Below are 271,030 nucleotides of genomic sequence, written 5' to 3'. Positions count from 1 at the left end.
ATGTAGAAGAACAGGTGCTTTATCCATCATTTGTTTCGCGTCCATTCAAAGTGTCACGCCAGGTGGTTGCCGGATTGGCAGAGACTCAGCGGCTCTGCAGCCGCCTTCTGAGAGGGCCACGTGTAACACACTACCAGAGGTTTGATGAGCTGATGAGAGCACTGCTGCATGTTTATGTGAGAAGAAAAAACCGAATAAATACTTCAAAGCTGTGGGTTTGTGGTCTGTATCAACAGCCCTCGTCTACTTGTTTTAGAGGACGAGGAAAGAACACCTTAGTGAAGCTGCACTCATAAGCCCCGTTAGACAGCTCCCAGCGACGCACCAACTTCCATTGTCATAAATTTAACTATACGAACTGAAGCTTCGGGTTTGTGCAAAGACACGAGGGCCCAAACGAGACAGGTTTCAAACGAGGCTAGCTACTTAGCAAGCTAAGAACACGCATCAGGGAAGCGGAAAGCCTCCCGCATGCAGGGCGTGGTACAAGGAAGGGGGCTACCGAGAATAGAAACACAGTTGGAGACCCACCAATGGATCGATTTTGCAGAAGTATTAGCTCGCAATAATATAAGAGTTACTAGTGTTTATTGGATCTGGATCTGTTACACGAGCAGACGGCACGGGCGTGCAATCTGCCTCTTCCCTGTTTAGCGCAGTCTCTAGGATTGAAGTTTGATGAGGGGCGGCGAAATGCAGGGACTGGCAAGGCTATGGCAAGTGAAGGCAATTAGAATCGGAATTGGGCCCTACCTACATGATCTGTGACAAAAGCTGAAGCACCAAGGCATAGCCTCTTCTCAACGCACCCACAATGATGCTTTAGAGTTGTATGGGCTTGCATCTGATCACCAAAGTTTCATCCCTGCATTTGCTCGGTTTGCTCCTTATCTGACTGCTCTTATTCAAAAACCGTAGTCTACCACCTGTACAGAGGAAGCTGATGCCGCAGCAAGAAGCCTCATTGGCAGCCTTGCATATTCTTCAGTGCTTGCGCTACCCAAATACGACTGTTGTTTTTTCGACAGCCGGCGCTAATGACGCAGCTGTGCATGTTATTCTATCACACCAGACTTCGGATTTTAACACACCCAATCATTGCTTGTCATTCACATCGCCTCATCAAAACCAAGCAGCTGTATCTAGTGTAAGAAAACGATTTCTATGCACTTGCGTATTCTTCGCTTGCTAAGTAGCTAGCCTCCTTTGGACCCATTCTCGTTTTAGGCTCGCGTGTTGTTTCACAAACCCGAAGTTCCAAATTATCTAATCAAGTTTACGACAATAGAAGCTGGTGCGTCGCTGGGAGCTGCCTGATGGGGCTTATGAGTGCGGATTCACTGAGGCGTTCTTTCCTTGTTCACTATTACCTGTAAGCGAGGGCTGGTTGACACATGCCCCAAACCCATAGCTTTGAACTATTTATTCGGCTCTTCCTTCTCCCATAAACTTTCAGCAATGTGCTCATCTGAAAGTAAAACCTCAGGTTGTCCGTTATATGTAGACCTCTCAGAGGGCGGCTGCTTACCCGGCAAGCCTGCAACCATATAATGTAACACTATGAATAGACTCAAGACAAATTATGGGTAAAGCACCTGTTCTTCTACTTCGTGGCTTTCATCAACTAAAGCTTCATATTTCCTGATATACCGAATTGTTGATAGATTCCCCTTTCGAGGCTTTCTTACTTCTCTCAAAGCTTTCTGTTGAGCTGATCTCGGCATTAATTGATAAATCCGGGAGTGAATGAATGCCTCAAGCTCTGGAAGTCTCCACACCCGGGTGGCTTCCTGCGCATGGTTGAAGTGCGTCTACAACTAGATAGCATGCCGCAAAAGGCAGTCGTTTCCCTTCAGCAGGGGAGTATAGAGCGAGGTACATCTCCAACCTGCTTATCAAATCTTTGATTAGTTTGTCCTCTTTACCGCGAACACACCTTTCTGGTGGGCACAGCCTCATTGACGCATTCATAGGCATTGCACTGGCAAGCAAATCATGCCTTTCCCCAAGCTGTAGAGTCGCTGCACTTACATAGGCTTGTTGGGCGGCCTCTGCGGTCCCGAGAGGCGTTGTGCCATTGCCAACGTCTACCATTAAAGGCTGTTTTTCATTCAACTTGTTGCCTGAGAAAATCATATCGATGGATTTGTAATAGCTTGATCAAAGCCAGAAAGTCGTGGTGGGCTACCTGACATCCCACTGCAGTGAGAGCCAGTGGATGAGCGGGGAATACCTGCATTGAGCCATGAGGTGCTAACAACTGTGGCACCATCTCCGAGGTCTCAATAGGAAGACGCTTAACGCCAAAACAGTACAAGCGTTATACGCAGTTGTTTCGTGCGAGAGCTCCTGGCCTCTTATTCCCGCGTTACTCAGAGTTCCTGACATGAGGAAAAGTAACCGCTAGAGGGAGCACAGTTGCACCAATTCAGGCACTCCAAGTAATCATAACTAGTTGCACATAGCATCTAGTGCAGACAAACAGAACATTTAAGAGTAGTCTGCAGTGAAGAGATGCAAAGAGACAAACCAAGTAATATGCTTGTAATTTCTTCTTAGTTAAATTTAACTGGTGCGGTAGAAGGCGTTTAACTTTACTGTAGCTGTCTACATTGTGCTGGTTTTTGGTTCGCTGCTGGGTCTCACGAAGAATCAGGGGAATGCTGATACATAAACATGTTCAGAAAAGAGCGTAAAAGGTATGTACAGCAGAATGGTATTCATTCTCATTAGGTGTTCATGCTGTCAGGGACTCTACGACTCTGCACACCAGCCTGCTGAATGTGCGCAAATGAGTGTCAGCTAGCAGGCACGGAAAGATTCCCACGAACCCTCCAAGAAAAGAACTATTCATTACAGATATTATTACTCCATAAGAAATACGAGTCATTATCTTCGATTTTTGCATTATCAGAAGGCAAACAAAGTTTCAGCATCGTTAGTGACCCTTGCAGTCGCGAGTAGATCCGGCGGGGGTGGGTGGGAATTGTGGTACATTGACGCATTTTGCTTGTTTTCCTTAAGCCATGAAGCTGGCAGTCATATGCAAAAGTATACTGTAAGTGCCTATTCGTTCTGCTTCAGCAGGTTCAAAATACCAGGGTAGTGGACTAATCGCTTTCGCTACACTACGGGGCTGCGGAGTATGTGAATTTTGCTTGCCCCGCCACCCTGTCGGGCCCCAAAGCGCCTTGTCTGTTCATTTAGATGCTCATTATAAGCAATAACATTACTTGCTCCCCATTAAATTCTACGGAATATGCCGGTTTGGAGCAGGATCACTGTCGCCCGCGCACCAGCTCTGCGACGCCTCCAGTAGCGGAGAGAGCTAGTCACCACAAATCCGGCAAACGAGAGCTCTAGCCCGTATTTAACTCTAAACTTTATTTGTTAGTACATTCGCGTTAAGCCGCTGCGGACTTTTCACCACTTCCAGACCAGGGAGATCCAGGCAACGCCGCCTCTGCCGGTCGTGTCCGTGGACAAAACCCCGAAACACTTCACTCCTGTACTTCAACCCCAAGAAGGTTCAATGTTCTAACGGCCATGGATTGGAATCCTATAACCGCGTGGCATTATCCAAGCCACTCCACCCCGTCGTTCGTATCGGTGGCAAAGCAGCTACCAGGTGCTCGCTGTTAGCCACCCGTTTCTCCAAGAGACGGTTTAGCAGTCCCACCACGCCGGGCTGTGTGGAAAGTATTTCCTCAGCAGAGTCTGCTGTTGGTCATTCTGGGGACAAGGAAGCTCGGATCGGCTCCGCAGCTCTAGAGTTGCTTGTGCAAAAATTCCTCTGTAATTTGCTATCTAGGCTCACAGATTCCCGCCATCTCTGCCTCTCCGAGATGGACTTGCAGTGGAAGTGCTGCTCTGTCGAGAGCGCTGTGCATATCGGGGCAGGGAATCGAAGCTAGGGGGACCGGCTGCACCCTTTCAAACGTCCCTCCTTCTGTCTTCTTGTTGCAGCAGCAGCTGACCAACTTTCTATTGGTGTTTATGTATCTATACAGTCTAACAGCAATTCTCTCATCGGAATACAGGGAGAGGTTTTTCATTGTGTCTCATCGGAATCTGACCTGTTTCATTCCCTCACCTGCGCTTCTCCCCAAGGGGGATTTGCATTTCACCGAGTGGCGAAAAGGTCGTCGCCGTGCTGCCATTATTGTTCATTGAAGGCCCCAGGGCCGTTTCTTTCAAAGTACCCAGGGGATTTCGACATCGTATGGGACGGAGCCGTCTCAATTTCAGGCTCGGCGCTGGACTCGAAGACTGCAACACTGTCGTATGCCCAGGGCACAGCAGCAACGAGAACCGCCAACACACCAGCATGCAGGGTGACAGGGAGGCCAAGGTGCTTAGCGGCGCGACAGCCGTGACGGCTGCCCCTACGCCAGCTGCTTTCAGGATTCAGCTCCGAAAGGAGCACCGCACAAGCGTGAAGCCTCTAATGAGCGCGCCTGAGGCTTGTGTAGGTCTTCCTAGATAAAAGAGCGCACGTGATTGTTTAGGATTCGGGGTCTCTAGATAGAAGTGGAAGAGCTCCTCCCGTGTAGAGTGGAGGAGTATCAGATTTCACATCGGGTGGCTAGGGATTTGGGGTAGCGAGACCAGCATAAGGTCGTGCAGCGTTAACGTGGCTTGAGCCCGTAGGGCCCGTGGCGATTCTTGTAGGAATTCTACCAGACGTGCTCCTCTGTAGATTGTGGGTTTCTTAAAGAGGGAGATTCTAGGAGCATGGAGGGGCGCCAAAGCCTTCATAGTGGCGTCCTCGCATGTGCGTGTGTGTGTTGCCTGTGTGTGTATGGGTCTGTATGGCTTGGGATAGGCTGTTATCGAGAAGGCCTGGCTGAGGTTCCTCGAAAGAGAGAGGACACTGCTGGCAGAGCTGGTACGAAAAGTTGCCTTTAATTTAGCTACAAGGCTCCTTCCGTGGCCTTTCCCACATGCTGACTGATCCCGGTGCTCTTTCTGGGTCTCTTAGCATGCAGCGTGTGAGGGGCACTAAAAGCTGCTTCTGCTGCAGGCGCTACACATGCAGATACTACGTACTGGCGTGTATGGAAGTGTGTAATTTGTCGTAACTAACCCCCGAACACCAGCAGAGTAAACCCAACCAACTGGGAAGAGCTAGCTAGAACGATCTGCGCCTCTGCGCAAGGAATCTTTAGGCCAGCGAACGCCTGAATCTGGGCTCTGGAGCTTGTGTGGTGTGTGTGGGGGGCCCAGAAAGAAGTAGCTCAGGTGCTAAGGAATGAGGCAGCGTGCGTGGTGCAGAGCTATTTCAGAGGTGATTCCAAAGCCTTACCCCAACCGGGTGTGCTTAGGTCCTTAGGCAACCATGTTACGTTGTTTGGTCTATTCACCTGCTCTAGTTGGAAGCCTTGAAAGCTGCTTGGTGGGAGAACGCCGGAGTCCACTGGGTTCTAATGGCTTTTTGTCCTCCACACGGGCCTCTACGGGAAGGCGTGTGAGTGGATGGAGCCTGCTTTAGTAGGGGCCGTGTCGGAGATCCAGTTTCCAATACTCTTCTCTGTCCTTCACTGTTTGGGCGGTGCAGGGTATTTGTTGAGAAGAGTTCTTCGGGAGGAGCTTGAGACCACCGTCATTCGGTGGACCGACGCTCCCCTCGGGAAAAAGCATGAGGTAGGAAGCAGGTACTGCAGTAACACCACCAAAGCGTAGCAGTGTGCTCCATTGTTGGCAGCCTGTAGTAATCAGGAGCCTTCACTTTGGCCCCTAGACTCTGCCAGTCAGACTTCTGAGCCAAATTGCGTGCAGCCCTAAACCATTGCGCGCTTCACGATTTCATGAGAGACACTGCCTTTGACAGCAGTGAGTAAAAGTCCTCTGCTGCGTGCAGGCTGAAGTGAGTGTCTGCGAGCCGCCTCATTGGAGGAAGAAGCTTTCCATGCACTTTTGTCCTCTAAGGAAGTAAGCCTAGAACCCCAACTCCTACGTTGACATCATAAGGTTTGTTCTAGCAGTGCGATCAATACTTCAGTGACTATCTTGCAGCTGCAGTCGCAGAGTATCCTTGACGGACCCCAAAAGTCGGAGGTTCGCCACTACCGCTATGGCTCAGGACTGTGTGCTGCGGATTTTCAGAGCATATACATGCCCCGTGCAGATTGTGAAGGGGCGGCTGCGGGTGCAGCTCTTGGTTGATGGGCGCCCCTTTCCCCCGCACCGAAGCCTCAAAAAGACGGTAAGCAGAACGCCACGACTCACAACGCATGTGGGGGCGCACGGTTGCCCCCTGCTCCAGATCCGCATGCCTTCGCACTATTGAAGCTGCTTATATTTGCGTTTGCGTTTTTCGTGGCTATCCCTAACCGGACAGCAAGTAGTAGATGATAGAGGTGGTCCTCACGAGGCTTGGTGGTGAGAGCCCGGCTGGAAAGGGACGGAGTGCAGGAAGCACTGTTGCTCATGCATGCCCTTCGTACGCCACAGGCATCAGAGGACGATACTCATGGGGTATTGCTGCTTCCAGGGGTTTCTTTAGGGCAGCGAATCGCCCCCCGCTTTCCATGGAGAGCTGCGAGGCACTGGTTACAGCAGCAGCGCCCGCCGCAGCAGCTGAAGCAGTTAGAAGGGCACCAGCGGAAAAACCATGAGCACCAGCAAAGGAAGCAGCAGCTTGCCCAGGTGCGACAAGTCCATCCAGCAACGGAACGAGACACACAGGCATGGGTAGAAAGCGGCTCTCTAGGAGGCCCCCTCAGGAACCCCCGGCTGCCTGCAGGGGGCCTTTTGGGGACCTCTGAGGTGAAGGGAATCTTCGGGAGAACGGCTGATTGCTCTCCCGGGAGTCATCGCTGGAGCTGTGACACTGATACGCAGGAGGAACCCCCTTCGTCGGATACGTCTTCCAGTCACGTGTGGCTTTGGAGCAACAGCAGCAACGGAGACGAGGAACTCTCTCCCTTGCAGAGGGGGCCCTCGTGGGCCTCCGGGTCTCATCGCAGTATGGGGCAGCAACGCCGCGTTCCAGTCAAGTGGATGCAGCAGCAGCACCAGGAGCAAAAAGAGCAACAGGGGGGCGAGCAGGCACAGGGAGAGCAGGAGCGCCATCAGCAACCAAATAGTAATCTGAGAGGACTGAGAACCCGTAAGAGCATCAGCACTTTGGACTCTGATGGGCACGAATCTCCTTCCAGTGCCAACGAGAGCACGGGCGAGTCGGCAGCAGCCTTGGGAGCACCAGCAGCAGCTGCTGTTGCTCCCAAAGCTGCTTCCCCGAGTGAGTCCAAGAGCGCTTGGAGTCCCTTCAGACCGGCGCTGCCTTCATTCCCTCATCCCTGGGCCCTTCTTCCACTGCCAGGCGATTCTTCAAATGTTTGCACCCCGAGGGAGGCTCCACCTGGGGCCCCCAATGGCAATCGCAAGGAAGACCCTTCACGGTGGAAGCCGTCAGCAGAGCGTGAGCCGTTCGATGCCCCCACGTTCCACACCACTTGCATCCAAACAGCCTTAGGGCGAGACCGAGAAGGGGCGGAGTGGTGGGGGCCCAGAGAAGAAGATTACCCTTGGAGCTCCTGGCCTTGGAGCCTTTCCGTGTCTCCCCAGACAAAGGCCTCAGAGGCACCACCCGTGGTATCAGGATTCCAAAGGGACTGTCGACACTTCTCGGGCTGGAGCAGTCTGGCTCCGTTCACTCCTGCTAGAGGAGCTCGCAATTGTTCGAACGGCGGCAGTGGCGCCATGCCCCCAAGTCACGCATGGGCGTTGCAGGGGTCTCTAGGGCCCCCACGAAAGTGCAGAGAGGCCCTCATGGAGAGCGCAGACCTGACGGGAGCATTGCTCTGGGCCCGCAAGAGGAGTCACAGTTACTGGGAACTGCGGAGGCCGCTTTCACCTAATCATTTGGTGCTGCGCTTCACGAGGAGTTTGTCCCTGCAGTGGTAACAGATGCAGCAAACATGCGTGCAGCAGCAACAATGTCGCCAACAAAAACCAGAGTCTCCAACGGCAGCTAAAGCCGCGAGAACTTGGACCCTCTGGATAAAATGGCATGCCATACTATTAGTGCTGCGGCTCTATTTATCAAGGCGCTGCAGAGGGTGCAAAGGGCACCGGGTGCAAATAGCGCTGCTGAATGGCAATGCAGCAACATTGGTGGGTGCCGTAGCACCCTCTCCGAGTGCTGCAGGAGCTGCTGCAAGTGCTGCATCAGGAGTAGTACAGACTGAGGCAGTAGCATCTGCAGTATCCGCAGCGTCGGAAGCGTTGTGACGTGTGCAGTAGCATGATCTGCGGCGGGTGCCCGTGTAGTCTTTAGCGGACCGTAAGGCACCCTTCACCCTATTTTGGGGTCCCCGTAAGGGCCCCCAGAGAAGGGGAGTTAGAGTTCGACGACGAATTGGGTACACCTGGATCCATGCGTTTCCGCCTTTCTCTGGTTTTGCTGTAGTGCTGCAACTCATGTAAGGGTGCTGATGCACCCCTGGTGTATATGCAGCACACCATCATCTCTCCCTGAGCATTCACCCACGCACTTTTGAAAATAGAACCCTCCGGTGCTGCTGTAAGGCACTGAAAACCAGCACCGCTGTAGTAGACTAACTAGAAGGCTTCACACGGTAAGGCTCGCCAACGTCTTTCAGCAGGGTATCATTCACTATTGATGTTTAAAGGCACAAATCCTACATGCTGCTAGCCATGAGCCAACTGCGCCACGCCGATGAGAGAACGTTAACGGCCTGTTTCTTGTACCAGCAACAATTTCCACACGGCGGTCCGGCATAAATTAAGGGGAGTACGGGGAATAAATCAAAGATTTACAAGCTGGTCGAGATTATGCCTGGAATAGTGGAAGGCCTCTATAGGAAGGCCCTTTGATAACAGAATGCTTCTGAGCGCTTATTGTGTTGGGTTTCCACAAGCAAGGCTCGATTTAATGATCCTGCAGAAGATAAGTGAGGGAAACGGCGGCGAGGCACACGTTACACGCCCCTTCGATTCAGTATTGCGTGGTCTATATTCGAGGCATAGTAGATTACAGCTTCTTGTTGATCTCGATCTGTTTGCATATGCTACACCAAGATTCTAGTGCTGTAACATGTAACGCTTTCTCTGTTTCCGTAGAAAAAAACTTAGTTCCAGAAACTATTTGAAAAATATTATTAAGTGTTTTACGGTAAAACTCATGCCCTTCCCTGCCTGTGCAACTCGAAACTTCATGAGGGCAGAGGGACGGCTAAACTTGGCATAGCTACACTTTCTAAGCAGTCCGGGCATTTACAGCTAGTTGCCCGTGTTTTTAGTGCACACACACACGGATTGGTTTCTTGTATGAAGCATACAGTACTTTGCAATAAGCGCGGAGTAATAAGAGAAAAATGGTTAATCAATTGTTTTGATTCTTAGTTTAGTACAACTAGTGAAAAGGAGAGCGCCTAATTGTAGATTAGTCCGCCGCATACTCCCTCCTACTACCCCGGCTTCACTTCAAACACACGCTCGCGTGTCCCATAGCTGTATCTCCAAACCAACTGCGGGCAAAACAACTGGATATCTGTGCCCTATTGCCAGTCCCCAGAAAGAAAGAAACAAGAGCATCAACGCAAATGAGAAGTGCAAAGCGCGCTTTGACTGGTAAAGCCAAATCGAGAGCGAAAAATGACACACAGCTAGCTAACAGTAAATGAGGTACCAAGCCAACACGACCGCTGCGGTGCAATGTCTCGTTGTCGCCGGGGCGATACAATGTTTAAGCCTCGTACTGCTGCCAAATAAAAGACAGCCAAAATGTGTGAAGGAGATCAAAATACACACTAGTTTAGCAGAGCATCTACGTCTCATGGAGCAGTGTCTGCATGCAAATACAGCCGGCACACGCAGCGTAGGCGATTTGAACAAAGAAAGCGTGAAGACGACCTTAGGGGCGACATGCCTGGGAGTGTCTGCGCATACATCGGAGTGTAGAGAACACCTTAGCAATAGTACTCTGGAGCTGTTTTAAGCAATACCCACAGATGAACGTAAGTGTTTCGGGCAGCGCATGCCTTAGGAAAGGACAATTGCCGGGAACGTGGAGAAGAGCTTCCATGGTGACGATTAATCTTAGCCAAAATCGTTGCCAATTCTCCCACAGGCACCGAGGCCCGCAGCTCCGACTCCTTCAGATTACTAAAGCTGTTTTTCCTGGAATCTGTGCACTAAAAACTCGCGTCGATTGTGCTCTAGGCCGTCAAGAGTCCTGACCCCTAGCACTTCTACGGCTTTCTGTGGATCCTCTGCCTCCATAAGGGTAACTTGCTTGCGCGACAAACTCCACGAACCATTCGGGGAGTTTAGAGACTTCTTGAAGAAGTCAATATTCGTAGTTTTGTGGCACCTCCAACATTAGGGAAAACGATAGAGTAAGAAGGACTTTTGGAAAATGGCCCCAGCCATGTGGCCGCAAGTGTCTTGGTTTGCCACCTTCTGGAGGACCCCGGAATGCCTTTCGATGCACCAGGACCACTTCCTTATGCTCAAAATACACAGTAGATTGCCACATATCATAAATTCGTGCTTGTGTCCCTCGAGCTGTGCGCATGCACTTTGCGCGCATTGGCTAGCTGGTCGCTAAATCACTTCTCTGCTTGAGGTGGCTGCTGATCCCAGACCACCAGGTCCCTATCACGGCAGGATAAGGGCTGCTCAGTGTAGACGACCGATGCGAGGGAGCAACGGGAAGACAAGTGCACTGTTGCATCATAGGCCCATTCAGCACAAGGAAGACATTGCAGACCAAGAATCTGGATGTGTAGAAGCGTGGAGCTGCAAATGCTGCAGAAGTAATCGGGTGACGCGCTTGCTCTGTCCATTTGTCTCAGGGTCGTTTGCAGTGGTCACATCATGCTCAACGCATATTTGGGCCACAATGACATACCACAATGCACCAACGAACTTGGGATCCCTATCTGTAATGATACTTCTGACGAGTCCGTAGAGCTTTCAAAGATAAAAGGGAAAATAATTGAGCGCCTTCCTTACCCGTGACATGACTGAGGTAAGGGATGAATGGGCATGTTTGCTGAGTCTGTTGACAACGGCATGGATGCTATCCTGACCCTATACCTCCGCTAGTCCAACAATTAAATCCATTGCCGCATCAGTTCAAATAACCTCAGGAACCCTTTGCAAAAATACGGGTCTAGAAGCATGGTGCGGTTTCAGCTGCTGAAAATCTGGGCATGATATTGCACCACAGTTTTCTGTCGCGAGTCGTATCGCAAGCAGCCAGAAGGACCGAGTGAGCTTCTTCACCGCAGTGTAAAGCCTACTATGATTTGAAAGACCATGATCTTGTGCTTTGCGCAAAAAGGCAATGCGGAATGAAGTCGCAACGTACACGCGGCCTAGTTCCCGCTTTTTTTGAGCCATAGCAGGCCATTCCCAACGGAATAGTGCTTCAGCCCTCTGCCCTCTTGAACTCTGACAATAGTAGCGGACGCAGGGGTCTTAGTGGCAAAGCTTTTGGGGAACTTTATGGAAACTGCAAATCTTCACAAGGCATCACTGGTATTACGGTACAATAGTGAATGATATAGGCGTCACTAGAGTAGATCGGCAACCACTTGTGATGTTTCCATGATATTCTTCTGTAGGTGCGTACTTGAGGAGGTGTCCATGCCAGCGAAGAACTTTGGAACAATTGGTGTACTAAAGGTTTTGGCAAGGCACATTAGGTTATGGTAGTCGATCTAGATAGTTAAATGGCGCCCACATAGTTTGCGTTTTGGCGCCCCACCAGACCGCATAGGAATCGTTTTCTTACACTGGATACCGCTGCTCGGTTTCGATGAGGCGATGAGAATGACGAGCAGATTGAATGTTTTGAAGAATTCATAGTCTAGTGTGATACAATAACATGCACAGCTGTGTCATCAGCGTCCGGCAGTTGGGAAAACGACAGTTGTAATCGGGTAGCGCAAGTAATGAAGAAATGGCAAGGTGGCCAACAAGCGTTCTTGCTGCGGCATCAGCTTCCTCTGTACAGGTAGTAGACTACGGTTTTTGAATAAGAGCAGTCAGATAAGCAGCAATCCGAGCACATGCAGGAATGAATTTCGGTGATCAGATGCAAGCCCACAGAACTTCGCAGTATCAATGTGGGTGCGTTGAGGAGTGGCTATGCCTTGATGCTTCAGTTTTCGCCGAATCTGGCTTGATCCCTGCAGCTGAAGCACGAATCCCAAAACATGCACTTGTTGTCATGCAAAATGGACATTTTTGTGCCCTTACATGTCACTGCTTATCTTGCAGCAGCAACAGCGGACGCCGTAGGAGCTGTTGGTGCTGTTGAACGCTTCGGTTGAAAACTAAGACATTGGCCTTTGAGACAGCCATCCAACTTTCCTCCGTAGGTTCAGAAAGATCCAGAGCAACTTGCCCTTGCAATTGAGGTGGGGCATCCAAAAGTCTAAAAAGCGTACATCTGTCCGTAAGTTTGCTAGTGCAAGACTGAAAAGCCATTTGGTCCCTGTCACCACTCTGAATGGCCACATGTAGAAAGCGTCTATTGAGTGAAATGCCCAGTAGACTGTTGTTACATGTAACTTGTCATAAGATTGTCAGATGTGAGTCATCGAAAGCATTTTCAGGGCAATTCTCTACGTTAACGCACATTGGTCTCATTCCGTTTTTTTTGGCACAAATAACTACTAGCAGGTGGTCAGCTTGCTGATAGCACGTCATTATTTGGCACATCCGCGAGCTTCTTGATATTTTCTCATTCCCGCTGCTACCAGACTCAGCAGTCAATTAAATTTGCTTGTAGATATCATCTGCAAGACGCACACGGGATGCTTGTTTAGAACCGGCTTCTCCTGCGCTGCTGAGCCGCCCTCAAGAAGACTCATTTACTCCAACTCGTTGAGATACCCCCTTCACCCCCCTAGTCATTGAAACAATGACCTTTGTTGAGGTGACCAAACGTTGCCTCTTCCTAGTTTTTCCCTGTACACTAACGTTCACAGCGCGAAGCTATGGCTGCTTGAGCCTCGTTCATTGAATCAGCCATGCCATATCTAGGAGTACCTCATGGTGCATCGGTCCAACACAGAAGGCACAGATCATGCAAGAAAGACCCAATTTAGATTTTACAGGGCATAGAAGTGGCTTTGCCATTCCCTGCATTCTGCCGCCCCTCATCAAGCTTAATCCTAGATACTGCGCTAAAGAGTGAAGAGGCAGACAAAAGACTTCTGTGCCGTCTCCTCAGATGACAGATCCAGTTCAAAACCAGTAACCAGTGACAAACTTTGACCATTATTGTGTGCTTGTACACTTCCGTTTTCCCTGACGCGTATTCTTATCTCGCCAAGTAGCCGGCCCCGCTTGAAGCCAGTTTCATTCTTTGAGTACTTGGATTTTTACATGCGCCCGCAAGTGCGCATCATTCAACCCATTTTTCGATTCTAGAAGCTGGCGTTTGCGTGGAAACTGTTTGAGGGGGCTTGTGAATGCGGATTTACTGAGGCGTTCTTTCCTTGTTCACTATAGCCTGTAAGCGAGGGCTGGTTGACACAGACTCCAAACCCATAGCTTTGAACTATTTATTCGGCTCTTTCTTCTCACATGAACACTCAGCAATGTGCTCATCTGAAAGTAAAACCTCAGGTTGTCCGTTATATGTAGACCTCTCAGAGGGCGGCTGCTTACCCGGCAAGCCTGCAACCATGTAACGTAACACTATGAATAGACTCAAGACGAATCATGGGTAAAGCACCTGTTCTTCTACTTCGTGGCTTTCATCAACTAAAGCTTCATATTTCCTGATATACCGAATTGTTGATAGATTCCCCTTTCGAGGCTTTCTTACTCCTCTCAAAGCTTTCTGTTGAGCTGATCTCGACATTAATTGATAAATCCGGGAGTGAATGAATGCCTCAAGCTCTGGAAGTCCCCACACCCGGGTGGCTTCCTGCGCATGGTTGAAGTGCGTCTACAACTAGATAGCATGCCGCAAAAGGCAGTCGTTTCCCTTCAGCAGGGGAGTATAGAGCGAGGTACATCTCCAACCTGCTTATCAAATCTTTGATTAGTTTGTCCTCTTTACCGCGAACACACCTTTCTGGTGGGCACAGCCTCATTGACGCATTCATAGGCATTGCACTGGCAAGCAAATCATGCCTTTCCCCAAGCTGTAGAGTCGCTGCACTTACATAGGCTTGTTGGGCGGCCTCTGCGGTCCCGAGAGGCGTTTTGCTACTGTCAACGTCCAACGCCACAGAGCTTTTTCACCCAGCCTGGTGCTGAAGAAAGCAGACTACTGAGATATCAAATGTCATGATCGAAATCAGAAAACTACCATGGGATACCTGACATGCCTTTGCACCCGCAGCAAGTCGATGAGCGGGGAACAGCTGCACCATGGGGTGTTATCAATTGTAGTGTTCCCTCAGAGGTCTCAGTAGTGTGTTATCTAACTCCAATCTCCACTCAAACCGAGTGGAAATGTATTTGTTTTTCGTCGGCCCCCCGCCTTCCCCTGCAGGGGCTATTTAGAGTTCATACAGGAGGGAAGAGCTACAGCTAGGGCGGGCGCACTTGCGCCCTCTCCGAGCACTACGACCATTCACAGCTAAATGCAATCAGCATATGACGCACAAGCGCACGGCATTGCGTCATTGTACATAGCTAGCACTACTCTGCAATAAAGACATATACCTGATACGGGCCAGTTAGTATATTCTTTGCTCAACCCTTGTAAAAATATAGCTGGTGTAGTAGTGTTGAAGTGTAGCTTTGCCCTCCATGTCAGCTGCGCATGAATCAAGTATCTTTTTGCTTTTGAATATAGAGGGATGCATACAGTGTTGCACAACACATGTCTCTGGAAGTATCATAAAAATTGCGTGCGAGGTCTCTTCACTGGCATCCCCGTTGAGACCAACCCCATTGAATCATGCCAGAAGCCTTTGTGCCCCTCTAGCTCCACACACTTGACCTTCAGACACCAAGAAGCGAGCCGTGGTGATTCGCATGGGAACGTCTGCATCAACGATCTAACCCACATACGAAGCCGCTGTGTTAGACCTCTGGTAGTTTCATTATGTTTCTAGAACTGCGTTGTTCTCTGATCCGTCTCCTTGAGGGAATGCCGGCGGGGGCAAGTAACAGGCAGGTATAATGACTCTCTTGGAGTCACAAACGCCTACTGAGTTTCTACGGAGGTATTTCGAAGAGCTGCTTTTGTAGTTAGTTGTAATATAAAACAAGTTTTGGGGAAGCAGAGATGATGCGCTGCACCTCGGTGCGATCTTCCCCCCGCCCCTCCCCGGTGGAATACAGAAGTAGGCCTTAATTGCAGAATAGCTATTGTAGGGAGCTTTTTGAATCTCTTACATTAATAAAGACACTATACTTCCGTGTAGTGGTTGCAGCAGCGTATCATTTGGGCGCAAACTAGGCAGTGGATGTAAAGGTTTCGGAGGGCACAGCAGCGCGGCTCCTTTCCCGCGCAGGGCACAGCGCCCGCTCTCTCGCTCTCGATAATCGGTTTGGTCTTCCTTGAGAATTTCGTGCTCCCGCTAAGGTGTTTCCTGTTTATTTTAGTGACGGGGGCCCGATTTACTAGTGCCAGAGGACACAATTTTTCGCCTTTCCTCCTCGTACCACGCTTTTAAGACCCATGGGTTCCGCAGTGCCTACGGGTTGTCATGGGATTCCTCCACTGGGAATAATATGCGCGATTCTGGTGTTGTCAGCCTTTTCTTTTTCCAATTTTGTTCGAGTTTGAAGTAGAATCGCAGTAAATAGGCCACTTATACCAAGGTGTTTTGTTCTTCTCCCTTCCGGGTGTCGGGTGTCTGCAGCTTCCTAGTCTTCCTTTCTGCTGGGCAGTGCGCAAGGCACTTTCCTCCTTCCTGGATTTTGTTTTCCTTGGTTTTCTTCGGCCTTGTTTGTAATTCCGTTAAGGCTCAGTCCTTTTGCTGTTCTCTTTTTGTTTTGCCTCCGGTCGAGTACTCGCAGCGCCCTGGCCTCTATTTTGTGGAGTTCGGTGTCCGTTTTGGTTCTTTCGGAGCGGAATAGAGGAAGTGAACGTCTACCTAGGCTTTACTTGTCATTCGATTTGGATTATTTGCTAATTCATACATTTGTATGTCTATTTTTTCCCTTGAGATGATGGATTCTCAACACTGGCAGCAGCTGCCACAGCAGCAGGTACAGGCTCCACCACGCCCGGCTCCAGCTGTTGTTGCGTCTGCACTTGCAATGGGAGGAGTCCCCATGAAGGGCGTGATTCTCGCGAACAGAAAGACAATATTCCACAAGACACGCGTGTGCCCCCGCCTCGGCCTGGGAGCGTGTCACTTGGGCAGCAAGTGCAACTTTGCACATTCCCTGGAGGAGCTGCGTCCTGCTCCCAATCTCGATAAAACCAAGCTATGCCCGTCTGTCCTCCACCCGGGCATTGTCTGCCCTGCCAAAGCTAGAGGGGAAGTCTGCCGATTTGCCCACAACAACTCGGAAATACGACACACTTCGAATATGTTCAAAACAAACATGTGTCTTAAATGGATCCGTGGGAAGTGCAAGGTGGGTTTTTCCTTCCCTCCCAAGTTATTGTAGATCTTTGTTCGGCTTTTTGGATATATTATGCGTTTGTTGGCTTGTTATTTGTGCTACAACTTTTGCGCAGTGTCTGGAATCGCTCTCCCAGTGCATGCGTGTGTTGTGCTGTGTAATCAGAAGGACGCGCAGTGCAGTCATGCTCATGGACACCAGGAATTAAAGTATTATAGGTCCCTTGCAATGGCGAGCGGATCTCGCGACTTTGCGCGTGAGAGCGAAGCCACGTTTTCCAGGAGGAGGAAGCAGAACGGTTCGGTCGGTCCATCAGCTGCTCCTCCCCTTGCTGGTCTGACAGACATCCTCTACTCACCTCAGCAGCAGCAGAAGCAATTAACCGATAGCTACAGGCAAGCGGATAGCTCCAGTAGCAGTATCCGCCACGAGACGCTGTACTCCCTCTTGACTCGTAATGCTAGTACATCCGAACAGCTTTCGAAAAGCAGCTGCCCTTCGGTCGACGTCGCGCTCGCAGCTCTTTACGAGGAGTTGCTGAGATGCAAGGCCAAAGGAGAGGGTTTTGGGGGCTCTAGGGGAGGCATGGGAGCCTCCCTCAATGACGATAGCACAACTGCAGCTGACGAATGCTCAGATTTTTCTTCCTTCTCATCACGGTGCCTGACGGACGCTCTGCGTTCAACTTCGTCCACAGTCGGCACCTGCGGGGGGCGCATGAATTCCCCCGAGGTTGAGGCGGTGCTCGCTTCTCCCGCTTCTGCACCTACATGCCCAGGGGCATCAGTAAACAATAGTAACGACCTTTCTTTAGGTATGGATCAGTTGGTGCTGCTGAAGGCTCTTGCAGAACGAGGAGCACTTGTGAGGGGGGCGGCCGAACGACAGGCGGAAACGCAGCAGGGGCCTGACATGTCCAGAGCTGCTGTTTCTATGAGGATGGGAAACTCGTCAGGTGTTGCTCAATCCAAGAGTTCTGGGCTAGAGGAGGCCCTTGGCAGCAGTCTTGCGAGGCTTTGCCTGGGAGACTTGGACGTTAGGCAGCACTGCTATGCAGATCCTCCTCCAGGGTTTGAGCGGGAGCTCCGCCAACAGCAGCAGCAGGCGGTTGTGGATTTGGATCGTCTTGCTTCAGCCAGTGGTTTTGATTGAATGGCATGTTGGAATTTCGTATATCTTCCTGTCTAGTTTAAATTCACCTCAGAACATCTTCGATTCCGAGACTTTATTTGAAGATCGAAATGCTGTGTAGGAGGAGTTTTGTTGAGGGGCCCAGGAAGGATTTCCTGTGCAATACAAGCCTTCCGGCAACCTTGTTTTGGCTCCTCCGTCTTTTCTGTATTGTCGCAGACATCAGCTGCCCCGGGTCGCTGACTCTGCATCCAGTACTTGCTGGAGTCGTATAGTAGCTTCGTGCGTCGTGTATGGAGATGACAGGGTCGTTGTCACGGCTGGAACTGTTCTACTGTAACTGGCCGTATCATGTGAATTACTTCCAGTGTCTGTCTCGACATGTCGCACAGCCATGCATGTCTCGCCTGTGCCTGCGACGGGGTTTGCAATGTCTGCCCCTTATGGTCAGCAATTAGCCGGGGCAGCTGACATTTCCCGTATTGTTTCTCTATTGGCAGGAAGGCGAGGCTGAGTTTGCTCCCCTGGTCATTTTGGGGCGCCTGCGACACGTTTGGAAATTTGGAAAAAAATGTTAAATGTATTTTCTCATTGAACAGGAGGAGGATCTTGAACCTGGTCAACCTTGCAAAGCGTAGCATGTTCTCATCAGTGGTTGAATTTTGGTGGATTTTGAAATGCACGCTCAAGCATGGTATCTCAAGGCCCAGTTTGTGCTGGCGGCAGACACAAGGGGGAAATGCGGCAGAGAAATACGAGGCCTGGACGAGGATACAGCTTAGTGTAAATGGATGAAGAGGCTTCGCTGTGATGCCGTGGAAATGGTTTCTGCCCAGTTGTACAGTTTTACAGACAGCCGAACGTCGCTAGCTGGAAACGCCGGTATGTCTGATTCGGGAACACGTTATTGGGAGTAGCAAAAGGAGGTCTACCATAACGGTCCCAAAACTGCTGTGGTAGATTTATGTTGTTGTTGGGCGCATTCCCCCGCATTGATTCGTGCCGGGGCTGATTTAGTGATTGCTTCTTAAGTGTGCCATGACGTTTTTGACTGCTTGCATGGTAGCGACAGTTTGAAGCGCGGAAGCCCATTGTTGCTGGAGCAGTGCTTGTTTTATTCTTTCAAGTTATAGTCTCAAGAAGTGGTTCTTTGTTGCTTGCCCACAGTTTCTATTGCGGTTGGGGGGTGACGAGACCAAGGTGTTTGGTGCCATAACTGCAACAAACGCGTACATACGTACACACCCATGCGGCGCGCTGTTGGCGGCTGAACACTGATTTTATGGTGGCTGCACGGCGCGAACAGCGTGAAAACCGCAGCCTTGGGGCATCATTTCAAGTGGCTTGTATCGTATTCAGGCGAGGGCCCGTGGTGTTCCGAGGGTAATAACGTCGCTTGCTTTTGCATGCAATGAAGAGCTCGCAGACTTTCGTTGTTGAATAGCCCTTTTTATACACCAGGAAACGGTCTTATGCGAAGGAATGGGATTCACCTTGAAGTGCACTAACGGCAAGTGAAAAATGAAAGTAGTTGATTCGCCTTGGGCGGTGTTGGCAGTGGTCGTCCTTTTGCAAGTATACTTTCTAGATGCTAGCTTATTCGTGGATGCTTAGTCTGATAAGGGATCTTTTTCCCTGCATGCGTCTATCTCGTTGAGGACATTTGCAAGGCTGTAATTTATTTGTAATAGTCTAGCATTTAGATTTTAGGCTGCTAGCCAGGTGCAGCCAATGCTTGACGACCCTTGCTCTTCCTTGACTGTTTGCCAGTCTTTTTGAGTACTAGACCCCCCTAGGTCAGTCTGAATAGTTTTATTGTTTGGTCAGAGCTGCCATGATAATAATCAACGTAGCGCTTTCTGCAGGGAGAGGTAAAGCTTGGCCTATTTATAGTTTTGGACCGAATGCAATGTTCGGCTCAAAAACACTTTTCTCTTCGCCTTCTGGAATGCCACTTGGCAGAAAATGTCCAGGCTAGGGTCTGGGCAATACTTGGACACCAGTCATACTTGCGAAATAGTCAAGAATAGATAACCTGCCCTAGGCGCTCGTATATATTATCTATTAACACATTGGCTTGAGCTCGATATAGTTATACTCCATGGTATATACTTATGGGCTATCTGCTATGTGCAATCAGCTGCGAACACCCATGCTCAGAGGACGCAAGTATGCGCACCCTGGCGTGCCCCTCTTTCGTCGCCGAAACTTGGAGAGGCGCGGGTACCGAAGGGCAGCAGTTACTACAAAAAAGACTCACTAGCGTTGTTGTATCGCCAGTTGGAGAAGTACCTCGCAATTTCATTTCCAGACGAAAAGAATTGACCGATTTTTGCGGCATGTTCACAGAATGGTAATGAATTTCAAGAATGGCGCAAGTAATGCAGAGGAGCCCTTGAACTCCAGGGACCACTTCAGTTCACGCTTGCATACAAGCCCTCACTGATCTGTTTAAGTATAGATCGGTCCAAGAGCAAATTTTGCAAGGATCCAGAACGCCTTAGCAGGAGAATCAATCAATAGATCGTCACATCGAGAAATGTGAAAACTTCCTGCAAAAGCCACAACGTAGACAAAAAAACTGCTTGATTATTGATTTAGCTGGTGTCTACCCAAAGCCTCACGTCCGATGGCCACAAAATGGGCAGCGGCTTAGCAAATAAACAGCCTACCGATGAGGCTTTCGCAAACGGTACACCATTTAGGGTTCAACAGGCAAATAAGCGCATCTGGCGTGTTTTGTGCGGAGAAGGTGGAGCCTACTCGAGACTCAAAACTTATTCACTTATGTGGATTCTTGAAGAAAGCCTGAGGTTATCTGGTCCCTTAAACAGCCACAAACTGCGCACAGCTACCTAACTGCTTTTGTGGACAATTGGTTTTATAATCCAGGACTGCACTCACATAGAAAGAGCCCAAGAATACGAAGAGCGAGACTGAGCTCGGCGAAAGGAGGGTCCTTGGCAAACGAAGAAGGCAAATCAGGGAAACGGAAAGGCCCCCACACTCTCCATGCCAGCTACTGCGCAGTAAAGGGGCCACAGAAAATAGAGTCGCAGTTAAAGGCTCATCAGCCATCAAATTTGGGTTGGTACAGGCTCACAGCAGGGCTAAGAATCGCTAGCGCTACTTTACACTAGATGCCAAGTGAATCTGCTAGTCGAGGTGGCGGAGCAGAAGTGCAGCCAGCCTGTTCACTCGTTAGCCCAATCCCTCACGCAGGTTTGATGAAGAGCAGCAGAATGCAGGGTCTAGCAAGGGCACGGCAAGTATATGCTTATTCAGCTCGGCACAGAGTCTCAGCAGTATGGTCCGTGACCTTTATTTTGGGATCGTGCAACCTATTCTCCTAGGCTTGCCAGGGGTTGCCCCAACGAAGGTGCTCATGTGGCCACAGCTGCGCGCTGTGAAGGTTAGTATACCTGGAGGTATCAGGATGAAGCAGCGCTTGATCTCCTTACTAGCTATTCTTCATTTACGGTTAGGAGAAGTCAATAGCTCAAACGGGTTGAGCAGAGCTTCTTTGCTGACGGTAGGAAAGCCGGTTCTCAGCATGCATCCTGTTTTCCTGGTATCGGAACTGGATACCTATAAGCATATTCAAACTGGCTATTTATTCTCGTGATACTAGGAATGTGCAGATATCGAGAACTTCGTGTATGTGACATATGATGACGAAGTGCTTATCAGCTGGTCGCCTGCTAGTCGTATAGCCGCGCCCGTTGAGCTGATTTCCTGGTTAGCCCCCAGCTATGCCCCGCGGGCATCGAAAGGGTTTACAGCACTAAGAGAAGATTAGCCGAGCAGGCGGATGATTTGTGAGAACGAAAAGTACAGGAATAATTCAGCGCTATTGGGCATAACCTAGTGTTGGTGCCGGAAAAGGATGAAATCTGGCGCACTTGCGTTGGCTTCGAGCCTCTACAAAATCATTGTAAAGCAAAAGTTTACAATGCCTCATACTAGAAAATTACCCAACAAGATCCATGGATCAATATTGAAGCGGGCACTTGATTTTACAGACACTTTAGTACAGGGCCCTATCCAGCTTAACGGCAAGCACACGGCGTTCCACTGCCACAAACTCAAGCATGCCTATATGCTGTTTCAATCTGCCAAGTTCTCTGCTGAAGCCAGACAGAAATTTATCTGGATGTTCTATGAGCCTACTAAAGGGACTGTTTTGCTCTCTGCATGAATGACATCTGAGTATTTAACGGAGACGTTTAGTAGCACCAACACGAGCTACGACGTGCGCCTCACCTGGCAGAAGACAGACTTCGCAAGTTAACAAGCTCAAGCGTTAGATTTTCATAACATCTGTGCTTCTATGATTCCGTGTCTCGGCTTTCAAAGTGAGCTTGATGCTGCACGTGGAATTTGCCTTTACTCGTCTGTGACGCAGTCGACTACATAAAGGATATCACCAACGCGGTTGCCGACGCGCTTTCACATTGCCCCGGCAATGCGCTGTTGTGCAGCACTGCCGCTCTTGTCTGGGCTAACTTGTGGTTTCTATCGGAAATGGGTGGGTCCCTTGCTTTTTATATCCATGCACTCATCACTATTGCCAAAATCCATAGTGGCAAGGGCTGAAGCACTACCACGGTGGGGAAGGCCTGCAGTGTTACAGAACTAGGCAGAGTCGCAGTCGCGTGCACATTTCCACTTTCTTCCACAGTGGTGGTTTGCACAAATCACATGGTCGTGTTCTTCCGAGCTATGGTGAGATTCACATTGCAATGAAGGAGCTCTCACGTCCTTCTGGTATCTTGCCGTGCATCGTGCGGCAGAAGAGTATGAACTGTCATGCCCAAACTCTCAGCAGATGAAGCTTTGCACTCTCCTGAACTCGACATTTGCAAGTCCCTCTGGTTCCTGAAGTTTGGCTCTGATATGTAACCATGGATGCATTGTTGGACTGCCGGAAATCAATTGTCAGGATGGGCTCTACGTCGTTGCTGACAGACCCAGCAAATATGCCCATTGATCTCTTGCTCCAGCTCTGTCACAACTCAGGAACGCGCTTAATCATTTTTACCTCATGTCTTGGAGCTAAACCAATTTTTTAATGAGTAATAATGCGGATAAGGATTCTAGCTTTGTTAGCGCGTTTTGGTGTGCCTTTATGACGCAACTGCGCGAGGAGCAGAATATGGTCCCTGAAAATGATCATACGGTGAATGGGCTGACAGAGCGTACCAACAGCACCCTTTCGCAGTACTTGTGACTCGGTGCTCACACAAATCCAATATTCTTGGCCTGATTATTTGCTTTGTGCAAATTAGGGTGATAGTATGAGAGTGTACTCGTATATCCGTTGCCTCCCCGCATACCTGTTGAACATGGAGGTGCCCCTTTGCAATCCGGGCCGAGACCTGGTATTTCCCGGAGTAGCCACAGTTACCATCGTAACATTTAGTAAACAGTTGGATAGCTCACGTGTATGCATGCGGAAAGCTCAAGGAAGACAAGCAAGGATCCATGATAGGGGTTGGTTGCCTGTGTGTTTCATGCCTAGGGTTTTGGTTTTAGCGGAGTGGCAGGCTTTATGAGGTGCACCAGAAAGTGGCCAGACAAAGGCGTTTGCCTCAAGATAACAAAGACTAGCTGCGATTGCCTTGCCAGTACGTTCTCTTTCATGCTCTATACATTGGCCATAAAGCTGACCGTGCTACTAAGACATTAATATTGGTTTTCTAAGAGGATTTGAAGACTCACCAGGTTGCTCACGGACTTGCCCCACAGGTAGCTGACCCAAGTGGAGGCGCAGGATTCACGCACAGCCATGTAAGTGCAGGATTTCAGGGCTTTTGAGCACCGAGGACACAATAGACGGACCATCGTTAATTGGGTGGAGAACACAACCTAAGTGGCTGACGGAAGCGCAGTAGCCGGCTTGGTGCCTGTGGGAGAATTTTTGGTGTTTGGCTGGCTAGAACACCAGTAGCTATGGAAATTATTCCTCCCATGCCCTCGTGCTTGTCCTTTTCCCACCGCAGGCTCTGCCTCGAATGGCTACCTCCATTGATGGGAATTGCTCGAAAAGCTTCCGGTCATTGTTGTTTCTGCATTCTCTGCACTCGGATCTATGCGCAGGGACTCTCAGATATGTTGCCTGTAGACCGTCCCTCATGCCTCTTTTGAGCTTTAAAATCGGCAATGCTGCGTCTGCCGCATTTATTTGGATGCAGGCTTTGCTCCGAGGCGCGGAGCCACTACTGGACCGGTCTGGACGCTGCTTCGCTTTACACATTTTACGTGTCCTGTGTCTTGCCGGCATAGCGGCTTGTTGACAGAGGCAGACGCTGCAAAAGCAGCAGCAACGACGCGGGCAACGATGAGCAGAAAGAATATTACGTTGTAGCATCAGGAAATTCTGGGGGATGCAGCGTTTTATAACGTCGGCCTTGGATTACCCAATCAGCAAGGGGCATGCAGATGTGATTCTTTGCAGCGGCAGTAGCAGCTTATCAGGTATACCTTGAGAGATTTTCCCAGAATCTCGTGTAGTTCTCAGCACAACCTCGACGGCAGCACTGAGGAGTCCATAACAGCAGCTACCTTCCAACTGTCGCCTGCCTGCCCATCTACCAGTAACAGCAACGAAGAGTGGCCTTCACTCCGAAGGCTAAGTAAGTGTGAGATTAGGACTGCGTCTGCCCAAAGCAGATATCGGAACGATAGATTCAGTGTTTCGCCACTACGCGTGACATAAAGGATAAACGTTTTTTTCGCGGGAAAGAGATTTACGACGCTTCCCCTTAAAAACTCGGAGACTGCTGCTAATACTGCTAAGTGACGATACAACTGTTGGCACTACTGCTTTTGCTGCTTCGTATAAAGCCCACAAATGGGGAAACGGACACGAGGCAGCATAAGATTGGCACACACGGAAACCGATACAGACACACACGCATATAGATTGAAGCCCGCAACTAGATCCGGGAGAGTCACACATAGAAGGCCAGGAAGAGTGACATGCAAACAGCAATGACAACAGTGGGCAACAGCGCAGACAGGAGAGGGACGGTTACCGAAGCTCATGGGGATCTCGCTACAGTTTCGCAAAAGACTACACTTAAATCCAAGCAGAATGGATGAGGGACCCCTCAAGGCAGGAAAAGCCATCAGTCCCTCATGAAAGGGAAGACCGTTAGGAAATTATGAGGCAACAAAGAATGGCCACTGCGGGCCTTTTGGTTTGACAGGGCCCTCACGGGAGCCCTTCGATGGGAAGCGACTTTTAGTTGCCTCTGTAGCTACCATAGCACCGGTGAACGCCACTAATCACCGCAGCGTTTTTGCTGCTGCAGCATCAACTCCCTATGGCCCACCAAAATAAGTGAAGGAGGGACTGCTGCCCGTGATAGGCCCCGTTAGACCCTCGTTATGGGGCCCTTCTAGGAGCTTTCCTCCCTTTTCGAGCGAAAGAATACCGGCTGCTGCTACATCAGCCATTCGAGGTCCCTGCTATACACGAAATTGGCGCAAAGGGGCCCCTTAGTAAAACAAAAGGAGTCAAACGAATGTTACCATGAACCCCTGAATGGGCTGAAAAGGAAAGTCAGGGATAAGACTGGCAGAGTAGGGGTCAGTGAGAAGGAGGCTCCACCCGCTTGCTTTGCAACCGACGCCTAAGGTCTCCTACACGCGAATGCAGAGGTAGAGAAGATGGAGAACCCCTATTGGGGGACGATGGAGATCCACCTTCGCTGCCCAACGGAGATGGCCTATCACCCTCCTCGCCATCCGCAGCCTTTCTGGTAGCAGCAGCCGCTGCTGTTGCAGGAGGAGACCCTGCAGAGCTTCCGCGTTCAACAGGCCCTTCTTCGCTAAGAGACCTGCAGCAGTAATAATGATGTGAACAAACGAAAGGCACCCCAAGCGCTGAGAAGGAAGCATTCTTGTGTGGCCTTAATAAAGCACTTCTGCTCTCTCAAAGACCCTCCCACGCTTCCCTTTCTTCGTGTCAAAAGGCTCTACCTGCTTTGGCTTTTGTAGCGATCCACGGTCGGGGTAGGCAGTCCTCGGTTCGGCTGCTGTCTGCGTACGGGTCCCTCATCTCTTATGGGAGGGCCCCTCCGGATGTGTCTCGCGTCTCTTCCATAGGGGCGGGGGCCCCCCATGGGGATATACCCCCTTCCTCCCCAGTCTGCGTCCCTCTCTCTGTATGCCAGACTTGGCACTGGGGGCCCTCGGGGGTCGTAGTAGGCCCCCATTGGGCCAGGAGAAACCCTGCGCCTGTAGCCACGTTAAGCAAATGAACACACGAAAAACCTGCTTTCATCTGTGCACCCGTGTGTTGGAATGGATGCTGCAACAGGCGCGGCGGCGTTTCCCGCCGTTACTGAGGCTATCTCTCTGATGCCGCCAGCAATCCTTAACCTTCAAATGGGCTACAGTCCAGGCGAGGGTTACAGCGACTGCCTGCGCCAACATCGACTTACGGATAGCGTCTCGGGGGAGACCGTGGAGGCGATCCCGGAGAGCGTCTCCACGATCTGAGCTCCCCCCCCCGTGGGGAAGGAGACCGTCTCCTTAGATGGAAAGAAGGGCTTCTGCCTCTCTTGGAGGGAGGCCCCCCGGCCATTTGGGGGCCCCTCCCCCTCCCAGGAGACGAAGAACGCTCCCTGCTACCTGAATACTGGCGCTGCTGCAGGGGGCCCCTGCGAGGCGAAGGGCCCCGGCGGTGAGAAGGGGCCCCTCTGGGCCCCCGACTCGAAGGTGAAGCCTCAGAGACTCCCCACTCGGGAGACTTGCGCGGGAGTGCACGGCCTCCACAAGACGATCTGGATCGCCTCCTGCGCGGTGAGTGCGAGGGTGAGTAGTTGCTGCGCCTGAAGGTAGGGGAGGGGGATCGGCTGGTACTGTCTTTGGGTGGAGGGGCCTCCTCTGCAGCGATGTGGGATCTTCCGGGGGGGCCAGGAGATCGCGAGCCTCTCCGCGGAGGAAGAGAGCGTCTCTTGGGCGAGGGCGACCTTTTGCCTTGCCTCCGGGGAGAGCTGAGCTGTCCCCTCCGATGAGCGTGGGGAGAGCGTCCAGCATTTGTCTGCCTCTGAGCAGACGAGGGGCTAAGTCCTCTCCTGCTATCCCCTGGTAGTGCTGCAGAAGATTCCCCTTCGCGAGCAGCGTCGCTGCGGAATGACGCCGAACGGGAGCGGGGGGGGGTCCCTCTGGATTTTCCAGCCGGTTGTACGGCAGCTGCTACAGCAGGGGAGGGAGACCGACCCTCCCGTGCCGATGATAAGCTCGAGCGTACCCGTTTGTTCCTTGGGAACTGCGGCGACCGTCTTCGACCCGGAGAAACAGAGGGTCTGTGCTGCATTGGAGGCCGTTGCTTTGGAGTCGGAGAGCGCCTCCTTGGAGAGGGGGAATGGCGACCTCTTGGAGTGGGAGAGCGTCTCCTTGATAAAGGCGAGTTTCCTCTTGGCGAGAGCGAATGCCTTTTGGGGGACAAAGAACCTCTCCTTGGTGTGATAGAGCGTCGTCTCTTTGGAGAGACTGAGCGTCTCTTTGGGGAGATTGAGCGTCTCTTTGGGGAGATTGAGCGTCTCCTTGGAGAGGGTGAACGTCTCTTCCTCAGCAGCCGTGGAGGGGACCTTCTGTGCTCCGGAGACAAAGAGCGTCTCCTCCTAGAGGGGGAATGCTCCTGCGATCCGGGAGAACGCCTTGATGGGGAGGGAGACCGACGCCTGCCAGAAAGCGATCGCCTTATCGGGGAGGGAGACCGCTTTCTGGATGCGGGTGATCGCGCAACAGGCGAGTTGGAATGCATGCGAGCCACCATATCTCGCTCTTCCCCCTCAGCATACGCCGCGTGCTTCAGCTTCTCCTTCAGAACTGCTGCTGCACCCTGTGAGCCTAAAGGCCGTAGCAACGGCCGACGCTCTGCCTTCTCCTGACTCCCCACCGAGTCTCTTCGTGGCACAGACCTAGAACGATCCCTCAAGGGGCCCCTGAAGGGGTCTCTTGAGGGCCCCCCTGCGGGGGATAAGGAGCGGCTGGGAGCACTGGGGGAGCGCGAGACGTGCCTGCGTTACAAATACAAAGACAGCGTACAGGCATTCTTTCTGCTGCTGCCAAGGCTTTTCTCTGACTGTCGCTATCCGTGCCAAGCGGCCCTATCACCGGCACTGGAGCTCGGTTTTCTCTGTCTCTTTCTGTCTCTCTCTGTCTCTGTCTCTGTCTCTCTCGAGAAGAAGGAGGTTCTCTCAAGGCTCACTGCTTGCGCTCGCTGGGCCTTCTGTCCCTACTCCTGAATCTGCTGCCGCTGCGAGATTGCCTCCTCTTGTCACTCGGCTGCTGAGCAACCGCTCGAGCGGAGACCTTCCCTACTTCCCTTTCGTCTTGCGCATGCCGCAGTCGCCGCTCGATGGCATCCTTTGCTGCGGCTGAAAAAAAGGGCTCACAGCACCGCGTGAAGTCGCGATTTCAAAGGCGAATCCAAGGCGCAAACGCACCGCAAAAGGAGACAAAGACGAACCCCGGCACCAGGATAGAAAGGAACGGATGCAAAGACAATACAGCTACGCGCCAGGCACCGTGCAGCAAGCAAAGACATGCAGACATGTGCGGCGGGAAGCCGCACCGCGAGAATAGGGAGCTCCCGATTCTCACCAATTCTCTTGTCTCTGAGCTCCACTTGTTCCTTCTGTTGCTCAGGAGACTGAAGGAGCTGCTGCTGCTGCTTGATCTGCGAGAGAATGGGGGGAGCGGGAACCTCGAACAAAACACCATCTGGGTCCCTGAACTCTACCAAGGAGCCGGATTTTTTCACGCTGCACGAGAACAGCGCAGCATTCAAATGCAGAGCCTAGAGGTGGCCTCTTTCGAGAGGCGAAATAGCGTCTGTCTGAACGCGCGAGCCACAAGCAGGGTGCACAGCGGTGAAGACTCAGCAGACACACATGCATGTGTGTGTCAGCCTAGAGTAAGTCGCAGTGAGAGAAAGCGGCAAAGAGACGGGTGCAGTTGACCACTCATACATGCACACAAACACACACCACTATCAAAAAGAAACTCACGTTCGAAGAATATGTTAGACGCAAGCAGGAGGAAAAACACATCAAGACGGACTGCAATATGCAGAATGAGGGCAAGCTTGTGCTAGAGCCTACGTGAGGACTGAGGAACCAATGTTCTTGCCATCCAAGGCTAGCACACCAGCGGCTTCTTGGGCGTTCTCGAATTCCACGATGGCATATCTGCGGGGAGATTCACAAAGCACTACCGATAGACAACATGATTGGGAAGGATAACTAACACCTGCCACGAATTTGTGCCATAAATGCGTGAAGCCACATCTCCACGGCACGCCAGCGAACGAAGGGGCAGGGATTGAAGGTTGATTTATGTATGTCGACAACTTCGGGCATACTTTGGCTTGCTAGTGTTCGTGGAGAGTCTAATGGCAACGACTTTGGCGAGGTCGTTGAGGAGGAGGCTGACCTCCTTCTCATCATACTGCGGCACACAGATAGAGCCACCGAAGCTTCGAGCTTGCAATGCACACATAACGCCTACAGCACGAGGCCCTTCTCTCAGCAGCCTAATCTCGTAAATTAGTCTCTCCCACGACGAAGAACGGAGGCACCCTGAACAGCAAGTGGCGAGGGAAGAAACAGGCACACACCCAGGAAGGCAGCAAAACAAAACCGACACCTATTTGTAGCAAAAGTTCGGCCATAGATAAGCGCGGGAGAATCTCTGCGCAGCTCCTTCCATGTCTGCCTTCCTTACCTCCTCAGGAAATCCCTGAACGAAACATGTCCTCTCCAACTGGTCAGCCTCAGGCTCCGCCACGAGAACTCCAGAGACAAGCGACTGAGCAGGAGGCAACCGGCCGTCTACTGCTGTAACCGCGACTCCCAAGCCCAACTCGCTTTTCTTACGAGCTGCCAGCTGCTTAGCCTGTGCAGCAGCGGCTTGCACTGCCTGAGACACAAGCCACAAACCCATGACTCTACTATGCAAGTCATAAACCGCGAGACATCCCTAAAGGCAGCGACCAGCCCGTAACTGAAAGGGCCTCAAGCAAAGCAGACAGAAAGAAAGCAAGGTGTGCATGAACAGCCGCAACCAGGCGCGCTATCACGCCCACACACACTCAGCAGAAGCAGACCTGAAGGTTCGCCAGATGATTCTGCATGGCAATCTCCACCGCAGTGACGGGGGTCGCTGCTGGGGTGACGGCAGGCAAAAAGGCAGCAGCGCCACCAGAGACTGCAGCGGGAGTAGCCGCCGCTGCTGCTGAGTTCGCTGCGGCTATGCCAATGGCTCCAGGCGTCCCCGCTAGAGAGGAACCCCCTACTACTCCAGCGGCTGCTGCTGCTGCTGCTGCCGCTGCAGCCGCCATGCCTCCAATGGGCTGTACTGGGGGAGGGATGACGACGGGAGGCGCGGGGGCGGCGGGGGGAAGAGGCGTTGGGAGGGGTGTAACCGACTTCATCAGGTTTGCTGAAGAGGGTCCTGGCGCCCCAGGATTTAGCACAGACACTTGCATAGCTAAGCCGAGCAGCTCGGTTCCGTTCAACTGAGACGCCGCAGTTATGCCTGCGCTGTCTACGAACTCTAATTCGCAATAGCGGCCTCCGCCAGGCGCCCCAGAGGGCCCCCCTGGCAGAGGCTTGAACTCCACCCGGAGAACCTCGGCGCAATGCGAAAAAATCGCCTTCAAATGCTCTTCTGTGACTAAAGGAGACAGATTGCGCACATACAGAACATTCCGGGGTCCGTAAAGCCGGCCAAGGGGGCCTCCAGTGGACCCCAAAGGGGCAGAAGCTGAGGCAGGTCCCCCTGGTGCTGACAGCATTGTGGAAAGCGAGGAGGGGCACGGATGAGAGCGAGGCACTCTGCTAGGTCGATGAGAGTTAATTTGGTTCTTGTATACAGGAAGAACGAGAGGCAATATCAGGAGTCTTCCTGTCAGCAGTCTTCTTAGATATGTGTCCTACAGGCCTGTGGAGGCCCCTCAAGCAAGTGAAGACGGCAGTGGTATGGGGATGAAGACACCCTATTTTGCATTTAACGAAGTAAGCCTCGTGACATGGGAGAGGTAGAAAGAAGGAGGCAGTCTGAAGCAGGGAGGGGTTGGAGTTGCCTGTACACCCCGTGGCCCCAGAGGGGGAGTGAGGTGCAGCGTCTAGTAAGGCACTTTTTCCCGTTAAATCTCCCAATTACAATTTGCTTAGTGGTAACTTAACGCCAGAAAGGAAACAACCAACGCTGGCACCCAACCTAGTAGCTACTTTTGTGCATGTGAACTGGCCCTGCGCCAGCCCCGTGCCCAGCCCCCATTTCTGCGGGGATGTTGTCGCATATAAGCGAGGAATCATGCACGAAAGTCGCAAAGTACTGTGGTTCTGATAAGAAATCCATATTATAGAACCATAGACGACGCGAAATTATCCTGTCTTGTGGCATATGGCGTGGTGTTGCCTTACCGAGAGTCCCCACCTCATTAATGGAGAAATTATAGCAGCAGATTAATTCTGTTGCTCATGTGCAGATGTCTAGCTACGTGCAGGTAGTACAATTGAAATGCAGAGCGTGGAGCTCTTTTAGTACTAAAGAGACACTAAACTAGCCACCTCGAGGGCGATACTTGCTTGCTTTTACAATCAGCACAGGCACACTGCAGCGGGATACGTTGTAGTTAAACGCTTTTTGTTACACTAGCTGTATTTGATTTAGAATACTCAGCAATTGATCAGTCTGCATGCGTGTTCGTATACACTCATTTTTGCATAGCCCTGTTAGTTCCAGACAGGAAGACGCAATGCTGTGTGCGTGTACGCCAAATGGTAAGTGCGAATAGCAGTGAATGGTCGGGGTGCACAAAGACCGCAGCTAAAAGCACCCTAGCTGACTCTCTTTTATCACATCTGGAGCTCTGAGTATTGCGTGGAGGGGAAGGCGGAAGTTCTTTTGAGGAACAGTTGGTAGCACTGCATGGTGCGATGCACATGTTCTCCGCTCGTCGACTGGCTGTGCATTCAGTGGGATATCAGCTATACCGCTCCATATAAGGTCTCCGCAGGGAGGCACTTTATCCAAACTTGATGAAAAATCAAGAGGATTACTGAGCGTTTCTACACAGGAACGCCCCTCTCCCCTCCCGCTTTAACTGCCCACGCTACTCAGAGTTCCTACACGAGGATAGAGATATAGCTGGAGTTGTGTTGTGCTGCGTTCTCTATACACTCCTAGCATTCACAGGTAGTTGGACATATAACCTAGCTCGGACGTACACATTAAGTCTTCCTGTGTGGAGTTAATACCCTGCGAGGAATAGGATGTACGAACAAGAAAACAAATTACTCAATTTCTCACTAAGGCTAGTTCAGTTGAGTAGCGCGGTAAAAGCCGATGAACTATCCGTTGGTCCGCTGCATCTTCCTGCCCCCCGCTCTCCCTCGCTTCAAAGCACGAGTTATCGTAGTCTGTGCATGTACGTCGAGACCAGCTGCATGCACGACAGCAGAGGAGATACCGCCCTTTCGGCACTCCCCAGCCGGAGAAAAACGCAGAACACAGTACACATGAGAAATTTGTGCACCAGTTGCCGGAGCTAAATCGAAAGTAAGAAAGATACGCACACTAATAAAGTAGCGACCAAGCCAACACGACCCTACCCATCGACCGCTGTAGCCAAAAGGTGATATTTGTCATACATCTCATAAGCTCATAACGCGCCAATTAAAAAGCGGGGATACTTTCCACAGCGCTAATACAAATTTCGTCCAAAAAGGCCCACGTCCATCTGAAGGCTCAGATGAGTGGTGTGTGAACAGCCAAGCAGCTGCAACCAACTAAACCGTCGCATATATATGGCCCTTAATCGGAACACATACAGGAATCAATGAAGTGAGAGTATGTATACTTACCTTGTCCTGAGGACCAAGGAGCCACTCCGGGGCGAATACTAGGAGGAGGGATTGGGTGTAAGCTGTTGCAAGTGTATCTGGGTCACAGTTAGGTCCTTGTGTGAGGGTCGAACGTCAATGCATTTTTCCTTTTCACTTAAGATCTTCTGCTGCAGTATTGTGGTACTGGTGAAAAGTGTTTCCACAAGCCATTCAGATGCATACGCTGTTACCTATGTCTCGGAAGCATCGGCACCTCGTTCTGCCATTCTCATATCCCAGTGGAACGCGGCCGGGCCATTTAGTAGAGCTGTTGCAGCAGAATCGCTTCCTCAATTCGGATAAAGCGATGTGTCAACCCACAATAAAAGTTCATGAAGCTGTCTTAGGGAGCAAGCCAAACGCGCCCATTGTTACAAGGCCAAGGAACAACAGAGGCAATGAGTGCAGCCGGACGAACGGACGAAGAGCAAACTAGGGCCTCCTAGAAAAAGTACTACAAAATATATATGGGCTATGTGCTCGGACACGATTATTCTCCCCTTGCATATCTGGACTTCGCCACAAGCATGCATTGACCAGAGGGAGAACAAAGGGCAGAAGTTTGGTTGTACGGGTATCCTGAGGTAGACTTTCGTGCACTGGGAAAATGCCAGTGGTACTGTGTTGCAGTTTGCGCGAAAATGCGTAGACATGGACGCGAAATCGGGGGTACGCATTTCTTACATATTTCACCCTTCTTAATTGGGCCGTGCAAAGAGGAAGGCTGAGTGTTGAGTGGAGAAGGTTGAAAATGCCTTCACCCGGACTCTAAAGGTGTAAAGCGGTTCCCTGCCAAGCGTATTGAGCTAAGATGGTGCCTGTTTCTGCTGTAATGCCGGAATTCCGTACTTAATGCATGATGCCAAAATATAGGATGGATAGGCACTTTTCATGTAGGCATCTGAGAGAAGAAGCGACCTCCAGGATGCGCAGTGAAAGTGGATGCTACTTCATCGGTGAATTTTCTGTATTTGATGGGGCGCCTCTATCAAAAAATTCAAGTTTCCTTCGACGCCACAATTCTCTACTAAAATACACATAGCAAATAAATAAGCTCGGCAGACTACCATGTTTTGTCCAGGGTGAACTTTAGATAACCAACATTCGTTGGCACCTACTAGAACATGAAGTACAGCATACGTGGTGGTTAATCTGAAGACCTGAAGGGCACCAGCCAACTGTAAATGCTGATTGAGAGAAACTCGACGAGTACTATATCTAAAAACGATCATCCGAAAGGGGGAAACGAAAACGACTGGGCACATTTACTGGGTAGCCTAGCGACTAGGGTTTGACTGCAATAGAGCCGTAACAAGGCTATCAACTGAATCTTATCTTTAAGGTATCCCTCTTTAGATCCATTATACAGACGGAAAGATTGTAAATAGCCAGGCTTTGGGAAGGTCACTACACCGACTTTGTGTCAGTTTTACTCCAGCTGACTATTTAGTACGGTATCCTCCTGGCACCTGCATTCAACTTTGTGTCCAACGAAATGAATGAATGGGAGCTATCTGGATAGATGAAACCTTTCACTTGCTTATTAGAACAGACCACTGCAGGTGTCGAGCCTTAAAGTTAAAGGGTTTGACTGCCTTGTTCTTGTTTCTTTTTGTAACAATTCTGCCTTGCTAGCAGCTGTGCCGCCTAAAGGGACATTTTCCGTGTGTATCTGGCTTGTACTAGCCACATGGTGTTGTCCACCACAAAAATATTCGGGTTTTATGCAAAGCCCTGCCCCATAAGAATGGTTTGCTGGTTAAACACAAAAACATGGTTGGATATTGTCTAAGATTCCTAATCAGATATTTTACGTGTGGTAAAATCAAGGCTCGGTCTCCTGAGTGGCAAGCCTTGTAGGTCCTGAAGTACAGCACAAGTAATCTGCATACTGGCTTTTCCAACTGTGCCCACATATTTCAACATGTCCAGTACCGTTGTGTAGCACATTACTCGCCATGATACTGTTGTTCGAATTCCTCCTGCCGTAAGTTTTGAAGCAATTTGCGAAAGGGAAAGAACAACTTGACAGACGAAGATGCATTTACCTGGCACTACCAGACATTCTTCCTGTTTCAACAAACCGTAAAGCAGGTACGGGGTTTCACAATGGGAGGAATTTGCCACGCAGTGCAGCAAGTCGTAGCAATGCTTGATATGACGCAACTCAACTAATTTGATAGCTTACTTAGACTCTGTTCGAGCTCTAAAGTGACTGCATTTAGGTCAACTAGCATCGAAATCCAGCTATAAGCTAGCTCCTGCTTTGAGAGCGTCGCAAGGTACTTGCATTATGTCATTTTGGCCTACTTCAGCCAATACGGTATCAGTTACCAAAGCACCAGTTCGCATTTTCACATATTTCACTTAGTGCCTTGCGTTTTTCGCATGCATGCCACGTATTACTGGAAGTGGGACTAGCAGGCTCCATACCAGTGTTACTGAAATAGAAATGGTATGGCCCCTAAAAGGATATCATGGTCTCACTTTTGGATCCGGTGGAACACAGATACGAACACACTGAAACATATACGTACACTTACGAGTAATTGTTCCCTTAGAAATACAGAAAGATCGACGTTTAGGCCCACAATGGCCACTGATGCACTGTACGTAAGTTCTTCTGCATGAAGAGCCTTCTGGTAAATTATCAGGTACACTAGCCATTTTACAGACAGAGAAAATGGGAATAGGTGACTACACTGCTCGTGGGCTTCACGCGCGCTGGCTTTCACAAGCTGCTCCGTGGACGATGTGACTTTATGCTGCTTCCCTTTAATTGCTTTGGACGGCAGGTGCAACAGAAAAGCCGGGGAGATTGCAGTTCCTTATTTGGATACAGTTCTGAACTCCGCTCAACTGAGTACACCTACATCACCATGTTTTGGGAAAGCCCGGCGATACGGACGAAGCCATGTAAAGTATTTTTTATTCGCAGAAACCATAAGGATGCAGTGATATGTCTTTTGGTGAGAATTGCCGCCAAGGCTTGCAGATGCTTTCCAACAAGCTGACACATTTTCAATAAAGTCAGCATCTTAGATAATTCAGAGAGCTTGTACATGTTAAAATCACTAAGAAGATCCAGCTGAAATTCATATAATCATGATTTAGACAAATTTGTACGGACTCTAAAATTCGATTTCAGCTATTGTGGACTAACGGTGACCGAAGCCCATTATTCTGTTCAAGGTGGTTTACAATGGTCTGAGGTATTGCTTATTAATTCAATGAAGGAGCTACTGGGAAGCAGTGATTTGAATGTATGGTAATGCGCGTTGGCAAAGTTGCTACGTCTCGCAGACTATAGTGGAACATCACTGCCCATGCATAATAGCAAAGAAAATGCTCTGTATAGACTACCCTACGCCTTCTGTTTGAAGTAGGCTCTATTCCTGATAAGGCTGTAAACGCTGTAGACCTTTAACATAACGGAATGCCTCAAGTAGCCCATGCCGAAGAACGCACCGGAAAAACAGCATATTACAAATCCACATGGCTAGATATGTACGCAAGATACAGAAGGAAGCCACCGGATAGTAAGTTTAGTGCGCACACATAGCTACATGTACAAGTAAATTACAGACTGCCTGATATTCTCCAAATAATCATGCATGAGCACTCAGCCAGAGTTTCACTAACCTCAAAGGCCCAATCAATGACTTGCCAAGGTCCCTCTAGCTCACACTATGCAGCTGCATATGATCACCGTAGTTGATCCGCTGTTCATCCTCCAGAGGCGCCATACACAGTGTGCTGTAACCGCTCTACAGGAACTGCGGTAGAACACGCCACCTGTTCGGGTGTACACCGAAAGACGAATGTGCTCGAGTTTGCTTGTAGCCCTTTATGTGCTAGTTACTTTAAGTGCGCAACAATGCAGTATGCATGCGTCGCAGGTCACGGCGTTAGAAGTTTAGACTTCCTTCATTATTCAGTAAATTACCATGCCTGAATTTCTTTTAGAAAGTCCAGCTGCATACGGCAGCCGTGTGCAGAAAACGCAGAACCCGATTCCTGCTAAGTAAATGAACAAACACATATAGACACACTTGTGTAACCTCATACTCACAAGTGGAAAGACTGCGTGAGCATGAGCTGAGGACAGCTTGCTTGGTACAAAACTCAAATAAAAATACCTGCCCAGACTGTGAATTGTATGCTCACTAATTTCCCTTTACCGTACGTGGCTTCAGAGTGTGCCCAGAAGACAAAATTAGGTCTTCAGTGAGGCTCCTTCGATATGAGAGCCGGCACCTCACGCTGCGGAAAGCAGTGCCAAATACAGATATTTGCTGATGCTTTAACACGCGTAGTCTATGATTTTGGCTGGAACGCCTAAAATTGGGTTCGATACAGCATCCCCCTCTGGATGTGCTAGACCACAACTTGCTTAGGAAGCTGTTTGCGGCCACAGGAGTTTGCTGACGAGGGCAGCAAAGCGTTTTCTGCAACCTCTAAAAACCTCTTGGTGTGTTATAGTTCTTTAAAAGGCCTGGGGGAGTTGATGGAATGAATGTACAGACAACGAGGGAAAAGTAGGACAGTGAGTCTCCTACGACCTTGCCAAAAATGCCTTGACAACTAAAAAACTTCCAAATGATACGATATTTAATCCTTTTTCTTTTGCGCGCTTTGGGGTCTGTCCACCTGCAGGCCTTTTGAAGATGCTGGCGTGTATTTGGTGGCTCATAAGCGGTGAAGGAATATGGGGGCTGCTACAAGAAGATATTGACAGCTTGTCATGAGCGGCGAGGGGCCTGAATGCGGATAAGCCCACAGAAGCGCAGAAGACAACACAGGAGCAAGATTCTGTGTACTTCGGGACTCATAAGAATCAATGGAAACGAGCAGAAGGAAAATGAGCACACTGAAATACACGAGCAAGCATCTGTATTAGTCAGCCTATGATGCGTATCAATTAAGGACGCTTGCCTTTAAGCAGTTAATCTTTACATTGGCTGCAGATACTGCACTGGAGAATGAAAACGCTTAGGAAAACACCACAATACAAGCAAAGTACCGGCTAAAGACTACTGTTTTAGGAGAGAGCTATGTTCTACGTTTTTCTAATTGCATGGGATGCACTTTGAACTGCTACAGCACTGCCTTTTAAAGCATTTGTACGTACAGGCTGCTTAGGTGTGTTAGCTGAACCAGCGCCGTGATAGAAGGCATGCCGTCTTCTTGGTCCTGAAATAGGTGAGCTACGCGCCCCACTGAGATATCCGAAATGGCGTCTTTCAAAGATGGCGCTGCTGCATAACCATAGGCCTTTACATGATGGTTAAGGATTCTATGATGCTCTGCATTAAAGCTAAATCTGGGTCTACTGAACTAATTGCTGATCGTGGGGAAATAGGATACTCTTGCTTGTTTAGTTAATTTCGACGCTGACAGAGACGCTTCAAAATTTTAGCATGGAAAAGGCGCAAAATATATTGATTCTCTTAGAAAGTGTACACACACTAAGCTTGTACTTGAATTTGTACAACCCAATCAGTCTGCCCGTTAAAGCGTCTGGGGAATAAATGTAATAAACGTGCTCACCAGGAAATTAAACATTTATTCAAGCAAAGATAACCGTGGATCCCGATCACAAGCGACCAGTAATGCGGACCAGGAATTGAGAGTGCAGCAGAAGCCGCTAGCAACAGTATGGAAGATATCCATTTTGACTGCTTGAGCCTGGTGGAGAAAAATAGCTAAGAGTCGGTGACCTCTTAATTAAACGGACTGCACCCCCTATAGACAATATATGAGGGTGATTGGAGAAACAGTGCTGCGCGCAGTCTTAGGGTACTTGTAACCTGTACCGGCAAGGACAAGCTTGTCCTGCGGCTTTGTTGGCACTGGCTCAGGAATTTCGGAGCTGACTCCCATTCTTGGAATGTTAGAGGAAGGCAGGCTTGATCAGATAGGCGGCTGGTCCTGGAAAAAATTGCGTCGACGGGATGACGGTCTGGGGATAGTTGGCGCTTGTTATACTTTGCGTTACCGTGGACATGACGACGACGACGAACAGATAGCTCTTGAACGTACGTGGTGCACGGAGCATGCCAACGCCCTCAGCTACCATTCGAGCATCACATTACGTCTCCTAGGCGTTGCTTCAACACTGAACCATTCCGACGGTTATCCCATGGGTTAAAAATATGGATGACCAGCATTTTAATCAAGCTGGCTGATAACTCACAAGATCCATGCCTCAACCACTATTCACCAGGCTGAGAAAGCATTCAATACTTCCCTATCCCTTCCATACATGCGCTTTTCGCTCCATCAACTAAAAGCACGAAATCAACTTGGGATGTGTGAAGTGCAAAAGCTACTGACCCGTACACGCACACACTAAGCAAATACTATCCAATTTTTTCAGCACTGTATCCTGGAATGCCTACTTGACCTGCACATTTTGCTAGATGAATGGTGCCTCGAGCTTTGGCAACACATATGCCCACCACTATCTCTCCTCTATTTGAATGAACAGCTGCTGGACCGGTATCCTCGTCAGGGGCGTTTAGTAGACTGTTGATGCCTCCAGTGATGCCAACATCCGCACCTATCACATCCTCTTCTCCATCTTCAAGAGCAGCAGTTTCTCCTTCTTTGCCAGTCGACTTTAGTGGATGGCGGGTGCCTCAAGCGTTGCCAGCACCCGCGCCTCTCACATCCTCTCCTTCTGCTGGACCAGCTGCTATAGCCTTTCTTTTATACTATCGTCTAGCGAGCTGCGGGTGGCTCGAGCTTTGGTAGCAGGCCTGCCTGCCACAGCCTCTCATCTATATGCACAAACACTTGCTGGACCTGTTTTGCGATGAACGTCTGGTGAATTGCTGCTGCGAACACCGGAACTAAGATCCTCGCCTGTTGCATCTTCTCCTAAAGCTGTACAAATGGTAGCTGCACTTCCATTGTGAACCACGTTTCTGTCGCCTCCTCTCCTGTATGTACAACCAAAGCTGCTCTTTCCTACGTTAGGGGAAAATCAACAAGGCGCATAGCAATAATTGGGCCAGTTGTGCCAGTTGACCTCGCCTGGCAACTATAACAAACGCGCTTCACTTGCTGCAGGACAGCCCATATGCAGTATCTATACATTGCATTGTGCTTACTAGTTTTCCTGCCGCACACGCACACGTTCCTTTAGGTTCATCAAGACCTCCTGGACCTTCTTGAAGAAGAATTTGTAGTAGATTTCTACTGCTGAGAACTGAAAATGTTTTCAGCTGTCACAACCTCTTGCCTCTCGGCGCAGCACCTCCGGCTGGACCTCCGTTTCGAGCCACGTCTGAGTGGCTATTGCTGCCGACACAACTGCCATGGTGCTCGCCCGCTGCATGCTTTCCTACGGCTGCACGAAAAGTAGCTAGACATCCATTGCAAGAGACGTGTAATGGGCTATCGTTGTCGACACCGTTGCCAATCCTTTAGCCTATGACACGCTCTTTTGTAGGTGCGAAAATAGCTGCCATACCTCCGTTGCGAGCCTCGTCTAGAAGCCTGCCGCGGTCTCCATCGGCATCATACTGGCCAAAATCACCCTCTCCTACAGTAGCAAAAATAGCTGCTGGACGTCTGCTGCGAACCACATCTAATGTCGACGCCTTGCTGACACCGGCAGCACGATTTCTGCTCGTTGTATTCTCTTCTGTAAGTGCAGTAAAAGCCATTGAACCTTCATTCCGAGTCGCGTGTAGTGCCCTGCTATTCCTGACACCGATGCCAGCATTCCCTCCTATCCGATCCCTTCCTACAGATGCAGGTTTGATTGGCGAGCTTTTTTTCGGAGCCACATTTTCTGAGATGCTGTTGCTCTCTCCATTTGAAGTATTCCTGCCATTTACACCGTTTCCTCCAGGCGCAAGACTGGTTGGCGGCCTTCTGTTGGGAGCCACGTTTTTTGAGATGTCGTTGATACTTCCATTTACAACCTTCCGACCACTCTCATTCCTTCTGCTAGGTTGAGCAGTGCTTGGCGAGCTTTTTCTGGAGGCCCCATCAAGACGCCTGTCGTTGCTGACACCATTGCCAACATTTCTATCATTCTCATCCCTTCTGCCAAGTGGAGTAGTTGATGGGCGTTTCCTGGGGACCGCATCATGAAGTCTGCCATTACTGACACCATTGCCAACATTCCTCCCTACTTGATCTCTTTCGCTTAATGCAGCGGTAGCTGCCAGCCTTCCGTTACTAGCTACGTCTAGTCGTCTGCCGCTGCTGACACCATTACCAACATTCAGGCGTGTGCCATCCTCTCTTCCAGATGGACGACTGGTTGGCGTGCTGCTTTCGCTAGCCTCGTCTAGTTGCCTGCCGTTGGTGACTCCATTTCCAGCATTCCCTCCTGTCCTGTTCCTTCCTCCAGATGTAGGACTGGTTGGTGGGCTTCCTTTGCGAGCTCCATCAAGACGTCTGCCGTTTCTGACTCTATTGACACCATTTCGACCATTCCCACTCTTTTCTCCAGGTGCAAGACTGGTTGGTGAGCCTTTTTTGCTAGCCATGTCTTCTGGCCTGGCGTTACTGACACTATTGCCAACATTCCTCCCTTCTTCATCTCTTTCTCTTGATGCAGCGGTAGCTGCCAGCCCTCCATTGCTAGCCACGTCTAGTCGTCTGCCGCTACTGCCAGTATTGCCCACATTGCTGTTTGCTGCATCCTTCTCAACAGGTTCAGTAGTAGCATTTGAAGACACAGCTGATGGGCTGTTGCTCGTGAGATCATTGCCAACATTTGTGCCCGGTGCAACCCCTCCTATGGATGCAACATTAGGGGCTTGTATTGGATTATGTGGCACTAATAGTGGCCTGGAAGTACTGGCCACGACTGATGGGCTGCTCCTGGCGCTAGTATTTTCCACATCCGTGTTCGCTGCATTCCCCTTCTCAGTTGCACCAGAATTCGGTTCTTTATTGGGAAGCGCGTCTAGAGAGCTTCTGCTGCTGACGTCATTGCCCACATTCCCGGTTGTTGGAGCCACCCCTACACTTGTAGCCGTAGAAGTTAGTTCTTCATTGGGAGGGAAAACTGGTGGGCTGTTGCTGCTGACAGTATGGCTTACATTTAGGTCTGTTGCATCCTCTCCTATAGTTGCAGCAGTAGCAGGCAATTTTGCATGGGGTACCACAGCTACTTGATCGTCAAGGCCTTCAGACCCTTCAGGATCCTGGGGGAATACCCTCAAGTCTTCCTCTACAATAATAGACGGTCGTTTTTTCGATCCGAAGACTTCACTGTTGGTAGAATGTAAGCCTGCCCCGTAGCGTTCAATATTTGCGTAAGCATCTGCTTGAGACTGTCCGTCAATCAGCGAAGTTGGGTGCTGGGCTTTCTGGTCGTTGTCACCACTCTGGCCTGGCATGTTCTCTTGTCCATCCACAGATGAAACTGGTGGCTTTTCTGCTTGTTCAAGCAATTCCAGTGAAGGTATGTTACCATAATTGCTGCCAATATTCTCCCATCTCACAGGGGATCCTATAGGTGCAGGACCACCTTTTCGGAGCTCTCCGTCAGTCGGCAAAGTTTGGGGATTAGCCTTCTGATCGTTGTCACCACTCTGGCCTGGCACGTTCTCTTGTCCATTCACAGATGAAACTGGTGGCTTTTCTGCTTGTTCAAGCAATTCCAGTGAAGGTATGTTACCATAATTGCTGCCAATATTCTCCCATCTCACAGGGGATCCTATAGGTACAGGACCACCTTTTCGGAGCTCTCCGTCAGTCGGCAAAGTTTGGGGATTAGCCTTCTGATCGTTGTCACCACTCTGGCCTGGCACGTTCTCTTGTCCATTCACAGACACAACTGGTGGCCCTTTTGCTTCTAGAGACGAGTCCACCGAAGGGAACTTACCATCCTTGCTGCCCTTATTCTCCCATATAAAAGGGGATTTTTCTGCTACACGATCACTTCTTCGAACCTTTCCGATAGGCAGCGAATTTGGGCGCTCAGGTTTCCCAGCGCTGTCACCACTCCGGCCTGGCACACCCCCGTGTCCATTCTCAAGCGCATCTGCTGAATCCTTGCTCAAATCACGCTCGTCCGTTGAAGCGAAGGTGACTTTTTTTCTATTATTATCCATGTGACGCTGTCTTGCACCTGGTGAACGCACTTCTTGACGTTCTATGAGTAGCTTGCCCCCTAGAGGTTTGATGCCTTCCGTGTTTTCAGCGTCCGTTCCTAGCCCTTTCTCCTCACCTGCATCAAAAGCTTGTGGACCGTCTCCTTTGCCATTCGCAGGTGAAGCGTTGTTGCTGTGTGGCTCGTCCTGAGTTTGTGTTGATGTTCGATTGTCAGCCAGGGCAATGTGTGTCACCTGAACCGTTGAGCCCTGTTGACCTTGACTTGCATTCGTTCTTGGTAAGGCCGTTGCGTTGGGTGCCGATGCAGAGGTGAGTAGCGTCTTGGCATGGGCGTTGTCTCGCCGATCATCCAAACCTTTCGATCCATCTTCTGTAGTGAAATTTTGGTTCTGATCATTTATCTCTCCATTATATGCATTCCCCAGCCCTTTGTCCGACCCTGGAATCCCTAGTACTATGCTGTCCTCTCCCGCCTCCGTTAGCAAGGCAGCCTTGCTGCCTTGCTTTCCAAACCCATGATATACGGCAAATCCCAGCAGAATTGGCACAAGCACAGCTCCGAGTGCTCTTTTGCTCAGCCAAATTTTTCTCTCTGCCGGGTACGAAGAAACTCCGCTATACGGGATAGCGCCTCCAGTAGATGGGATCTCCTCACCAACGGCATCGTCCTGCAAGCTAGCAGAATTTTCGAGACTTAAAATGTCAGAATGCTCCCCCATTTTGTTTGTTTCAAACGGAGAATGGATTTAATTGCAACTTCAGTTCACTGGTGGTAGCTTTCGATTCCTGGCCAGGTGTGTGACCCAAGGCGTGTGCGGCGACGTATTATCAGCGGTAAAAAGTCTGTGTAATGACTCTGAAACAACGAAATAAGGCATAAAGATAGTATCATAGCAAAAACGTGCTCACGCAAAAATCGAATAACTCTAACATACTATTCATGCTCCCTGAGTGTGTGGGGCAATGGAGGCAATCTCCAATCTCCAGCACACACTGACGCATCTTAGTGTCTAGGAGCTCAATGCAATTATAGGCAACTGAACTTGAATAGAAACAAGCATTTTAAATACAGGAAAATAAATTTACTGAAATTGTTGCTTGTTCGCGCTGGAGTAAAAATTAGCTTATTCAATTAGGCATCCGTCACTTTGCCTGGTCTGGTCCCCTACAGCTAATTTATCAGTTTTCCTGTTGCTGCACCCACAAAGTCAGCCAGAAAACCTAGTCAAATGCTTATAATTATCTCAAGGAAAAAATTTCAACGCACACAGCCAGTGTATCGCCGCTGCAGAAAATAACACTTTGGAATTCCATGACCCTTCCCGCTCACTAATTGGCTCGTTGCCTGTAGGACATGATGCAGCTACCTTGGCAACAGATCGTTGCTGTTTTTACAGGTAGATGTGCACCGATTCATTGTGAGTGCATGTACTGGGTTACGCTGCAGTTCGGAACTTGTTGGTGTAATCGATGGAATGCTGGTTCGTGCATCTTATTTGCTGCAGGATTCTAATAGCTTCCTATGAGATAGAGCGCTGTGTACCTCTGCGATAGATGCTTGGTGCAATGAGCAATAATGGGATGTTCGGAGTGCTTCGAGAGTGCAGCCACGCGCAACCTTCCAGTATCCTGTTCCCTGTTGCCGGGCACTCTGAGAGCCTCGGGCAAGAGAAGAAGGAAGATTTGTTGCAAAAAATTCAAGAACGTCCTATTAGGCTTGTGTCGAGTTTGGAGATAAGGGTCTCCCTTCTAAGTCCTCAACAGTTGCGATATAGTTGACAGGGCTGCATGGGTCGATGCAACTATCCCCGCTCATCCTCTACTTTCGGACGCAGCGGGGTGTCAGGTAACCCGCAGTGGCTGTCTAGTCCTGATAAAGCTATTTGTTTGCTTAATAACTTGAGTTTTTAGGCAACAGGCTGAGGGGGTGATCCCTGTGGCATTGGAAGCAGACTGTGCTATAACGCCTGTCGAGGAGGCCCAGGGCGCTTGCAAGCTGATGTCGGTGCATTAGCTTTGCAATTAGTAGAAAAGCATGATTCTTCACTGCAAAATATGTTGTGGATACGTCAATGAGGCTATGCAGACCAGAAAAGTCTTTTGGCCAGAAGGATGGGTAAACATTCAAGGATTCATCAACTGGTTAAGAAAAACCGATGGGAAGAAAGCCGCACAATACCCAACTGCGACTGACAGACCGAAGCCGCAGCCTTGTAACTTGCTATCGTCGGAGCACTGAAATATGGGAGCCTCGTACTACGACAAAGAGGATAAGGAAAATATGTACAGGAAACAAACATGCGCACTAATCCAGCATTGTATCCCCACTTTATAAATCAACTTTTGTAAGCAAATAGAATCGGTCGATGCAGCTTGGTCCATTTCCAGGGCCCGAAACATGTATGCGGAAGAGCGTATTGATGGCATACCTAAGAGGGCCACATCTATCCATGTATACAAAACATATAACCACTAATAACTGCAAGCTGTGCAAAGAGTATAAATGAATAAAGGTAGCGATTTTAGGCACAGCATGCATTGAGGAAATACAAACAACGGCGGGCTTGGTTGAACACGGGGCACGGCGACTAACGCTGTCAACACAACAGAGCCGCAGAAATTACCGCCGCCAATAAGGCCGACAGCCGTTCCTCCGTCAAACTCTAAGGTTGGCGATTTCGACCCCAATTTATTCAAACCTGTCGTTTAATGTTTCTTCACTTCTTAGTACGCCTACAGCTCCTTGTCGATCTTTCGCGTCCTCACGCGTCACTTCCCTATGCGGCAATGTCCACGCATACTTCGTGAAGCTTCAAAGCTAATAAAGAAAGTCAATAATAATAGTTCTGTGCCATCTCCAAACTGTGAAAAAAAATCCAATCGCTTACAAAGCAAAAAGAACAAACCTATTTGAGAATCGTATGTGGTCCTAGCCACTTGGCCGCAAACCACTTCGTTTGATCACATTCCGATGCACCTCGTAGAGCCTGCCGATGCGCCACAAACAGGTTTCCAGGCTCTAAACATACAGCCAACATCCACGCTTCATGGTTCCGTGTTTGTCCCTTCTTATGTTTGCGCATAAATTTTTATCCACTGGCCAACTGCTGTTTAAAGTATTCCGCCGCTACGGGTGGCTGCTGACTGCGGACCATTAGTCCCAGCTCCCGATTCAATGGGGGCTCCTCACTGTAGACCAGGTATGATGAAAAGAACCAAGGAGACAAGTGTACTTCAGTAATTTACGCTAGGTCAGCACAAGGGAAGAAGCTCAAGCCCAGCACTGAAATTTCTGAGCATAGTGAGAAGTAGCGTCGCAAATACTGCAGAGGAGTGTGATTGGTGCGCACTGTGTATCCACCTGCCTCAGGGTTATTTGTAGCTGTCACACTATGTCGAAAGTGTCGGCACGTCTCAAATACACACCAAAACAAAGCAACAAGCTTAGCGTCCTTATCCACAAAGCTACTCCAGGGAAATAGGTGAAGCTTTCACACATCAGCTCAGAATATTTGATATGCTTTCTGAGCTGCGACAGAGCTGGAGCAAGTGATGACATGGGCATATTTGTTGAGTCTGCGGAGACGCACGTGAATGCCATTCTGACTCTTGAGATCCGATAGCTCAGCAATGACGTCCATAGTCACATCAGCTTACACCTTTTAAGGAACCGGATGGCTTTGCAAACGACTCAAGTTAGGAGAGCCGCACAGGGTCAGCTGCTGGCAATCTGGGCATCAGCTGCATACTCATCTGTAGCATCAATCCAAGCATGGACCAAAAGAAGACTAGCAGCTTTGCACAAACCGGCACTGCAGAAACGAATTGGGATGTGCAAAGGGCGTAATTCCCGCATTGTTTTGAGCCACAGAGATCCACCATTGACATGATAGTGCTTTACCCTTTTGCCTTTCTGAATTTTGGCAGTAATAGCGGATGAATATGTACAAAATGCATGAGCCTCATTGAGTTTTTGATAGAAACTGTGTATGACCACTGGCAAGAGTGGGAGCGTTGCGCAGTAGCCAACCGCCGAAGCATCCCGAATGCGCGTTGACGACCACTTTGGTATTTCTTTTGATCTATTTGACTGTACAGCCATACTCCACGTGACGCTCAATCCAACTATCAGCTCTAGGATTACTTGAGCCCCGGGAAATCTTTGCAAGATACATTAAAGACTAATGTATCTCTGGATAGTAGAATGACCTCCATGTGAGCCATGCGCGCGCGGCCTTTCACGTCCTCTCTCACCGCAGATTTTCTTCTCCCGTATCAAATATCGCTGGTTGATTTCGGTACAGCGATGTAATTCTCAGCTCTGCTTTGGTGTTGAGAGAAGCCATAGCCTGTTTAATAATACTAGCACCCGCCGCTATGTCACGTCACGTATATTGGGTGACAGAAAGAAATGACGCTCAGAGCGGGCAGCTTGAAGACCAACAAGCTTCCAAGCAGGGACCGATAATTAGTTTCGTTGCTTTCGCGTCTGCCTCCATTCTCCAGGCCAGAGGCTGCGTTTTCTGTAGTGCTTCGATCCCAGCACACTCAAGAAAATATACGATACTAATATGCACAACCGAAGAATTTCGCAACGTCCTTGTTTGTGCGTACAGATATAGGCCACTCCTGGACTGCTTCAACTTTTGCCGGGTCTAGGTCATTTCCTGCAGCCAAAACACGGAAACCCAAAACACAATTGTTCTAATGAAAAAAAAACACTTTCCTGTTGTCACACACCAGTGCGTGTCCTGCAGCCGCTGAAGCGCATGCGACAGGCGTCTTTGATGCTGTTTAATGTGTTGGCTGTGGATCAAGGCGTCGTCGAAGCAGACAGCAATCCACCCAGCCTTGCTCGAGAGACTCATGAACTTCGTGCCTTCTTCCACTGTTCAAGCTCAGCAGATGCCTTTAAAAGTTCGAATGACACACAGGTATACTCAAGCTTCCGAATGTGATGGTGAAAGCCGTCGTGTGCCTATCATCGAGATAATGGGGATTGCACGCAAGTGGCTGTTAAGTGAAGTGTGGACTATAGTGTTGATTACTGTAGTGCTAGTTAGTTCGCTAACGTGAGGCATTGGGAGCTTTTGTTCTGCAGGCAATTTGTTCAAGGGCTTAAAAGTAGCCATCATGCGCCACCTGCCCTCCTGTTTCGGCACCAACACCGGATTATGCTTAGAAGAGCTGGTCAACCCCTGCAGGTCGCCATTCTTCAACAAATCATTTGCCTGCCACTCGATCTCCGTTTCATGCCACGAAGGCTTCCGATACCACAAAACATGACTTGGGACTGACTTGTAGTAGAGCTCGATACTGTGTGCTGCACGAAAAGCAGGTGGCCCTGGCCAGCCTGCTGGCAGCTAATGAGTATTTACCTAATCCGCCCAACACTTGATATTTGCCCATTCATGCTGTTCTGCGGCTTAAAGTTTAACCGAAGTTCCTAATTACAAACCGGTTGCAGAGCCAATTAGACGAGATGCGTGCTCAGAACCATCTTGCCTTACTGCAATACTTATCCGCTTGCGCAAAGTTTCTGCCCTGCCCAATTATTGAGGCACTGACTGTACCCCGATCTCCATAGATAAAGGAAACGTTGTCGATGGTACTAGGAGCTGCTTTGTGCTAGCGAATCCTGACACAGACCTCCACAGAATGCAGGTGCGGCCGTATGGCGTCTTTCCGCTGGAAAACCCATGGCATACCAGGATCCCGTCATGGTGCACGGGTTCGGCACAGAAGTAATAAACTGTGCTGATTGGAAACCCTTTCATTCTGACGTAGCATATTCTTGCGGTTCTGTCACCAAAGGTTGCGTTCTGCTACCATTCAGTGAGCCGAAGCTCTTGGGACTGCTCTAACGAGTGACTGAGAGACTGCAGTGCAACATCTTGAGTACTAGATCCAATACAGCTACAGGGGCTAGTAACGCCTGCGGTTTTCGTGTGAACTTGTGTCTCTGATCCCTGGTGAAAGTCCAACTGCAGCTCTACCCTCTAATGCCTCCTTCAGTGCACCAAAGCGTGCAGGGACAGGCTTTCCATTGTTCTCGATGGTCTGTCCTTGCTCGTCAAGCAGCCTGCTTGCGTTGAGCTCAGTCCCGTTGTTCGAGTTCTTTGGATTTCCTAATGCGCTTGCAGCTCTGCATCAGAAAACCAACGCTCCTACAGAAGTATCAGGTGGGTTGTTAAGAGGCTGTTGGCAGCTGCCTGAAAACGCCGAATCGCTTTAGCTTCTTTTCGTTCACCCCGGACTGTAAGGTAGGGCCACTTCACATGGCCCCGACATCCATAGATCCTACACCTTGACTCAGCTATTCTCTTTCTCACCCAAACACGTAACAGATGCCTTATGTGTTCTCACAACCTCTAGTAGTCCTGCAGGTGCGGAAGCCCCACGGGACGATCATTTAATCGGAGTCGCTGTCCACAAGGCGGCAACCTGACTAGGCACCATAGGAAAACCTGATATAATTTCACTGAAAAAAAGTTACTTGTTCGTCTACTCTAGGGGTTTTGCAGACCGTTTCATTTGTCTTGATATGCCGATCTATTGATACATTGCCATGCTCCGATTGTTGTCCATTCTTATGACTGTCATGCTATTCGATGCATCTACAAACATCCTGTCGGCTAACGAAGCATGCGTTTCTGCCAGTGATGGGACTGATGAGTTTATGTAATCATGCAGGTAGGCTTGTGCGGCTGCAGTAGGCGTTGTCGCACCATCAACTTCCACTGTCAGAGAGCTTTTGTCCCGGCACTGTTGTCGGAGAAAATCAAGTCACTTAATTGTCGAATACCTTCTTTGAAGCCAAACATTACTACTAAGAGAAAACCTGATATACTACTTCATCGACAGCCAGTGGACGAGCGGTGAGCCTGTGCATCGAATCTTGCAGTGTTATCTAGTTTGAGGATTCACTTAAGACCTCCAGAGGGGAAACTTGAGTTGAGACCCAATTCTTACTCGATAAAAGGTTACCGAGTATTTTCTGGAAGTTATCCTACCTTTCGTTTACTGTGTCTCTCAGAATTCCTGACATGAGGAAAGGTACAGCTTTAGAGCGTGCATTAACGCACCATGGAAGCACTTCGGGGATTTACAGCTATTTGCACTTGGGATGTAGTGCACACGCACGCGATATTGGGTCTTCATATATCCAGGTAGCGGTATTCTGCAATAAATAAGATACACAGAGAGGCAAATGAATCAGTCAATCCTTTACTAATTCTCGGTTGAAGATTACTAGTATTGTGGAAAGTGTTCAGGTGTAGCCTATCTCGCTAGACCCAGGTTCCTTTTAAGTTTGAACTGCACTATGCGGGGCAGGGATGACCTGCTTGAGAAGGCAAGCCATTATTCTGTCATTAATTTGAACATGCAAAAGTTTGCTGGGTACTGAAGCTGCCAGATGGCAGGCACACAGAGGCGGAAACGGAGGAACAGGGTAAAGAACTGACGGTGTGGCTTTATTGTTTTTCATTTAGGTGTGATATAGCGCTACCTGCACGCTGCAGCTTAAGGGTTTCACATAGTTGCACACGGATAGTGTAGGCGTTCACGACACAAAACCTTACACAGAGAGTGCAGCTGTTTGACCCACTGCGGTCGTGTCTACCATGGAGCCGGCAACCTAGGGGGTGAAGGCCAACTGCGAAGGACAGATCTGTAAATAAGCAGTCTTAAAAGCTTCTTGCAGGATCCAACTATGTGACTGTTGATCAGTTTTTCTATGGGCGCTCAAGAAGGAAAGCTACAAACAACAATTTCCTAGGATTTTGTCGGACAATGAGTTGTCTATTGAACGAGCTTCGTGCCATGGCCTATGCTTCCGGAGCCGTTAGCTTTAAAATCCTAGTCGTAGATTTAAATCAATTACTACTCTTGCTGATATTAGCTTCACATCGATCGTATCATGCGGCATCTGCAGCACAACTCCATGCATCCAGTCAAGGGATGCTAAGCACTAAGTTTTGGCGACTTTAGTTCTGAGACTCGTTGTGTTGGAGTCGTAGTGCACTGGAGCAGACGCTCACTTGGCAGAGCCTGGTAGGACAAGCAGATATAACGCCATATTTCTTTGAATCTGTGTTTGCTGCATTTTAATCAATGGCATTGCCACTTCACAGGGAGAGGGCATATCAAAGTGCTATTGCCGTTAGGTTGCAAAATTTGTAAGAGGCTGGAAATTAGACAGAGACACACCTGCGCATACGTCGACACGCTGAGTTTAAATGTATTGGCCTGCATCTTGGCTGGCCGTGCTTGACTTACATACGGCTGTATTCCACCGAGAAACAGGATGGCAGGTCTGTATGGTTCCGCTATTGGGAGGTCACGGAAGTGACTAGTAATTATCCGAAGGGTGAACAAATCATCAGTTGACACGTAGTTCAGTTCAGCACACCGACCCAGGTGCCAAGGTGTAACGGTAGTCAATGATGAGCGCGCTACCGATTGGCCAAGTTGCTCATTGCTCTGATTAGGATCTTATGATTCTGCAAAAAATAAAATCCAGGGCAACGCGGTCCGAATCATACTTGTGTGATTCCTTTGCTCGTCTGAAGTAGATACTCCAAAGGTATTCTCTCCGGGTGCTCAGAGAGCTCTTGCAACTTCTCTGCATCCTCCTGCCCTTTTAAAAGCTCCAACAGGGGCCCAGCACAGCAGTCGATAGAACCGCGCTCCAACAAACGCAGCAAGCGAGAGGTGTCCCCAGTGGTCCCTCCCGCCTTGTCCAGTCCCATGTGCCACACATAACTCGACGTACACCTGAAAACACAAAACATGTAGGTACGAATATACATACATATATACAGCCTTCTACCCCAACCCGAGCCATTAGCTGTGTGTTGCACCGTCGCCGTGTCAGCTAGAGTATAAAATAAGCTAGAAGTATAAAACAAGGTAGGTCTAGTCGCTTGGCACCTCCAATAAAGGGGAAGGACTCACCGACAGAAAAGGTAGCAAAAGTAGTTCGCTCCATAGTGGACCAGGTGCTCAAAAGCCCTCAGAGGGGGCCTGCCAATGAGTTTCCAAAAGGGCGCTCCCATGTACCCATCTACCATTTTCCCCAGGACTTCCCTTTCGTTAAACGAAGCATCTAAAAACGCAGCGAGGCGCTTAACTTCTTCATTTGCGTCTGATGGGTTCAGACAGCCCATAGGATCCAACAAGCCCCGCTGTGGGATGTAACTATAAAATGCCTGCACACAAACGGCACTTTCTAATGCTTGAACCTAAAGCGCACATAATGAATCCGTGATGCTGAGGAAAAGCTGACAGAACCCGTGCCTAAGCTATCATATGCACTTTCTGAGATTCATGGAATGAACTTTTTCTGGCATTCATGGCTTTCGAATTACGCGATCAAGGAGAGCCAGTTGGAGCTGGTGAGCCATTTGGAAGCCTTGAAACAATCGAGGATTATCTTGAGGGGCGCCATCTGGTCTGAAGATCCTGGGGGCGAAGAGTTCGAATAAATGGGAAGGAAACTCGGCAAAGTCAACTGCTCCTCGCGTGCCTGAGAAGTGTACACCACCCGCATTTATCGACAGGGCTGTCCACGAACGATACGAGGATTTCGATGTAGCAGGACTGGGGCAGACCCTCATTGGATCGAGGGTGCGCTGACTACGCTGACTGGGGTACACCCTAAACTCAAGCACCTGCGTTCCAAACCCTCAACGCATTTGACTTGACACGGTGTGGCAACAGCTTTTGTCGCCAAATAAAATTTTGAACCACTTGTGCTGGCAGTGTTAAATGTAGGAGTTAGGGCATTGAAACTTTGCCTGCAAGATGCTGCATTTGGGTTTGGGATAAGAGTCCATGCACAGCGTGGCCCAACTCGTGGAGAAGATGGACGCTTTCTTCTTCAGTCACCAGGAATTCACGTAGAAGTGTCAGGGAGTCATCTAGACTTCCCTCTGAGCACACATACTTAGAACCTCGATCCGCTGACTCTAAACTCGAAACCCTGAGGCTCGATCGCAAGCCAAAATTGAGCCAAAAACACAAATTCGAATTTGAATCTCAAGACCTTATAGCCAATATGGATGCACACAGAAAAAGGATACGCGTAGTTACCCCAAGCCCTGAGCCCCTATTCGCTACCCGTCGCCCACTGTACCTATAACAACCCACCAGTACTTGAGCTGTAAATGCGTGGAGGCGGAGCAAAATTAGAGACCAATGCGCAGCACGGAATTTGCCTTAGGTGGCCTTCCGCATCCTCGGTGACGCAGGTGCGCATCAAGGGGCCCCCCAGATTCCAACCCTGAACCACAAATCCTCAGCACTTCAGTCCACACCCTTTACACTAAGCGCTTAGGCAGTAGAAACCTTACCCACTTCACAAAGAGGACTCTCCTCTATGCCACTAAGTCCTAAGCTTTCAGCTCATGCTCCTAAACCTGGTACCCCACTCTACACTCGCCTACGTGGCTGTGCAGTACCGCCATATCCGCCAACGCGCAAGTACAGACCCTGAGCCACAGCTATACCTGCTTTAAAGGATAGTCCATTTGCTTGGACCCCCTAACAGTGAATTGCGCCAAAAGCCTTGTCTTGTCCTTCCGAGCCCACAAATCAACGTATAGGTCGCCTCGCGGGGGCCCTAAGGGGCCCCGTGATGGCCGTAACTCAAACTTCAGAACACTCCAGTGCCATGTTTCGCCTGTGAACAAAACGAGGCCAGCGTGTAAAGCTTGAAGCATAGGAGACGGCGCAGAAGCGCTAGCTCCGGCGTGTGCAGACTACTCGACCCAAAGCCGCAAGCGCTGTGCTCCCAAGGAAGCCTGGGGACGTTCATGTGGCGCAGCACGCAGAGCACACCCTACACTACCATCCCCCAAGTCTAAAGCGCACCGGGTGATGGGCATTTAGGGACCATAGAGAACCCTGTGAGGCTCTCCACGATTTCCGTTGCCTTGCGCCACACAGTCTCCAGAGGGAGGCGTCGGGGCTCAGTATACCTGAAGCCAAAGCCCATAGTCGCAAGCCCAAAACACTATATCCACAATGTTCGAGCATGCAGAACACACGTGTAAAGTATGTTGCTGAAGAATGTGTTGTGGCTTGAGAGCCATCTGGGAGTTTCGCTCTAATTATATGCTGTTTGCCAGAGGTGCTTCGTTAGGGCTGTGCGATTCGAGCACACGATCGAGTTCACGACTTCCAAGGCTGGAGCCTAGGGTTCAGAGGTGCGTTTGGCTTTCCTGTTTTGTTGCTGCCGAGTGTACCACTCCATTAGAAACGGAATATCCCATGGTTGCAGCGGTAGCTGAACGCCAAACGCTTCCGGCAGCCCCTCTGCCAGTGCCTTCAGCGTAATAAGTTCCGAATCGAGCTGCGGCTGAGCAAACAGCAGAGGCCTGTAAGGTGCACTCCTCTCTTCGGACTGAGAAACCAAACCATGCAGAGCTGGGGGCTTCGAGCGTACTGCGTGAGGCTCGGGATTCAAAGCCTAGACATGAGGGTGAAACGTGATGGGGATTTGGCTGCACCTTCAACGCAAATTCAACACGCTCAAGGAATGTTGATACCGCTTCGGGGGTCCGTAAAACGCCTTCCCTGTTACGCACACATAGAGTATAGGTGGTAGGGTTTGAGTCGTACGCAGAGGCCCGTAAATTTCGTTCCTTAGCCTTCAGGTGTCTTATATCTGGGTAGCTAGATGCTAGCAGGGCGTCTCTGGGAGACACCAGGTATCTTTTGTTGTGATTTCTGCCCCTGCTGCTGTGTCTTGTGGTTCTAAGTTATTCTACCTCGGAGCGAATGCAGCCCAGGAAGGAAACCCGCGGCTTTTGGCGATTTCTTGTCTCAGTGCTAAGAGACGAAGGAACTTTTGGTCTGACTGCTGCAGAGACACCGAGCGCAGGGAGAATTCACATGCACTCAGGGGATAGAAACACGTGAAAAGAGGATTGTAGGCGGACGCACACAAAACACACACGTATGCGCGCCCTGCTAAAATTTTTTCCCACGAAGGGTTTCGGGGCACAGACACCTACGCACTTAATCGAATGAAAAGGCATGTAGGAAAGCAAACAAAGAGACGATCGATCAAAACGCGCTGCAAACCTATGTGCAAGGCGGTAGATTCAACAGGCAAGGTAGGACGCATCAAAAGCTCAAAGGAGCAGACTTGGTGAGCAAAGCAGCAACATGCACAAAAGCTAGCAAGGAGGCGAAAAACAAAGTTCTTTATCTCTCCTCTCACAAAGTTCTCTGCACCCTCAATAAGGCGATGCAGCTCCCGCCGCAAACCCCGATCCCTGCTTGCCCTGAGAATCAACAAAGAACGGAACCCCCAGAGGGCTGATTTTTGCGAGCCTTTGACGTAGTCTGCTGGAAAATCAGCAGCTCCCAGGATTTGCGGCTTACCCTTCCGCACGATTCAGCGCTGCGTGTCAACATTAAGACTGGGATTTATGGATAACAGCTGGGGAGCCACCTGCCTTAGAAGCACTTTGGTGAATTCGTCGTCTGCGGTGATCGTAAGGGAATCCGCCATTCTGCCTTTCTTACGTCCCCACAAAGAGAACATCCCCTGGTGCTGCTCTTGCTGTTCCTTTTGTTGCTGCAGCTCCGCTGTACGCATCGCGATGAGGCTCTGTGGAACGCCCGCCTTCAGCAACATCTGCGTGGATACCTCTATTTCTGCAGCGAGCCACCAGGAAAAAGGCAGAAACAGCAAAAGGATACCCTTTAGAGGTAGGCAACGGCTCCCCGATTCACCTTCGTCAAAGAACCTCCAGTGAAAGCACACACATGGCGGCACGTGTCCATAAAGCCCTGCGCAGAGTATTATGGCATTCCAGAGCCTCAAGTTAAGGAATTCGCGCAGAGCAGGAGTCGCCACAAAGGGTTTCTTTGGTGCGCATGGATTTGTAGGGCTTACGGGGTGCCTCGTCTTGGGTGGCAATGCATTCTGCGGCAGCTTCATTCTCTTGTTCCAACAAGAGCAAAAGCCGCTCCTGAACGTCCGGATGCAAAGACAATCCAGGGTAGCCGCGGCTGCAAGCCTCTAGAGCGAGACGCTGTGGGTTTAAGAGTAAAGTGCCCCGAGATCCTTGGTTTCTCTCATCAAAAAGGCTTCCCGAAATACCCTTAAGGAGCGCTTGATGAAGGTCCACTAGAGGCACTACTCGTGCACCTAGGATTTGCGACTAGCCAACTGATTGCGCCTTGGCAGTACCTTTTCTTGAGGGCTCAAGTGTATGCCCTGCTGCTCCATCGCCTCTCGCATGCATCGTAGAACCACCGCTTCCTCCTTTTGAAGGGCGCCATCTGCAGCACGCTCAATCCTGAAGCAGCAACAACACAACAGGCTGAGGTGCCGTGTCAAGTCTCCAGGCATAAAGGCCGAAGTCTGCACTCCGATCAAACACACAGGTCCAGAAGGACGTGAGGAATGCCGTTTCTCTCTAGCTCACCGCTCTGCCTCTCCGCCGGAGACTTCGTGGTCGCCCCCTCGCAAGCGCTTGTATATCTGGAGCCTCGCAATCAGACAAGGCTGCGCCATGAACCCTAGGCCTGGTGTGTGGTGTGAAGAAGGAAGATGCAAGGGTTCGGTACTTACGGAATCGCTGAAGTTTGCGATGCTCATAAACTGCTGCACTTCCTGTACAACCTGGGCCCCCGCCTTCTGCCATTCGGCAGATGGATGGACGCTCCTGCACAGCCAAATTGCATACGCCAAACCCGATGCCTCTGCTCCTTCACAGCATTCGTGCTTACCGGTTCGCAGCTGATGGTTCATTGCCTCAATCACGAAATCCTAACCCTAGACCTTAGACTCTTGCCTGATGAGCTCCGCGGCATCCGCAACTTTGCACAAAGCGTTGCTGACAGCATCAAGCGCATGAATGGAGCGCCTAGTGGATTCCTGTGTGGTTTCTTCGGCGCGCCTTTCCTCGCTCTCCAGCAGTGCCTCACAATCCCTAACGCAAACACGCGCCAGCTGCAGGAGCTGCTCAGGTGTATGTACTCCCGGTAGCTGCAACAGGCCTGGGCGGGGGTCGGTGCTTGCAGTAGGAATACAAGTCTCAGCAGCAGTGGGAGACGAGGAAAAGGGCCGAAAGTGAGGTGGCGTTGTGGCGTTGCATCCGGAAATGCTGCGGTGTACCGTCAGCGACTGCCTTCCTATGAAAGCTGGAGACCCCGAAGAGAAGCTAAGGGGCCCCTTACGCATTGAACGACCAGGGGAAAACCGAGTAGGGAATAGGGGGGCCCCTTGGAAACACTTCCTCAGAAAGGAGGCCCTCCCGGTAGATGCTGCTGCCGGCAGGTGCGCGAAGAGCGGCTTCATTTGCTTAGAAGTGCTTGAATATTTCTTGAATTCCACCAAAACTCTAACCCCCATAGACAATCATTGCGAACAACACACGCAGGAAGGCCTGCCGAAGGACGGAAGGCGAACGCCCTCACTTGATGCCTACGGTCTTAGGCACATAGAAACGTACAGTGCACAGCATCAGTAAGCAATAAGCTATGGCACATTGAAAAAGCATTCCCATGGCGCACACATGGGGCCCCCCAATTGGGAGCTTGGGGCCCCTGGGGTACGGGCGCCGATGGAGTGGAGAGCCGTCGCAGGAAAGAGGGGGCACGCTTAGCGAAGAAGATATCTTTTGGATGAAACTTTAACATGAGTACAACGTGCAGCGTTTACGGAATTGTGAGTACATATTGAGAGAACGTACAAAGTTGACGCAACAACAGGGAGTCTCTGCCCTACCGAGATAGCGCCCGAACCACGCCTATTTCCCTAGAGAATGGGCGGTATGCATTTGATAGGAGGCTCTCCACATAAAAAATCTAACTATAAACGGGATTTCTTTCGGCTACTGCAGCAGGGATAACCGCAGTGAACACTCGCGGCGACTGAACCCAGGATTGTGCCCTTTCTTCCCGACGAATATCGAAGGGACGGCTGCTCGCCAACTCACGTGGCCTAACTAGTTTGCTACGCCGAAAAACAAGGTACCACGCACTGGGCTCCCTAAAAGCCGACCCATTGGAGCTCGTGGGCATTCGACACCTGAGTGCGTTCTTTAGTTCTACTGCTGCCTTTATGTGGGAGCTTAAGAGCATAAATCGGTTGCAATTATCGTCCAGGTAGTTGGGCAGCGACACACTGCCCACAAGAAATTGCGTGCCCCTTCAGCCGTTACTTATGCTCCATTGATATTCTCGATGGAATCAGTTAGCACAACACGCACTATTCATTGCAGGGGGTACACGCGACGCCAAGCCCCCCACACCTGCCCTACGGGCAGGGCAGACAAGCAACAAGGTATACATATACCCAAACGGGTTCTGCTGCAGCATACAATTCAATTGCCGAGCCCCCGCTCCAGCAACCGACTAATTGCCTCATTCACATCTCCGTTTGTTTCTTGCAAGGCAGCAAGGTTGGCATCTCGATCGATGAATCCCATGTCTGTCAGAGACTGCAGCTGAGATGCAAACCTGAAACACTCGCAATCCACATATTTATCCCCACCTACACACCCCCAGCAAAACCCAGCCGCAAGAGAACCTCCATTTGCCGAGCCGAACTCCCGCTCAAAGCAGCTCAGGCGCTTTTCGCGCGAGGTGACCCCCCAGAGCAGCTCTCCAACCCGAAGCCACCCCCCTTCATACCTCTCCTCGGGGAGCCTCGCATCGCCAACCGCAGACCCCATGCCTTGGAATGGAGAGCCTTCCATGCTTCCCAAACTTCCGAAAGACGAAAACGCCGCGAAAGGGTTGGGGGCTCCGGGAGCAGCGCCTGGGGCCCCAGGGGCCCCCGCAGCGCCTGAAGCTCCGGGTGCCTGCATGTTGCTGAAAACCTGCATCATCTGGCTCATAAGCTCAGGATTAGTCCGCATCAACTGCTCTGCTTGCTGCACCATCGAGCCAAAGCCAGCAGGACCGACACCGAAGGGCGGAGGCACTGCTCCCCCAGAGTTTCCCGCAGCAGGCGGAGTGCCTGAAGCTCCCATAGCGCTTCCTTCGGCTTGAGTGGCTGCTCCCTGCTGCTGGCGCATTTGCTGTTGCAAGACTTGCTGTATCTGCATAGAAGCCTGAAACGCGCACGCGCAAGCAAGCAAGCTGGGGGCTCCCCACCCTTAGTAGTTGCAGCCGGCCGTAGATCTGAAGAAAAAGTCTCGCGGCACACACACTCAGAACCACAGCGCACCTGAACCATTTGCGGACTGAACATCGCGCGCATGCGTTCTGGATTGTCTAGGATGCCCTGCATCATTGGCTGCGGAGAGCGTAGACACACATGCACACATGCACACATACATGCACACATACATGCACACATACATACACAAACACACATACATACACACACACACAACCTTCAACCGAAGAAGACAATGCGACTCAGTGTGCTACTCTGAAAGGCTAACACTTCAAGCCCCTAGCGTATGTAGCCACCAGACTGCGAATGACTGCAGCCGCTCTAGAAATTCAAAGACGAGGAAGGCTGCAAGAAAGAGCGGGTGAAACGCAAATAACAAGACAGCGCGTTGCTCGTACAAGCATGGGCCGGAGGGTTGGAACGCTTTCGACAATGCTCCTGAACATCTGGGGGTTCTGTGTTAGCGACTCGATAGCCTGCTGGAAGAAGGGAGTCTGCATCATCTCCAGCATTTCGGGGCCCATCATCCCCATAGGGCTTGCCCCCATGGGGCCCCCCATAGGGTTTGCCCCCATGGGGCCCCCCATAGGGTTTGCCCCCATGGGGCCCCCCATGCCCGCACCCAGGCCACCTGTTTCGCACGACACGCAAATCACCAAGCCCCAATACACGTAGGCATGCACTGAGGCAGCACCACCACAGCTTGTGTGCTCAAAAACGCGGCTCCCCTCCAAAACAACCAGACACACGACCGACCCACCTGAAAGCATGGACTGAAGAAACTGGTCCATCCCCGGAGGGCCAGAGGAAGGAATGCCTGTGATGCAAATCGCACACCCCCAACATCCCCCTATATGCCCTGATTCGACAACATTTTCCAACACCCCTGAAAGCGAAAACGCGCGCATGCGAAGCCCCAAAACCCACGAAACACACCGGCGGAGGCTGCGGGAGGAGTTCCTGCAGCTGGCGTTGCTTGCTGCTGTTGTTGCTGCTGCTGCGGCGGGTTCGCTGGTGGTGCTGTGACGCCTTTAACCAGATGCATGATATGATGATCCTTCAGACCCAACCCACTGACGGAGTCCTCGTCCTTTAGGATTCTTCCTGAACAACAAAACGTGCATGCAAACACTCATAACATGAACCCCACATCTTATCCCGATTCCCCCCTCGTCCTGTAGCTCAGCCCGACCGTGGCATGCACACGGGCAGTCCCTAGCCCTATGGAGGAATAGCGATACACAGTTTCCTCACACTATCTCTCCGACTCAGATATCCCCAACTTCACATCGCACACATCAAACCCCAGGCCCAAAGAAGCCTGCATGACGCTTCGCCACCCATAAGAACTGACGAAGATTGCCTCGAAATGTACCTTTGTAAATTAGCCTTTGAGCTGCAACCGGTATCTGGCATTTTTCTTCGCATTTCTGCTTGAGTTCGCGTACAGTCCAGTTCTGGTTCACGTTGAGGCTGAAATTGGTGCCCCCAGAAACCTTAAAAGAAACCTCAGGTAGATGCTCAGTAGGTGCTGCTGCTTCCGCAGGTGGTACTGCGACTGCCGCGGCTTCTTGAGCCGTAACAGGAGCACTGGGGTTCTCCCCTGCTTGCTGCTGCCCTTGAGGGGGGTCAGACATTGCGGGATGAATGCACAGGTGTGAACCCTGCTCCCCAAACACACGAGCCACATATGCCCATTGCATAGAGCTGCATCCAATACAGATTTCTAAATAGACTAAGGGGTAAGTGCTCTTTCAGGCTGCAAAACACGGAACCTGGAACCGTGGGTGTGGGAACGCCCCTACTGTGCATGCAACTGGAATTTGGGGCATGGGTGATTAGGGGCAGATCGTGCTTTGATGCGCTGTTTCCGTAGGCTCCCAACACAAAGAGTACTGGTAAAGGCATGGAAGAGACTTACGAGGGTCTTAAACAGGAGAGGACACGAGTGGACGACCAACTGCAGCTATCTCGTGTTGCGGCTGCCCCTGCTCCGGCTGCAGAACACAATTTTAGTGGCATGCAGAGGCCAAGACAAGCATTAATTTGGTGGGAAACTAAAGGGGAATCATATCAAGGATGAAAGATGACAGACATGGGGGCTGCTACTGCAACTGCAGCAGCCGCCAGCAGCGACAGCGGCAGAGCAGTGCTCTATACTGCTCCCACCGCTGCCATTGGAAAACACCGTCAGAAGGACCGTTTTAGTTTTAAATTGTCTAACAGCTTGTTTTAAAGCTCGTAGTAATAAAGAGAGCAGGGAGGAGTTATCTTCTACTGTACCCAAAATCTTCTAGCACACGAGGGGCACTTCCCTGGAAGCACTTGAAGTGAAGGCAGCCAATATCACAGCATGAAGTACAAGCGAACGATGTAAGCACGAAATCTGTTCATTATACTTTTGCTCTATTGTGCTAGGTAATACGCTCGAGCCCAATCTTTGGCAAATGCATGCGGGAGATAAAATGTTACCTGCCTTCTAGTGTCCGTGTAGTGGGCTAGGCTACACGGGTTAACTTCTAAAAAACTTTCTAGATTAAACTGATACTTGAATTGAGCTGATCGATTGGTTTGTCTCAACTCAAATCCTTTCTGTTGGAGAGAACTGTCAGTTTGATACAATTAGAACCAATATTGTGTGCATGTGCGCTGGTAGCTACACGCAGCTAGCCATCTATGCTTGGAATGCTTTGACGATGCAGCCACGCACGCCCAAGCTGTCCCTGTCCCTGGAGGTCTGGAACTCAGGGGGCTTCGGCAAGAAAAAGGCGGGAGTTTTATTGGCGAAACACTTAAGAGTTTCCTCTGAAGTTTATAGTGACCCTGGAGCGAAGTGTCTCCCTACGGAGAACATAGACGGAGTGCCACAGTTGGTAGCACCGCATGGCTCGATGGGCCTGTTCCCCGCTCATCCACTGGCTTTGGATGCACTGGGCTGAGTTGCTCCTACAGCTGTATTCTAGCATCGATCAAGTTATTTGAAGCCTAATAATTTGATTATCTTAGGCAAGAGACTTAGGGGGAAAACCCTCTGGCAGTGGAAGCTGAAGTCGCTGCAACCCTTTTCGGGGCGGCAGTGACCGGATTGTAAACTGATGTGAACAAGGCTGCTTTAGAGCTGGTAGAAAAGCAGGACGTGTTAGACCGATAAACTGTTTGTGAATGTGTCGATGAAGTCATGCTGACCAGGGAAACGTATGACGGTCATTAGGACGGGCAAGTAGCTGAAGACTTAATCAGAGGGTGGGAAATGTACCTCGCCTTCCGCCCCTAGTTATAGGAGAATGAGTGCTCCCTGAGGCGTGTTTATGGGAGAGGAAAGCACTTCAACAGTAAGTCTGTTTATGTAGGGAACTTCGTTTGTGTGTACGGACTTAGACTCTTCGAACCTTCGGACAAGCTCTGACGTATCGGTTGATGCCGAGGTCCGCGCAAGAACAAGCGTTGAGCGAACTGAGAAATCTGGAGCATGGCAATGTATCAATAGGTCGGCACACCAAGACAAATGAAACTTTGGTCTCCAAAAGCCTCAATGTAGACGAACAGCTTGTTTATCAGTGATTTTTCCAAGGTCTCCCGAAGATGTCACATCAGAAAGTTGCTGTGTTGCGGACAGCAACTCAGCAATTCAACGGTTGATCGGTGGGGCTTCGGCAAACGCAGAACTGCTTGACGTTTTGAGAATGACTGAGGCATCTGTTGTCTCTTTGGGTGAGAGAGAAGAGCACATGTAAAGATTTGGGACCTATAGAGGTCGAGGCCGTGTGAAGCGACCCTAGCACACAGTCTAAGGTAGACGAAAAGAAGCTAAGGGGAACAAGCGTTGTTATGTAGCTACAAACAGCCCCCTAACACCGCACCTGCTACTATTGTGGGGGAGTCGTTCCAAAAATCCAGATATGCAAGCCCATGAAAAAATTAAAGAATTTGGACAGTGGGGCTGAGCCCAGCTTAAGCAGGCTGCTTGGCGAGCAAAGGCGGTGCATCAGGGAAGCGGCCAGCCCCCCTGCCCCCCCCTCCCGTACACCGTAATGCAATGAAGAGGGCAACAGAGAATAGCGCTGCACGAGCTTACATCGATGGCCAAAAGTTGCAGCGTCACTAGGTACAGAATTTGAAGTGGATCTGGTATCCGAGAAGGCATAGAAGCGCAGTCTCCCAGTCACTCGTTAGCGGACTCCCAAGGGCTTCGGCTCGCTGAATGGTAGCAGAACGCAACAATTGGCGACAGAACCGCAGGAATATGCTACGTTAGCCTGGAAAGGTGTCCGATCAGCACAGTTTATTACTTTTGTGCTGAACCCTTGCACCATGACGGGATCCTGGTATGCCGTGGGTAAGCCAGTATGCCATGAGTGAGCCAGGGGAAGGCCGCCATACGGCCGCACCTGCATTCTGTGGAGGTCTGTGTCAGGATTCGCTAGCACATAGCAGCTCCCAGTACCATCAACAACGTTTCCTTCATCCATGGAGATCGGGGTACAGTCGGTGCCTCGATAATTAGGCTGGGCAGACACTTTACACAAGCGGCTAAGTATTGCAGTACGGCAAGATGGTTCTGAGCACGCATCTCGCCTAATTGGCTCTGCAACCGGTTTGTAATTAGAAACTTCGGTTAAACTTTAAGCCGCAGAACAGCATGAATGGTCAAATATCAAGGGTTGGGCGGATTAGGTAAGTACTCATTAGCTGCCAGCAGGCTGGCCAGGGCCACCTGCTTTTCGTGCAGCACACAGTATCGAGCTCTACCACAAGTCAGTCCCAAGTCATGTTTTGTGGTATCGGAAGCCCTCGTGGCATGAAACGGAGATCGAGTGGCAGGCAAATGATTTGTTGAAGAATGGCGACCTCCAGGGGTTGACCAGCCCTTCTAAGCATAATCCGGTGTTGGTGCCGAAACAGGAGGGCAGGTGGCGCATGATGGCTACTTTTAAGCCCTTGAACAAATTGCCTGCAGAACAAAAGCTCCCAATGCCTCACGTTAGCGAACTAACTAGCGCTACAGTAATCAACACTATAGTCCACACTTCACTTAACAGCCACTTGCGTGCAATCCCCATTATCTCGATGATAGGCGCACGACGGCTTTCACCATCACATTCGGAAGCTTGAGTATACCTGTGTGTCATTCGAACTTTTAAAGGCATCTGCTGAGCTTGAACAGTGGAAGAAGACACGAAGTTCATGAGTCTCTCGAGCAAGGCTGGGTGGATTGCTGTCTGCTTCGACGACGCCTTGCTCCATAGCCAACATGTTGAACAGCATCAAGAGCGCCAACGGCGTGCGCTTCAGCTGCTGCAGAACAAGCACTGGTTTGCAACAACAGGAAAGTTTTCTTTTCATTAGGATAGTTGTGTTCTGGGTTTCTGTGTTTCGGCTACAGGAAATGAGCTAGACCCGGCAAAAGTTGAAGCAGTAAAGGAGTGGCCTATATCTGTACGCACAAACAAGCGCGTTGAGAAATTTCTTCTAGGCTACCAGATTATTATCGTAATTTTTTTTCAGGAATTTGCTCGACTCGGATCAGGAATCCGCTCAGATGTACTGGAGATACGTTGTCTCTGGCCTGGAGAATGGAGGTATATGCCGAAGCAAGGAAACTTCTTTTCGGTCCCGACCTGCAGCTTGTTGGTCATCAAGCTGCCCACTCATGAGTGCCACATTTTTAATCACCCAATGTAAGTGACGTAGCAGTGGGTGCTAGTATGTATAAACAGGCTATGGGTAGTCAAAACATCAAAGCACTGCTGGTGATCTCATCGTTCTACCGAAACCAGCCAACTGTATTTAATGCAGGAAAAGGAACTCTGCGGTGGGAGAGGAGGTGAAGTGCTGCGTGCTCACGGTTCAAATGGAGATCATTCTACTCTCCAGATATACCATCAGTCTCTACTGTAAATTACAAAGATTTCCCGGGGCTCTGATATTCCTAGAGTTGTCAGCTGCGTTGAGCGCCCCGTGGAGTGTGGCTGTACAGTCAAGTGCATGCAAGGCAGCACCAACTCATGCCGAAGTACTCTCGTGCCTCTTCAGTGATCCGTTATTTTGCAGCGCTGCACGTGACAGTACATGGTCTTTAATAGAAACTGAGTAAGGCACATGCATCAATAACCATGTATCCACTGTCACTGCCAAAATCCAAAATGGCAAAAAGGTGAAGTACTACCCCGCTAAGGATGGCCTGCTATGGCTCAAAAACAGGCAGGGACTACACCCCTTGCACATTCTGACTTCGCTTCCGCAGTGCCGTTTTGCGGAAAGCACATGATAATATTCTTTCGACCCATGCTTGGATCGATGCTACATTTGGAAGGGCTCTTCTTGTATTTCTGGTGGCCTAAAATACATTCCGCGGCGGATGTGTATGCAGCTGATGCTTAGATCGTCAGCCGCTGAGGCTGCGCAGTTCTCGTAAATTAAGCTTTCTGTAGGGTCGTTCGGCTCCTGGAGAAGCTACAAAAGATGTGACTTTAGAAGCCATTGCTGGACTGCCGAATATCAAGGGTCAGAATGACATCTACGTGGCTGTCAACGGACTCTGTAGTACTCCACATGCATCTCTTGCTCAAGCTCTCAAGCGGATTGTCACTCAACTACTCTTAGTCACTCATATCTGAGATCTCTGTGTATTCATCAGGAGCTCTATCATCAAAAAAGTTCAGATTTTATAGCTGCGTTTGTGTCCGCTTAAGAATCGTCCACATATTAATCATCGTCTGACCACTACGAACCCCACCCTGAGGCTGTTGGGCACACGGTGTGCGCCAACAGCACAGTTCCGCAGTATTCGCAACGCCATACTAACAAGCTTTCAATTACTTGGCTTGAGTTTCTTCCTCATGGTGAGACAGATTATAATAAGACAGTAAATTCATCTAGCCGTTGCTCCTCGGCATTCCTGGTCTACACTGACGGGTCTCCCTCCGAATCGGTACTACACCGGATGCTCTGGGGTCAGCAGCGACCCGTAGTGGATGAAGCATTCAGATAACAGCTGGCTAGTGCACGCAACTGTATGCACAATTCTCAAGAAAGACAGACGCGAAATTATTTAAGGGGGCATTGGCTATGTGTTTCGAGCCTGTAGATTGGTTCGTAGTGGATCGGCAGGTTTGATGAGGTGTACCAGAGGGTAAGTGAAGAACGAGTTTACGACCAGGTGGATGGGGTCGATAACCATTTTCTTAGTGATCAATGTTCTGTTTAAGATCTTCTAAATTCGAAGTGGCATAGAGCTATCAATGTTGGCGTCTCTCAAAATTGACTAAAACCCTCAAGATTGTTCGGGACTTTGCCGCTCATGCAAGCGACAGAATAAGGCGAAGGGTAGACAAGAAGCCGTATAAGTGTACAATTGTAGTGATGGTGGGCTTTGCCACAAGGAAATATATGGTGAAATGGGGTTGGGGGACGCCAGCTTCAATTGTTGAGGGAGTAGCAACTGCGGGTGTCTTTGCCGAAATACAAATTTCAGACTCAGTTTGATTAACGGCAATAGGTGTCATAAAAAAAATACTCCTCGGTTCCCTTATTAATTGCCTTTCCTTAACGTGCGCTGCGCCGAAATGGCTACTTTCATGCATAGATGTACTTTGAAATTTCTCTTTAACTATTGTTCTGGCATTCAAGAGACTCAGATTGGCCTGGTACTCTCAGATATATGATGCTTATGCCCGTTTCGGGGTGTGAAATGGGGTTTGCTTCATGAACTGGCTGTTTTTGCATGCAGGATCTGCTCTGTGGGGACGCGGAAGCACCCCTGTAGTAATGTGTACTTGATTCTCCTCACACATTTACTGGCCTTCTGCTTTCTAGTAGCACGAAGCACACCAACTCCAGCGCTCCGTCGACAGCGAGACACCTCGCGACCGTGGTCATGTTGGCTAGGCCTCTTGTTCGTGTTTGGAGAGTGCATGTACTTTTCTTGACTTCGGATTTGCTTCTGTGCTAAAGGCACACCTTTTCTTTTGCACACTTTCCGCGGCTTTCCTACTTGGGCAGTCGCAAAATACAGGGAAATTTTGTTCCTACACTCAGTTCGTCTTAGGTCTTGATGTACAGGTAAAGAACATGATAGCATGTGTTTGAAAGTAGGAGAGAAGATGTGGTGAGCTAATCGCACATCAACGGTTTCAACTACACTCGTTGATATCCCAAAGAAATAGTATCAAATTGACTTATTGATTTGGCTGTTCGTATAGCATATTTGCTGCAGCATACTACTAGCTGAATACAAGAAGATGCAGTGTAGTGTATGGTGTGAGTGGGCCAGATGCCACGTGCAGCCAGCTGTGTGTGTTTAGAATGCGGTGAGGCGCATCTACGTGTACCCTAGCTGACCCACTCCCCTCCTGCCGATATCTCTTAGAATCGCCGGCAGAGAAAAACAAGGGATCTTTGAAAGCATTCAATAATGCTCTAGGAAGTTCCTGTTGTCTCTAGAATTGGGGATCTCTCGACGAAGACCTTACCTTCGGGGTTACAGTGCCGATAGAGGTTCAGTTAGGCGTCAGTCCCATAAAGGGGCATGGGACGTACATTCTATCATACCTAAATTCATTCTTCGAGAGAATTATATGTCCATGACATGGAAAATGAATAGAATATCCAGGTTTTCAACAAGTGGGGGCACCATAAAGCCCACTTGGCGAGTCAAGTGTGGAAACTGTCAAATGTTGCCTCATGAGTAAAGCTAGAGGCTATCCCATGCCAAACAGTAGCCAAAGTGCAATCTTGTATATTGGAATACAAACTAGGAAGCTGATGCGTGGGTGCTTCATGGGTTTGCACTTGATGTGTAAGAGTAAGGAGTGGCCATGTAGCAACTGGACGCTGAACAGAAATGGGATCGGTTCAATTACATTGTTCGCTCGTTTATTTTTGCCTTTTTCTTGTAGCAAAACTAAAAGAAGACGCATGCCACTCCTCAGGAGCAAGTATGCCCGAAAATTTAACAGAACGAGAGGCAGCAGCAGCCCCGGTAGAACAGCAAAGCATCGAACGATTCATTGTTGCTCCGTGCCCGTCGCTGCTGCTGCGTGCTTCCAGTTTGAAACGGCTTTTCCTTTGTGCTAAATAAACTAAAAGAGAGGAATACTAGCTGCAGCACTCTCTCTTCGTCTGGCAGTACGTGCAGGCGACATGAGGCTCGACTAGCCGGCCCTCGGGAGATACGAGGGGATCTGTCATTTTGGACCATCTAAGCCCTGCTTCCTTTCCGTGCCCTTTGTATTCCCAGCAGAATGTCCATTATGCACGCATATGGGCCTCTGGTAATCAGATGACTCTCCCTACAGACCTCAATCCCATCTGTGCTCCACCGGAACCCACCTCCGTAGCGATTTATCGCTGGTCGTCCAAACTTGGGGCTTAATATTCCTTAAATCTTCTATCCTTACATCTGCCCGCCTCATTGGCCTTGTGTAAGCCTCGAATAGCAAGCTCCCTGCTGACGGGAGGTGTGTGGCCTAAATCACCAAGCCTTTATCATTAGGGGAGACAAAACCAGTGTGAGTCCTTTGGGGAAGTCAGAGAAGGAGGGATTCTTTCAGCAATGGCGAGCCTTAGCCTTGAAAAGGAAGGCAGACAGAGGTCGCTCAAGGAGCAGCAGAGGCACCGCTACGATGAGGACTCAGAAGATAATCAGTCCAACGCGTCTGAAAGTATGTAAACACCAGCCATAGACCATATCTATTGCGAGGCTAAAACACCATCTCTCCCTTAGATCTACTTGTGCTGTGTTGGGTGGTTTGTTGTGGCGGGCTTGCATTGAACGTCCAGGGTCTGGTATCTCGTGTGGAGCTATTTCTGTGCGGTTGTTTGGCATGCAGACACTGGACTAGAGCCTGAGGGGGCGCGCACACTAATAAATGGATACAGCAAAAGAACGAAGCAGCTGCCCTGGTCGTGCTTGTTGGCGTATGCGGCCCCCATGATTGGAGCGGGGGGCATGAATTTTACGCTCACTACTTTTGCGGCGTATTTCTATACTGACACTATGGGACTAGCTCCAGGTCAGATATAGCAAGCTCTAAGCAGTACTCTCCTTGGTGTATTTTATCTCGCTGAATTTTATCCAAACTTTATTCGTGCAACAGCAACGGGCCCCAGAGCTGAATCGAGAGCCTTGGTTTGAGACTTGTATGCTTTTTACATCTAGTGCACAAACAATACCAAAACCCGTTATCATCGGCAGTGCTTGAGGATTCCTGCTCTCTCTGGATCCCCACTGGTTTTAGCGATTCTGCTTTCCGCCGGAAATTGTGTGCTTTCGCCCACTTTTTAGGTGTCGTCGGGAAGGTACAGATGTCGTTGATGATGATGTATGCGGTATCCGAGCCGATTTTCGGATGGCTGAGTGATATTACTGGAGGATGGGTCAAACGTACTTGCGGTAGAAGAAAGCCATATCTGGCCATTTCAGCGTTTCTTCATTCTGGTAAAAAAGGCACCCTCTTGAGATTTCTAGCATAATCCCATACTACTCTTGAGTGTGCTGCGCTAGTGACGTGCGAGCGGGCGTCTGGGCGTATACCTACGATAGCGTTTTCGGACGGGCAATTATGCCCTGGAGAGGACACAAAGTTTATGCCCTTCAGTGGCTCTGTTTTGCATTCGCATCTGTCTTGTTTTCCGTAGTTACGTTTATTGGTCTTATGGGCCCGCCCGGTGCCTTGACAGCAGACAATGGCCTAATTGAATGGGCCTTTGCGTTCGCGGTACTACTTGGAATGTCTTGGGGATGCAACGAAGTCACCTTCCAGGCCCTGGGCGCGCAAATGACGTTTGATTACGACGAACGAACAAAGTTGCAAGTGCGACTAGTATTCATTGAAAAAAGAAAACAAGGTCTTGTTATTTTATTGGGTTGCAGGGACGGTACTCCTCGGCTTGCTCACTCGCGGATCTCCTTTTAATTCTTGTACATCACATATTGTGGATAAGTATTGTTTTGCCCTCTGCAGAACACCACGTTCGTGGATACTTCACACAATATTTTGTGGATGTTTTAGTGGAATCTTCTGAGGGGAGCCATTTTGGTTCGATATGCGCTCTGTCCTTGAACATTTCTTGCTCTCTGTTTTCAGGCAATTGCGGTTTCTGTGATCACGTTAGGATCAACCTCATGTGGATTGTTGCACGGTGTTTTGGGTTCAACTTTGGGGGCCACCGTTGAAGCAACGCGTCTCAGGTTCCTGATTCTGGGTTCAGTATACGCTGGGGTCTTCTTCCTTGGTACTTGCATCATGCTGATTGTGATCAAGGAGGAAAATGTTCAGCCCGAGTACAGTAACGGTACACAAACACTCGGCGAGTGGATTTGGTCAGGAGTTGAGTCCACGCAGCAGATGTTCCTCAACCTGTAAGCTTGCCGCTATGAGCTTGAGCAGTACTATTTGTAGTTCTACAGTTTCTTGTGATATGTGTAAGACTGAATATGACTTACCCTGCCTCCTTTTAAGCATATTGCAAGTGGATTTGTGATGACAGAAATAACATGCAATCAACCTCGTAGCAAGCAGGTTCTGTGGTGGGAATTTCCTGTGCGGTTGGCCGATTCGATGGGTGGCTTTTTTTTATTCCCCTTTTGTTCTGTATGCTGCTGTTTCGGTCGTTTTCAGGCCATTCTTCTTAATGATGGTTTCATACTCTTGCATGATCATGGCGGGGGCGGTGACGCCAATGATGCTTCCATATTTCTGTAAACATGTAGTTCAGTCCCACTTTGCTACTGACTGGGCTCCTCTTCTTTTCACTGCCAGTGCAGTGGTGGGGATGCCCATTTGGGTGGTTTTGGGAAGCTCTTACTTCCTAGTGGAAAAGAAATGGCGCTTCGTTTTCGCTGGAGTAAGACCATCGAGATTCCCTTCTGCGCACGCCATCTTGAAATAATCTGGATACGACTATTTGTGTAGCACTTACAATGAACGTTGCATGTCTCCAATTTAAGCACTTTTTACTGGCAGCATAATTCTGTCTATCTGTTGCATAGGCTTGGGTCGGATGTTTTCTTGGCCTTTCCGCTCTTATTGTCAAGCCTGGAGACAACCTTTTGTTTATTTCATTTTCCGTTTTGGGGGGCCTCGGAATGGGCGGTTACTTTGCTACACCAGAAGCAATGAAGCCCGATGTCGTGGACTATGACGAATTCAGGACCGGTGCTCGGTGAGTGTTCTTATTTTCTGCTTTTCACTCTCCGTATTCTGATTAGGGCAAAAGTTGATAATATTTCATCAAGCATCCACACATGGGGGGTCTTTAGCTGCTTGTGAACTAAAAGCTCTTGAGTTTCTGTTTCCTGCTGCTTTGATCGGTCGCTCAGGCATGAAGCACGTTTCGCTGGAGTGTTTATGTTCTTTGCCAACATTTGCGCGGGTGTTGCTTTGGAGGTGATGCTCCTGCTGCTGGACCATTTTGGCTACGATGGAAATAAGCGATTGGGAGATGCAGAGCCCGAGGCTGTTGTAACCACCATCCGCGTGGGGTTTGGATCAACTCTGCTCATGATGCTCGCCCTGATTATCCCAGCGATGGTCTGCTACCCAATTACAAGACAAAAGCATGCAGTACGTTCTCTTGCCCTTGTACCACCTTGGAAAACCTATGGCCCATCTTTTGTTTGTCTTCGGGCATCGATTTGGTAATCTGGATTCTATCATAAAGACCGAAGCCACATGTTGACTTGCTTTGTGCTGGTTGTGTTATAGGATATCTTGACTGCCATTCAGCGGCGGCTAGAGGGCGAGCATGCGCCGGATCCCTTGTACGGAGGGCGGCCACTTCCGCCTTATGACAACGTTCCGATAACCCGCCGTGTGGCTTCACTAGAGGGGGCGGAGCCGGGGACTTCTACTTTCCTGCAGCAAGTCGGAATGGAGGTCGGTTCTCTAGCGGGAATACACGGAGACAGAACAGGTATACGTAATGTGCCATGAAGTCTTGAAAGCAGGCAGAAGAAAGGAAGGAGCGAAAAGGAAAAGCTAATGGCATAGCGATAAAAACTTTTCGAGAAATTGCAGCCCTGTGGAGCATATACGATCCCCTGTTGGCTAGGTGGCTTATATGCTTCTTCACCCGCAATCGCAGGTGAACCTTTGGAATGACGCACATCATACAATCATACCATAACTCGTGGTGCAGAGATCAGTTTGCAGTCGGTAGTAGAGGGACGTGAAGTTCTGAAGCAGTCTCTACCTGCTCGACCTTGCAGTCTAAGGCCTGAGCGGCGTCTGCTGCCAGTGCAGTTGTTGCAGCTTCTGCTGCTGCCTCTGTCAGAAAAAGAAGCTGCAAGTGTATTCTCTCTCCATCACCTTTGAGAGGGTGGGGGGATTAGGCCAAGGGGTACCTACTGGCCACTGTCAGGAGGGTTCATTCACCCCAAAGTTGCATCAGCGGCCCTGAGTGACCTCTGTCCCAAAGTTTGGCCTCTTACAGGGAATTCAGGCTGCATCTCAACGTACGCTATCCAGTCAACAAAAGCGATCTTCTGATTAAATGTCTATTTACACGAGCCTGCTCTGCTCTGTTCTGCGTGCATATCGGAATGTTAGATATACCGGCATTGTTCAGCTGGTAGTGAATTGTAGATAAGAAATATCATCGCATGAAGTGCTAGGCTGAAGGATACCCGCAATGCCTGAATCGTGGTCAGATCAATGCATTAGTCTGGGGGCTATTCCGCGTACACTGCATCCAGTGTCAGGCTGAGATAGGAAGCATTTGCGTGGCGTAAAATAAAGGAAGCTAAAGGAAGAAAGAGACATGGGGATACGGAGGTCCCACCACAAAAGTGAATGCTTTCAGAAAAGAGCATCTTGCGGTACGATAGGACCAAAGTTTGATGCGTGCATGAAGGGTGCAGTCTTAGGGGCAGTGGGGGCTGAGAAAAAAGAGGTTTCTTAGTGCTTGAAGAAGCAATAGGGATCCGTGTTGGGAGCCAAGGGACTTTCAGTTGTTACCCTGGAAAATTCAACGACTTAGTCGCTCATTAAGTAGGCTTTTCAAAAGCGTGGTCCCTCATATGTATCCTTTTACGTATGCGGGGGACGACATCCAGCTTAACGAGACTAGCCTTTCCGCTTCATCTGGCTGCCAACATTCGGTTTTAGCCTATCTTCCTCGACCTGTCACATGACTGCTAACTTTTAAGGTACAAAGGATGTCAGTATGCTAGGTCCGACTAGGAGGCATCACAATGCCTCGCAATTTGCCTGTAAAAAATGTCTGGGTAGTTTAACCGAGCTACATTTTGGCATTCTCTACACGATAGCCGTGTGCAAGTGCGTTCTGGTTAAGTATTGGCTGCGTCTTTTGATCGGTGTTACGTCCAAATCGTTGCAGAGCAGCATTAGCTATACACTAAACGAGTGAATGCGGCATGCTTGTGGACCAAGTGACTGTCTGCAACCTAACAGGAAGGCTCAGAGTGCTCACAAGGCGCTGCTACTTCCATCTCGAGTGCCCGTTCTCCCCTCAGGAAGGACCTGGATTGTGACGCCTTATTTAGGGGCGCGATGGGCACGCACGCACCGAAGTTAGGTCTCAGTACAAGTTGAGAGGAAGTGATGAGTGCTGTAGAGAATTCCCCTGCCTTCTGTCCTCATTCCTCAGGTGGCGTGCCACGAGGGGAGAGAGTAAGCTAGAGTGCGCCTTTTTGTACCCTAGAAGCACTTGTGATTGTGACAGGTCGTTGCCTATTCATCTAGAAAAGTCGCACCCAACATTCCTTCTTCTTGTATCGAGTTAGCAGGACCCTGCAATCAAGCTTCACGAACCGACGGCCAATAGTCAGCTCTTGAGTAGCCCTCCCCAATACATCTAGTCTAGTAGAATGTTTTGGTATAATCAAAACCGCCAATCTATCCCCCCCATCCCATCCGTCACATGGCAGGCCAAGCCGCCGGTATGTGGAGATCACTAAACGACTTACATTATATCTACTCAAACAAAGGAGCATTCACTTTCTTAAAATGATCGATTCACGAGCTCTAACACATCGGAATCCAACAGCTTGACTTGAGTGCAGCCCTCACTGTGTCTTGTTTCCGTCCGTACATTCCTATCCTAGCAGCCCCACCACGTTTATAGCTACACATCGGACTTACATATAAAGCTTATTATAGTTGATAAAACCCTTTTCTATTCCTCACTCGCTCATTCATTTCTTTTGTAATCAAAATTCAATCCTTCAATGACAGGCTTTATGCTATTATGGTGCTGTTCACTGCAAAACTCCGGCACGACAGTGCAAGAGACCCCCGCTTTCGACACTTCTCAGGCAGGCTGGAACGCATTCGCCAAGAAAAAACAAGACATCAAGCCGACAAAACCGTGGCGGCACAAGAGATGACTAGCTGGGGTGGGCGCCTAATTTGGGTGAGGCACCTATCACTAGAAAATACAAAGCAAGTAATATGTGTAGAGCATATAAAAAGCACACGACTCAGCAGTACCTCCATGCCTCACTGAGCAATCTCTGCATGCCAATAGAGCGGATGCATGCAGCATGGTAGACTTGTAGGGTAGGCCCTAGAAACGGAATAACTAAAAATCGAGGGACAGCATATCAAAGAATGCCTGCACATAAATTTATGCATGAAAGCTTTGCTAAGAAAACCAGGAGCTTTCTAAGCTGTACACATATTTCAGAAAGCTACTCGAAGGGGAGCCTCCACTGGTGGAACACAATTACCAAGGGATGCGCGCCGTATAATCCAAGGCGACTACCATTGTTAGCCAAACAGAGCTGCAGAGTTTACCACAAGCAACGAAACCTGCAACTGCTCCTCGGCCGACCACTGAGGCAGGCGTTCCCCACCCCGTTTCACTTATTAAAAGCTATCGTCAAGTGTGTTCTTGACACTCGAGAGCAGTACATGCCAGCACTTCTACGGCTCCCTGTCAATACTTCATAGTCCACATTAGCCACCTGCCTGCGCGGCACAGTCCGCGAATGCTTAGGAAAAGTTTTGATGCCTCTTTGCTATGCAATATTAATAGTCATATACTATTTCTAGCTTTAGGAGAACGATTAGGGTAAAAGGAAGAAATGGTTTGTAAGAAAGCTGAAAATAACTCTACCATCCTGGTGGCAGGCGTCATCTGCTCACCGTGTGGTCACCTCGTATGATGCCTAGCGATCCACCAGAACCAAATCTCCAAGTTTGTAAAACACAGCTGGGCTCCGCTTATCACAGTTATGTACTTTTCTCTCTTGTGCTTTGACCGTAAATTTGCGTATATAATCCAGATCCCCTTTGAATACGAATGCCTCTCCAATAGGCTGATAGAAACTTGGACTACTTGCCCAGCCTTACGACAGTCAATTTTCTGGTCGACGAAACAACTTCCACAAGCATTTTACCAGTTGAGGAATCATGCCATTCTGCCAGCTATGGAGATACTGCGTACATATCACTTTGCAGGGTACGCTCTGTCGCCCCAATAAATAGGCGTTGTCCCACAGTAGCTCTCCATTGCCACGGGACTTTTCCCTCAGACTATTGCTAGATAAAAACATATGATCGAATTAACAAAAATGTTCATGAAAACCAGACAAGTACTGTGGGAAAAGTTGACGTGTCAATGCATCCACAGCCGGAGGATAAGCGGCGATCAGGTTCATCCAACCATGCAGTGCCAGCAGGTGCAGCGCTCCGCCCAAGGCTTCCGTAGAGACGTGTACGTCTCCAGACACAAAACGAATTAAAGCAAAGTTAACGTACGTGTATTTAGCGAAATTGCCGCCCCTTTTTCTGCTCGTGCCTCTCGGGGTTCCCTACATGACGGGAGAGGGACAGCTATAGTCCGTTCTGCCTCACCCTCGAAGCACACCGAGCATTAACAACTAACTGCACACAGCATCTAATGTACATGCACACAGGATTGCGGCAGATTGTATCGAGCTAGCACTTCTCTACAACAAGAACGAAATAACAACAGGCAAATCAATTAGGCGATTCTTTATTAACTCCTCGTTATAATATAATTAATGCGGTAGAACGTGTTTTAGCATTGCTGTGGGCGCCTCATATGAGGCAGGCAATGCTAGAGGGGAGACGCTTTTGACAGAGCGTATACAAGTCTCATCGTTAGTTGCTCCCGCTTGTTAGGCTCCTCTTTGGAACTCAATACGAATTTCCTCATCCCCTATCCCCCCATTACACCCCTCCAAAATGTAGTGCCTGCCCTATTCTCTGTTAAAGGAAAGGAATCCAGTGGGATGGACAAGGAAGAAGCCGTGGAAAGACTTAGTAATAGGATCATTACGCCCTATGTTGGCGCAAAACAGGGATCGAATACCATAAAGACAATATGCAGGGAGTCCAAGTTCCAGGAAAGGAATCTATCTCTGATCAATCAGATCGCTCCTGCGTCGATTTTCAGCTGTGAATTTATCAAGTTTGTGCCTTTCCGGTGTTTGTATGGTCGTCACCGTCACGAGCTGAATGAAAGTGTAACGCACGGAGTTCGGCCTGGGGCTGCATGTGAAGTGGGGTCCTCAGACTCAGGGTATTCCTTTCCGTATTCCATTTCGTAGATTTCCCCCCTCAATTTTGTTTTTTTGGTGTTAAATGCGTCAGAAATACAAAGGGAAGGGAGAAGAAGAGGGGGAAGATGTCAACTTTTGTCCCTCTCGCCGCAGACACAGACGGCACCGCTACGGCTGTGGCGGTGGGAGAATGGCTTCTTCACAGTCCGTATTCACCTTTGCCCTAAATTTTAATCCCTTTTATTATCAGCTGTGCTTCAGCAACCTCCGCCCGAGGCTCAGCTGTCAGCCACTCTCGTCTACTGGCTGCTTTAGGGAGGGGCCCTACCGCATTGTGACTATACCACTGGCGTTGTCTGCATCTTTGATTTACCCAACGCCGATTGCTGCATGCTGTGCTTTTATTTCCCTCGGGTGATGGTGTACTCCCTGCGCACTTTGCCACATCTTCATCTCTGGCAGGGCCCAGTGAATGGCCCTTTTGCACGAATACGTTCGATTGTGTACCTCGTATGCTGCTGCCTTTCTGGCCGTCTTGTATTATAATTCTTATTCCTCCCACGCACTTTCTAGTATACTACAGGCGACAAGTCTACGTTCCAGTCGTCTGGATTGCAATCGTTTTGTCATTACTCCCTGCTAGTTGGATGGCTTTTTTCTTTCATTCGTTGCATTCGTCTTTTGCTGCGTCTTCCTCCTCTTCTGTACTGTTTACAACATCCTAATGCTCTCGCAGACTGTCATGCGTGCACCTTACACTCTCTTGGCTTCATCTTCATGAAAATCGCTTTGTCTTTTCCCTTAATTCCTCAGCCCCGGCCTTGTTTCCCTTTTTTCCTTTCAGTTATCAGTCTGTACGACTCCGAGGAAAATCAAACCACTAATGGATACTACAGACAATTTATGGAATGTTTTTCCCGAGATGAGGCAGCGGGAGAAACGAGGATCTGCGACCCGATGCAGCTTCTGAATCTTCTCCTCTCGCAGAATGAGCTGGTGTTTAGGTGGCTTATTGATGTCAAAAATGCTCAGGAGCAACACGGGTCTGGACCTCCCGCAACTGGATCTGACGGAAAGCCGGAAGTAAATCGCAAAAGGCATACACGCCAAGCCCTACATCGCATGCTCGTGCCGTAAAGTTCCTTAGCACCCAAAGGGGCTACACGGGCGTTCTTATTGCAACGCGAAGGCATCAGCTTAGCATCTCAGCGGCGCGCATGCATGCAGCTATCTGTGTAACTTGGGGCCTTTGAACTTGGTGATCCCTGCTCCCCTTCAGGCGCTCTTTTCTTCAATACGAGCACCGCATGTGGTAGTTATGGCTGTGTTCAGGCGAAAAAGTCTTACATGGAAGCTCTTCGTGAAGTAGAGGATTTCTTCGTCCTCCTCATTTCCATTGTTGTATTGCGGATAGAAGATTGCGAGAAGGCCGGACAAGCTGCAGGCTCCTTTTGCTCTGCTTTCCGAGCGAGCAAGGAACTCCCAGAGTTCAGAGTTAAACTGTCAGTTCCAAGAAAATTGCGTTGGAGTGCTGCAGGCTTTGCAGATTTTAGCGTCATTCTTAGCATTGGGCGTATTGCCGTGGCCGTTCCTGCACAGACTCTCAGCATCATTCACAGATGCATTGTTAGGCGCCATATCGGGTGTCGGTTTCGTTTCGATTCGCCCGCTAGTCTTTTTGAACCCGCGTTTTTTCACTGTTTCTTTTCTGGCCGTTGTGTGTGGGGCCTGTACAGGATGATGTGTCTGTACAACGCCTTTCCTCCCACCTTCCCATACCGGTTCCCGATATTCGTGTCTCTCTTGGAGTTTGCCGCGGAGACTAACCTCTTCCACATGCTCCTTCCATATGTCAAATATGTAAGCAGTGGAAGGTGAATAATTCATTGCCATGGTTGCCACTTCCAGTAAGGGAAGAACACTGCTCAGGCGTTTTTCGTATTCGCCACTTGCATGCACACGGGGTGACTGTTTGCAGATCAATGAATGGGCAAAGGATTGGAACCTTGGACCGGCAGCCCATAGACAAGTGTTCCTCATTCTTGCAAACGAACTCAAAAAGCTCGGAAAGACGTAATTTTCACGATCCTTGAAGCATTGGGTCCCAACCCCTCAGCCTTTGAAACGGGAATCCCCACAGACTAAACACCAGACCCCAGTAAACGTAAAGCCGTTCATGCTCTTTGGGCCTTTGTTTTATTTGATTGAGGCTCCTTAAAGCAGCTTGCAAGCACAAGTCAAAATGCTTGGAAGTTTGGGTTTTTGTATGCTACCCGTGTGTCTTCCTTAGGGATGAGGCGTTCGACTACCTGAAGCGTCACGTGCACTTCTTCCAGGGGGAGCCTGAGGAGGTTCTTGCTGAAGGGTAAAAAAGCAGATTTGTATGTGTTTGGGTTTCTTTTGATGGTCATTTAGTGCTCTTTTTAATCAGAGCACTTGAATGTGTGCACAAGATACTCTTGTTGCTTCCTCCTCTCTCGGTAGTTAGTGTTTGTTTTTTTTGGCCTGTATGCGGGAATCCCAGTTTGTTCTCCCACTGCGCCTTGGATCCTCTTTATTACGCTGTGTTCGGAGTTTCCCGTATAGCTCTCCATCGCTTGCTTTCTGTCTGTGCTTCAGTGCCACGGTTTCGGCAGCAGTGGAATTGGCAGAGGATGCGATCAGGATGCCGGATATTCTGTATTTTGATTCTCTGCTGGAGCTGAGTGCAGTTAAGATGCTGCAGAAAACCCAGCATGCGCCGCTGTACAGGCTTCTCGAACTCTTTTGCCGGGGAGGTCCCAAGGAGCTCGAGGAATTGCATGCACAGCAGCCACAACTATTGGAGACTTACGGTCCGACACTCAAGCCCCTTTCTAGCCCTTCCTGTGTCTCTCCTATCCCCTACTATTGTTCCTATCAACCTGTGATGTTGGCTTTCTCTTTTTGCTTCATGGACTCGGTGGCTACCCCACCCCCGTTTGTGTAGGTGTATGTGTCTGTGTGTGCCTCGCCCTCCAGCTGCTTCGTGCTGACTGCTTTTCCTAATCCCTTATGCTTCTGTTATGCAGGTTTAAAGTATGAAACCTGCTTGAAGAAGCTCCGCCTTCTGTCTGTGGCTTCGGTTGTTGCGAACAAGAAGAATATTGGATTTAAACAGCTGAGCGATGCGCTAAGGCTCTCTGAAAATCAGGCAGAAGAAGTTGTTGTGCAGGCAATTGGCTTGGGGCTTATTGACGCAAAAGTTGATCAGATTAACAGAGTGGTGCACATCAGGTTCGTTGCAATTGCTGATCACCTTTTTAAATTTCCTCTTTGCTTTAGCTAGCTTCTCGTGTGCCCACTTTTAAAATATTCCCTTTATTGGCGGGCTGATCTTGCTGCTGCCCCTCGTCAAAAAGCTGAACGTCTGTTGATCAATGCATTCCTGTCTTGTGTTACTCTGTAGCTGCCTCTCTTTGCTTGCCTTCATCGCCTTTGTCGCTTTTCATTCCGTCTTTCCTCACTACCCCCCAACGCATTCAGTTTCTGATTGTTCCATGGTTGATTGCTCTCGCTCTCTATTCTTCTTTGCATCTGGTCGTTTTCTTTCTGGTGTCTACTGTATATCTATTTGTACGACACTCCATTCATGTGTCTACAGAACGGCGATTCAACGGGAATTCGGGAGAGAGCAGTGGGAAGAAGTTGCCGCCAAGTTGGACCACTGGCATTTGGGAGTGACTGCATTGCTGCAGTCAATAGAAACAGCCAAACTTAATGCTGCAGAAACGAGCCCTAGTCCTGTTTCTGCGTTCCAGTAATTACTCTGTCTTATGACCAAGGGGGGGATGAAATTTGCTAACAGTTTCAAAACGTTTTTGCTCCTAGAAGTGAATTTCTCGGCAGCAGTAGGCAGCCACGAAGGAACTATACGGGAATTAGGAACCTCGCCATTAACCTGGTTCTCCGTGACACTTGTCTGCTTCTTCTCAACGTCTCAGTTCAATTCCTTTCTCTTCCGTGTTACGGTTGGTGTTATTTCAGTAGCTTTTCCTGTTCGAGGGAGTCGTATGTTTTAACGCTACTTCCTTGGTCTCCCTGTCCCGGCCTATCCTTTCTTTCGTCGTAATTGAGATTCTCTGTTCAGCAGAATATTCGCTGTTTTCTTCATGGGATTCATGTTCAGTATACGTTCTGCGTGAGATATCTAGAGCTTGATACGATATAACACTGATGTAGCAAATCACCTAGGAGGCCACAGTAAAGGGGCACTTGGGGTCTAGCAAAACAGTAGGATGCACACTTGCCTGCCTTTTTGCTAACGATACATTTCCGTGTTCCTCAACTTCGCTCCCTATTTGATGTGTTCTAACTCACGCTACTGCTTTGCGTTTCAGTCCTTTGCCACGTTCGTGCTGCTGTGCATTTCTTCCTTAGTATCGCTTCCCTTTTTCTCGTTCTTTTAAATTTCGGTTCCCCATGACTCCCGCATCAAGGGGTTGCAGCAAAATGTTAGTAAAGCAGAAATTCAAGGAAATCAATTCAATACGTTTTTCGCCTGCTGCTCTATTTATTCAAGGGGCAAATTACAACAAACCCAAAGAGCATTATGATACCAAATGCATTTCTTCCGTGGCTGGGTGCATTACGAGATAAGCAGGGCAGCACGACGGTAGAAGCAAGGAATGCTGAGCAGGAAGTGATGAGAAGAGGCACAATTAAGGACGGGGACGGACGAGGCATTCGGTACACTGGGAATGGTGTGTATAGGGGGCAGGGCGCGGTGAGGGGGGCGCAAAAAAACAGCAGCAGGCGCTGTGCAATAACTGTTTGGCGCATGTATTACTACAATAAAGCAAATTGTTGGCTTGCCTGAGTGGTGGTGGAACCTAAGCAGTCAGAACAGCAACGTGGTGGCTCCCCCCCCTCTCTTAGTATCCGAAGTTTGTGGGGTGCAAGTACTGCATGTTGCCCTGCAAGACTGCGTGCGGCTGCTGTCCAGAATGCACATCAACTCCACTATTGCTGCTGCTATTTAGCCCATTCGCTTGCGACGCTGCTTCCTGGGATGTGTGCACGCGCTGTAGCAGCAACACGTGGGCGTTGTGCACGGCGGCAACGCTTCCTGACACGACGATCTTTCGGTCTGTCGTTCCAGGAACAAAGTCCCCCTTGTGGCTTATCTGCACCCTAGCGCCGGTCTGTTTCATTATCTCGGAAACACACCGACCACTCTTCCCTATGACAGCGCCAATGACGGCTTCAGGAACATGAAGATAGATTTCGCACTGCTGGGAGAGAATGTCGGGCCCAGGGGTTCCAGCTGTGTAGGTTCCATATGGGCCTCCGTAGCCCGCGGAGGGGCCCCCGTAGGGTAGAGAGAGGGGGGCCCCAAAGGAGGCCCCAGCTGCCTTGTAGACGACGTACATGTGGGATTTGAGATTTGGGTCGTTCTGCAAACAGGCTGCAATGGCAAGGGCCGCAGCCTTGGCCTCCTCTAGATGACCAGACACCGTAATTAGCCGTTCAACAAGTCCTTCTTCCCTGTTAGAGACTTGAACTCGCGCGTTGGTTGCCTCCTGCAGCTCCTTGATCTGTTGGCCCCCCTTGCCGATGATTGCGGCTACTGCTGACTTGGGTGCTACGATGCGCAGCATCACCTTTACAGGGGGAAGAGAAGGAGATACAGCGGGTTCATAGGTGTCCTTCTTGCTGCTGTCTGTGAGCAGCTGCTGCTGTTGCTGCAATTGCATCATCTCATGAATTTTTTCTAGCACCACAATAACAGCGTCGTTCAGGGCCTCCTGCTCGCCACTCATTATCAGGATCCGCTCTTCTGTCCCTGGGTAGTACATGTTTGCAGGAGAAAGCTTCAACGCGCAGCCTGTTTGCTGCTCTATCTGCGCAATCACGCTGCCACTCTTCCCGATTACAGCACCAGCAACAATGTTGCTAACCAACAGTTTTAGGTAGCAAGGGCCCTGAAACGCAACGCGCTTCGGGGGGGCCGATCCCTCCATTTTCCGAGATGTGCGTGTGTCGCAAAGAATCTCTCAAGAGGGCCTTTTCGGCTAGATAGCTCCTGCGGAGGCGGCAGGAAGAAACGCGCAAGGCACAACTGAAAGGTGGACGCCAGAGGGATGCGCAATCTCAATGTGCGGGGAAGAAGGAAGGCTGTGACGCCTTATCCTAAGGACTAAGGAAGGAGAGGAAGGGCTAGGAAGAGTCGAAGAGAAACTGGAAGCAGAAGAAGGAGCGGGGCAGGGGAGGAGGAAATGCGCAAGAAATTAACCATAAATCCTACACCCTAAATCCTTTTCAGTTAGAGGAGGGAGAAAGAAAGGTGTCTATATAAATGGAAACAAAGAAACGAAATACTTAGCCACAAAGAGCCTGCTGCTTCTCCTGTGGATACGGGGCTCGTACACTATCACTGCAACAGAAATCGCAGCAAGCATTTAGAGGTGCTGGAAGAGGCGCCTGCCCGTCTAAATACCACTCTGCTTCTTGTTCTTACTTGTTGGATCAAGTAGTATTAGGTGGAATAAGTTACGTGCTGCGTATTAAGGAGGTGTTTTGGCCATTTAGTGAGATTCTCGTGCGGCTATCCGTCCCGCCGCCTTCATTGCCGGCAGATAGCAGCAGCAGTATCGGGTATGTGCTTCCGCCTCAGTGCGCGATTATCGAGATCTACCCCCAAATGTGCTTCTTATTTGCACATTTGGAATCTCTCTGATGGCTGAGAAGGCCGAAGACAGCCATAAATAGGCAGGAAATGCCGAGCCCAATCATGCACCTCGAAGTCGTTTGTCTTTGCTCGAAGCGAGGGGATGGATGGAAATGGTGACACACAATGTACCTTTCCTCAGTTCTAGAGTATAAATGGGCTGTGGCATATGCAAAATCCGCTTCCCTTGCCCTTTCAAAAGCTAATGTGTTTTACACATGTATCTTAAACCGAAGCCGTACCAGGGGACCCTCCCGCCAGATGAACTCATGGGCATATACAGCAGAGCTCTGTACACACACAAAAGGTATATTTCAGGGTGCTAGAGTGTTTTTCTCCCTGGTGGCTGCATGGGAGGCGCTTGAAGCCGCGCGTTCCAGCCCAATAACCCACACAGGCAGACGGAAAGAAAACCTACAGTGTAGCGTGCTAAACTACAAGTAGGCACTTTCTACTAAATTAGTTCATTTAATTAGGGATTAGTGAACAATTGACAAGTTGGTTTGTGTGCTCGTATATCTTAGGTATTGCAGAGCATTGTTAGCTCTATACAAGAAGTAGCAATGTTGTGGGCATCTGCTGTAGATGCTACATGCAACTTTAGTTGTGAATGCTCGAAGTCCTTCTAGGGTGAAGATACGCACACCCTAGCTGTTGCTCGCTAGTCAAGTAGAAATTTCGAGGGTTGTGGGCAGGGGCATGAGGGAGCTCCTTTTAGAAACACTCGATAATTTTCCATCAAGTTTGCATTGAGTCTGAAGGTAGGTGCACCCCTGCAGCTATCTAATATGGATTGTTCCAGACTAAGAGAACTACACTGGAAAGACACGTGTGAAATAGAATTGCCAGAGACCGCTTAGAAGCTGCATTTCCTTAACGGTAACCCAGCAGAGAAACCATCCATTGGCGCTTTCCGTCCGTCCTTTTCTGTCATGCACTGTGTTAATATTTTGGCGTGCCCAGCCTTCCCCTCGCTCTCCTTTCCACGCCATTGGGCCGTGACTCCTTCGAGAGCAGACACACTGTGGCCCTTCATCTAGGGTCTCCGTAGGCACACAATCTTCTTTAGAGTCGACACAAATTTACTAAAAGTTATTGGGTGCTTTCTGAAAAGAGCTCCCTCGGGGTCGCCCCTGCTCGCATCACTGAGAGTTCCGATATGACGAAGGGGAAGCAGCTAGGGTGCGCGTAGCTGTACTATCAATTCACTCTGCGCATTCACTGCTAGTTATACATAACAAATATAGCACATGCCCACTGCATTAAATCTTCTTGGATCAAGCTAACAGTGTTCTACAGCAAATATTGAAATAGTCAAAGAGCCAATTATTTACCAATTTCTAATTGGATATAATTAGTGCACTAGGAGGTTGCTAGGTGTAGTTCAACCAGCTGCATCTTTTCCCCCTCTCTAGCGTATGCCCTCGTATTCCAGATTCGTCTGATGAGGCGAACAGCGTGCAGGATGGCAAAAGAGTTCCTACCCTATCACTACTCTCCAGGCACACAGAAACACAACAGCACTGCGATGATAAGCGTAAAATGCTAACCAACTGGTAAAAAGAGACTGAATTGAAGAAAGAAACACACCCTCGCGAAGAACGAACAAGAGACCAAACCAACATGAGTGCGGCACAATGGGAAACTTTCGTTGAAACACCTGGAGCTATTAAGCTGTGCCCATAGTTCAAGGTAGCCACTCGAGGAGGAGCCTGCGCTGGGGGAGGACAGTTACGAAGAGATGCGAGGTTTCTAATTCATGGTGACGAGCGCTGTCAGCCAAACAGAGCTGCAGATCTTACCACAACCAACGAAACCTGCAACTGCTCCTCGGCCGATCACTGAGACTGGCATTCCCCACCCCGCTTCACTAAAAGCTATCGTCAAGTGTATTCTTGGCGCTCGATAGTCGTACATGCCAGCACTTCTACGGCTCCCTGTCGATAATTCTCAGTCCACATGAGTCATCTGCCTGGGCGGCACAGTCTGCGAATGCTAAGGAAACGTTTTGAAGCTTCATTGCTATGCAATATAGTAGTTATACGCTACCTCCAAATTACAAGGGAAGGCGATTGACTGAGGAAAAGCACTAATTCTGGAGAAAAACGCAAACGGTCCTAGCTACCTGGCCATAAGTTTATCGTCTGCTCACCTTCTGTGCATCTCATAAAGCCTGCCGATCCACCATGAACAAATCTCCAGGCTCGGAACACACAGCTGGCCACCGCTGATCATAATTCCGTGCTTGCCCCTCTCGAGAATCACTCATACATTAGCTGCTTTCTGAATGCGTCCTGTGCTACGGTTCGCATCTTACCCCGGATCACCATGTGCAGGCTTCAATCGAAGTTCTTCAATCAGCGCCTACCTCTCTGGTTGTTAAAGTCCTGACACATGTTTATATGGTACCTCAAAGAGTCACGGTAAGTCTGGAAAGCAAAATGCAGCACTTTAAACGCCCCATCACGCCTCGTACTGTTCCTTCGTCTCACTGGCTACTGCTGCTTGGTTTCGACGCAGCAAAAAGAGCACCAAGCAATATCTTGGTGTTTTGGCCCCGTCATTTGTAGGGATAGAATAGCATCCGCAGCTGCATCATTAATATCGGCTATTGGAACGAAACTACACGCATAACTGGGCAGTGTGAGTACTGTAGGAGTTGTTAAACGGCTCATAAATGTTCTTGTTGCGGCGTCAGTCTCCGCTATCCAAATCATAGACTACATTTCCCAAGCTAATCAGTTAAAGAAACATGCATCCAAGAACATACAGGAATGAACTATCGGTCATACTATGCAGACCATATCACTTCATTAAATCCTTCGGGGTGAGAAAAGGTAAAGGCCACGCGCTGGCAGATTCAATTGTTGCAGAATCTTGCTGTTTGTGCAGCAAAACAAGAAGACCCAGCAACTATTATTATTTATCATAAAATACAAATATTTGCCTGCCTTCGCATAACGGTGTTTTTCCCGTAGGAGCACACTGTATGTGCTGTAGGTGTTCTTAAAGATTTCGGCTGAATCCTGAGGCCTCCTCCACTTAGGCAGCAATCAGCCCTTCGTTTATGGGCTCGTTAAAATCCCGACTACTGCGGTTGCAGTCCGGCTGAAGAGCTAACAAGTTTAACTGGCATGCAGGTATATCCTAGTTTGCGAATGCACATGTGTGGTGTCATCTTGTCTGACATTGGGGTGAGCCAAGATTTACGAAAGCATCTGTGCAATCAAATCCCGAGGAGGCTGTTGATCTTTGTAGTTTTGTCACGTAAAGCACTAACACAAGGCAACATGAGCTTGTAAATCGCATTCATGTTTGTCAAGCGATCAAGGTTGTCGCACGTGCGACAACTGTCGTTATTTCGGCATGAATACGGAGTTTTGTTCAAAAGGCTGGTAGATTCCTGCATGTTGCCTTTTTCAACAAAATCATACGCTCGACGCTTGATGTCCTCTTGATTTTATGAGAGCATTTCGTACCGTGGAACATAGTTTGGAACTGATCAGGAGATTACGATGCGCCGGACGACCACGGGTGGCCATCCTTCTGGGAGCTCGTCCACATTGAGCACATCCACGAGCTTTTCCATAATATCTGCTAATTCCTACTTTCCTTTGGTAGACATTTGAATCGCATTACTAAGAAATGAGCAATTACAAAGCTGGGAATGCGGGATACATGGCCAACACCGTCTTGTCTTACTGTACAGCTGAGCCTTCCTCAGGGATGCTCTGCCTTGCTTAGTTGAGGCACCCACTGTACCAGGATCATCGGAGACGAAGTGGGCGTATTTTAGGATACTAGGAATTGCGGTGCGATGCAGCAGCATCGCACCATGCGGTGCCATCAACTGGAGCAATCCCTCCGATGCTTCTATTTCCGGAGGGAATCTCTCTCCAGATTTGATAGAACTTTATGAAAGGAAACTTAAAGTTCTCTGATAAAAGTCCTGCTTCCCCCTGCCCGATCTTCTCAGAGTCCTCCGTATGAGGTCACATTACAGCTAGGGTGTGCATGGGCACACCCTCCAAGCATTCGCAGTATTAACTGTCTGCTGCATGTGGGGTACACTGTACAAGCACACAAAGGCGAATCCTAACCGTGGTAGAGCTAGTCTGCAATATATAAGATGTACGAGCAGACAGAGTATTAGTAAGTTCATCAACAAAATTGGAGGGAATGTGTCAAGAGCAGTACGAAGTGGTCAGATGTAGCTTGGCGCGCCGCATGCGTCCTTCACAACCTGCTTCCTTGCCTGCACCCTTGCAAGGAGGCATCAACTGCTGCCTAAACGATCCGCCTTTAGCTCTGCAGCGCCTTCCTTCCCCCCGTTCTGTCTACATCACAGCCTCTCTCTTCCTCTCGTACCCTAAAATGCCGGTACTTCCTAATCCTCTCTGACTGCGGTCTGACGCGTAAGCGCATACATGTATAAATATATATATGTATATATACATGCATGCCCTAAGATTGATTAGCCTAAGCAAGCCGCGTGCTCTTTGCGAGGCCAAAATCCTGCTGAAGAAGTTCCGGGCTGGATGCTCTTCAGCCTCTCTGAAGTCACGAGGACTTGCCATTTAAAGGCAGGTTTCAACGTACACGCTTTCCCCTATGCCCCCAAAGGATTTGACTGTGCCTGGCTTTGGGAGGGAAGGAGAGGTTATACGGTTGTCTCAAAGCCAGAAACTTGCATTACAGGTTTAACGCTGAAAAGCAGGGTCCACGGTCCACGGGTTCTTGTGTTTATTCCTCTTCTTGCTCTTCTTGCTCCTCTCTCACGTTGTAGTACCCGATCTCCTGAGACGAGCCGCACACAGGCATGTATAATCTAAAGATGCAAAGCCGTTGCACGCACAGGCTCCGCGTCCCACCCCTCGGCAGCATGCATACACCTCATGATTCGCCAAGTTGCGGTGCTTCACGACCATCTGCAGTGGACCTCTCGCGCCGAGAAGGAGCCGCTCCGCTTCAAAACTGCGGTCTGTCCTCGTTTGCCAGGTTCAGTTCGTGTAAGCGTGTCGGTTTGGTGATGGCGTGCGCTCAGAGCACTGTGCCGAGACTGGCGCTAAGGGCCGCCCAGGGTTTACACAATCACCGCTCCTGCGTGACGACTTGCCTTGAAGTACTTTTCACGAGCAGCATGGCTGCGTTCCTCGTAGCATGGGTCGTCCACAAAGTACCTGCACGCGGGCGAAGAAGAACCTCAGAGGCACCCTTTGTTGCTCTGCAACAAGCGCGCCCACCGCTCTAAAAGCACGATCAGGGGACAGCAAATATTACGCACACACCCCTTGCAAACTGCGCCTACTTATTTGGCTGGTTCATGGTCAGAGGAAACCGAGCGAAGCTGAAGCGTCTCTCTGGACGCACGCCCCACGGATGATCGCCCTGAAAGTCGTGTTCATTATCGATCCAGCTGTTCGCAAACGAAATTGCGTAGTTCCTGAGACACACACAAAAAGAATTCAGTTGTCGTCATGCATGCATGAGCGCTTGTTTTCTGCGCCGCCCGCAGAGGGGCCGAGGTGTTCGCGCGCGCGCCGTTTCGCGCATGCTTCACCACTCTTGCTGCATCGCCCTCATGAAGCAAAAGCCGCCTCCTCTCGTCCGTACCTGAGTCTGCTATTGAAGTAGGGCAGAGAATACAGACTTTTCTGCCACCGGTCGACGATTAGCTTACGCGCATCTCCACGACGGAAGCTGAAAACACACACCGCAGGCAAGGTTCAAACGGCAGGGGCTCTGTGGAAACAGGGATTTTAAAATATAAAGATGCGAGAACTGCGTCGGGGGGGAGGGAGAAGGGGGTGTGTGGGTGGAAATGCTCGAGGTTTGAGTTTTACTGGACGTCTGGATTGAAGAGGAGATGTCGAAAGCTGCAGGCAGCTGCAGTTCCCACGGCCAAGGCAGACAGGAAGAGGTAATTGTACTGCAACGCAACAGGAGGGGGTAGGAGGGAGTTTGTGATGGCATGATATGCTTCATGACGCTCATTTTTGACAGCCCCTCCACGCGAATCCTGAAGATGCGCATGCATGCCTCACCATAATGGGGTCGCAGAAATACACCTTATACGACTTCTTGCAAAGAAGGTCTAGGGTTTTATGGTCCATGCACCGCCCATTCCAGTTCTGAAAGAACTGTCGAAAGTGCGCGGCGTTCTTGAAAATCATCTTCAGGCTGAACCGCGCACACCAGACGACGGAAAAACGGAGGCAGACCCTTGCATACAAAAGATCAAAGCCAGTCATGCACCACTGGGTGGGGTTCCGTAGGTAGCGGGGAGGGCGGGAGGCGCGCATAGCACCGGAAGCCTTAACCCTTCAGCCATCAGCTTTCAAATGGAGGAAAGGAAAATTAAAGGCTGCTCTTGCTGCCGCCCCTCCACTGCCTCGAAGCAGTTGCCACCGACAGCAAATCAAACCCTTCTCAAGGGTAGTCGCATGATCGGGAACTTAGAGAGTGGGGCCAATAGCAGCCCTAAGTATCCGATCATGCGACTACCCTTGGTGCTGCAATTGCTGCTGCCATCCGCACCGTCATTTTTAGAGGGCACTGCACACCCACGGTGCAACAAGTGCTGCAGAAAGGAGGGTTCAGCTGCCGCAGAGGCGGCTTCCGACGTCGCTCGCCTACCCCGCCTCACGCCCCTTCCCCGACCGTACAGCAAGACTCATAGCAATAAGCCTCCACCCAGCCGTCCAAATACGCAGTCACCCTAAACCGCCAAGCCGTCTTTTGCCGAAACTCAACTTCGTGCCTACACCCTGTGTGCGTATAGCACCCGAATTGCACCTCTCACCTTCTGGCGTCGTCGACCAAGGGGAGAGAGCCCCAACAGAGAAATAAAAGGCTGTTGTTCTTTCTGTATTTTTTGGTAGCCGCATGGGAGTAGGAATGCATGCTCCGCGCGCTTGATGCTCATGGGGCTTTTTCTGCTGCTGGGCGTGTTGTTACCCTCTGCCGAAATCGCAACGGCACGTGCTGCTGCAGAAAACGCCTCATGGCTCTGCAGAACATCGTTTTCCGTGATAATTATGGTAAACAGAACTGGAAACCACGAAATCTGCCTCTACTATCCCTCAATTTAAAGCCTGTACAGCAGGTGTGCGCGTTCATTTTCAACACCCACGCTGCAAGTCGCATTCGAGACAGTGGATAGCAGGCGGCGACTGCAACAGCAGCCCGAGGCGCAGCACACACGCCTTAGCAGGAAATGCTACTTGCGTATCAGTGCCTCCAGCAGCAGTAAGGATGCCGATAATACGCAAATAGCGGTTTCTAGAAGAGCAAGGTGTACCAGTAACGACCGCAGCGATAGACAGGAGGGGGTCCTTGCAAGGCGGCAGAAGCACTGGCTGTTGCTGCACAGCAGCTTCTTCCACGGGCCCAGCAGCAACACGTCTACCACAGCACCCTTGGAGGAGGACCCCTTCATGCGCGCAGCTCTTGAAGTGCCAGCAGCATGGTGCTGCTTCAACTGCTGCCTCCACAGGCGTAGCTTCGGGATGCACAGAAAGCCGTCGCGTCGGGCAAATGAGCGCTGCAGCAGACAATGGTAGGAGGGTAGGCGGCAAACTCCAAATGTGCTCGAGGTTTTGGATATGCTTCTTCCTCTTTGCGCTGGCTGCTGCCACACAGCAGCCTGCAGCCGCTGCTGCGAGAGTGCTGCGCTGTAGAAAGCAGCTCCAACAGCCTCTGCTGCCCTCCCGCCCGTTCCTCTTTGCTGCGAAGCCTGCAGCAGAACCCACCTCTCACAAGCCCATGCAACAGCAGCTGTCTCTTGCTGCTACTCCTTGTTCCTCGCGAACCCTTTCATGTACTGCTCCGCAGAAAGGGCGGCTGCAGCGCACACGGGAGCTTTCAAGACCATGTTCGCTGCCGCTGCTGCATGCTGCAGCAAACGCAGAAGTGCCAATTTCAGATGAAGGAGGAGCGCCTGGCGCGCAGTCCGTAACTGCCGCAGCACCAGCAGCAGAATACACTGCAGCAATGGCAGGAGAATATACTGCGGCACCAGCAGCAGAATACACTGCAGCAATGGCAGGAGAATATACTGCGGCACCAGCAGGAGAATACAGCACAGCATTTCCAGCAGCATATACTGCGGCACCAGCAGGAGAATACAGCACAGCAGTGACAGCAGAAAATACTGCAGCACCAGCAGGAGAATACAGCACAGCACCTCCAGCAGCATATACTGCAGCACCAGCAGGAGAATACAGCACAGCACCTCCAGCAGCATATACTGCAGCACCAGCAGGAGAATACAGCACAGCACCTCCAGCAGCATATACTGCAGCACCAGCAGGAGAATACAGCACAGCACCTCCAGCAGAATATACTGCAGCACCGATAGCAGAAAACACTACAGCCCCAACAGCAGCTTCTGCAGTACCCGCCTTGGATGGCGCCGACAGTGCGTCCTCAGCATCCTCAGCAGCTGCTGGTGCTTTTCTCGATTCACCCGAAGTGTCAGCTGCAGCTTCTTGGTCGCCGCACCACGAGATGTTCAACGCTCATGGCGAGGAGGGCTACCAGCAGGCAGTAGGGCAGTTGGAAGAGAGGCTTCCTGCAGAGGACCAGCCAGCTCCTGCAGGCGAAGCAGCACCAGCAGCCACAGCGTTTGTTGCGGGCTCCTCGGTCGGCAGCAAATTGCATCTGTTGCGTCGTAGCCTCCCATGGGGTCTAACGTGCTGTCGCATCGTGGCTGCAGGGTTGCTGTACTTGCAGCCGTATTGGGGGGTTCCGGCTGCCAGGGGGGGGAAGCAGAAGCTGCATTTGATGCAGACTGCAGCAGTGCCTAGTCTCCTATTTAGTGCTGCCGCTGCGACGGATTGGCTGGATGGCTGGTTGGCGCGGCGCTGGGGTGTCTGCACGGCTGTCGGTGCTGCTGTGGATGCGGTAGCCGACAAATTACTCGTAGTTGCTGCTCTCGGCGATGTAACGACTGCTGCTGCTGCTGCCGCCGCTTCCCCCGCTGCTGCAGACGGAGCCTGCGGTGTAGGCACAGGCCTGCCGCTGCTGCGGCTTCTACAGCCTGCAGTGTCGCTGCTGCTGCTTCGCGAAGTTGCAGTGCAGGCGCTGCGGCAGCAGCTGCAGCTGCAACACCGGGGTCACCTAACGGGCGTTTCCTTCCTTGGGAAAGCCAAGACGGCAGCGGAGATGTTTTCTGTGAGCTTGCTGCTGCTGCTGCTGCCCCAGCAGCAAGAGCAGCAGCACGTGCCAAGAGCAGGCGCTGCAGGGGGAGTAGCTGCAGCAGCCGCTAAAGGCATCCGCGCTGCGGCAACGCGCTGCTGCTCAGGCGCAGTCTCCCTGCTGCTGCAGCGCCCTGCAAGCGCCGCCGCTGCGGCAGCAAGCAGGCTGCGATGCCTTATTGGTTTTGGCTCTAAGCCTTCGGGCAGGCACCCCCTCCTCATGCGCTGCGGGAAGTTGCTGCGGCAAGCGGCGGCAAGTGCAGCTGCTGCCGCTACCGCTGCCCTCTGGGGGCTTGAGGACTGCGCTGTCGCTGCTAAACGCGTGCGGCTGCTCTCTCCCGCTGCAGCCAGCAGCCGAGCGGCTGACGCGCTCTCTGCTGCTGCTGCTTCGCGCCACCGCTCGATGCCACAACGGCTGGTCCTGCGGTGTGCAGCCGTTGCTGCAGCAGCAACAGCGGCAGCAGCGCGGGGGCTTGCTGCCGCTGCGACAGCAGCCGCTGCTGGTTGCCGCTCCCTATGCAAGCTGCCCCGAGTGCAGGCGTTTGCTGCGGCAGCAGCGCGCAACCCGCTGGCTAGGCCGTTCGTTTCGGCAGCAGCAGCAGCAGCAACCGCAGCAAGCAGCAGCAGGCAAGCCCTTCAGTGCACCTATATCGACGGATATCCATCCCTTCTCACTGTTGCGGCTTCTTCTCTTTGGGTGTCGGCCGCGCTAGCTGTTGCTTCTGCTGCAGAGTATGTAGCAAGGGCGCTCTTGTTGCCGTAAGTAACAGGGGCAGCAGCAGCGTGAGCGGCAGCGCCAGCGTGACCAGCCGCAGCAGCAGCTACAGACAGTAATTGGGTGCTGCGGGGATTCGTGCTATCAGGGATGACGCCATGTACACCTACTACTTCTACGCACAGATGTGACCCCACACGCGAAGCATGGGGAAAGCGTAACGGCAGCAGCCAGCGGGAGCGCACCCAACTCAGTGTGATTTCAGGGGGCTCCCAAAGGCTCTCGGTGGTCTTAGTGCACTGGTACAGCGTGCAGAGGGGGAAGGGACGGAGTCGCACCGCTGCAGGCAAACAATTTGTAGGGGAAGGAAGGGTTGGGGGGTGGTGGGGAGAGAGGCAGGCAGAGCGACACTTGTGGCAATGGTTAAAGCAGCATGAGGAAATTCAGTCCTACCATTCTGTTGGCTTTGTGCGAGGCTCTGTACCTCTAACATTCCCTCGCCGCCTGCCTGCCCCTCCCGCCCTTTGCTCTCTTGCAACTTGTCTTTCGCATGAAAGCGCATCTCTTGCTAGCCTCGTTTTTGAAAGCCTATGCCTGTAAACTCCCAAACTCCGGATGCTCATTCGGCATGCGATTCTTGCGATCCAATTTAGCACGGGAGAAGGGCTGGCAACGAACCCTCCGAGGGGCCCTCCCTCACAGGAGGGGCCCCCGGCGTCAGTGAAGCCCCTTGAGCATTTTCGCACGGTTGCGCGCGTTTCCCCATGATCCTTGAGAATAGATCCTTCAGAGAATATGGGTACTGGCTGAAGGTGAGGGCGAACACAGGGAGGCTAGGAAGCTCGAGAGTAGGGCAGATACACGTGTGTTCAGCATCCTGGAGGCGCTGCAGTGGGTGCCACAGGTGTTCCGTCGCCTCTGTTGCTTGCTTTCTTTTCAGAGATTGAGAAATTTGTGTGCTTGCACCCACCATTACGTAGGCCTTTTAGGCGCGCACCTTGGACGGTGCCGGCGGCATGCGGATTTTTCACTCTCGATGCAGGGGGCTCGCGAGCGCTTGCGGGGAAAGTCTGTCGACTTAGGGTTTGTGGCGTCTGTTTTGTACCATTTTTAATAATGGATGCAGACTGTTTCTTTGATCATCTAGTTCCGCTCTCTGGAGGGGGATCGAACGCCAGTGGTGATTTGCTAGGGGCGCACTCCGAGAGGCTGCAGCCGAAGCTCGTTGATGGGGGGCCCTTGGAAAATCCGCTGCCCAACACTGCAGATGAATTCTTGAGCCAATCTGGTCGCTCTTCTTCGGAGGCACCCTCGGCTCCAGCCTGGAGTTCCCTCGTAGGGGCCCCCTCGAGAACTTCAGGGGCATGCCTGGGAGGCGAGGTGAACGCGGAAGACCCCCTCGTGCAGCGATTGGTGAAGGAGATTCGAGGTATGCACGTTCAATATCTAAGTTATGTCCTTACTTCACTACGGTTTGTCGGATGGTGCTATCCTCATGCGTGTACAGCGGGTTGTGTTTGGCGGCATTGCCCCCAAACACAACCCGCACACTCACACCTGCTGTCCGTATCGTCTTTCTCCGGTGCTTGCTGTACATACCTCACCCTACGAGGAATCCATGTTGCGCGTCTGCATGCATGGTACGCAACTTGTGCACTCAGAGGCGTCGGGGGGGGGGCCACACGCTCATACTACCGTCAGGGAGTGCATGCCCTTTAGGGTCTGGAATCAGAAGCAAGTTGCACTGGAACAGACGTCGGGGGAAAAGCTCGTGGGGCTTTTAGGATCCATCGTGCAAAAGATCGAGCACATGATAGCAGGTGTTCAACTAGAAAAAAAGGCCCTCTTGGAAGGCATGACCGAAGAAGCCAGGAGGGTCTGCCAGGATATTGAAGACAGAATCGCGACGCCTAGTAACGAGCAAAGCATGCAACAAAGTTCAAAGCTTAAATGAACAGCGTATACAACAAAGTTCAAAGCTGAACTGAACGGCATGCGACTTCATCCCGAACCACTGGGAGAAAGGGTGCCTAGGGCCCGAAGAGTCGCAATGTGCGCTGTATGTGTGAATGATTTTGTGATTTACTCCGCATTTTTTGGTCTACATCTATCGAAACCTCACATTGAAGGCATCACGTTATTAAGCATGCGCCGAGTCGGGAAAGCGGAAGCCACTGAGACTGATGCTGCTCGCTAGGGTCCGGAGTGCAGCAATGGAAGGATAGATACGCCTTCAACAGCTCAAGAGACACGAGTTACGCCCCCAAAGGGTTGCACCACGACTAATTCAGAGTCTCCCCCCCTTAATTCAGTTTTACGCTACCATTCTCTAGATCACGGTTTGCGCTGTCTAGACGCCCTCCGAAGCGGCTAGCCGGAGTTGGGGAGAGGGTCAAACCATGCAAAAGCAGTTCGCCCCCTCAGACAACCTCAACCAGTGCAGCAAAACACTTAATAACCCTAAACCGCGACTGCGGCGTGTACTAACACGCCACGCCGCCAAACTTTAGAGCGTGGCTCCCACGCGGTCTCTGGGAATGAGCCGCAACTCTCCTCCGTGCTTCAAGAAGATGATGCCTGCAGTTTGTTGGGGGTTGATGCCGACCCCGTCGTTCGTTATGCACGCACAAGTGGCGGCGCTGACCTTGAACTGGGAGAGACAAGATAGTGGGGCACAGCACAGGAAGTGCAGGCGGGGATAGAGGCGAAAGCAGAGACACCAGATCAGCGTCCTCTATGGACGGTCTTAGCTGTATTCGCTGATACAGAAAATGTCATCTATCTGAATTCCTAATTTTACGTCGTATACGATTCTGCCATCAGAATGGGTCATGTGTATGTCTCGTTAGGGGCATTCCCGTGTCTTCGCTTCTACGCGCGTGAGCACGAGGCACATGTCCGTGCATGCGATATCAAGTAAGGGAAGGTTGTCACGAATAGGTGCGAATAATTGTGGGGGAGACCACCCGTCCGTTGGGCAAGGTGTCGAGAAGGTGCTTCCTCACCTCTTCTGCTGCGAATTTGATGACAGCAGAGAAGGGCGTAGCGTCGGGCACGCAGAGGACTTTAAACGGCTGCCTGCTATCTGAGGCTAGGGTGATCTTGAAGGTGACTTTACCCCTTCACGCAGACAGACCACAAGACAAGCGATCAAGAGAAGGGAGCACGCCTGAAAGGACTGTAGAACGCAATAACCTCAGCAAATCGCATGACCCCAAAGAGAGAATGATATCTTACTACTGCTTTTAGGGGGGAAGCGGAGGGTTAAAAGGGGGGAAGGCTGAATAGCGCAAGTAGCAATACCCTTTCTCAGACATTGTCGGTACCCCAGGCGACAGGGAGTCGCAGGTTTGTATGCAATAGCAGAAGGCGGAAACGGTGTTTCTCTATGCTTTATTCCTGGAATGCGCAGAGATCTAGTAAAGGAAACGGAGGAAGAAGACGCTTGAATTCGGCTGCTACGGGGGCCCTCTCAAGGTACTGAAGCCCCTGTGGCTACAGGGCTTGTGACAGTTGGGCTTCCACTGCATGCATAGTGTTCATTCGGCTCTGTGTGTGTTCATTCCTTCTTTAAAATGCTTGTGTCTTTTCGTTCGTCGGATGCCGCTTTCTGATCTGTAGATGCGGCATTGTCGGGCTAAGCCTCCCGCTGTGCTCTAGGAAGCGACCTGATCCTCTTCTTCCGTTCCTCTCTCAATTGCTTCGTACGCGCTTCCTCTTGCTCTCTCTTGACCTCGGTGCAATCCATCACCGGCGAAGGAGGCAGATGATGCCTCAGCCCACCGATCCGAAGCCTGAAGTTCAACTGATTTGCGAGCGACTCATCGAGCGTATGCCAACTCCCACACCCTACGCCATAAAAGCCCTTTTAGCTACTTCAATGCTCTATCTCCTGGATGCGCGTCTTCTTGCTTCATCCTAAGCAGCCGAACAACAAGGGCAGAGCCGTGTATACACCACGCGGTGCTGCATCGGGCAGCCGTGCTTCGTGTGCATCAAAGGCGAAGAGTACCATAATTAAAAAGAGCTTGCATGGATGCAGATTGAAAGGGGTGGGGAGCAGACAGCCTTGCAGCATAAGAGGCCTTCTATTAATCGCGTCGCCGATTTTGTGAATTCTTTGTGGATAAACTTCATGGCGGTGTATTTTTGTGCCTTCCACGACACCCACCCACTGGGGTGTACATGCCTTGCTCTAAACGCGCAGACTTTGCCTCCCGTATTGAGGTAGAGCCGTCCATTTCGCTGCCAAAGGAGATCAAGGAAAAATTTATAAGAGTGAGGCAACCCCAAAAGCGCACAAGGAAGCGGGTGGGTACAGGCGTTTGGACTGCGGATTAGCCAGCCTTGCAGCATTGCGGAAGCGGAATATTCATTTAATCAGGTTCACGGCTCTGGTGTCACTTCAGGTGTGGAGGGAGGGTACTGTTGAGCGTCTTCGGAACCAGACGCTTGCGTTTCCAGAAGTATGTTTCATGATGCAGCCCCTCCCTTTGGCATGCACCCGTCCATTCTGAATGCTCGGACTTGCAAAGGGGCACATGCAGTCAGCTCATAAGCAGGGAAAACGAAGAGGGCTTTTTGCCATAAGAGCGCTGAGTAATCAACTGTACAGAGCGTTATGCTTGCATGCTATCGAGGCGCACTTGTTTCCGTTTGCGCCGGTGTTTTTGTTGAAATCCTTCAGGCGGATGGAAGGCCTCTGGCGCTCCTCTCTGATCACGCTTTTGACGAAGAGAGGTTCGTAAAAATGCATGGTTGTAGCCGCATGGGAGCCGTAGCACGGGTAGGTACAGTAGGCTTGGTGTCTTTAGGGAGTCTAGTTGCTCGTGAACTGTGTGGGCTGGAGGTGTCTCTTGCAGTCCAAGCAGAAAGAGAAGGCGCTCAAGTACCGGAGGATCAGACGGTAAGCGGTTTTGCTTCTTTTCTTCCATTTTCTCTGCTATTTTAGCAGTTCGCTGTTTGTACTGGCTTAGGAGTTTTTAAGGGTTTGAACCTGGCTAGCTTACCCGGTTGGCTGTTTCCGGGAGGCGCTGTCCACAGATCATCGCCCCCCTCTTCTCCCTTCTGGGGTGAGCATGAGTGACACAGCCGGCTACGGAAGCGAATCTGCATTTTTGTATGTGTAGACGAGTTTGAGGGCGCGAATGTGGACAAGCTAGGACCAGAAGGAGATTGTTTAGCGGGAAGAGTTGGTCTTTCTGCGGAAGAAGTCGCCTTCCTCTCAGAGAACCGGCTGGCGCCACCTCCGCTCTCAGATCTTACTGAACTTATCCCAGAAGCAGACGCACCAGACAAAATTATTGGCCATTTTGATAAGGTGCCCATCTTACACGCCACAGGCTTCCTAATGAGGCGAGAGTCGTTGAAGAAGAACGAGCTATAGGCTCCATGTGCTGCAGACTCTACGCCCTGCACGCCACAAAGCCCCGAAACGCTAAATGCCATGAGGCAACTACACTCTAGTGCACCGAGAATTCCATCTTTTTACTTAGAAACGTGCCTGCGCACACTGCGCTTGAGGCCAACGCTCTGGAAGCTTAGCTGCTCTCGGGTGCTTCATGATGAGCGCTTCAGGTTTCGCGACCAGCCGACTCCTCTCGCCCGCTTTCCATGGAGCGCAGCGCCACATGGGGCATCATTATTAGGGACGGCATCATTAAGGTATAGCCGTTTGTTTATGTCCTGCTCTAGCCTTTTTTGGAGCTCTTTTAAAATGCATGAAGAAACATACTGCTGTCTTCATGCAAGTTAGGGGGCGGCGAAATCTGCATGCTCCGGGCAACCTAGTTTTTCCGGCGCTGTGGATGGCTGCTACATGTGTTCTTTGATTTCGTATCCTAGTCATGAGCTATGCATGCGCTGTCTTCATGCAACTTTGGAGCAGACGCATGTCCGCATGCATTTTAAGCGGATGCTCCACACAACCACCACCCCTGCAACGGGGCAGAGTCACTCGCGTCTTTTCTCATGGCGTTTTTCTCTCTGGAATGTGTGGGAGTCTTCGTATGTCACTCAATGTTGCCGCCCTCCATGGGTGCATACAGGGCTACGTGTAAAGGGGTTTGGGGTGTCTTGCTGCTTCGACTGCCCGCAGGTCGGCGGACAGGAATTCGCTTTCAGCCGTCTCGACGCTGAATTAAAAGAGCTCTGAACATTGACGCAGTCACACTCAAGAACGCGCACGTGTTGCATAGCCGGTGCTGCATGCTCCTGTTGAGCCGAGAATATACAGGAGGAGAAGGAAGTCGACCCTGAAACGCAGTATCTTCGTGGTATCTTCCTGGATCAAGAGTGGGGGCGGTGGTTGGTGGGGGCTGCAAGCGAGGCAGCAAGAAAAGACGCGACTCGGCGGACTCTTAGGGAGCATATGCCGGGCAGAGATACGAGCACACATAAAGGCGAACCTTCAGCAGTAGCCAGATAAGCAAAGCGTCGTGCCGAAACACGCACTGGGAGGGCGTCTTGGAACGGACAGGGGCGCTCATGTCAGCCAAGCCGGAAGCGTTCGGGAGTGCAGTTCACACATTGAAGGAAGACCAGATGACAGAAAGGCGGGAGCAACAGGTCAGCTTCTTCGCTAGGAACCACCTGGAGGTGATGGCATCGAACCGGGGAATTCCGGCTTTTTCTGCATTACACATAGTCTGCTGCTAATTTAAGGGCCTGCTGGTCTTCGAGGCATCCACTCCCTCGCGAGATTCCTCATATTGCGGTTTTTCCCTTCCTCTGCCATACTAGCTGTTGCTGCCAATATTTGCGTGTGGTTCTCGTGTATTGGCTTTGCGTTTCTAGGCCTACGACGAAGTCGCGTTTATGCGGGAAGCACTAAAAGAGGCCGCTGCGGCGGCTGCCGAGGGCGAGGTACCAGTAGGCTGTGTGCTGGTCTGCCCATTGACGCTTCGAGTTGTTGGGAGGGGCCGAAACAAAACAAATGAAAAGAGGAATGCGACGCGGCACTGCGAATTCGAGGCAATAGATGACTTTTTAAGGAGCGCGGCAGAGAGAAACCTCCCAGGTGACGGCCCCCTTTCTGTGTCTGCGACGCTGTCGAGCCCAAATGTGGCAGGAAACGGCGGCAGCAGTAGCTGCTGTAGCGAGGAGGCGAGCAGCAGCAAGCGTAGTCTTGCACAAAGCCCGGAGCTGTCTTCCCTCCATCTGTACGTAACGTGTGAGCCGTGCGTCATGTGTGCCTGGGCGATTCGCCTGTGCGGTATCTCGCGCGTCTACTTTGGGTGTATGAACAGCAGGTTTGGGGGGTGTGGCACAGTCCTCAATATCCATAACTTCCCCGCGAGCTGCTCCCTAACGAGCGGCCAGCACGGCGATGCGGGCAGGGAGGCCGTCCCGCCCCTCCTGTGCAAGGGAGGGATCTTAAAAAGCGAGGCAATTGAGCTCCTCAGAAGATTTTACGCCAGGGGAAATCCCAATGCCCCGGAATGCAAAAGGAAGCGGCCGATTGAATCCGCTGCAGAAGGTGCAGCCGGTTGCGGGGGGGAGGAGGGAGCTGCTCTTCCTCGTCATGACTGGCTGTAAGAAGGGAGACTAGAAGTCAGACTCTGTGCTAGCGCGGTTTCGTTTGCCATGATCCGACGCACGTTTCCTAAGCGCTTTTTGCGGGATCTGGCTCTAGTTTTTATTCGGATCGATAGGGGGAGTCGGTCCACCGCCCACGAGCGGCAAGCCGCGTGTTTGAGCAGCCCAGAGACGGTGCCAGTGCACAAGTTCAAAGGATCCACACATCCGACAGTTAAATTTGCGAGAAAAACAGGAAAAAAATCATTTCAGTCACATGCTGCCACTTTACGCGGCAGATGGGCGGGCAGCGGCGTCTGTGTGCTGCAGGGGTTCGGGTTCGCTACTTACTACATTAGGGCTCTAGTGAATCACGTCTAGAGGGGTTGATGATTGAAGAGGATTCGCAGTTAGAGGATCCTCGATCCAGTCGAATTCCGCAATCAATGGGACGTGGTCAGAGGGCCGTAAGGGTGATGGCAGTGCAGCACTTCGTAGATGCAGCGTTTCTGCCTCCTGCAGCAACACCGCAAGCACCGCGCGGCATCGCGTCTCCTGTCTGTGCAGCCCAGCAGCTAGGAAGCGTCAACGAAAGAAGCCGACAGAGAACAATTCAAGGGGAACGTAAGGGCGACGCGGAACTGCAGCAGTCGGTGCAGACAACTAAGGCCTGTGCATTCCCCAAAGTAGCCACCGAGCCAGCTCTCCACCACTCCGAACCTTCAGTATTCACGACTCTCTTCAGACTTATCCGTAGCCCAAGCTTCTGCCCCTAACGTACGTACCATGAAGAGCTGAGTTTCCGAGACTGGCTCCATGAGAGCAGCAAGTCGAAGCTCGGACGCGGAAAAGAATATGTAGTCCAAGCAGCCCGTAAAGTTGCCAGTATAATTCGTGAAGGGCGGTTCACACTGTTGCGACACTTCAAAGTCGTACGGATCCAGATTTTCCCGCAGAGCCTTCCCCTACAAGCGAACACGGCAAACCCCCAGCACATCCTCATCTACCCCATGCGAACGTTGTGAGCCGGAAAACTGCAGAGAGGGAGGCCCTTCGCAACAAACCGGCAGCCTCCGAAACAGAACCCCCTCTCCAACACAGACCCCCATCTTTCGTTTGCCCGCAACGCCGTTCGCAACGCGCCTACCAGCGCATACGCCGATGAGAGCATTAGCGAATGCCCAATGTGGCAATCCCGGAGGATTCCATTGGCGTCCGCGGCGAAATCCTGATGCTGCTCATCGCATGCACCCGTGAGTAGGAGTCTGTACACCGCGGAGTCTGGAGAGCTGTTGAAATCTCCACACAGGAGGAGGGCAGGCGGCCGTGAAGGAAAGCAGCTTAAGTAGCTGTCGAGCGCTCTACAAAAAGACAAACAGAAAGAGGGCGCTCATTAGAATCACGCATGCACGGCGGAGGCGTGCAGAGAGCAGTGCCGAAGAAAACAGCAAGAAAACAGCAGGCAACGGCGGGGGGTTGAAGGCTAAGGAGGCCAACCGCAGCAGACCGAAGGAGCAACATTACACACAGCCAAGTCGCTCTTGAGAAAACCCAAAAAGCAAAGGCCTTTTCTGCTTGAAAGGAGTGCGCAGTAATACACTGTGTGGCAAAGACAGCACCACATCCCCCTCCTCCCCCCTACCCGAGAAGCGTCTGGGTTTGCCAGATCTTCACGTCATTCGAATCCGGATTCGCAGCAACGTGAGTGTTGGCCAAAAGCAAAAGTTTTGGCTCTCGTTGCAGTTCTGATCCGCCATGCGACTGCTCTGGTCGCTGCTCCTGCGATTCTTGGGAGTGCGCAGTGGCATCCGTCTTCAGCTCGAAAAGCAGCAAGAGGGCGATGTTGTCTTTCAGCAGCCGTTTAGGAGGTCCATCTTTGCCGCGGGCTGGAGTGCTGAGCTGCTGCTGGTTGGGCAGCAGCATCTGCTGCCGCTGCTGCTGTTGCTGTCGCTGTTGCTGCTGCTGCTGGGGTGTATAGGCAGCTTTCGCCAGAGCAGAGAATTCCAGAGCCGCAGAGTCAATCAGTCTGTACTTGTGCATCAAATAGAATGAGGCGCATCCATCCATCGTGAACCGCCCTCCCCCTCTCTGGCTGCTGCTGCTGGCAGCAAAAATCTCGGCAGTCTTCTGCTTATAGACCCCAGCATACCCTTCCGCAGCCAGTTGTGGCAGAAAGAAGTCCTCGTAATGCTCCCGCTCCACCTCCTACGCACATCAAACACAACCCCTCCAAAACCGATCGTCAGCCGTAGAAAAAACGCCGTGCTGGGAAGAGGAAAAGGAGAAAAAAAAAAAAACCTCTCCTGCCATCCCCCTCTTCGATCCCTCTCTCTCTCTTCCTTCCTTCCCTCTCTCTCTCTCTCCCTTCCTTCCCTCTCTCTCTCTCTCCCTCCCTTCCCCCTCTCTCTCTCTCTCTCCCTTCCTTCCCCCTCTCTCTCTCTCTCTCTCTTCCTTCCTTCCCTCTCTCTCTCCCTTCCTTCCCTCCCTCCTTCCAACAAAAACCACCGCTTGGTGGACTCATACATGCCCCTCATACTCCCGATCTGCTCTTACCTGAAGACACACAATATCCGGCTTGTGTGTCAGAATCTCTTGAATGATCCTCTGTTTTCTGTACGGCCAACTGAGGGCGTAGGCTTCACAATGCGGAAAGGCAGCCACTGTGCTGTACAGCTCGGCTAAGACGTTCCAGCTCATAATGCTCACCCTTAGACTGCTGCTGCCGCTGCTGCCGAGGGGCGGCAGAAAGTCTCCGTAGTCTGCCGCAGCTGCTGGGCACCCCCCGGGAGCCTCAGGGGCCCCCCCCCCTTGGGGGGCCCCCAAGAGCCCCTCCCCGAAGTCTGCAGCCGGGAAGGGGGAATCTCCAACGTCGAAGGGAGGCATCAGATGCGGCGAAAAAAGGCCCCTTCGCAGGCTTGAGCTGGCAGCAGCCGAGGGAGCGGAGAGGCCTGAGGAGTTGCTCTCCCCCCCCCCTCTTGTGCTCCATCCGAAAGGTTGTTGTCGTCTCCCCCCCGACAGAGTGGCGGCAAGGGGCCCCTGACAAGTGCCCCCCAATTCTTCGCCTGGCAGGCAGCCTTGAGGGGGCCCCCTGCTGGAGCGCAGCCAAGGAAAGGCTGCAGGATTCATGCCCTCGCACAGCATGCCCTGCACGATATCGTCCAGCTTGGGAAGAAGACTCCTGGGAAGGGGCCCCTTACTCAGAAACTGCCTGGAGCGCATCCTCTCGAGAGGCCCCTCTCCGATGGGTCGTGGATGATGCCTAGAAGAAGGCGGCATAAGCCACCGTCTTCTAGGCTTGGGGGCCCCTACCTTGGGGAGGCAGAAAGCCGTCCGAATGCATCGGTAGAAGCTGCTGTCTCGTGGAGCCCAGTCGAAAATACTGAGTCTCCCAAAATCAGCCTCCCCGTCGTCTGTCTGCTCGTCTGGAGCCCCCTCCCCTGGCTGCGAGTGATGCCTTGGCGCTCTCCCCTTCGCTCGTAGCCGCTGCTGCCGCTGCGCCAGCTCAAACTCAAGCAGCACCTCATCGGTGACAATAAGGGCCTCAAACTGAAGCTGGTGCCCGGCGTCTCCCGGTTCGGGGGCATAATTCTTCTCGTAGCTCACTACAGACCAGCCCTTCGCATGCGACTGCCGGGGGGGGGGCCCCCGGGGGGCCCCCCATTCTTCCTCCACCTCCCCCTCCTCGTCCTCCTCGTGTACCGCCGAAGGAGGCGCCGAGACGGGAATGACTTTGCCCGTCGAGAACTCGTGCCAAGGCTGCTCCGAACCCGCGATCCCCTTCGAGGGCGCTCCCTTGGGGGCCCCCCGAGGGGCCCCCCCCCCGGCGAGCCCGCGCGGATCCACAACATCCACAAGGCCGGCCTGCGTCAAGAGAGCTAAATGCTGCACGTCAGTCTCGCGCTCCTCGTCGATGTCGTGCCAGCTGAAGGGGCGACAGGGGGCCCCATACGTGCAGGGGTTCGGATGCGAGGGAAGGGGGGAGAGGCCCCCCGAGAGGAAGAATCGCCGCAGCTGCTGCATGCCAGCAGAGAAGCATCGATAGCCGCAAAAGCAGCGCAAAGAAGCCACGCACTGGAGCTTCGCCTCGCGGTGGGGGTGCAGCGCACAGACCGCGCGGGGGGGCCCCCGTTGCCACCTGTACAAAACACGGCAAGGGTACGGGGGGGGCCCCCCTGGAGCGTCACCAGAGGCGAGGAGTGCGCTTCCTGCTGCCCCTTCGACATCCGCAGAAGACGAGCGCCGCTCTGCTTCCGCCAGATGAACCCACTCCGAGACACAGGGAGAGCCCCCTCCGAGCTGCAAGGCTTCGTCGTTGACAAGGGCCCCTCGTGTATCCTTGATGAGCAGAACTGGACGCAGCTCGCACCCCTCAACAGGCACCATTTCCTCCTGCAGGCCGCCTCCCCAGGAGAGGCAGCATCGAAGAAAAGACACCGGAGCCTTGGAGCCGGAAGAAAATCGGAGGCAGCGTCGGGGGCTTCCCGGAAGATCTGCGAAACTGCCAGAAACTTCCAAAGAGCCGTGGGAAATGCTTCGAGATGCAGACGCGCTCATGGCTCGAAGGGGCGGCGTAGAGGATGCCCACATAGAATCTGCTAGCGCAAGTGTTTCCGCGAGATGCGCATGCGCCTCCCCTGCCGCTTGCGTAGCCTCTTGGGAAGCTGCTGCTTGAGAAGCTGCTGCCTGTGTAGCTGCTGCCTGTGTAGCTGCTGCCTGTGTAGCTGCTGCTGCTTTCGCCAAGCGCTGGCGTTGGTGCAGGCGCTCCTCTTCCTCCTCTTCCTCCTCTCCCCCGTGAACTGCACAGCCCGCTTCTGCAGTTGCCGTAGCAGATAGCTTTCCCCCTTTAGACGCCTCGCTGCCAATAGCTCCGTTCGCGCCAACAGTAGTGGCGTCAACAGAGGCTGCTGCCAGCTTCTTCGGGTTGCTATTCAGGTGACGCTCCGGAAGGCGCGCAGACGCATTCTCGACAGAAAAGGATCCGCCTAGGGGGCCCCCAAGGACCCCACCGCCTTCTGCACCCATGCCTGCATGCACGTGAGGAGGCAAATGCACGGCAGTTTCTGCGGCTGCCTGTGAGTAGGACGGCTGGGGGGCCCCTGGAGGGCTGCTGAAGGTGCTCAGTATACCCGTACTACTGCCACTGGCAGTGCTGTTGCTACAGTTGCTGCTACGTCTGCTGCCGCTGTTGCTGCTATGCACGGCGCTTCGGTGGATTTTCTTGGGGTTGCTGCCAGGCCCGTGGGAGGTGGACGCTTCAGCGGGTGCTCCGGCTCCTGCTGCTGCGGCTGCTGCTGTTGCTGCGCGCTGCTGCTGCTGCTGCTGCTGCTGCTGCTGCTTTGCAGCATCCTTCTTGCGTTCGTGGCGGTTCATTGGGGGTTCAGGGCCCCCTTCGCCGAATGGCAGGAGCGAGGCCCTTTGCTGCTCCACTCCTGCCGCTGCTACTGCTTGCGTTGCGCTGCTTCTCTGGCTGTCGCTGTTGCATCAGGAATGTTTTGGGGGACGCATGCGGCGCACATGAAGAAAGGCTCCTGATCCTACTCTGGCGTCCGCTGGAGAGAGGGGGCCAGACGAGTCACTCGAATGCTTTGTTTCATGCAGTCTCTGCGCCATAAATCGTTGGTAGGCCGCTACTCGACAGGTAAACATTAAACTTCAAAGATCATGCAGTAATCAAACAGCAGCAACCCTACGCTGTCCGTAAAAACCCAAATCCATAACCCACTGCGTTGCTGCAAGCAGCAAGCGGTGTACCCCCACCGCCAGGCCCCTTGTGGCCTGTACTCAAAATTCCAGAGGAAGCGTAGGTTGCATGCACAATATCCTCGTATTTGACGAGAGAAATACCGCAAAGCGGCTACTGCCTAACCACCGTCCCAGTTGACGGGCAGCAGTCGGCGTGCATGCAGCCCTACATACCGGTACCACCTGTCCTCCAATCGCTCCCTGTTTGCCCAGTTACAGATATGTTTTCCCGCTTAAACGCAAGTCTTCTCTGCCCCCCTTCTTGTGTCGACTCTATAATAATGTGTCTCGAGGCGAACGGACGTCGGTTCACCTCGAGACTGCTCCCCGGGGTGTCGGGCGTAGTTGTTTGAGGGCGTTGCAGGTGTGTCTTGCGCCCTTTTCAGACGCTCTCTTTCCCTATTCCACCTTTTTAAATGCTCCATGTGCGTGTACGGACAGGTAGACGGGCTTCCATGCTCCTGCTTTTCCCCCATGCGGTAACACTAGTGTGCGTTCGGGCACGCCAAAGTTGTACGTAGGGTAACTGTCCACCGCACAACTTCTGTTCAGAGAGAAGCAATGAAATATGGACTGATTATTAGATGCGGCTATTTGCTTGGGGCAGGGGACTATGGGTTGAAGCGTAGCGCTGATTAGCTCACCATAATATGAGCTCCAATATGAGTCCCCTTGCGCTATAGATTGCAATGTACAACTGGGTGCAACAGAATGCTTGGAATGCTCAGATCGGGCAGCGTTGCACGCCCTATCTTTCTGTTCTCTACCCTTACGCCGGAGCCCTCTACGATGCATAAGGCAGGGAGAAAGGGGAAGAAAGACTTTTATAAGCGGGTATCAAGATCTTTCTTTCCGATCTTTAACCGGGATCAAGGCTAAAAAGGTCGCTTTATAAATGTCTTGCGATCAGTTGTTGACTGCCGAACAGTCGCAATGTCCATTTCCTAGTCTCCCCTAGTGTGTCCCCCGCCTCCGAAACTGCTAGAAAAAAGCCTCTTTAGGGCCCTTTTCTTTTTACAGCTGCACGGTGGTCCGCTAAGAGAGAGAAGCTGTAAGAAGTCGTATTCTAAGGGGCTGTGGTGTTGCTGGGCAGCGGTTTCTATCACCCCGGTTCTGCTAAGAAGCCTTCACCAGAGCTCAGCAGCACGCAGTGCAAGCTGGCTACTTTTAGGAGTTCATCGGTGCTGTGTTTGTACATGATTGTTGCAACGCTCTTCCTAAGGTCTCTTTAAGAAGACACTTCAAACCTTATTGAGTTTCTTTCCAAAAGAGCTTCTCTATATTCCCCGCCCTCACCCCTAAGAATTCTGGCAGGCGGGGGAAGGAACATGAAGCTGTGCGTAGCTGCATCCTCTGAAGTTCCGCTAATTTTACATAGCTCCTGGCAAATACACGCACACAAACTTGCGTCTTACAGTGCCAAGCGAACAGTGCTCTACAATAAATAGCATTCTATAATAGACAAACCGATTAGGCAGCTCTAAACAAATCCTTGGATATATATATATGTATGTATATATATCATGCAGTGGGAAGTGCCTATGCGTAGCTTAGCCCTCTACTGAAGGTCTATCACGTTTAAGAGCTTGTGGAGTGTGTGTAACGGCCCGGAAAAGCTACACACTGGACGGTCCTGCTTTTCATACCCAACAAAATGAATGACGCTGTCTGCATTGTATCTGGATGTACGGCTTGTGTTGTGGTGTCCGTGCAACAGAGCAAGGCTGGTCAAGCCCATTCACTCTCTTGACTTCAAGTTGTGTGGTATTGGGCACAGAGCGACTCCGTGAGCAGCCAGTCAAGGTGGTGAGCATGCTGCTCACGGGGTCTACTGGCTCGAGCCCCCTTTACCTCCTCCTGACCTAAGGCGGGATTTTGTGGGGTGATGGTATGGTGGCTTGAACTGAGGCACCCCTGTAGAAGATCTGCTGGAGAATTCCAAGGGACCGTTCAGTCCAAACAGCGTCAAAGCCGTGCGGAATTTCAATAGGCTCTGCGACAAAAACACTTGTTTTCTCGTCGGCAGAGAAGCGTATGGGGAGGAGTATGGAGGAGGCAGTTTAGGGACTCGAAAGCCGTCCAAAAAGCTCCCCCGAAGGAGCCACTGGCCTTAATCCTGATCAAGGTGTCTGGCCCTTCGTTCTTAGTTCGAAAAGGGCTTCCGTTCTAGCTCCTTTTGTGACTGCCTGTCTACAAACCGTTCCCCCTAGTCAAGGGTAAAAAGACATCAAGGCAAGGCCGCTTAGGAGCCGACTTGTTGAGGCCTCTTCAAACCGTAAAGCTTGTTGTTCGCCAGCCTCCTGTGGCGGGGTGGTGCATGCATCATTCTTGCCTGAAACAGCCTGCTTGGATAGCCCTGACTCCGTCTGCGACGTATCCTTTCTCTACCGTGTAGCGGGTGTTCTTTCTGCTCGTCCCCTTGCATGAGGGGGCACTGCGCATGCAAGCCACGCGTTTTCTGGCAACCTAAAGCCCCAGGGCATCCGTGCGATTGCGTGGAGGCGCATCCTCCAGGCAAACGGTTGCACTGCCCAAAAGGGCTCTAAGGAGGGAGAGGCAGAGCCTCTGACACGCCTCACTTAGGGTGTAAGTTGGGCGACTCTGGGGCTTTCGACGCTGAGGAGAAAACCATTCCGTTACTCCTAGCATCCCTCCACACCTAAGCGACCCCCTGGGCAGACTTTGTCTACTGCACGTGGCGTCGTGTTTCCCCGGCATCAGGCAGATGCATGTGTATGCAAATATGCAAGCAAGTGCCCTTCTCAGAAGCGCACTTCGGGGTTTAGAGACGCTTGGGTCTCTCGAGTGGCATTTCGAGCTTCTATTAAATGCGCAAGGCAAACTCCCGTATTGCTTCTCGCGCCGCGCTCTCAGTGAACTGAGGATGGCCTTAAAGCCTCGGGAAACGCTTCTTGCTAGCCTGCTCTCGAGGCTCGCGGCACCTCCTTCGTGGCTCTGGCTGGTAGGTAGATAGGGAGCCTTGCCTTCGGCTAGCGCTCCGAGCCACTGCCAGAAGAAAGCTGTGTGGCAAATCCTGCCTGCAGGCTAGAGCGGCCAGTAACCCTGTGAGGCCCAGCCCAACCTCTACAGCAGCTCTCTCTAGCGCTACTTGTGGTAAGTGTAAGTAAGTAAATATATGTAAGTGTATATGCATGTGTATATGTATGTGTATGTGTATGTGTATATGTATGTGTATGGAGGGGCCAGGCAGGAAGCCGTGAGCGGCCTCTAGGGAGCATCTTGCCCCTTCGCAGCACCGTCTCCTTCTGTGTTTCCGCTCGATTCGATGAACTGCCCCCCATCTACCCTCCTTTTCCTGGGGGCAGCAGGAAGGTCTGCCTCCGTGTCTGTAGCTCCCGGTGCCTCTGCTATGCAAACCTCCTCAGAGTTGCGCTTGCGGCTGGCGCCTCCCCCGTTGCACTTGTCTCCGTGCGCGAAGACGGCTGTCTGGCATCGGCCCCCCTCTTCCTGAGAACCCCCCGCTTCCTCCTGGGCAGCCGCTGAAGACGCGTCAGCCTCCCCCTCAGTCTCCGTTTCGAGAGGCCCCTCAGAGGAGTACCTGCTGTGCTGCTGCTGCTGCTGCTGCTGCTGCTCCAGCAGCTCGCTCAGCCAATCGACGCAGCACGGGCAGCCGCAGCGCGCTGCCTCGCCGCAGCCCGCCGAAGAGGAGGCCCCCCCCCTGCCTTGGGGGGGCCCCCTGGAAAGCAGGAAAAAGCCTGTGCGAGCACCTAGCAGCCGCCTAGACGCTGCCGTTAGCGTATCTGACACCTGCAGCGGCAAAGCCCCCAAACCAGAAAACTCGCGAGGAGCGCACAGTGATTTCCACAGCGAAAAAGAGGCCTGCGGGGAGGAAGGGGGGGGAGAAATCCTGCTGCGCCTTCCTCCCCTTCCCCCCTTGGAAGAGAAACAAAGCAAGCGCTGCAATGCTGCTCAGGATAGAGGCGGCTGCGCTACACGCCCCACAGTTGGCCTTGTTTACTCGCAACACGCAGCACCGAGCTGAGAGGCTGACTTACGGCGTTGGCTGCTGCAAGACGCCGCTTAAATGCTTCGTCGGTAGGGATGGCTGGAAGGGATGGCCACTCAGTGCACCCATCCCGCACTCGCACCAGCTGCACACACATCCACATACACACACATAGACTGACACACATACATAGACAGACACACATACATACACACATACACATGCTTGCATATACATACACATACTTGCACACATACATATATGCATACATACATACACATACACACACATACATATATGCATACATGCACATACATGCATACACATACACATATACACACACATATACATACACACACATATACGTACACATACACACACATACACATACACACATACATACACATACTTGCACATACATACACACATACACATGCTTGCATATACATACACATACGTGCACACATACATATATGCATACATACACATACACACACATACATATGTGCATACATGCACATACATGCATACACATACACATATACACACACATATACATACACACACATATACATATACATACACACACATATACATACACATACACACACACACACATACACACACATACATACACACACATACAGAAAAACTCAACGTCATAAGCACTAAACCGGTGCAGACTGTGGTCGTGGGGAAGGGTGCGCAGGTTGAGGGTGGCTGGGCAAGAAACCAACGCCAAGCAAATCAATCCACTTACCTTCTTAAGAGCAAAAAAAAGCTTCTCCAGCTGCTGGTGCGGAGGCTTCCACGCGATTTCACACAACCGCTGAAGCGTCAACGGAGGCCTAAGACCAGAGAGTCAGACAGAGAGATACACAGATAGACAGACAGAGGGATTGGCAGACGGACAGAGAGATTGGCAGATACACAGATAAACACACAGATACACAGATCGAGATACACACAGATATGTATATATATATGTATATATATATAGCTATGCACACAGATACACAGATCGAGGTATGCACACACAGAAACACAGATCGAGATACACACATATACACACATATACATATAGCTACACACACAAATACACAGATAGAGATATGTACACACAGATACACAGATCGAGATACACACACAGATACACAGATAGAGATATATGCACACACAAATACACAGATCGAGATATGCACACACAGATAAACAGATCGAGATACACACACAGATACACAGATAGAGATATATGCACACACAAATACACAGATCGAGGTATGCACACAGAGATAAACAGATCGAGATACACACACAGATAAACAGATCGAGATATGCACACATACACACACATATATATATAGCTACACACACAAATACACAGATAGAGATATGTACACACAGATACACAGATCGAGGTGTGCACACAGAGATAAACAGATCGAGATACACACACAGATACACAGATAGAGATATATGCACACACAAATACACAGATCGAGGTATGCACACAGAGATAAACAGATCGAGATACACACACAGATAAACAGATCAAGATACACACACATACACATATATATATATAGCTACACACACAAATACACAGATAGAGATATGTACACACAGATACACAGATCGAGGTGTGCACACAGAGATAAACAGATCGAGATATGCACACACAGATAAACAGATCGAGATACACACACAGATACACAGATAGAGGTATATGCACACAGATACACACACAGATACACAGATCGAGATATATACATACAGATACACACACACATACATACACATATATATATGTATACAGATACACACACACACACACACTCATACATAGATACACAAGTACACACTGTAAACACAAAAACCACAGTTTTAACCCTTACGACCCTGGCATTGCCCTGTCTTTCATCGTAAATATCCCCCCTTCGCCACATGTAGACGTTTTCTCGGAATGTTACAGTGGAGGATACGCAGTTCTTCAGATCATCTGCCTATTCGGGGGGAGGAGCGGCGTACGCTTCAAATGCGAGAACTTGCGCGAAGAGGGTGTCGCGAGCTCGTTCCCAGTCGAAGGAGCGCAGGTGTCGCTGTTGTTTTTTTCCAAGTGCAGTAAATAGCTGCAGCGAAGGAGCGTGCGCAAGTGGCGGCAGTGCCGCCGTGATGAGAATTACGGGGTACAGGCTCAGTTCGAAAGGGGGCAGAAAGAGGAGAAAAGGGGTACGCTTCCACGTCCGTCCACTTTGCCGCGTACCTCGTACAGCCGTCCTCCGAGGATGAGCTTAAATAAAGACCATGGATAGAGGGGGGCCCCCCTAGCGGCAGTCTCTCGCAAGAGATCCAGGAATTCAGCTATTCCTTCTGGAAGTCTAACGGTGGGGGGTGGTTCTCCGCATGCTGCAGTGCAGCAGGGGGTAGTCGCTGGGGGGCTGGTGTCTAAGGAGACTGACGTTCTGCTCTCCGAGGGAGGTGGGCATGCGGAGGACGGGGAGGCAGGTGAGTACTCAGGACTGGCAAACTCGCAGCCGCAGCTGCACCTTGTAGGAGCTGCTGTTGCTGTTGTTGCTCCTGTTGCTGCTGTTGCTCCTGTTGCTCCCAAGGATCCCCCTTCCTTCCCTGCCGCTGCTCCTTGCGGGGAAGGGGTGGCTTCGTCAACGCCGCACTGCAGGACGAAGTCTGTGCGCATGCGCACACGCGAACCGAGCAGCGCAGCCCCCTTCTAGCGCCCTCTTCGCATACATATATATATATCAGCGACACCCCCCAATTCAAAGCTTGAAATAGGGTGTTCCCGAGCAGCAAGCTGCAGGCTGAGAGAACGGACTTACCCAGCAAACGATTCAAACCAAACCTATAGAGGGCCTCTTGAGGATCTTGAGGGGAAGCGCCCTCAACACTGGACGCCTTAGGCTCCCTTGCCGTGCTGCTGTTGCTGCTGCTGCTGCTGCTGCTGCTGCTGCTGTTATTCGGTTCGACGATTTTGCCGCTGCTTGTCTCGCAGGGGGGGGTACTGAGCTGGCGGTTGTATCGGTCGCTGGCGCTAATGCTGCTGGGGTTGCTTACGCTGCTACTGCCGCCGTCGCGCACCTGTTGCTGCGTGGCTGCAGCAGACGCCGCTAGGGGTTCCTCCTCCACATGGCCTCCCCCGCTCATCTCCGACGTGGCTTCGAAAGCCCCTTGCACATTCGCTCGCGCGCTTACACCCGCAGTTGCGGAGGACAGAAGAACGCATGCATATGTAAGGGAGAGCAGCCGAATCCGCGTGGGGGAAAGAGCGGCGTGGCGGAACGGGGGGGCCCTTCCCACCTGTAGTGCATGCATGCATGCATGCTTTTCTGCGGCAGCCCCAGCGTTGCGAATTACCTGCCTGCGTGCATACCTGCGCAGACACCCGTCGAAGCAGTAACAGGGCCCGTATTTCCGACACTTTTCAGTTTGCACTCTCATATTAGTGGCTGCTTCACGAGGGGGCTGCTCCCTTCTCTCCTTCCCCATGGCGCTGCGGCAGAAGGGGACCCTTGGGGTCCTGTGGTGTGTGAGCCTACAGAGGGGAGCTTTAAGAGAAAGCGGTAGGGTGGACGTTTTTTTTTCAACGCCTTCATGCATAAACTCAACTAGAAGGAGCAGTTCCTCCGCCAAATACGTCGCGTTCCGGGAAAGCGTGCCTGGGCAGGCTGTTTCTCCGGTGGGTAGAATCCGCCTGTCCGCAGGTAATTCTTCGCATTTGGCCCGTCAAATTCACCATGCAGCTTCTTCTCGTGTTGATCCTGCTCCTTCTTCATCAGACAGCCATCAGATCTCAAGGCAGGGTGACACCTCGCCCGTCGATCCTGTCGCCAGCACGGCTACGGTTTCTGCGGTGGAAGCGGAGTCCAACAAAGCGCTCGCTCATTCCAGGCGCGTTCTGAAGAAGCCGATCCCTCCAAACTTTGTCTCGGACACGTTTTTGCCGCATCTAGAGCATCAGATCATTCATATGGCTCCATCTTTTTCAGTGCTTCAGCTTGGCGAGGTGGGTGGCGCGTACGCCAAGCTCCCTGAGGCGTTGCGCGATAAGGAAGTTGAAAAGGTGCTTCTGGAGCATGTCAGGAAAAACTTGAAGCACGTGCATACATCTGAAGAGGCAATGGCAGTCGTGTCTCTCATGGAGCTCTTGTGGGCAGGGGGCAGCGCCAACCTCTCCCCGGACGGAAATCCTCCCGAAACGCGGAAAGACGGAGTGCTGAGCTGGCTAGTGGTCGGCTCTGGACGAACGCGACGCGTGGAGGCAGACTTGTTCGTGTCGCTGAAGGAGAAGACAGAGGCAGAGCCAGCATTGCTGTCAGGACTGTCGGCGCTAAATTTGTTTTCCTTCATCCGCGCTTACACAAAGGCCCTTGCCGACCCAAATGCCTTTAGAAAACACGAGCGAGAATCGCTGGAGACGTTTGTTAAGCAACTCAGAAGGCGAACGGATGCAATGCTGAAGGCGCATGATCCCCAGGAGTTAATCTCGATCATCGCGTCCATAGCAACTTACGGAGGAACTGCCACGCCCTCGCCTATGCCGCCTACACCGCAGCAGCAGCAACAACAACGACACATGCAGCAGCAGCAGCATTCCGAGGAAGCCCAGCACCTCTTGAACACAGAAAACATGCAGCAGCTCCTGTCTCGCAACCCGCATCTCGCCGTGTTGCCTCACGTGTTGCAACAGGTGGATGGACACCTGAAAAGGGACGGATTTTCATTTTTCCAGCTCTTTCAATTGTTGCACTTGCTGCAGAAATGCGGAATTAGACACCAGGGCATCTTAGAAGAATGCGAATACTTCTTGCACAACGGAACGTACACTCCCAAGGCACACTCTGAAGAGCCTCCTCGCGAACAACCTCTCAACCGGCAGCAACACCAGCAGCTGCAACAGGAGAGTGTCTTGGAAGTGGATGCGGAGGCGCTCCGCAAGATGAATGTCACAGAGGTTTCGCAGTTCATCCAGGCTTTAGGTCAAAGGATTCGTTCCCAAGGTCTCTTGGAGCAGCACCAACAGCAAGAGCAGCAACCGTTGGCAGCAGCAAAGAGGGGTCCTGTTGCAGACGTGTTGCCGCCTTCCTTGCTAGCCAAGATTGCATGGTGTTTCAATCAATTTGGCGAATTTCACAGAGTGGAAAGGGTTCTGGAGCGGCCGGTGAGTTCGACATGCGTCTTATTTCAACGCGGGAAATGTCTTTTGCTCGCAATCAACGAACGTGTTTTCGCTCATGAATGTGTACCCTCACAACAGAAGGCATCTAGTGCTTAGGACTCTAGATTTAGGAATTCACTCATCGAACGCAGGCATGAACACCGTCGGCATGTTCGTGGACTGAGCTGTATATGTGAAGTGCCTTTTGCACGCATTGCCGTACTGCAAGCGTCCAGGCATATTTTTGCAGTTTCAGCAAAGAGAGGAGCGCCAGCATGGACGTTTCGGCAGGCTTTTGATTCACCACAGGCTTGTCTGATGGTGCTGTTACTGAGGGGCTACAGGCTCTACACTTCGAGAAGCATGACATAGAGCAGTCATATATGTGTTTTTTTCGTGCAGATTCTGCGAGCCGCCTCCCGATTCGGCCCTATCGATTTTGCTCGTCTAACCCAAACACTACCCCATGTAGGCTATGCTGTCTTTCCCCCTTCTCCACTCACATATTGAACTCTTCGCATCGATTGGTTGTACCCACGAACTGTTCAGCTTTGCACTTTCGAAGCACGTTTCCATAGGACTGTCTTTACCCTGTGGCTGTGCTCTTTCACAGCCAACGTTTCTTCCATTCTGCGTGTTGCTGCTGCTTACTTTGCTTGTGGCAACAGGGAGCCCCGGTTTTGCAGCTTATCTGCAACAGGCTGGCCACAACTGCAAGCGGAATGCGGCCTTTTGAGTTCCTCTTTTTCGTCGTCGGCGCTCTGCGCCTCGGCCGTCTGTACACCGCAGAACTCATGGGTTCTGCCGAGTTGGGTAAGTCGTTACTTAGGATACCTTCATACCTGCCTCTCAGCTCTTCATTGTTTTGTTCAAAAACACTTTTCTTCATCACCTTCTCCACGATGTTCTGTTACTCTTCCGGCTTGAATGTGCGCAGCCCCCGGTGATCAACTCCAGCTAAGGGACAGTTACGTCGACCTGCGTCCATTGATTCGCCAGTTCTTCTCCGAGAAAATAGACGGTTTTTCTCCTTCGCAGATCAATTATTTGCTATGCGCCATCCACAAAACGGCCGCGTCACAAGAACACGCAGATTGTGTGCTCGAGTTGCTGCCACAAGAATGGCGTAACCCACAGCAGGGACCACAGCGGAAACACGAAACTAAATGAAGTGGACAAACACGCAAATCATGTTGCTGCGGCGTAGTTTGTTCATCGTACTGAAGTAAAGCGTCTCTTGCAGCAGATGCGCAAGTCTTTCTTCTTTTTGACAACGCGGAACGTTTTTCAGGTCTTGTTGAACATTATACGCTTCTCTTCGCGCGGCACATGCATAAAACGTGTTTACACCTAGCGCTGCCTGCTGTTTCCTAAAGTCAGCTCCATGCTTGGATGAAAGGAATGCGATCAACGGCTTTCGGCGATATAAATGTAGCAGAGCTTAGCCTCGTGATTCCGCATTCAGCTGTCTAAAAGCCGTGCATCTTGAAATATTGAAATTCAGACTCACATTCGGGATAAAACCGAGGCGCATGCTTCATATGGAGCAGCGACGGCACACAGGAAGCCAGTTGTAGGATTAGAGAAAAGCATGGCATAGAGGCCACTGCGCCTTGAGGAAGAGGGGAGGGAGGGCAGATGCCTGGACAGTAATGGCTCGTCTGTGCTAGAGCCATTAGGGCTGAAGCCCTACTGCCTTCGGCAGTAGAGGCACAATTCAAATGATGGATAGCCTACGCCACATCTTAGCCTAATTTACGGATGGTATCCTCCGTTTAGGGCAGCAACGCAGATGGCAGCGCCCTTCCCTGAACCGTCGTCAGCAGCCCTTAGCGTAATGCGCTTCTGTTTGTCCCCCGTGAGAATCTTCATGTATTCGCTGATCCGCTCGCCGTACCACGCGTTCCGCACGTACAAAGAGCCATCCACAGCAACCGTCAGGCTGCCGTTATTGTCGAGCTCCTGCGCAGTAAATGAATGCAACGCGACAAGTACAAACCGAGAAAATCGTTCAGTACGCGCTACGCGCAAAGAGAGGAAAGGAAACGCAGGGCGAATTCGATTCACAGTCTCAGGAGAACCGTATTCGAGACTGGGCTGGGGAATGTGTTTTGCTTAGGCATATATAGGCATGCTTGTTTCTATCACTTACGCCGGTGCGTTCTGCCAGGACAGCTATGGATATAGCAGCAAGAGCCGCGGAGCGATCAAACACCGCGAACGCAATATCCTTCATAATCTTCAGAGACGCGTCGTCAGTTTCCCAACACCATGACTCCTTAAGAGTGTCTCTGCATTTCTGATCTGCAGCTGCGTCCACTGGAGTACCGGGAACGCAGGTACAAGCAAGAATAGCAACTTGTTTCGTGTCCAAAGAAAACTCTTCCCTACCGACACACACACACACATATATATATATATATATATATATATATATATACATATTTTTATACATCATGCCTGTACTAAAGCTGACACAAGTTATTAGCAAGTAGGAATGCCGCTGGTCATGCGAGATGAAACATGAAGATGAATATTTGTATGGCGTGGAAAGGTTCCCATGAAGAGAACACATGTATGTAGACCTCCTCCTGTAGTTTTTTAGATTACAAAGCACCAAATACACGCACACACGATTAAATCTCGGTACGCCGTTCAGACCTGGTATTAGACTAGAACCACCACTTCAAAGTACACGCACAAGGCTTCTGCCGTACTTTGCCTTTGCAGGAGCAGCGTTTCCGAAGATACGGAGAGTGAGCAGTCGGACAAGTTCACCCAAATAGAAGCCGGAGATCATTTTCTCGAACAGCTGCTCGCCTTTGTTGGGCGACTTCTCATCAATCTGCAAAATAAGCACCCAGAAGATCACACATAGACCCCACCCCAATCTGTTTCCCTTGAACTGCGTGATGCGAACACAAGCACTTCGCTGCCTTGAAGATCAACACAAACTGCCCCAAACCAGCACCCCCTGTGTAATGCGTCAGAAAAAATCTAGCTGCACTGTTTCCGTAAAGTGTGCTAAATTCTCAGTGTGGCTACTGCAGCTCTTCTAAGAAGGCAATTTGCCTACGAAAGCCGAACTGAACTCGCAGGTGCATGCACCATACACCATGTTAGATTCACAAAAGGTTCCTGCAGCCGGCACTGGAAACCATTTCCAACCGAAAAAGAAACCTACAGCTGTATCTACAGAAGTGGTGGGGAGATGCTTATTGAAATTGCCGCACTCCACGTTGATGACGCGCCCTTTATATCCGTTTGCCGCTGCTTCGGGCTCAACATAGCAGCAGTTCGCTCCAGTGCCGAGGATAACCCCCACGCTACAAGGAGGAGAACCAGGCTGTTTTTGATAGGCGCAAGACAGCATAGTTCCAACCTGCACATGAGTGAAAGAGAAGGCCACAAAAACTCGTAATCGCAGTGGTCAAAACACAGCAATAGGATGATGTGTTGTATGCGCTAATAAAACGGATACAAGGAGAGCTACAACCTACACGAAGGAAAACGCTTTGAAAAACACGAAAGCGGTTGCATCGTACAACATGCATCCATCTCGATTGCGTTGCTTTCAGCCACACGCTCCCATCCTATATGAGCAGCCTCGCAGTGCTTGCACACTCACTGTGTCATTGACGACGGCTGCGCATTTAACGTTTAGTCCTTTTCTTAAAATAGCTGCATCGAGAAGCGTCACAACATCCTGTCCCACCACTGGATCTGTAGTGTCATAACCTGTTTTGAAGCCTTTCGTCCACGCCTCCAGAATACTGGTATCCAGAGCCTGAAAACACACGCCCAGGCAGGAAGTACACGAGGAGGTTTAATAAAATACAGATACGCAACTCCACTTGAATATAAGAAATATTCCTAACCCGTGAATGATGGCTACGATATGAACGATAGGCAAAGCCGTTCTACGGATGCACGTATTGTGCATTCATCCTCTTGTGATTCAAATCTATCTCACGCTCTGCGTGCAGGGGAAAGAGAAAGTAAATCCGAGCAACCCCGGTCCTTTGTTGAATGCCTCCCTATCTTGCTGCTGGTCATCGACAAGTTCGCTGACACAGGCAGCCAAAACGTCAAAGAGCTGTGAGGCAGATGTCTCGCGAGCCATCAGATTCACATCCCCTCCGCATTCATACAAGCTGAGAAACAGCACGAAGAAATAAACATTTCAGGAACCAGGCTTCAAGAATTTGAAAGGCCGTCAAGCAACACCGAAGGAACGCGCCCCCCACCTGACCGACCGTGCAACGATACTTTTCATGCATTTCAAGGGGAAACGCGCTTAAACTAGACGGAGAGATTGTAAATCGTACTTCTTAAGTGACTGCTTGGAGACTATCTTCCCTTCTCCCATCAGTTCGCAGCGCACAGCTCTCACATTGGTCCCGCCAAAGTCTAGGGCATAGAACACGCCTTTCTCATGTCCAGTTGGCACGACGGAAACACAAGAATCCAGCATACGGAGCGAGCATTCCTCGGGAACCCACTTGAGGCCATGATGCTTGTGCATTGCAAGTCCCTGCACCACGAAAAGTTGAACACCCTACTCTGTGAAGCGCCACGCCTCCGCGAATCACCATGAAGCACGGGGAGGGGTTTTCACCCACAAGCGCCTTTTAAACAGCCTTGGTCAAATGAATATCGGCATTAAACAACCACACAAACCTAGGGGAAGAGGCTTTTAATCCAGGGTTTTTAATCACCTTGATAATCTCATCCTTGAATGCCGCTGCGAGTTCTTCAAGTTTCTCCGTTGTCAGTCTGAGGGGCGCCAATTCGCGCTACACAAACCGCAGTCAGGACACGTTAAACAGTTCAAGAAATGCATCTGAACCCTTTTGCATGTACAGGAAGAGCGAAAATTCATCGAGACAGCAGCGGGTCGTGCCACTAGGTTCGGGAAGCCGCGCCGGAGGGCCTCGATGGCACAACCACGCGGCGTGCACGAAGCCCTATAGAGTGTCACTCGCTTAGCGACGACATACTTCGTGTACCAGATTGGTCTGAATGACGCAGAAAGGAAAAATACCAGGTAGAGGGATAGGGGGCTCGGCATACCTCTGCGCACTGTGCGGTCGAGAGCGGGCACATCGCGGCGGGAACTGAGAATACGATAACGACAAAACTTGCTTGATCTTCCAGACGAGCGAACGGGCGAAAAACGAGGGAGAAGAGTAATATACGAATTGTTGGAGCCGCACTTATTTCTGCGCTGCGCGCTACGCGCTGAGTGAGAGCTTCCAGAATCAACGGGACTGGCCAGAGGAGCTGAGGGGTGGCAGCCCCAGTTTTTCCCATGATCATCGGGGGTAGAGCTGCGGCTGCCACCCCTCACCTCCTCTGTTAGTGCTTCGTCTCTCCTAGCGCTTCATGACGATGTGCGAATGCGTCCACGCGTGCATATCTTCCGATCGTGTAGAGGGCTTGTCTACTGAGCTGTACTGGTGGGCGATGTCGCGCGCGAAAGTCTGGGCGTCGTGTGTTCTGCTTCCATGATAAAGACACGACGCTTCCCAATTCGGACTAAAAAAATACCCCTAGTGGAGAATCGGCTTCTCTGTGTGGTACTTCTTGTGGCTAGTGGTGATCCTTCATTGATCTCGCACCAGCGGCGTACGAAATCGCTCACCGCTCTTCCTGCAACAAAGCGCTGTGAACGCCATTCCCAGCACCCCGTAGAGACTGCTATGGTTCTTTTATTGCATACCGGATCGGGCGCTGATCAGCTAGCAGCTAGTGCTCATCAAAACGCGCGCCTGAAGTACCGACATAGGGTTTTAGATGGCTGTTCCATCGCCGAACAAAGTAGTAGCGAGGCAGTGCGTGGCTACAGGGGACACACCGTGGGTAGGAGGACTAAGGCACCTATGTGGAACCACCAAAGCTTTTGTTTTAAGTAGATCTTCAGGTGTGTGCATGCGTGTGTACACCGTCCTACAAAGACAGCCCCATGAAATTCGCACACAGCGGTGAGCCAGAGATTGATGTCGCCTCGCGCATCCCCAGATACGGCACCGCGAATCTACACGCGCCACCAAGCATCACCACACAAGACGCTTTTCCGGGCGAAAAAAATAATTACATTCCCGAACTTTGCGCTTTTCGAGATGCGGAAGCCCCCCATCTATAGTGGCTTCGTTTGCACGCGCAGCCCGCCACGTACCGTACAATACGGAGTGGCGCTAAGATTCACTTCAAAACTTTCGCCTACACTGGAGGGAGGCATAGCCGCTAAACAGGAGAAATGGAAAGGTTTATGCGTTTGTATACTTGTGACCATTAGGTACTGAAGAGGCCGCTTGGCACGATACTCCATGACGCAGTGCTGTGTGCGTTTGTCTGCACTAAACACAAGGTGCAGCAGCTAGCTGCGCATGCTGGAAGGTGCAGCCACGCGCGCCTTGGCAGTCTTTTCCTCTCATATTTGGAGCTTGAGGGGTGGAGGCGGGGAACATGGGCAGCTTTTTGCAAAGCCCGCTCAGTGACATACAATCAAGTTTGTATCAAGTAACGCACTAATATACAACTAAGTTTGCATTGAGTCTGGAGCGATCTATGCCCCCCGGAGATCTAAGATGGAGCATCGCACGCTACGCCTCGTACAGAAGAATAAGAATGGCATCTTTGGCCCCGTTAATAGTGGTAGTTTACGCGGGAGGAGAGTACAGGCTCAAAATCACGTAAGAAGACAAGGTTCTGCAAAGACGCCTCTCGTGCCCAAAAACTGAAAGCCTTCCAAGGAGGTTGGGATGGTCTGAATGTTACACAGCTCGAAAGGGTATTCTGCTGTACACGTCTGCCCCATGAGAAGGGCAGCAGAAATCTCTGGCAAAGAGCAGCAAACGATAGGTGTGAGCGGCACCATGACGCCGATGCGTCTCGTAACCCTCACCATTCGATCCGTAGCGACTTTTACGTAACGGATTCGTGCAGCGCATTGTGATTATTGCATGCAGCAGAGCAAGGCGGATCGCTTGTATATAGTGTCAGTTAAAATGGATGGCGCTTTTCTTTCCGCTAAACGCGCTTCGCTAAACGCGCTGCAGAACCGGTGATACGGGGGGGGGGGGGTGCTGCACGCCTCAGAAGGTGGGCTGTTGCAGGTCACTGAGTTTGTCGTCCAGGAGCTGTTTCCACGGGAGTCTCTGTGCCTCCTCGAACGTATCCGAAAGGGAAGCAGCTGCAGTATCTATACGCTGCAACATAGCGTTCACGCCTCCATGTACTTCCAGTTGCGTGTGCTTGAAGCGATCACGTATGTCGATGAAAGCCTCGGAGAGCTGCTCACGGCCACATGGGCTGCAGCGGCACTGACGCGTCTCCTGCTGTTGAAGGCTCTCCTGCTGTCTGAAGCCAGCCCGTGATCTCCAACTGCTAAGCTGGTGATGGCGATACTGCTGGTAGGCGAGCTGATACGCCTGTGCCTGTTGTTCTGCTGCATCCCGTTGCTCTAGGAGCTGCTGCCGCTGCAGCAACATGCCAAAAAGAACTAGCTGCTGCAGCAGAAGAAGCAGGAGCAGGCACCCCTGCAGCTTCGACACGCACAGCGTGCATATTGTAGCTCGCATGCAGCGTCGCAGGAAGCCAGGTGCTCCTCTTAAGGCCGCTTTCGGCGGGAAATTGCCTGCCGCTTTCTTCTTGCACAGGGCAAGTGCGGCCCTTACTGCTGCTGTTCGAGGTTCAAATCCTGCATCTGCTGCCTCTGCTGCTTCTGCTGCATCTGCTGAGGCTGGAAAATCTTGTGGCTGTGCCGATATCGACGAGCCTGAGGGTGTATGTCTTCCCGCAGCCTGTTGAGGCGTCATGCTGCCGCTGATGCTGCAGTTTCTGCTGCCTGTGTTGTTGTTGCTGCTGCCGTCGAAAGCGTTGCTTCTGCACCCGTAATCGGCGTCACTCGTGGTGTGCTCACTCAGACAGTAAGGGAACGAAGCCGGTTGGGCATTGTGCGCTGCAACACATGTGGCTGCTGCTGATGCTGCTGGTGAAAGCGGCCACTTCGAGCCTGATCCTTGGTGCACCTTGCTAATACGACGCCGGAAAAAGACCGGGCGGGGTATTTCTGCAGAAGCACGCGTAGCTACACACACAAGAGCGCTTGGGGGAAACCATGGCAGACGCAAGCGGTAGCTTCGCGGAGGAAGCACACGCGACGGGTTTGGGAAGGAGAAACGCAGCCACCTATAGACGCGACGGCCCCGCATAGCCCAATGGAGAAGAGCGACGGCTACTACTGCGCAGGGTAAAGAGGCAGACACCTCTCCGCCGTTTTCCCCTCTACCCCCTTCTCCCCCTCCCCCCTCCCACCCACCTGTAGTAGATAGAGATTCCGCCATTCGCTTTCTCCTACGAGATCAAAAAAGTTTAAACCCCCAAATATGCAAGAACCCTTATTAAATGCTCATAAATGTGGCCACTTTCCACTGGAATTGGGCACACACCATGTTGCAGTGCTACACCCCAGAGAGGGTTCGGTTCAACTCAGATGGTGGAAAACGCCCCCAAAATAATACCACACACAGAATCGAGCAGGAATAACAATTGTTAATACGATACGGGACGAATGTAAATTTTAAAGCAGCACTAGACATATTGGCAAGAGCGCAACAGAGATACACTGCTGCTCCTTGGATAATCCAGCGGCGGCGGCTGCTGCTGTGGCGGCTGCTGCTGCTTCGGTAATGGCTGCTGCTGCCCGTTGAGCTCCTGCAGTGTCTGGATTTTTTTGGCATTGAGACAATGCAAATTCTAAATATTGTTTCATCTTCTCGAGCACCCTGCCATGCGCCAGCGCTCTGTATATGCAGCGGCAACCGCGGCAGCAGTAATTACACCAGCGGTATCGGCTTGATTGTCGCTGCAATAACAGCGGCAAATCGGCCGCTGGCTATGAATCCTTCCGCAGGCAGTCCCCCCTTGTGAGCCGGAAGGGCTCTTCCCTTTCTTTGCCGCCTTTCCTCCCCTTCCCCTTCCTCCTGAAGACCTCGATCTCGCCCTCGGCTTCTCTTTGCGATCCAGCGTAAGCGCTCCGTTTCAGAAGCGCAGCCGCTCAGGCAGAGGCACCAGCAGCACCAGCAGCAGCATCTGCGGCGACAGCGGAGCCTGAAGCAGCAGCACTGTGGGAATTGGAGCGTAAACTGCAGTGACAGCTCGGCCTGGCGCCCTCCTGCTGCACACGCAAGGGGCAAGCGATCTGCCGCAAGATCATCAGAGCCCCTGCCAGCAGCAGCAGCAGCAGCAGCAGCAGCAGCAGCAGCAGTACCCCCACCACGCGAAAGCGGCAGCTGCATACGTACAGCCTCAGCGGTCAAGATGGACGACAGCGACAACAGCTCTGAGGCATCGTGCAGCTCAACCTCCTCGAACCCCAGCAGCAACAACAACACCAACAACACTACTCGCCACAGCAGGAGCAGCAGCAGCAACAGGACGCTGGGCATGGTCTTGACGGGCAGCATCGATGCTGCCGCAGCAGAAATTGGGAAGCGGGTAGCAGACGTAGAGGACGATCAGGAGGATTCTCAGACTCAGCCAGGAGTCTCCAGAGGGCTGAAAGCACACAGAAGCCTCGAGCACCTCAGCGAGCTCCAGACCGCCGTATTGCGTAATCTTACCCAAAGGCAGCTGCTCTCAGGTTTGCTGTGCCCCCCACTGTAGCGTTTGCTGTCTTTTTGCGCGTCTTTAAGTGCTGCTAGCTTACGCTAGGATACGCTAGGCTGGGCTTACCGAGGTCTGTGTAGGTTGCAATACTGCAGCAAGCGCACATAAAGGGTCTCTTTCTTCCCGCATTGTACACCCTGTTGCCTGTTGGCTTCGGCAAGTGCTCCTCTAGCGTCTTCTGCTGCTTTCAAGGACCTTTTGAGGCTTCGTCCTCTTCCTGTGCGCTTGTGATTTCCATTTGCTCAGTAATTGACGGCCTGCTGGAGGGTCAGGCTCTCGATCAACTTCTTAATGAGACATCCCCGCAAGTGGCTGCCAGAGTGCAGCAAGTAAGCCAGCGCGAAGTCTTGCGGTCAAAGACATGTTTTACGATCCTGCTTGGCATATATATATAAATATATATATGTATATATATGTATATATATGTATATACGTGTATCTACATACATATAATGTTTATGCGGCAATGAACGGCCCTGACCTAGCGTCTTGGGAACGTCTATCATAATAGGAGGTGTGACAGCGGTCCGTGTTGCTGCAGGCAGCAGCAGAGCAGGCAGCAGCGGAGCGCGATGCAGCGGATGTTGCGGCAGAAGCAGCGGCCGCTTCTGCTGCCGCTGCTGCTTCTGCAGCAGCAGCGGCGGCATACAGATCGGACTCTCGAGATTCTTTATCTGCAGATAGCTTCGTCCATCTGGCAAAGTTTGTTCCTTTGAGACTCACATATGATGGTGAGCGTGAAGGCAGCGCGAGATAGAAGTGAAACTCCGTCTAGGGTCTAAACTTGAGACCTCTTGCGCTGCGGCAGCCACCTCTACCTCCTTCTGCACCTCCACCACCACTCCTCTTCCCCCATTCCTTCCTTTCATGTACTTCTCCCCACATCCCCCGTCAGTGGGACGAGCTTGACAAAATTTCTCCCGTGGATTGCGCTTGCAGAGCGGCGTTTCCTCCGTTTGCTGGAGGGTTCCCTGGAGGTATCCGAATATACCGACCGGACAGACGTCATTTGTGCAAATCGTGCAAGGCGTATCGTGAAAGAAATTCGGCTCGTCTGCTCAATACTTACGGGCCTTGTTGTTTCACACGATTATGGTGAGGGGCATTTTGGGCGAGCACTATCGTTGTAGGACCGACCTACTACTCACCTTACACGACTGCGCGTTGATGGCGATGAGGTGTATATCCGCTTGTCGCCGCTTTCTGCTACGCGAGGGGGTCGCTGTATGGACATAGATAGATAGAGCTGCTGGCGCGCAAAGAGACCTATTTCCCACATGCCCTCTATTTATTTATATGTATAGATACATCTATATATATACATCTATATATATACATATTTATATACATATATATATATATATATAGCCGCTGGGTCTGAATGCCTGAAGGAAAAGGCGCTGTTTCCTCAGCGTAGACACACCCCACGGTGGAAGCTGTGAGGTGTGTGGAGGCGAGGGGGAAATGCGTGTAGCGGCATGTGAACTGTGTGTGGAGGCGTGTGAGAAATGTGTATAGTGGTATGAGAACTTTGTGTAGTGAGGTGTGTGCGAAGTTTGTCTGGTGGCGTGTGAGAAATGTGTACAGTGGTATGAGGAATCGGTGTAGTGACATGTGAGAAATGCATGCGTGCAGAGGAGGGTCAGCGACTGCTGCAGGAAATGACTTTTGCAGAGCAATCGCTTTTTTTCCAGGCCGTCTTTGAAATCGGCAGGCGCTATAAAATCCTCAATCCTGAGCGCATGCGATCGGCATACGGCAAGCTGATACATTTTCTAATGGACAGCCAAAAACCCGACATCCAGCAGCTCCTCCAATTTCAGCTCGTCACGCCTGGTACGCTTTCTTTCATCAACTAATTGCCGTCAGCCCCCTGTTCAGCTACCCCCAGTGCAGCTGTGTGTGTGAGGGGGTGGGGTGGCAGCCACATTTCGGAGAGTATGCATGTTGCTTGGGGTGTGCATGCAGTGCATACGGTGTACTCGCTGCTTGCTTCAAAGAAGAACGGCTTGGCGCTGCTGAAAGACCCTCTTGTACGGGTTGCGACTCGCGGTGAGAGGCCGATTAACAGTGATACAGATATTGAGAGAGAGGTTGCGAGAAATTGGAGATGGTTACTGAGAGAGAGGTTGAGAGCAACTAGAGATGGTTAGCGGGGTTGAGATATATAGAGTCTGATATAGGAAGAGAGAGAGACTAAGATAGTGATCGAGATAGAGATACACATAAATATATATAAATATCAATAGATTCCTTCAGCACATTAGTGCTCCCCCGAAAGGTCTTTACTCTCTCTCTCTCCCTAGGAGTCTTCAGTGGTACTGGCTTTGTGCGGCTCTGCGGCTCAGAAATTATGCCTGAAAAGAAGAGCAGGAGTCAGATTGACAGAGAGATTAAGGAGAAGGAGGCTGCCGTTAAAGCCCTCAGCAGGAAATATGCCGGCAACCAAACTCCTAAGCAAAGAGCTCTCTTTGGGCTTCGTAAGTTTTTTGGTGGATTCCTTGTGCCTTTCTCCTGGGGGTTGTGCGTGCAGCGCCCTTGTGGAACAAAGTTTTGATTACTTTTTGTGCATTATTTGCTTTGTATAGGCTTTAATTTGTTCTCCCGGGTGGAGCCTGAAAACTCGTGTTTGGTTTTATCCTCGGAAAGGGAAGACTCCGTCCTCACCGCCGAAGAAATTGAGCAGTGCCTGTATTCTTTGGGAGATTACAATACGCATTTGCGATTCAGCAGAGGGCCGTGCGACCGGATGATTCAGTTAGCCGCTGTTTTGCTGCTGTTGTTTTGCCTTTTGCTGCTGCTCTTCTGCTGTTTTATCGTTGTTTTGTTGCTGTATTGGGTGCTGTCTGTCCGTCTGTCTGCATGCATGCATGCGTTGAGTGAGCTTCCTTCACCTCCGTGAGTGGCGAAGCCGCGATTACCCGCATGCCGTCTGGCGTGCAAGCAAGACTTCTAGGGTGCAATCTTGGCAGATCGCGCTTGTGTCTGCGCTCATTGCAGGTTCCTTCATGAATACTTCTCGCCAGACAGCCCTTCTGATGAGTTCTCCTTGGCGATTTCCCATGGAAGCGGAGGTTCTCGACTGACGCACTCTCACAGGTAGCCTACTCTGGTCAGCCCTGCTTCTAAGGCTACCGCTTTCTGTCTTGGGATTGCTACTGTAATAAGCACTGGCAACAGGGGTTCTCCCCCTTTCGCTCTCTCCGTCGATTTCTGTGTATTCTCATAAGCTTTGGCGTGCTTTCCTTCCACCATTTAGTCTCTGGATTTGTGCCTGCACTCATCAACTTTCACGTATGCATCTGTATTTGTATATATATGTATATATCCATACAGCATGTCGTGGATGCGCTTTGAAGCATGACTCTTTGGCGTATGTGTATGCCGTCTGATGATGCCTCTACCCCCCTTTTACGTTCACTCGTTCCGCAATTTTTCGCCTTGGCCTCTTTCCTTTCCTTCTCGAGTCGCAGAGCGACGCCGGGAATGTTTTGCTGATGATTCGCCAAGCGTAGAAACGCGCTTAAAGCCAAGGTTTTAGGAGGCCTCTGTATGAGCGAGGAGATGTATTTTGCACCTGTGCATATATATCACACTGCCTGTTTTCGCTCGCTGTCTTGCAGCCGGCAGTACCTCTACGTTTTGCAGTCCCTGACGCTGTGGAGGGAGATCTCCTCTGAGATGTTTTTGCTCTGGGCTATGGCGGAGGCAGATCTGCTGCAGTCAAACAACCCGTACAGACTTCGAGATACTGGGCAAGGACTCAACAGGTATTTTGAGGGCGTAATAGAATTCGAGTCGTGCAAATCCCGCCTTTGCGCGGTGGCTCTCCCTCTTCCTCTGGCTTCCTTACCCTCGGATCAGCTTGCTGTCGCTCTGTGTGTGTATGGGTGGTACACGTAAATGTGTGTGACGTTCGATTGATGACGCATGCAAATCAGAGTACAGGAGGCACCCCGCGTTGGGAGGGCCATGAGGGCCATTCTGGAGAGGGTGCAGCGGCAGACATGCGGTTGGGTGGGCTCCTCCGTAGTGCACTTGGGAGACAACAACGTGCCTAATGCGCTTATGTTCATCGACAAGTACACGCAGGTACGAGGCGTATAGGAGGGGTGCGGTGGGGTGTGAGCTGCGCCTCATAAATGGTTCGGCGTTTTGCGTGAGGGCAGGTGATGGGGGAGGGGGTCCTCTTTGAGAGGGCTAAGGTCAGGGTTACAGAGAGAGATAGCGAGAGATAGACATAGACGACTCGCTTATCGCCTCCTTCGGCTTTTACAGCTGGCGGAGCAGGAGATTCAAGTTTGCATACCAAAGGCCTTCAGGCTGCGACTTCTGCGTGGGGTCAATACGGGCACTCACGTTTGATACCAGTCGGCCTCTTTAATACCTTTTTTTCTGTCTGTGTATATACATGTATGTATGTATGTGTGTTTGTGTATGTATGTCTGTGTGTATGTATGTATGTCTATTGTGTTTCTCTGTCTGTGTGTGTTATGTATGGATGTCTTTTGTGTTTATTTGTCTTGATGGGGTATCTTCAGGTTCCAAGGATCTTGGGGCCTCTCGTTTTGTGTCTCGACAAGCTGCCAGAGCTCAATATGCAGCCCGCCCTCAAGGTGTATTTCGACAAGCAGTTTGGAGGTTTGGAGAATCTACGGTAAGAATGCTTGTGTTTCCTTATGGCAGCGCTCTGCGTGGGAAAGTTTTTTCTGCGATAGAAGGCCGAAAGTAGTTGATTTTGTTGTTCTTGGTGGGGTTTTTGTTATGGCTGCTTGTTGTTTGCACGCCGCTTTTTGTTAGTGTTGCCCTTCAGCACGCAGCGGTTCCATGCAACAGTCTCTTGAGACCCTCATCGCCATCTTGCGCTAATTATCTATCTATCTGTCTAGCGATCTGTTTTTCTTTAATTTTCGTTCCTTGAACATTGACTCGTCTTCTAATGTGCAGAGTGTGTCCATATCCATAAATATATAAATTGTATAGATCGACATATTCATACATGTCCGCGCTGGATGTTCATTGGCTGGGATGCTCCCTACGCGTCTGCCTCCAAGTGTTTGTGTTTACACAAGGTGGTGTATAGTGTCTGTATTTGTGCGTTTTTGGCTGCTCTGAGGGTCTCATGACGTCTTCCTGCGTCTTCTTTTTTCTTCGGCTGAACTTTTCGTTCATTTTTATGGCGCGAGCGATGTTCGCTTCTGCACCTTTTTGTGGAGGTCCTGCCAAGGGCATCTCAGCCTCTGCATGCGGGTGTGTGGCGTCTTGTTTCAGGAAGCTTATCTTGTGCGACTTCTTTCGTCACGCGTTTGACGGCTCCGGCGCGGATAATTTCTTTGATGCTGGCAGCTGTATCGATGGCCGCCTTACCTCCGCATGGAATTGGTGCTCATCTATCGAGAAAAAGCCCTTTTTCCCCGCTCTCCTCCTCACTGGGTTTACGGGTTTTGATGGTAAAATGTAATCTCTGAACCTCTTATACCCCAATAGGGCGCGAGGATCATCGCTTTGGCCAGGAATTCGCGAAATCAAATGCACAAGGCCCCAAACTCAAATCTGCAAACTCTTGCGCCGCCTCTGTGTTAATGCGTGTTGCCATCTTTTTCCTAAAAGGGGCGCGTAATAAGAACGCAAAAACCGCATGCCTGGCTGCTGCTGCCGGGCGTCTGTCTGTCTGTGCGTGTCTTCGGGGAGCCCTTGGGCTCTCTATACTGCTGCCCTTCCTCCCTCGGGGCATGAAGACGCTCTACATTCAGCACTGTCAGAGCAGCGTGGATGTCTGCTAGTTTTAAGGGGTTTTAGGGGTGTGTTGATCCCTTAGTAGCGCTTAAGGCCGCAACCAGATGTCATAGGTGTCTGGAGTCTAGGGGTGGCAGGCATCCTCAATCCTCAGAAAAAGTCCCCTTCCCCTCGTTACCCTCTCCCTCCCCCAGAAAGCAGCTTAGGGCTGCTTTTTGCAGCACCTGGAGTATGGTATAAAAGCCCTCGATGCACTGCCTGCACGCGCGTTTTCGTGCCGTCCAGCAAAGTGGGTTGCTGTTGAAAGTAGCAGCAACGCAGCGCTACACAGTTGTTGGCAGCTCTGTCTTGCCGAAGGCACTCTACCAAAGTCGTTCGTTGGAAGGCCCAACTACACGGCCTTTAAAGCGTGCGATTTTTCTGTAGGGGTTTTGAATGTGTTCATGCCGGAAAGCGGCCGAACCTTCGGAGAAGGCTGCGCTAGAGAGAACTACACCCAAGGCCAGCAGCTCCATAATTTGTTGGAGTACCCAGTGCCGAATTTTCGTGCCGCATGCGCCGTGAGCGGCCTAATCAAAGCAAAAGAACGCCTTTGTGGGCATAGGAATCTATATCTGTTTAATCGGAGAAGAGGCAAATAAGGATTCAGTAGTTAATGGGGTTGGCGTCCTGTGAAAATATATATATATATATGGACCCCCGTACGAAAACCAACAGGTGAGCGCATGGCAATGCAAAGAGCCGACGGGCCCTGCCGCCACGTCAGCGCAAATTTTATGAAAACCCTCGATGCGTGTTTAGAAGAGCACTGCAAATTCTGCACCCCCCTGTACTGCGTCTGGGGGCTTGCTTCTATGCCTCACAGTGTGCACCGCTACCTGTGGAGGGATGTGTACAAGAGGTCTCTCCCGACGCCCTCCTGCGGAACTCCGGCATTCCCTCCAGTCAGTCTTTGCATTAAACTGGGGGACCGGACCGTCATGCGATTCCTCTTGTTTCCGCTGCATTTCCGCATGATTTCAGTACTAAACAAGCGCCAGAAGCCACCGATAGTAATGGCTAGTATTATGGTACTAACTATTACGGTGAAGAGCTCTTCAGAACGCCACAGCGGGAGGAAACCTGTGACTCCTTAGAGCCCTTGACCATGCCTGTGGGGCTTTGCCAGAGTCAACCGCCCGTATACTCGGGTGCCCACCGCAGAAACGCATTGGTTTCCTTTTTGTTGAGACCGCCTACTTAGAGCGCCGTTTGTTTGCGACTAAATGAAACAGTACTATAAGAAATACACGCCTGAAGTCAGTTCCTTCGTCATCAAACCACGAAACTCCTGGATAACCTGCAAGACGCCCGGTTTTGGTGCTGCTGCCCTTCGTGTAGGCACCCATCTGTGCAGGCACGACCTCACGACCTCAATTCTCATTCAAAGGAGGCCACTGCCCTCAACGCTTCCGGACTGTTGTCTTGGTCTTCTTCATACACTGGCTCTCGTTTGTACGCTTCTTCCCAGTGGGGAGGAGCCTCCAAGTACCTTTCGTCCTTGTACCTTGCCCTATGGGAAAACTTAGCTTTTGACGCCAGGAAGGGTCCTCCTCCCCCCTTCATCTTTTTCTTGAAGACCCAAAACACCAAGGCCAGAAGAAAGGCTGTCCCCAGAGCAGCAAAAACCAGTGATCCATGCCCGAACTGCAGATTCAAACCAGCCGTTCGGTGCACGAATTCCAAATGCTGTGGCTCCACGGGGCTCTTCGCGGGCGCTGGCGCCGATATCATTCTCGCAGGCTTCGGCTCAATAGAGAGATTCTTGTGTACGGACAAAACCGCCATAGCTTGGAAGTAGGTGGCAGAGAGAAACGTATTCATACGTTCTGCATCATACGACGCAATGAATAACACCAAAGAAACCCCAATGGCGAGCCATTCACTCGATCCCGTGAGGCACCCCCAGTGGGTGCGGGCGGCCTCCGCAAGGCCGAGGCGCGCCTCTGCCGACCTCAAAGCGAGGCTTCGCAGCCTAGGGTCTGTCGGGTGTATTCTCGGGATCGTTCGTTTTTGTTGTTCTTGCTTAGAGTCCCAGCCCCACAACCCGAATGCCCCTTACCCTACCCAGAGCAGCAGCCCTTCGCCTGACTTCGAGGATCGTAGGCTCTGGAAGCTGCGGGTTTGCACTCAGGGTCTGATAGACCTCTGCATTTTCCCCAATGTAGACTTGCACCGGCCTAAACCCTGAAGCAATGGCAGCCTTCAAGAGCGTCAAGTCCCCGCTGGCAGCAGACAGGCGGATCTCAGTCAGCCCAAAGTTCTTGCAGCGGCGCAACAACGCCTGCAGCAGCAACAGTCCTAAAAGTCCAAACCGCAACACACCAGTTCCAAAAGTCCAAACATTTAGACACACACATGCCGAGGATGGGTGAAGGGGACAGACACACAAATTAGGGCGCCTGACTACGATTCAAGTCTACGGGGGCGTAAACGGTTTACCGCAGAGTCCGCTGTCATCCCCCAGAGTGATCTCCGGAACCGATAGGAGCTTTCCATTTTCTACAGTAAAGCCTTTGTACTTTAGGGACCCGAGGACCGTCCTGGTTCCTTGAGTGATCGCTGCAATAAAGCCGCACATCACTCACAGGCAGCCGCGCATCCGGAGTCAGCAGGATGCGACAATGCCTCACGGACTGACATTTCAAGAGGCCCCCGTGAAACAGCGGGTCTCAAACAACCCCCACAACTATCGACTCTGGCGCACCTTTACAGTCGAAGGCTTCTTTGTCCAAAAAATTGGCGTTTTCTTCGCTTACAGTGTATTCAACAGCGACGCTCATGTCCGATAGGTTTGAAGGGACTGCGGATTCAAAAAGCAAAATTTACGGGGGGGATCGCAGGCTCTGGAAAAACACAGTCAGCCCATCATCAAGGGGGAGTAAGCACCACATTAAGAAGCCTTGCGAGCGCACAAAAGCCTCATAGAACTTCGAGATTCAAAATTCATGAGCACACTGCCGAAAAATAACGCGTGCGACGCGAGCTTCCCAGTATCGGTTTTTTCCGGTTTGCACAGCTGCACATGAGCTATGGGCAACGCTCAAGAGCAAGGCACCGAGAGTCGATTGACATATATTTTTCGGTTCTCTGCGGCACCGCCATGATCCACACCCTTTCCATTTAACTGTACAATGTGCTGCGGTGAAATGTTGAGCTTTCTGAATTACGGCGTTCTTGCTTACATGTAAGCCTGGCCTTTTCAAAGGACGCTTGTACACTTTGAACGAGTCGCAATAGTCCAGTATATTTCTGCTCTGGAGAAAACACAAAAAGAGACCAGAGCAGAAGCACCTCCCTACTGCCACCCTCGAAAAAGAGCTCTCGAGCAAGTACATCGGAGCATTCGATAACACGCAGCACAGGGGCACATGCGTCGGCTGAACTAAAGTGCGCCAACCAACACCAGTAGAGCTGTCTATCAACCCAGCTGATCCAGAGTACCCCTCTGAACAGCACAGGGACGACCCATCCATAGAAGCGAGGATAACACCCTATAGCCAATAGTGCATCTCTAGGCCTCCCATGTCAGTACATGCATCCCACTCAAGTACAAGTTGGTTTTTTCCCTCAGCTGCTAAAAAGAATCATCAATAAATATAATATGCATAGATACCGTGTTTGCTGGAAAGCAGAACCTTTCATATACACATGCGTACCTGCATGTGTACATGAAATATGCATATTTATGCATAGATATGCATATGTATAATATATATTTAAATATATATGTACTCGTGCAGGCTAGAAAGCTGAACCCTTCAGATCCATATACACACAGAGGTTCTTTCCCTCTTCAATTTCCGCAGCTCTCTCTTAACCCTGGAGCGCAGATTTCAACGCAAGCGTACCCAATGAAGCGACGTTATTTCTGAGGTGAGCCTCGGAGCCCAGAGGCTCGCTAACCCAGAAACGCCAGGTATAGCCCACTTGTTTAGTGCCCTCCGGAATGAGCACCCAGAGGTCCTCCAATTCCAAGTTCAACTCGGCACATAGAGCGAACGCCGTCAAGTCTGTCAGCACCGTTCGCACGACACTGGTGTCTACGTTGCTGCGATTCAGGATCGTCCACCTAGATTGCATCTCCTGCAAGTCTACATCGCACAGCCGCAGAGTTGCTGCACGCAAAGATCCGTAGGGACGCGCACAGTGCCATTGCTGCCCGCCAGACACCCCGCGTGCGCGCGCGGCATGAAGCACTTCTTACGGTTCAACCTGTATCTGCCCCCCTAGAAGACTGCGAGGATGTGCTGCTGCTTCTTGCACCATGTATTAGCACGTGGTAAACATTATTGCGCTCGGTATTGCAGAAAACGTTCGGATCTACAGGCGATTCTCTATAAGGAGGGGCTTCGGACGGAGTTTGGGGTGGGTTCAGAATTTTTACATTCGTAGAAGCTGTCTCCATAGATTGCGTTTCTCTGTTGGCTCGTCTTCGTAAGCAGGAGGGGTTCGACCGATGGGTGCGCGCTTGGAGGCGAGGAAAGAGGGGGAGAAAGGGGGGCTGCTTGTCTCAGCGTGAGTTTTAGCTCTGGATCTGGATTCTGTAAGTCCGCAGTGGTATCGGTAGTTTGGGAGTCTACATGTTCTAGCGCTTCTGAAGGGGGGGAAGCCCCCAGGCATGCAGGCAGCTGCAGAAGGCCCACAAGTAGAGGCAAGCGGCAAGGCGGCAGCAGCAGCAGCAACAGCAGTGCCTGCCGCTGAAAAGCGCTTCCTCGGTACGCCATAGGGTTCGCGGCTGCAGCCGCTGCCTCGATATCGCAGGAGCACCTCAGGCTCAACAGCCTGGAAGCGCAGAGACACCTATGCAGGGGAGGATCAGTGCGGGATAGTAAGAGGTGGAAGGGGCCATAAAAGGTGGGTCAGGGGGCCCCCTTGAGCGATGGAGCGGGAAGGAGGCCCCTTGGCGTATTTGGGAGACACACGGAGGAGATGCCCTGTAAGGGAGCTGCAAGGAGGCCGTTCCTCCTGCGAAACCGACCCCCAGAGCTACCGGCTTGGCGCTCCGTGTGTAGCCGGTGCAGACCTTACGGCAGCAATGCAATCATCTGCCGCAGCTTCGCATGAATGAGATGCTGTTGCATCAGAACGCCACAGGGGTAAGCTGAACCCATCTGTCATCCCCAGGCACTGCTCCTCTGGACGCCGAACCATACGCGGCCGCCATATTTGAAGATATAACAAGGGAAAATCCGCTCCAGAGCAAAAAAGATATTTCATCCCCTGCCTTCACTTGGTGGCGCCACGGGGTTCAGATCTACAAATTGACGATCGCTCAGAAAGCGGGAACCCCCTATCTTCCCGAGACACTCCCGCTCATTAATCTACTTCATAAAAGAGAATGAAGCAAATCGAGAATGCCATTTAAGGGAAGCAGACACTTACAAACCAAAAAGCGTTCAGCAGCCTTCTCCTGCCCCAAAATGGAGTTGATCAGGGAAGGGTGCACAGTCGTTCCCCAATGCCGCCAGTAATTGCTGCTGCTAACCCCAAACCCCAGAAACAGAGAACAATATTTCATTTCAGTATTAAGGAATTACAGTTCAGGAGGTACGCCATCTGGCCGTCATTTGCGCAACATGTTATCCAATCTCCACAGCCGCGTGTTGATTCCGCTGTCTCGCCGCTTAACGCTGGGTGTATGCGTCAAGGCCTGCGGTTTGCTGTTGTCATATTAAAGGGGTTTGGTACAGACTGTGTTTACCTTATTCTAAAAGGAAAATATGGCAAAGTGCCTTGAAGGCATAACTCATGGGATTCACACCGCGGGGACATCTACTGAGCCGATAACTGCATACAAATCCTCTCTGGAACATTATTCCCACTCAGTTAAGACTATATAAACAACTGGCTAACATTTTGCCTGGATGCTCGTCGAGTCTAGTTGCCGTAGCGTCCAGCTGGGTAGCTGGATACGTAGAGAACCCGAGCCTATATATTAACGGCCAGTTGCACAGGGCACTCTATCGACCACAAGCACTCATGTAGTCATTACAGAGAGTATGGTAATGCCAATTTCTACCCCAGCAGTGCCAAGCTCTCTCTCCTCTTGCAGGAACTCTGCAGGGTGTAAACGGCAGGCAGCGAAGGATGCTCTTTGAAACAACACTTGAAAACTGGCTAATGAGTTCGCCATCTAGATCGTAGGACACCAACCCGCTTTCCCGCCCTATTTCTTGCACGCTTCCGCATTTTTATTTGTGAGTTTGATAGGCCATCCAGGTGCCATGAGGCGCTCCCTTACAGCAGCTACCGCTCCACGTGGGGTCTTTCTAGACAGACGCGTTTAGCCCAAAATTCAATGCAGAAGTGCCATTTGGGCACTTTATACTGCAGCACTATATGTAGGTAATAATTAGCAAAGTACTGGCTGAGTGGACAAGCTGCTTGCACACTGCATTTGTTGCAGAGCACGGTTAGTTAACTCCATAGAGAGGTTATGCTTTTTGCGTATGCACCAAGTTGCGGTCTTGAAACTGAGTGTAAAAACGGAGAATGCAATTGCGCTTGTTCTCCGGCTTTCATTCCTGTAGCACTTCATCTCTCAAGAATATTAAACTCAAGACTAAATACGAAATTACTCAGAAGTTATTGAGGGTTTCTCAAGGGGAAAAGCCGCTCTTCCTTGCCAGAGGCCCTCAGAGGTCCCACCGTGAGGTAGGGAGAAGCTAGGGTGAGCGTATTTGCACCCTCTCAGCAATATTTGCATTCACATCCAGTCGCACAAAGCGTCTTACAGATACGTACACAACTACGTGCCGTTTTTCCCAGCAAGCTAGCAGTATTGTGCAATAACAAGAGATTATTGCAGGCAAAGCAATCGGTTAATATATTAATTCGTAGCTATATATAAGTAATATAGTTGAAAGCATTTGAGTGTAGCTCAGCCCCCCTGCATTTTTCCTTCCTCGACGCAGTAACTGTGGAGGCGAAGCGCACGATAAGAAACATATAGGTCCTCGCATAGAGACCGTACAAGATGCATTTCAGCTTTAACCGATCAACCCTCTCTCAACTGTAAAAATCATCAACAGGAGCGTCAAAGCCGGCGTCTTGTTCAGTTCTGGAGGCAGGGGGAAGCTCCGCTAGAAGGCAGAGGCTTTTCCTCGCTTCCGCCGCAAGTCCGCACCACCCATGCTTTCAACATAACCTGACTACAGCATCAGGTAGGCGTTTACCCCTACCAGAGCGTACCCAAAAGTGCTCCCGTTGCAGTCCTTTGAGTCCTTCTATGCACACGCCATGGATATTTCTTGGGAGAACGTTACTCTGACCGGCGTTGATATGGCGACCTTCCCGGTGGCCTCGTCGCAAAGCTCCCCTTTTACGAGGAACCTGGACGGAAACTCGTTGGGTGCTGCCTAATGGTTTGTCACATTGTCTGATTCCTGCTGCCCTAACCGTTGTGATAGGTTGTCATCCTTGGTAAAGCACGCCGTAACATAGCACTAACACGCCCTTGCACAAAGGTGCTAAAGTCGAACCAGAATGAGTCTAGCACTCTGTCGAAAGCTCTGGGTGTGCCGCTGTGCACGCACCTGTTGGATTACCCAGCAAGCACATTCAGGAAGCAGCCCGTTACACCCTCTTCTGGAAACAAACTACAGTGTGCTTCTCCCAACTAGACGGCTGTCCAGAGGGGTTGCAATCTTCTCAGCATGCCCCGAAGTGCTGGGTAATCGGGCACACATGCCCGCATGAATTGAACTCCCTGCTGCTAGGCGGCTAATGCACACGCGACCTACTCTTAAAAGGTGAGGAACCGGCCTCTAATTAAGATGGCTGTGATAAGCGGCAAATTCAAGTGTCTCCACCCGGAAAACAGGCACTCCACAAGAGAACCAAACCTAGCCGGAAAGGGCGGTCTAATGACAGAAGATTCGGTGGATCGTGTTTGCTCTACTGCAGGATGTGGATAGTTCCCTACTTCCAATACAAAGGCCAGCGTTCGCCTACGCCGCTAGGAGAGTCTAGAGGAAAATCTGAAGGGCGAGAGTTGTCCAGGGTTACCAAGAAGAGACACAAGGCATGCGAGACACACAGAACTGACTGAGCACCCATAGGCAATGAAAAAGGTGGCGCCTGGCAAAGTCAGAGGGCGAAGTAGAGGCTTCATATGAAGAGGATCAAAGAGCATATCCGCAGAAGCAGAGAGAGCGGGACGGGGAGATAGTGACGGCAACTAAACAGGAGGGGCCCCTCCGAAATAAGCAGATGCAGGGGTATGCCAGGCCGCGCTGGCGAAAGAGCAGCCAGGGAGGAAGAGGCATTACTGGCCCTCGAGAGGAGAGGCGCATGCCCAACGGCATGCACATAAAACAAGTGACAGAGACAACAAATCAATGCCACGGAAATCGCCAGCGCTATCCAAAGGCCCTACGGCTACGATGGCAGAGTGCGAAGCCTGTATGTACGAAGGGCTGTCTTTGGCTTGGCACTGGATCCTTGGTCGAAGGTGTGCTATCAGATCCGCACAAGGCTGGAAGGCCATGTACTCCCCTACAAAGCGGCAGCTGCGAACCCTTTTCGGGCCGACTACGGTTCAGACTTTGAGCTTCAAACGAGAGAGAAGGTGCATTAGGTAAATTGCGCTGCTCAGCGTCAGCAACCCCTGAGCCTGAAACACACAGATGCTCAAAAGGAACTGGGCATGTAGCACTTGGCGGCCGGTGTGTGAATGGAATATGCGGGCCCTGCTGGAGCACAACAGTGTACAGCAGCCCCATAGAGCATGTCTAGCAGCATTTAGAAGCAGCAGTCGCAGCAGCAAAAGCAAAAACCAACCAACGCACTTGGTGCAGAACTCCCAGTTCTGTGGGGACGTAGTACAGCACTGTAAGTATTCCCAAGAGCAATTGTAAGGAGGTCATCATCGGCAGAAACCGCAGTGCCGTCTGAGTAAACAAAAACTCGAAACGCTTCCCTATCCCTAACGTTATTCAGGGCAGTAAACTCGCACCCACACGTGACATGCGCACTTAGTCGGACGAGAGGCAGTGCTATTGGGAACCACCCCCCCCTTCTTAGGCTGTGCAGCTCAATCTTCGGCTTTTCGGACTCATTATCACTTCCCCCCATTCCCTCCTTCGACCCCTTTTTCTCCAAAAGTCTACATGCGAAAATCGATGTCACTAGCGGCGGACTTTGATGGGGGCGGGGAAAGGTTTGTCCTTATGCCTGAAGAAGAGGGCGAAGGAGGACAAAAACGTCAAGTACGCGAGCAACCTGTGATCGAACTGCACGGTTTCGGGGTTTTCAAAGAAGCGCCTCCAATTGAAGGGCTTAGCGTACACCTCGGTAGGCACCCATCTGCACCGAAAATCGCGAGAAAGGCCACAAATACCTTAAACCCGGTGGATCGCAGTAGCCTCCTGAGCTACGGCAGCGGCCTACCACATCCGAGTTTGAAGCACTTCCATGTGCAACGTTTACAAGCCCTGTTGAGGGTACCACCGCCGGAGCCATTTCGCTAGCCTCGACAAAAGAAACCTCGAGAGAAGGATTCGAATCGCAGTTTGCCGCACTTGTCATTCATAGTTGGCCAGGTGTTGCAGCATCGGCCAGCATCATTCCCAGCAACAAGAGCTCCGGAGAAGAAGGTAGTCCCCGCGAGGGCAGCGAATGCATGCGCCTCTCTTCCCGCCACCTTCGCTGCCGCCGCTGCCGCTGCTGTGATGGCTGCCTTGGGGGGAGAAGGCAGCAGCACAGCCAAGGACTGCCACAGCAGCAAGGTGTACAGCGTAGCGGCCATCATCAAGTGGAAGGCCAATCGGTAGGGTGACACGCTGCCCGTAATGTGCAAACGCACAGAAAGCATCCCACACAACCAGATGCGCGCGACGCCTCATGCAGATTGGAGGACTGACACATACACAGAGAGAGAGAGACAGAGACAGAGTGGGGGAGAGACAGACAGAGAGGGAGAGGGAAAGGTTTGGCTACTGCGAGGCCTCATGGCGCCACGCAATAGGCTCTCCAAAGCCGGATTCTTACACAAACTCACAAATAACAGCTCACCGAGGAGTTTTGACTTCCGTTTTCGGTTCTTCAAAGCCCGAGCGAACCATCCACCAGCCCACAAGACCCTGGATACCCCCCAGCAGGCCGTACACTGAAAACAGTTCCATATTCCAAAGGTACAAAAGTATATATATATATATATATACATATAAACACATATATACACACACATACAAAAACATATACTCACATACATATACATATACATATGAACACATGTACACACAATACACATATACTCACACTCATATATACATATATATATATATATATCAAAATCTGAAACGCTGCAAAAATGCAGCAAAGATCTTTTGGGAAGGCGAAACTCAATGACCGAGTGAGAAGGAGGAGAGGAACACTCTAAGGCCAGGAGAAGCTCGAAGCAAAAGACGTCAAATGGGGTATTGTGAGATTGCATGAGGTGGCCGTACTAGAAGAAACCCCAATTATTCCTCCCAGAGACGCTACGGGGGGCGTAGGGAAGCCACAAGAGGCTTTAATTGGGGGGGGTGGTCGAACCTGCGAGTCTCAAGCCAAGGGGTTTGTGAATTGCCTTGGCAGCAAGGCATGCAGCAGATCCTGCAACAAATACGAGGCCAAGGCCCCTGCCAAGCCACCGATGAGCCCATTCATAGAAGTATATCCTCTTGTAATCCGACAGCGTCATTCCGTAGTTCAACTGCAAATACTCTGGGGTTTCCTACGACCACACCAGCACACATGGCCATCCCGTGGGTATAAATAGAGACACTTGCCTCGACTACAGGTGAGCGCCATATCGACGCCGAAGCGCGTATTGCACGTAGACCGCATAGAAACGCTTTGTACAGTGTAAGGAAACCGCAAAAAACCGTTCTATTCAGTGCAAGGAACACTTCAGACGAGGAAGCGTTCTCCCCTCCCTCCCGCCTTCCAATTCCTCCTCTCCCCACCCCAATGCTTCCCCCGAAGATTCCACGGTTCGCTCTAGCAAGTGTTGTGCGTCTCAAGAAGCACCTTGTAGGCCTCAAACTCCTCAGTCCAAGCCTCTTCAGAGGCAGGCCATGCAGTACCAGCAAAACGCCAATTCGTCATGGAGAGGCCGCTCTCTGTGAGACGCGTCAGGCCCCCCCAAACCACCATAGCAAACACCCATCCCGTGCAGCCTGTGAAGATCCGCACATACATACACATATATACAAACACACACAAACAAGCGGCTGTGTCTGCATCCATGGCAGGAAGACCCTCCCGTGGCACGCGTCCGTTAAGAGAAGCCTGGGCGGAGGACGCCACTGAAGAAACCTTGCCCCTACGCTCACCAAGTAGCCACAGTCCTACCGGAATTCTGTAGTCGTCTTTCACGAACCTGTGGAAGACAGCCAGCACACAGGACGGCAGCTTTAGGAGCCCGCAAAAACAGCGCTGACGCCGAGACGTGACGGGGGGGAGCCGTGGAATCGCCCCTACGGGTGCTGCTCTTGCCTGCTCGCGTGATGGTAAGGGTCTTCGCGGGGTTGAGTCGGTGCTTTCGATGGAGATGGATTTCGCTGCGCTGCTGCCTCCTGGGCTAGGCTGGAACGCGCAGACACTCCACTGTCGGAGGAGCCACCATAGCGCGCTGGGCTCAATGCACACGCACGCGTGCCGCTAGCCCGCTGCTGTTTCCAAGGATCCCCCCCTCGCCCTCCCTCAAGGAGGCATGCTCCGAGACTTCGGCTAAAAATACATCGCTGGAGGCAAGGAAGGCCTTGGGAGCACCCCACAAATCCCCGGAAGCTCGAGGCGCCGCCTTGAGGGGCACAAAAGGGCCCTCGCGCTGCAACGAGCAGCAGCGGACGCATGCGCGAAGCGGCCAATGCCGCCATAAGGCTTCGAAGCTACAGGTTCAGTCTCTCGCTGTGAAGGACCTTCTGGACGCATTGCTCTCTTCGAGAGCGAATCGGAGGAGGCAACGCCTCACAGGCCTTACAGAAATCGTGATTCGAGAAGAAATAGAATCAAAATACTGCTCGGCAGAGTCTATCGCGGCTTGGTTACTTAGTAAAAGACGGGAGAGGGGGGCCCACCAGGAAACCCGTTCCCCCCTTCCCGCGCTGCTCTCCCTCACCTGAGGGGCCCCTGTCGATCGAGCACGCGCTAACGCTGCCCACCCCCCCTGGAGCGTGCGCATTATCTTTTGCTCAGTTCGTTCGTTGATCTAGATTTCCCTTATGGAGCGCTTAGAAAATTCAATGTTACAAGGACCATTGCGCTGAATCTAATATCTTCGGCTTAAGTGCACTTGCTGGGTAGGGGCCTGTGGACTGGCACCTACGCATAAGTGGACTTCAACAAAAGGACTGCTGCAGCACTTTGTGCAGACACAGCACGAAGCAAAGCCACATTCCAACACCTAAAAGTTACCATGAGTGTTACCACCCTTACCTCCCGCCTGCTGAGCACTCAAAGGTGCTCTTATCTTCCCGTGCAGCGTAGAGAAAACAAGGCCCTCAATATAATTTAACCTTAAAACCTATTTTCAAACGCATGGGACTGCCTATGACAACGCGTTTGTCGCTATTAGATAGGTGCACACATCACGCGGGCACCCCAAGTCGAGGTGTGCCGAGCTAAGCTACACTTCAATGCTTCCTGCTGCAATAGCTATGTTTAACCAAGCATTCGTGAAGGATTGGCTCCTTGATTTGTCTGTATCCACGTCTTCTTGATTTGCAATCTACTATAAGAAGACGCAATTGTGTGCGTGTATGTGTGTGTGCACTACACGCTATGTGCATCTAGCTATGAACGCTAGCACTGCTTAGAGAGTGCAGCTCTGCGCAGCGCGGCTGACCTTCTCCCTTCATCGCCAAACTTTGAGGGCTGATGACAAAGGAAAGCCGGAGCTTCTCGAGGAACACAATAAATTTTTAACAAAATTGTCTTGCTGCTTGGGAGGTAACTGTCTCCCTACGGCGACCTTAAAGGAAGCAGCGTTACAACTCCGCCCCGTAAGAAGCCGCGATGTTGCATGCTTGTGCCCTAGATGGCAAGTGGAGCCAATTTATGTTGATCGGCATTCTCGGGGTAATGCTTACAGGATGCAAAGAACTGTGCGCCGCTTAGCTCTCCCCCCTCCCCTTTCTTCTTGTCGGAAACTCTCAGGGAGGCTAGTATGGGAAGGAGGCAGCAGCTCCTTTGTTGATTACACAATAAATTTGGATAAAGCTTGAATTTAGTCTGGAATGAAACGTCTGCTTTCTGTGGAACTCTTGCACACAGCGTTACAAGTGGTGCTTGCCGTAAAACAAAAAACAACAGCCTTTCGGCAGATTCAGTATCCCGTACCAGGTGCCCTCGTAGATACGACAAATTACGGCTTATGCATATACTGCAGGATTTGTCGCAAAAGGTTTCTGGGGTAGGGGAATAGCCGAACAAGGGTGTTCTATTGACTAGAAGCTAGGTACTCCAGCACAGATAGGCCGTAAACCCCTCCCCTCTCAGGTGTGCTGTTCGGCTTAAATCATGTACATGAGACTTGTGCGATATCTGGTTGGGGCTTCAAGCTTGGGATTTATGGGAGCCGATCTCTGGGGATGCCAGTTATGCGCACCTTCCTGTTGACGGCCGTTGCCATTCGCTCGTGCAAGAGCTTCACAAGTTGTTGCAGCTCCCCGCGCTGTTTGTCTAGTAGAGCCGCTGCCGCTTCCATCTGCGGCAGCACAAAAGTAGAGGCAGCAGCGCCAGACAGAGCACGACGCCCCCTGATAAATCGCTAGCACATGCACCTGTGTGGATGACAGCGGCAAAGCTGGAGAAAAAACATACCTCGCTGCTCAGGGAGGCCTCTCTCCTCTGTTGTTCCTTGGCTGCACTTAGCGGCTTCTGTGCCTGTGCCCGCGCAGCCATGAGCTCATTCAACACCCTGCAGCACCACCATTTTAGCAAAGGCCTCTCGATCCAGAAGCAACAACCCCCTGCGGCATAGCCGAAGAAAAGAAAGGCCCTGCTCCAAACAAAATCCACGGCTATACGTCTCTGTAGAGGGAAATAGGTTCCTTATTTTTACTTGTTACGCGCTCTTTCATTTTGCAGCAGCTGCAGCAGCTGGACGGTCTCGGCTCCTCCCAGCAGCTCATGCAGCTCCTCCAGCGAATCACGCAACCGCAACAACTGCAGCAGGCAGGAGCAGCAGCACCACCCAACAACAACAATAAGAATAAGCATAACAACGGCAACAACGACAATACCAACAAATGAAAACGCGTATACCGGCGAACGCATACTGCAACTGAAGCGGCAGCAGGCTTCACGAGGAGGCTGTCAACACCTCAAAACGAGAAAGAGTAGGCCCCCCCAGAAAAAACGTGTAGCAGCGGCAACAATACCCGGAGCAACAGCTAACACCAGAGAAAGTGCACTCCTTATTCGCTTGCTTGCTATGGGGTTTGATTGAGGACATAGACGGTAGACGTTCGTACTGTGTCGTGCGACTTCTGCAGCTCTTCTGGCAAGACGTTGTGTTGCTGCCACTGTTGCCGCAGTTGCTGCTTCTTGCTGCTGCTTGCTGCTGCTGCTGGATTTTGCACGATTCGCGCGTACAGGAAGCCTCGCAGCTCAGTGAGTTCGAGCAACAGTTGCCTTCTTACGGCTGCACTTCCGAGAAGGCTGTCCGTAATGTTGCTGCTGCTGTCAGTGGCGCTCGAGCCATTCCACGTCCCCTCGCCCTCTTCAACAATCCAGCAGGTATGGTCTGCAGGGAGATCGTCTAGATCCGAGAGGCCCCCCTCATCTCCCTGCTGCTGAATCTCTATTTGCACTGCTGCTGCCGCCGTATCGTCTTGCACCTGCTGCTGCAAGACGGGTATTTCGGGTGCTGCTGCTGCGGCCTCTGCTAATAGCACATTCCCCATCTCCGAAAGAAGGGCTAGCAGCGGCAGCGAATCGTTTCGTGCCTCTTTGGAAGTGTTTTCCGATGTGCTGAAAGCCACGAACGAGCGGTAAAAGGCGAGAAGCTCCGCCCCCTGCTGCCGAATCAGTGCTTCAGCCCGGCGCAATCGCAGCGGCAGCTCGCGGTTTACATACTCAAAGAGCTGCTGCTGCAGCAACAGCGGATCTGTTGCTGCTGCTTCCTCCAAGCCATACTTCAGACACAGCTGAACGTAGGCCTCTTGGGAGGAGGCTGCACTTTGCTTTAGCAGTTGCTGCTTTTTGATACAGTCAGAGAGCTGCAGCAGCGAAACGCATCTCAAGATATGCTATGCTGTACAGGCAGTTACGTCAGACTCTGCACTGCTAGTGCGGCCGCAGCAGCATTTTTTACACAGCAGAAAGCATAGCAGGGGGAGTCAATATGCACAGTATTCTGCGTAGATCTACAGTGGCCGCACATCGAAGGGACAAGGCAATATGTAAACAGCATACACGCACTTCTAGGGATCATATATATATATGTATATGTATATACGTGCATCCCTGCCGACATGTGCGGATACAGATGCATGTACAGCATAATATGGACATTGATACAGACACATGGATACATTCACGACGCTGGATAACAAGGACTCAAGTCAGGAAAACGCCCACCAATCGTTGTTTCTGCTGTAGAATCTTCTGTTGCGTAGGCACCAGCATGTTGGCTGTCTTTGTAAGGGCCCTGGTAGGAGCACGTAAGGCAGCGGACGCGAAGCATGCAAGCGCCAACGGACTTGAAATACAGAATCCTGGGTGGAGATGGCTCTAATGCACCAGTTATACAGGATTACGTATTTGAAGCTCACCGAGACAGATCTGCCAAGTGTAGGTTCTGTTGTTGAAATGTACGCTGCAAACGCCGCCACTGCCTGTACATCGCAGATCCGAACGCTTTCGAAAAGAGGCCCTCAGAGCCCTAAACATATTATAACAGCAGCCACAAGAAAAACGCATATTGCTTGCCGAGTCCTCGTTATCACGAATTCCTTTAGAGAATCTGCCTCGAAAGACCGTCCACGGGAACGCTCAATGTCTGAAAAATACATCTGGAGGTAAGCATGCACCGGTCTCTCACCCCTTCTTTCATTAGAATTTGCACAAGTTCTTCCACTTCTCTATACCCAAAGGGACCGCCTTTCTTCTCTGCAATCAGCTTAGCGGCTTCTTGGCTCTCCGGAGGGGTTTCTAAGGCAGCATTAACGTGGGCCGTCATCCCTGACTCGAAAGAAAGCACAAGGGCACAGGGCCTTATTCAGACTCCTACATATACACACGAATAAGCATGTTTTGAGCTCAAGTTGAATCTCTCAGTTGACTTCCAGAGCCGCGTTTGCCGCAGGACGCGACAGGCATTCATGGATGCACTAGCTAAACGCATCACCCTGCTTCATCCCGTGTCGCCTTAACCCTTGGTTTCTTTTGTTATGCAGCATTCTTGGTTCGTCCTCACGCACGCACCCTTCAATCTCTGATGGTAATCCTCCGGCAGCAGCCGCCTGCAGAGGAGCCAGCCGACAACGCCCTCATACGGCACATCAGCAACATCTTCCATTGTCAGCAACCCGCTGTCTTTCGCTTCCTTCAGCCGCAGGAGGCAGCGGCCATTAGTTGCCGCTACGTGTATAATGGTACACGTATACACCCGAAAATGCTTAGCGGTAGCAGCAGTGCAAGAATGGCGCTCCAGAGACACGGCAAAGCAGGGGGCCCTACGTATGTCCACTACAACCAGGGCATTAGGCCCATACCACAGCCAATTACGGAGTTTCGCAGACACAGGATTTTCGTTCGGATGTAAGACAAAGAAACCCAAAAAAACACAGGGTGAGCTACGAACGCCGTAACATGCCGCATGCACTGTCGCAGCCGACGCAGAGGGGAAAAGGGATTCTGCAGATTAAAAAGCACTTCAGTGGTCTGTGTTTTCTGCTAACTCCCCTTAGTCCCCGTTATTTCAACACCTTAAGTAAGAGGTTTTATTTCATTTTCCTCTCAAAGAGAGGATATTTACCATTTGCTGGCCCCGTGGTAGGGGTCCACAAACACCCAGGCCTCTTCAGATTATCCACCACCTACTGTTGTTGCACCAGCCTCAGTAGCGCTCTCCAGTCGACAAGAAGACGTGACGAGACACTTTTTTGCATTGTCTCAGGAGATCTGCGGTGGAGTTGACGTATTGCGCAGGACCTGCTCAGTCTTTGGACTTCAGTCTCTGGTCACCTACCCCGTGTGTCGGCGAGAGATCCCCCAGCACTGGTAAAGGGCCATGCCGCATTTCCGCTTCTCGGCACTTTCAACAGAAAAGCCGCTATACTGAAAGCTATTAAACTCCCCGCTAACCGTCCGAAGTGGGTCCAGCGGCTGATTGGAGTTTGCCGGAGGGAGGACACGCACCGCGCACCAGAGCTGCTGACACTCACGCCTTGTGGATTGCATTAGCGGGGAGGCTGCAAAGGGCAGGCTACCGCTACTACAGTCAAATTAGGTGGCACAAGCCACAAGAGAACCGAGCTGGTGGACGCCAAGCAGGGAGGCTGCCAGGCGAGGCGAGCGCACTCAATTTTGTACTGCTTCCTAGACCACAAGCCCCCAGCGATCCCTTTATCCCCTGTAGCTTTGCTGGAGTTCGTATTTTGTGCTCACCAAACAGAGTGTAAGGTTCTGCAACAGCCGGCTGTACAGCAAGAAGGCCTGCAGATTTATCTTCCCTACAACAGACATGAGCAGAAAGCCCGATGTCGGGGGGCCTCTCGCCTTTGGGGGTCCCCGTGTAGCCGCCACCGCTGCCTCTGGCGCTCGTGGCGGACGGCGTCGGGAACTCAGGGAAGAGCAAAAGATCGAAATAAAAGAGGCGTTTGAGTTGTTCGACTCGGAAAAGACAGGGAAGATGGATTACCACGAACTCAAAGTACGTCCTTCCATCAAAACCATGCAGCTTTCCATGCTTGGCACACCCCATAGTGTGCTGAACACTTGGACCAATTTTTTCCATTCCACCAATTTTCAGCACACGGATCGTCTGCAATGTGCGGCGTAGGTTGCGATGCGGGCTCTGGGATTTGATGTCAAGAAAGCGCATGTGCAAGAAATCATGCGATCTTACGACAAGCAAAACACAGGATTCATTACTCAAGGCGATTTCGAGGAAATAAGTCCGTCTTAGGTGCTGGTGGCACTCACTCTAAGGGGTATTGAATAAAAAGAGGGCTGAGACGCTTTGCACAGCGGTTGTCCTGTTCGGGTTCGTCATTTGAAAAAACTATCGGCACGTTGAAAGACGCTTTCACTCATCACACCTTGCAGAGGCTAGTACGTTTTGCCTCTGTTCCGTTCTTGCTCTTCTGTACAGTGACGCAGAAATTCTTGGATCGCGACCCAACGGAAGAACTCCAGAAGGCATTTCGCCTTTTTGACGATGATGATACGGGGAAAATATCTTTTAAAAACCTGAGGCGTGTTGCAAGGGAACTGGTAAATGCGCTCCGGGATGTATATGCTTGAAACCTTTATTCTTCCCCTGTGAATCTCCATCCAAACTCTATTCAGCCCCACAACCCACGCTGTGGTCTGCTTTTTAATGTAGAACTACTTATTTTTGTTGTATTCCACAAATCTCTTGCAGTTTTCCGTTCCCAAAAGATTGTATGCAGACATTGATGCGTATGCGTGATCTGAAATGGTGATAGGGAGAGGACTTATCAGACGAAGAACTACGGGCCATGATAGATGAGTTTGATAGGGACATGGATGGCGAAAGTACGTGCAAGAAGATACCTAAATTCTTCCCAGCCAACAAACGAACGCCAACAAACTGCCGCATGGCGCTTTACAAACTCAACTGTGCGACCGAACGTGCATGATGGCGCTGCACGCTTTTTTGAACGCGGTACGGCTAAAGCGGTGCACTGCATGAATGTTTTAGATTGTCTTATGTTGTGCAGTTAGCAAGGAGGAATTCATGTCCATCATGAAGCAGACGAGCCTCTACCAGTAATACGAAGTGACCGCGGGACCCCCAGTAGGAGCTATCTGGTGCTTATATTCTTAAGTTATGGTGAATCTTGCATGCATCGTGTGCACTACCTCGTTTGGCCTCCCGTTGTATCTGGAAAATGCTTTGAGGAACCGCCGCTAGCTTCGAGTGGATAGACCTGCAAGGTGTTTTAGCTGCTGAAGCTGTCGATTTTGGGTTCCTTTTATTTGTACTCGCCGAGGGGCAAACTTCGGCAGTGCAGAAGTAACGCGAGACTGCCCCACAAGGAAACCACAGCAACTCCCCGGCCATGGGCTGGACCCACTACATGCCTACTTCTGTGGGAAGAGAACCGCATTATCCTGTTTGCTTCCATAGTTAGCCTACACGTATCCGTAGTTTCGTGAATATTTCCGAATGTCGGTTCCCACGGGGACTGTAATCGCCAGACTACTTCCACGCTGGTCACACCTGGTTGCTATGCACGAAGACCCATTCAGACTTACATTGCAGTGCCGTATCATCTTGCACTCTCTGAAGAAGAACAGTTTCTTCAGAAAAAGGAGGAATGGCAAAGCACAGATGCCCCTAAACTAGGAAAACTGGGGGCGGGGTGTCTGCAAATTCAAAGCCCATGAGCAACACATATTGATGGGACCCACTGCAGTAACCTTAAGCTGCGCGCGGAGGACGATCAATGTTGCTAAAGATACAAGCAGCATCGCTCGTATCCCAAAAAAATCCGCATGAAGCTATCCTGTATTGTACATTTTTACATTCTGTTTGCCCATCTAATACCTTCCGAAGTACTCTGCTAAACCTGCCGTTTTCCTCCCGGAACTCGAGGGAGCGGCAACATCTCGGGAATGCCGAATTCTCCTTGGGAAATGCCGCGCGGAACTCCAGCAGAAGGGGAAGCGCTGCGTGTGTAGTACAGGGTGCCTAATTACCTGTTGTGCAACGCCGCTAGGCCACAAACCCGTATAATGCGGAGGGTCCTCTTGTCACTGCAGTATGTACTGGTGAACATTCCTTTGAAGTGTGCCTTCTGATGCGTATGTTATCCCCTGTGCTGCCTTGGCTCCAACAATAGCACATAGATGAGGTCCTATTTCGAAGCTTTACATAACAAAGCCGATCCCCTTAGTTGAGTGCGTCTTTACTGGGGCCACAACAGCGTTCAGCAGGAAGAAAGCCATCAAATAAAGCAGAAGGCAGGCCCACTGAATGCATCGCAGTTCTGTCTCTCCTACATCTTGGGACCCCTCGCAGGGCCTTGGGACGAGGCAGAGGGAGCCTCGTGGGTGGACTATGGCCAAAGTGAAGAATGCGCAATGTAGGCACAACAGCACTGCAAACGTTGCTGCTTGCAAGAGCGGGGCAACAATCAAAACGGCATCCCCCAAGGAAAGAGGCCCCAAACCTTTCAAGCTGCTCGCAGATTCCCCTAGACTGTTAAATATCGCTTCCCAGAGATATGCGATGGTTTCTATGCCTGCCCCGTTGATCTCCGTCCCCTCCATGGTGCACAGGCGGATCCACGGAGGTGGGTGTGGAGGGCAGTGCTTTCTAAAGAAAAGGGCTTGTGGAAGCACAGCACGGTTTATAAGGTGCTGCCGCCTTCTGTCGTACCTGCTACCTATCCTCGCACGCCAGCAGCAAAACCGGAACCCTCCGCGACAACCGAGGCAATTTCACCTGAGCAAGCGTTTCCCTGCAGACTGTGCAAGGAGATAAATGTAAATGCTGGAAAGTAAACCCCTCGTGGGCAATAGGGGCCTTGCTGACCGCCGTGCAGGCAATCGGGGGTATACACACCGTGATTTGGACCTGGAAAGCATGGAACTAAAAAAAAACTAGCCCTCAAGCTCCCCCCAAATTCGAAAAGAGAGCACAACATGCACACACGACCACAAACAGGCACACAAGCCAGTCAATTGGCGAAGCAAGCGGAGTGAACAGCCATCCACTGTGAGTCAGGGCGGAAGTGCCTCCTGGTTGTCGCGTTGAAATGCTATTTCCTTCAGAATTTAAACCTGTTGAATAGGGCTATTTCTCTAAGCTAAAATTTTCGCTTTAACTGTAAATCTTGCATTGCCTTCTTTCATTATATACGACTTGCAAGAAATAGCCTTCTGTGCTAGGGTGAAACCACCAGCTGCCGCAGCCAAATACCTCTCTCTATTGGAGCGTGAACGCACAGGGCTAGCGCTTGAATTTAATATCCAGACATTCAGGAAATGTTAAGTGTCTTATCGTGGTAGTAAATAGTTGAAGATGCCCCAGGAGACTACTGCGCTGTCGACTGCATCTGAATAATTGAACGCTCCCCGAAGGATCACACCGCCTTTAGGACATCCTCTGCTCCCAAACTCTGTAAGACCGTAAGAGAAAGCTCCTGTGTAATTTCAATTTAGAGTACGTTCGCTTGCTTATCTTAACCGGACCGCTCAAGCCTGCGCCACCCCAACTTAAGCTGCGATCGATGTAAGGGGAAACCCCCAGCAAGCAAAACCTGCATCATCCTTTCTCTCCTTAAACCATGGCGTTCAGGGCTGAAGGGGAGAGTAACGAAAATGTCACAATCTATGCATAGGGACATAGTGAGCTTTAGACTTGAATTAAGCCTGACACACATTAATTGAAGGCTCATAAAACAAGCTTTTCCTTCCCACGCCAGCGTCCCTCGGAGTTTCCGACTTCAAGGGTGAGAAACTTTTGGGGAGCAAGCTGCTGTAGCGTGCAAAACTACACTTCACCACAGTCTAGTATACTAGCTACACTTGACTTGAAATTGGTAAAAAACTGTTTTGTTTCTGTGTTCACATCTTAATCCTTGCAGAGAACTGTTCGCCCGCTACAAGGAGCCCAAGTGTTGTGTGCGTTTGCATTAGGTGGTATGTGCAACAAGCTGTAATTTCTCCAAGTACATAGAGCGGGCAGCTAGGCGGTTCTTATGTGACCCTACTTCCTAATGTCAAAGCCCTAAAAGGTTCAGGCAAGAAATCGAGTAAGCTCTTTTGGGAAATACCAATAAACTCCAATGAGGTTTTATCGGCTCTGTATTGAGTGTCTCCCTACGGAATCATTGAATGGAGCTCCGAAGTTGTTAGCCTTGCATAATTCGATGCTACTGTGTCCCGCTCATCCACTGATTGTCCAGAGAGTGAACGGTCAGGTTTACCCACAATACGTTAATACTTCTGGTTGAATTAATGGGTACTCTGGCAATCTGATTTTGTTTGGCAGCAGTATGGTGGGGGGAAATATCCCCCAGCTGATAAAATGTTAATGCATGCGTCAATGAGGTTATGCAAACCAGAAAAGTATAATGGCCGCAAGCATGGGCAAGTACCGGGACATTTTTACAGGCGATTAGAGCGTTGCACCCTTGAAATGAATAAAGGGGGAGGACTTTTTGTGCCATGCTCATTTAAGAAGGACGCACTCCAATGATGGCTCTATCCGCGCAGAGGAAGTCGCCTACCTGCAGGGTTACTATACTCCGAACCAATATAAATGCCATGACTCGGCCGTTTCTACCGGAATTAACTCAACAGCAAGCTTTTAGAAACCAAGAATGCCGAAGCAGGGGAACCACTCAGTCGATTAATATCTGGAGATATGGGCGGGCTTCCTTCGCTAAAAGCCACGACGTAGGCAAACACCTGCTTTGCTAAGCATTTATCTCACGCCTAAAAGAGGCTTCACGTAAGGTGGTCGCACGATGAGCAGCGACTCAGCATTTCACCAATCTAAACGATGAGCGTTTCGCAAACGATGAAGCACTTAAGGCTGCAGGATTAGATGAGCGCAGCTTGTGCACATACGGATAAGTAGGCAGAGTCATAATAGCATTAAAAGTTCACGGATAGGGTAGGTGTGCCAACCGGCCCTAGCCCACAGTCCAAGGAAGACGAAAAAAGAACGCCAAAAGAAAGCAAGTCTCCTAAGCATCCCCAGACAGCCCCCAACAATGCATCTGCTTCTGTTGTAAAAAATAGTGTCGCATCTCCTAAACTGCAAGCACCTGCAAAATCGCAAGGAACCGAAACAGTAGGAGTAGGCACAACAGATCTGGGCTGCTTGAAAAGCAAAGAAGGCGAGTTAGGGAAGCGGAAAGACCCCCACGCAGGCTGCTGCGGCGCAGTCAAGGGGGCTGCCGAGGATCGAGCAGCAACTTGACCTTCACTACAGGTCTATTCTATGCTGCTTCGAGCTCGCATTGATGAACTAGAATTGCTGGCGCCACGTGCAAGTAACTGTGAGCTGCATCTGCAATCCGAGGAGATGGCACACAAAAGCAATCTGCCTATTCACTCGCTAGCGTAGTCCTTAAGACTGTGGTTTGCTGACAAGCGGCACAGCACAACGATTGACAAGGCTAGTGCAGTTACCCGCCACCAGCTCGACACTAGCACTTTGACTAATATCCATGATTTCTATGTTGGACCAGTGTGCCATGGCATAGACTCAGGCATGTTATGGATGACTCAATGGAAACTGTGCAGGCGGCCACACCTGCGGGCAGGAATGACTAGTTTGCCAAGCAGTGCTATGGAAAGCACGTCCCTTAGTCTCCAGAGTATTGCATACTGCGTCTACGTTGAGTGCGGTAGACTCTATGCCCTAACAGGGTAAGGCAAAATCTTCATGCAGGGTTCTCAGCAACGCAGTTAAAGAAGACGGTTCTAAGCATCTCCCTAGCTCCACTGGACACGCAGCCGGACCTTTATCAGTATGCTGATTGCAGCTTTAGCCAGGAAATATCAAGAATGGGCAATTATGAAGGGGGATGTCGCTTGTGTGCTAAAGAAGGACTGGAAGCCAGCAGGCTGGCCACTTGCTAGTCGTGCAGCCCACCCTATCGAGCTAACCCAGGCCACGACCAAGCTATGTTTGGTGCCACAGAGCAAGAGGAGGACGCTCAGTGTCAATCGGGCGATGTGTCGAAAGAGGCAAATAGCAGGAATAGACCAGCACGTTTGACTATATCCCGTTGTTGTTGCCGCAAAAGGACGGATGGTGGCGCATGCGCGTTCACGTTTACTTTTAAAATAAGGTCTTCGTACAACGAAAGTCTCCGATGTACTGGCATGTGTGCGTTAAAGTTTACATCCTGAACACGATTGTTGTAAAGCCAAAGTTTTCAATGCCTCATCTTGGCGAATTTATTGGCAATCTGCACGAAGCAAGAATCTACCCAACTTGCGCCTTCCCAGACGCATTCACAAATCCCCATTCAGCTTGATCATAGATGCACAAACGGTGCTCCACTCTCTCTCTCACAAGCTAGATCGTACCTGTGTGTGCCGGTTGGAGTTATGAGTGTCATCGAAGCTACAACAGCAATCTAATCGGCATGCTTATGAGCCTACCAAACAGGAGTGGGTGGCTGACTCTATGGACGGCGTCTTCGGATACAATCAAAATGTTAAAGGGGCCTAGAGCAACCACGGGTGGCGCCGCATCACCTTATACTGTATTTCTGTGAACAGCTCTTCGTTCGGGAATCGTGTTTCAGTTGCACGACTTAAGCCAGATCCAGCAAAGCTCAAGCTATCAAAGAACGACCTTTACCTATACACGCCCGCACAGCCGTTGTGACATTCTACGGCCATGCGCCTTTCTACCAAAATTTCATTTCTGAATTTTCTCGGACGGCTGCTCCTTTGACTGACCCACTTTAAGGCGTGTGGTCTACGACCTGGAGATAAGAGGCTGATGCGGCAGCAAGGATGCTTATGCGCCGCCTTGCAAATGCTCCTCTACTCGCGCTGCCTAATTACCAGCGTCGCCGCTTCCTAAAATAGCCGATTCCAGTGATGTAACAATGGGCATGTTTCCATCCTAATAGGCTACGGATCTTCCAACGCATCAGATTATTGCTTCTTATTCTCATGGCTTCGCCAAAACGGAATCGCGATAGCCAGCGCTTTTAAACTTTGTCGGGCGTATTGGGGCGTGCACATTGACGGCACTAGTCAAGGGAGTGTCATTCTACCAGCCAGGCCACCCACCAGTCTTCACTGTACCTTACGACGGGTTTGTCAAGACTCTGATGATCCTATAGTTGTTTGCAGGCTTGGGCACCTGCTAAGAAGCACCATTTTAGCAAGGCATTTCAAGGGCAGCATCAACTTGATCACCTGCACCTTCACAGGACGCAGCAGCGACTCACTGTTGTGCAGCACAAACACTCTTATGTGTGGCAGTTCACACGGCTTATCAAAATTAGGGAAGTTTGACGTCTTTGGCACCCACGCATTCGCCACTAGGTGCCAAAATCTAGAATGGGAGAGTGCTGAGCGCGGCGAGTCGTGATACAAAGCAAAGCGGGGGTTCCGTCTCCTGTGAAATCCAACTACACTCCGTAGTGCCCATTTGCGCAAAGCATTAAATCATGTTTTTTATGGTCCAGGTGGGATACACACCAGATTGAATAGGCTCTGAGGGCAAAGTTGTACGGCTGCAGAGAGGAGTTGGACTCATCTGACAATGGACTTTGTTGTTGGACTGCTAGAAATCAAAGCTTAGGAAAGCGTCTACTTCGTCATCGACAAACTCGACGAATATGCTATGCGATCCATCCCTTGTTCCAGCTCTCAGAAACTGGCTCAAATATTTGTTATCCATGTGTGGAAGCTCCACGAGCCCTCCAGGAGTGTCACTACCAGTAGGTACACGAATGTTCAAGTGCGGTCTTTGATGCTTGCATGATCCGGTCACACTGCAGCCATAGTATGATCACGGCGAGCCATCCTGCGGTAGATGGACAGAGAGAAATAATCTCAGTCTTTTGCGGTAGGTGTGAGTGTGAGTTCACAAGGCTTTAATTGCTTGGCTTGATTATCTTGTGATAAGTGGGTAATGGTACAACAGTGAATTCGTCCATGATTCCTGCATGCCAGGTCTACACAAAGCAGTGTCCATGTCATCCCGGCCTAGACCAAGTGTTCCAGGCCTAGCAGCGACTCTTAGCAGCGGAAGAGTTCCTTGAGCCGGGAGATTTCGCTCTGGTGACTCGTTAGGCTTTACGAGGTGCGTTGTGCACCGCAAGGTGCCTAGGCGAGAAAGTGTGCCTGCAGGTGTCTAGGAGCAATTGCCATTCCCTCATGAATCAATGTCCTTTCTTTATCGATTATCCAAGAGCCTGAGGGTTACGCACGTTTATTCAGATTGGCTCTATACAGAAGTTTTATACAATTCAAAATTGTTCGCGAGTTTCAGTGTGCAGGGCAATATCTTGGTTGATGGGGGTGGGTCCACAGAGAGTCGTTGGAGACCTGGACCATAGTATTATTAATCACTGAGGACATTTTAGATGGTGGCGTTTGGTGTAATGGGATACGAGCGTCTAACACATTGGCCAAAGGCGGAGTAGCTGCAGGCGTTGTTGCTGTGGGGGATTTAGTGGCCCAGGTTGGTCAACTTTTGTCACTGTGGACGGTATTTCTAGGGTTGCTCGGTAATTATTCTTGCCCAGCGCAAGCTCTGGCTGCAACAGGTACCTTCATTCTTTGGTATTGTGTGAAGAGGTCGGGGAAAACATTGTTGTGGTGTTCTTAGCAGACAGATTTATGTCCCGGCACTCTCAGTTATCTTCGCGACATTTTTACACATGCTTCGATTGGGGCTTGGAAATCGTCTATGCTGCATATACAGGCTGTGTTTGCATGCTGGCATTGCTCTATAAAGTGCCAAGGCACCGTTGACTGGTGCACAATTTGAATCTTTTCAAGCATTTACATGCCTTTTGTTTTCTCGTAGCAGTGGGCTCACACATCTCATTGCTCCAGAGGCAACGAGGCATGGCGCCACCGCGGTCATGCCAATTCGATTCCTCCGTTAGTTGTTAGCTGGAGTATCCGTCGTTGCTGAGGTAGATCCCACCTTAGAGGTCGTTTCATATATTGCCTTTCATTTGCAATGTTTTCCTGTGTCTGCACGCCTGGCGAGTGGCAATAGGTAAGGAGCTCTTCTGCTGCCCCACACGCAGATGGTTCCTGCGTACAGGCACTGAACCACGATACAGTAGTGTGCGTTTGAAACGGGGGCGGGGAAGGGGTCGCGGTCTAAGCTACACTTCTGCACTTTCTATTACACTAGTTATATTTAATTGAGAATAAGTAGACAATTGATTACTTTTTTTGTCTATTCGTGTTAACCAAAGCAGTATTTAATGAATACTGCTCCAGTAGAGTCCTGCCTTTCATAGCCCTCCAATCAAAGGCTCCCTGGCTGCGGGAATGAAGGAAGGATAATATGCTTTTTGAGGGGTTCGATGGGATCTCACTGATTGCACAGTGCTGTTGGCTCAGTACAAAAAGACGCGCTGATGTGTGCGTGTACGCTTGATGCTAAGTGCAACAAGCTGTGAACGGTGGGAGTGCTTGGAGGCTGTAGCTAGCCGCAGTTTGGTTGGTCTCTCTCCTCAGGTAGGGAATCCCGAAGGATATATGCAGAGGAATGCAAAAGGCTTTTTGAAGAATACATGAAATCCTCAATTACGCTTCTTTTGGGGTCGGGGCTGCTTGTGCCTCACTATGGTGACCCTACGAACAGTTGAAAAGTTTCATCAGTAGAGAACTAACTCCCCCCCACCGCCCCATATTGACAGTCAAAGGCCCTATTCATACAGTCATCTTTATTTCAGGGTCGACCAAATTAAAATACTTTCGCGGTTTAAAGCGTACGAGTAGCTTGTGAGTAACCCGTGTTCTAGGTTGTCCATGAAGAGAGTCGGCACAAACTCTACTAGATCAAGAAGATATAGAGTAAGTGCTTCTCCAAAAGCTTCTGAGTTGAATCGCCCTCCTTTCACAGGCTTCAGGCTTGCGGGGAGGAACGATGGTGGGGGTTGCAAGTACCTGCTTCCTGGGCAGTACATGGTTGGATTCACCCAATGCGCAGCCGCATACCATAAACCGCCGTGTAATACAGTTTGACTTGTTCAACAGCGAACATAATTGAGCAGTCGACAATTCATACATGTATCATTTAATTAAATCTTAGTAAGACAACTCCTATATGAGTAAAGCCTCAATGTAAACTAAGACGCCGATGTTCGGGTACACAGTATATTAAACACAGATATTTCGCTCAATCCTTGTGCCTTCTATGGGACTACAGTGACAGAGAGATATCATAGTCGGAAAAATCAAGAAAGAAATGATCGAGTTGGTGGCGTATCCGCAGCTCCCCCCCGATGGCAAAGGGTCCTACACGGCAATCGATTGCTCCACCAGACAGATACCTAGGCTGAATCCCTTTACTGAAAAGCCTCAATTACACTGTGCTTATAGTCGTCGTGCTGACACTGTACCGGGAGAAACGAAACATGCTTGTGGGAGATCGAAGGACTTTCCAGATCCGAATGCCATGCCTGTCGAGCCTTGGCAGCCAGCCCCTCCTGCGGGAGGCCGGCGCGTTTGATGATCTTCTCAAGAACATCACACGACCTTCTATCTATTTTTGACCGCTTGGCTCATTATCCCTGTCTTCTTTTCAATGAACTTAGAAACGCTGATAGTAAAGAGTTTGCTCGAAGCCCTGCGTCTGACGATCTCCTCGGTCCGCCTGGTTCGATTCTTCTGGAACTCCAGCGCCTGCTTTTCCCTACTTCCCGCTCCATGTGCAGGAGTTTCGGGCACTTAGCGCAATGCGTTGTCAGCAAAGAGGAGGTATCGGGGTACGGCTGCTGGTAGCCCTGTTTTGTGTAACACAGCTATTGAGGGATGGCGCAGGCGGGCAAGCAGCAAACCCGACTCACAGTTGGCATACTCATATGGATCCTTTTTTTGTATGAATCGGCTGGCATGAATGAATCCTCTCCTAACAGTTTCTGTGATCATGGAATATTTCTAGCGTCGACCGAAACAGATTAATCCTTGGATTCAATACCTGAAAAACCACCAGAAACCTCAGCTGCCGTCGGTTTTCCAGCTATCGAGAGTAGAATTGTAGATGTTGCTTCAGATATTCCACATGGTCCTGGATCCCCTGTCCCACCCCGTAGAGTTGGGCTGACTGTGGTACTTTTGATTTTCGTGGTGTTTGTGTTGCTCGTTAGAATGCTTGCGCTTACATCATCAGAAGCAAAGAAGGCAGAGACTGTCGAAACACCCTTCGAAACCACGCTTGCGGGGCCTCAGGTATCATCATCTATTTATCAGGCGGCAATGAAAGAGAAGCTGGAGGCACTGCGGGAGATGCTGCCTGCCGCACAGCACCTTGCTGATGTAGTAGGGACCCCTGCAGCGTGAAACGTGCTGTGAACCTTCAGGAAAAGCACACAGGTGCCTCATGAAGGTGAAGCGCCCGCCACAAAAGGTGCAGAAGCAGTCCGTAACCTCAATCTGCAGGCTTCCTTGGGCTCCTTACACTTGTTGCACAAAGAGGGAGTCAAGGCGGCAAATGCGCTAGTTGTTTAGTGCGAGAGGCAGCTTTTGAAGATTTGAGAGATTGGATAAGCAGCTTCCTTACGATGGGTGCAACGATTTGGGAGGAACACCTTTTGTCAAGCCTCTTGCTAGTACCTTTGCTTCCCTCCAGAAGAGCTACAGGGATCTGACTATTCAGCTCATGGCTGGCGCCGTGAGCCTATGCGATGGCAGGCTTTTTCAGAGTGAAGACGATGAAGAGCTACTATGGAGGGCTGCACTGGACCTGGAGGCGCTACAGAGAGTTAGTGCGGCCCGCAGTCAGACCACCGCTGTCTTAAGGGAAGCCAATGGCATATATTTGAAGAATGCATGATCTATCCTTGGCGGGGCCACGAAATAATTCAGGCACGCCGTGGAGTCCGATCTTGACATACTGAGAGCCTTTGCTGAAATTTCGCGGAGACAGCTGGACGCACAGACCCCTTCAGGCGCAGCTGTCGATGCAATCAGGGCGCTGCGAAAGCTTGGAGACTAGATAGCTCGAGTTTTGCATCTTACATCTCTACTCATGAAGGAGGAGACATTGAGAACCAGTGAAAGCGAAGACTTTTTGTTTGAGGCGGCTACTATAGATATCACAGTCAAACAACAGATAAGTGCATTCATGGACAGCTGCTGGGAGCAAATCGCACGCCTTCCCATTCCGCACACGGAAATTGACACGGTCGACAAGAAAACACTTTCGATTGTGGTTTAAAACGCCTTAGCTCAGGCGGTAGGCGACTGAGCGCTGCTTCATGACCTCCGTGATAAGCTAAACGAAGCCAAACAGCGCCTTGCTTTAGGCCGCCAAGAGTTCATCAGCAACGATGTAGCGAGCCGTATGTCTCGAGACACAGTGGAGGAGTTAAAAAAGGCTGAAGCTGCCGTAGCAAGCATTGACAAGTGTTCTGAGCTTATCGAAAGCTCTGCGCATCTCGATGACGCCAGGAATCACATGTCATCGGCACAGATGATCCCGGAAAAGGCTTGCCAGGCGGAGGCGGCCATGGAAGTGCAGCTTGTTAATTACGAACTCGCGGCCATCATGGAACGGGAATTGGCGCAGTTCAGCAAGCGAATGGCAAACGAAGGCTGCATACAGACGGCTTCACAAAGTTGGTGGAGAACATTTTTTAGCGCTTGAACAGCTGTTCGAGGAATCGCTTAAACGGCTGCAGGGAGCTGAGACACTGCTGGATACTGCATTAGAAGCAGCTAATATGCAAGAATTAGTAGGCAACACTGAGGAAGAGTGGAGCTGTTCGCAGCGCAGAGGAGGGCACTACTATGACACATTTGCATGGCTCTCACTTTTATCCCTGCGTGTCACGATTACGAGCTGCGCTAGGTCTTGCATAGGAGGACTTGTTTGGAGAGGCTCGAGGGAGGTGATGGAAATTTTAGAAACAGATGATGCATCAACAATACTTGATGCAGGATCGTCTGGATTCTCAGCGAAAAGACAGCTAAAATCCTGATCGGCGCATACACGAGGGACAGCATTAGATCCATGCCGAGTCACACGTGCGTGCAGCACATGCTACCTTGAGGGCCCCTCATTTACACACAAACAAGCAACACTTTAAACGAAGCTGTTTGTATAGGAGATGCCTAATATGTAATGCGCAGCTGTCTTGGGCTTAGTGGAGGTCTACAGCAGTCATTTCTTTTTGCCTTGTGTTTACTTCTGTTGTTGTACAACTCCGTTGCGGCGTCCCCTATCCTGTTACTTCCCGTCCTTTCCCGGTTCTCCGTTTTAATCTTATGTACCGTGGCACTTGGTCTGTTGCTTCCCCAAAAGGGTTGTCTTTCCACTCATTGCGCGGGACGATGAGTGTGGCACCGTGTGCTCGCAAGAGAAGTAGTAGAGGGATTCTCAAGTCGGATGCAGTTTCCCATATTTCTGATCGGACAGCTCGTTGAGGTGCGGGAAGGGGCAAGTTATATTTTTTCTGAGCGGTCAAATGGAGACGCCGTCCAATTGGAGGCAATCTATGCAGCACTACGTCGATCATCTTTTGACACTAGCATCAGCACACATCGTGCTGATCGACCCAACGACGTTGGCACGAACCTCTGGCTGTAAAAGCAGCGGGAGCGTGGCCTGTTTTGTGGGAAAATATAGACGATCCTGGACCGGCTTTATGCGATGTTGGCTTTGCTCAAACGCCGAAAGGCAGGTCTCCTTTCTGCCGATTGCTGCTCTGGTTTTGATCTATACAACACAGACGTTAGGGGCAGTCAGGCTTTGCACGCATATCTGGTCCCATGAATCTGTGTTCTTAGCAAAGGAAGTATAGAATGCCATTCGAGGCTCAGGAACTTAGGATAGTCCCCGCACTCGGTTGTATGCGCCCAACCATCAACAGGCGCTGCAAGGGGCGCGCCTGTTGATATTGAGTGCGCAGACTTTCAGAAGATGCCACTCGGGCTACGAGCTTCCCAAGGCTCGAGACATACTTTGACAAACCTTAAAATCCGCTCCTGGCAACAGCAGCTTGTGCACCTCGCAGAAAGGTGACAGAAGGCTGTACGTCTGCCTAAATCGGCTACTTGAGTTACAACAATAGCTGTTCTCCCGCTGTAGCCTCCCGCACCCAAGCCTCGAGTTTCTTCTCTGGCAGTTTCATCTGGTGCGCTATTACGTAGGCGGTGGGCTGAACGGCAATTCTGTTTGCTGCAATTGCTAGTGTACCTGTTGAGTTTGCATCAGAAGACCCAGAGGAGGAGCTTCGCGCCAGTGCAACAAGTGCAGCAAAGGCTCCTCTTGCATCACTTGAAGAAGTTGGTGCTGTTGTGTGAACATAGTCTTGCAGAAGTACCTGCCGCAGCAGTTCAGTAACTGCCACTTCCGTCTGCTGCAATAAGGCTTGCAGGGATACCCGTTCCGTCTGTTGCTGGTCTTGTTGTGCAACCCCCCAGCCCGAGTGTTCAACAGCAAGCAGACAGCGGCACGCATTCAGTATTTCCGAAAGAGCAGAAACAGTGGGGCGGGAGGCGGCTGTACAAATAAGCCCCGCAACAGCTTCTCCCACTGTGCGCGAAAACGCCTGCACACGCTGCCGCTGTTCCTGCCAGGTACTTATTGGCCCTATTGTTGCTTTTTGCTCCAGCACTTCAGTTACTAGCGCTTGAAATACTAGTGCATAAAGGTACGCTGCCCGGGGTAACAGCTCGGCAAGGTTTCTGTCCAGCGTTGCTGCTGCTCGCGTTCCATCCGCTGCGGTTCTTGAATGCAGCGCGGCACTTGCAGCCGCGCGCCTCCACAGCGGCAAGAAGTAAGAACTCCTGCACAAAGCGGTCGCAACTGCACGTATGCGAGCTATGGCTTGTATCTACAGTAACGAGCAGCAGCATGAAGGAATAGCTTGGACAACGTTTTCTGTTTCTTACCGGAAAGCTGTCTCAAGATTGACCAAGAGATGTTCCCTTATAGTTGCCAGGTCCGGTGAAGGCAAGCGGCGCGTTCTTCGTCTAGCAGGCGGGGGATCCTCCAGAGGTCCTCCCAAACGTAGTCCCAGTGTCTGCAGTGTTGCAGTGGCAGCCGTACAACATGCACTCAAATCGGCCGCCAGTGCTGCAGCTGCCGGTGCTGTTGTTGCCGACGCTGATGCTTGATTTGCCACGTCCCCGCAAAGTCTAGGCAGCTGCGCCACAAAAGGCATGGTGATTCGTACGGTTAAAACCTTCATCCTTGCTGCTGCCTCGAGGCTCTCCGCAAGTGCGTGCAGTAAGCGAGACCGCTGCTTCTGCTGCTTCCGCACTGCTGCTCGTACTGCTACTACTACGAGCCCTGGTGAGGATTCTGCCAGACGTAGATCTGCTGGCACGATGGCGGAAGAAACTTGTAGACTTGCGGACGCTCCAGTATGCGTTTGAGCTCCTTCAGGACATGTCCTTTTTGTTTCTGTGGCTGCTGCGTCGGGTGTTGCTAGACGTTCAGCATTTGATACTCCTGAGGAAATTTCCCCTTGCTGATTCTGCTGCGGAAGCATTCGCTGCGCTCGTGATGCGCATTTCATTCTCTGAGCGTGTTGCTGCTGTATCTGCCTCCTAAGAGAAGAAGAGCACTCCTTGGGGAGAGAAGGAGAGAGCAGAGGACCGGTATCTATGATCATTTGGGGTGTGCTTCCCACTGCAAAAAACGAAAGGCCAAATGGGAACTGCCGCTGCTGCAATGGCTGTGAAAGGACCTGCTGCTGTAGCAGCACCGATGTGTCTGTAGCTGATAAGGCCCTCGTCCCTCCACCCGCGAGGGCACTATCCCCGTCTGCAGCAGCCAGTGCTTCATTGGTTCTAGCCAAACAAAAGCGCGAGAGCATAGATACCGCCTGGAAAGGCTGGAGAAAGGCCCGTCGGTAGCAGGACCAGTGCCGCATCGCTTCAAGGGCGCACTGAGCACACAGATTGCACTTTGTCAAAAGGGAGGCTTAACGAGCGACACGGAAGGCTATGTATTGTAGAGCCCCTTCCTAGAGAGCGGAGCATTCTCCGGCAGCTTGATTTGATAACTCGAATGCGTGGTGAACAGCCAAGAATAACGATTCTCTCAAAACCCTTTGGAAGCCAGCATGTCGTCGACTTTGGAGGAATACACAAACAGACACGGTAGCTAACATAATCCTGGTGTAGGAAAGAAGGTATGCAGGGGCCCATTAAAGCGGTAGAATTAAAAGGGATCAGACAGGTTTTTACCTTCCCGTACGTCGGATTTTTCCTCCGGCCAGGTGCAACAGCTTCTGTCCTTTTTGGTTTTATTGTTGATGCTGTTGCTGCATGTGCTGTTGCTGCTGTTGCTGCTTTTGCTGCCCCCATAGCCGCTCTACCTGCGGTCCGCCGCGTATCTGTGTAGAGCGCTGGCCTGCAGTCACCCGCATGTTGTTCTGGCGTCAATGCTTTCGTGGCCCTAACGGAAGCTGCTGCTTCTGCATTTATTTGGATAACGATACGCCGCAGATGGCGGCGTTGGAGTCGGCGGAGAGCTGGCGGGCCCTCGGAACCCCACAGACGGAACAAACGCGCGAGAAACGCCTGATGAACAACCAAGAATATCCACAGGCCGCAAAACTAAAGCCTCGAAGCTAGCTCGCAATATGATTGCTTCTGTTAACTCAGTGGAACGGCTTGGTGGCACTGAGCGATGGCAATGCGGCCAGCACACAAACCTGACACGCTAAGGGAAGCTCCAGACCACGAAATGATGCACATTCGAGGGGGAGATGCAAAAAGACGGCTGGCTCGTTATGGTAAAAAAACAGCTCGTGAGAGCGACAAGATAGTATGCGCGGCTAGACATCTTGAACTACACACCTCTCGCCTTGTTACTGTTCTAGTAACCTCTGCACCAGCCGGCACGAGGCCCTCCACAGCCGCTCGGCGTCTCCGACCCCGGAGTTTGCCACTCTTGATGCTCGGCCTCAAGGTATCCAAATCCAAGGGTTTTCTGTACTCCGCGACAAACATGCTCCATGGCAAAACCACAAACCGTAAGCGCTTATCAGCCCCGCGCTCTCTGAGTTTCCTTAGCGTGCCACGGCCTGTAGAAATCAGCAGCGCCCCGCCGAGCCTTTGGGGGGTCGCCATAAGTCCTCTCCGCTGTGCGGAGCCCACGAGAGTCTTCTCTGGAGCCTCTGAAGGGCCATGTATGGCAGACTGTTCGCTAGGATTCGTTGTAAGGAGGTGTGCATCGCCGGTCTTGCTGTGGCTGCTGCCGTGGCTCCTACTTGAGCTGCAGGTTTCGACTGCAGCAGACGCAGCCCTCGCGATGCCCTTCCAGAGCTCTCGCAGCTCATGGGTACGTACTGTGGCGGCACCCTTGCACCCACTCGCCGCTGCGCGGCATCTGCTTGAACCGAAGGTATCTGTTCTTGATGCTGGAGTAACACCGACAGAAGCAGCAATGCCTACCATACTTTCTTCACTCGCTGGCGCGCCCAAAGTTATCGCCTTCGCTGCTGGCTGTGAGCCTTTTGAAGTTCTCGCCCCACTATCAGAGCCTCCCAGTCTTAGCACCGCTGAGTGCCGTTGCTGCCACTGCTGTGTTTCGTAATTTGCCGCGGACGTAGCAACAGATGCAAGCAACGCTGAGAGCAGCTCCGGGTTTCCTTTGTGCTGGATATGAGACAGATGCTTAAGCAGCGCAGCTGCAAGGAAAGGATCAATGTTCATGGTAGTCGTCCGCAGGAAATCCACACGACTAGCGGAAGGTCCTGTTGGCACTACCCACGCGTCCGATGCTGGGGTTGGGGGTAAACGGATTGCTTCTTTATCTGTCGCCAGTGCAGGAGGTCGTGCTGATAGTGTCGCAGGCGTTGCGGTCTTCAGTTCCTCTCCTGAGTAAATGCGTGAAGCAGCGCCATTCCAGGAGTCCCGGCGCTGTTGATGCTGCTGGTGGTATTGCTGCTCGGGACCATGTACTGGAAAAAGACACCTATCGGTAATGCATTCCTGCTTTTCAGAAAAAAGTGGAGGTGGCAGGTGCGAGTTGGGAGGCAATGGCTGGAGAAAGTGTAGGAGATGATGACTTGAGAGCCTAGCCGCATGGGCTGCTGCCGTGGCAGCCACTGCTGTTTGCTGCTGTTGCTGTAGCAGATGGACGTGCATGAGCGACTGAGAAGAGGCCGCTGCTTCAGCTGCTCTTGATATCTCGGGTGAACCTGTTGCCGTAGGCATCACTGCTGATACAGCAGAGAGCTGATTGAGAAAGCGCGGTGATGGTTGTGGGAACTGAGTTCGCTGTCGCTGGGGGCCTTGGTGACATTTCTGCTCTTGATATTGCTCGTAAAGCGCTGCGACAAAGACGATTGAAGCCTCACGTGCACCAGCCTCAACTCGAGAGGTGAAATATCGACATCAGCAGCGCTCCCTACAATAGCAAAAGCTGCAACAGGACCCATGGATGCGCATCAGCTGCCCTCGGTCCACAGAACGGCGCAACGGCCGCACCATGCCCGCTTACGTGCTATTTGTTTATGCAGCAAGAGAGCTGTTATGGAGGAAAGGAGGGAATGGTGGCGGTAACTCAGAGAATCCAAACTCGAAAGACAGCCTGCGAGCTGTACAGCGCAACGGTGGAGGCTAGAGCAGTAGCGGCATCAGCAGGACTGAAGCAGCAGGTCCAGTGTATGCATCAGGAAGGTGCGAAAAAGCTTCACGAGTACGGCGTGGCAGCACGAGCGCAGGCAGGCAACTGGATTGCTGGTGCCGCTTTTCTAAGCCCTGCAAGCCCCTTAGATCGCAGGCTAGCAGGTTCTCTCTGTAGGATTGGTGCCTCCTCAAGCTGGGGAGGGGGGCAGCGCTTGAACGAAAGGCAGAAGCAGAGTATTTGGCAGAACTCGCAGCAGAAAAACAGGTTACGCATTAACATATCGCCTGCACTTTACCATGTTGGGGGAGTAATGGTGAAGACTGTGCTGCACGGCAAGTCCCAGTTTGTTCAGCGCCGATGTTGACCGGTGCGGAATTTTCGCTAGGAGACTGAATGCCAACAAGCAAAGAACAGGGACAAAAGGCGATGCGCGCATTTTACATACAGTAGCAGACACACTGCTGTAGCCTTTCCAGACTCTACAATCAGCAGTTGGATGCACGAGTGAGGTCAACCGGAGCAACGCAAGAGCCGGCTAGTTTTTGAGGGGGAAGGGTGAGGCAGATGGAGCAGAGAGACACATTAGAAGAGGGAAAAAGGCCCTCTAAAGCAGTGCCCAACAACGATCGGTATAAGGGAAAGGGCTGTTGTCATGTGTATTACTTGAGCACTGCAGAGACCTTTGCTGGCGTAAATGCGGCCCATTGAAGTTCTATCTCTCGTTCTATCGCCTGTGGATCGACAACACGCAATATAGAAATCGCTCCCTCTAAATATATACATATATATATATATCGGTAAGTATATATATATATATATATTGAGAAATCCAATGACGCCCTCGCCTTCTCTCGTCGACGTTTCTTTTCTCTTTCCCTGCTGTTGACCTCCGGTAGCAACATGCTGACGCATAGCACGCACGTGCCCCCATGAACCGCCGAGCCGCTGCAGAGAATATTATGTCACCTACATCACTTCAAGAGGCGCCTTCCTAGTTTGTTGCTATACCATAGCAGCTTGCTTACCCAGCAGAAAGTAACAGGCAGGCGTTCGAGGCCAGCAGCAGTAAAACTCCTTCCTAAGTGTAGAAGGCACGAGAGCGACGAGGGGGATGTTGCCCGCTCCCGCTGTCTCTGCAGCATGTGCTGCTGCTGTTGCATGTGCATCGGGTGGCGTGCCTGAGCATCAGACAGCTCCGCTACAGGGGAAGACGGCTGCTGCTGAAGCATCAAGACGGACAACGGTCCTCCGAGGTTTTCGTACACCGCATTGCTCAAAGATTCTGCGATAGATCTGCACCGCAGCAGCAAATTCAGCGTCACTTGCAGCTAAGGGAGGGTTCTCGATGCACGGATCGCCACAAATGACGCAACAGCGAAAAATGCTGTTGTGTTGCTTCATTGCCAATCCTACCAGTACCGTCGGCTGATCCTGCTAGCACAGCAGGACTCCCACCCGCTTTCCGGAGGCATCCTCTCTTCCTGCTTGGGAAGAGAGGATGCTTCTTGCCTCAAAACCGCTACTTTTGGGAATGCATTGCGACACAGTAAGGGGCAGGAAGGGCCCGCATGCTCGCGGTGCCTGGGCATTGTTTTTTTACCGATCCAGCTCGCGTCTCTTCAGCAGTAGTGCAGCAAAGGCTGCTGCTTCACAAGGCTTTAGGGCTGCAACATTTCGCTTTAGCTGCGGAAGGACGGAGCTGAGGAACGGGGAGGAAGCTACAGCCGCAGGAACTTCCAGCTCATCCTACCACGACAGAAGCACACGCAATGCGTGTACGCTAAACGCACTCTCCACACAAGCGGCTCATGATGCCTCGGACGCAATAACAGTGCGCAAAAAATGCAAAAAAACAGCGCCCCGAAGTACTTTCATGGATCCACACAGTACTGCAGCTGCATTCGCGGCCACGCCCGCTATAGGAATGGCAAACACCTCGACGAAATACAGCAGAGAAAGAAATACATGCAAACGCTCCTACACAAAAAGGGAACTATTTGATTCAGCACCGATTCAAACGCAATACGTGCGCAAACGCACCAACAGACACTAATAAAGTGCTACTTAACCCAGTCATGCACAAAACGCTACACGGGCGCGCCTACACTCAAGTGCCCCATGTTTTGTCATTTGAGTTCTGCCCTTATTCAGGGAGCTGCACAGCTGCCCTGGAGCCCCCAGATCACATCAAAGTCCTGTCGCTTGTGAGGTGCTAGTGTGCCACTCGTCGGGTGTATTTGGATAGCGGTTGATGCAGCAAACCACCCTCAGGGGGGTGCACCTTCCTCGGGAATGCCATCGAGGCACACCCACACATACCCACACACATATGTGGCACGGAAGAGGAACACGTGCCGATACTGATGTGCTGCATCAGGCTCATCCCATGCGCTTTGATGAGAAATGCTTAAGTACTCCCACTTCCTCACGCACGAGCACAAGCAGCAGGGAAGAAAGAGCAAGGCACAAGAACACCCGACAGGGGCGGCGAGAGAAAACGCAAGACGCCACAGCAGGCCACAGTACGTACAAGAAATCGCTGGATCTTCAGCAAATCTCCAGCTGTCAGCGGCTTTTTCCTCCTTTCCAGGGACAAAAAGAATGCAGCAAGATGAGAAGAGCAGGGGAGGTACCTACAGGAATAACACCCCAAGCGTGCGCACTCTGCTGAAGGCAACGCGCGCGCCCTCATAGACGCGGCAAAGTCAGCCCGCAGCAGGCCATAAGAGCTGGCAAGGTAAACGCACACTCCTCCGCCTAGAAGCAGAGAGAGACTAGGATCGGAGGCATAGCAGGAAACACGTGTACACACTACCCACAGGACCACTGGAAACTAAATAGCGACAGCGAGTGCGTGACACCCACAGAAGAGGCACTTACACACAGCACGCACGCCGCACACAACGGCCTATGCACGAAAGACTCAGAAGGGCGGAACGCTTGGGTAGAGGTAACGGCTGAGGCCTATGAGGAAGGCCCCAGCACATGGAGGGGCTAGTAGAGTGTGCACGGCAATGAGGCTCAGTCGCGGGGAGTAGCGAGAACAGCGCCAAGAGCGAAATTTTTTCTTCGAGGCAGAGAAGGCATAAAGAGCTGTTTATCGGCACGAATGTGGCTCGAGGGAGCCGTCCGTGTCGACAGAAATAGGAGGAGAGGAAGGGCAGCACTGGGACCGACTTATATACTACTGGAGGCGCTGCAGGGGGAAAGGGAGGATGAAGGCGCGTTTCCACAAGGTCAGAGCACACCTGAGTCGCCTGATTGCATCGAGGAAAAGAAGCGTGTGCGTGGCATCTGCCTGCTTCGCTGCGACTCTCCATCTGAAGGCCTCACAGAGCCCCTGCAGGAGGAGCGGCGGCCGGCAACCAGCAGCTGCAAGGAGGGCTGCCCCCTGCTGCAGTTCTGACGCGCTCAGAAGCGGCAGCTGTTGTAGCAGCAGCAATAGGGGAGGAGTCCACGCCTGCGGTGTACGTATACCCGCATTGGCGAGGTCCCTCAGCGCCGCGAGCAGCACAGATGGCGACTCCTTGGTCTTAGAGCTCGGGTAGGGGAATGCCACTCCTGAATCAGCGTCCGGATACCTTGGTACACTTTCTGCTGGTGCTGTAGTCTGAGTAGAGGCGGAGGACGATGTTACTGCCGGCGATGCTGCCGCAGACGTAGCACTCCTGGCGCTACTGGGGGCTTTTTGGGCATGCCGATAGATGACCCCAAACACACAAAAGGCCTCTTCTACGGCTTGCTGGAGAGCCTCCCCCTCTTCGCCAACGCGTTGCCCTTTGCTAACGGCATTCGCGTCGCTTTCGCTGGCGCCTTTGCCGGCGGCACGGCTGCTGGGGGGTGCCCTCCCTGAGGCGCCCAAGGGGTCCGAAGTCGCTGTCGCAAACGCAGCAAACCCGCAGCAATGAGGACCTGCAGTGCGGCTGGGGCAGCCGCACGAGAGAGCTGAAGCCAGGAAGACGGCGTTTCTCGTCAGGAAAAACGGCGATGTTTCTCCCTGGTCTGCCCCCAATAGGTTCTTGCGTTCTACAAGTTCACAGCAGGCCCCGGAAGAGCCCCTCAGCCCCGAGACGACCCCCTGTGCGCTTCCGGAGAAGCAGAAAGGCGCTCGGAGGCGATGCGCCATTGGGGAGAACACCTCGGGAAATGGGGGGAGAGGGCCCACGATAGGGGCCTCCGGGGGCCCCCGCTCCCTCGTAGACGAAAAATGGCTTCCAGAGAGGGCGAGAGCCACAAAACGCGGTTGCACAGGAGGGACTGCGCCAAAGTTTACATGAAAAAGTCAGATACGGAGTCGCTTGCCAGAAGAAGTCCAAGGAGAACAACGAGGCGAGCCAAACGGGGGGACAGGCAGGGCCTTCTGTGTGGCCTTAACGGCAAATAAAGGCCAGAAGGAGGGCTGCTGAGTGCTCAAAGTACTCGCAGCGCATTCGCTGCTAAGGAATAGTGGTCTCGATAGTATTGTAAATATAAGGTATATAGGCTGAGGAGCGCCTGCATCGCCCGTACAAGAAGGGTACCCGCCAGCGAAATCTACTCGGGACTGGGGGGTTGGGGGCCCCCTCCTCAATCAAGCAGGCGTCGGCAAAAAACCTCTGCTTCCAAAATGCATTAAGAACGGGGAAGTTTACATTAATAGACGATTTTTCACTAGGATTTGCACAAAGGAGCAGGGGATTTTTCTGGAGTCGGACTTGTGTTCCTCAGTCTCGTAATAAAAACAAGCGTTTCCGTAACAGCGGCTAGTACTCGCAAGGTGTCAACGATCGGGGTTCACACTGCAGGAGCCATCATAGCCACGAAGGCTCGGGGGTACTGAGCTGTGGAAGGCGCGCTAAAGCGGTGCGTGGAAGAAACATGGTCTGCCTTCTCAATGCGTTTGGTCGCCCCAATGGCACAGGGGCTACACGCTCATCTTTCGCTCAAAAGGCTCTATACATAATGTGCAAAGCTGTCGATGGTCTCAACGAGAATGCAGGCTTGAAATTACTCCCTAAAAGAGCGACACGGTCGTCGCTCAGTAGGCGTTATCCAGCCATGGTGTATATTTCATTTCGAGTAGCATTGGTGCAGCCGTTAGACGCATATCATCTTTAAAAGGCACAGGATAAACGAAATAGATAGTGCTATGTCCTCACGCCCGCACTTTGGCATGCACGGCCGGCTCCCCATGTGTGAGACGCAGAAATGCAGAGGCTCACAGCTTGGCGTTGAGTGGTCGATTGCTAGGGCGCCTCTGGCTATGCATATATACGGCTATGATCCCTTTCCCCGCACTCTGTCAGCTATACGCGTGGCTCCAGAGTCCCTCTGCTCTAGCTCGCCACTTTGCTTTTTTGCCATTCTACAATTCGCATATATACTTATGTATACATATGTACATACGTAGCTACCCTTGACAGGAATCCCGCGTCTCACTGCGTCCTTCTTCCTGGCCGTTGCTCTTGGCGTGGTAGATTGTAGGGGGGTTGAAGAGCAGCACCAAAACCCCCATGTCTACACCATGCAAACACGCACAAGGCCTGATGCACACTTTTGCAGGCGGGGCCCTGTTTATACAGCTGTGTTTAGAGTGCTTCCCAGTGTTGATGGGGGATGAAGAACGATCCAGTTTTCGCAAGCACTGTAGTCCGACTATGCAGCACATTAAACGCGCTGGCTTTAACGTGAAAAAAGGTACACTTGGAGGAAAACGTATTTCCTGGATGTGCCCACAACCCTTCAGGAGTCCACACGAGCCGCAAACGGCTCGCAAGGGGCCATGGCATGCATTCACAGACTCTGGAGAGTTTTCCATACAGAGATGATTGCCCACCCACCAGCCCGCTAAAAAGGTCCGCGACGAAAATCAGCGCAGTAGCTCCGATCTTTAGATATATATCAAACGTGTTCACAGTAGCCCTTTCCCACAGATGATGCACACTGCATTCCAGCTGCATTTGGCACTTCTCACCGGAGTCAAAGAAGGGCTGCTTTGCAAAGCGGAAAGGGCCGGATTTTCTTTTTAAGTATTCCTCTTGCGCTGCGATAACTCTGAATGAAAACAAGGCTGAACGCAAAAACTAGATGAGAGCGCAAAAAGCACCAAAAAACGGAGGACTGCCGAGGTTCCTACCGGCCTCCAAACGTACCTCCGCATGAGCGCTATCTCGGCTTTCTTGTTGCCAAGCGCAGCCCTTTGCTCAGCCTCCATAAGCGGATCCTCCCAGTGAGGGAGACCTACAGCCGCACACCCTAACCCCAAAACTCCTAACCTAAGAACCCCGCCGGCAGACAGATCCCAACGGTGTGTCACAGTAGGCAGCCACCAAGGAATGCCGCATCCAGTGCAGCCGCTTCTCTAACCATCAACTCAGTACAGACACATTTAAACCCATGTCATCACCGATCTACACTTCCAAGTTCATTGATATAAACAAACCCACCTGCAGCGCGGAGAGCAGCTGGATGATGCAGAAGCTCCTTTACTGTTTTCCTGAGACACCAGTGCGCACGCAGACGCCGCCTCCTTAAGTAAAGACCTCCGGATGCCGGAGTTCGTGTTCGCGTCTGAGTTGATAGAGGCTCGCATGGCAAATAGTCTTCTAGTCAAGAGACGCAATGCGGTGCGCCCCGCGATTCGGTGCTCTGACATTCGTGCATTTGAATACAACAACCACTTTTACAGGGAGTGGATAGAAAAGGGACCCTTCTTGCCCCCTCAACCGCTCACGCTCACTCTCGCTTAACGACCGCTTGCACAAGAGCTTTCCGGAGTAAGAAATCAGCAGCTTCTTCCTTCAAAAGCAGTCGCACAACACAGGCCACAAAGGTTGTGCTATAGAGTTTCTCCCGAAAGACCAAGCCACTCAGGGTCAGCCGTCCGGGTGGCGTGCGAGAAATCCCACCTGGAGGAATAGCGAAGCATCCTCTTCCTGTGAAAGCAAATGCAGAGCCGTAAAAGAGCCGCCAATTTCCCGAGGTGGCACACACAAAAAAAGAAATTCGGCGGCAAACCTCATTGAGGGGTATAAGGGAGCGAACGAAAGAGGGAGGTCCGCGAACCTGTGTTTCCTGCGTCTGAACAAAAGCGGCAATCAGAGAGCACACCGCGTCCACTGATAATGCTGCCCAAAATGAGGGTGTCCCTACACAGCCACAGGTAGGACGCGCAGCAGAAGCACCTCACTGTGCAGCCCGCCTGTATTGTGCCGCAACAAATATGCGGCAGTGCGCGCGGACTGCGGTGTACATTCGGGATAGTTGACACTCACCCCAAACCACAGCGACAACGTCATCGTGGGGAGGTTGGTATGCAAAGTCCTAAAGTGCAACGCAGCACCATATCCCAGCCCATATCTGAACTCTCACTGATGTACACAAAGAATACTACCATTTTCTGTAGAGTTTGCCGGCCGCGTGCCGCGTAGTGGAAAGAAATCTAGCGGAACTAGTATTCAGTGCATGGCTCGCTAGCTACCTGCACCAACTGCATGCGCAGGGCCATGGCCAAGGACAGTGGAAGATTCCAGGATGTACCGGAAGGCAAGAGGCCGTTGGGATGAAGGGATCCGCGGACGCTGCATGCAGCGACTTGTGCAAGTGCTCATCCTGAAAAGGGAGGGCACGCGTTCTTGGTTTTAACCGTTTAAAAGCATAAAATGCGCATGAAGTTGAAGGTCTCTAGGTGTGTGTCTGCGTGTGCGTGTGCGTGTGGCCAACCTTCAGGTGGTACAATCCAAAGGCTTTTACAAGTGAAGAGGGATTGTCCTGCACAGTTTGCATACAGAGCATACAGTCAAAATGCGAAGGCTTGAGACATTTGTCTGTAGTTCCAATCTCCTAAAAGAGGCGGGCTAGCCTGAGCTCCGAGCGCACTCACGGAGGAAGGCATTGTGTGGTGCGCAGGTTCTCAGTCTCCTCTTTCTACAGTGCTTGCTCTTCTTACCAGTTTCTCACGGCCAGCGTGCTTGAGCTCAACATGCCTCATGAATGCCTCAGGAGCGCCCAACGGCCATGCGACAAGGCGAGCTGGTGGCTTTTCCCATCCAGATGCATCACCTGTTCTTTCCGTTGGTGATTCTGAAGCTTCGGCTGCCGACTGGGGCTCCGCATGCAGCACAACAGCCGGGTTGGTACCCAAAAAGGCTGAAATCAAACCTGTATAGACACCACGTTTGCGAAAATCATGTGCGATCAATGGCCACAGGTTTCCCACAGGGGACAGGGAATACGTGAAGCCGCTGCCGCTGCTGTTGCTGCAACCCTTTGCGGGAACGCGCGCACAAAGGCGGATATACAGACTTAACTGAACACGTAGGCGTGAAGTATGACACATGGACAGGATTCGGAATTGAAACTCCAAGTCCTAACGCACCACAGGGCAAGAGGGTGAGGCAGCAAACGTCGCATCCTTGGTGCAGGTATTCCTTGCGGCCGTTGCAGGCAGAAAAGTAATGCGCATCTGCGGAGTGCACGCAGAAACGAATCCCAACCGTCTCCGAATAGTAAGCCTTGGAAGCCAATAAATGCTGACACCTGAACCTGTTGCTTGCCGGTAAATGCGCATACCGTGTGCCGTGAAGAGCCCTTGAATATCTTTAACTGCCCTTTGAACTTGCGCGATTTGGGGTTCGTGTGCTGTAGATGATGTTGCAGAGTGTATTCTTGAAGCCGAATATGCTGCAGCGGCAGAATCTGCCGATGGCCCTAGCTCTTTGCAAATAAAATGAGGGGCAAAAGAACCTCCGATCCCGGTGCAAGAACAGATGCTGCGTTCTCCTAGGTGTACAAAAACCTGAGAAACGATGCAAGAAATACACGTGTCGAGTCGTAGGCTGTCTGGCTGCCGTTAGTCGTGTAACTGTTAGCGTGGATGGTGATGAGCGGTACCTGCGGTGTCCGGTGGGTGCAAAACAATGAGAAAGAGGCACGCGCAGCAAGTCCATCGCAGCGCAGGAACCCTCGTTTCTGGTGCAGTACTGTTGTTTGAGATGGCAGACAAGCGACGGGTTGCCTCTTCTCTAGTTCAAATCCTGCAGCAACCCACGATTCAACTGGATGAAGGCAGTCAGTCAGTTGAGGCATGTGTATGGGAGAAGGAGTCCACGGAGGGCAGCAAGATCCTTAGAGAGCACGCACATTTGATCCTGTCTGATGAGATCTTCGGGCTTTTGCAGACCTTACTGGTTTACCTGGGATGAAGGCTGCACACGCGGCTGCGCGCCAGTGTCGCATTTGTTACGTATTTGTCTAATGCCGAATATGTACTCGCCAGCCTAGCCCTTCAATCAGCGAGGAGCATCTCAAAAATGCAATATTGGCTCTCTCTTACCCAGAGGCTGTGAAGAAGGCAAAGGGGGCCTTGGGAGATGATCCAGTGAACGAGCTTCTGAAAACTGTATATGGCTCGATAAGGTTTGTTTTATAATCACACATGTGCGCTCACTTATATATGCGTATGCTCATAGGTATTTTGGAATTAGATATGTGTAGGTTGGATACAGAAAGGAGAATAATGCTGGCTTTGCAGTCCGGGCTACTGGTAAAAGAGGCCACGCGGGGCCCCCCTCCGGGGTCCAGGATAGTGGAGGGCATTCAATCTAAGTTCTCATAGGTTCAATCAGAAATTTCATACGCTTCCATGACAATCCCTACAAAAATTACTCCAAGTATTCTAACTAGGTTGTCCAGCGCTGCAACGTGCAGAATTGAGTGGCTCCTGGCTCGCCGGTATGCTTTTCTCTAAGCCTGCATCCCTTGCTAAGACATAAATATCTGGACTTTTAAATATCTCTGCTGCTATCCATAACTTAGGGTCTGTACATAGTGCGCTCCTTACGCTAAAAACTGGTAGAGTGGTGTTTTAAAACCATTAGCCAAACCGTGCCCAACGCCGGTCCTGGCAGCTCGGGGCAGCCAGCTAGATGCAGTAAGAACGGACCTAGCGGTAAAGCTAGATGTCTACTGGCTAGTACGTGAAGCCCGCTCAGTCCTTTACTTAGGCCGCTCTCCTCTTGCCGTGGCTTGTAGAAAGTACGCGGGTGGTATCTTGACTTACTGAAGGAGTTGTAGCGAGAGCGCAAAGCAGCTATGAAGTGACATCTACTATTATACCTACTGCTACTTCTGTTTTACTACGTTTGACCGCATGGCTCAAGTGCTCGTGCAGTGTATCTTGCCTAGAGTTTACGCATATCTTTTCTACGGCTGTATGCTTGTAGAGTCCCGTTTAAGGCTTCCGTATGGAGAAGCTAAGCTTCAGACAGAAAATAAGACTTGATCAAGTTTGTTTTGTTCAGGAGAAAAGACCGACCGCCAAGGCCCGCCTAACTGAACCTCAGCACTCCAAAGATCCGCAGCAAAATGCACAACTAGATACATCGAGCATCTAACGCAAACGCATAGAATATTACATCTTTTTGCATCGATATAACAGTACTCTGCAGCTAACGAGATATACGAACAGGCAGACAAATTCGTCGATATATCAGAAACCCTAACTGAGTATGACGTGTACTACAAACTTTCGGTGGAGGACAACCGGCTACATCGCCCCACCTCCTGTTTTGAAGCACGCGCCCTGGCATCACGCACCTGTAGGTCGAGACCAGCTACGTGCAGAACAATGGAAGTGTATCCACCCTGTCTTCTCTTACCAAGAGCTCAGAGTTGCAGAAGAAGAGCAGATGAGCAAAATAAGAAATGAGTCAATTGCTCTGAAAAATTGATAGGAAGAAAAACACACATCAGCCAGCAACGAACAAGAGACCAGACCAGGCGCGATGCCTCGCTCTCATCCGAGCGCTCAAATGTGTGAGCCTCCTGCCACGAGAAAACTCAAGACAAGCAAAATGTGTGGAATCAAAAACCAAATCAGCTCTGCAGTGTGTCCGCGCCGCACAGGGCAGTGTGTGCATCCAAAGACATTCGGTGCATGCAGCATAGTTGACTCGACAGCCTCGAAAAAGGCCTAAGGAAGGATGTAGAGTCAACGTGCCCAGAAGTGGCTGCGTATGAACTGTGGTGTAAAGAACACCTAAACAGTGATAAGCGCAAACATTCGAAGCGATACCCACTGCTGAAGGTAGCGGCTTTAGGCAGAACATGCGCTGCAGAATGAATTTCTTACAGAACATGAGGAATACTGTCCATGGCGGCAACTGTTGTGAGCCAAACACAACTGCAAATTTTCCCAGAGCCTCTCGCAGCTGCTGCTCTGTCAACCACTGCAGTTGGCATTTCCCACCCCATTTCACTAGAAACTCCCGTCTAGCTTGTCTACCGCGCTCAACAGTCCTAGAACCCAGCACTTTTACGGCTCCCTGTGAATCCTCCGCCTCCACACGGGTTGCTCGCCTGAGCAGCAGTGTCTACAAACACTTCAGATGGCTTTGAAGCTTCTTCAAGAAGCCAATATTGGTAGTTCTGTGTCGCCCTCAACTATTGGGGAAATCGACAAGCAAAGGCCACAGATTCGTGGGCAAACTCGAAATGATCCTACCTATCTGGATGCAAGTGTCTTCGTCGGGTCATATTTTGATGCACCTCGTAAAACCTGTTGATCCTCCAGGACCAAATCACCAGGTCTGAAACATATACCTGACCGCCACTCACCATAATGTCGTGCTTGTCTCTCTCTCGATCATAGCGCATACATTCTCATAAAGCACCCATCTACTCTCTCAGACCCTCGCTGCGAAGTGTGGCTGTTGACTATGGATCGCCAGATTGATGCTAGGTAGGGCAGGGACTCCCAGTGCAAACTAGGAGTACGGGAGAGCAGCTTGTACACAGGTGTGTTTTCGTGTTATAAAGCACTCAGCAAAAAACAAATTCAAGTAGCGCAGTTTGACTTTCCATAGCCTAGAATTGGAAATGATGCAAAAGTGCAGTTGATGCGCTTAGCATGCCCACAGGCCCTTAGGTGGTTCGCAGTTTTCACTACGATTGATGTGTAGGGGCATACAGGCACGCCAGAACCCGTTGAGAGGCTGTGTAGACCCATCCGTGAAGTTTCTGAGGAATTGTTGAAGCTTTTAGAGCTGAGTTAAAGACTAAGGATAGACTTTCTAAGCAGTGATGGAGGTGAGCAAGGGATGGAATAGACAAATTTGTTGAGTGCATCGACAACGACGTAGATGCTATTCTGACCCTGGATCTCGGGCAGTCTGCACTAGCGCTTACCGCCAGAACACATTAAATCCTACAAGAAGGAGGCAGCTGTTTTAATACGCCGGGTTTAGGAGAAATGTGCAGCCGCTGAAATGTGGAAAAGACACAGCGTCCTTTTTTGCTGGTCGATACCTGCACTACCTGCACCCTGCCACTATTTAGAATTGTTTGCCTGCAGCTCAAGCTCTTCTGCATGCTGTGGGGCGTTCAATAATGCGAACCATACTGCGGAGCTAAACCCCAAAATAAATTTAACAATTCTAAGCTAAAAGCAGCCGGACAGCCTTCTGGCAGCTTGTCATTTTTTAGTAGATTAGCGAAACCCTCCCTTGAGATATGCCCATTCCTGTCCTCCGATTCATCAGCCAAAAGCCTACTCGCTTGCTCCGATATTTAGTCACTTGTATAGCCACCAGGAGGGGATATGCACGCCGAGCCGTCTTTTCCTACTGCTCCGCTGACCCCCAGACCAACAAATCTGCCTCGCCTTGTTAATACCCCTACTTTACCCCTTCACCATACATCAAGAGTGAGTTGATAAGGAGATAAAAGCTGCTTCTGCCTAACTCTGCTCGGCAGCAAGATATCTAGATGACGCAGTTGTGGCAGTATGCGCGCCTCCATTTCACTGGATCACCCATGCCGAACCTACGATTACACCACGGTGTAAGAATCCAACATAGACGGCACAAACCCTGCCTATAGAGCAAAGTTTGTATTTGAAATAGACTTTAACTTCCATAGCCTTGCCAATCCTTGCATTCTGCCGCCCGTTATAAAACCTTAGTCTTAGGGACTGCGGGGACGAGTGAACAAGCAGCGTGCAGTGCTGTGCCAGCTCCCCGGATAACAGACTGACTTTGGATTTAGTTGCAAGACACGCTAGCAACGTTTGACCACTAATGCATACTTCTAGCTATGTGGAATTGACCATTGCTGGGTCCGCAATGGCGGCTGTAGCAACTTTGGCCCCCTTCACTGCCGTGCAGCCTCCGGTGGGGGGACTTGCTGTTTTTCTGATGCTCCTTCATTGCAAACAAAGCAGCCCGCTTTGGCTGTTTCCAGTCCCATGGTTCAAAGGTCTTGACTTTTCAATGCACTCGCAGCTCCAAACTGTGTGTCCCAGTCACCCACGAGAGAAGATGGGGGCTATCTGGGGCTACGTTGGAGAAAAGTGCCATTCGACGTGTCGCCCGCTCACTTAAGACCGTAGACAGGGCCGACTGACACAGCCTCAATATCTATAGATTCTAAATTTCTGACTTGGCTTTTCCGCTTTAGCTGCAGACGCAGAAGCTGTGCTCATCTGGCCCTGAGGCCTCTGGTAATCCGCCACTTGCGAAGGCTCCATCGCTGGGGTGTTCAATCGCTACTCATTGTGCGGCCGTCAAATGCTACACTCCCTGTGAGCACTCCCTGTAGTCACCAATAACAAGATGGCCTGTGGGCTCTAGGTATAATTAAAGCCCACACGCTGCTCCTCCTAGTGTCTGCTATCACAGATAAGGACTCTCAGAGACTGGCAATCTTTTAAAGTAGCGAGCTTCCGCAACACGACGGGGTGCCAAGGGCGTCCGAAAGGGCTACGGGCATGAGTGCGGAGGCCCACAACAATCTTGCGCAACTGCCGCTGCAAACTCTATCGCAAAAAGAGCGTTTATACATTCAAAAAAACCCATTCACATAATCCAAAAAGACGGTTCTTGGCCTAGATAGTGTTCCCCACGTTTTCATGCTTACATAGCCAGTTGCAGTACGGGAGCAAACCAGGGCTCAGCAGCAACAGGAGTCTTCATTACTGGAAGTAATCAGCTGCTTACAGAGAACAACCAGCTTTATGAAAGTCAACCTTTGAGGCCGCTCTGATATGGACGATCGTTCCTAAGTGCACTGATGCTTGCAAGCCAAGACAGGGCGCTGGGGCAACAGCTTCCCCGTCAGATTAGTGAGCGTCAATGCCAGTACTGCCAGAAAGACCTGATCAAATAGTAAGACATGTTATTTGCCATCTCGTTAAACTGTCTGTTTCTTGTTCTCTAGTTATATTCGAGGCTTCGCTATGAGGGGAGAGCACGCAAGTATAACAAAGCCTGGAGCCTCGTAACTCTCCGCGGCCATTCTAGTCGAGCAAAATCCTTATTTGTTACATCTGCACCAGATTTCTTTAAAGTCTAAAGGCCCTGATTGATTCCAAGTGTACATGGCCCCTTGTCCTCTAAATGCAAATGATATGAGTGCAACTGAAACTGCGAAGGGAGCACCTGGGGTGCGACTGCAGTTAGTTCCGAATACCACAGTTAAACGCCGCATCGAAGCCCTGAAAGCTACTGTTCGTTTGCGCTATGGCTTTTACAAGCCACATTTTCATGTTTATGGGTACATTTAATGAAAATTCATTGAGGTTAAGCCTTCTCGATACACCTAAAGCTTGCAATTGAGCTTTAAGCACTGAGCTGTGAGAATATCTGAGAGTGAGAGACGCTTTCTGCATGAATAGATGTAGCAATGAAATACCTCCCTTAGCATACATGGCGCTACAAACACCCGTTCCCTTTATCCTGGTGGTAATTAACGAGGTACATTTTTAATCGGCTGCTGGAATTTTCGAGTTATTGCCCAACCCTTATGGCCCAACCCTTATGGCCCACATGCTTTTCTAGTTGTTATAACCTTATTGACGAATCCTAAAGCCTTATATCCGCTAGAAAACCATGCCTCTATTCCAGTTGTGGGGCTGCTGCATTCATATCAACTTGCAAGCCAACCTCTGACAACCCAAGAGGCGTTGTGCTACCGTCAACCTACATCGACCCAGCGTGAAGTTATCAAACGAATCCTAGACATACTCGAAATACTGAACTACCAAAACACTTGAGTGAAATCAAAAGGCTGCCTTAAGGGAACATGGCACCATATCACATCCGCAGCCAATGAATAAGCTTGGGCAAACTGCTTCAACGGACCACACGGAGCTGAAAAGTCTAAAGCCCCATCTCAGGTCTCCGTAGGGAGACAATCAAACAACCTCAGACAAAATGCAAGCTTAAGAAAGGGTTGAGGAATATCATCCTAAGAAGCTCGCTGTGCTCCCCGCCTTTACTGCTCAAGGGTCCAGCAAAAAATTCGCAGCAACGAATCCAAAACTAACAGCAGAGAAATGAAGCCGGAAGAATGAGGCAGGCATATTGTTCAGTGAACTAGTTTCTGATAATAAATATCATAGTGTAGCTAACCCCGCTGCACAATATGCCCGATACATTCCACTGGTTTCATTTTTCTTTTAGTTTTGCCGTCGTTCTCGCGTGCTTGGCTGCTGCTCTCAGTGCTCATACTGGGACTAGTGCTCTTCGATCAGTGCGCTGATACAACTGCTTTAAGTGGAACGTGATTGTATGAGGCGTGCGAATGGATTAGATCAATGCGATCCTTGGTTTCCGCGGACAAGAGACTTAGAGGAAAGGAAGAAAGGACGCCGACAGCACCTTCATGCCCACTTCTTGCGTGGTATGTGGCGGCACCCGGCAACAAGCGAAGGCTCGTAACGAGGTAAATAGATAGAGATCTCGAGTACGTGAAGCAACACACCATGTGCATTCTAGGGCCCCATGCTTCCTGCTTGGGGAGTCTCCGCGAAAGCCGCTGCAGTGGTATACCCCTGCTGCTCCCCGATGAGAGCGCTTTTTTGCTTGACAGGAGGCGCTGCTAAGTTTACTGTAGACGTCCAAGCAGAACCTCTTAGCGCCCGTATGCTCCTGCGACAGGCCTGTGCGTGCTGAAACGACTTTGGTAGCGCAGGCCGTGTGGCGTGTCTGCACCGCTTGGCTAAGGGTGCTAAGGTTTTAGCGTGCTCCGCGGAAACGAGCGGGAACGAATTGAGGGCAGCCTACTACGTGCATCCCCTACAGCTACCGCACACCGCGTACACCCAATTTTCTTGGGGGCACTTTGGCTAGCTGGCTGCCTACCGGCAGCTGTATCTGCTTGCGTCTTCCACCTGCTCGCATTGCCGTTACCGCTTAGTGTTTTTGCTGCCGCGTATCAGGGGAAGCGCAGGCACACCCAGTGCAGAACTAGAAAAAATCTACTGCATTTTTTGCTCTCCTTCGCAAAACTCGCCGGCGTTGCTGCAGCGTTAGCCAAGAGCCCTGAGGAGGGCAAACGGCCTCGTCTGCAAGAACGCAAATCGCGTAGAAGACGCCGTCCTGTCTGCAGGCATTGGGAAGAGCGACGTTTCGAGCGCATGCCGCCCTCGCAAACGCTCTATTCGGCACCCTTTTCAAGTGCCTCAAAGAATCTCCTAAGGCGTTGAGCTATGACGTCTCCTTCCTCCTCTTGTTGCCGAGTTGCACCAGCGAATAACCCGTGTTGGGAGGTGCCTTGAAGCCCCAGTGGGGGAACCGTCCTCTCGAGGCTCTCGAGCAGCCAACGCGGTAGCAGCCGTTGAATGCGAGGCTCATCGTAGCGCCGATCCACGAGAAGGATGGCCGCAAAATCTTTGCTATGGCGAATAGCGCGCCCTATTGTCTGGTTCACAGTTATCATGCACTGCAACAAGGCGTAGTCGACGTTCTGCTGTTGTGGGGATGCCTGCATTTGTGCCGCGTCGGTGTCACTGCCCGACGCGGCCCTTCCTCCGCCTGCTGCACCCTGCTGCCGCTGCTGCAACATGAGATCCTCGTAATGCTGCCTGTGCAGAGTAAAGACGGTATCCTTGATGGAGGGAAAGGGCAAACCCACGATAACAACGAGCCGCGCAAGTGCGTCTGCAAAATTGACTCCTTCACTAAATCTGCCTCCCATGACGCAAAAAAGGAAGGTGGTTTGAGGCTGGGAAGGCGAACTCTCAAAAGGGTCACCTTGACCTAGAGAATCCTTCGAAGCCCCCAGAGAAATCGTGCAAGAACCTCCTAATTCCTCCACTCGCCTCCTCCGCTTTCCACCGTCGTTGCCACCCTCTGCAGCACCTCCCCCCGAAACTGCCATCTTGTAAAGGTGCCACAGCGTCCCCCCGTGCGCCATACAAATCCCTGCAGAGAGCAACCCGGAGGCGAGAAGCAACGTGCCTAAATAGGGGGAGGAATACGAGACGCAAGCTTCTTTTTAGACAGTAAAAAAGCAACTCGAGGCAGAAGGAGACATGCACGCGCATGCACGCACTCAGGCGTACAAGCAAGCAACAAAGACAGTTGGGAATGCATACGGGAGAAGGCCCAGGTCGACAGGCACCAGAAAAAAGCTGAAAATCACAACTTGCCAAAGACTTAAAGAAGCACAAAAAACTAGGCGAACCTCCTTCTGTCGTTGAAGGGGTAGGAGAGCGTTTCTCCGCAAAGAATCGACCTCTTTTCTTCAGCTCTGCGATGAGCGGTCCCGCTGCCGCCAACGCTTCCCTCGCAATTCCTGCAGGGGGGGAGGTGGCGGCGATTGCGAAAGCCAGGAAAGACTGAAGGACAGCAAAGGACGGAAAAAATACAACAACCCCACCACGAACAGCAGCCGAGGCATCGTGTAGCAGGCGTAGCAGTCCAACAAACTGGAGGGATAATGCATGCCGCTGCATGTACTCAAAGCAGAACGGAGGCGAATCAGCCACTGCGGCACAATAAAGACAGCAGCAGTGAGACGAACAAGACACTTCTTCTTCTTCCTGCTGCCGACGATGCAGCAACAGCAGCAGCAGCAGAGAGAAGAAGGGGCATGATCTTAAGCAGAAGAGCTAGCAGCACCTATAATTCGAGCGGCAAAAGCATCGGCTACATGCTCATGCATGCCACATCGCCGCTGCAGCAAGACTTTACGCAGCAGCTCGAGAAGAAAAAGCGAAAACAACAGCGGAAGAAAAAGCGGTGTCAACAGCAACAAGACATACATACATAGGCATACATACAAACACACACGCACATATGCATGCACACAAACCTACATACACACACTGCACCTCGAGAGAAACAATGTGCCGCCAGAGGCGTCAACGCCAGCAACATCTGCAGCAGCACAAACCGCTCACCCTTCGAGATCACTAGGCCCAAGACTCTATTCTTGCTAGCCACTGGATTCGCAGAAAAGAAGACGCTTTGGGAAGGAGCTAAACTCCGTGTGAAGCGCAATAGAGACGCAAAGGGCGACAAGGTTCCTCCCATGACAACCACCAAACGACTCGCGTTCACTACAGCCGCACACAAATACACAAGGAGATATGTAAGCATTTATAGATCTATAGATTTAACAAAATCAAGAATCTCTAGCCCTGAGCTGTAAGTCACGAATCGCTTAAAAACAGCGCTGGTGTCTCCTGAAGCAACGCACATATAGGCTCAAAGGCTTTCTCTGCACAAAGCACACAAATAAACAAGTAGTACACACAGACACATCCACACAGACACATCCACACATGCGCAGAGGAGAGTAGACTCTTTGGCAGCTCTGACGCCTAAGCCTGGACGCCTTTCGCTTTTCCAAAGGTATGTCGTGTAAGAGGCCTAAGGGGCTATTTGACGTCTTAGATCTCTCACCTGCAGCCACGCAAACAACCTCGACTTTGCAGCAGCAGCAAGTGGTTGCGCCTGGTGTCGCAACTTCTGGTGCTGGTACTTGAGATGTGGCGGCAACGGATGCAGATGCAGCATGACTACCCCCCCTTCTATCCTGACAAGCTTTAGCAGCACCTCGACTACCCCCTGGTCGGTGGTCATTTCTGATGAGGATGCGATCTGCTGGATCCATTCCCAGCAGCGCGCAAAGCAAGCTCTTCAAGTGGTATATGCATGACGCCTCTAGCATTTCACGTTGGTGCTGTATCTCTTCCTGCTGGCGTTTGTGATTGCGATGCGATGCGAACCCTCTTGTTTTCTGGCAGATGGCTCGCCTTCCGTCCGAGAGAAAGGCGATGAGCTCGTGGAAGTCGAAGCCTTCAAGTTTGAAAAGCCGCAAAAACGCGGTGGGTGTCAGCACGACTTCTGTTGCGTTTCCATCTTCTTGTATTGTGACTGCTGCGGCTGTTTCGACCGTTGCGTTTGCTGCTGCTGCTTCCGTCGGGGTCTCATGTGCAGGAACTGAAGAAAGCGCAGGAACTGAAGAAAGTGCAGAAACTGAAGAAAGTGCAGAAACTGAAGAAAGTGCAGAAACAAGAGGAACTGCAGGAAGAGCAGTAGCAGTAGGGACTGAAGGAGTTGCAGTAAAAGCAGGAGTTGCAGAAAGTGCAGTAGCAGTAGGGACTGAAGGAGTTGCGGTAACAGCAGGAGTTTCAGGAAGTGCAGTAACAGCAGGAAAGGCAGTAACAGCAGAAAGTGCAGTAAGAGCAGAAAGTGCAGTAAGAGCAGAAAGTGCAGTAAGAGCAGGAGGTGCAGAAAGTGCAGCAACAGCAGTAAGAGCGGAAAGTGCAGGAACATGAGGAATTGCAGTAACATGAGGAGTTGCAGTAACAGCAGAAAGTGCAGTAACAGTAGTAACAGCAGAAAGTGCAGTAACAGTAGTAACAGCAGAAAGCGCAGTAACAGCAGGAGTTGTATTTTGTAGGAATTGGCGCATGTACCGCGTGTCGTTGATTGATGCTGCTGCCGTGACGGCTCTCCGTGCCGCTGGGAGGAGGCGCTGCAACAGCAGCAGAACGAGTTGAGTCCTTTAACGAGGTGCTCCGCAAGCCTCTTGAGCTGCTGCAGGAGATGGTGGCTGCGGGGGGAGAGTCGCTGCATGTACTGCTGAATGTACAGATGGAGGAGGAGGGAGGCTGCATGCGCAGAGCGGTGAGTCAGCGTAGCTGCCTTGCTGCTGGCGAGGGCGTCCGCAAGGTGGTGAGCCTCGTCGACACACAAGACGGAGTCAACGAGCGAGAGAGGAAGCGTCTCCACAGTCTCTCCTGGAGGCGGAAAGGCTAGAGAGAAAGGCATGAGCACGACGTCGGCGTGTGCCGCTGCGTGGCGACAGGCGTAATACGGACAGCCCCCCACGCAGACGCCTGTGCGGCGAAGATCTTCGATATCCAAGGGAGCAGCAAGTGCAGCGTCGACAACCTTCTCGCGCTGTTTGTAGAAGCTGCACAGTCCTCGAGACACCAAGTAGGCACACTTATCCCCCATGTCTGCGCTGCTAGCGGCAGGTGTGTGCGCTGTCGCTGCTGCTCCCGCTGCTCCGCAGACGTCCGGATGAATGCAGAGCTGCTGCCTCCCCGCCGCGACAACAGCGACGAAACGCTTCAGCTCCGTCTGCTTCGCATGCAGCTGCAACAGCCGCACCTCTCCGACGTACTGCTGCAGCTGCTGATGCGTCCTCGTGCAAATCAAGACTTGGGGCTTGCGGAGGCGTTCTTGAGGCTTTTCCGCCTTCCCACGCGAGAAAGCCTCCGGAGACGCTTGGAAAGCGTCTGCACAGCCAAGATGCGTGGCTTGCCCCTCCGCTGAAGCGCCGCGTTCTTCGGGTGCAAACGAATCTTCGTCATCATCTTCTTCGGGTGGATTCTGCGAACGCCGCTGCTGCTGCTGCTGCGCGTGGCGCTCGCTCGCTCTGCCCCTGCACGACGTGTGGCGCTTGGAGCACACAGACAGCCGTGCATTCGGAGGCTGCTGCCTCTGCTGCTGCGCAGTCGCCTCACCAGCTGCAGCAGCAGAGGCACCAGCCACTGCCCGCTCGGCGGCTTGTCTGAGTCGCTCTTCTCTATCGACCAAGAACTGGCCTACCTCCTGCCGCTGCTGCTGCTGCAGCGCCTTTTTAATCCAAGGGGGCGGAGCTGTTTTGGAGGGCGGTGCTGCAGATGCACCTGCCACAGCACCTCCTGCTGCAGACCGCTGCCGAAGCTGCTGCAGGAGCAGCTCCTCCTCGTTGCGCTTCAGCCACAGGACGGAGGGGCAGAGCAAGGCGAGACTCTTCCCCCCACCCGTAGGCATCTCGAGCGCTGCGAATTTCGTCCCCTGGGGGCCCCCCCCCTCGAGGGCCCCCCAGAGTGTGGCCATGAACTGCCGCTGCGGCGCATACGGCGCATAGGGGAATCCAAAAGTGCCATTTTCCTCTTCCGCTGAGGCTGAAATAGCTGTCGATTTCTCAGGAGATGCATAGAGTGCAGCAGGAGGCAGCCGCCTTTCATGTCTAGCCTGCTCGCCGACACGCGGCCCTCCAGGTACACCCGACAGCATGTGTGTACAAGAGGCTTCGTTCGGTGCCTTTTGCAAGGGCTTCAGATATCGAAATAACCGCGCCTTCTACTTATAGAGAGACCTCTTTCGCAGCGCCTGCTGCTCCCAAAACGGGAGAAGTCTTATTTCAGATGCCCAAGACGCCTGCCACCAACCAGGGGGGCCCCCGGCAGGATATTCGACGTGCGTAGAGGGGGGGAAGGCGATCCTTCTATCTCTGCCTTGGGCATTCAACTGCAGCAACCACGCCAGTCTTCTTGATTTTTTACGCGTTGAAATGCTTATTATTCGTCAGCAGCCAAGACACGTGCAAGAGATTACTCGCGATAGGCCTCAGGGTCTGCGGGAGGGAGAGGAGGGAGCGCCTCTGGTGTGGTGGTGGAGACGGTGGGGTTGGGGGCCCCACCCCACCGTTTCCACCACCACACCAGAGGCGCTCCCTCCTCTCACCCCTGCTACACCCTCGCCGATTCTCTGTCTTCTATGGCTCAAATTGTGTGCCTATTGGCACTCGACGCAACTTGAAAAAACCTTCCCCGGAGAGAGGAACCCCTCCGTGCTCTCCACCTCCACCACCGCTCTCAGCCCGCTAAACCGAAATTTAGGCGCAAGCACGCGCCCAATACGAAGGCTTCATCTTAAATTACCTACCTACCTTCCATCAGCGAACCGCTTTCTTTGGAAAGAAACACACATAATTCAGTGCTCTAGCCTGTCTCCCTAAAGAGAAACGGCCGTCTCGCACACATAATTCCAGTGCTCTAGCCTGTCTCCCTAAAGAGAAACGGCCTTCTCACGCCCCCCGTGCAGCGAAACATCGCTGGCATTCCGCGTCTTCTACGCGCCTCACCCCCCGCCTCGTACGCTTTCTGCTGCCTAGTGGGGTGACCTCACAAACTGCTGTTAAGGCCCCTTAAGAAGAGAAGAGGGCACAAGTTTCCGGCGGCGCTGCCTGCCCGTTTTGATGATCTCGAGGAGGCGCACCGAATCTCTGCGTGCTTATAGAGCGATCAGAAGGCAGCCCCTCCGTCCCCCCCCTCCCCGCTCCCCCACCTTCCTACGGGGGTATTGAGCCAAAGCTCCTTTCGGCAGCCTTCGCGCGTGCCTGTGTATTTAGTAGGCTCGCAACAATAATCATGAAGGGCCTCGAAATTCGCAACGGGGCAGCGCAGGGAGAGAGAAGAAAAGAAGCGCTTTTTTCAGACGTTAGAAAAGAGTCCACTCGCAGCTTTAAACGCCACCCGTATCTCCCAGAAGCAGCCAGAAAGAGCGCCTCAGACACCAACAAAACTCTAAAAGGCCCCAACTGCCGGTGCCTTCCTGATAATTCGTATTACTATCCGTCTGCCCCTGCATACAGGCGTCCGACCCCTGTGCATATCTTTGCTTTTACTTGATTTTCGCAGCACAGCCAAACAAGGCTGACTCTCATGCCCTATGCTGCGCAGGCTGGATGCAAACAGTTCGATTTTGCGGGGGGGGGAGAAGGGGGGCAGACCAGCGGCCTGCTAGGGGCGCAACACCGAGGGGTGGCAACCCCCAAAACGCACATACGCATGCATGCGTATGTGCGATTCTTGCAAGGGTGCTCGAAGAGCCTTTGTCAAAAGAGAAACCTCAACCCTTTACGTCAGACAGACACTGGAGCTAGCGCACGCCCCCGCAACCCACGGTATTTACACTCAGAAGTAGTTGGTGATACCCCACAAGGGAACCAGAAAGGAGGCCGTGAGGACGAAAGGAAACAGGCGATCGTACACCGCCCCCGACTGCAAGCGTTTTCGCAAACAACAAACGCAACGCCAACAACATAAAACGGCGGCATGCGGCTCAACACTGTAAAAATACAAAGGAAAGGCACAAAGAAATCCGTCGACTGAGGAGGGCGCTATCAACGTCTGCATGCTAAACCGTGAGAAAATCCCAAAGCAACACGCGCAATTCTTTAGACCCTCGTGCAACGCGCCTTAAACGCCGCCCGCGGCGGCGCCTCGCACACACAAACTGTTCTACACATATTTGTACATCAATACATACATAAAAATACATAGGTACATAGATACATATACATATATATATATATAGACCACACATACGCACGCACGAACACACACACATATATACATACACACACATACGCACACAGGTACACACATCCGTACATATATACAAGTACACATACAAAACACACACGTGCACACATATACACACATATGTACACATACAAAACACACACGTGCACACATATACACACATATATATACATACAAAACACACACGTGCACACACATGGACACATACATATATAAAAATACACATGCAAAATACATACATGCACACATATGTACACATGCATATATAAATACAAATACACACACATGCACACATATATATACACACAAGTACACATACACGCACACATATGTACACATACATACATGTATATATGTATGTACGAAACACACACATGCACACATATGCACACATACATATATACATACAAATGAACATACATGTGCACACATATGCACACATACAAGTACACATACAGACACACACCAATCCCTGGCACGCCTATCCCTCACACTACGCGCAGAAGAAGCGCGCCTTCCCAAGCGCGCGCGAGTGTGAGCACTACTCTTACGTAGGTGTTGAATTTGCTGTCGGTGGAAAGTGTTGGCGTGCGGGGTGCCCTCCGAATACCAGGAATTGGCAAAGGAGCCACGAAGGAAGACGCAAGAGCCACCTGAGAATTCGAGGGGGGGGTGGAGTGGGAGAGAGCGACACCCGCAAGCTGAGGCACAGAAAAGGACAGCATCCCGCGGAGAGCGTTCTTCTTGAAGCGTCTCTGCTTTGACAGCATCTACGGAAGAAGTTTTTGAACACGTGAGGAAGCACCAGCAGCGTCCAAGACTGAAACGCGCGTGCAAAGCAGCAGCGAAGGGCCCGCACCAGAAGGGAAGGAGGAAGCCGCACAAAACGGGGGAGAAGAATCGTCCCGACAGCGTCCAAGGCACGGAAAGAAGACGCGCGTGTCTTAAATATATGTGTGATGCATAAGTGCAGAGAGAGAGTCGTGCATTATCGGATTTCGGAGTATTGCGGGGGAGCTTTCGAGGGAAGGAGGGAGCGGCTTATAGAGGCGCAAAATATTGGAAATCAAGAGTTCTCAGAGTGCGCAAGAAGGCCTCTTGTAGCGCGCGCCTCATGAAGGAGGCGGATGAATAGACAGCACACAGCACGGCGTCGAGGCGGGGAAACCCCAAGAAACAGCACGTTGGAGAAGAGAGAAAAGCGGCGCGCAATAGAACACACGCAAAAGAGACTGTGCCGAATGCCAAAGAAGCACAGCACTTTTCTGCAAGGCTCTGCAAAGTCAAGAAATACACTTCTGAAGGCCCCTCCTTTTGGTATTCCTCACCTTCTCCTCAGGAGGAGACGCTGGGACTGCGGATGTGGCAAACGGGCGGGCATGCTGAGTCTGCAAGACCCTCCCCACGCGCGCAAATCTGCTCAAGACGGCGGGATGCATTTCCGGTGAGGCGAAGGAGGAAAATACAACGAGGCAGAAGGGGCGCCGCAGCCGCAAGCGCCGATGCGGCAATGTGGCTAACAGCGGGCCGAAGCGGCGGCGCAAGAGATCAGCGAAGGGCTCAAAATCCCTCTGATTGAAGGAATGCAAAAATATTTCTCATTTATAAAACGCACAGCGCATGTCCGCTCGATCCGGCGAAGGGCGAGGATACACCCGATGGGCAAGGGCATGCAGCCCCTTTGAGGGTGGCGGCAGCGATAGGCAGCTTCCCCTTGCTCATGGGCCCCAGATCCGAGTAATTCAGTGGTAATTCGAGGCGTAACAAAGATTTGAGCAGGAAACGTCATGAAATAATCAGAATAACGAATTCGGTGCCTCCGAAATAATGCGCAACACGCTCTTCTCGTGAAACAGGTGCTGCTGCACATTTACGGACCAGAGTAGCCCGAGCGCACTTTCGCTCTTCGTGTGCAACAGCGATCTTCGCTTCCTTCTACGTACAAAGCACCCCTAAAATTCCTTCAATGTGGTATAGTTCAACATATTTGTGCCATTTTGACTATGGCCGCGCAGGTGTGTGCATATTACATAAATATGTATGTTTGTGCGTGTAGCTACATGCGTGTATGCTCGTATTGCCACATTTGTGCATGTGTGCCTCGATGTTTATATGTGTATGCATACATATGTATATATATATGTGTGTATGCAGTTATGCACAGCATTCAAGATGGTTGTCCAATGTGTTGTTCGCCTTCTGCCCCGTTTCCGTGGACTTGTTCCAAAGAGCACCTCTATTTTACAGACAGTAAGACATTCTTTGGATGTGTCGCCTAGCTTCTTGAAAGAGCTCTTGATGGGGGTTGCAGAGGCGGCTCCCCCCCCCCCTTCCCCCCCCCCGCTTTTCTCTCCATCATCACCCTTACGCCCCTAGGAAGGGTCCTTCCTTCCCTGCGCTGTACATGTATACATATATATGTAGGAAGCGTCTGCATATGTATATATATGTAGGAGGCGTCTGCATATATATACACATATATATATTCCGACACGTCCGTCCTTTCTTCCTTGCAAGACCGATCCTCTCAGCCCTTTATTCCGTTGAAACTGTTCTCACAGCGGAGGCCTCTGCAGCCGCCAACACGATGGACCTGCAGCTTAGTGCTCGCAGAAAAGACTCCCGCAGACTTCAGTTGTATCGCTGCAGCACGACAACTGCGGCTTCCGGTGAGCCCTTCCGTTCCCTAGGCGGCTTGCTTGCGATCCGATTTTCGCGTCTTTTGCACGAGAAAATTTCCGGCATGCAGCGACGCACTGCAACTGCGGCCCCTGCTGCGAAGTTTCTTCTCTGCCCTTAAATCAGGTGGACGTCGTGCTTGTTGGGCACATACCCTCCGCGTTGCTGACGCGCTACAGACAGGTAGTAGGCGTCCGCCGCATCCTGCACTTCCCCGATGACTCTCTGGCGCACTTGCCGGCTGATGCAAGCGCCTCTCTGCTACGCTTTTTAGCCGCAAAATACAAGGCCAAGGTCCTCTGCGCCGTAGCAGGAACTGCAGGAAAAGACATCCTTCCAAGGCTGGGGGCCCTGTTGGATATTCAGCCGATAACGGACGTCGTGCGCATCCAAGTGCGTGGGCTCGCCTTTCCATGATGCAAGCAGCTCTGCGAGTATTTTTAGAGGCGCACCTGGGTAGCATTGGGCCCCCGTGTGTACATTCCCCTTCCATCGACGGCCCCTGCCTTGTTATCCTGCCCCAATCCGCGCTGCAAGAGCCGCACAGAAGGAGGCTCTGCTGCTTCTCTCTCCCTTGATCTTCGCCCTACAGGGGAAAAATTCGGCTAAGGCGCTAAAGTGATGCCATATTCATATTTTGCGCTTCGGTGCCTTCAAAAGGACCGCTGTCCCCCCCAACTTGAAGGTATCTCTCAACCTCCTCTCTGCGTGTCTGTCTTTGCCTCAGGATTTCAACACCTTTACCCGCCCCATCTACGCAGGAAACGCCCTGCAGACTGTGCAATGCCAACAACACCCGAGGGTGCGCAGGTGGAAGAAGGGCGCTGTGTTTTGCAAAGAGGCCCCAAGAAAAATATTCCAGAGGCCTCGCGGAAAGGCTGGTGCGGGGGAACTGGGAGAGGGATGACTTGCAAGACGATGAGAAGAAATCCTTCTAAGGACGCTGTGGCTTCTTCTGCCACCCCTTTGCGTGTGCGCTTCGAGCGCTAGAGTTTGCAAGTTGGGAGTGACTGCACAGAGCGCCCAACCATCTTCGCGTTCGCGACAGCTTCAGAAAGCGCATGCGTGCCCTGCTGCTGTGTGCAACTTCTTCGTTGGCGGCAAACGGACTGCAGATCCTCACTTTCCGAGCAGCAGCCTTCGCGCCGTCGGAGCTCACAGACACCCCATGCCCCCTTGTAGAGATCAACGACTTTCATGAAAAAACGCGAATTGTGAGGAAAAACACGTACATTCCCGACTGCAGGCGCAAAGCCAGCGAGCGACTGCGCAACAACGCATAGCTCTGGGGGCTCCTCGCACGCCTGTTCGGGTCGTTGTGTGTCTGCTGCACAGAATTTCGTGGAGGAAATCTTGCAGGACTCTACGAAGCCGCAGTTGGGAAGCGCTCAAATCGTAAGGCGAATGGGGGAAGGGCAACCGGAGAGCTCTTATTGAAAGGGAGAGGGCAGACAGGTTTCTCGGGGCCGCCCCTTCGGCTACCGAGACACGCAACGTGTTAGACCACCGACGCGTTTAGTGACAGCTTTGCACATAAGGTGGCGTAACAACTCCGGGCTTCCGCGTGTCTCTCCTACGCCGTGTCACGCTCCTTGCCAGCGGAAGTGCCGTCAAAAGGCGTACACACACAGATACGGCTCTTGAAACGCAGCATTGATCTTCCCAACCCCACAGGCAGAGGGCTGTGCAGCTAGAGCTGCCTTTCTGGGGGCGTGTGTGTCTCTATATTTGAGCCACCCTGATGCATTCTGGCTCCAGAGAGCTTTTACAGCGCACCGTTCCGGCCCGTTTTCTCCCTCTAACCTCTGCCAATGTTTCATTGCCTGCCGATTCAGCTGCGCTTCGGGGTGTTGGAGCCACGCACGCACGAAAGTTGGCATGTGCGTTTATTGGCCTGCTGCGTCCTTTGCCCCCTTTGCATGCCCTCCAGGTTGTCAGTGGCGGCAGAGGATTCCGCTGCCGTGAGGACTTTGTGGGTTTGCTAGAGCCGCTACGGGAGAAGCTGGGTGCCGCCCGTGCGCCTTTCCCCCCTCCTCCCTTCTCTTGCGCGCACTTGCTAGAAAAGACTCCCCGCACTAAATCGGCTAGCGGAACACGCCAACTCGAAGGCTCTATAACGAACGACACAGCACCTCTTGAAAGGCGTACATAGGTGTATATGTATATATTATATACATCTGCATGTACAGGCGCATGTGTTTGTATACATGCATATTGGTTTTGTGCATGTGATGCGCGCATTTTTATGGACGAGGTTCATGCGCGGTGCCTCCTGCAGTGGGCGCCACACGGGCTGCTGTGGATCTAGGATTCGTGTCGAACGACCTCCAAGTGAGCAGCGCAATGTGGACAGCAAGGCCACAGGGCACGAGCCGTCGACCGTTGGTAGCGGCGCACGCGTAGAGAGCCACGCACTAGACGAGCGCTTCACGCGCCAGCCGAGCGCTTCACGCACTAGACGAGCGCTTCACGCGCTCGGCCAGCCGGAGACCTCTCCTCCGTGCCACCTCGCATGTCTCTCTTTTCGTCTGCTTCACGCGTGCCGCTTCTTTTTCGCAGGTCGGACAAACAGGCAAAATTGTGGCGCCCAATTTGTACATGGCGTTCGGTCTCAGTGGCGCTTCCCAGCACGTAGCTGGCATGCGCGGCGCAAAAGCTATCGTGGCCGTGAACAAGGATCCGGAGGCCCCAATTTTCAAGGTAACCCTTTCCGCTTTGCAGCCGTCACCGGGCGCAGACCTCTCTCTTACCCTGCATGCAGCAGTTAGCGCTTTTGCGTATCTGCCCCTGGCGCACTCTCCCCATGCACCACCAGCCCTCTGTATGTACGAAGCCCGCCGCGCAAGCAAGCAGCACAGCCTGGTGCGTGCGAGGACTGTCTGCTCTCGGCGTCTCTCTCGCGCGAGGGCAGAGAGGCCCCCTGGACGCCTGCGCGGGAGACAAAGGGGAGACACCGAAGAGGGCGTCGGGTTTTTTCTCCTCTTTTTGCACCTCCGCACACCGCCACCGCCCGAGGGGGCCCCTCCGTCCGTCGCCGCTTCCGGCAACCGCCTCACCACCGCAGAGCCCGCGTCGAGCAGCAGCGCGTTTTTTGTTGCATGCGGGCTCCTCTCAGATATGCGACTTCTACTTGGTGGGCGATATTTACAAGGTGCTTCCGGAGCTAACGGAGAAAATACGACCGCAGCAAGCCCCCAGTGGGGCCGCCACAGGCCCCTGATTCCTCGTGATCTCGACTATTCTGCATGCAGAGACTCGCCAAACGCGTGCGTCATTCCTTGGAACGACTCGGAAGCCTCTAACGCCGCTCTCGGCGATTGCGCGCACTCTCCTACACCCCCAGTACATATTTCGCCCCCGCCTGGCTAACGAACACACGGACGTGCGCGCAAAAGACGCCCGTCACGTTTTTCTTTGCATTCCACGAGGCCGGCAGCTTTTCGGCGTTTTTTCCAAAGAGACGCGTGCGTGCATCCGCTCGACACCTCCACAACGGACGTCGCATCCCCCAACTCAGCGTCCGCAGGCAGAAAGAGACACCTCCTCGTTCGTTTCCTTTTCCTTCTTCTTCGCCTCGTCTTCGCGTTGTCGTTGAATTGCGGTCGCCACACGCCACGTCCCTCAAAAAGTAAAACGGCCTGAGGAATACATATAATGTGACGGTCGTGGAGAGAATCACCCGATTATTTAAAAGGCCCCTATGCATGTGCGCATCCGCAATTGCATTCATACAGTACAGTATTGGCACGCGTCTCGCTTTGGGGGTTCATGGAGGGAGGAGGCCGCTCGGAAGTCTTCCCTCAATAGAGACAAAGACGCCTTCAAAAGCCAAGTAGTGATCCATGCGCTGGGGTTCGCCTTGGCACTCGCTATGCGGTATTGTTTTGCACGCAATTTGCTCGCCTTCGCGCTCGTCGCTTGGTGTTTTTGCTTCCCTCGCGGAAAAAGGGGAAAAGGGAGGAAGCAGAGAGGGCCGTCGACGTCTTCTTTGTCAGCCAGCAGACGACACCGCAGCAGTGCGCCGCAGTCCGCCCCTTCAAACAGCGGCGCTCTTCTTCACAGGCACCGCCGCCACCAATTCGTCTTCTTCGCCGCTATGCAACGCCCAGAATTGCATGCAGAAACGAAGGCACATTCGACAGCCACCAGATAGATGTACCCCCATTGCATGTGGCGGCGGGGAGAAGGAGACGGTCTTTTTTTGACGGATTTTTTTATCAACGCGTTGAGTGGCCCTCCGCGCATTTTTATAATTGGAAGCCTGACTTCTCTCTGCGGCGAGATGGCGAAATGAACGTCTTCGCGCGCGCATAGATATACATAGAGACACATACAAGTAGACACCCATAGACACATGCAGACACACACCTTCCAACGGAAAGTCAAGACAAAGACGAAGGAAAGCCAAAGCGAAGGACGGGTAAGAACTTCCGCTGAAATGCCTCATCTTGATGCCCAAATTCTGCTCTTGACGCACGCAGCCTGAAGCGAAAAATTGCTTTCAAATAATTACGCGCCGCCACAACCGACAGAATGGCGTCCTCCACGCGCCGCCGCTGGTGCATGCATACAGCCGTTCCTCCTTGTCACGGGAGGAGGAAGCGATAGGGATGCCTCTCTACGGCGTTTGAAAAAACGCCTCTCCACACGCCTCTTTCGCCTCATTGCCGCCTATCGACACTCGAGCAAAAGCCAACGCCAGCAAAATAGGAGTTTCCTAAGAGGCCAGCACAGCGCAGCCCAGTTGCACGCGTGTTGCTGTGAAGGAAACACCCCCATGTCGGTGTTTCCTTCACAGACAGCCTCCGCCTTTTCCGCCTAGGGGAGTCGACGCGCGTCTGCCTTCTCGCCCCTTCCTCCAGCTGCCGGTCCACCTGGAAACAGCTGCTCGATCAGAAAAAAAGACGGAGGCTTCACAATGAGCTGCCAACACTGCAGGCATCCCCCCGTAACGACGAGGCAACCAGGGAGCCTTGCGCCACAATAGGACGCAGGAAACTTCCTGCAGTCCACTCCGTGGTGCTCGCACGACGCGAATCGCTGCGGGTGACGATGTTGTGGGTGCAGCTCTTTCTGCACCTGGGAAATAAGAACGGGGGATGGAGCAGCAGTATTTCTCCCCGCATGTGACGCTTGCCGCAGTCTTGCGGAGGAAGCGCCCAAGCTCCCTGCCTCGTGCTCCTGCCTTTGCGCAGCAGCACCTGCAGTACCTGCAGCGAGCGACGACGCTTGGCTAGCCGCTTCTTCAGCCACTCCGCTGTGACTTACAAGCCGCGGATTTCTCTCCGCACGCCGTTGGAGCCGCGCTGGAATGAACACTGGTGCCGACGGATTAAAGGTAGACGCACTAGGGAGCTTCCCCTTAGACGCCTCCTCTCTGTCGATTGCACCGACGCTGCAATTCAGAGAAGCCATTCGTGCGTTGCGCTCCGCTTCTTCGGCCTGCTGCTCCGCGATCCCCCTTTCTTCAACATGCAGGGGACCAGAGACTGCGCATGCAGAAGTATTTGCTGCTGTCGGAGCGGCAGACGTGCTGCCGCGGTGCGCGGCAGCAGTCTTTTCAAGATCGCGGGCAAGAGATGCCTCTGCCAGCCACACCCTCGAAGATTGTCTTTCCGCGTCGCCAAAGGATCCCCGCAGCAAAACTGCGCTGCTGTCTCGCGATGCAGCCGAACGCTCAGCATCTGAATTCTCTCCTACACGTCTCTCGCCACCCTCGTCGCTCTGCAGACGCGTTGCCAAGACTCCTCGCGAATTTTCCGAAGCAGCAGCCGCCATGCGCACAGAGGCCAATTCCGCCTTGGCATCAAACGCTCCCTCACTGCTGCTGTGCTGCACTATGCCACACGGCAATCCGCCAGACGTCACAGTGGCGACGACGTTTTGACAACGACTCCATTGCAGATCGCTGGAGCCGCCACACGGGCTCCGCCTTACGGCATTGCTTTCAGAAAGCGCAACCTCCTCTTCTTTTTCCTGCTGCTGCTGCTCCTGCTCCTCCTTTTGCTGCTGCTCCTGCTCCTCCTTTTGCTGCTGCTCCTGCTCCTCCTTTTGCTGCTGCTCCTCCTTTTGCTGCTGCTCCTCCTCCTTTTGCTGCTGCTCCTCCTTTTGCTGCTGCTGCTCCTCCTTTTGCTGCTGCATATACTCGTCAAGTGCAAACGGCGGCCCTTCTTCAGTGGCTTCCCTCAAGTGCGATGTTGTTGACGTCACTGCCCCCAGGAAGCTCGTGCAATCGTCTTGTGCCGCCGGAAATCCAGGAAAGCAGTCTGCAGCGACCTTCAGCTCTTGTGGCTGCGCTGTTTGCTCCAGTCGCACTCCGACGTCTCTTTGCCCCCCCGACGACGCCAGGGGGAAGCCGAGAGCCTCCGTGAGGCGCGGAGTGCATGCAAGCGCTGCGATATTCCCCGACATCACGCCCTCTAAAGATCCACGCATGTCCACGTACTGACCGCAAGCCGAGCAACCAGCAAGCACGCGCTCTTCCGGCGCGCTGCACACATCCCAAGGCGGTGGGAGACGCATACCCCAAGACAGGAAATACTGGCAGTTCGCAGCACTCTCAAACACGGCCTGGAAGGCGGCGTCCACAACAGCTATTCCGCATGCCGGAAAAACAAAGCGAAGCTGCTCTTGTTGATGCGGCTCCTGTTGCTGCTGTTGCCACAGCTGTTGTTGATGTGGAAACTGCCACTGCGGCGGCTGACAATGCGGGAAGGCACCAGATCGGCGCTCGAGCACCTCTTGCTGCACCGCATACGGATGCAGCTCTGCTTGCAACGCAGCCGGCTGCTGGTGGCAGAAGGACGTCCATGCTGGTGGTGCCTGAGCCTCTAGTGGGCTCTGTGAAGCGTGTTGCTGCCAAGAAGCGTCCTGCTCGACTCCTCCACCTTCAAAACGCTGCTGCTGCTGGCGTTGCAGCTCTCGCGGAGGCTGCTGCCGCTGCAGTTGCTGCTGTCGCGCAGACAGGCGCTGCTTGCCCGCAAACAGCAGCGGCTTCCCGTTGCCTGAAGTTAGCGAAGCCACTTCGTGAGGCAGCGTCCGCTCGGCATGCAATCGATGCAGCGGCTGCAGCGCGTCTCGCGAAGCCTCGGATGCCTCCTGCTCGCGCCTTCTATCTCCTGCAGACGGCCGCCTCCTCCTACGCTGCTGCTCTCGCTGCTCTTGTTGCTCTCGCTGCTCTTGTTGCTCTTGCTCGTGTTGCTGCTCTTGCTGATGTCGATGCTCTTTGAGAAGTCTCCCGTCTGCTCGCTTCTCCCCATGCGTCTGATGCTGCGGCTGCTGCTGGCGTCCGTCTGCCTGCGCAGCCCGCGCTCTGCGGAGAGACTCCTCTGCAAGAATATCCAATCGTGCCTGCGCCAGCTGCTGCTGCACCTGCTGCACGATTGGATGCTGCAGCCGTCTTCCTTGCTGCGTTTCTCCGCAGACTGCCGCTGGCTGCTGCTGCTGCTGCTGCTGCTGCTGCAACCCCTGGACTAACGGCAGCAGCTCCTGCTCCTGCTGCTGCTGCTGCTTCTGCGTCTGCTGCCCTTCCTTCAGCTCCCCCGAGAACGCTGCATCATCCCGCTGGCATCCGGAGGGCGTCGCACGCACAGTCAGCCGCGTGCCGCTAGAGTGTGCATGCCTCTCCCCAGCAGTCTCGACAGGCAATGCCAAATCTCCACAAGAGGGGGAGACAACGGCGGCGTCCACCCGAGCACCACTGTGCGAAGCCTCTACCGACTCCACTTCCTCCAACACGCAACCTTCACCCCTGCGGGGTGTCGTCCTCGTGTCACTGCTGGAACGCAGCCTGCGGCGAACTTCTACAAGGGCCTTACTCTCACGCGGCAGGGATGCTGCATCTCCCACTTTTTGCCAGCACCTGCTGCTCCCGCTGACGAAGCCGCTGCCACTTGTGCTCCCACCGCGAAGAGACCCTCCTCCACAACAACTCCTCTCATAGCTCCTCCTCAGCGGCAGTGCAGCCTTTAGCTGATGACCGCCTTCGCGCCGAGCAGTCAGCGTCTCGCGCCGCCTCAAGAGAGCCTGCTGCCGCTGCCCACTTGTCGCCGTTTCCGCCAGAACCTCTTCTTTGCCGTGCAGCTGCTGCCGAAATCCTAAGCGACTCTTCGCGGTTTGGGGAAGCGCCAAACGCAGCGACGTCCTCGTAGTCTCCGACGCTGCCGCCTCCTGCGGAGGCGGACGCCGCTGAGGCACCGCAAGAGAGGCCGCTGCTCGCGGAGGCGTGCCGGTACCACTCCAAGTGCAATCCGCATGCAAAGCCTCCGCAAATTCTGCCGTCTGCCTACCATGGACTGGCGGACTTAACGCAGTGGGGCAGCACCCCTCATAGCTGCAGCGCCGCTTGCTTTGCCTCGACAACGACTCTGCTGCTGCTAGCCGCGCGACAGCGTCCGTTGCACCACCACCCTCCAGAAGACCTTGCTCTTCGAGGTGCGCCGCTGGGGTGACACAGCGCTCACCGTGTGGGCGTCTTCTTGTAGCGTCTTCTGGAGACTCTGCCGATGCAGCGTGAACGATTGGTGGAAACGCTTGCCCCTCTTCCTCGGAGGCAAGGCAGAGGCGCTCAACGGTGTGCCACAGGGCCGAATCACCTTCTCGCATCGCGAGAGGCTCCAGCCGATCACAAGGGTCGTCGTCAGAACGCTGCCCCACTTGTTGCTGCTGCCCCTGGGTTTCTCCACATCCCTGAGAAGACGTATCGGCGTAAGGGCCTTTCTCCTTCAGCTGATTCTTGAACGGCTGCTCCTGCGAATGCGGCTGCTGCTGCAAATGAGGCTTCGGCTGTCTACAGGCCTCCTGCTGCTTCTGCGCCTCCAGTTCGACGAGTTTAAGGTCCCCTCGTAGCAGCGGCGAATTCTCCCCAGGAGGCTGTCTGCTACTCGCTGTAGAGGTTTTCCTCTGCTGACCAGAAATCACGTGAGATCCGCTAGGCTTCGGCCTCATGCAACTTTGTACGTACAGCTGCTGGATCCTTCTCGGCCCCTGTTTTGGCTGCGGCTGCTGCTGCAAATGCTGCTGCACCGCCTCGCAATTTCGATCGATCGCCCGCCTTCTTCGGCCATCGTGTTGCTCCCTCTGCACTACTTGCTCCTTCTCATGGTGCTGCTGTTGTTGCTCATGGTGCTGCTGCTGCTGATTCTGTTGGTGCTGTTGTTGCTGTTGTTGCTCTTGCTGCTGCTGCTGCTGATTCTGTTGGTGCTGGTGCTGCTGTTGTTGCCCTTGGTGCTGCTGCTGCTGTTGTTGCTCTTGGTGCTGCTGCTGCTGATTCTGTTGGTGCTGCTGCTGATTCTGTTGGTGCTGCTGCTGGTTCCCCTGAGGGTTTTTGTTCTCATCGGCCTGTTCCGCGGACGGCCGTCCTTTCCTCCAGTGCTCTCCCGATCGATTTTGCCTCTGTGCAACCCCCAGCATCTCGTGCTGCTCCATCATGAGCCTGTTTTCTGAGGATGTCTCACTGGTACGTTTGCCAGGACCAGGCACTTCCTGGCGATGCTTGCCTTCCGGGGGAGGCGGCTCAGGCGTCAGGTGGGATGGCTGCTCAAGGATGGTGTTGAAACTCTTTGCCTGCATCCCACACCCTTTCTCCTGCTTCTCCAGTGCCGCTGTTGCGCTCTTCCGACACGTAACTAACGCCATTGCCTCCTCTCGAACAGACGCAGACGACTGCGGTGGCGTCTGCTGTTGCTGCGATCCTCTGCTCTGCCGAAGGGGCTTCCACTGCGCACTGCCACACGTTAGGGGGCTCTCGAGAGTGAGGAAACGCTTCTTCTCCTTGCCGAACAAGTCTTGCTCTTGTTCCTTCTCCTGCTGCTCTTGTTGCTGGTACTGCTGCTCTTGAGGGTGCTGGTGCTTTCGCTCTTGTTGCAGCAGCTGCTGCGCTTCCATCTGGCATTTCTGATTCTTTTTCTCGTTCTGCAGCTGCAAATCCTGGGAGTTCTCTCCTTCTCCCCTCTCGCTTTCGTCTTCTTCCTTCTGCCTTGGCTGCTGAGACGCCTTCAGACGTGCGTCTTGAGGCTCTGTTGGAACCTTTTGAGCTCCTGTTTCGTTGTTGAACCTTGCTGTTGCTGCTGCTGCCGCTGACGTATCCTCGCATGCATCCTCCGCTCGGCCCTGGGTTGCCTGCCGGCCGAAGAGCTGCGACTTCGCGTGTCGCACGAGAGCTGTGCGGGGCCGGAGAGGCTGTGCGTTTGCGTGAGTGTCTGCTTTCTTCCGCCGTCCCTCCCCTGGAGAAGGCCTCGTATGCTGCGCCTCCTGCAGCCTTTCGGTCTGTGCCTTGAATTCTTGCTCCAGTCGTGCTTGAATGCGTCTCTGGTGCTTCTGCAACAGGCGCTCTTCCATCCTCTGGAACACAGACTGGTGCTTGTCGAGCAGTTCCTCTTCCTTTTGCTGTTGCGCCAGCAAAATCCAAGGCCGCTCCAAAGGCGGGTGTTGCTGCAGAGCCTCCAACTGCTGCTCCGCCCGCCGCTGCACGATTTGCCGCTGCTGATACTCCTCTCTCAGTAACGCCTGCATTTCGTGCTGCAGCCACGCCTTTTGATCCGCGTCTTCAGAAGGCAGCACAAGCTGCCCGAAGGAAGACTCGCAGCCATCCGGCCACGATGGCAATTCTTGCGTTCTGCCCCCTCCCGCTGACAGCTCCAGCGAAGCGCATGCAGGAGGACTCTCCGCACCTCCTGACGAACGCCAGCCCCACGCAGCTTTGCACGACGATCCTCCAACGGCTCGCAGCCGCGCCTCAGACTCCCGCATCCAAGCTGCGCGCTCCCGTTGCCACTGCTGAAGTTCGTCCCCATCGCTGTCGAACGGATAAAAATGCAGATCATCATCTTCGCCCTCCTGAAGTGCATCAGCCGATTGTTCCTCTTCGTGTGTTGGCACATCTTGTGTTTCAATTGCGGGCGGCGCAGCAGCATCTGCAGCTGCAACTGCTAGCGTATGCGCATTGTCTCGCAGATTCACGTGCTCCTTCGTCTCCCGAGATGTTGTCCACACGCCTTCCTCCTGCCGATGAGGGGCTGCCAGCTGCCCCTGACTGGAGAAGTACTGCCTCTCCTCCTCAGAGCACCTTTGCAGGAGCTTGCTGAGAGACCTGCAACACGCTCCGCTACGCACTAATAGATGCTGCGCCTCCTTCTCCTCCCTCTGTTCCCGTCGGTGCGCGTTCTCCTGCGCGATCCAGTGGGCCTTCGACCCTTGCTTCGTGCTTTCTTTCTCAACGATCATCCCCCTTTTCACGTCGGTTCCTTGCTGCTCCTCGCGCATCGATCCTTCACCGGATGGCGTCTGATGCTCGCACGCCCTTCCCTGCGCAGACAGCGACTCGCTGCAGGAGAGTGCCGGCTGTGCCGCTGCTTCTGTGCGTCTCCCTCTCTCCTCCTGACAGTTTTCCCCGTCTGTCGGGGCAGTAGTCCACTCCGTTGGCGGCACTGCGGCGAGGAAATCCCACGCCTGCACCACTGCGCCTTGTGTCGTTGAAGGCGAAAAAGCCCCTGCAGAGTCGTGGTCGCGAAGACCTCGCTCCCTCGCGGGAGCCGCTATACGGCCGTCGCTGCCAACAGCGCAGCGCTGCTGCCGCCTCTCCCCCGAATTTTGCAACGGTGAGGCCGCCTGGGGAGTCGGCGAACTCTGCGTGTCGGCTGCCCCAGGCGTCGCTGCTGGCGCACTGGCCGTTGCAAAGACTTTCCGCGAAATTGGGGTCTGTACGACATCCAGTTGCACTGCGTGTGGCCTTAAGGTGTGCTGCTCTTGCCCGTTTCTCGCCGTCCAGCTGTCAGGCAGGAGAGAGCCGAGCAGCTCTGCAGATGCCCTTGCGTCCTGGCTCAGGCCTTCTTCTTGCGCGTTGTACATTTTCTCAGGCCTCCCCTCCGGGCTTGTGAGCGATGGGCGCCTCCTGCTTTTGCAGCAAGGTGGCTGCGACCATCCAGGCATCGGACTTTGCTGGGGAAGCACCTGGCAGGTTCCCGACGGACTGAGGCAGCAACTTGTGCCGCACGCCGCAGTCGTAGAGGCTGACAACACCCACAAGGGGCTTCCTGCGGTCTCCTCATAGGCGGGAACGGGCCTCGTAGCGCTCTCAGCAGCCTCTTGATTGGCGGCTCGACACGAGTCAGGGACGTCAACAGACGCTTCAGCCAAATGTTCAAGCGGAATCTCAGCCAACGAAAGACCAGGCACCGCAGGCACGCCCTCAAGCCGCAGCCCACTCCAAGGCGCCGCCACTGAGGGGCTCATTGCACTTGGCCCATCTCTTGGCCGGTCTGGAGGGGCAAGATCTCTTAGGTTGGTGGTGATGTTCTGGGATGCTGAAGCGAGATCACTCAGATCTTTGGGGTAGCCTTCTCGGTGTCTTCGTCCAGTAACAAACGCACTCAGCGTAACACTGTCATGCGATTTGCTCGCCTGTGAATTCTCCGGGGCTTCGCGCTCCACACGCTCCGCAGTCCACAGGTTCATGGTGTGTCCCTTGAGTGGCTCTGGTGCATGCGAGGCCGATGCGCTGCAGAAATGCCAAGGAGAACTACGAGAAGGCGGAGATGGAGGAACTGCTGAGTGGGGAGCAGCACGCGCCGGCCTTGTTGCATTCAAAAAGACTCCATGGGCTCCACAAACAGAGGCAAGAGAACCTCTGGATCCGGGGGCTTGCAGACTGGCAGTAGGCGGTGGTTTTTTTTTCAGAAAGTGTGCTGAGTTTGCATGCGGCGCTCGGCAGGTATCAGAAGAAATGGTGCTGGTATGCTTCACACAATCGTGGGCAGGTGCAGAAACAGCATAACCCTCTAGCATCCACCTGCTGCTTGGCCGTCGCAACCAGGGGCGAAATGCTGGGGAAGCCAAGGGCTTCATCTTTTCAGCAGACTCATTAGCGACTGTCTCGGTATTCCTGGCTCGAAGTTTGCAGCCTCTGTCTATTGGGGGCATATCGCATGGCGGGGATGCTGCGGCCCGTCCGGCGGGAGGACGACGCCGACTTAGAGTTCTGCATGCTCTCAAGCCTCCTCGTGTATAGACTGCCTTGTTCAAAAATAGGGGGTTATGCCAGGCGGCATGGTAAGAAGCGTCAATCTCTCCTGCACCACGCCTAACGCGCCAAAACGTTGTACAGGGTTGTGACATCGTAGTATGCAGATTTGGCTCACCTGCGGGTTCAAAACCTTGTTTTGAGTTGAGCCTCGTGCAGGAATACCTCGTCGCTTGCGTTTCTGACGCAAGGACTCGTCTTGCGTTACCACTTGGTCGTTCTTGGCCATGGTCATGAGTGGAAACAGGCTTCATGATGCCGTCCTTGTGTCACACAGCTTGTCTCGCCGCCGCCGTCACAGATTTTTTTCCTCTGACAACCGCGGGTCCACACTTTGTGATGAGCTGACCACTGAGAAGCTGCTAAGACTTCTTGCCTCAAGCGTCACCACAAAAGGCCAGAGTACAATTGATAAAAACTGGATGACCAAAGATGAGCTTCGTAATTCCCTTTTCTCTTCCTGTGACTATTGGTTTCACACTGCACCACTATGGGATGTAACATGATGACTGGGCCAAGCATTAGCGTTTTGTGAAATCGGTGGCGGAACGCCGGACCGAGGAAGCAACGAACATCATGGACAAAATTTTTGGACACGCAGTTTCACCCCGACTTTTAGCCTTCTTATTCGATCCTTAAACCCGCCTTGATGTGAATCGGTTTGCGTTTCCGCCGCTTTGCGTCACGTGCAAACATAAAGCCATGAAAACATGGTTCATTCAGAATACAAGTTACCCGCACAGGAGAAGGGGAAGAGATGAAACCATAAAGAGGGTTAGCAAAGGAAGACGAAAAATCTGAGAAGGCAAAAAAAGAAAAGATGATAATATGATGTCGGCTCACGAAACGCGGGAAAGTAATTTCTGGCAACAAGGTTCAGATACACGGTGACCACTGGCACAGGAACCTGCGAGTACACCTCAGTTACGTGGACGTACACCAGCTGCAGATGATGTAGTGGATCCCTGTTTGATAAATATGGATTTCGGGGAAAGTGCTTTTACTTCAATTAATGATAAGGTTGGCCAACAAATGGCCCACCAACCCCCAGTAGCTTTCCAGCGCCCACCGGTGTGGGAGCTGTTATGCTGCACGTCAGCCGATATCAAAACACACATCTTTAACTTGAAGCCATGTTTATCATGATTCACATGAGGCGGAACCAGATAACCCCGAACAAGAGACTTTTATAGTGAGCGTACAACAGCTCAGTTCAGGGTTCTTGTTGGAGGTGTTGTATTGTCGCCAATAGGCGATTGACAAGTGGAGTAGAAATAATTGACGCGCATAAAATCCAAGGAGTGCTTCAGTAAATCGAGTCTAGTGTTTAGATGGATTATTAGTCCATGGGGATGTAAATACATGTATATATATCCGAACTAGTGGTTTTGGTGCCCTTTACCATTCCAGAGGCCCGCTACAAAACAGAGAAACTGCACCTAGACGCCCATAATTCTATTTTCAAAGTATTTCAAGGTGATCTAGGAGGGAATACAAAATGTCTTTCATAAGACAGCATTACACGGCGGCGTCTTACCCTCAAAAATAGGAGCGTACGTGCCTGCTTGTGCCTACCCAGCCACCCTGTTCTAGTCTATCAAGGTTTCAAAATATAACCGTACGCCAAATTTTCACCGGTAAAGAGCTAAGGGTAAGTTGTTCTGGCTGGAATTGCGAAGCAAAGCAGCACATTGCGTTACCACTGCACTGTGCTCTCTGGACACATGCGGCAAAACCGGATGAACATAAACTGTGCCTTCTTCAATTTTTTGGTGTCGCCCTACGCCTCCGGCATTTCATTACATCAGCACAAAAAAGCAGCCAACCAAGATAGTAATCACTTGCAAACAATGATGAGATATACGTAGAGAATAACACCAAGTGTCGAAGACGGGCTGACGCTGTGTGTTCAAACGCAGTGACACCGAGGTTTCCCTCGTTTTCCAGCATAAATCAACACATACTTCCATGTGTATAAAACTCATAAACGCCCAATCACACGCATACGCATCCTATCCCAACAAGCACACACCAGGCAGAAAACTTCTTTTTTCAAACGTCTTTGCTTCCCGAATTTGGCATGCACAAGGCCTCTCAAGGGGAAATCATTCGCCTCTAAGGGTCAAATACATGCCGAGCGGAGCCCAAATCCGAGGCAGTGGTAGCCGATCTGACTGTGCTGAGTTCGTCGTATTGATATGGCGAAAGGGTGTCCTTCTTACACCCGGAAATAGCAGCCTCCGACGTCATCGGTGTTGCTGCTGCCTCTAACGAAGCGTGTTCTACGCTCCTCTTCTCCTCCCCTGCAGTTGTACTACCAACGCCCATTCCTTTTGCGCCCTTCACCTCTATACTGAGCCCTCCAGAGTCGGATTCAACACGGGCGGGTGCCTCAGCCATGCTTTCTTCTGCTGACATTCGAGGCCCCCTCCTCTCCAGTTTCACTCCTTGCTTACTTCCCTGCCTTTTAGCCAATTCGAGTTCCTGGCGCCTCCTCTTTGCCAGTTCCCGAACGACGGCAAAGTGCTGCTCCCGCGTGCCTTTCTTCAGGAAACTGCGCACGAGCTCATGAGACCCGGGTGGCGCACTCACGATTAAGCCTCGCAATACTATTTGCGTTTTCAGCTGGTCCAGTCCGCTTGATTGAAGCCCTAAGGCCTCAAAGACCTCCTGCCGCACATTGTCCTTCATTCGAATCTCGGCTTTGCTCAAATCTAGTTGATATTTGCCTGAAGCCAGCCCTTCGGCAAGCTGCTCCTGAGAACTTATGGACGGCACAGTCAGCTCCCCCCCAACCTCCAAAAGGACCGAACCCAGATCCATCTCCGTAGTATGATGCGCCTTAAATTTACTATTCTCGCGATAGTTTGTCCGCGTATGGTACGTATTCCGCTGCTTCTACGGCGTTCACCTGCTGTTCCGTACTACTCAATGGAGCAGAGTGTGCTGCGGCGCGTGCAGATGTGTTTCGGATCCAAACACTACGCACTGAAATCAATATCTGGCAAAAGCATGAAAATGAAGAACAAAGGAATCACAGTCTAACAGAAAAAGGAAGAGGGAAGGACGTCCAGCGCATGGCCACTAGCAGCATATCGATGGGTACGCAGCTTCCCAGGGAGGCAGGAAAAGCCCCCGTATGGATGTTTGAGCAATAAGAACCAAAACGGATGATAAGTTCTTGAAGCCTAACATCTACTTTATTCTCTGGATTCTCCTCAATGCTACAGAATCCGTACAAGAGTCACTATCAGCAGGCACACAAGCATGTCCCAGAAATCAGTAGCAACAATCCATTGCAAAATCGATGTTCACCTTCATGGGCGTCTGGTGCTATTGGCATTTACACCTCTTGCAAATATACTTATTTTATCCTTTAAAACTCATAACTTAGCGAATTCAATGAAGCGATGCATATAGAGCGACAGTTGGAGTGACTTCCGCAAGTGTGTCGCATTTTCTTGTGGTGGGGCAGGGAAAACTTCGATCTTGTACTGACTGCTACGCGGGCAGCAGAGCTCACGCAGTACTGAATATCGTAAATTTAATGATGAAGAGGCTATTCACCCGAGAGAAAAGCTTTTCGAAGCTACTTTCTGTAAAATAAACGCCTAGCAAAGATCTGCGCCCTTGAACAAGTTAAGGGAGAATAAGGTTGCTCTTCGAATCTGCTTGAATAAAGGGACAGATCGAACATTATACTGGAGTGTGCTCTGGTACTCACGCAAGCTGGAGAGCGGAGGAAGCTAAAGAAAGGCTTGCTCTCATTTGTTGATGCGGAAGCAGGCCTAACTCCCCACTCCCTTTGACAGTTTCAACTTCACCAGTTGCATTCAAGATTCACTAATCTATTGCCTGTGCGATTTCGCTGCTATTATTCTTCAAGTGCCATAGTGAAGGAGTAGCCAGCCTTACAACATCAACATGAATGGTGTGTGCCTGGGCAATGAATTGCTGCGTGACTGGGTTGACTGCTCCGAGTGGTTTTAGGGTGCAGCGGCGGTCAGCTCTGCTATCCCTTCTCCCCTCATAGCGCAACCCGCTGGGATGAGTTAAAGCACGGTGCTTTCAAGCAGTTGCCCCTCTTACTTGTACCTTTAGTTCAACTACCATTCTGGGGCTAAGGTCTCCAAAAGGTTACGACAAATTAAACGTTTCACTTGGCCTGCAGTTGTACAATGCAGTTTCTAATCTACCCGGCCGTTCTGAACAGGTGTGGAAGGGTAGCACAATTTATTTCCTTATTACCTTGTTTGAATCAACAGCGCTTCTGGTGCTACCGATTTGAGCTCATGTCGGCAATGTTTTGAGTAAAGTATCCACGGGCTATGGGGACTGTAGGAAGAAGGCCTAGCGGGATGATCAAGGTCGGTCTGGTGACGAGGCTGGTGCAGCAGACTGGCATGTGGAAGAACAACAACACGATTTATGTAACGCTCTATCTACGGGTTTCGCATAGAGACGCTTAATTTCAGACACCCTACTAGCTTGATCAAATGTTATTGAGTGTTTTTTTGAATTCTTCCTCTATGCACGTCCCTCAGAGTTTCCAAAATGAGGGAAGAGGAACTGCTATGATGCGCTTATCTGCATGCGCCAAGTGCTTCGAGCATTCACAGCTAGTCGCACATGGCATCTACCCCACAAGTACACAACCATGATTCGTCTTGTATCGAGCGAACAGCACTCTGCAAAGAGTGAGAGGCATGACAAGACGAACCAATTCATCAAATGTTCACTGATTCTTCGTATAAAATGGGCATTGTAGGAGTGGATGATAGAAAGTGTTCAAGCGTAACTTATAGCCCCATGTATCTTCCTTCCCTCATAACCCATATACCCGTACACTCTATATATGCACGTCAAGGCCAATTACATGCAGGACAGAGAAAGAGTTTCCGCTCTATCCCCACCCCTTAGGCAGGCAGACGCGCTAAAATAATGTGAACGATAAAAAGAAAGTGTGCGGCAGCCGCTAAACACAAATCAACGGGATGAAAGGCACACATTTTGGTAACGACGAAACAGGGAACACGGTAAAACAAACGGAGCGGCATGACGGCTGTCTGTCCTCAGAGCGCTGAAGTGTGTGGGCCCCATACTACGAGAAAACAGGAAGCAAGAAATTTGTGTTTGGCAGATCTGAATACACATTGTTTTGACAGTGCTTACGGGCATCGAAGAGCAATACACAGAGGCAAAGAGGGCCGTTTCACGCAGCACAGTCTACTCAGAGCCCTAGAATGAGGCAGAGGGGAACAACGCATCTGAGAGTACCTGCGCGTAGATTTGAGGATGTCAAGCCTTTTCTCAAAAAAAAGACAGCACCAGTTTAAGCAACATCCATCGATTAGTTAATCATATTTCAGGCAGAGCATGCATGCAGGAGCCCTGAGTGCTACAGCCTGTGGCGACTAGTGCTGTCTACCAACCAGACGGTAAATTTGCCCTCTGCCAACAAAGCCCGCAGGTCCTCCTCCGCTAGCCACTGATGCAGGCGTGTTCCCTTTTCCCTAGGCTTCCGTGTAGCGTGTCATCAGTGCTCATACTCCTAGAATCCAGTACTCCTCAAGCTACGTGTCGATTCTCCGCCTCCACGCCAGTCAGTTGCATGCGTAAAAAAGCCCCTGAATATTTCGAAGAGTGCATAGGTCTCTTAAAAGGGCCAATGTTGGTAGTTTTCTGGCCTCCAACTGTTAGGACATTCAATAGAATAAGAAACGGTATGGATCCGCAAGCGAATAACAAATGGTTGTAGTCACAGAGCCTCGTACGGCCTTATCTGCTCACCTCATGGTGCATGTCGTAAGGCACCTCCATCCTTCAGAAGCTGTTTGCCAAAGCCCAGGCACACAGCCAACCACCTCCTAACATGGTGGAGTGCATGGCTCTTGAGTTTTGCGCATACATTAGCGTGCATTTGAAGATGTTTTGCAAATCGTTCCGGTGTGGAGGATGCTCACTATGGCTATGGATTACCCGCTGGATGGCCGCTTGGCAAAGAAGCTCCTCGGTGTAGACCAACGATGCGGGAGGGCAGAGTTTCGATATGTGTACTGGATCATTGTACGCCCAACAGCACGACAAATAAATGCGAGCGAATCAATTAGTTATTTGCTTGCATAGAGCCTTGGATACTGTAAATGAGTGCCCTTGGTGCGCTGGATCTGTCCATTTGCCTCAGGGTTTTTCGAAGAAAGCATATTCTGGTCATTGCGTCGGTGGAACATAAAACACAGCGGAATATACTGACGCGCTTCGGATTCCTACCTGTTATCATAAACCTGAAAATTTTGTGAAGCTTTCAGACATGGCTTTAACCTTAGTTTAGGATTGCTAAGCCGAAACAGATGTCCGCTAGGGGAAATAGGTGTATTTGCTGAGTTTGTCGAACGCGACGTAGACGTTAGCGTGACCATCCATCTTCAGTCCAGCATTAATTTCGTATTCAAAGCAGTCGAAATTTGTTCAGGAATGGCAAAACTTTACAAATGTGCGACGTAAAAAAAGCTTGCGCAGCTTCAGCTGCTGCCAAAGGGGACACAGCTGTGCATGGCCTTCTGCCCTTGTATAAATCCCAAGCCACCAAAACGACGGGAGAAGCTTTATTCGATGTGTTAAAAAATCCAACTTGGCCAAAAAAAACACTCTCACGTGTTTACCTTCAGACAGCACTGCGGAGCAAAACGGGAATAATGCACCAGTGGCAGAGTCAAGCTGTGTTTCAAACCACAGCAGATAAGCAACGTGGTAATGCCTCAGCCTTTTTCGCCTCTCTGGGTCCTGACAATAGTAGTAGCCCGTGTATGGATGTTAAAAGCCTAATACGCATGCACTTTTGAGAGCAGCCATATATCATCACAGAGAACGCCGTTGTGCAGCACAGCAGTGCACCTCTGGGGCATCGTCAGAGCGCGTGAGCGACTCCTACGGTAAAATTTTTAATATGTGTATTTGTAAAGTCGAACTCTAGGAGGCGTTCAAGCTCGCAGACAACTCCTGGTTGATCAATCTTCTGAAGCTCTTCGCAAGGTGCACTAAAGACTAATGGGTGGCTTGGATAGTGAAAAAAAGGCTTGCACTTGTGGTCCCAGCACTCCACGCCCCACCATACTACACACGCTTCTTTCCGCGCTCCTAATAGCGCTGCTCAGTGAAGCGGTGAGAATGACAAGGAACAACCTGGTGTTCGGAGAACCCGTGGCTTGTTGGGAGAGAAAAGTAGCACACTTCAAGTCGTCACTTGCATCGGCTCCTGGGAGGAAGTGACGCTGCTGATAGCGCACTTCATTAGGCGCTTGCCGCGGCCTTAACTTTCGCTAGTAAGGTGCCATACTGCGTCCTCTCAATTACACCGGCCCAGTAGCAGCGATCCGAGCATACCGGAGTGCGGCGATAAGATGCAAGCCCGTGAAACTTCTCGACATTCCTACAGGTATGTAATGTTGAAAAGCATACCGTCACTGCTTCAATTATTTCCAGATTTGACTCAGTTCCTGCAGCTCAAGCGCGGATTTCGAGAAACAAAGGTTCTCACCCAAACAGCCTGGTGCATACTTTTAGATACCACTACTTGCCCTGCTATAGCTAGAGCGCATCCCGCAAGGCCTGTATGTGATTAAGAACATTCGGCTGAATATCAAGCCATCGTCCATGTAGACAGCTATCTATCTCTCCTTCATAGGCTCGTACCACCCTCCATTAACTTGCCGTTGCATTTTATCTGGCAACAGTACAGATGTCATAAAACTATTGAATATGTATTAGTTGTATTGTTTGAAAGTTAGCAACGAATTGACTTCTTTTCTCGATTTGTTGCATGCCTCGATTGCTGTATCAAATATGTCGTTACTCTCAGGTGTCCACGGGCATATACTTATATCCAGACTCTCAACAAAATGATTACTGTGTGATTTCGGAAAGCTCCCTCTTCCCCGGCTCGCGCAATTCGGCGTGCCGACATGGGGGCATAGGAGTAGGTAGGGTGCGCATTGCCGCATCCTCTGAAGCAGTGCGAACTTCGACAGCTAGTTGAACATGGCATCGAGCGGACATGCACACGATATATATTTCGGGTATGGAACTTGCGGTAATTTGCAGTAAGCGGGATTCGCGAACAGCCACACCATAAAGTCAGCCATTCACCAATTCAAATCGAATTCACGGAGTGAAGTAGAAAGTGCCGAAGTGTATCCTTCGTGCGTTACACGAACCGTCCCTCTCGCTTGATGCAGGGACCCTCAGAGATGATGGCAGAGAACGGAGCAAGCTTTCTCGAAGGATACCTCAATATTGTTTTCTTGATTATTTTCGAGTCTCAAGCTAGGTTTCACCTTATTAAGACAATAGATGAAGTTCTACACAACATTCGTGGTGTGCTTCGTTCCCGTTGGTGGGACACTTTGGGGTGCGGGCAAGGAAAGAGAGGCATCTTTCTAAAGGAATGCTTCACAGCATTCTCCAAAGGTTTGTTAGGCCTGGGAGGCGTAGGATTTTTCGTGCACGCCTCATGTAGAGTAAAGCAATACCCTTGAATGCCTCGAAAACTGGGGAGAAAGACAGCATGTTGCGCCTTGCAAGGATGCGAAAAACATGGGCAAAAGCGTGCGCACAATCATTTGGCTCTAATGCATGAAGTTCCTTCTAAAGTTTAGTTGTTGACTGTTAAAACGGAGCATCGATTTTACTCGTCGCGTACTGGACACACTCGGCTGCCCTCCCTCTAAGGCGTTTGTGGGTTTGACCCCCTAAAAATGATGTTTCGCTTTTTGCATTTAGACCCAACACCCAAACGCGACTGCTGTACGAACTTCTAAAAGGAAAGGGCTGAAATTCGCCACGCAATGTAGCAACTCGTCCTCAGTAAGCCCGCGGTGCCATCCCTCAGTGTCGGCGTTCTCCGGGAGCGCCGAGCAGAATTCCCCTTCGCGTGTGACTCAAGGGATTATCCCGTGGGGTGGCCCCTCCCCTCGATCGAATTCCTTTATTGGGGCTTTCTGGAGAGTTGCTTTTGCGCCAAAGAAGGTAGGAATACGCACACTGCTCTTCTTGTAAGTTAACTCTGCCTCGTCGTTCCTATGTGAGTACCTGGCGCTCTATTTTTTGCCGCACGCTCCGGAATGCATCGTGAATGCTTAAGACCATTGGGGTGGGGCTTTGATGCTGAATTTATCCAATTTTACCGATACCTACCTATTGGCTTTTGAGTGGAGGGAGGCACTCCTCCAGGCATCAAGAGGAAGGGACCCTTTTTTCTGTGGCGTTGCAGCATGAAGAATATCGCGGACGCTTGCGGTGCACGCCCACCAAAAGCAGACTTCTGTTCCGTTTTCGGCAGTTTACAGCACTGCACAAACCCCGAACTGCGATTTAAGCAGTGAGTACCCCTGCGGGGTGACAGCGTGCTCATGAAGGCCAACTGCGTGCTGGGTTTCTTCGGCACACTCCTCATGCCTTGTGCTGTATGCCTGTTGCGGCTTTCTCGTGAGGGGTGGCTGCACCCGAATTAGAGTGGGAGGCGGCCTTCTCCAACTCTGGAGGGCTTCTCTCTTAGCTTCTGTTGAGCGTCTTAGCGACGGCATCCCGCAGGTGGCGCTGCAGTGTACATACAACAACAGCGGCGGGAGGCGTTTATTCTGCCTGAGTGGGGTCGTTTTGGGGGTCCTGTGTTGCTCTTTTGGGCGAAGGCTGATGCTGGCTTCGCGGGGGTGCAGGGTGTGTTCAACCATCGGGGACGTGTGTGGTGGGGATTATGTGGCGAGGCTTGGGATTTGCGTTTGTTGGATGCATGCAGCGTCATCGCCGTGTGTTTTCGCTCCTTGGAAGAGGCCTTGGTATGCCTGCGGACGTTGCTTCCAGAAACCACAGCAGACTCTAGGCTGGATCAGCAAGCTTCTCTCCTCATCCTCGTCAAGACTGCATCTTCCGATTCGCGTCTTGAAGTAAACTGGTCACGTTGGAAAGAAGGGTTGGATTTGACGTGTGTGCTGCCGAGGATCGCAGTGTATGTACAGTTCACGAAGCCCGCTTCTCGGAGAATGTGGGCAGCCTTTGTTTCTTCATGCCCTTGCAGTGCCTCTTCTGCGAATCGCGGCCTCTCACTGTCGACTAGAATGGCAGTTTTTGCGCGTTTTTCGCGCGTTTTTCGCGTTTTTTTCGCGCCTTTTTCGCGTGTTCACTTGCTGTGTTGTGGCGTACCGTGCGACCCTTGCTACTGCTGCCCCCATTCGCTGCTAGCGGCAACCGAAGTCTCGCGCTTCTTCTGCCGCTCCATCTGTCAGGCCTCCTGTGCTGTTTGGGGTGGTGGTTCGCAGCTTGGTGGAAGCCTCCGACCCTGTCGTCTTGCGGAGAAAGAGCGCCTTTTTCTACCAGGCACTGCGCCTCTCGGTGGAGCTCATTGAGACGTTCGGCACTCATTAGCCAGGAAACTTTTTTCTCACGCAAGGCCAAGGAAGATGGTGGCTGCAAGGCGAAGGAGCGAGAACGGTCCAGACGCAGACGCAGGTCATGCCACGAAGAAGCAAGCCACTGACGTCTTGACGGATGTTGACAAACTTTGCGTCAACACGATTCGGGGGTTCGGAGCAGATGCACCTGCGGTGAGCCTTGGGGGCGAGAGGGGGAGGGGGTAATGTGGCGAGGCGACACTTTGAGGGGGGTGATTGATTGAACGGCTGCGGTGCGTAGGGAGGGGGGGTGTAGGGGGTGTGCGTGGAGAGGGGATGGCATTCGGTATGGCGCATGAAGAACTGGTGTTAGCACTTCGCTAGGCGCACTTAAAGGACAGCGAGGGAGTGGGTCAGATCGCTGAAGGCGCTTTGCATTGGCTGTGCGCTCGGTGACAAGGGTCTGCTAGCGACGTTGCCGCGCGCTTGGTAGGGCCGAGACGTGTGTCGCGAGTCGGCTCTTCCAGAAGGCGAGGAAGAAGAGCCAGACGGGGGGCCCATAGGGCCCATTGGTAGTCTTGAGGGGTTGATTGTAAGGGAATTTTCTGCGCCGCCGCTTCCCTGCGTCTTCGCAGGCAGCAAAGAGCGGCCATCCGGGGGCTCCCATGGGCTGCGCGCCGATGGCGCACTGCCTGTTTGGACATGTCATGAAGTTTCACGGGAAGGATCCGAATTGGTTCAACCGCGATCGATTTGTCCTTTCGAATGGGCACGCATGTGTCTTGCAGTACACGATGCTGCACCTTGCAGGTGGGGTTGCGTTTACAGGGGGGTAGGGGGCGCGAGCGCGTGAGGGAGTGAGTGACGCTCGCTGTTTGGCGGCCTAAGAGTAAGGGCCATAAGCAGCGGCACTCAGAGAGCCATCCGTTGAGAGGGAGGCTGCACGCAGGTGCCAACGGAGCAAATGCCGAAAGAAGAAGGTTTTGCGGGGCGAAAGGAAGGGGGAGCGGGGACTGCGCGATTACGTCCTCCGAGGGTGAAGATCACAGCCCAGAAAGAGTTGTTGCGGCTGCTGCTTTCTTCCCACCGTCTGCGCTGTGTGGTGTGGCTTCTTTCATAGGATATGACATGAGCATTGAAGACATCAAACAGTTCAGAAAGCTGCACAGCAAGACGCCTGGGCACCCCGAAGCTGGACATGCCCCTGGAATCGAAGTGACCACCGGTAGGAGACACCCGTCTGCGATTTCCACTCTGATGCTGCGTTTGCTTGTAACCAAATACTCACGCGCATGCGGCGAAATTCAGATGTCTTTAGAACCTCCCGCATTCTGATGTGGGAAGCCGCTCTACAAGGCCCGTTCAGCAATACCTGCTTTATGAACTCTGCTTCGCGTGCAATCGCTTGCTCTCTCGCTCTTTCTCTCTCTCTTTCTCTCTCTCTCTCTTTCTCTTTCTCTCTCTCTTTCTCTAGCTGGCATCGCCTCTTTTTTATTGCTCTGCCGAGATCACATGCGGATAACTTCTCTTATGGTTATTGTATTTTGCGCGCGTCTGCTCCCACCGTGGCCTCTGCACCCACACGTCCTCTTGCGCTCTCTATTTTTATGTTGTGTGTATATGTTGTGTATGTGCATTGTATATGTTGTGTATGTTGCGTATGTTGTGTTGTATATGTTGTGTATGTGCATTGTGTATGTTGCGTATGTTGTGTATTGTGTATGTTGTGTATGTGCATTGTGTATGTTGTGCATTGTGTATGTTGTGTATGTTGTGCATTGTGTATGTTGTGTTGCGTCCTGTGCCGCGCACGCAGGCCCCTTGGGGCAGGGTATTTCTAACGCCGTTGGCTTAGCCATTGGGGCTCATCACATTGCAGCCAAGTACAACAAGCCGCATTTCACGATCTTCGACAACTTCGTCTATTGCATCTGTGGCGACGGATGCCTCCAGGAAGGTCAGATCCAGTGCCGTTACAGCTGCATGCGAGGCAGCACGCGTGCATGCGCGTCTTCGCTAGCTGTCCCTCCTGCACAGGGCTGCTCTTTGTGCCATTCCGCACTGACGCATGTGTGGCTCCGTAGTTCGCTAGGCGCTGGAGGCTTTTCTGCCAAGAGCCACGATTTCAGGCACACAGCCGTTGTGGAGCGTATGCGCCTTGTTCCGCTGCATCGCTTGCCTTCCCCGCGTGTGTCAGCTTCCTTCTGCTTGTACACGCGGCTGCCTGCTCCCTCGCAGGTGTGGCGAGCGAAGCCTGTTCCTTGGCGGGGCACCTCGGGCTGGGAAGGCTCATTGTGCTGTACGACTCGAACAAAATCACCATCGATGGCGATACCTCTCTCAGCTTCACGGAGAACGTCCTTCAGAGGTTTGCCGCTTACGGCTGGCACACGCAAACCGTCGCCGATGGCGACACGGATCTAGGAGGCATTCTGCAGGTGCGAGAAATGGCTCTCTCTCCCGCTCTCTGAAAGATTGCACCGCAGGGGGCGTGGTCTCGCAGCAGTCCGCCCGCGTGCTCGCTGCGCCCCTCTTTATCCTCGCCTTCCGCTTGCAGCACCGGGTGCAGGCAGACGCTGCATGCGGCAGGTGCAGGTGCTGGCCGCTTCGGCCGGCGCTCGATGCATCGTCTCCAGCGCGGCATCCTCCGTTCCTGGAGTGCACCCGTATTTCCTCTCGGCCCCCCTAAGCGCTTCTCCCTCTCTCGCAGTTGCGACTCTCCGCATTCATGCGCTGCGCCTCGTCTGACAGGCAATCAAAAAAGCCAAGGCAGTCACGAACAAGCCCTCCATCATCGAAGTGCGTACCACCATCGGCTACGCCTCCCTGAATGAAGGAAGCGAGAAAGTTCACGGCGCCCCCCTCAGTGCAGACGACATCAGACAACTCAAAGTCAAGCTCGGCCTTAACCCCGAAAAATCCTTCCACGTTCCAGAAGAAACGCAGAAGGTTAGTGCCTCCCTCGCCAACTCCTGCACCCGTCTGTCTCAAATACGTCGAAGCCTCGCTTGACCTCCCCGCCCGTCTCTACCGTGCTTGAGAACCCTTGCTTGCTGGCTTCAGCACCTGCTCCTTGTCTTCCTGTTTTGAGCCTCGAATTTTTGGGGGCGGGCTACCCCGCAGGCCGGCGTTTCTTCAGCTCGCGCAGGCACCGCATTCCACCCTCCTCGAGGTTTAGTGTGCGATTAACGCCGTGCACGCCAGCAACACAACCTGCTCCTCCCCCTCCGCCTTGCGTGCTCTTTGTCACTGACTGCCTTGCTTTTGTTCCCTACCTCTTCTTGGGGAGCGGCAGCCCCAAATTGCCGCCTTCCGTGTTCCCGCTGCATGCGCGTCGTGGGCTTTTTGCGTTTCGCGAATTCGAGGCCGCCTTCCGCACGCCAGCAAGGCGCGTCTTACGGCGTGTTTTCACGGGTGTTTTGGCGCTTGCAGTTCTATGCGGATGTCATCACCCGCAACACGCAGCAGTACGAGGCGTGGCAAGCCCTCTTCGCCAAATACGGGGAGAGCCACCCCAAAGAAAAAGAAGAGCTGGAGAGAATGCTGAGTAGACAGGTGGCTCCGCAGGTAGAACAAGCTTTGCGAGACATGGCGAAGGCTGCAGAAGGCACTCCGAGCTCGACGCGAGCTTTATCTGGCAAAGCCCTCAACGCCATCAAGGATTTCATGCCTGAATTGGTGAGATGCGGGGAGGACGCGAGAGAAGGCGGATCTTGGCATTGCTCCTTCAGATACTGCGTTACGAAACCTTAACTTTTTATCGTTGAAGGAGAAGGGCTATCCTTGCTGTGCCTTGCTTGGCCTCCGTGCACGTGCGATTCGCGTTCGTGTCTAGTGCTTCCTCAGCGCGGCGCTTGTGCATGCATGCTTCTCTCTCTCCCCGCGCTTTCCGGCCACATTTAGTTCGCACTTCCCCTGCGCTTGCATGCATTGACGCTAGTTTTCCGTAAATGTGATGATCCAACAGGCGCGTGCCGGCGGGGGCTGACTGGCTGACTGACTGGCTGACTGGCTGAATAACTGACTGACTAACTGACTGACTGGCTGGCTCAGCTTCTTCTTCTTCCGCTGCCCAGTAGCGCTCTAATATGCTGCTTCCCCTTGAAGGTACGCCTCTTGCCCATGTCTGTACGCACGTTGCTGGGTGTCGCGGAGGGCCTTTTCTCCTCAGATTGGTGGCAGCGCCGACCTAACGACCTCCAACGAGACGCGCCTGAAGGAGGAAGGAACGTTTGCAGCAAACAAGAAATTGGGGTCGTTTGCGAATCGTTACATTCACTTTGGCGTCCGTGAACACGGCATGGCTGCCATATGCAACGGGCTCTTTCAGTACGGGTGTTTCCGGCCTTTTTGTGCGACCTTCCTGAACTTCATCACGTATGCGTGGGGATCTGTGAGACTGGCGGCTCTCTCGAAGTGTGGCTGTCTGTTTATCGCGACGCACGACTCCATTGAACTCGGAGAAGATGGCCCCACTCACCAGGCAATCGAAGTTCTTCCTCTCTGCAGAGCGCTGCCCAACATGATCTGCGTTCGTCCTGCGGGTGCGCCCACCCCACCGCTGCGGCAAGCGCAATGCGTCTCTCGGTTGTCTCGTGAACTTGTTGTTTCCCTTCGTGCGGGGGGTGCTGGCGTCCTTTCTCGTTGTTTTCCCGTACATGCACGCGCGCGCACATGCAGCGCCGTGAGTTTCTCATTTGCGTTTTTTCTGCGCTTTCGCAGACGCGAACGAAGTGGCAGCCGCGTACATGCTCTGGCTGCGCAACCCGACGCGACCTACCGTCATCTGTCTCTGCAGAGGGAGCGTTCCGCAAATCAAAGGGACGAACATCGACGAAGCCACGAAGGGATGCTACATTGTTTCCGATTTCAGCAATAATGGAAAACAGAAGGTGGGCCTTTAATAGGGCGTGTAGCGCATCGGTGGCGTCAACGAGACAACGCCGCGAGGAGCACCTAGGCTTCTCATGAGGGAAGGAAACATGGGTGTTTGTTACGGAAGCAAGCTGGTGGCTGCCTGTGTGTACCCCATCTCTGTTTCCTGCGCCACGACTTCCACTGGATTCCGCATTGTTCCGTGCGCAGCCCGTTCGGTGGTTGCTCAGTCGACGTCGGTGGAGAGCATGCATGCATGCATGCATGCATGCATGCATGCATGCATCGCCGAAGTTCACTTGGGCGACGCATGACTGCGGTCTTGCTGTGGACGCGTGTGCGTGGCGTGCTTTAGGTGCTTATTGGGGGAAGCGGCTCCGAGCTGCAGTTTTGCATGGAAGCAAAGGAACTGTTGTCTGCCGACTGCGATGTACGCGTCGTGTCTGTTGTTTGCTGGGACGTCCTGGCAGAGCAAACAGAGGCGTACAAGGAGCAAATCTTGATTCAGAAAGAGAGGAGGAGCGGAAACGTGCTGTGTGCCTACGTGGAGGCTGCAGCCACTACGGGTAAGATGTCGGTATGTGCCGCAGGGAGGCTGTGCGCCTGCGGGAGCAAACGCGATGCGTGGAGGAGGCTTCACTGCATGCGGCAGCAAGGGCAGCAGGAGCCACACCCAGAGGGATATGTGGAAAAGGGGGCAACCCGAGATGAATATGGCATCATCAAAGTGCTTCGTTTCGTCGTTTTTATGCACTGTGGCCTTACTCGTGGATTCGCGAGTATCTGTTGGGGTTTCTTCTCGTAGCCTCCTTTGCGCATGTGTTCTTCTGTGGCGTGTACTTGTGTTCGTCGGCTTCACTTGCCCGTCTCATGCGCCCTTTGCAGGCAGACTCCTATCTATGAGCCGTTGAGTGGTTTTTCCAAATGTGCGTAGCCGCGGGATAGAGTTCATTCATTTCTACCTCCATTGCCTTTCTTTGCAGGGTGGGACGCCTTCTTCGATGTGCACATCGGCATGCAGACCTTTGGCGCCAGTGCTCCTCGTGCCGACATCTGGAAGGCGTTCGGATTCACGGGTGAAAACGTGAAGAACAAGATCAAGGAGGCGCTAGCCAAGAAGTGATGTGGGTACCTTGTATCTTCCCGCAAAGCGGACAAACAGAGAGAGCGGAAGAAGCCAGGAGAATGCAATGCGCGGCCAAGGGCGGAGGCAGAACAATTTTAATTGGATGACGCACACAAACACACACTGGACAGCCCAACCTCCCCTCCCCATCCAAACTCCCTGCTCTTGGAGTCGGCTGCTAATCGTCGTATTTTTTTCACTAGTTCGGTCGTCTCGGTTTATACCCAAAAAAACGCGAGGCAAGCCTCTTGTGGTGCAGGAAAAAGGCATCCACAGGAAGGTCCTCATGAAGCTAATCGAGGAGGAATTGTGTTTATGTTCGCGCTGGTCGATGTCTTTGTGCTTAGGAGCATCAAAAGACTATGTGAGCAGCGCAAGCCATCAAAGGGCCAGATAAAGGCTATCAAGTTATCTGGGTGAAGTAGCGAGCAGCAACCGGGGTCCGTCGCATTTTCTAACAGTTTTCTTGCTGTCCTCTCCGAGCGTGGCATCATGCATGACCATCAATTATCGTTCCTATCGTATTCCCCGACTCAGTTTCTTCTTCTGCTCGCGAGGAAGCGGCAACGGAAGAAGCGCTTAGCTTTGCAGCTAAACTCCAAGGCCCCCTTCTAACACTCAAGGGTGGTCTCTTTACGAAGAATTGGTTTATGGCCTCTTTTTCGTCGTTAGTTTGCTGTGTCCACTTGTGGAGTCTTATTGCCTATTCACTGTGCTATGCCCCAGCGTCGCCTCTTCTTATTTACACTACTGTGCGTTTTCGCTTTCTTTGCTTCTGCCCATGCTTTTTTCATGGCCTGCTTTCCATGCACCTGCCTATCCTGTTGTTTAGTCCTTCTGTGTTTGGTGACAAATCTTCAAAGGCGCGCCTACGTCCAGGAAAATCTAGGCATGGGAGTGCGCGCAGAATGCAGTGCGGAACACGATGGCTGCTACGTTAGCAGTTAGTCCTTCAGCCGTCGAACCACTTACGAAGGTAGAAGCGAGCAATCGGCCTATGAGGGAGACAGCACCAGGATGCTCGTGGTCCAAGCTTATTGCCTGAAAACTTTACAATAGGCAGTGTAGTAGGGAGATTAGGAGGAGGTTGTCTGGGAGAGGCGAAGGACCGGTGGCATCTGCCCTGTTTGAAGAGGTGCCGATGCTACTTAGCGTTCTTAGAACCAATCCTCAACAAAAAAAATGAGGCGTGGTGTTCACGCCCATTGCACATACATATCGATGAATGCACAGCGGTGGCTTCGTTCTGCTGGCCGCATACCCTTCAGTTGTTCCTTCCGCAGCAGATAGTAGTGACTGATTGGGAAGGGGGAACAGTGTCTTCTTGCCTTTGACCAGCGTCTTTAAACCCGCAGCGTATCCTCTCCCCGGTAAGCGCTTGTTTACTCATAAAGATCAAAGCAAGGAGGGTACCCCGCAGCAACGTCAGCCATTGGTTGTTTCGAACTCGACGGCAACCTTCGGCTGTGGATTTCTCTTGTCCGCAAGCGACTTCTCAACGCACCTTTTGTATTCCTGGTAAAAAGTGCCACAGCGAGAAATGATGCAGCAAAGAAGTGACTGTTCTTTCTTCCATGGTATATACGCACCGGCTTGAAGGGAGGCGCAGCGTGGAGGGTCCTACAGTGTGACAACTGCGGGCAACACCCCGGGTATGACCACTAAAAAGCAAACGTAAATCAAGTGGAGTGTATATAGCGTTTGCTCCGCATCCAGCATTAGGTGGCACTCCCTATAGTAGCCGGAATAAAATTCCCCTGCTACGCGAACTTGAAATAAAAGGAAAACAAAATCAGGGAAGCGAAAAGGGATAGCCACCACACGCCCAGTAGTGCCTGCCCTGCGCTGCATGAATATGTAGAAAGCATTAAGTACTGAATCAGCTTTCTTCAACATACATGCGCGTGCATCTCGTCTTCCTACTAGGGCCTGCGACAACTGTCTGTTACCTCAAGTTCTCGCAGGAAAGCTACAAAACGGCAAATGCATTCTCACACCCACAGCTCAAGAATTCCTCTCCTCAAAGGAAACTAAAGCGTTTGCTAGGAATGAAAGAAAGCAACATAATTGCCACGTACGTCAAGTTGCTTCTTGCACGCTTGCAGAAGGGCCGCTTCTGTGTTCTTCGTTTTCCCGGGTGTTGCGGAACTCTCGATACACCCGAATAATGCGGCAGCCTCCTTCTCGCATCCTACAGGAACAACAGGTAAAATGCCAGTGTCAGCACCTAAGCGAAAAGAAGTCGGTCTGAAACGGCAAAGAGGAACACCTTAGCAAGTGCAATCAGCTCGGCACACAAGTCACTACAGCGGGCAGATACACGGGCTGAGTGCGCTGGGTTAGGAATGCAGAAAAAGGCCCACCTTTCCTCTCTAATGGAAAATACGGAGGAAACTTCAAATCCTGTGCCTCTCCCATGGCTGCTAAGAACTTAGGCGTACGAACACCTCTTTACCTACAGAAGCGCGTAACCAGAAGAACCGACATCCAGCTTCTTCTCGTGAATTGCATTTGCCAGCCTTCCTTCCACGCCCTGTGTGTCAAGGAAGACAGTGCTTCTTAGTTCTAGCCTTTTTGACGGGGTCACCACACACCAGAGTTTGCCTTTTCCGTTTACGGAAATCCTGACGGATGCCTAAAAAGCCGTGGCCGAAGCAAAAAGCGCCGCCTTGTGAATAGCCTCCCCAACATTATTCCGCATACGCGCATTCTTAGTGGTCAAAAAGGAGATAATGCGCCGGTGGCAGGGTGGCAGAACTGGTGAGTAGGGCCCCCAAGCCAGCGGCCCCTAGGTATGCATTCGCCCGTGCCTGGAGGGTGGGGAGGCTCCAACGTGGCGCGTACGGGGGCCCCCACCTCTAGTGCTCCCGCTATAAAAATCGTTTGTTTCCTGGTTACAGTTCCACTAAGCGTAAAGCATTCTGTGAAACGTGTTCGGCGAGCATTTCCTGCCGTTTCGAAGAGTAGTGTGTCCCCCTTCCTCCCACCCCTGTCTGCCGTTGCGGCCAAACCCCAGAGAATGCCTCCCAACTTTCAGGACTGGACGCCCGTAGTTCTTCAGAAGGGCGGAGGCAGCCAGAAGCGCGTTACTAAAGAACAGGAGATCAACAAGGCAAGGCGAGCTGGCGAATCCATCGAAACCGAAAAGAAATGTACGTCGGCGCGAGAGAAGAAGCAGATAGCATCAACGGGTGTAAACGGGCATTTTGTTTTTTAGGCGATTTAAAAGGACTCTTATCGATGGGAGCAGACTGCCGGACCATCCCTCCAGTGTGACCGTTCTGCCCTGCCTGCCTCCCAGGAAGGCTAAGGGGGCACGCCGAACTGCCGTCTTTAAATACCCCAATTTCGGGGCTGGAAACGAGCATTCCCATGCACGCCGTTCGGCGAAGGGTCCTCTGGTGCGACGACAAGATGTGAAAGAGCAGCGTTCGCCCTTGTGCCTTGTCTTCTGCTATGCTGCAGTTCTTGGCGGAAAAAACAAGGCCACCAAATCTGCCCTCATCCCCAAGTGAGCCTTTGCGCTCTTCCATGCGCGCGCACATCTCTTCTTGGAGTTCACGCTGTTAGGCTCAAGCATCTGTAAAATCTTTGCGGTCTGTTCGTGTCACTCTGTGCCGTCGCATGAGGTCGCCTGTGCTTTCGCGCCGTATTCTGAGTGCCCCTTCACCGCCGGAGGCAAGTGTGCGCGCCGCGCTGATAAATTGCATGCATCGATGCATGCGAAATTTCATGCGTGCTGTTCCTTAGCGGCCCTTATTTGCGTTGCGCTTCGTGTGCTGCTGCTGGCGTCGTTGCACCCCACCGCTGGGGGGTGCAGGGGTGGGGTGGGACGCCCAGAGTGTGTGTTTGGCGAGGGGAAGTGCTGATACGGTTTCAATTTCGAGTTGAATACGACTTCTTCTCACCAGAGCAGTGCATCTTGTCGCAGCTTGCTGCATTTTATCGACTCGCAGAGGCTTGAGGATACGCCTTTACTGCTGTCAGTTCCTTGCTTGTGCCTCTCGCCTTCGTTGAAACGGCACACAATTGCCGCGCATCCTCCACTCACTGGTGTTGTGCATGCGACTCTTCTCGTTGTGGGCGTCCACGCGGCGTGGGCCATGGTGTATTACATGCTGCTTCACCGTTCCCTCTTGGCGCATGCAATCTTGAAGCGAGGACGAACGCCGTGCTGCTTTTCCTCTTTGCTTTTAGCGCTAAAAAGATAGAGGAGGACACAGGAGATTATCACGTCGACAGAGTCTCCACAGACTTCTGCAGAGCACTGGCGGAGGCGAGGAGAAACAAGGGAATGACTCAAGCGCAGCTGGCGCAGGCAATCAATGAGAAGCCTTCCGTCGTTAGCGAATATGAGAGCGGCAAGGTCAGAACCTCAAGAGCTGCGTGCTGATACGATTCATGCTTGCCACTTGCCTTTTGTGAAGGGGGGCCCCGTACGTCGGAAGGATGCGTGCTCTGTTTCTCACATGCGTTGGAAGGCAGGCGCAATCAGCGGTATTTAGGGTGCATGATCAGTAGCTAGCGTATACAGTGCAGCCGCACGCGCTAATCTGAACGTTATCGTGCTATTGGTACCTCGGTGTATGGCTGTACGACGTCTCTTGAAGGCGCCGCTTGGCCTCCTGGCTGTGTGCGCATGTCTCTTCAAGTGATTGTGCTTACTCTGACTTGCGGTGTTTCCTTTCAGGCGATTCCCAACGGCGCAGTTCTGCAAAAGATGAGCAAAGCTCTTGGCTGCCCGCTGCCCAAATGCGTGCAGAAGAAGAGAATTGCGGATGACTAACGCGTAGACAAGGTGTTTGCACACTTCTGTTGTCTGCATACACCGGAGCTGTCAAGAGACGCTTGGGTGTGCAGATATTCCCTGAATGAGGAGGAGGGGCAGTGTTAGGTTTTGTGTTGAGGCTATTCGCGGCTTTTCTCTCGAGGGCGGTCACCTGCTTTGGGGAAGCTCGAACGAGCTGCACAAAAAATGTGCCTTCATTTGCCTTTCATGGGATGATATACTGCAACATTTTTGTGGCTTGGTACTTTTGTTCTTGGGTAAACCGGCACCTCTTCTTCTCTAAACATCAAGACACACATATTATTAGGGAATCCATTGCGCCCTATAGCTTCTCATTTGCGTGCTTTTTGCATTTGGTGTATCCCTGAGTCGTCTAGGCTCCCGAAACACGTACTTCTTCAGCTTTGGGACTGACTCTTCCCAGCAGCGCACTTCTCGCCGCTTAGGAGTACCTGTTTTGCGTAAATGCCCCCAAACTGTGTTTCCTCCACAGCTCGGCGTGCGGTAGCTCGTAATACAAGCTCTTTTGCCTGTTGCGCATGTCAGTTTAGCTGCAGGCAAGATGCTTAGAATAGTTCTTGCGTGTATAGAAGCAGTTGTCTCTTAACTTGAATTTCGTAAAAGCCGGTAGAGAAGTTCTTCGGTGCTAGATTTTTCAGGCGCCAGGCTGTTCAAGCTGGGGTGCTGGAGGCTCGTCGACGTTGACTGTACGGGCACCTGTATTCTTGGCGCATGTGGACTACGAGGAGACGAATGTAATGCAGTGCGTGCCTCAGTGGCTCCTTTGGGGGCTGTAAGCCAAAACACCGTTGCTCCTTTGTAAAAATTAACGGCGGCGGAGAACATCCCGTGGGCCTGAAGTGTTTAAGTAGAACCAGCAAAACGTTTCGATTTTTCAATCTTCTTTCATGATACAAAGGAGATGGAAGAGGGGCCCTAAGGCGCTCCTTCCATGGTCTCCACAGGAAGACACTTGGCCGAAACTCACAAAATTGGATTCAGCGTTCCGACGCGGGGAGTACAGGGGATGCCGGGGTTTGTGCTGTTGTACTCTCGGAGCTCTCCAAGCCTTGAACCTGACTGGACCGACTGTGGTGAGCTGGCTGGCACACAGTTCATTCCCACACTATTTTTCTGACCCTTCCCTGGAAGATACAGCGTGTATCAAGGGCCAGACGTTAGTGAGTCGCTAGCTAATTCGGACTAGTATTATCAATGTGGGTGAAGCGGCCGAAGTGTAGGTAAGCGCGCTCCAAGCCACATGAATTAGAAGCTAGTAGGCGGTGGCTACGGGCAGGGAGGTGCTTAGCCAGATGGGCGTTGAACGCTTGATGTGAAGGAAGGTTTCTACAGCGAGTATTATTGGGGGCGTTTAATCGAGAACACACGTCAGTAAGAACCTAGTGAGTGAAATTCCTCAAACATCGACGAGTACACGGCTTCTCAGTCATATCGGATGCATCCAACAAAAATCATCTTTTTGCTGAGCGTATTCAGAGTGTATACATCTCCCTCACTACTTGTATTCCGAAGGAAAGATGTTTTCAAGCACCTCAAGGTGCCCTCAGCTAGGCACTTCGCGTTAATTTAGATACTACAAGACAGGCACTGCCTTGTTATAGTCCCACGTAGATCACGGCCAGATGCAAATTGCTGGCGAGAGTGCACACGCGCTGTGTATCTTCGAGTGGGCGAAAACCCACAACCATTTGATCGAAAGCCCTATGCAGGAATCTCACCGGCTACTTTCCGCGTACTAAGCGGATGCTCTACCGACTAGGCTAAGAGGGCATCGGCGGTGCCAGCGGCTGGTGCCCCGTAGTTCATTTGTGTGTACTATCCTTCCATAGTGATGATCAAAAGGAATTTTGGGCTTTTTATTCGAAGGCCAAGGCTTTTGCATATTATTAGTCCCACTTGCAATGGCTAGTGGTGTGTGTCAGTCAACAGCTTGCTAAATGGCATGGAGGGCTTTACAAGTTCCTGCTCACTACTCGGTTGACACGTTGTTGTGTGACGCTGCAATCATCTAGAACAGTGAAAGCCTCTAGAAGGCTAGACGTCATAGCTTGACTTAAAGCCCACGCAAAATATGTCCAATGCAGACAGCCTTCCCGCATTCCGGTAGCGCAATTGCCAGCGCATACACAAGAAGTACAACCTTGGAAAGCCCTTGACCCTACACAATTGCCAAAGCAGTACGGACAAAATACCATTTAAAGTGGTATTCTAAACATTATTTACGGACATACCCAGTATCCTCAGCGCTGACACTCCAGGACCACCGAAACACCCTTTAATTTGCACCGATTTATGCGGTGGGCACATTGAAAGAGCAGAGTGAGTTATTTAAATTTATTTAGTATTAGAAAATTTGTTGTTTTGAGGTTTTTCGATGCCCCATGCGAGTAGTAGTTAAGGCTCATGCACTGCTAAACGGCAGGCTTTTATGCGTCCGGTGGTCCCTGGTCCTCTCTCCGTGCCTTCTGGCGCCCTCCCGGCTAGGATCTTCTGCTCTCTATCATCCTTTAATGCTCTAGAATTGAGGATTTTAACTGACCTCTCACCAAAGGCATCACTAAAGCGAGGCTTCAGGACCAGGACCTCGTTGCTTGATTGCGTCCTGCCAGGCGGTCGTAGGACGGAAAGGCAGCATATTGATGGGCCTTCTGTCCTGCTTTGGTCTCTCTTTCCTGCCTTTCTGCAGTTTATACGCGAAGAATGATTGCTCGTGTCTTATAAATGATAAATGACTCATCTTGCCACCTTAACTACAAGTACAACCTCCACATATATCTCTCGCTGGACGCATCCGACAGTCGACTGACAGACGAGCTCCTTTTCCCCCTTTGCGCCAGGTCCTCCTTCGCACGTGTTCCTCCCGTTAACATCAGTGCCACAAGGCCTTAAAATACATAAGGCGTGTATCATCCTTCCCTTTTACTCTTGCCTCCACCACCGTCCCATCCCCGCAGAGCCCTACGCACCACTCCTGGAGGTTCTGAGTTCTTTGCGGCCATGGCGGGTCTCCCCCACGCAAGTCGCTTTCGCACTGCACTCTTCAAAGGCGCGAGGGAGGCTGGGGAGGCATTTTCTCGCGCTTTCCGGGCAGAAGACTCCGTGAAGGCTGCACCCCTTACAGTCCCTTTGACGAGCAGCTATCGTACCAGTAATGAGGCAGTGGGGGAAGCAGAAGCAAGGCCAAAATCGGATCCGGTGCTTGCAAGGCCTTTAGAGGCCAGCATCGCTCCAGCGGCTCCAATTACCCCAATGGGGGCCCCAGCAACTGGGCTTTGTCTCCGCTCTGGCTCGAGCAAAGGCAAGGAGGGGGGCCCCTCGCTGTCTGAAGGCGCATTCATTGACTCCAGACTTCCGTACGATGGGTTGGACGCTTTAGGCGTTTCTGGGGGCTCACACGATGGAGTGGGGGGGGGATTGGCGAGCCGCCTGGAGGAGTCAGAGGGGTGGTTCATTACAGATTTGCTGGCAGGCAGGGACGAAGATCACGACTTGCGCGTCAGGAACGGCAGCTACAAGAGCGGTCCCGGCAGCTTGGTGATGGTCTCTTCTGTCGACTCGCTTGCCTCTATGGATGGAGAGGAGTCTGATGACCTCCCGCCGAGCAGCAGCAGCGCTAGAAGCGTGTGCGAAGAGCTCGAAACGGTGCACCCGCCTTCCCCCTTGCCTCGTATTTTGTTGCATTCCGAAAATCTCAGCTCAGAGACGACTCAAAGTGGCAGCGCACTGTCGGGAGACATAGAGGAGCAAATCTACCGAATATGCCAAAAGCGACAGTCCACATTAGCAGATGAACCCGACGAATGTCACCGAGACGTCCCGCGATTTACGGGGGATCGACTGTACATGATTGAAGCGGGGCATGGATGGAGCACTTATCCTTCCTTAGAGGTATAAGGAACGAATGCACAAACCACACAACGGATATCATTTTAACATTCGCAGTGTAGATCTACCCTCGCGTGCATATATTTTGGCCCTTTTTTGCATGCTTCTGGGTACGGACAGGGTGTATGCCACGTTCATGCTCGTTTTGGGGAGCGTGTATGCTAAATATAGCTGGGTGCATCTTTCTGCTTCTGGATGGTGCTGCATATACATATATATATACATGTACACACACATGCTTAGCCGCACCCGTAGGAGGTGTGTATGGCTTCTTGTCTGAGTATACGTGTTATAATTTTAAAGGAGCTATGCGCCTAAATTTACTTAGAATCGCGCAAATAAATATGTCTGGTAGTATACATGCCTATGTGTAGGGTGCGGATATATTCAATTTGGTGCATAGATGAAAAACGACGGGAAGTGACAGTCTGCTGCAAGCAAACGCTGAACTGTACATGCATCTACTCAATCTGCACAACTGCCGTCCAAGCTACCATGAAGAACATCGGAAGGCTTAAATCATGAATGTTCAGCTCGCTTTATCGGATGTTTCTGTGGTATCCCATGCAGGCTCTCCTGTGCTTTTTGAGGGAAACTGTGAAAGTGTTCGGCTCGACCCACCTGCGTTGTACACGATTCGTTTTGCCCGTTGGCGAGGCAGACACGTTTCTAGATGAACTTGAAACTATAGCTCCCTACTCAGCGCAAGATTTCTTGCGGGCCGCGCAAGCAGGTATGCATATTTTTTCGACTTTCCAGAGGCATCCTTTTTGTAGGGCTTTTCTTGTCGTTGCTGTTCTACATATTAGTTGTTAGTGCTTCTGGGTTTTTATTCAGAGAGGAGATGTGCTTAGTGAATCGGTATATAGGGGTCGATGCTATCGCTTTACGCAACACACATTCGCCCGCACCAATTTTCTGTCGTAGAAAAACAAACGTGGCCAGTCTACTACTGTGTATTCCACAGCTCTATGACACAGAAACCAGGATTACTAGGTATCTTTGTTTTTTTTAAACGCGTATGCATTGTAAGACGTTTATTAGAAGCGAGGGAACTGTTTGCTTTTCTCGTTTGTGGTCCTTGTATTCAGCTGCTTCCCCCATGGCCTTCGCCGTTGCCGCTCGCTTCTGCTTTATGCAGTTTGCGGAGGTCCTCATGACTTGGGGCGTTGCTGCAGAGGGTTCCGCTGCTGCAAGTGCCGCAGTGGGAGAAGCAACGGCGACAGCAGCTTCAGGGGCAGCAGCAGCGGGCTCTGCTGCTACTTTCTGCACCACTGTTGTTGCCGTTACTCCCTGGGTGTTGCTCGCTGGAGGTTGTGTGTTTGCCGTATTTCGCTATATCAGTAAATTGCAAGAAGTGAGGAGCAAAGTGCTTGTTCTTCCTACAGCAGAGGCAGGGGAAGCAACAGAGATAAGGGAAGCAGACGAAATTGCCTTGAGTGCGCGCAGTGGCCACTGTCTCATCAAGTGGCGATAAGCGCTGGCATGTTACAACGTTTCTCATTGCTAATGGTACCGAAGAGGGAAACGACCGCTATAGGAGAAGCAGCGCAAGGAGGAGTGTGCTTTATGTGTCATATCATTTCCGCCTCCTTTTCGCGTTAATCGTTTATTCCATTTTGTTTTTCTTCTGGTACACTTAAGCTTCTCGTTTGTCTTCTGCCGTATCTTTCATTGCCTTCCTGTTTCGCTCTTGCTGTTACAAGTCTAAGATGCGCAGTGGATAGGAGGCGCCATTGCGTTGGCCCTGAACAGCAATTATTTGGTTTAATACAGGAAAGGATTGGCGGACAGAATATAGCCGATTGCGAATTCTGTTATACAGCCTTCTCGTAATTTTGCGAATATTTACATATATAAGTGGGCATGGGGAGGCGGGGGTGAGTGAACGAGCGAAGGATACGTGGTAAATGTTCTGTCTTCTTTGAACTTTCAACAGATAAGCAGCTGATAGAGCAGCTTGTTTTGCCTTTGGGTACCCTTTAATAATTTACAGTTTCACTCGCTATCCCAGTATCTGACTAATTGACTGGCTAGGGACATGCTTTTCAGAGTAGCTACAAATATATGTATATATATATTTGTAAGTCAGACAGTGCCACAGAACAATTATATCTAATCATGTGCTGGTTTAAATTCCTGGTATGATATGCCCCTGTTTGCTCTCTGCTGGGTCTGAATCAAAGAAAATTCAACTTTCTGACTCCCCAGGCTTCATATTCATCGCGGCCTCGACACCTGAACTTTGCTGAGCCCGTTACTCCCATGATTGATCTAATCCCACTCTGTAGAAGTAGGACAGTCGAGCGACACGGGTCTTTCAGTTAATTACAGTAATGTAAGGGGTTACGTGTAGCTTGAACACTCTAGGTCTAATTGCAGCTTTGCCCCCCGGCGGTTGGCTCCTGGATAGGTTAAATAGCGTCCAATAGGGCATATTGATTGGTCTCTAGTAAGTAAGGAGAAGCTGTTGGGTGAGCCTGTGAAGAGAGCGTAAGTAATCAAGGATTGCAATTCTTAGTAGTCGTGCTGCTCTATTCCCCTGATGCAGTCGAGAAGACGCTACAACTGAACTAGAAACTTTATGAACTGTAGCAGGTACCTTTGCATTTAGGGGAAGCTGGCAGACATAGTCGTATACCTTCACAATACTTAAGCTAGTCTATGATGAATTCCCAAACCTTTACAGGTTACGACTACCTCACGCCTTTCCGCGATCGTACAAGTCGAGGCCACCTAATATGGGAGCACACTGCGACGCGCCTTCTGGGAAAGAAAAAACAGCCATATGAGCTAGCATGCATCCATTTTAAGCATTTCAACGTATCGTTATCTACGTTCTTTGAAGGCTTTAGCCCTGCACCGCAGTCCCACTAGGCCGCTATGTGCACCGAGAGGCACCCGGGGGCCAATGTGCGTGCGTAGTCTCCTTCATACTCATCCTGTTTCATCGAATACTCAATAGATGCACGTATTAACTATATTACAGTGTACAACGAGCCGATATTACAGTGAGAGCGCCGCCTAGCGAGAGAGAAGAATACCGGGTCCCGGCGGCCTGCCAGGTGTCTTGAAGTGCAAAGAAACAGTTCGCCTGGAGTCATCATCCCCAGCCTCTGACTCTATCAAGCATTGGGGGCTAGAATTCGTTGGTGAGCTTTTTAAATGCAGACGAGTGTGAACCATTTGAATCTTAGTATTGCAGCCCTTCCCGCCCCGTGGTCCGTGTCATCTCCAAAAAACACCACCCTGCGCATTTCCATTGTACATAGTCATCCGAGGTGCAAAATTTATGTACATCTCTGCTGCGTGATCAGTTCTAGCGGTATGTGACTGTTGTTTATATGGCCGTTTCGCCTGCCGTGGTCTAAGGCCCAGCTGCATGTCAATTAAGAACCATAAAGATCTGCTGCATCCGAGGAATCTATTCCTAGTTTTTCATCCTACTAAGAATATCCGTGTGTTTGCTCTTTCATATGGCTGTTCTAGCTCTTTATTGGGCTCCTTGTCAGGTGCCTGGTGCGTGCTCTCTTCAGTAACTGTGTGCTCTAAGGTCTCGTCCTATGTCTATGCAAATGGCCCCATAAAAAGGCGATGCGGCTAACTTGGTGCAGCCGCAGATCATACATCGTATTATGCTATACTTATTCAGGTCCACAAGCACAATCACTTTCGTTTCCTCGCGTTCCATCGAAGACCTCTCGAGGGGAAGATGTGGGATAGGAAGTTCGTGATTCGCAATGCAGACATGCCGGATGAAATGCAGCAGGACGCGATTGACTGCGCAAACCAGGCACTGGAAAGATACAACATTGAAAAGGACATTGCTGCACACATTAAGAAGGAATTTGATCGGAAGCACAACCCAACATGGCACTGCGTTGTGGGTAGGAACTTCGGCTCTTATGTAACTCACGAGACACACAACTTCATTTACTTTTACATTGGACAAGTTGCAGTTCTTCTCTTCAAGTCAGGCTGAACAGACCTGCTCTGTTGCCCTTCTAATGAGAATGACAACACCCTGGCCTTTTCCAGTGGTCATCCCATATACGGCAATCTTCGCCTGCGGCTCTTCGATGAAGGATCTAGCGTTCGTCTCGCGAAGGCACTGTCAGATTTTTTCAGGAAGGGTGCTTCTTCTTCCTATTTAAGGAGAGGGGTCCCCCGGGGTTGATGGGAAAGATGAATGGGCGGTACAGTCGGCGATTGTACTCCGGGAAGGAAACAGCTTGAACTGAAAGCCATACGCACAGAGGGCAGAAACAGAAGGAAGGCTTCCTGCATGGGCAGTATATGATTAGAAGCGTGCTTGTTACCCCCCAGTGTGTTACTACATTGTAGGGTGCAACCAGACTGCAACGCATGCAGGGCATTCGCCGCCTCTCTTCCTGCCCCGCTCCAGCTTCGCGGATAGAGCTGCCTGAGCAGCAATTAGGGGTTTTGTGTTTGTGCAAGAACCCCAATTCTAGGCGCGCATACTTGAGGCGCGCTAACAACTCTCAATGCACAACGCGAAACTGGGGTTGAAGAACTGAACGTCTGTTTCTTGCTCAGAAAAATTGCGGTTTATCTAAGCTGTTATTCTTGTCCACACCGTGTATGTGCCATTTCCTAATTACGCTGGCGAGCTTAGGGCACTTCGCACGCTGCACTTTTGGGGCAGGGCCGCATGATCCCTATACCTCTGCCCCGCAACATGCAATGCACAAAAAATAGCTCAGTTCAAAAGGTCTGCCAGCAAGCGTTATTCAGTGTGTGCTTTGAATACCGTAGTATAGGTGCGCTCAAATACGGTGGCCCAAAAGATTTCTGCGACAACGCAGTAAACTGTAATCATTGCCTCGAGGGGAACACACTTTAAACGAACACATTACAATACAGTGAAAAGCTATTAGCCAACGGCGAGGTAACAACGCGCTCACACTGCTAGTTCAACAACGCATTCACAGGAAGATTCTTGACGAGCCTGTTGGCAAGTTCAACTTCCACGCACAACTATGAGTCGTTGTACGCACGCTATCTAGAAGCAATCATTCAAACATCGGCCCGCCACCAGTATTTGGCTCCCCTAGACTCTTTGGCTTTCCCCTAACCCCGCGAGCAAGATGTCAGCTTCTGACAACTGGACTTTCTGGGGATGGAAATAAGGTGTTTGCACTTCTTCTCTGGGCCCGGGAATGATGGCGAGGTCTTTTGTCTGGAAGGAAGCCAGATGGAATTCTCTTGACCTCTTAAGCGCTGCTGCAGTTGCCCGACCGCTCCTAGTTCCTATGAATTTGACCAAGATCACCGGGAGAAGCAGAGCGACAGCACACAGCCCAACATCCCAAATTATATTTTCTATGGCGACGCGCCTTAATTCTTGGTAATGAGATTCGGCTACATTCTGCCATAGCAGCTGCAGGTATGTAATGCGCCCCTCCGTAGATTCTTGGTTTTCTTGTGGCAGGGGCAGGCTGGCGAATCCCCGCGACGCAGAAGCTGCACTGCTATCTGGCTTCGCCTCCTTCCCATCGACAGCCTGCATATGGGTTTGGTTAGGCTTGCTGGCTTCGTTACCAACATGCGACAGGCTCTCTGGTGGTAGTGGGTGATCACCGTCTGGTGGCGCCTCCGCTCTTGCACCTCCAGTTTGAAAGGTTTTTCCAAACTTGAGGTATACAACGTCCTGAGGAAGGGGGACCTTGTGGAATGGATGAAACTTGCCACCTGAATCAGTAAAAGTGAATATTAGCTCGGCGTCCTTGCAGTTTTTTAGCTGAAGTACTTGACGTCGGAAATGACTCAGGTATTTCAGTGGTACATGTACAATAAGCTTAGAGTCTGTTTCTATGAACGTCAGGTACTTCTCCTTAGTGTGTGTTCTGCGGTCTTTCCGGCCGCGTGCATACACCTGCAACACTTCCGCTGAGATGACATTTAAAAGCTTATCTTGTTCGGGTGTCCAGATTTCAGCCTCCAGCATATTTTGTCTCGCTGTATTCTCCTCCCTGGCTTTCAGCTCCTCCGGAAGGCTCATGCTCCATTCTCTTTGCATGGTAAAAAGCGAGAGATCTGCTACGACACTAGATGAAATGTCGTATTCTGTTTTGATTAACGAGTAGAATGATTTACTAATCTTCAATGCCGGTGCATAGGCCAGAGCCATACCCACAACCCCACGACGGACTAGGCCAACCGCGTCCATAAGGACTGAAACACAAGAGACGCAACAGACCGATAACGGCACCAAACGCGGGAAAATAAACAAAACCAGCAGTGCTGCATCCGGGATGATTCCACTGCATGTACCCTATGAGGCGTGTATACTTTAAGCTCTAAAAATACGTAGTTGCAATTTCGTTATAGTTTCTACCCGTTTAATGACGATATATATGTCCTAGAGCGAGCGAGAAATACTTGCAAAAAGAAACAAACGATCGATAGGGCTGCAAGCGGTTCCCTTACGAGATTTCTTGTCGATGCGAGTACGATTAATACAGTCCAAAACAACGGGCTCATTGAATCCCTTCCTCCTCCTCAAGAAGCAAGGTCCGATTGGCAGAGTCCCCATCTGCGTGATCCGGGGCACTTCGTCGGCTTGTATCCATTCCCCTCTCAGTTCCATATCCTCTATCTCCGCGTCTTGCAGTTGCTGCTCCTCTGCGTACAGTGCTGCTAGCTCTAAAGTTAGCCACTGCTCACTCCCCAGGTTAGACGTATATACAGGCAGAACCCGAGTAGGAGGCAAAGTGACGGAGATATTCTCCAAAAGCCTCAGACGCACACCTATGCCCATTGAACGCAGGACGTTAGGGAACAGCTCCACCTGCACTTCCACTGTCCATGGACCGGGCAGAAACTCTGCGAAGAGAAGTTACAGCCAGAGACAGAGACACTTCATGAGGCAACAAAGGTGCAGAAAGTGCAGAACAAACAACGCCCAGCATAAGCACCAACCAGGGCAGACCAAGACGCTAGGAGTTCAATTCAGCCAGTCTATCGAAATTGTATTCGTATCTTTTTTGTATCGATTAGCTGCATGAGCAGCGATGCGCGGGCATAGTCTAGTGGCTATGGCGTGTGCCCGGGAAACAGTGACATGCGACAAACATTCGTGAGCTGTCAAGGTGGAAGACGAGATAGATTTAAAGCAAGAACAGAGAATCGTTTTATTAATGGATCCTCTATGATTTGGATGAGCCAGTTGGAAGATGCGAGTCATAAAAAACTAATATTATTCCCTGAAATACTATTTCCATCATGTGGAGTTTTGCACCACATGGGTGAAATCGCGCACGCATAAATCTTTGGATCCTCTGCAAGAAGAAGCTTAATCGCAGTGGACAAAATACGCGAAAGTCGCTGCACTTACCAACATTAAGGGCGGTTTCTTCTGTTTCCCTGGAGAATATCAGCTGCTGCCCCTTTTTCAAGCACAGGAGAGTTGCTGTATCGCCTGCTTGGGGAGGCACGAAGTCATCAACGAACTCTGACCTACGGGTTGGCGACAGCGGTAAGGCCTTTGGCATTTGAGATGAGAAAGCTTCCGGGATGGGAGAAGTGTAATCTAAGTGCGCAAAGAAGTAAGGGGAGCCCTGAGGGCTTGCTTTTTCCTCGACTGACGACAGAACTGCCTCAGCAAACCACGGGGCCGCTGTACATTCAACATACCACGTCGGAAATTCCTCCTCCGCGGGGTGACGTGCAGCCTTTCGGATCGCCGCACCGAATTGCTTGTTCAGCGAAGAGCACGCGTCTACGTGGCGCCCCTGCGGGGGCAGGGAAAGACAAGCTGTTGAGCCGGTTGTCGCAGTATCTGTCCCCCCCTGTGGCTTCTCCGCAGCCGAATACGCATCCCCAGCCGCAGCTGTTGGCGCCTTGAATAATTCCAAGTCAATCCAGCGGATGCACTCTGTTGCTCGTCGCTCGGCAGCCACATCCCCAACGTATCTGCTTAGGACACTTGCGAACTCCGGGCTCTCCAGCATCTCCAGTGGGAAATCAGCAAACTCAAGAGCCACGGCAGCTGAAGCTTCCCCTGAGATTGACGCCTCCACTAAATGCCCACCTTCGGACTCCAGGATAACGTCTTTGATCTCATGGGCACAAAATACACAAAGCACGAAGACCATCAACACCCTCATGCTGCCCACCGCCTGTGCGAACATTGGTAAGCATACCATGGCACTCGCAATCGCAGAAAGCACGTTGCGGTTCTCACTCACTAGCAAACAGTGAGCCCCTGTGGTGGACGCGTACTCGTTCCCAAGGGATCGAGGGGTGGCTATAAAAAGCTAGCAAATGTGCAACCACCTCGAGCTATACCTCAATTCATAATGCTCGCTCTCGTGCTTGGTTAGCGCTTGCTGTATAGCACTTTGATGGTAATAATGCACACGCGCCTACGTCCCTGCAGAATTTCCCCCCACCTTCCCAGTATCACGATGTAGCAAAAGGAGTGGTTGCTGCATGGCGGAGCATCTTAGAGGTGCTATAGGAAGCCATGCAGTACTGAGTTGCCTTTTGGGAGGAAAAGAAAGGTCTAACACGACCCCTGATCGAAAATCAGCACGCCCCGTGCTGGCACGTCCATTTAGGTAACGAGTTCTCCCTACCAGCGCTCTGTGTACTAATGCTTCTTGAGAATTCACATGATATAGCCACTAGAAAATGCCGTGCAGTGCGCATATATAACTTTCAGCCAGAGGAAGAAATCTTTCAGGGAGGGTCCAGAAATCGTCGGTTGCATGAGTAGCCCCAGCTCGCACTGGCTGATGGAAAAACAAAAGCAGAGGGTGGAGATCTGTTGATTGCTTTTGCAGACTATCCATTATACGCATTTTTGTGCTATAATAAAAGGAAAACCATGGGTGCTACATATGTTCTCGGTACAGTAGCGACGGAATATGTGACATTGGCTACGTGTTCTTCCAGCAGGTCCGTAAGGATCCACGCAAGTCTTATGCTAAGGCTTTGAAGTACCTCTGCATCATTCAAGATACCCATGATTTGATACGGTGTTAAGGCTACCTCACTTTTAGTGCGTGCAACTTAGGTTTAGCCTGTCAGAAAGTCGATTGCCTTCAAAGCTGTGGCAGGTAAAGGTAAACCCAAGCACCTTTTACAACACTGGTATCATTTTGCACGGAATTAGCTGAAAATTGACAAATTAGTGTGCTTACCGTATATCACGCTCATTGCGCATTAATCTAGGGCCAAAACAACAAGGTGCAATGTTGTGGGCGTATGTATGAAAGGCTATGTGTGGAATACTCTATTTAGGATCTCCCTAGAGAGACACTTAACTCAACACTTCATGCAAAACTGCTAAAAGGTTGCTAGGTGGTTTTAAAAAAAACTCCTGACCTTTCCACCCCTTCGCCTTTCAAGGGTTCCCACATTAGGAAACTGGGACAGCTAGGGTACGATTAGCTGCGCTCTCAAAGCACTCCAAGCATTCACAGGTACCTGCATAGAGTATCTAGTGCACATGCACACAGCACGGTTTCTTCTTAGGACGAGCTAAGAATACACTGCAACGGCTAGTATATACGAACAAAGACAATTTCTTGAAGTAGTAGGAGATTGAGTACAGCTTATCCCACTGTAGCTTTCCTCCTCCGTGTTCTTCAATACACCCTCTTACTCTATGCGTCTATGCAATACACAGCTACGTGCAAGACATAAGAAGAGCTCTTGCTTTAGCGCTAGTCCTCGACTACGCGGGAGGCTAAAACCATGCAAATAAGAAATAGAGGTGTACTTCAACGATTACGCCTAAATTGTTCGTAAGAAAACACATTCGCTAACTGACAACAAATAAAGGACTCAGTTAAACCAACCGCCGCGGTGTGGAGGGCTCGTTGAAAAATTTGTCTTTTCCCTGCTACGAGGAAACACAAGACAAGTGAACTTTGATATAAGAAATCAAAATACGTTCTAGTTCAGCAGTTCCTGTGTGCCTCGTAGAGCAGTCTCTGCATGCCGATGCACCTGGTGCGTGTGACATAAGCAATGCAAAAGCCCCACAGGGGCATCTGGAAAAATGAATGCACAGCACACCCCTAAGTGCCAGCGCATACATGGGCATATACAAAAGAGTTAAGCCATAATAACCAGGAACACTTCAAGCAATACCAGTAGGCGGATGTAGCTCTTTAAGGCAGCACCTGCACCGGCGAAAGAAAATTGGCAAGGGACGCGAGGACCACCCTCCAAATCGACTAGCATTGTGAACCGAGCAGAGCCACAGATTCTCCCTCAGACAACGAAACCAGCAGTTGCTATGCAATCAACCACTGAGGCTGGGGTGCCCCACGAGACTCCATTAAAAACTCCCGTGTGGTGTCTTCTACGCTCCATTGCTCTAGGATCCAGTACCTCTGTGGCTCCCTGTGGATCCTCCGCTCTACACGAGTCACTTGCCTCCACAGCAGCCCCCAAACAATCTAAGAGCTTCAAAACTTTGCTGCAAGGCCAGCCTTCATAGTTCTGTTGCAGCTACAAATTTAGAGAGAAAGATTGAGCACTGATTTGTGGACGGATCACACTTAGTCCTAGTTATCCAGCCGCAAACGCCTTCGTCTGCTTACTTAGTGGTGCACCTTGTAGAACCTGTCGATTCATCATATCCATTCTTAAAACACACTGCTCAGCGCCGCTAATCATAACTTCTTGGCTGCCTTCCTTAGGTTTTTGTGTATATGCTCGCACGTCGGCTGTTCACTAAATCCCTCCGCTGCATAACGCGGCTGCTGACGTTGGACAGCGAGGTACATGACCGGATCAGAGAGCGGCTGCTCGGTGTAGTAGAGGGATGAGGGAGGAACACTGGCTAGACTAGTTTATTATTGAATCAAAAATCCACTTAACACAAGAAAGAGAGCGCACCCAAAATCTCAAACTTCCGTGAACGTAGAGTTGGGAAAATCTGCAGAAGAATGTGTTTGGTACACTGCGACTCTCTATTAGCCTCGGGGTAGCTTGCATTGGTTAATTTACGGTAAAGGTGTAGGCGAGTCATTATGGTACGCCAGAACGCTCAAACAAACTACTTATCCATCTCCCGAGACCATACACTTGGAGAAACTTCGAAGCTTCCAGATAAAAGATTAAGAAAATCTGAGTGGCTTTCCAGTCTGTGACAGAGCCGAACCATGGGTTCAAGAATTGCCATATTTGCTTAGTCTGCTGACAACGCCGTGCATGCTATCGTAACCCTCTACTTCCGGCAGTCGAACAAGTCAGTCCACTGTCAAATCAGTCATAATCCCTCCAGGAACGGCAAGGCATGGCAAAAACCCAGGCTTCGAAGAATTTTGTGTTTTCATCTGCTGATCGTCTGGACATAACAGTGCATATTTCTCTGCTGCTGGAGTCACCGCAGACCACCGAAAAGACCGCGAGAGTTTCCCTGCTGTGGTGTGAATCTCACCATGGCCAGAACAAACATGATCATGTGCTTTGCGCAAACAGCATTGTGGGGAGAAGTGGGAATGTATACGCCACGGAGTCCTCACCTTGTTTTGAACCACAACAGGCCATTATAAAAGTAGCATGCTTCACTGTTTGGCATTCTGGAATTGGATATTAGTAGCCGCTGATACATTCCTACCAAAAAGGCAAATTGCACTCGTAGTTTAGACAGCATCTGTAAATGCTCACATACAAGTACGAATGTGCTGCACAATGGTGAAACCCAGGGGTGTCGCGGGAGCGCATTGGTAACCAAATTAGTGATCCACCAAAACCATATCACTGGAAATCACTTCGTTCACTGAATAGCTCTAGAGTTACTAGCGTCCTCAAAACTTTCTGTAGGGTACACATTAAAGGATGGTGACCAGCCTGTACAGTAAAATGAAGCCCACATACAAAGTGCCAGCTCTCTCAGGCCCCATCACACCGCGGCAAGTCCCATTTTCTGGACTGGAAACCGCTGTACAGGTCATGGTGAATCGATAAAAACAACAAGCAGTTACTTGGTTTTAAAAGGAATCGGTAGCCAGTTGATGGAGTCTAGCGCCTGACTCTATGTCACGAGCATCGGATGCGTGAGGAAATGACGCTCATACTCGGGCAGCGCGAGTACCGGAGGCGTTGTAGGCAGGCAGGCGAGCGTTCATTGATGCAGCATCAGCTTCCTCTGTCCAAATTGTAGACTGAATTCTGTGCGTAGACCAGTCAAATGAGCAGCGTCCCCAGCAAAACCAGGAGTGAGACTTTGGTAATAGATTTAAGTCCATGAAGCTTTCCAGTAACCTTGCTGGTGCACATTGGTAAACAGCTTGCCTTGACTTCTGCGCGTTCGGCCCAATTCGGCTCAATGCACGCAGGTGGAATACGTAAAAATAGGAGCACAATCTGTCTCATGAACAATTAATAGTTGTGTGTTTTGCGTAGCACACCACCTGAAGCGCACATCGTATTTTTGTGGCTGCTGTTGAACATCACCTCTCTATGAAAAGACCACAGGGCTCCTGAGTAACCTGTTAATGTGGTCTACCTGGGTATTAGCAACTCCAAATGACATACATATATTCTGGGGTTTACAGGTGCGAGGTTGAAAAACCAATGAGTGCCTGTTATCTGGCTGACTGTAAATAAAAAACTGCGAGGTCAACTATCTAGCGGACTGCTAATCTTTTAGTTTGTCACCTGATTTGCCAAGCTGATACATCGGGAGCATCTGAGTCACCGAGAGGCTTCAAACTAACCCTCCTGCTCTACCCCTCCTCCCTTTTCGCTACCAACACCAGAATATGCCCCAGCGGCGATGGTTTATTCCTGCAGTTTGCCCTTTCGTCCAGTAGTTCGTCCACCTGCCAGTCAATCTCCGCTTCATCCTGTGGGGCGTTTGAAACTATAGAGACTAACTCGAGGCTCAATAATATATTACTCCTCTGGGTGCGCTCTAAGACCGGCGGGTGGCTTGCTTGCGGCAGCCCCTCAGTAATTCACTCATGCATAGACGCCTATACAATATTTACCCATTTATGTTGTTCCATCACAGCGTACCTTACAAAATGCCGTCCGTTGATGCACTAAAACAAGTTGCGTGCTCAGAGCCGTCGTGTCTTACTGCTTTTGTCAGCCCGTACGAAGGGTCTGCCTCGCCTTGTTTATGCAGAAATTCGACGCGGCTTGTTAATGATGAACTGAATTTAAAAAAGCGACAAGAGGAAACTTCAGCTTGCTGATTCTCTGAAGCAATCTCTAAAACACGCAGATGTGGCCGCAAGCGCTCCTTCTATTGGAAAACCGTGGCAAAGCCACAATTACGTCGTGGTGCTTGGGTGTAGAGTAGAGGCCTCAGGCCATGGTGAGAGCACCCATTCCCAATTTGGGACGATATGCAAGTGTCCCACCCCTTTGTTAATCCTTGTATTCCGCAAATGTATAGCAAACTCGAGGACTAGGGACTGCGCTAACCATTCAATAGGCAGAATTCACTGTTATGTGGCCTGCTCGAATTACATATCCACTCGATGTCCGGCTCCAAGTAACACAAGCAGTTCTTGCTCATTTTTGTGGGCGTTAACGGGCACAGAATCTACCTGCGGTGAGCTCCCAAAGGCAACTCTGCCCTAAGGGGCTTGTATTGACGCATGAACTGTAGTAATCACTGCAGCCAGGCGACTTCCCCAGAAACCTTGCCACTATTGACGGCCCGCTCATTCTAGTGAGTAATCCGCACGTTCCACTTGTTCTTCTTCATCTCGGGAGCACAAAATCGAGGTACATCTCCGATGGGCCGATGAAATGTTCGTTTCTGTTAATCTTTGCAGCCGTCAAACTTTTGCGCCCGACAGAACCTCATCGGCTCATTCATAAACATTTTATCGGCTCACAAATCATTACTGTTGACCAGCTGACGAGCTGCTTGATTCACATCAGCTTGTAGGCCGGCACCTGGAGCCCCAACATGAGTTGTGCCACAGTCAACCTCCATCGCCACCGGGTGCCTTATTTGCACTTTTGTCGATGAGAATCAGATCATTGAATGGCCAACTGACTTGATCATAGCTAGATCACTACAAATCGATTGTATTCCACTATTGCCGTAGCCAATGGGTGAGCGGATCCAGCTGCATCGAAAATGAGGTGCAACTAATATTAAGGCTCCATCTCAGGTATTCATAATGACACTTAACTTTATGATTAATACAAGCCCACTCTAAAGTTATTGACTCTTTTAAAGACGAGGTCCGTTGAATTTTCCCGTGATCGTCGGAATTTCCAGACGAACACATAGAGGTAGCTAGCCTCTGCGCGGATGTACCGTGAAAACACTCTGAATAGTCAGAGGTAATTGCGCCTAGCAGCCGGCCTCCAAGCAAACAACATTCTGTATTCTTGTATCGAGCTAGTGGTACTCTACAAAAGCTAAACTAAGAACAGAGAAGCAAAGTATTCTTTGCCTTACAGTTATCTTTAGTACATCTATTTAATCGGAAATGGAAGTGTAGCATGACCCGCTGCACATCTGTGTGTTACGCATACAATTCGCTCATATAATACACGTGCTACTGAAAGTTCTTAGCCTAAGTAATACGAAAACATTCATAAGGTTGGATGCTTTACATCATCTGTCAGAACAGATTAAAATTGGTATGGATTTGGGAGGACTTTTGCTGTGCTTCTGCAGTTTTCCGCTTTCACCAAGATTCTTCTTGAGACGATTCTTATCTCGCCTCTAATGGTGCTAGGCTTTCTCTGGGCTTGATGAAAATGCAGCTAATATTAACACTGACGGTAGCAAATCAATCTTGCATAAGTATGTACAGCATGGCGCTTTGGTGTTGTCGCCTGTGACTACAGAACAGTGCTAGTACGCACAAGACAAATGTAGTTGACAAAAAGTGGCATCTGTTTTAAGATACCCATAGCTCATCAGGACGAATCGCTGAAACAGGAGACATACCACTTTGAATATGATTGAAAGTCTTGCAAGAGTCATGATATTGAACTCTGATTTTTGAAACTATGAAATCATAGATTGCATGAAAGTACCTAGGAAGCTTGACCCGCTTTGCAGCATTGTGAATAAACATCTATGTAGTCTAAGGCCCCGGCGTAAGTCTCCATAGATAACGGTGTATAAGCGACCACGAGGAACTTTATGGCAGCAATGCACTGTCCTATGACGTAGACACTTTGCATTACATCTAGTTCAGGGCAGGTAACTTCTTGATCTCCTAAGCCCAGAGAGGTGCCCTTGCAGTGACACTGTCAGTTCCGATACAGCTTTCCGTGGCCAGCTAGCGCTTGGCAGCGTCAAAAGCACGCCATTGCGCTTACTGACCTTGAAAACACTAACTATTCACTCTCCTGCGGGGTGTGTGCTCAATAAAATATGTTTTATGGCTGGCTTGCAAAGAGCAAATTGAGGTTAGGTCTGGCAACCTCTCGGTAGTTTGTGTATCAACCTTTATTTTGAAATAAAAGCCGCCTATTGTGATAGATCCCCTGGGTGCTTCAAAAAAATAGGAAAAAGACACAAAGAGATTTCCTGCGTCAGTCAAAGAAACTAAGGGCTCATCGAAGAGGCATTGGTTGTTGGCCCCTAACAATTGCGTTGGAGCGGGCGAGTCCGGGAATTCCGGGGTTTTATGAAAGTGTATTGCTGTGTTCATAAACTTTAGGACTGGCATGTGACCAAGCAGTGATTCAAGTATTTGATGCATATCTTAAAAAGCCAGCAAAAAGCAGGTTATTACTCCGTGAAGCAGGAGGTTCCAGCTAATGCTTCCTAAGCCTTTAGCGCTCCGAGACAAGGCCGTCCCCACTACGCAGCTTTGCTCAACAGGAGAATCTATATTGCTTTGAAAATACATTCCGTGCACTTCGTGTCTCTACTTAGGAAACGCTTCTGCAGATACATGCATTGCCTAAATTTCTGTTGTTCATTATACCGTGTATTCAATGAGCATCCTTTTTGGAACTGGCATCCGGGGATCAACCGTCTGAGTCACCACCTAAGCTGCAGCTTGTGCCACAAGGGAATTTTGTCTGCTATTGAGAATCTGTTGGGGTGCACTCATGTTGTTCTATAATGGTTTGCTACTTCTCGCCACCTTGTAGACTTTTCCTTTCTCTGCATATTAAGGTGTGCTCCAATGCTTCTTAACCACTTATGAAGAAGTTGCCGTGCCATTCCTACGCTTCCGAAAACAAAGGCCACACATGAACACGGGGTAGTGCAAAAATGCTTTCTAGCTCATCGGCCAAGCATATGAAATACTTCAGAAAGATTTGCATTGGCGTAGTATCTTCCTTTGAGGCAAAAGGAATTGATTGCGTGTTTTTCAAGATTGATTTCCATCCTTACAGCTCCGAAGCTTCTGGACAAGAAAACGGGGTGGTGGCTAATTGTGTCCACGGTTACTGGGATATCACCACAGCTGCCATCGCAGGCACGGGGCAGCGGTGCCAACGTCCTATGACCTGATATCTTGAATGTGAGCAAGTTCCAATTTTCGCTACCAAATTATATATTGGGCTGAATGCCCGGGTCCTTGTTATCGGATCAGCATGTTAAGAGGTTACGCCTTATTCAGTGGCCGGCCATCAGATAGGGAGGCATTTCCCTGCTCATCGATGCGCCAAGTGAATGGCTCGGCCTGCAGGCGAGAGGTTGGCTTTGCCTGATAAGTACCGCCAAGTAATTTTGCTGCCCCTTCAGTAGAATCCATTGTTACGACCACAAGTGGTCATGTACTATTTTGAGGCTCTACTCGAGTCTCAGTTTACATCAAGCATTCGTCAGGATGGCAGCAAAATCTACTCTAGATTATGCTTGTGTACGCGTACCCTTTGTTCTAGTGTGTATATGCTGATGTGCTGCTCAAGTGCATATCGCAGGGAGCTGCTCATGCCGGTGGATTGGTACGCATTGCAGTCAGCATGCATCAGCCTGCATGCTACGCAAGAGGGCTTCCAACTAGATGCAGGTGCGCGCGCTGCATTGGCGTTGCTCAATTTTTTAGTTGTGCACTATTCAAGTCCATTCTTTCGTTTCCAGTTTATCAATACCATGACACCAAATCTTGAAAGATAAACCACTAAATTCAAGCATAATTACTGCAAGCTTATTAGGTATATGAAAGCTTTCTTCTCTGGCATGTACCTCCATTGTATGGCCTGCAGCTCATAAATGCGTTGAACCCTGCCAGTGGGATATAGGCACATAAATAACCGTGCAGCGACACAAAGGTTCTGAGTGTCCCTTGATACAAAAGAGGCTTCCTTTTAAGTAAATGAAATGAACCTTTGGCGGCCTGCAGTAGCGCTAGTCCACTTCCAACAGGGTTTCTGTTTGAATGCGATTGGCTCTGGACGTGCCATGGACATACGTATCTTGGCTTGTGAGGATTCCAGGACGGTAGTGTAACGAGATCAAGTTTGGTTTCCAACACTTAGTAAGTCCGGCAATCGTTAACTCATGATGGCAAGCAGTCAGAGGTCGCAAGTATTGCTCACTTCGTAGAATGGTAATCAGAAAGGCTTCGCTGTCCCAGTTTGAAACAAGAATGAGACTTTGACGTCTGTAGACTGCTTTTTGTTGTGACCTGGCTTTCATTATTCCCTTGCTACCAATATACCATAGAAGTTAGAGCTTGTTTCCGGCAAGAAACAACGAATGCTTCTCGATGCAGCCTCTGGAAAGATGAACCAACAGAAATATGAAGAGTTCCCACCTAACAATGGTTGTGTACACTCAGCGGAAGGCGATGTTATCTGAATTACACATGATCTAATCGTATAATAGGTAGTGCTGGTCAAATAGTGCGTTCCACTTTCTGTAGCAGAAACTGGCTGCATGGAATCATGCATGGCCGTGTACGGTAAAGCTGAGCAAACGATTGCTTAGGCACACCCTCTCTCATATATAATTACATCGGCATACATTGGTACGTCTAGAAAGCGTTTTAGAACCCTATGTTATGAATAATGCTGCCGTGCAGACCGTTAATAGTGCAGAGTTCAGGTGCATCCCTCTCATTGTTGGGACCCGGATTCGACTCCCGGCTGTAGTCACTTCAGTAGCAATAAGCATTGATTGTTAGAGGTTATCAATGTAGTTGCGGCAGGGCCAATATGTTCTTAAATTAGGCAGTTTAGGCATGCGGAGGAGGTGAATGCCAATGGCGAAGACTCTACAAAGGCACTGAGCTAGGGCCAATCGAGCTGCTTTCCACTGCCATACAGCAGCCATTTTATAGCCATCGTTGCGTCTTATCATGGTGTATTTTGGTGGTGAGGCCTTGGTTAGATGAACACGCCTAACACTACAGATTATGTGCTACCAGGAAAGGATCAATGCAGCAAAACCAACGAATGCACCTCCTGCCTTTTTTGATGCAGAAATTGCCGAACTTGGATTCCCACGTTACACAAGCACCATACCCGTAACCGTGAGTGTAAGCCCGAAGCTGGCCAGAAAAGATTGATATTGAGTCGATGATAGCAATGTCGTATGGTGCATGGGGTTCGGATTCTCCACTGCTTCTGAACATGGTATCTGTTCATAAATTGATGGCGTTAAAGAGGCATACTGCTATCGCCAATGAATTTAGACTTTGTAATAGCAATGCACTATGTTTGAGTGGGAGCAGCCATGAGTGGCTAGAACGTGCACTGATAGAGCATGCGAAGAAAAAAATTGCGATTGCGTTTATTGCTTCATGATAGGCTTAGTGATACACCCTGCCATGTACGATTCAGTAGGGACTTCTGATCCCAGCACACAGCCGCTGCATTCGCAAGCCGGCTCACCGGAAGAAGTGAGAAACCGAAGTGTAAAAGCGAGAGAGGTGTGATGGTCGAATGTGTTTAGAAGTGTAAGTGGATCAGGTGGCTGCCAACTTCTCACAGATACTGAGTATTGCTGCCATATTTACTCGGTAACTTTTGTGTCTTCTTGCCTCGCACTTGGGACCCAACATCGTAACGGCCGTATGTAACACTGTTTAAGTAATCAGAAACTACCCTTAAATGTTCTGGATCGAGAGATATATCAAGAGGTCGAGTGAGTTTGTCTCCGCTGTAGGTGTATTGTTTTGATAGTATGCGCTGACAATCCTAGCAACTTGCACTTCCTGTGGTAGTATTGGGTTAGCAAGCCTTCGCTCCGGCAGTGCAGTGTAGTCTACACCATCTGCCACCTCAGCATTAGTGCAGAGAAAAATGCTGTTAAATGCACAGATGGTTGCTCTCATATATATTCAGCGAAACCCAGACATAAAGATGCATGGGAGAGAGCAGATGAGCATGCTGTTTTAGTAATAATTCCGCTGCTGTAACTTTCGAATCCAGGTTAACTGAGGCGCACCTATCCCAAAATAAATTGTATTTTAAAATCAGAATCTTTGGGTGCCGCAGCCGCTGCTCATATAGCCCATTGTTTTAAATTTTTCCATGTCGGGTCATATTGCATATTGAACGAGTATTTACGGAATTGGGGCTTCGAAGGAAGGATCAGTTTGGCGTTTTAGGGATAGAAGCAAGAACTGCCAAGGAAATGGGATATCAGAGATAAACTGTAATGCACATATTTGAGTTTCGGCTCAACAGTCAGTCAGTAGCTCATTACTGCTGTCCAGAGAGGATGGTGCCAGGGTGCTTTTCGTATCCAGGTAATTTCTAGTGTATTATCCTTCAAAAGCCCCATTTAATGATATGAATAACCTGTTCAGATATGCGTTCACTATAGGAAACACCAATTAATGTTCTTTGCCCTCCAATTCGCACTCCACACATACGCGGTACCAGTGGGTCGTTATTCGAGGAGCTTATAGGAACTAATACTATCTCATGATGGTTTCGAGCTACGTTACACACAGTATTTTGAGAACAATGCTGGTGTGTATACGCCCATCGTATGTTCAACTTTAAGCGGGGCATCAATGGTTCCATCGGCACGGAGCTAGTAGGCCTGCGCAACTCTCAGCAAAATGATTGCGGTAGTACATACGAAACACAAGTACTCGAGAGGTGGCGTAGTATGTATTACACTAAATCCAGCCGGGGAAAATAATATGCCGAGTATTTTTTTTTTCGGGAGCGTGTAGTATGCAAGGGTCGCTGATACGTCCCCTGGTAAACACGGTTAGTACCGCATACCTGGTGCAGCAACACTTAGGAGACACCGCGCAGACACGACTTCCTGGGTTGCCGCCGAGTTAACGAGTATTTCGTTTGGTCCATAGAGAGCAACGCAGGCTGCAAATGCCTATCCGCATGGTAGTGTAATTGACGAGGCCACGATGAGTGTTATCGTCGATAGACATGACCACATCGAAATGTCTCATGCTTGTATAAAAAGGACGTATGCTCGGAACATGATTTGTCAGCTGTTTGTCCTCTGATGCTTTTAAATAGTGGCATCAGCCGCATTCACTTCTGCCGTACAGCACACTAAAGGTTTGAAGATGGCGTTCGAAGAGACGTATAAGGCTGACTAGCTATGGTAGGCAGTAGACATTGTTTGGAGGTAGCGGGGCTCTAGCTTGAAGTACATGGGATGTGATTTAGACGCGCCATAACTAGGCGTCAGGCATCACCAGGCTGGTGTAGTCATAGCCTTGCATGCATGCCCTGCAGCGAAACGAACGCATAATTAAGCCGTGCCATACAGTGCAACACTTCCGCGTCCACTCACTACCAACATAGTGGCGCGTTGATCCTTGACCCTAGACAATGCATAGACATCACCTTTTGTGGGATGAATCAAATATGCTTCCTTCAGTGTAGGCACGCCGGACGTATACCTGAAAGGTTATACGCGCGCTCAGCAGCACACACTACTGCTAAATCACTAGAACTTGCTTCATCAACAGGTTGTTATTTGGTGTCCTTTTTACTCTGGCGTAGAAACCTCCGCGGTCCTGAAAGCCAGGATGTGTGTCGAATTTCAATCTATCACAACTCTGCAACCCACACCCCATCCTGTATTTCATATACTAGCAAGTAATCCCCTTTGGCAAATGCAACGGTGAATCTCAAGACACCGAAAATGTCTAAGTGCAACTTTGGTCTGCATTTGACGAAATAACGCATCCTGGATGAAACCGTTGTGGAAACGGGTTAACGGTAATGATTACAAACGCTGCTGCCTGATGCTGGAACGCTGACAAAGCTGCTGCCACATGTCAGACTAAGATTGTGGGTTCCCGGCAGAAAGAAGGATTTGTGGAAGCCAATTGTATGAAAATCAGGCAATCGGCAAGAGGTTCAAGTGTATCGGCTTCTACAAGAGTGTTGGTATTCAGAAGGAGATGTGGCACCAACTAAATGAGTTCACCAAAGCAAGAATTGAAAACCTGTCGCACATACCAGAGGAGAAAGCTGTGACAAAGCATGGAGTAACCTGACTTCATACTCAGAAAGCACTACGTAATGACTGAAGTAAGCCACTATGCTTCTGATTTGTGTCTTGAACGCGCACCACTGCACACATAACGGCACATATGATCTATTATAAGAGCGCAATTTTGGCCGGTAGTAATGCCTATTTAAGGCCCGGAATATCCTCTATTGCCTACGGTGGCCGGCGGGGATGCCTTCATTGTGCCGTTGTTGCACATCACTCAGGAATCCAGGTATCTCAGGGACACAAGTGCGCTACGACTCAGATGTGCAAATGCACAGATAGCGAGCTGTGCGATGGAACACGTGTTGGCTGGCGTTGAAGTCGAGGTGACCTTCTGCTTGGCCACTGTCAGATCCGTGCATTCCTACAGAAGCGCTTCACGCGACGTCCGCTAAAGCCTTGCTAATCCTCCATATATTTGCCCCTGCAGTCCACCGGTGTAGCCAGTAGTGCAGTGCAGGACCAGTTGCATCTCTTCGTAGTCCAGCTTCTTCCTGAGTATTCCTGATTCTTCCCTCTAGAGCCTATGTCCCTGCCATGCGGGGGAGATCCATCCTGTCACTTCCATCTTTGTGTGCGAGTAACTACTAAGGTAATGGGTTTGTTGGGTTTGCTTGCATCTCAAGCAGCTGCCTTTTTAGACTCACCGCTTTCAGCTGTAAATTAGCTTCAGCTTTCAGATCCATTTTGGGACCCGTTTCTACTACATTCCACTTGGGGGCATCTGTGATCGCTGGGTATGTTTCGAAGAAAGTTTACAACAACTGTAGCTCCTCCGTCTTCTTCTGCACTTTTGAGTGTGTTGCCCCCTGCTTTGCTGTCTTGGGAGTAGCTTCAGAGGTTGCACGTGCACAGGCCCGTTGCGCTGGCGGGCGTTAAATGAATAGCGTTCACCTGTTTTGTGCTACGCCCCTAAGTATTAGAAACTGCCTGTTGAAAAATTTGAACTGTCTGACAGGAACAGTAGAAACAAAGAAAATTTCCCCAAACCGGCTCCCATTTGTTCCCCGTATGACCTACGCTCTAGAAGCTGCGCCGAGCTGCTGCGTAGTAGAGAGCACTATATGACTAAGCGCTATATGCCGTAGAACAAATGAGCTTTTACCTGAAAAAATAGATCTCTATTAAAGCTACAAATGCTCGAAATCCAATAGTCTGACCTCCCGGCGAAGTCATCCATGTGTGTTGTTTCATGTGCACAACCTCCCTACGATGGTTATTACATTACAGACGTCAGTCTACGGCTCTTGACCCTTTCATCTAAGATTATTTGCTGTCCAAAATTAGCTTATATTAGATCTTTGGACGTTTGTGCTCAAACCTGTGCTGATCGGCGTGCTTTCGCAGTGCTTCGGCTGCTAACCCTCCAGGCTTCCTCACCTAATCATTTGGAAGCAGCCCAGTAAGAGCCATTTTTTACATTGGTATGGGAAATGCATGCTCCCGAAGCAGCAACAATACTTCTTGGTAGCTAGATAACATCTCAATGACTGCATATAGCTGCCGTCGCGGTTAAGTATGAAATTTATGCGTTAGAGTAGTAGAGCAAAGCGCGAAAGCCCCAAGTAGCAGATTTCCACATTAGTAGATAGGCAGGTTTCAACATACGGTGGTTCCAACCGTGTGCTGCAGTTAACAAGACTTTTTAAACCTTCAATTCACGTTGAGTTTTCACAAGTTTATTTGTAGGACGGTATATTTAGACGTTTTCCTTTGTCTCACTGAGACTTTTAACAGTATGCTTACCTGGTTTTTCCTTCTTGAATGGTGCCATTTGGCTTCCCGAGTTGGAACCACAGTTGTACGGTGATCGGCTTCTTTGTCCAATTCCTTAACCACACATGTTCGTGTTTCAAGCACAGATTGAGAGTTTATTCTATGCAAAAAGTGACGTTTTGACAGATTTGTTAAGCAGATGTGAGACGTTGGCTCTCATGGAGAATTTGCATGGCTTAAACAATTATTCTCCTGTGGCTTCAGCTGTTGGTGTCAGGGGCTGGTCTAGCAAAACACACAGGAGAAGACCATTTCATATGGGGCCGCATTGTCACCACATATTCTACCTGATTGTCCCACAGTCTTTTTACCTCGATTTTAATCCAGTGTTGATTCGGCTGGCAATCTGTGTCACATTGACGAGCCTCCAGCGAATAAACCCTATCGTACTGGCACTACGAACTGCTGTTTGCCTTCTATGCACAATGCTTGGTCCGTCTGGGACTACATACCAACTGTAATACGCAACCCAGGCTGATCGGTGCTATCTGCGGTCCATTTCGGCAGACAGAATCTTCTGTCAGTTCCAGCTCCAAGCGCCGTCCTTGCTTGCATGTTCCTTTGCAATGTGCAATGCACAGAAACAACCCTGATAACGTTTGCACCAGTGGTAGCAAATAGGGCTACTGCGTCAAGGACAGGGACGGTTGCCCCTTCGTGGCTTATGTCATTTCCGCGTGTTTGCATTTGGGATGGGCAGCAAGCTCGAGTTGCGCTCGACAATCATCTCTGCATTCCACTACTTTCCAATTATTCGACCAGAAGACATTTATTTAGTCAACAGGTTAGCAGGCAGAAGACAAGTCTTTGGGCTTTAAACCGTGCAAGAATTAGTGGAAAGTAGCAGGTCTCCTCCGCTCATGGCTTTCCATTCATAACTAGTTGAGTAAGGATTATATCCCAAAGTACCTTGCTACGTACCAAGTGGTATATCTTGTGGCTTAGTTCTTATGTTCTGCAGTGGCAACATCAAGTAGCTGATCATCCTTTGCGACATGGCGCGCATGTGCTAGAAGCAATAGTCAGTAGTCAAGTGTATCAGCGAGTCCTTTTTCTCAGATTGCGTGGATCTCCCGGAACCGAATCGACCTCAATGCAACGTAAGTGGCATCGTGAGTGTGGATTTGTAATTTGGCTAACTGAGAGATTCAGCGATAGCTTCAGGTGGCTCGTTGTCTCTCAAGAGAACTGTTTTGATGAGCCCCTAGCACACTTTAGAGGTAAGCATGTATCTGTTTACTACGTTCATAGTATCGTGGAGCAACACGTACCAGATGTTCGAAGCGGTCCGCCGACTGGATCAATGGAAGGACATGGCTTTAGGACTGCACGATTTGCAGAGTCGCTAGGGAGAAAAAGGTGTATAATCTAGAAGCAGAGGGCCATTAAAGTAGGCGATGGGCTTTAAAAGGTGATAGAGTACCTGCGCCGGGGTAGGCTGTATGCTTATCTCTGCAAGGAGTTTGTCAACTGTTTGCCGTAGTTTGCTGCTCCCCGTAGCTAGTGCTCTGGCTGCAGAAGAGCACGATCGGAGTTCATCTGCCTCCAATACCCTAAATCAGTTGTCTATGTAAATTTCGGGAAGCTTTATGCGACATTCAACACCTACATTTGATTGGATTAAGGAAGTGTGGTTGTGGCCAAGCTTCTGCACCAGACGACAGTAGGTAGGGTGGTAATGTGAATGCATGAACTGTATCTGGTGTCATAGTGTGTTCGTTAGCATCTACACCGTAGTTTCACTCGTCGGCATTCTTCCTTGCGGGGTCCTAGCTGCTTACGCAGACGCTTGAGGTATCGGTGCTTCTTCACATCCCTTCAGACGCTTATAGCTGGTCCCGCTGCTCGTGACACTGGCGAGAAGACGACTGCAGTAAAGCGACTGCTAACCAGTAAAAATCAAAAAAAATATGCATTGTTTGTAGGGACCCGCAGGGTCTCAGTTGTAGTGCGCTGCATTGATGATCTATGCTTCCAAGGTGCAATCCGTGCACGTAACCTTTTGTGGTGCCAGAGCAAGCTTGTCCGCGCAATGCCCTTTTCCACACATGCTACTGACGGGGCTCGCCTTTTGTTGCCCTAAAGAAGAGTCATGCGATATTGTGTTGAGCCAAGCGCAACTGGAAACAATCAAAATTAGCTCGTGTAACTGTAGGGTGATACAGCTCTGAAAATTGTTGGAATTCGGCATGCGCGCGGGGGAGTGGAGATTTAACACGCGCTGTTTCCCGATATTGTTAAAATGCTTAACACCCCCTTTCTCGGTTGATATCATGGTTGCTTATGCAGAAGAGATAGAGATAAAGTGGGAATGAAGCACACAGCCTGTTGTCGATGCCTTACGTGGTTTCACCTAGGCAGGGAGGGCAATGTTGAGCACGGTGTAGCTCATAATATTGGGTGTAGTTGATCTCCAGCGCATGATGCGCACGGACTAGGCACTATTGAATATTATCGCTGTTTGGCATTTGATCGGGAGGCAAAAGCATTTGGGGTCATTTTTGTTGGTAATACCTCTTCAATTTGTTTACATACAATCGTATTGGACAGCGATTTCTGTGCAAGAATGACATGAAGCGTGAGATGTGTATATGTGGCTTTGACTCGATCGTAGCTCGGGTAGTTTTAAGTTTGCATTGTCTGGTACCCTGCTGTATGTGAACGGCCAACATGTCTCGCTCCCCAGTGGTTTTGACAAACGTCTCTGATGTCTGTTTCACTGAGAATATCGTAGAGGGCTAGAGCGAATGCCTGCATTTTAGCAATCTGGAGGACGGTTTCTTTCTCCTACAGATGTGAAAATGAGGTAAATTTTGCAGAACGAAGCCCTATGGATTTATTGCTTATTGTGTTCCTTTCTTGCACTGCTGCTCAGTACTTTCATGTTCGGTGCTCCTCCTGGCGTACCCATTACGAGATTGCTCGATGCGAGGTAGAGCACGGAGGTATCTATACAATCTGCAAAAAGAACAAATCCCTTCAGCCCTAGAATGACTTGCAGCTATCCAGATGCATTGGCAGGTTGCTTTGCTGCGATAGGCCACAAATAAGGAATTGTTAGGTTCCTCTACCACTAGGCATTTAGGCAGCCAGGCATTTTCGAACATAATCTCATACGTCTTGAGTTACTCTAGCAAGTTCGTAAAAACTGTGTTGTCAGCTTGACCTGTGGTCAGTGGCCTGGGATAGAAAGTGCGTGTTGGCTGCTAAATTCTGTTACGCAATAACGTTGGAACCGAAACGCGCACACTGCTTGGCCACTGACTTGCTGTAGCTGGTGCGTTCTGACTCGTTTACAGGTAGGCAACGTGCTGTGGGCAGCTGACTGGAATGTAGGAGGCTACGCAGCACAATGCATGAACCGATGCTACCGTTCCTATAAACTGAACTGTGCTTGCTAAAAGGGAAAAAATTTGCCCAGTATACCTATGCTATAGCGCGGGGCTCTAGGGCGTAGTGCGAACTTGAGCTATTACGCAACGTGCGTGATGTATGCTGTGGTGACGCATAAATGTAGATGGGTACTGTTTCTGGCGAGTGTATCTATAAGTGTGTACACATGCATTACCATATTGGAACCGTCTTGGAAGCTCCTTGTTTCTCCGTAATTGTTCCAAGGCAGGCTTTTGGATTTTATGGCGCAATGGCAAGCTAATTACTACCTCCTTGTAAATAATTCATGTGCAATTTTATGCAATCTGAGTGTGGAGCATTTAGTGGCACTTAGAAAAAGGCACTTGACAGTACGTTTTACGCTGTCACTTGTGCAGACACTGTCCGAGGCTAAGAAAAGAAGCTAAGCATTTATTACCAAAGAACTGCCTCGCCAGATGAAATGAGTGCGCTGATGAGGGCGAGTGGGAATGCGGTCGCGCTGAGAGCTCCTGATTACCTCATGTAAAAGTGACACCCTTTCTTCTGATAGGAGGATGCAAGGACTCACTTCAGATTTGTCTCGATCTTGACGCGCTGCACCAGCAAAAAATAAGCAGATCTTTCTTTTCAAAATTGGCACTCAGAATATTCTGTAACGCCATTGAAGCCGATGGTGCGCTTTTCAAGAACACGTCAAACGATCTGCAGAGAGAATTTGCAATGCAGCCCAATGCAGTTGAATTCCTCGTTGTGTTCACGATCAGGAGACGTAAGTTCATTCGTGTGATTGCGTGGGAAAAAAGGTAGGGTGCTATCTAATTCAGTTTTTGAGAAGGTGCTGCTTGATATGGGCACTGAAGCTTCGAATGCAACAACTCCGGGAGGCATTCGATTGTGAAATTTTACCGTATATGTACATTTTGGGGCAACACCGTAGCACGACTTCCGCTTATGGCTTCAAACTGCGTGGTGGAAGACCGTTCGCACGATTCGTCTGGAGTTGAAATCCACTGGTTCTTGCACGCGTGTCCAAGTAGATTTTTTGGTTCAGTCTTCCAGAATCCTGGACCTTGCTGGTCATCTTTCATACGGTGCAGTAAATACGTATTTCAGTAGTTGCATCCAGTCCGCCAATCATGCAGAAACGCCGCTGGGGATGTCATGTCGGCCACCAGCATTTTTTGTAAGTATATCAGTGTCACCATATCGCAGATAATGCGTAGTGACGCTTCAGAGAAGGTACTGGTCAATACTCTGTATTCTTCATAACATGTAACACAGACACACGGGTCTTCCAAAACACCTACTTGGATTGACAATGTAAAAGCGATAGCGGAACTTTGTCAATCTACTTAAAATTCAAGAATGTGCATCAAGTTTCGATTGCACAAATATTAGCTACGAACTCAAACAAAGAACGCACTAGGCGATCATCTACCGGTCTCAGGGAGTAGGTAGTATACTGCAAAACCGCCGGGCATCAGTTTGAATTCGGACCCTATCATGGTAATTGTTATTCATGGTCCCCGAGAAGGCGTACCTGTTTGCTGACGTTACTCACCTTATTCACAGTTGACAGTACGAATGTGGCAATTACCACATTCTTTCAAGCATTTATCTTCCTACCGTTACTGGGTTTTCTAAATTCTGCAATGAAACTTTTTGCAAATACACAATCGTGTCTTCGAGGTTGCTTAGTTACTGGCATGTAGGCAACGTTCGGTTGCTAGCAGGAAGAAATGCAAGCATATTACAAGTGCAGTTACAGATATTGAGAAGCACGAATGAGACAGAAGCTTTTGTCAAACTTGATGTGTTCCTTGAAGTGACATAGTGTTCTCCGTGACATTTCGAAACATCGAGCGTATGGGTCATTAAAGTCAGTCTCGCTGGCGTGGAATAAATTGTGTACCCAAATCGATGTTACCATGAAGATTTAGAGAGCTGCCTGCCCGCCTGGAGTTGTTGTGGCGTCTTCTGTTGCATGAACTAACGTAGCGAGTGCGTGCTGTGAAACATATCTTCTACTGCTGCACAACAAAAGGCTCATCCAGGCAATTCGTTTTACCCTTGTAGCGAATGCAGGCATACTCCTGGGCTGTCAATTTTGCCCACAGATTACGTATGCACCTTTGGTTTACCAATGCAGGCATATGCCGGACATACTCGAAAGGCCCCCATCAGAGGCACAGGCGTACTGTTATATGAATGAAGTAGGCGTTCCGAACAGGGGCACAGCAATGTTGTTAATTAATATGGATTAAAGGGAACACTTAACATGACACGACATCATTAAAGTCTAAATACAATACTTCAAATGGCTTAAACCCCTACCTGTTCTGATGTGCCGATGCCAGAACATTCCAGCTGACGTCAAGCTCAAAGGAATGAAATACTTCGGCTGGCGATGCGTAAAACAAAAAACCATTCATCATCGTCAGCGGACGATACTTGCACGCAGTGTTCATATTTTTTAATGTATAGAGTGAGTCTGTAACTGGAACAATGGAACACTGCACACCTGTCAGAGTGTAGGCTATGATGCACCGATATACTCAAGTAACACACAAAACGAACTGCTTCCAAAAACTTTCTAGAATACATGCACTGGGTACTGCTGGATTCGTGATTCTAGCAAACATGACAGAAGCTTCTATTGCTGCAAGAATGTCATCAGCGCTACAGTGGAATCTACCAAGTCGTATTGACTAGATTTGGCTGAAGCAGAGGAACACAAATGCTGAGAATTGTGCCTAAAACAAGGTTTGGAATCTTCTGCTTGTTGCTATACCCGTACGCACCGTGTTTTCGAAGAAACCAGCAACAAGACGCTACGGAAATTGAATCTACGTCGGAAAACCAACTTGGACAACCTGTAGGTCGTTAGGTGTTTGGCTTTGGCTGGGGATTGGCCAAGAGCGCAATATTTATGTGGAGCCACATATGACTGTCCACATCACGCTTTCAAATCGCATTCAAGCAAGTCAGGTTTGCACACATTATTGTGTTTATGGGTCAGCGTGAGGGTGTTTTTATAGAGTGATAAAGAAACAGTGTGTCTGCAGTGCATGGCCACTGAACGCCACCTCCAGTAGGAGGTCTTTGGAGCATGTTGTTTCCCGCTATGGTCTATGGACTTTTGTAGCCAGCGCAGCTAAACAGTGTCCGCTTTTATAGTGTTTCCCTTGTGCCCTGGGCACCTTGGAGGTATCGTTCAGATGAGTGTGCTAGTGTTTATGTGGCTAGGGAGGGGCTGCAACCTCATGTAATTTTGAAGTGTGCAGCGTGCAGTTAGTGTATGTGTGGTTGCCCTGTGGGCGTTAGTGGTTTAATTCGTCAAGTCTAGTTGTATTTGTGCCTAAGGTGAGCAGGAAATTAAGTTATAGAGTAGCTGTGTAGCGTCTGACGTGGCATAGTATTTGGCTTGATATACGTTAGGCAGTACGCTGTTGATGCTTAGATGGTTAATGCCGCAGTAGGCGTCATCTGAAGGTCTTCGCACCTAGAACACTCATCTTGAGGTCTTGCGAGGAATTCGAGGAAAGCGAGCATTGTTAGGCTCGAACTCACAGCCTTGGGATTATCAGACCCACTCGTTATCGACTGCGTTCGCATATTGAAATTAAGCGAACCACATCAGCGTGCTTGCAATGCGACCGGCAGACGTTCGGTGACTTGCAGCTGTCCTCCCTGGTCTCACTGTGTATATTAGCCAAACCTCAAATAGGTTCTAGTATCACGTGCCACGCGCTGTGACCCTCTGGAAAGCAGCCTGTATCAGCGCTAAAGGCAAAATAGCCGTAAGCAGGATATACTGAACACGCCTTGCAAGAATCTACTCCCTAAAACACTCCAACGCAGGCGCTCGTGACCAGACACGCAGCATGAGCGCATTCAGTGTCTGAAGCCCATGTACATGGCTTTGTAGGCACGTACATATGTGATTATATTAGGTATTCCCCACCAGTCTAGGGCACAATACAATATCCAAAAGAAGAGCAGCATCTTAGGAAGTGCAATATGACTTGTCATTCTGCTTGCGGCACGCTGGAGTTGCCACGCTATTGATTTTCGATTCGCGCAGCAAGAGGGTGAAAAGCTTGCTGATCTGTTGTAATCTACACCGAGAAGAACGTTCAACGCGACATTAAGTTCTCTACTGGCAAATGTACGTGTCAGTTGATGTCACCAGGTTACGAAAACATCTACCTTTATACCTTTCCAGGTCACTTGGAGGCTATGGGGCTTGACGAGTTTCAAGTTCATGAAGCCTCGGAGCAGATGAATTTGATTTCCTGCACCCGACCTAAAGTGCCAGCACGTCTGAGGTACGTTTAACGTTGCTAGAGAGGGCACGGCCCTGTCGCTTCATGGATCGCATTCTGGGGGTGTAGTATTTTTCTTGCCAATGTGACGCCAAAGGGCTTAGCGATGTTAGTCTCTAGGGGGCCGAATCGTGAGGCACACTCCTTGATCACACCGACGAGGCCGTTTCCGCTGCTTAATAGAGGCTCCGAATAGAAACGTGTCCATGCTCTGCTTCTACCGGTGTGCACTTAGCTTGTATAGTAATCATTTCATAAAGAGCCGTCACAGTATATCCGATAACACCTGACCCCATGGTCTAGAAAGTGCATTGATTTGACATACGTGAAAGTGTGCATATTCGCGACCCGCTGGGTGTATGTTCAATGGAGGCTTTGTTGCTTTTATAAAAGCAGATGCTGCGTGTTAAGGGGCGTTTATAGAGGCTGTACCTGTCAACTTGCTTCTCGATTTCACAGGCCGCATATAATGTGCAAAAAATGCAAACACATACTTGCTTGTGGCATAGTGTATGGAACGTGCATCATTGAGCCCGATTGTTTTCACAGCGTCCGCAGCGTTACTGTGCAACGCGGTGAAGAAATGCATGCTTGGGTGCATGATCCTCCTTGGCTTAAAGTAGGATATCAGCACGCCTACACGCCAGGAGTACTTTCCATGTATGCCTTAAAGCAGCCATGAAAGGTGCGCACACATTCTTGTGCTCATCAGGTTTGCTTTTTTAGTACGAAAGCGTATCTGGCGCAAAACATACTGTATTCACTAAATATGTCCGCGCCCTGCGCATAATAAAGAGAATTTACACGAATGTGAACAATCTGGCGCTGCTTGCTGAAAACGTGGACGCTTTCTGTGTGGCTCTGGGAACTGGAGGTTAATAGTGACAGGGGCGGCAGCTAATACAATGACGGCATTACATTTAAAAGGAAGTGTCAGTATTCAATCTCATGACGCACTCAGCAGGCCCTCCTTTTTAATCGCGTTCATACGAGTTCCGCAGTTGAGCAGCGTCCTAAGGATAGTGAGTGCGTTTACATGTTGGCTTAGTGATGTACGCTTGCTGGATGCACGCGGTTCGCTGTATATTTGGGATTGTCATACTCACGACACTGAGTCACACGCGTTCTTTAATTCTAGGTTCCCGCTGCAGGTATTAACATGTTGTATTGCAGCAGATCATACAGTGCCTACTAACATGCTTAATTTGCTTCAAATCCTCATATAACAATAGATGAGTTTCTGACGAGCGCACTAGTGCCGCCTCTATTTTTTAGTACACGCAGAGCTGCCCGGCTTCCTTAGTCTGTGGCGACCGTGTAGAACCAGGACTAGATTGCCTACACAGAACAGCAATTGCAACTCCTAAAACGATACATCTAGATAGAATAGCCGGTCTGGAATGAGTGCATAATGAACAAGCAGATTTTTTGGTAAACAACAAGAATGCAACGGGCAGGTTAAAACGATTAGCAATACAGGGCTGGGGAGCAAGGGCAAACGGAAAACACTCATGACGAGGAAAACAAGCAAGCTTCCGGAAACTTGTGGCCTGCGCAATGCACTGAAGCCCTCCATAGTGTCTACACACCATGCCGTACAGTGTCAAGTGTATATACGCAGAAAAAGAAATACGCAGCAACAAAAAATGACCACGCAAAAAGTTCCAATTTGTGCTCTGCCAGTGTTCACAGCAGAGTCCCTTATGTGCCGGTTTCTCAGTTTCAAGGTTGAATTGGTTGGATGTCAATCACTTTATAAGTAAGAATAGAACTGTCAACCAACAACAGACACGCGTTCTGGCCATGGGAGTTCCCACCTGAATCTAAGGATTATATGTGACGAGTTGGAGTTTTGTCGTGTGGTAGAGCATCGATCATTGGTTCCCAGTGCAACGCACGACTGATGGTTTAGTATATCTGCTGTCGTAATGCAGCAAAATTTATTGTTTGCGACTTGGTCGTAAAGAACCGCTCGAAGAGCGTTGTAATCTGCGATGGATGTTAGAGGCCTTCTTCATGATGTCTCGCCGTGTTTGGCGGGCAGTGAGTAAAAATGTACGCTATACTATCAAGGCTCCTTGTAGTCGTTAAACTATGGACTCTGTGATCCTACCCTGTACGCGCCTGAATGCATTCGTACAGCACACACTGTCGCATGTTCTCTCTCTGATACTACCTCTTCCTCTGGAGCGTGAGAGTCTTGAGAGTAGTGGTCTCAGGAAGGAGCACCACGTTGTATTGTCCACCGATGCGCCACTGGAAGACTCACAACGGCTTGTACGAAAATCTAAAGCGACGAGTTTGGGCTTTTTGAAGCAACCTTCAAAATTATCCTTCTGGAACTGTCTCCCTCACCAAAGAGCCACCATTTCCTTGCCTTTCGATTTTGATGCAGGCTTTGGTTGAAATTATTTTGAAAAAAAGATATAATTCGATTACAGCTGCAGGTAGCTAATTACAAAGGCAACTAGAAGAAAATAGGGGCATACAAGTTACAAGTACGTGCAGTAGCACGTTATAGTGGGCAGATGAAATTGATCTACAAAAAGCACTCCCAGCAGAAACATGCAGCGGGCATATGCGCTAGCGCAGTGGGCACGAACGTGCCTTGTGGAGACAGCAGCAGTTCGATTCCTCAAGCCCAAGCTCCCCGAAGCCCCTTTATCTTATTGAGTATCACCGATGTCCTACTGTGCAGAGTGCGTCCTAAACTAATACTGCACGCTGCGCCTTCAAAGTCAGCACTAAAAGGAGTGAGCCGAACTTGGATAAGCCTTAGAACAGCGTGCATGAGTGCGACCCAGCAACTCAAGGTATCGGTTTTCCTCAACTGCTAGCCTCAGAAGGGATGCACGTGTTGGGCTCTTGCCACTTCTCGGGTAGAGGGAAAGTTCGTTGTTTGCTCTCAACACAGATGGCGCTTCAGGGTAAAGGATTTCAGGAAATAGCACATACGGGGACGCCCCCAGGCCCGCTACACACACAGAAGGGTACACAGCAATAGCTGTTGTTGAGGGGAAGGTGACAACCGGAACGGTTGCTGGGTACCGGGGAAGGCTTTCCGCAGCATGACTCCGCGCTTGTATGATTATGCACAATTCCATTCCCAATATACTCCATCTTTTGGCGCTTGATTGTTTGGGGGTCACTTTATGTAAAATTCTTTCTAAATGAGATGGAAGTTGGAGGGAATTCTTGACCACAGTCAGGGCTTTAAATGCAGATAATGAAATTGCTTTGCTCTTGCCTCTTGTTGCAATGTTTTACTACGATATGAGGGGGCGCATGTAGAGCTTTGCGATGCGTCTTATCCGCAAGCTGAGTTGCAGGAAATAGCAAAGGATTGATGCATAATTGTAAAGTGCGTATTCGGCTCTGTTAATACGAATCAATAAGACTCGATTGCGGAGTTCATTTTTGCTGAAGTGTGAAGACATTAAGCTTCACATATGTGAGGAGAATTCTACAGGCTTCCCAGTAGTGCCGCCTTAATCTACTAGGCATTGAGAAAAGCGGTGCTTTGGAAGCTGGATATGTAGGGTTCTGTAAGGAGCAACTCTTCGTGAGTCCCAAAGATTCGTACATGGTCCGCCTGCCAGTGAGTCTGAACACCCCCATTACGGCATATGATAAGGTAGCACATAGAATATAGCGCCTTCCAGTTTAAAATAAAGAGGCAAGCAAGCAACGAAGTGGGAGCTGCGAGCTAGGGGAATAGGATGATGGAAGCGCGCATAATCGACCATGGATTCCCTGACGACTGCCCCCGGGACCCCTCGTGCCATCTTTTACCGCATCGCTTGACTCGAGCTCAGCAGCAGATCATCAGCTTTAGCTACCGAAGTGCGGGTCTTCGCGGAGGGCTCGTGTCTTTCAAGTCCCCCTTTTTCCTGGTACGGGAGTGTGTTGTCCACACGGATATCAGGCTACAGGTGGGGCTGGGCGGAGTCTCTAGGGGGCTTGCAGTCCTTGCGACCCACGCACTGTTATTTGGATCTTGTTGACAATTCTATCACCCAGCATGCAAACCTCCCAAAACGTTTGCTTGTATCGATGTTTAGAACCCCATGCTGCCTATGGTGCAGGCTGCTCACATCCATATTCCGTACAAACACGGAAAATTAAATATTTTTATGATTGCACAGGCACCCGACACCACAGTCGACTTACCTGAGGGAAGACAACACTTCACAACGAGCTTATGGCTTTTTCACCTTATTTATCTTCCTGATAGAACGCAACACAAAGCCCTACAAGGGCCCCCTCATTCCGTTATTAAAAGTTGCCATCAGAGGCAAGGACAGGGCATTTCTATAGAGTGCAGCTAAAGCAATGGCTGTAGTGAATAGTTTACTACTTGCCAGTTCCACAGGTTTTCTCGTTTGTTCCCCCTAGGAAGTGGCGAGAGGAAGGCAACGATTCCGCTATCTTGCTATCAGCTGATCTTGAGGGTGGGGTATGGATCATGATGGTGAGTTTGAAAAGAGGGGTGCTGCGGTCTAAGCTACACTTCAACACTTCCAGCTACACTAGTTGCATCCATCTAGCAGAATGTAAATAATTGACCATTTGGTTAATCTGCTGGCACAACTGTTTATGCAGAGTAGTGTTCGCTCAATTCAAGAAGACACAACTGATGTTTGCGAATGCAGTATATGTGATTGGCAACGTGGAATGGATGTCAGGAATGCATAGAGAGTGCAGCTTCGCGCATCCAAGTCATCCCTCTACGCTCATATAAAAGACTTAAAGGGGAGATGGTAGGGAAAGGCAGCACTAAAGATTTCCATTTATTTTGGAATAGGCTTCGAGAATTGGAATAAGCCTCGAGGGTAGTAGCTCCTTACGGAGACCTCAGATGAAACCATACCAAGAACACAATTTTGCGCCTTCTTATATCGAAGTCGCGGTAATCTGCAGCGAATAGGATATGGTATCGAGCAAACCAATAAGCTCCTTTTCTATTAATCCTTAGTTAAACACAACTAGTGCAGCAGAAAGTTTGAATAACAGCTTCGCCTGATCCAGGCGACCTTTGATGCAGATCGTTAGCCATGCCTCAAATCAGATACATTATCATCTCCATAGAATAAGGAACGATGGACTAAGAATCAACTCCGTGTCTTTCAGGAAAAATGGGTTACCAGTAGCATGGCCTGCTGCAGCTCTGCTGAGCTCGGGGAGCTGATATCCTACACCGAAAGACGAATGGCAGAACCCATGGATGGTGTTGGCGTCGAGAATGATTGGGCGCACTTAATGTGTACTAAACAGAACCTTCTGGCGAAATAAATTTTCAGAAGGTGATACATAGAGGTTAACACAAATCTGAACTAAATGGATAGTAGCCAAGTTCAGCGCTGTGCCATATAGGCGCTGGAGTCGCCTTTAGAGGCAACCTTCCTCACACAGGTACCTTCCCCAAGCATTTGTGTCTAAGAGAGTGCAGCTAGTTAGTGCAACAACCGCCCAATAATATCAGTATTCTAGTCGACACAAGAGCACGACTCTAGGCACACCGGCTTGCACAAGTACACGCACGTAGATATGCATTTACTCCATGTCTCTTCAACAGAGAAACTGATCCGCTATTACCTCTACAGTTGTACTTGGAAAGAAGCAAAATTAGCTGGCCTAATGCCTACATTATCTTGCCATGCTCAGTGTATCTTCAGATATTTGCAGCTAGCGGTTCCCTCAGCTTCCCCTGCTCGCATCGCCATGTCACACACTCTGTACTGCCCCATCGCTTCCTAGTTACCTAGTTCCTGTTCAATGTTGGTGCAGAAGTGGATCTTAGCCGGTTTTAAGCCGCATATTTTTTTCGAAACCTTCTACGTCCAGACTTCAATTCCATTACTTCACAGGCGTTATCCGTACTGAATGCCGACGTACAACGGTAAAACACTGCCGCAATCTCAGTTGTGAGCTTCAATAAGCTGACTGCATTCTTCTGTGATAGGAGCGTACTCAACTCCGGTCTCTAAAGGACAGTCCTTGTAGGCCGCCAACTCCAGATCCAGTTCTTGTGACTTCCATGCGTTATACCCGTGAATGAAGTGCAGCAGTCTATACAGTTACGAGCAGACTTTCACTGTGGCTCTGCCCCATTCGAATCCAGACTTCTGTCCTTTTCTGCAAACTAAAGGCTTGGTTGGTATATATTAAGACTTTCCCTGCCGTGGCTATCCATCCTGTAAGAGCATCCCTCCGCTCACAAACAGGTGAAAAAAGCTCAAACTAGCAAGTTTGATGGAATCTTGTACAGAAGTATTCTCTTTGGGATGCTGAAGAGCATAAGTTACTGTGAAACAGCATATGCTTATAACTTTGAGTAAGAAATCCACACTTCCACCACAGCGCACAATGCGCGCTCGTAAATATTGCTGTATGCAGAGTGCATGTGTTCCTTTGTTCTGCCTGCACCCAGTGTAGAAGAATGCCCCCCAGAGGATGGATTATCTGATTCGATCGTATGTGTATCTCTCCCAAGATCACACAAACCGGCAGATAGCTCGACTAATCTTAGCGGCAGCGGGTTCCACCCAAACCCAAGGATATCCCGTTTCTTTTGAGTTAATTTTCGACCCTACACCAACCCGCATGCACGATGTGCGTGTTGCTTGCAGAGAGCTGCCTTTGATCTCCATGTATATACATGCAAAATCCTCCTGTGTTGCTACTATGCCCGCTTAGTTTCTGGAAAATGGTGTACACCCAGCAGGCAAGCTACTTTGCTCGGCGCTCAAAGCTGAGGACAACACTATCTTTGTGCTACACTATCTTCGTGAACAAATGGCACTGGCGACCAAAGCCGGCCACCGCATTTGCGCTCAGGGCATACATCTCCGTAGGTTGCATAGCCTTCTTTAGAATCATCTACCATGGAAGGGCTGGGCGAGCTTGGAGGCTTCGCTCACTTAAAAAGGCAGTCTAGGCTCTACCTGGTCAAAGAGCACCTCCTACTGTAGCAGTACAGGACAGTCCACGTCTCGAGAAATTGGGAAGGGCTATACGACCTCAGGGTTTGTTCAGAGACGTCATCAAGCAACGACATCTACCTCCATATGCCTCAGTCAGCCGTTTCCGGATTCAAAATTAGCTGTACGGCCTTGGATGTAATGTCTTAGATTATGAGCTGCTAGACCCTGTCGGTCAGGCCTTCGGATGCTTGGCAACACTACGACATGAATGACACTTTCTGCCAAACTTCCCAGTCCACCCACACATCTTTGCCGTGTGATGTTCTCTCCGATAGTTTTTGTGACTGCTTCACTTGAGCAGCGGTGGCCGCCGGCATCGACCTACTGTTATAATGTGGTGTATCTTGGGACAACTTAATGCATAATTTACAGTGAGGACACCTTAGGAATGGCAGCAGATGTCACAGTGCGTCTACCAGCACTTGGTGCATGTATCAAGGATGAAGTACTATCTCCTTCAGTGTGGAAAATACTCAGAACACAGACAGAAATCTCATGACCAGGCAGCCCATGTCTCGCAGCTGATGTTGTCCTCTTCAGATGTTCCGAAGCACACAGTACTGCCGTGATCAGATGTGGATCCAAGTATATCAGGTACCTCGCTGTGTGTCTAGCGTGTGCAGAGTCTACAACAGCTAATGCTACAGGTTATACACGGCAAAGTACGAAGAACGATTCCGCCTTGCAAAGTAGCCTCAGCCTCTGCATGCAAGGTTCAACGGCGCTCAACTGTCATTTACAACAGCTCAGAGCTTCAACTCAGAACCGCGCTCTATTGGTACGCCCCACGCCTCCCCGGAGCCCTACATGATCGTACTTAAAGGGCGTCCCCTGAACACCATTACACCAGTTTCCCAACACAAGTAGCCTACCAGGTTCCGTCTATGCGCAACCGAATCTACTGCCTTCATTTTGGCAGATTCATTAGGCTCGGTGGCCAGTCAATGTCTGGGTTTACGGCTATTGTATGAGGCGCATCACCCACACAAATATTCGAGCCACTCCCAAAGGAGTGCTTACGTTTGACACAAGAATCCGGGTTGTAGAGGTGTTAGCTAGTAAGTATCCGTATTTGTAAAGTATTGGACTTCGCGCGAATCTTCGAACCAGAAAGTCTTTTGCTCAGATAATCAATGTAGCATTACTAAGAAGGTTGGCAACATTTCTTTTTCGCTGTGTATACACGTTGACGTGTACATGGTGCACGATGGAGGCTTCAGCATCCAAGTAGCCTATCAGGGGGCCCGTGCCCAATAAAGTATGTATGTGAGGTGTGTGAGGTGAGCGACATATGGACCATAGTAAAAGTAACAGCGTATATTGCACACGTTGACACAAAAAAGCATAAGGCGAGGATCGCCATGACGAGACTTCAATCCATTTCTGATGCAAGCAAACATCGTCCTGAAGCTCCTGAAGACACCTAATGGGTGGTTTGGTTTGCAAAAATGTAGCTTGATGAGAATGCATTCTAGAGAGATGGTGCTTATGGTGAGCTCAAGTCAATTGCTACAAGCAGATGGCCCACAAAGGCAACCCACTTCGGATTTGCTCGGCACTCTTTTAATACTCTGAAGTCTGTTCCGATTTCTTAAGAAGCTATGCAACAAGCGTGCACGAGGAAAGCACCATCCTCTACATACCATTGTGACCTCATGCAACATGCAGAGGCGGGTAACACGTAGCTTTAAGCACTCGCGTGTGTCGCGTGGCCATCTTCCGTCAAGTCATGAAAAAAGGTCATAGTGCGCAGCTATATAACCGAGGTACTCTCCGCTCAGGCATCGTCTTTGTAATCGAATGGTTGCATTTGCATCTTCCCCTTGTGCACGCCGCATGCAATTGGAAGTCGGAAATAATCTTTACTGTCTGCGTGTGCCGCAGCCGTTT

The 271,030-nt window shown here is 50.9% G+C and overlaps 32 protein-coding genes across 32 annotated transcripts; 15 read left to right on the top strand and 17 right to left on the bottom strand.

Annotated features, from left to right (window-relative positions):
- The first annotated feature begins 4,734 nt into the window (after positions 1-4,734).
- On the top strand, positions 4,735-8,235 carry LOC34622503. The gene is made up of 8 exons (XM_026336644.1): positions 4,735-4,888; positions 5,234-5,287; positions 5,558-5,643; positions 5,861-5,931; positions 6,106-6,205; positions 6,454-7,200; positions 7,390-7,828; positions 8,072-8,235. Exons 1-8 carry the CDS (start codon positions 4,735-4,737, stop codon positions 8,233-8,235), a joined length of 1,815 nt encoding a protein of 604 aa, XP_026192429.1.
- A 7,884-nt stretch (positions 8,236-16,119) lies between these two features.
- LOC34622502 lies at positions 16,120-17,673 on the top strand. Its single transcript, XM_022735662.2, has 2 exons — positions 16,120-16,533; positions 16,687-17,673. Exons 1-2 carry the CDS (start codon positions 16,120-16,122, stop codon positions 17,671-17,673), a joined length of 1,401 nt encoding a protein of 466 aa, XP_022590852.2.
- Positions 17,674-25,720: 8,047 nt separating this feature from the next.
- On the bottom strand, positions 25,721-30,466 carry LOC34622500. The gene is made up of 13 exons (XM_026336643.1): positions 29,777-30,466; positions 29,352-29,589; positions 29,033-29,174; positions 28,773-28,859; positions 28,273-28,433; positions 27,930-28,046; positions 27,715-27,794; positions 27,468-27,587; positions 27,309-27,347; positions 26,880-27,254; positions 26,293-26,757; positions 26,004-26,097; positions 25,721-25,890 (listed from the first exon to the last, which is right to left on the bottom strand). The coding sequence occupies exons 1-13, from the start codon at positions 30,464-30,466 to the stop codon at positions 25,721-25,723; spliced, it is 2,778 nt and encodes a 925-aa protein (XP_026192428.1).
- Positions 30,467-50,756: 20,290 nt separating this feature from the next.
- Positions 50,757-56,847, bottom strand: LOC34621320 (mitochondrial intermediate peptidase). The gene is given in 15 exon segments (XM_026336642.1): positions 50,757-51,139; positions 51,208-51,422; positions 51,603-51,889; positions 52,016-52,173; positions 52,445-52,572; positions 52,790-52,929; positions 53,156-53,328; positions 53,520-53,626; positions 53,894-54,006; positions 54,158-54,224; positions 54,419-54,510; positions 55,852-55,953; positions 56,032-56,145; positions 56,236-56,329; positions 56,459-56,847. Coding segments are annotated over 15 exon segments (2,562 nt in total).
- A 1,144-nt stretch (positions 56,848-57,991) lies between these two features.
- Positions 57,992-60,428, bottom strand: LOC34621321 (deubiquitination-protection protein dph1). The gene is made up of 7 exons (XM_026336660.1): positions 60,167-60,428; positions 59,728-59,895; positions 59,552-59,608; positions 59,190-59,422; positions 58,840-58,908; positions 58,302-58,723; positions 57,992-58,127 (listed from the first exon to the last, which is right to left on the bottom strand). Exons 1-7 carry the CDS (start codon positions 60,426-60,428, stop codon positions 57,992-57,994), a joined length of 1,347 nt encoding a protein of 448 aa, XP_026192445.1.
- Positions 60,429-68,344: 7,916 nt separating this feature from the next.
- Positions 68,345-71,726, top strand: LOC34621322 (uncharacterized symporter YnaJ). The gene is made up of 9 exons (XM_022734542.1): positions 68,345-68,453; positions 68,622-68,804; positions 69,077-69,229; positions 69,430-69,605; positions 69,879-70,153; positions 70,413-70,638; positions 70,784-70,956; positions 71,114-71,357; positions 71,499-71,726. The coding sequence occupies exons 1-9, from the start codon at positions 68,345-68,347 to the stop codon at positions 71,724-71,726; spliced, it is 1,767 nt and encodes a 588-aa protein (XP_022589883.1).
- A 4,681-nt stretch (positions 71,727-76,407) lies between these two features.
- LOC34621323 (eukaryotic translation initiation factor 3 subunit M) lies at positions 76,408-80,064 on the top strand. Its single transcript, XM_022734543.1, has 9 exons — positions 76,408-76,486; positions 77,127-77,365; positions 77,615-77,784; positions 78,019-78,142; positions 78,261-78,355; positions 78,573-78,647; positions 78,902-79,116; positions 79,333-79,537; positions 79,905-80,064. Exons 1-9 carry the CDS (start codon positions 76,408-76,410, stop codon positions 80,062-80,064), a joined length of 1,362 nt encoding a protein of 453 aa, XP_022589884.1.
- A 1,110-nt stretch (positions 80,065-81,174) lies between these two features.
- On the bottom strand, positions 81,175-82,263 carry LOC34621324 (protein BTR1). Its single transcript, XM_026336622.1, has one exon. It carries the CDS (start codon positions 82,261-82,263, stop codon positions 81,175-81,177), a length of 1,089 nt encoding a protein of 362 aa, XP_026192407.1.
- An 8,243-nt stretch (positions 82,264-90,506) lies between these two features.
- LOC113147144 (ice-structuring glycoprotein-like) lies at positions 90,507-92,930 on the top strand. The gene is made up of 3 exons (XM_026336641.1): positions 90,507-90,528; positions 90,871-91,098; positions 91,306-92,930. The coding sequence occupies exons 1-3, from the start codon at positions 90,507-90,509 to the stop codon at positions 92,928-92,930; spliced, it is 1,875 nt and encodes a 624-aa protein (XP_026192426.1).
- Positions 92,931-95,388: 2,458 nt separating this feature from the next.
- LOC34621328 (ubiquitin-fold modifier 1) lies at positions 95,389-96,199 on the bottom strand. Its single transcript, XM_022734548.2, has 3 exons — positions 96,186-96,199; positions 95,888-96,002; positions 95,389-95,532 (listed from the first exon to the last, which is right to left on the bottom strand). Exons 1-3 carry the CDS (start codon positions 96,197-96,199, stop codon positions 95,389-95,391), a joined length of 273 nt encoding a protein of 90 aa, XP_022589889.2.
- A 449-nt stretch (positions 96,200-96,648) lies between these two features.
- LOC34621329 lies at positions 96,649-99,036 on the top strand. Its single transcript, XM_026336640.1, has 7 exons — positions 96,649-96,712; positions 97,090-97,160; positions 97,292-97,348; positions 97,498-97,788; positions 98,023-98,202; positions 98,460-98,546; positions 98,980-99,036. Exons 1-7 carry the CDS (start codon positions 96,649-96,651, stop codon positions 99,034-99,036), a joined length of 807 nt encoding a protein of 268 aa, XP_026192425.1.
- Positions 99,037-100,760: 1,724 nt separating this feature from the next.
- Positions 100,761-106,615, bottom strand: LOC34621331. Its single transcript, XM_026336639.1, has 11 exons — positions 106,453-106,615; positions 105,160-105,379; positions 104,704-104,946; positions 104,070-104,583; positions 103,603-103,702; positions 102,951-103,459; positions 102,387-102,602; positions 102,040-102,209; positions 101,545-101,758; positions 101,183-101,362; positions 100,761-100,913 (listed from the first exon to the last, which is right to left on the bottom strand). Exons 1-11 carry the CDS (start codon positions 106,613-106,615, stop codon positions 100,761-100,763), a joined length of 2,682 nt encoding a protein of 893 aa, XP_026192424.1.
- A 2,752-nt stretch (positions 106,616-109,367) lies between these two features.
- LOC34621332 lies at positions 109,368-112,801 on the bottom strand. The gene is made up of 6 exons (XM_026336638.1): positions 112,691-112,801; positions 112,370-112,573; positions 112,135-112,235; positions 110,867-110,954; positions 110,119-110,251; positions 109,368-109,822 (listed from the first exon to the last, which is right to left on the bottom strand). Exons 1-6 carry the CDS (start codon positions 112,799-112,801, stop codon positions 109,368-109,370), a joined length of 1,092 nt encoding a protein of 363 aa, XP_026192423.1.
- A 1,194-nt stretch (positions 112,802-113,995) lies between these two features.
- Positions 113,996-116,752, top strand: LOC34620992. The gene is made up of 4 exons (XM_026336636.1): positions 113,996-115,282; positions 115,948-116,092; positions 116,318-116,405; positions 116,656-116,752. The coding sequence occupies exons 1-4, from the start codon at positions 114,092-114,094 to the stop codon at positions 116,750-116,752; spliced, it is 1,521 nt and encodes a 506-aa protein (XP_026192421.1). The 5' UTR covers positions 113,996-114,091.
- A 282-nt stretch (positions 116,753-117,034) lies between these two features.
- Positions 117,035-120,592, bottom strand: LOC34620991 (hexokinase). Its single transcript, XM_022734219.2, has 9 exons — positions 120,353-120,592; positions 119,998-120,075; positions 119,608-119,813; positions 119,253-119,433; positions 118,908-119,066; positions 118,464-118,661; positions 117,997-118,124; positions 117,432-117,666; positions 117,035-117,241 (listed from the first exon to the last, which is right to left on the bottom strand). Exons 1-9 carry the CDS (start codon positions 120,590-120,592, stop codon positions 117,035-117,037), a joined length of 1,632 nt encoding a protein of 543 aa, XP_022592522.2.
- A 4,137-nt stretch (positions 120,593-124,729) lies between these two features.
- LOC34620989 (UPF0652 protein) lies at positions 124,730-129,612 on the top strand. Its single transcript, XM_026336635.1, has 11 exons — positions 124,730-124,925; positions 125,198-125,280; positions 125,493-125,682; positions 125,891-126,046; positions 126,626-126,787; positions 126,920-127,003; positions 127,300-127,431; positions 127,540-127,708; positions 127,952-128,050; positions 128,893-129,043; positions 129,493-129,612. The coding sequence occupies exons 1-11, from the start codon at positions 124,730-124,732 to the stop codon at positions 129,610-129,612; spliced, it is 1,542 nt and encodes a 513-aa protein (XP_026192420.1).
- A 2,494-nt stretch (positions 129,613-132,106) lies between these two features.
- LOC34620988 lies at positions 132,107-135,847 on the bottom strand. The gene is made up of 9 exons (XM_026336634.1): positions 135,758-135,847; positions 135,114-135,357; positions 134,578-134,820; positions 134,237-134,303; positions 134,021-134,156; positions 133,685-133,938; positions 133,315-133,433; positions 132,794-133,132; positions 132,107-132,555 (listed from the first exon to the last, which is right to left on the bottom strand). The coding sequence occupies exons 1-9, from the start codon at positions 135,845-135,847 to the stop codon at positions 132,107-132,109; spliced, it is 1,941 nt and encodes a 646-aa protein (XP_026192419.1).
- Positions 135,848-139,268: 3,421 nt separating this feature from the next.
- On the bottom strand, positions 139,269-142,648 carry LOC34620987 (cytochrome c oxidase assembly protein COX15). The gene is made up of 9 exons (XM_026336633.1): positions 142,546-142,648; positions 142,048-142,083; positions 141,743-141,891; positions 141,266-141,446; positions 140,744-140,837; positions 140,251-140,511; positions 139,870-140,035; positions 139,519-139,620; positions 139,269-139,343 (listed from the first exon to the last, which is right to left on the bottom strand). The coding sequence occupies exons 1-9, from the start codon at positions 142,646-142,648 to the stop codon at positions 139,269-139,271; spliced, it is 1,167 nt and encodes a 388-aa protein (XP_026192418.1).
- A 1,636-nt stretch (positions 142,649-144,284) lies between these two features.
- LOC34620986 (CDK5 regulatory subunit-associated protein 3) lies at positions 144,285-147,239 on the bottom strand. Its single transcript, XM_026336663.1, has 8 exons — positions 147,146-147,239; positions 146,763-146,902; positions 146,494-146,603; positions 146,300-146,369; positions 145,192-145,938; positions 144,780-144,883; positions 144,539-144,635; positions 144,285-144,422 (listed from the first exon to the last, which is right to left on the bottom strand). Exons 1-8 carry the CDS (start codon positions 147,237-147,239, stop codon positions 144,285-144,287), a joined length of 1,500 nt encoding a protein of 499 aa, XP_026192448.1.
- Positions 147,240-148,406: 1,167 nt separating this feature from the next.
- On the top strand, positions 148,407-149,681 carry LOC34620985 (centrin-3). The gene is made up of 5 exons (XM_026336661.1): positions 148,407-148,595; positions 148,725-148,839; positions 149,037-149,158; positions 149,374-149,443; positions 149,629-149,681. Exons 1-5 carry the CDS (start codon positions 148,407-148,409, stop codon positions 149,679-149,681), a joined length of 549 nt encoding a protein of 182 aa, XP_026192446.1.
- A 9,150-nt stretch (positions 149,682-158,831) lies between these two features.
- LOC113147143 lies at positions 158,832-161,565 on the top strand. The gene is given in 7 exon segments (XM_026336632.1): positions 158,832-159,085; positions 159,181-159,242; positions 159,579-160,084; positions 160,446-160,556; positions 160,620-160,685; positions 160,860-161,101; positions 161,154-161,565. Coding segments are annotated over 7 exon segments (1,653 nt in total).
- Positions 161,566-161,805: 240 nt separating this feature from the next.
- On the bottom strand, positions 161,806-169,049 carry LOC113147142. The gene is made up of 10 exons (XM_026336631.1): positions 169,044-169,049; positions 168,775-168,920; positions 168,215-168,467; positions 167,838-167,905; positions 167,470-167,563; positions 167,046-167,142; positions 165,398-166,854; positions 163,481-164,481; positions 162,733-163,375; positions 161,806-162,039 (listed from the first exon to the last, which is right to left on the bottom strand). The coding sequence occupies exons 1-10, from the start codon at positions 169,047-169,049 to the stop codon at positions 161,806-161,808; spliced, it is 3,999 nt and encodes a 1,332-aa protein (XP_026192416.1).
- A 1,454-nt stretch (positions 169,050-170,503) lies between these two features.
- Positions 170,504-176,390, bottom strand: LOC34622570. Its single transcript, XM_026336630.1, has 17 exons — positions 176,348-176,390; positions 175,725-175,868; positions 175,102-175,313; positions 174,693-174,746; positions 174,428-174,476; positions 174,219-174,301; positions 174,062-174,088; positions 173,893-173,951; positions 173,600-173,649; positions 173,306-173,393; positions 172,841-173,207; positions 172,593-172,670; positions 172,376-172,430; positions 172,211-172,265; positions 171,712-171,824; positions 170,766-171,431; positions 170,504-170,706 (listed from the first exon to the last, which is right to left on the bottom strand). Exons 1-17 carry the CDS (start codon positions 176,388-176,390, stop codon positions 170,504-170,506), a joined length of 2,346 nt encoding a protein of 781 aa, XP_026192415.1.
- Positions 176,391-183,587: 7,197 nt separating this feature from the next.
- Positions 183,588-188,452, bottom strand: LOC34623671 (ATP-dependent DNA helicase chl1). The gene is made up of 7 exons (XM_026336629.1): positions 187,919-188,452; positions 186,919-187,792; positions 185,840-186,283; positions 185,634-185,654; positions 185,335-185,493; positions 184,617-184,919; positions 183,588-184,390 (listed from the first exon to the last, which is right to left on the bottom strand). Exons 1-7 carry the CDS (start codon positions 188,450-188,452, stop codon positions 183,588-183,590), a joined length of 3,138 nt encoding a protein of 1,045 aa, XP_026192414.1.
- A 4,680-nt stretch (positions 188,453-193,132) lies between these two features.
- On the top strand, positions 193,133-196,444 carry LOC34617906 (electron transfer flavoprotein subunit alpha). Its single transcript, XM_026336628.1, has 9 exons — positions 193,133-193,179; positions 193,295-193,407; positions 193,499-193,617; positions 193,952-194,105; positions 194,471-194,619; positions 195,155-195,239; positions 195,503-195,555; positions 195,784-195,924; positions 196,340-196,444. The coding sequence occupies exons 1-9, from the start codon at positions 193,133-193,135 to the stop codon at positions 196,442-196,444; spliced, it is 966 nt and encodes a 321-aa protein (XP_026192413.1).
- A 145-nt stretch (positions 196,445-196,589) lies between these two features.
- LOC34617907 (AF4/FMR2 family member 4) lies at positions 196,590-202,505 on the bottom strand (the record flags this gene model as incomplete). Its single annotated transcript, XM_026336626.1, is given in 8 exon segments — positions 196,590-196,844; positions 198,304-199,056; positions 199,213-199,794; positions 200,669-200,712; positions 200,715-201,085; positions 201,207-201,486; positions 201,573-201,912; positions 202,395-202,505. Coding segments are annotated over 8 exon segments (2,736 nt in total), but the record flags the coding sequence as incomplete, so codon positions are not given.
- Positions 202,506-208,357: 5,852 nt separating this feature from the next.
- On the bottom strand, positions 208,358-209,065 carry LOC34617908. Its single transcript, XM_022731257.1, has one exon. The coding sequence runs from the start codon at positions 209,063-209,065 to the stop codon at positions 208,358-208,360; it is 708 nt and encodes a 235-aa protein (XP_022592450.1).
- Positions 209,066-215,511: 6,446 nt separating this feature from the next.
- LOC34617909 lies at positions 215,512-216,661 on the top strand. Its single transcript, XM_026336625.1, has 3 exons — positions 215,512-215,618; positions 216,036-216,245; positions 216,556-216,661. Exons 1-3 carry the CDS (start codon positions 215,512-215,514, stop codon positions 216,659-216,661), a joined length of 423 nt encoding a protein of 140 aa, XP_026192410.1.
- Positions 216,662-216,696: 35 nt separating this feature from the next.
- LOC34617910 (transketolase 1) lies at positions 216,697-222,625 on the top strand. The gene is made up of 11 exons (XM_026336662.1): positions 216,697-216,840; positions 217,263-217,437; positions 217,748-217,852; positions 218,444-218,584; positions 218,866-219,065; positions 219,379-219,576; positions 220,060-220,328; positions 220,750-221,171; positions 221,350-221,519; positions 221,858-222,068; positions 222,486-222,625. Exons 1-11 carry the CDS (start codon positions 216,697-216,699, stop codon positions 222,623-222,625), a joined length of 2,175 nt encoding a protein of 724 aa, XP_026192447.1.
- Positions 222,626-225,647: 3,022 nt separating this feature from the next.
- LOC34617911 (multiprotein-bridging factor 1b) lies at positions 225,648-227,414 on the top strand. Its single transcript, XM_022731260.1, has 4 exons — positions 225,648-225,780; positions 226,094-226,139; positions 226,826-226,994; positions 227,319-227,414. The coding sequence occupies exons 1-4, from the start codon at positions 225,648-225,650 to the stop codon at positions 227,412-227,414; spliced, it is 444 nt and encodes a 147-aa protein (XP_022592453.1).
- A 3,021-nt stretch (positions 227,415-230,435) lies between these two features.
- Positions 230,436-232,800, top strand: LOC34617912. Its single transcript, XM_026336624.1, has 3 exons — positions 230,436-231,326; positions 231,894-232,056; positions 232,415-232,800. Exons 1-3 carry the CDS (start codon positions 230,436-230,438, stop codon positions 232,798-232,800), a joined length of 1,440 nt encoding a protein of 479 aa, XP_026192409.1.
- Positions 232,801-236,394: 3,594 nt separating this feature from the next.
- Positions 236,395-240,148, bottom strand: LOC34617914. Its single transcript, XM_026336623.1, has 5 exons — positions 240,004-240,148; positions 239,489-239,592; positions 238,681-239,383; positions 237,726-238,169; positions 236,395-237,518 (listed from the first exon to the last, which is right to left on the bottom strand). The coding sequence occupies exons 1-5, from the start codon at positions 240,146-240,148 to the stop codon at positions 236,395-236,397; spliced, it is 2,520 nt and encodes an 839-aa protein (XP_026192408.1).
- Positions 240,149-271,030: the final 30,882 nt, after the last annotated feature.

The sequence above is a fragment of the Cyclospora cayetanensis genome, unplaced genomic scaffold (assembly GCF_002999335.1).
Source record: "Cyclospora cayetanensis isolate NF1_C8 unplaced genomic scaffold, CcayRef3 CcayRef3_contig_14, whole genome shotgun sequence".
Classification (NCBI taxonomy): Eukaryota; Apicomplexa; class Conoidasida; order Eucoccidiorida; family Eimeriidae; genus Cyclospora; species Cyclospora cayetanensis.
The sequence above is the reverse complement of the archived record's forward strand: the minus strand, read 5'-3'. Positions and strand labels throughout refer to the sequence as shown.

Excerpts from the sequence above, each read along its gene's own strand:
- LOC34622503 (XM_026336644.1), top strand. The coding sequence starts at position 4,735 with ATGGAGGGGCGCCAAAGCCTTCATAGTGGCGTCCTCGCATGTGCGTGT. Across the intron at positions 5,644-5,860 it reads CCCTCGGGAAAAAGCATGAG|GCTGAAGTGAGTGTCTGCGA; the intron begins GTAGGAAGCAGG and ends TGCTGCGTGCAG. Across the intron at positions 5,932-6,105 it reads CACTTTTGTCCTCTAAGGAA|AGCATATACATGCCCCGTGC; the intron begins GTAAGCCTAGAA and ends GCGGATTTTCAG.
- LOC34622502 (XM_022735662.2), top strand. The coding sequence starts at position 16,120 with ATGGATTCTCAACACTGGCAGCAGCTGCCACAGCAGCAGGTACAGGCT. Across the intron at positions 16,534-16,686 it reads GGATCCGTGGGAAGTGCAAG|AAGGACGCGCAGTGCAGTCA; the intron begins GTGGGTTTTTCC and ends CTGTGTAATCAG.
- LOC34622500 (XM_026336643.1), bottom strand. The coding sequence starts at position 30,466 with ATGCTGTCAGCACCAGGGGGACCTGCCTCAGCTTCTGCCCCTTTGGGG. Across the intron at positions 29,590-29,776 it reads ATCATCTGGCGAACCTTCAG|GCAGTGCAAGCCGCTGCTGC; the intron begins GTCTGCTTCTGC and ends CTTGTGTCTCAG. Across the intron at positions 26,758-26,879 it reads TCATCGGCACGGGAGGGTCG|CACTACCAGGGGATAGCAGG; the intron begins GTCTCCCTCCCC and ends AATCTTCTGCAG.
- LOC34621321 (XM_026336660.1), bottom strand. The coding sequence starts at position 60,428 with ATGTCTGACCCCCCTCAAGGGCAGCAGCAAGCAGGGGAGAACCCCAGT. Across the intron at positions 59,896-60,166 it reads TCAAAGGCTAATTTACAAAG|GAAGAATCCTAAAGGACGAG; the intron begins GTACATTTCGAG and ends TTTGTTGTTCAG. Across the intron at positions 58,724-58,839 it reads TCAGTCCGCAAATGGTTCAG|GCTTCTATGCAGATACAGCA; the intron begins GTGCGCTGTGGT and ends TGCGCGTTTCAG.
- LOC34621322 (XM_022734542.1), top strand. The coding sequence starts at position 68,345 with ATGGCGAGCCTTAGCCTTGAAAAGGAAGGCAGACAGAGGTCGCTCAAG. Across the intron at positions 69,606-69,878 it reads ACGAACGAACAAAGTTGCAA|GCAATTGCGGTTTCTGTGAT; the intron begins GTGCGACTAGTA and ends CTCTGTTTTCAG. Across the intron at positions 71,358-71,498 it reads TTACAAGACAAAAGCATGCA|GATATCTTGACTGCCATTCA; the intron begins GTACGTTCTCTT and ends GTTGTGTTATAG.
- LOC34621323 (XM_022734543.1), top strand. The coding sequence starts at position 76,408 with ATGTCAACTTTTGTCCCTCTCGCCGCAGACACAGACGGCACCGCTACG. Across the intron at positions 78,356-78,572 it reads CTCAAAAAGCTCGGAAAGAC|GGATGAGGCGTTCGACTACC; the intron begins GTAATTTTCACG and ends TGTCTTCCTTAG. Across the intron at positions 79,117-79,332 it reads ACAACTATTGGAGACTTACG|GTTTAAAGTATGAAACCTGC; the intron begins GTCCGACACTCA and ends TCTGTTATGCAG.
- LOC34621324 (XM_026336622.1), bottom strand. The coding sequence starts at position 82,263 with ATGGAGGGATCGGCCCCCCCGAAGCGCGTTGCGTTTCAGGGCCCTTGC.
- LOC113147144 (XM_026336641.1), top strand. The coding sequence starts at position 90,507 with ATGAGCGCTGCAGCAGACAATG. Across the intron at positions 90,529-90,870 it reads GAGCGCTGCAGCAGACAATG|CAAACGCAGAAGTGCCAATT; the intron begins GTAGGAGGGTAG and ends TGCATGCTGCAG. Across the intron at positions 91,099-91,305 it reads GGCACCAGCAGGAGAATACA|CAGAATATACTGCAGCACCG; the intron begins GCACAGCAGTGA and ends CAGCACCTCCAG.
- LOC34621328 (XM_022734548.2), bottom strand. Across the intron at positions 95,533-95,887 it reads TCAAATTCGCAGCAGAAGAG|TTCAAGGTCAGCGCCGCCAC; the intron begins GTGAGGAAGCAC and ends TGTCTCTCCCAG.
- LOC34621329 (XM_026336640.1), top strand. The coding sequence starts at position 96,649 with ATGATGCCTCAGCCCACCGATCCGAAGCCTGAAGTTCAACTGATTTGC. Across the intron at positions 97,349-97,497 it reads AGACGCTTGCGTTTCCAGAA|AGCGTTATGCTTGCATGCTA; the intron begins GTATGTTTCATG and ends TCAACTGTACAG. Across the intron at positions 98,547-98,979 it reads TTAGGGACGGCATCATTAAG|GTCGGCGGACAGGAATTCGC; the intron begins GTATAGCCGTTT and ends GACTGCCCGCAG.
- LOC34621331 (XM_026336639.1), bottom strand. The coding sequence starts at position 106,615 with ATGGGGGAAAAGCAGGAGCATGGAAGCCCGTCTACCTGTCCGTACACG. Across the intron at positions 105,380-106,452 it reads CCCCGGGGAGCAGTCTCGAG|GCGGATCCTTTTCTGTCGAG; the intron begins GTGAACCGACGT and ends GGGGCCCCCTAG. Across the intron at positions 103,703-104,069 it reads AGGAGGACGAGGAGGGGGAG|GGGCCCCCAAGCCTAGAAGA; the intron begins GTGGAGGAAGAA and ends TCCCCAAGGTAG.
- LOC34621332 (XM_026336638.1), bottom strand. The coding sequence starts at position 112,801 with ATGCGCACAGACTTCGTCCTGCAGTGCGGCGTTGACGAAGCCACCCCT. Across the intron at positions 112,574-112,690 it reads GAGCAACAGGAGCAACAGCA|AGCAGAACGTCAGTCTCCTT; the intron begins GCAACAGGAGCA and ends CCTCCCTCGGAG. Across the intron at positions 109,823-110,118 it reads CTCGGTGCTGCGTGTTGCGA|GCAGGGGGGGGGCCTCCTCT; the intron begins GTAAACAAGGCC and ends GGCCCCCCCAAG.
- LOC34620992 (XM_026336636.1), top strand. The coding sequence starts at position 114,092 with ATGGCTCCATCTTTTTCAGTGCTTCAGCTTGGCGAGGTGGGTGGCGCG. Across the intron at positions 116,093-116,317 it reads CATGGGTTCTGCCGAGTTGG|ATCAATTATTTGCTATGCGC; the intron begins GTAAGTCGTTAC and ends TCTCCTTCGCAG. Across the intron at positions 116,406-116,655 it reads GTTGCTGCCACAAGAATGGC|TCAGCTCCATGCTTGGATGA; the intron begins GTAACCCACAGC and ends TGTTTCCTAAAG.
- LOC34620991 (XM_022734219.2), bottom strand. The coding sequence starts at position 120,592 with ATGGGAAAAACTGGGGCTGCCACCCCTCAGCTCCTCTGGCCAGTCCCG. Across the intron at positions 119,814-119,997 it reads TCAAGGATGAGATTATCAAG|GGACTTGCAATGCACAAGCA; the intron begins GTGATTAAAAAC and ends TTCGTGGTGCAG. Across the intron at positions 119,067-119,252 it reads CTTTCCCCTGCACGCAGAGC|GCTCTGGATACCAGTATTCT; the intron begins GTGAGATAGATT and ends GTGTGTTTTCAG.
- LOC34620989 (XM_026336635.1), top strand. The coding sequence starts at position 124,730 with ATGGTCTTGACGGGCAGCATCGATGCTGCCGCAGCAGAAATTGGGAAG. Across the intron at positions 125,281-125,492 it reads TGGCTGCCAGAGTGCAGCAA|GCAGCAGCAGAGCAGGCAGC; the intron begins GTAAGCCAGCGC and ends GTGTTGCTGCAG. Across the intron at positions 125,683-125,890 it reads TTTGAGACTCACATATGATG|AGCGGCGTTTCCTCCGTTTG; the intron begins GTGAGCGTGAAG and ends TTGCGCTTGCAG.
- LOC34620988 (XM_026336634.1), bottom strand. The coding sequence starts at position 135,847 with ATGACAGATGGGTTCAGCTTACCCCTGTGGCGTTCTGATGCAACAGCA. Across the intron at positions 134,821-135,113 it reads TGGAGACAGCTTCTACGAAT|ACTTGCAGGAGATGCAATCT; the intron begins GTAAAAATTCTG and ends TGTGCGATGTAG. Across the intron at positions 134,304-134,577 it reads AAATAACGTCGCTTCATTGG|CAGCTGAGGGAAAAAACCAA; the intron begins GTACGCTTGCGT and ends GATTCTTTTTAG.
- LOC34620987 (XM_026336633.1), bottom strand. The coding sequence starts at position 142,648 with ATGCGTCCAGAAGGTCCTTCACAGCGAGAGACTGAACCTGTAGCTTCG. Across the intron at positions 141,892-142,047 it reads GGTAGGACTGTGGCTACTTG|GCTGCACGGGATGGGTGTTT; the intron begins GTGAGCGTAGGG and ends GGATCTTCACAG. Across the intron at positions 140,512-140,743 it reads ACGGAAGTCAAAACTCCTCG|CGTGTCACCCTACCGATTGG; the intron begins GTGAGCTGTTAT and ends CATTACGGGCAG.
- LOC34620986 (XM_026336663.1), bottom strand. The coding sequence starts at position 147,239 with ATGGAAGATGTTGCTGATGTGCCGTATGAGGGCGTTGTCGGCTGGCTC. Across the intron at positions 146,604-146,762 it reads AAATTCTAATGAAAGAAGGG|GGCTCTGAGGGCCTCTTTTC; the intron begins GTGAGAGACCGG and ends TAATATGTTTAG. Across the intron at positions 146,370-146,493 it reads CACTTGGCAGATCTGTCTCG|GGCCCTTACAAAGACAGCCA; the intron begins GTGAGCTTCAAA and ends TGCTCCTACCAG.
- LOC34620985 (XM_026336661.1), top strand. The coding sequence starts at position 148,407 with ATGAGCAGAAAGCCCGATGTCGGGGGGCCTCTCGCCTTTGGGGGTCCC. Across the intron at positions 148,840-149,036 it reads AGGCGATTTCGAGGAAATAA|TGACGCAGAAATTCTTGGAT; the intron begins GTCCGTCTTAGG and ends TCTTCTGTACAG. Across the intron at positions 149,444-149,628 it reads TAGGGACATGGATGGCGAAA|TTAGCAAGGAGGAATTCATG; the intron begins GTACGTGCAAGA and ends TATGTTGTGCAG.
- LOC113147142 (XM_026336631.1), bottom strand. Across the intron at positions 168,468-168,774 it reads AAGAGACGCGAGCTGGATCG|ATCTATCGCAGAATCTTTGA; the intron begins GTAAAAAAACAA and ends GCTGCGGTGCAG. Across the intron at positions 166,855-167,045 it reads GCTGCATAAACAAATAGCAC|AGCAGAAATGTCACCAAGGC; the intron begins GTAAGCGGGCAT and ends AGCAATATCAAG.
- LOC34622570 (XM_026336630.1), bottom strand. The coding sequence starts at position 176,390 with ATGCGACACTGGCGCGCAGCCGCGTGTGCAGCCTTCATCCCAG. Across the intron at positions 174,089-174,218 it reads TTCAGACGCAGGAAACACAG|GAAGAGGATGCTTCGCTATT; the intron begins GTTCGCGGACCT and ends TTGCTTTCACAG. Across the intron at positions 173,208-173,305 it reads GAGATAGCGCTCATGCGGAG|AGTTATCGCAGCGCAAGAGG; the intron begins GTACGTTTGGAG and ends GTTTTCATTCAG.
- LOC34623671 (XM_026336629.1), bottom strand. The coding sequence starts at position 188,452 with ATGCTGTCGGGTGTACCTGGAGGGCCGCGTGTCGGCGAGCAGGCTAGA. Across the intron at positions 185,494-185,633 it reads GAAAGCCTTTGAGCCTATAT|TGAACGCGAGTCGTTTGGTG; the intron begins GTGCGTTGCTTC and ends GTGCGGCTGTAG. Across the intron at positions 184,391-184,616 it reads CCCTTCAACGACAGAAGGAG|GCACGTTGCTTCTCGCCTCC; the intron begins GTTCGCCTAGTT and ends CCCCCTATTTAG.
- LOC34617906 (XM_026336628.1), top strand. The coding sequence starts at position 193,133 with ATGGACCTGCAGCTTAGTGCTCGCAGAAAAGACTCCCGCAGACTTCA. Across the intron at positions 193,618-193,951 it reads CGGACGTCGTGCGCATCCAA|GATTTCAACACCTTTACCCG; the intron begins GTGCGTGGGCTC and ends TCTTTGCCTCAG. Across the intron at positions 195,925-196,339 it reads CGGAGGCCCCAATTTTCAAG|ATATGCGACTTCTACTTGGT; the intron begins GTAACCCTTTCC and ends GGCTCCTCTCAG.
- LOC34617908 (XM_022731257.1), bottom strand. The coding sequence starts at position 209,065 with ATGGATCTGGGTTCGGTCCTTTTGGAGGTTGGGGGGGAGCTGACTGTG.
- LOC34617909 (XM_026336625.1), top strand. The coding sequence starts at position 215,512 with ATGAAGAATATCGCGGACGCTTGCGGTGCACGCCCACCAAAAGCAGAC. Across the intron at positions 215,619-216,035 it reads CCCGAACTGCGATTTAAGCA|CGTCATCGCCGTGTGTTTTC; the intron begins GTGAGTACCCCT and ends GGATGCATGCAG. Across the intron at positions 216,246-216,555 it reads GTGCTGCCGAGGATCGCAGT|CTTGGTGGAAGCCTCCGACC; the intron begins GTATGTACAGTT and ends GGTGGTTCGCAG.
- LOC34617910 (XM_026336662.1), top strand. The coding sequence starts at position 216,697 with ATGGTGGCTGCAAGGCGAAGGAGCGAGAACGGTCCAGACGCAGACGCA. Across the intron at positions 218,585-218,865 it reads CGACGGATGCCTCCAGGAAG|GTGTGGCGAGCGAAGCCTGT; the intron begins GTCAGATCCAGT and ends GCTCCCTCGCAG. Across the intron at positions 221,172-221,349 it reads GATCTGCGTTCGTCCTGCGG|ACGCGAACGAAGTGGCAGCC; the intron begins GTGCGCCCACCC and ends GCGCTTTCGCAG.
- LOC34617911 (XM_022731260.1), top strand. The coding sequence starts at position 225,648 with ATGCCTCCCAACTTTCAGGACTGGACGCCCGTAGTTCTTCAGAAGGGC. Across the intron at positions 225,781-226,093 it reads CATCGAAACCGAAAAGAAAT|TTCTTGGCGGAAAAAACAAG; the intron begins GTACGTCGGCGC and ends GCTATGCTGCAG. Across the intron at positions 226,140-226,825 it reads AAATCTGCCCTCATCCCCAA|CGCTAAAAAGATAGAGGAGG; the intron begins GTGAGCCTTTGC and ends CTTTGCTTTTAG.
- LOC34617912 (XM_026336624.1), top strand. The coding sequence starts at position 230,436 with ATGGCGGGTCTCCCCCACGCAAGTCGCTTTCGCACTGCACTCTTCAAA. Across the intron at positions 231,327-231,893 it reads GCACTTATCCTTCCTTAGAG|GCTCTCCTGTGCTTTTTGAG; the intron begins GTATAAGGAACG and ends TATCCCATGCAG. Across the intron at positions 232,057-232,414 it reads CTTGCGGGCCGCGCAAGCAG|CTGCTTCCCCCATGGCCTTC; the intron begins GTATGCATATTT and ends CCTTGTATTCAG.
- LOC34617914 (XM_026336623.1), bottom strand. The coding sequence starts at position 240,148 with ATGCGTATAATGGATAGTCTGCAAAAGCAATCAACAGATCTCCACCCT. Across the intron at positions 239,384-239,488 it reads CTGCGATTGCGAGTGCCATG|TCCGAAGGTGGGCATTTAGT; the intron begins GTATGCTTACCA and ends GTTATCCTGGAG. Across the intron at positions 238,170-238,680 it reads AGAAACCGCCCTTAATGTTG|AGTTTCTGCCCGGTCCATGG; the intron begins GTAAGTGCAGCG and ends TTCTCTTCGCAG.